This window comes from Budorcas taxicolor, chromosome 7 (genome assembly GCF_023091745.1).
Source record: "Budorcas taxicolor isolate Tak-1 chromosome 7, Takin1.1, whole genome shotgun sequence".
Taxonomy (NCBI): Eukaryota; Metazoa; Chordata; class Mammalia; order Artiodactyla; family Bovidae; genus Budorcas; species Budorcas taxicolor.
Window position 1 is genome coordinate 61,109,061 of NC_068916.1, and position 281,919 is coordinate 61,390,979.

The following is a 281,919-nucleotide window of genomic DNA, read 5'->3' on the forward strand; positions in this document are numbered from 1 at the left end:
CAGTTGTTAAGACGCCATGCTTCCACTGCAGGGGGCACAGGTTTGATCCCTGCTCAAGGAACTAATGTCAAGGATCTCACACGCCTCACCAAAAAAAAAAAAAAGTGATGAAAGAAACAGGCTGGATATAGAGGTTCTTGTTTAGGTAGGCTGAGACTTCTCTGGGGAAGACATATTTCAACTGGCATCTGAGGTTAAAGGGCTACATATAATGCAGGGGCAGGAACAGTGTTCTAGACAGAAGAAACAGCATGTGCAAAAGCTTGGAGGCCAGAAAGCCTGGTGAGTATGAACAGGAAGAAAAGAGAGGTTGAGGCACAGAGAGGGGACATAGTGGGGTATAAGGTTGGAGAAGTAGTAAAGTATGGCCTTGGTCCTGAGGGTCAGCAGGGGCCAGTGCAGGATTTTAAATAGGAGATCGATGGGATCATGGTGGTACATTGAGGAGGATGGGCTAACAGGGGCAAGAGGTGCGGCGAGGCAGGGGTCTAGTGGGGAGGCTGCGGTAGTCGACTATGGGCTGACTGTCCCCACCCTGACTCTGTCCATCCCAGAAGCTGGAGGATGTTCCAACTGGGAGTGAGGCTCATGGGTGTGTGCTCGCTTTAGGTACAAGTCCGTGCCTGACCTCTGACTCACAGGGTGACCTTCCTTTCCCGGCCTCTATCTCCTCTGAACAATGGATCAACATAGTGCTCCTTCAGATGAGCACATTCCCCCCCTGGACCTCTGGCTCGCGAGTCCCCCTGCTCCCTAAGTAGCTGTGTGCTGGAGACTGCCTCCCTCCCCTGCGTCTCTTGTCTCTGCGCTGAGAGGGGGAGAGGAATCAGCACATCCTGTGTCACGATTGAGACTAAGCCCCCAGTGAGCCTTTGAGTAGTACCTCACAGAGCCAGCAGGTGGCACCCCCAGCCTCTGGAAGGGGCAGGAGGTGGAGAGGACTGTGATGAGAGGGGAGACAGGAGTGGGAAGGGGCTCCCAGGAGCCCCAGCACACACTCATGAGCCTCACACCTGTCCCCTGGAGGTGGGCAGAGGTCGCCATCCCCACTTCCACCTCAGGAACAGCTCTGAAAGGAGCGTTCCTTGCCCAAGGTCACAGAGTGAGGCTGAGGCTGGGCTGGGACTGGGGAGCAATCCAGGTAAGCCTCCTGCTGGCCCTGGTGCCCACCAGTTTCTCTTTAGGCAAATCACTTCCAACAGGAAGCGGAACCCAGAACCTCTTCTCTTTCAGGGCCATTAACCTCATTTAAAAACCAAGTTATCACCAAGATCTTTATGAGGCCATTGTCTCTTCACCCCACCCCAGAAGGCCCTGGTTGGGTGTGTGAGAGCAGCCCAGAGGGAGGGCTTCCAGAGGGAAGAGGGGCCCAGTAAACAGCCGCTCCCAGAGATAAGGGGCTGTCACAGAGGAAGAGGCTTCGACAAGGGCGTGGGGGCTCTCCTGCTACACAGGGTCTCAGTGCCACAGCTAGATGGCTGTCCAAAGCAACCAGCCCACAGTGGGCACCTTGGGGACACCGAAGCCCAGGGAGGCAAGGGTTCAAGGTCACATGGTGAGTCAGAGGCCAAGGCAGGGGGAAGACCTGTGATTTCCGACGCCCAGCTTGAAAGATTTAAACAAGGTTATAGGGTCCTCTTAACATGTAACATGACAGGTAGTTTAGGTCTCTGATTGAGGGGTCCACATAGGGGTGAGGGTGGGGGGTAGCTGGGCTCTTTTGCATGAGGAACCAAAGGAGGAAGAAGAACTAGGTATTTGTTTAGGCAAAACCCTGGGTGGGAAGGAGAGGCACATTCAGGCTCACTATCCTTCCAGGCAGCTCAGCCGGAAAGGAAAAAACTTCAGACAAGCCCCTGACCTGCTGAGTGGGCTCAGGCAGGGAACTTCATTCCTCTGAGCTCTAGCTGCTTCATCTGCAAATCAAACCGGGGATAACAATGACCCTACCTTACTGCGTTGTGTGAGGATGAAATGAGATTGATACATGCAAACAACTTCGCATGATGCCTGGCACTCAGTAAATAATGATGCTTTATATTATTATTTACTTATTTATATTTATTAGGCATTATTTATTAATGCTCAATAAATAATGATGCTATTATTATTATTATTTCAGCACAGGTGAAAGAGTAAACACTGCAACCTCAGAAAGATTAAGTGAAAGAGTGCTGAGCTGGGCATCAGAAGACCTGGGTCTGATTCCAGCACAGTGCTGACTTCCTGAGAGAACCTGGAAAAAAATCCTTTCTTTAGGCTCCTGGGCCTCAGTTTCTCTATCTGTAAAAGGAGTGAGTTGGAGGATCCACCGGGCTGGCTGAGAAGCCCTTGGGTACTTGGGCTGGGCAGCAAGAAAGGCATCCAGCTTCGGTGCCCAGCCATGTGTAACTTGGGCCAGACACCTAGACCTCTCCATGCTTTCTGCTTCCTTTCCTCATCCAGCAAATGAGGCCAGTTTGTCCCACCAGTACCCAGGGCTCAAGAAAGAACAGGCCCAAGATGGGGTGACAGAAAGATGGGTAGAGGCCTCTCCAGGAGATGTCTGTGGAGGGGTAGACACCTCCTGCCTCCACCTTGGGAGAGGATGGCAATGAAGGGGGCCATGGAGCCCTCCCCCCATGCCTACCCATCCCCAACCCCAGGCCTCAGGCCGCCCTGACTCTGCTCTCTCCCTGGCTAGCAAAATAGTCCCTGCTTTGCCTGGAAAGTCCCCCCTCCCTCAGCCACCACCCAAGTCCTGAACACTTCATCACTCCTGGACCCCTGCCCAGCTTCCTTGTAGCTCTTGGGCTTCCCGCCTCTCCTCTGGCTCATTCTCCACACACCAGCCATAGCCCCCTTCCCATCATGCAAAATCCTTGATAGCAACCTCCCATATCCCTCATCAAGCTTGTTCTGCCAAGCCTTGCTCTGTCTCTCCCCACACCCATCTCTTGCCCCCGTCTTGTGCCCCCACCACCATCACTGAACTCCAAATCAGTCTTCCACTTCTGGAAGACCATGTATCCCCAGCATCAGCCCCTCTGCTCACACTGTCCCTCTGCCCACAGTGCCCTTTCCTGCTCCCCAGGGCCCTGACCCATATGTCACATCCTCTTGCAAGACTTCCAAGTCTCCTTCCCTTGGGAGAACTCTCTGGATTCCTGGCCCTCTCCAAAATGTAATTTTACCCTTATTTGTGATCATTTGTTCATACCTGCTTCACCCCCTTCCCATTCTGTAAGCACCCTAAGGACAGAGCCTCACCTAGTACCTAACACAATGTCAGCATAAAGGAGGAGTGTTAATACACATTTTCCAAACATATAAACTGCCTGCAAAGCAGGAGATTGCCTGCAATACAGGAGACCCAGGTTCAATCCCTAGATAGGGGAGATCCCCTGGAGAAGGAAATGGCAATCCACTCCAGTATTCTTGCTTGGGAAATTGTATGGACAGAGAAGCCTGGCAGACTACAGTCCATGGGGTCTCAAGAGTTGGATACAACTTAGCAACTACCACCAAACATAGGAATACAGGAACAAATGAATTCCTATACCTACTCCCAAACTTTAAGCCTTCCATCTAGCTCTGAGGTAACATATTATTGGAATCAGATGGTACCTAGAGGGCACCAACTTTCTCACTTCCCAGGATAGGCATCCTGTAAGCAGCATCCCTGACTGGGGACCTCCAACAATCACTTGTGTACCTTCTGTGATGGTGAACTCACTCTCTCACACAGCAGCCCTTTCATGGCAGATGGCCCTTTAGAGAGCACTTTACTATGGGTGGGTTGAAATCTGTGTCTGTGCCTGCAGCTTTCTCTCTCAGGTATTAGGTCTGCCCTGTTTCCTTCCTCAAACTCAGACCTTCAAGCCACCCTCCAGGTCTTTTCTTCCTCCAGTCCAGTCTAAGCAGTGCTAGTTACACCAGCTCAGAGAACAGAGCCCAGTCCTCTTGGGTCTCTTCTCCCTTCTCTGTGTACTTCCCGGTTTCTCACCAACCCCTTGAAAGATTGGGTCCTGGGTTCAGATGGCTTCTGATCAAACCATCCCCAACACGTCCACTTCCTGACCTGCTGAGGCTGTAGTGAGCTCATCCATGTCAGCCATAACCCAGGAAGCCCTCTTTCCTCTCTTCCATGAACAGCATTCATTTTGCTGCATAGAGGTGGGCACAGCCCCTTTCCTTTCTGGATGTTGGTGTTTCCCGCTGTACAATGAAAAGAGCTCCTCCAAGCAGGAAGGGGCATCCTGGGCTTACTGTCACTCACTCAGCTATGGTATCCATCAGAGTCCCAGAAGAACAAGATTCTGACCAAGACCAGCTTCATGGCTGAGACAGCCGTGCAGTCACTCAGGGCCCAGTGTTTAGAAGGGTGCCGTGCTTGCTTGTGCACTCTGCGGCTACCATCCTGAAATTTAAAATGAGTTTTGAACAAGGGATCCCACGTTATCATTTTGCACTGGGGCCTGTGAACTGTATCCTCATCCTGACATATCTATCTGGTCCTGAAATGATGCTGACCTGCCCTGGCTAGTGTGGCAACTCAAGGGAGGGACAGGCTGGATAGATAAGACTCTGATTCCACCTCCGGGGTCACATGTCCCTGCACATTTAGGGGGCTCCCAGGAAACACTGGAAGATCAAACCCCATAAGGGGTTTTTACAGGCCTTCTGATCCAGAGCCCTGTTCTTCATGAATCCTTCCCCCCAAACCCTCAGTTTCACTCCCCACTCTCAATTCACTAATGGCCTCTCAACTTTTTACCCTCACCCTGTCCCCCCACCCATCATAGCTCTGAAATGTTTGATAGTCTTTAATTGGATAGGATGGGGGGAGATGCATGAAACATTTAAAATCCAAGTGGTCCCCAGCTATAATAATAAATGGATTAGGGCTTTAGGATAAACCAACTATTAAAAAGACATTTTTAAAATCAATTGAAATACTCTGAATGTGAACGGGTATTAGATAATACACAGAAATTTGCGTTAATTTTGTTAGGTTTGATAATGGCATATTATGTAAGAAAATGTCCATGTGTTTTAGAGATGCATGCTTAAGTATGCAGGGATAAAATGACACGATGTTTGAAATTTGTTTTAAAATACTTTAGCAAGAAAAGGGAGGCGAGAGTTAAATAAGTGTGGCAGAATCTTGATAATGGTTGAAGCTCGTGATGGGTCTATAGTGAGTCATTCTACAATTCTACTTCTGTGTATATTGGAAACTTCTCATTAAAATGAAGGCAGGGGTGGGGAGGAGGGAGGGGGTTGTCAAGAGAATTGAGAAAGTTTCCCTAGAATGTCTCTGAAAGAGTGCTCCTACCCGAATTCTCTAAGAACTTCCTCTGGAGAGCCAACTCAGGTGAACTCCCCAATTGTTTGCAGACTCGCCTATGTGCATATGTGCATTTTCCCCCAGGGGAAAAACATCCCCAGCTCTCAAGAGAGACTAAGAGGGGTCGTGACCCCTCCTCCCCCCCAAAAGATTAAGGACCCGCTACCTTAAAGACGAGAACCCTGTTTGAAGTCAGCGGTTCCTTTCACCTCAAACTGGTCCCTACCGACTGCGCCACAGGCCCGGTGCGGCTGTGTGGCGCTAACCTGCAGTTGCCCCACTACCACCACTCAGGTCCCTTTTCTTCACCTGTAAGATGGGGTTGCAGAGAGGTCGGTGTGGCGACAGCGAGGATAAGGCCGCGGGGAGGACTGGCCCCCAAGGCCGCTGGGCCGGGGCCTTGCAGGAGGCTCCCATACCTAGTGGTGCCTCGATGCTCGCCGGGATGCGCCCTCCGCGCCCCCACCCTCTCTGGCCCTAGAGTCCACCTCCCGCTTGGGGCGGCAATTTGTCTCCTTTTGAACCCCCCGCCCCCGACGGGTTTCCCTCTTTGATTCGCGGCCTGGAGGCTCCCCCCGCTTTGAAATGCAAACCCGCCTCGGCTGGGGCGGCAGGCGGCCCGGAGCTATAAAAGGCCTGGGTGGGGCGGGCGGCAGCAGGACTGGGAGTTCAGGTGTGCAGTTGCTCGTCGGGGCAGCCGGCTGCGGCGGCTCCAGGGCCCAGCATGCGCGGGCGGCCTCGCGGCCACCATGTACGTGGGCTATGTGCTGGACAAGGATTCCCCCGTGTACCCCGGCCCCGCCAGGCCCGCTAGTCTCAGCCTGGGCCCGCAAGCCTACGGCCCTCCGCCCCCGCCCCCTGGACCCCCGCAGTACCCTGATTTCACCGGCTACTCTCACGTGGAGCCGGGCCCCGTGCCCCCTGCAGCCTGGAGTGCGCCCTTCTCTGCGCCCAAGGACGAATGGGCTGCCGCCTACGGCCCGGGCCCCACGGCTCCCACAGCCAGCCCGGCCCCGCTGGCATTCGGGCCCCCTCCGGACTTTGGCGCGGTGCCCACGCCCCCGGGGCCTGGCCCAGGTCTCCTGGCGCAGCCCCTCGGCGGCCCAGGCACACCTTCCTCACCCGGAGCGCAAAGGCGGACACCCTACGAGTGGATGCGGCGCAGTGTGGCGGCTGGAGGCGGCGGTGGCAGCGGTAAGGATCCCTCTCTCGCTCTGGGCCTCCGAATGGTTCCCTTGGGCGCCAGCAGGTGCTGTCTGACCTCTGCCGTGGCCCTGCTTGGGTTCCAGAACGTGGCCCCCGACCACTCTCCCTGGAGGCTGTTCTCTCAATTTCCCCCTTCTGAATCCCGGCCTGCCAGAGCATTGGAAAGCACGACCTGTCTTTCCCTGTAGGTAGGGAACCTGAGACCCAAGCAATGAAGACAGACGCCCTGTAGGAACTGAACACAGGTCCCCAGACCTTTATCGTGGGGTAAACTTTTGGCAGCACTGGTCCAGGTGGTCATCTGCGCCTTGCACCCCTATCCCAGCCTCGGGACATACACTATATGTGTACACACACGTCACTTTCCTTTCCAGGTTTCAGTCCCCTATCCATATAATGAAGAGATTGGTGGGTCATATCCTTTGGGCTAAAAAAGAGCCTTCTTTGGTTAGATTCCTGGTGGTTGAGGGTCTCTACCTTACCATCCCAGGGCTCTCCCTGAACTCTTGACCCTGGGGGAGGGGACAGCAGCAGCAGTTGGGAAGGTGGCTGCTGTTTGGCTCCTGAGCCTGTGAACCTCCTGCCCCCAGGCAGGCCTCTCGGATCCACCCTCTTCAAAGGCAGGGGACAGGGCAGGACAAAGACTCAGCTTTAATAAGGGGCAGCCTGACCTCTTTATAGGTCCCCCCTTTGTCATGTAACAGGCTGGGCCTTGGCTCAGTAGTGACTCCTGTTGGCCGGAAAGTGAACATGATACCCCATTGTCCTGACTGTGTTTGGCCTGTCCTGACAAAGGCCACCTGGCCTTAGGGGCGGGAAGTTGGCCTGCCCACCCTTTGATGTCCAGCCCCTCCTCCCTTTCCCCCAGCTGGGAGTGAGCCTGGGCTTTCCCCACCTCCCCCTCCTCTCCCTCTTCACCCCCATGTCCCCCGACACGGACAGCTCATCTGGGGCAGATGCTGCGGAGAAGGTGATCAGCAGCTACAGGTCTGGCTGCAACTGTACCACCTCCTTGAGAGTTCCCGGAACACAGAACCTCCTATCTGCCTCCAGAGGCCTCAGAGGCCTGAGGTTTCTGCTGCAGCTGTGCCACTTGTCTCCGTGGCTAAATAATAACAGCTAATTCTTACAGAGCACCTAGTAATGCAGCAGGCTCTGATCTAAAATCTTTTCATCCTTATAACTTTATCATGGGGACTATTATCACCCCCATTTTCAAGATGAAGAAGCTATGGCATAGAGAGATGACAAAGTAGGGCAAATATAGTTAAACTTGTGTAACCAGTACATGGTGGGGCTGGGATGTGACCAAGCCTGTGCTCTAATCCTCTCAACAGAGTCCCTTAAATCGGCCATCTTTTCTAGGTCTCAGTTTTACCACCTGTGACATGAGCGAGAAGGGTCATTTGTTTGAGTTACAAAAGGACTCCTTTGAAAAATGTGGTGGAAAGCATAAATGTTCTCCCTAGGAAAAAAGAAAAAGTGTTTCCTAACTCGGCATACAATTTCAGGGGTTCCAAAGGCCCCTAGAAGCTTTATCTATAAACCTCAGTTGAGAATTTTACCTTAGAGTATATGAGAGAAAGCGTCTGGGGCCACTGACACTTGGGTCCTGCGGTTCTGTGTCTGTTCTTTGAAGAAGAAAGTCCACTGCCCTGCTCCTTTATTCCAGCTGCTACTTCCTTCTCATCAGCCGACTATGGAGATGGACGGGGAGGGTCTCCAGGGGCCTGTGGCAGTCAGAGGACTGGCAGGAGCCCTGAGGAGCTTCCAGGCTGTGTGATCTCAGGCAAATCCCGGCTCTCTGGGCACTGGAGCTGCCAAACCCAGTTCGGCTCGGGTCTGGAAAGTCATCTGGAAACTGTTGCCCTGGGCACATTGGAGGCCTAGGACTAACTCTGCCCAAAGGCGAACATTCTTTTACCCTCACTCCCAGAAAGTAGAAGGGCAGGCCAAGGGAGGCTTGGGGGTTCCCAAGGAAAGGGGCCACCCCTGGAGCCAGGCGAGAACCACTCTGCCTTTTGGAAGCTAGAAGCTGCTGCCTGTCCACTCAGGTGGAGTCTGAAGCTGACCAGTGCTCTTGAGGCGGGGGCAGAACTGGGTTGAGGTTACAGACCCTCCCTGAGAGAGAGGCCAAGCTCCTCTCCTCTTTGGCCTCAGTTTGTCCCTCTGGGGAATGAAGATGTGGGGTTTCCAGGGGTGTTTCCTGGGTAACACTGTTGTCTGGGACAGCAGAGGGAAGGTCAGTGCATGCCATCCCCCCTCAATGCTGCTGGTCCCTGATCTGATGGTATCCTTCCTGCCCCTTCTTTGCGTTCTGTGCTTCTAGCATTCTAGAATATCTGAGTGGACAGTTAGAGACCAGACATACAGATGGGAAACTGAAGCCTGGAGATTGTAAGGGAATGTTATAGTATCACACAGGTGGAGGCTGGGCTGGGCTGGGGTATATGTTGGATGAGTCAGTTAAAATTTTCTGATGGCTTCCCATTATATTTATGGCAAAATTTACACTTCTTCCTGAGGTCTACAAAGCTATGTGTGCTGCTACAGGCAGGTCTTATACTAGCTGTATTCCTTCTTCCAGGAAAACTCCTTGCAAGCTGCCTCACCTTTCAGGTCTTACTTAGCTTCATGGCCACTTCCTCAGAGAGGTCTTCCATGATGTTCTGAAGTCGGTTCTGAAGTCCCCCACATACCCATTGATGATCTTTGCCTTGTTTCATTACTTGCTTATTTTGTGTTTGTGTGGTGTCTATTCCCATTACTTTACTTACTTTGTGTTTGTGTGTTTGTGTGGTGTCTATTCCCACACCAACCCACCAAGGTAAACTACCATGAAGTCCAGAACCATGTTTATTTGACCCATGACTGTGTTTCCCTGATAGCTCAGGCGGTAAAGAATCCGCCTGCAATGCAGGAGACTGTGGTTCGATTCCTGGGTCAGGAAGATCTGCTGGAGAAGGGATGGGCTTCCCTTGTGGCTCGGCTGGTAAAGAATATGCCTACATATAAAGAATATGCCTACAATGTGGGAGACCTGGGTTCAGTTCCTGGGTTGGGAAGATTCCCTGGAGAAGGGAAAGGCTACCCACTCCAGAATTCTGGCCTGGAGAATTCCATGGACTGTTGCAAAGGGTCGGACATGACTGAGTGACTTTCACTTCACTGCTTTCTAGGCACCTAGCTCCGTGTGTGGCATTTAGTAGGTCCTCAATATTTTCTGTTGAATGAATGAACAGGGCAAGTGTGTGAGGGACAGTAAGACAGCTCTGGGAGAAGAGGGGAGAGATAAGATCTCAACCTGGAGATGGGACCCACGACTGTCCAGCTGAGCCGCTCATGCCAGTGGAAGCCTGGTTGCCCCTTTCTCCCTATTCCATGGGTGGTCAGTACTCTGTTCTTACCTGGAGAATTGGCGGAGCTGAGGCTGGGACTAAGATGCCAGTTTTACCTAAGGAGAGGGCAACAAAGCTTGGGAAGGTGCGAGAGAGGCTATTATGTTGTCCATAAACAAAATATTAGCCAGTTCTGAGTGATGACTGTCACTTGACTGAGGCCAGGATAGGAAATGACTGCAAGCAGCTCTATTTTTTTTGTCTTCCCCTTTTGCAACTATAAATATTTTCTTTAGGAATGTTATAAATCATCCTGTAACAAAGGTTCAGTCTCTGATTCACTATCAATAAATAGTTTTTCACAGGTTAATGGCCCATTGGTGTGGCTGAAGTCTCATACAAGTAGGGAAATGTCCACTCAGGTGATAAGACTCTTGTAGCAGGGTTTGGATCTTGGTCCAACTTCTCCAGCTGTCAGACAGAGAAACTGAGGCCCATGGAAGGGATGAACCCTCTTCCCCCCACTACGTTCCAGGCCTTCTCCCTTGGCCCATAGCATCAGCCACCAACCTGGCCTCTCACCTTCAGCCTCTCCCCAGTACACTGCTGCTGCTGCTGTTTAGTCGCTAAGTTATATCCAACTCTTTTTAATTCCTTGGGCTGTAGCCCACCAGGCTGTAGCCTACCACAGCTCCCCTGTCCATGGGATTTTCCAGGCAAACATACTGGAATGGGTTGTCATTTCCTCCTCCAGGGGATCTTCCTGACCCACAGATCGAACCTGCATGTCCAGTGTCTCCTGCATTGGCAGGCAGATGCTTTACCACTGAGCCCCCTGGGAAGCCCCCCTACTGCCCTCAGTTCAGTTCAGTCGCTCAGTCGTGTCCGACTCTTTGCGACTCCATGAATTGCAGCACACCAGGCCTCCCTGTCCATCACCAACTCCCGGAGTCCACCCAAACCCATGTCCACTGAGTCAGTGATCCCATCCAACCATCTCATACTCTGTCATCCCCTTCTCCTCCCGCCCTCAATCTTTCCCAGCCTCAGGGTCTTTTCAAATGAGTCAGCTCTGACCTTGATGTCCTCTAAACCAGGGGTCTCCAACCCCCTGGTACTGGTGTGTGGCCTGTTAGGAATGGGTGGCACAGTAGGAGGTGAGCGGTGGGTGAGCAAGCAAAGCTTCATCTGCCATTCCCCATTGTTCACATTACCCCCTGAACCATTCCCCACGCCCATACTTGGAAAAATTGTCTTGCATAAAACCAGTCCTTGGTGCCAAGGTTGGGGGCGGGGGCACTGTTCTAAACCACTGCTGGATTTACCTTCTCAAAGCTCATCCCCTGCTCAAGAGCATCCCATGGCTCCCCACTGCCATGGAATTGCCCTTTCGTTTTATACCGTTCAACTGCTGTAATGAAAATCCAGCCCCATTTCAAAGTCCTCTTGAGAACTAGCCCCAACCCACTCTTGAAGCCACTTTCCCATTAGTTTGTTGAAATACAGATATGCTTACCTGGGACAGTTAAGAGTCCAGCTTCAGAGCCTCAAGCCTGGAATTGTATTTCTGTTAGAAGCTGCATTAGCTGCAGTCAAATTGATGTGGATCATTTCTCTAAGCCTCAGCTTCTTCCACTGTGATATTAAGATGATAACAGGATTACACCTTGAAGCAATGGTTCCTGTAAAACACAGCCCTGAGCCTGGCATACAGTAGGTGCTCAGTGTACTGGTGCCTGTGACCATCTCTACCTGTCATTAGCAGGTACATGAGAGCACATACCTCATACTCCCTGCCTCTCTAGTGTGGATTCCTTGACCTGAACTGTCCTCCTGTATCTTTACCAGGTCAAATGCTGCTTCTCCAAGGCCACCTCCTCTAGGAAGCCCTCCTTGGTCCCCTCCCTCCAAGCACTGTATCAGATCCTTGTTTGAACATTTATCACTGACTGTCTTGTTGATCTCTGCCATCTACCATCTGTTATCCCCTCAAGGAACAGTCCTAGTCAGTCTCATCCTTCTCATCATGCCTTGTACATAGTAGGAGCTCATGATAAAGCTAATAACTGTGACATCGGCTGAGTCTCTACCACGTGCCAGGCATTGTGTCAAAAACTCCGCATGGGTGATCTCATTTAAGTCTCATAATAACTGTAAGAGGTGTGAGGATCTATTATTAGCTTCATTTTTACAGACTGAGTTAATGAGGCTCAGAGAGGGTAAGTGACTTGCCAAAGCTCACACGGCCAGGTTTGCTGCTGCCCAGGGTTCAAACCTAGCCTCTACAGCCTGATGACCATCTATCACATGAAGCAACACCCTCAGAATGGGAGCCCAAGCCCCCCTCCCCATGTGCATTCCAGTCCAGGTGGGGAAAAGGAGGCCAGTCAGTGATGAGCTGTAAGAGGCTGAAGGGGGAGGATGGGCACAGCAGGCTGTTTAAAACCGGTTCTCCAGGCAGAAGCTCCATTCAACACCTCGTCTCTCAGATGTAGCTGGGAAGGGGGGGAATGACCCAGTTAGAAGGTGGCAGAAGGCTTTTTTTGGTTGGGTGTTTTCCCCCCACTTTGCAGATATTGCTGCCGAGAGCATGGGGAGTTGTTCTGAAGGACCGAAACAGCTTTATTAGCAGCAAGCCTCTCTCATTGGTGGAAATTATCTTCATGAGATGCCTCTCAAGTTTCTGTCCCAGAGTTTTTGGGACCTGGAAACAACATATATGTCTGGAGTCAGGTCCATCACCATGTTAAGAGGCTAAGCTCTTCCCCTGCCATACTTGCCCCTCAGTCTTATAGGGGTGCCCCACAAAGACCCCTCAGCATCAACAGAGGGAGGGAACAGGTGTCAGTGGAAGCCAAGACTGACCCTCCAGGCTCCGACGTCTTCCCATTGCTCTCAAAGTCAAATCCAAGCCCCTCACCCTAGGGCTCAAAACCCTGCTAGCCTTTTCAGCCTCTCGTGCCTCTCTCATTCATTCATGAGGCAGGCAGGTGGTGCTAGTCTCTGAGTCTTTCTTCTGTTCTGCTAGGTGCTGGGGATTCCTGCCAGGGCAAGGCACACGGGGTCCCTCGGGGGTCTGGCCCTCTGTTGCTACTCTCTCTGCTTTAGGGCCTTTGCACATGCTCTTTTGGCTTCCTGGGATACTCTTCCCCATTGGTGACATAGAGACCTCCTTCTCAACCATCAGATCTTGGCTTAGATGTCATCTCCTCCAGGACACTTTCCTCAAGCTAAATAAAGTAGGCTCTCTGCCCCCTGCCACCCCACCCCCACATCTTAATCATAATAACTGTAAGAGGTGTGAGGCTATGCTCTGAGCTCCATGCTTCCTTTCCTTCACACTAATCACAGTTTGTAACTATTTCTTATGCTGGTTTGTTTTTAATCCACCCCCACCCTTGAAAGTGGGAATGAACCATTTAACAAATAAGCACCAAGCACTTCCCATAGTAATAATAATATGCACTGCCATCTATTGAGTACTCACTGTGTTTCAAATGCAAGTATTTTTGACCCCAGAACAACACATTTCTCTATTAGAGCAGTGGCTGTGACTAAGGCTGTACGAACAGTGGAGTTAGACAGAAGGATGTCCTTTGGAGGTTAAGCCAACCAGCTGATGGATGGGATGTGGGGAGCAGGGAAATTGCCACCTAGGCTTTTGGCCTGAGTGGCTGGAGGAGAGGGGCCATTTACTGTGAGGAGAAGGCCAGGAAGCAGTGAGTCTGTGTTAAGTTTAACAAGGATTCATCAAGTACTCCCTGTGTGTGTGTCTGGCACAGTTGTAGAACCAAATGAGCAAGATGCATGGTCTCTGCCATCATGGAGCATGTATGGAGCCAGGAACCAAGGGGAAGGGATTTGCTAAGGTCCCGCGGTGAGCATGAAAAGGGCTGGGGTCCACAGCTCCTCCCTCCCTGCACCTCTGCCCCAGATGTGATTCTTCAGGACCCACACCTGCGGACGATTAAGCAGGGACCTCACCTCCAGACCAGAGAAGGGTGGCCAGGGTAGGGCAGAGGCCTGGAAACTCCACCAGGAGACAGTTGAGAGGCTGCAGGTTGTTCAGCCCAGAAGACAGAGGGATGCAGTTGCTGCTTGTAACTCTCAGAAGGGCTGTTCTAGGCCAGAGGTGCCCCCTATTTCTGGTGCCACTTGTGGAAAATCCTAGGAAGAATATAACTGGGTGATGAACGCAAGGACAGGCAGGCTGCTTTGCAGATAGTCCAAGCAGTCGGGTTAGGTATATGCTATGAGGGTGTGGGCGTCTGGACTTTGCTGGGAGTTTGGTCTAGCTGTGTTGTCCAATAGAACTTCCTGTAATGATGGCTCTGTATCTATACTGTCCAGTGTGACAGCCATTAGCTACAGGTGTCCACTGAGCACTTGCTATATATATGGCTAGCATGACTAAAACACTGAATTTTTAATTCTATTTAATTAATTTCAATTTAGGTAGCCACATGTGGCTAGTAGCTGTCATATGGGACAGCGCAGGAAAATTCCTCTCCAGAGTTCCTAGCATGGTAATCCATTTCCGATGTGCCCCTTATTCTCCACTGAGGATTTTCTGGCCTCTTTTGAATCTGCAGTCATCATCTTTTTGGCTCTGCATCATCCTCTTCTTCCCCCTGCTCCCCTTCTTCCTTTCCCTCTTATCCCCCTCCTCCCTTCCCCTCTTTCTTTTTCTCTGCTGTCACAGATAGCTTTTATTAATATCTTATTAAATACATGATCACATCTACTCTCCACAGCTTCCATGTCTGAAGGAGGCATGCCTGTCCTCATTTCGCAGATGAGTAATGGGATTCAGAAACGTTCAATGACTTGCCTGGGTCCCCACTGCTAGCCCATGGCCGGGCCGGGTTAGAATCATCAGGTCTGTTTGACTATGAACTTTCTGTCCTCTTCACTGCCTGCCATAGTCGAGTCAGATTGGGGACCTCCTTGAAGAAGATAGGTGAGGGGAAGATGCAGAGGCAGCCTGGGAGGAGGAGGGGGAGGTGCTGACTGAGCTTAGTGCCTAGGAAGGAGGGTGACAGTGGGGTGGAGAAGCTTGCCTAAGCCTGCAGGGCCCCTGAGTGTGGCTGGTCTGGCCATCCTCTCATCTCTCCCCCACACCCATGCTAGCGTCACTCCTGCTCCAGGAAAGAGCAGGAGTGAATGAGGAGTCGTGCTAGAGCAGCTAGGACTGGCAGAGCAGCCAAAACAAGGACTAATCATGGGCCCAATAGAGAGCCTCATGGCCCAGGGAGGATATCCATCCATCATGGAACTGGGCGACAGAAGTCTACCCACTGGTCATACACATGGGGAAACGGTTCCAAGCCGAACCTCACATGTCCAGCTGGTGGCTCAGCCAGACCTCCCCACCCCCAGGCAATGTTCTTTGCCCTGAGGGCCCCCATCAGGCGGCATTCCTCCTTCTCCCAAGGGATCCCTCCAACATCCGCTTCTACAAATAGCTCGGTTCAGCTTGTTGTCTCCATAGCTCTTTGCCCTTTGCAAACTGCTTTCAAATCCATTCTGCTCCCCAGGGGGAAGGGAAGCCCAAAGAAGTTCAACCACTTGTTAAATCCATTAGCTAAGGATGCAGACCTGGGCCCATGGGCTCAGAGCTACAGAGAAGTTCAGAATCTACAGGGCCCTGGGAGCTGACACCAAACCTTCTTCTGCTGCATCGGAGAAACAGGCCCAGAGGGGAGAAGGGACTTATTTATGGCCACACAGGTGGCACAGCACCGGGACATACTTACTTCAGCTGGTGATTCAGAATCCCCTCTGGTAAGCTTGTTAAAGATGGCAGAGAGACCAGGATGCAACAGGCCTGCGAGCTTGTGAATATGTATTTTTAACAAGCATCCATGCCTGCCTGTGTGCATTTCTCTGTGTCTGTGTATGTCTGTTGGGTGTGGGGGATTTTGATGTACGGCCAGTGGGGTTGGACCACACAGAGAGGGGTCATGGATTTGTGTTCCAAGCTCTGAGGGCCAGAGCTGGCAGTGTCATCCCTCAGGGCCACAGTCTCTAGCAGGAAGAGGTCAAAGGAAGTGCTGACCCAGAGGCCACTTGATTTTCTGGGAGCCACCAACACTGCTCTGGGGGCAGAGGCTGAACTCTGTCCTTGCCTGGCCCAGGCTGGATGAGGAGGCCCCACTGCAGACCGCCAGGCTCCTGCCCGCACCCTCCAGCTGGGCAGACTTTGTTTCTAGACTCTCAGACAGGGAAATCAGTCTTAGAATTCTTTCAGCAATAATAACAAATATAATCAGAGCATCAACAAACATTGGGAACTTCATATTTCCAAGTTGGAAGGGACCTTATAAATAAATGGTCTCATCCAACATACAATCCATTGCTTAGATCCATTTCCCAGCATCCCTGCCATATGGTTATCCCACCATGGAAATCATTAGGATCTACCTTTCCCTGCATGCCTACTATGTGTTCGGTATATGCTAGGCATCATTCATCCATCCATCTCAAGTGATCCCCTATATACTCAGGGTGGCAGTTAATTATAGGAGACCTTACACTGGGTGATAGGTTCTAGTGCTGTTTCTAAAACTAGACAGACCTGGGCCAGGTCCCACCTGCAGATGTGCAGACCTTGCTGGGCCTCAGTGTTCTCATCTGTAAACTAGGGCTAACATCTGCACAGCTTCATAGGTTATTGAGAGACGTATACAAAGTTCTTGACACATGGACATATTGGCTGTTATTAGAATAATTATTGCCATTTTGTAGATACAGAACACGAGGCTCAGAACCCAGCCAGTGAGAAGCTGGACAGCAAGCCCTAGAGGTCTGCCTGCCCAAACAACCACAAGTCATGGTCACCTGGAGAGCTGTTCAAGTATCAAATCCCCGAGCCCGATTTTAGTCCCCCTGAGTCTGAACTTCTGGGCCAGAATCTGTGCTTTTAAAAGGTTCCTCAGGCATTTGAGGCTGCTGGTCAGGAGTCAGGACATTTAGCCTGGAGCTTTCAAGGGCCTCTGCTGTGCATACTTTAGGGGTGGGGAGCTTGCTAACCTCTATGGCAGCCTGATGCATATGGATGGACCGTTCCTAGCATCCTACAACCAGAGCAGAGAGAAAGACTCTCATTTGGAGAGTTATCCAAGGCTCTTCTCCTCCCATGCTTCACCCCTAAGAGCTGGTGGGGGGACTCCCACCCTCTCTCCCACCTACGTGCCCTGGCATCTGGCCCAGAGGGTTATTCATTAGGTGACTGGGAGTGGCCTGGCCCCCATCAGACACCTGTTATAGGAGTCCGGACTTCCCTCTTAGGCCCAGTGTCCCAAAGGCCTGTAAATCATTCATCCTGGGCCCTTTCCCTGCCCCACCGTTGTCACGCACCTCCCTGCTCCCTCCCTCCTGGGCCCCCAGGGTGGCACAGGTGATAACGGGAGGGCAAATGAGGGTTGCTCACAGCAGTGGGGAGTTCTGGCCCAGAGTTGGGACTGGAGCCCAAGGCGCCTGATTGTCATTAAAAATACAAATTCACATCTTCAGGGGGTGAAAATGCAAATACCCCAAAGACTCCCTCCTCCCTGTGGCTTCCCAGGCTTCAGTCCTTTCTCCAGGCAGCCCCGATACTGGCTTCCTGTATATTCTTTCAGAAAGAACTCTATGGGTGTACAAACATGTTTGAGTATGTGTGTGTGTGTATTCCATTTTTATATGAAAATAGTAACATATTATTCACACCATTTTGCCTTTTAAAAAACGTAATGTTTTTAGAAATTGCTCCATGTTGGCACATATAGAGCTTTATAATTTCTTCTTGATGACTGCCTAATGATCCTCTCCATGGATGTACCATCTCTTATTAACTAGTCCTGACTCACAGACATGTACATTGTTCTTAACTCTTGTACTATCTGAAACAGCTACCTCTCTGGGCAGTTTTCTGTGGGATCACTCCCTGGAAGAGGGATTCAGGAGTCAAAGGGCATGTGCATGTTAAATGAGACTGAGATCACCAAGTTGGGCTCCAAGGAGGACATTCCCGTTATCACCCTCTGGCCAGCAGACGGGACTTTCTGGTTCCTGGACCACACAGTATGATTTCAAACATTTGGTTCTTTGGCAGAGCCATTTTTTCAGCAATAAATTGTGTGCTTTGAGCAACTTCCTCAGATAGAAGTTGGTCTCTGGGTTCCTGAGCCCACCAGCCCCTCTCTTGGGTCCAGGAGGCTGCAACAGGTCCTGGGTCTTCACTGGCAGCCTTGCTAGAGGTGCAACTATGCAGAGAGGAGTAACTATGCAGCCAGAACTCCATCTCTTGTCTAGTTCCTGCTGCCCTCAGAGTTGGGGGAAAGAACTCAGGCTGGAGGTCAGGAAACCTGAGCCCAGATTGATACCACTACCAGGCAGGATGACCCTCAGCAAGTGCCCTTTTCTGAATTTTTATTTCCCCCATCTATGAAATGGGTATAATGGATGCCCACTTGCTCATCAGGGAGAATAGGAGTGAAGGTTGGATGCCTGAGGAAAAGGGTGTCTTTATAATCTCTCAGGCTGAGGTCTGGGTGGGCAGGAAGCTTCCATCCGCTACTGCCAAAAGTGAATCTTTTTGGCATTTTCAACCTGAGGGCCATCCAGGCCCAGCCAGGACTTTTGGGGATCTGCCCTCACCATGGTCTAAACCCTCTCTTCCAGAAATACAAGTAGACGATGGGCCTGCCATTTGAGCTTCTATTGCCAATGCTTAGAGGGCCATATAGCAGGCTCTGTGGACCCCAAATCTGGTGGGATGAGGAGCTGCAGGCCTGGTAACTGCCTGGGGCTTCAGTAACCCTGAATGTACAGGGAGTTTGGACTAAAAGAACTTACAAGGCCTCTCTTATTTGGACCTCTGGCTGCTGTATAACCATTCGGAATGTCAGTATCTTCATCTATAATGTAGGAGGAGACTGAACTTCTATGACCCTTTCTGGCTTTGGCCCAGTGAACCCAGCGGGGCTGTGGGTTCAGAGATCTGCTGGGTTCCAGCGGTGGTGGCATTAGGCAGAATTGTTTTTGAGCTGGCATTGAATTTTCTAGGTCAAGAAGGGGCCCCATCTGGAGCCAAGGCCTCGGCAGCCGCTCCCTGGTCCCTTTCCTGGGTTAGGCCTGGCTGAGGGCCGGGGCTGTCTCGTGCTGTGTCGGGCAATGGGCTGAGGTCAGTGGTTGTGGAAGAGTCCAGTGTGGTTCTGCTCCTCTGGCAGGAAACTCAAGGGAAAGAGCCCAGGAACATCTGCCGTCTCCTGTTCTCCACAAACCATTTGGCTCTTGGAGAGCCCAGCACTGTCCTGCCAAGCTGTGTGGGCTGGGTGGGGAAGGCGGAGGCTGGAACAGTGTGGGGGGGTAGTTAGCACAGGGGTGCTGAGGGACAGGCAGGCCCAGAGCTGGGACCACGGAGATGAAGGTCAGGTTGTTGTGGGGGCATCTGGGTGAAGTGGGAGGGGGGTCGATGGTTATGCAGACCGGCCATGCCCTGGTGGGATGCAGGGGCGAGTCTGAAAATGCTTGCATGTGCCTCCTGGTCATAGCCACGTGTTGTTTCTTACAAAAGGACACTGGTATTGAGTCAGGCCCTCACAGCAGCCCAGGCCAAGCATGACTCTTTAATAGTCTCTCCAGACAGACCTCTGATCCCAGCCTGAAAGAGATCCCTGACATTAACCCATCCAATTCCTGGTCCAAGGCTGAGTTTCATGTGGAAGCCAAGATACCACCTCTTTCTCCTTTCACCACCTTCTTATGGCAGGTCTCCCCACACTTCCCCTTTCTCACCAGTCTGTTCTCTATCCAGCAGCCAGAGGCATCTTAAAACCTACATCAAACCTCATGTCTCCTCTGCTCAAAACCCTGTAACGGCTCCTGTCCCAGACAGAGCAAAACCCAGACCCTTTCCATGGCCTGTGGGCCTTGCATGACCTGCCCACCCCCTCTGCTCACTGCATCCTGGGTGCACCAGCCTTCTCACTTTTCCTCCCTCTTCAGACAGCAGGCACGTCCCCACCTCAGGGCTTTTGCACCTGCTGTTCCCTCTGCTTGGGCACCTCTTTCCCAGATAGCTGCATCGCTCTTTCTCACTTCCTTTAGATCTTTGCTCAAGCTCCCCTTCAAGGTAAGGCCTTCATGGACCACTCTGTTCAAAATCATAGCCTCTCTCCTCCCTAAATTCCCAGTCCTTCTTTTTTCTCTGAAAAACTTTTCATCAATTAACATATCAATAATTTTCATATTTTTTATTTTTACTCATCTTCCTTCATTAGAACCTAAGCTTCAGGAGGGCAGGGACTTTTAATTCGGCTCCCTGCTGTACCAGGGACTTGGCCCACAGCAGGAACTCGGTAAATATCTGTGGGCTGGCCTGAGCACTCCTGCTGTGTGCCTGGGCTCAGGCTGGAGTGTGAATGGCTCCAAGCAGACTAGCCCCCCCGGTGTGCAGCCCCAGCTCAGGGCTTCGTGTCTAGAACCAAGGTCTTTTGAGGAACCTGACAGGTCCTGGGGAACAACCAGCAGCCCCAATACTTTCTGTCTGATTGTTTGGCCAGCAACCAACAGGCATTCAACAGGAAGTGAGGAGCATATACCCCAGTGCAGTTCTGAAAGCTTCCTGCTTCTAGCCTCTGGCTGCGGCGGCCCTTCCTGCTCTCTCCACCACAGGAGAGAAGAGCAGCCGATGTCTCTATCTCAACCTACCCCTGCCGCCAGGTGTTCCTCCAAGGATCCCCGAATTAGAACCACCTGGGGAGCTTGTGAAAAATGCAGATTCCACCCCAAGGCTTTCGAGTTTACATGCTCAGTGACGCTCTGGAAGCTGTGTTTTTCACAAGTTCCCCATGTGTCTGTTGTGCAGCCACACCTGGGAACTGGTGCATAAGAGCTGGTGGGCCTGGCAGTCAGAGGAGGGCTCTGGGTCAGCAGACCTGGCTGAAACCCCAACTCCACCTGCAGCTTGCTGGGTAACCCTGGGCAAGTTGCATCCTGTCTCTGAGCCTTGTGCTCAGTCGCTCAGTTGTGTCCAACTCTGCGATCCCATGGACTGTAGCCTGTCAGGCTCCTCTGTCCGTGGGATTCTCCAGGCAAGACTACTGGAGTGGGTTACCATGCTCTCCTCTAGGGGATCTTTCTGACCCAGGGATTGAACCCACATTCTCTCATCTCCTGCATTACAGGCAGATACTTTGCCTGCTGAACCATCGAGGAAGCCTGTCTCTCAGTGTTAGGGACCCCAGATGGGCATGAGAACAGTGCTTGACTCCCAAGTTGGGAGTCTCCAAGCCTGATTGTTACTCTCTCAGCGTTCTTCTTCAGGGGTCCTGGATTGCCCTTCCCCCTGGGAGCCCTGCCTTGGCCTTTTGCAGGCTCCTCTCCCCACTCACCTCTCCTCCTGGCACTTCTGCTTCTCAGGTAAGACCCGCACCAAGGATAAATACCGCGTGGTCTATACCGACCACCAGCGCCTGGAGCTGGAGAAGGAGTTCCACTACAGCCGTTACATCACCATCCGGCGGAAATCAGAGCTGGCCGCCAGCCTGGGGCTCACTGAACGGCAGGTGTGTAGGGCCCCTACTTCAGCCACAGGAGCAGTGCTGCAAGTCTGGCCTCCAGGCTACCAGGCAGATTATGGAGCTCAGTCAAGGGAGGACAGAGAGGTTGTCTCCTGGCCATGATCATACAAACACAACAGAAACTGAGCTGCTGCCATAAATCCCCTGGCCAATAGAACCCAATATCCCTGGGCACCAATAGGGGGATAGGGGGTCTGATTAATTCTAGGCTACAGTGGGCTTTGATCAGTGCTGTTTAAATCCAGAGGGAGCAGTCACAGGGAGAACAGGGAAGGCTTCCTGGAGGAGGGGTGTTAGAGCATGGCTTTGGAAGATGGAGAGGAAGAGGGTTACAGAAAAAGTTGTCTTAAGAGTAAAGGAGCAGGGCTGGAGGGGTGGGTTTGGGGGTGGGAGGGAGGCTCAAAAGGGAGGGGATATAGGTATACTTATGACTGACTCATGTCGCACAGCAGAAACCAACACAACATTGTAAACCAATTATCTTCCCATTAAAAATAAATAAAACTTAAAAAGTAAAGTAGAAGGATGGAGGAGCAGCTGCAACTGCCATATCTTGCTGGGCAGAATAAAAAAGTATTACAGGTACTTCAAAACAAACAGAAACAAAAAGGCAGGGGAACAGGCTCCAGGAGGGGAGAACATGTTCAGGGTACATGAGCAGTTGGGGCAGCTGGAGCCGGAGGGAAGCTCCAAATGCCACATCGAGAAACAAGAGCTCCACTGCCCTCTCTCTTCCTCTTGCTCTGCCGTTCAGTCTCCATACCACCTGCCCCATCTCTGTTCTCTGACCCCACAGGTGAAGATCTGGTTCCAAAACCGGCGGGCCAAGGAGCGCAAAGTGAACAAGAAGAAGCAGCAGCAGCAGCCTCCACAGCCACCCCCGCCAGCCCATGACATCACCCCCACCCCCGCAGGGCCACCCCTGGGGGGCCTGTGCCCCAGCTCTGCCAGCCTCCTGGGTGCCTCCTCCCCAGTGCCTGTCAAGGAGGAATATCTGCCATAGCCCCTGGACCAGCCTTGTGGGCCGGGGCCCTTGAGGACTCAGGTGCTGGGCATGTGGCTCCTGTCGGGGCCCAGGAGTCTGAGTCCCAAGCCACACCACTGACCTTCTGTGTAACCCTGGACAAATCACCCACTGACTCCCTGCATCCCCTGGGCCCATCCATGCAGTGAACCTTTTCCCGCTTTGGTATTCTAGGCCTCAGGGGGATAAGGGCACCTGGGGTGGGAAGTCTTAATCCCCAGGGGGCAAGGTGAGGAGGGGCTAGCTCCTCCTCCATAGGCTCAAAGGTGGGAGGCCATTGTAGGGACCAGACTCCTGGAGAAAGGAGATGGAATCCAGAGAAGATGGTTTGCAGACCATGACCTGAGGGGTCCAAGGGAAGGGTGTCAGCTGCCACCTGCCTTTTCCTGCAGGCTCAGGTCTACTTGCCTCCCTCATCACATGCCTCGAACCCTCTCCTTGTGGGATGCAAAGCACAAAGCCCACAGGATTGAGCCTGGACAAGAGATGACCATCCTCTCTGAGCTACACAGCATATCCCCTCACACCCATTCTCAGTGGGGTTTCCAGATTGTGGGGAGGCCCCTGCAGGGGACATAGGGGCAGAGTCTACCCTACCAAGTTTCTACCAACCCACCAGGCTGTCCCTTGGGGACCAGGCCTCAGAGAGCCCCCAGAGGACTTTCTCTGAACCAAACAGACCTCACAACTGAGCAAGTGTGTTGCACAGAGAATGGAATCTCTTGGATGCAGCTTCAAGAATAAACTTTTTTTTCTCTTTTTAAAAATGTATAAAAATCATTATAAATAGCATGAAAGGAAAATATTTAAAAAGTGTAAATCATCCTCATCCTTCTCAGCAACTGCATAGTCCCTCCTAGTCTAAGCAGGCATACAACAAGGTCACCTTTAAAACACATTTGAAAGATCAAAGCATGACATCATTAGAGTAAGTCTATGAGACTATGTCAAATTTTAAGTCCATTTGGTAAGCAGAATCATCAGATTCAATCTTTCAGTCTTTCAAATTTTTCAAATACTCAGGGATTTCGTTTAACAGATGACATTCGTTGGGTACTCCTACGTGCCAGGCATGGCTGGACCTGCCCCCAGAATTCCCAGTCTGAGCTATGCTTTAGGTATCAGGGGAGCAGAGCATCCAGGGAGTCCAGAGAGAGCTCCCAGCTTATCTTGGAGGATCTGGGAAGGCTTCCTGGAGAAGGTGATGTTTGAAGTGTGGCCTATAGGACTCGTGGGTGTTGTTAAGCCAAGATGGAGGAATGGTTAAAAAAAAAAAAAAAAAGATTATGAGCAACATGAGCTTGAAGTCTACTTTTTAGAAACTCTGGAGAAGAGCTGCTATTTTCAGCTCCCTTTCAGAGGTGGAGAGGAGTCTGTTGCCTGGGGCCTTCACTCCCTAGAGGGATCCAGTGCCAGCTGCCTGCCCCTCTGTTTACTGTTCTGGGAGGTGGCCCAGCCATAAAATCCGTGTGCAGCCTGCCTGCCTGCCCTTTGCCCCTGGGGCACATGACAGCGCGAGGTAGAGCTAGTCCCCACGTGAGTCCCTGAGGAGCAGGGGCTCTGCTCTCTCCTCCTCCTCCTGGTGGCCTGGGAGGCATCAAGGCTTAACTGAGGATGGTGGACGTCTAAGGCATGGGGACCTGGTGGAACCAGGGGAAAGGACCAGGCTTCCAGGAGCAGAGGAAGAAGATTGGTGGCAGGGTGGCTAGCAGGGATTGAATATAGTTTTCTGATCTTCAGAAATGTTTGCTGTGTGACCCTCGGGGAATTGCTTCCCCACTCAGCCTCATTTTCCCATCTGTAAGATAAAGGAGCTTGTTCATCAAGGAAAAAAAATGGCTCTGGTCAAGTAAATTTGGGAAGTCCTGCAGACTCAACCCTTCTGGGATAGTCACAGAGGTGTATTAACACATCAAAGACTGACAAGTCCCACAGCAAAGAAACTCCCTGAATTTTCTTTAATCCAGCCTTCCTCATGCTTCACTGTCGAGGAGACCCCTACCAGCACCTACCAGCACCCCACAGAACACTGTGTGCTCTGGAGTGAGGGGCTGGAGGGCCATGCTTCAGCTGTGACTCAGTGTTTAGTTAGCAAGTTTGTTGTCACAAGGCCTGGACTCCAGCTTGCCTGCTTCCAAGCTGTGAGACTTCAGACAAGTTACTTAGCATCTCTGAACCTCAGCATCCCCATGTGTCAAATGGAAATAAAATACTCTAAGCTGTCTCAGAATTGTGTTTAGCACAGGGCCTGGCATGCAATAAGTCCTGTGTTTTAGCCACCTGCTCCCAGGGCTGCTATATCCTAGGGTGAGACACTGGCAGGCCTGATTGATGCTCTAACTACCCCTGCCCCCAGGGCAGAGGACAGATTGTGACTGGGAGGATCTGAGGCAGGATAAGCCTGTCCCCAGCCACAGGAAGACCTCCGTGGGGCTGGAGGTCAGTCGCCAGGCCTGGCAGGCTAGAGGAGTTGCACCTGCTGTCTACTGGGAAGTCAAGGGGTTGGGTGGGACCTGCAGATTGGGCTGGCCATCACCTTTCAACTGCTGTTTGAGCTTCATGGAAAAGGAAACTTTGATCTAAGACAACTTCCAAGCCATGTCTTGAGCTGCCATGTGAGATAATACATTCCCTGCCACACAGAGAGTTCCGGGTGTTGTAATGGCTCAGGAAAAGTACCCCTCAAGTACTGTCAGACCCTGCAGTCACGCCAGTGCTAAGAGGTTTTTGGGTTTTCCTATCAGGAATGACCTGGTGCTGCTTCTGCTTTGCATATAGTGACTTTATGCTTCCCCCCTGGCTGGGTGGCAGGCCCTGAGTTGGTATTAGAGATGGGGAAAGTGTGGAGGCAAAAGTGAAATCTGGCCTGGCCTGGCTGTGCAAGGCTCAGGGCCTAGTCATGGCCTCTAGCACATCTGAAACATGTATGTTAGCGCTACATTTCTGTAGACCCCTAACACTGTGTTGAGAACCTGAGTCTTGTGGACGAGACTGCGTCACTGACTGCCAAGAGCCTGGTGTGGGCTGAGCGGAGAGGGCCACAGATCAAGACTAGGGAGGGACTTGAGGCTGGGAGTGGAGTATTCACAGAGATGAGGTCTCTAGCCAGGAAGCCAGCCTGACTCTAAGTGGAAGAGATGCCCAACCAGTGGGACACAGAAGCTGGGAGCAGAGCAGGTGTAGGATGGGGCGGCTTCAGAGGGTATGGCCGCTCCAGAACTACTTTCTCTGAATCTCACCAGATGGACTAGCAGTCTGGATCCTCATCTTTCACAGTCACCACTGGCCGGTGTAACAAAACACATGCTCTTCAGAGATAAAGTCTGAACATTTAAGCAAGCTAAAAATGTTTATTTATATGCATTTAAAAATATCTTCCTATATAATAAAAGGAAGTACATTTTCATCTCACATTTTTTTTAAGTCCAGTACATATCCCCATTTTTCTGGTTTGATGTGAGACTAAGAAAAATTAAGGAGAGGAAGAGGGAAGGGGAAAAGGGAAATAGATTATTTATTAGGTTTGGATTCCTAACTAGTTATTTTGCCAAGTGGTACCCAAGTTTCCCCTTGGAGGGGGAGGGGGGTTGTGTTGAGAACAGCTGTCAAATGTGCTCAGTGGCAGAACTCATGGCCAGTTGCATGATCATAAAACCAGCGTTTCAGAAGGTGACTGACTCATGTGGACAATGTCTTGTGAAAAATGTTGGGGAAGGGGGGTTGTTTGTTGTATGAAGTACAGACTTTTCCAACAAGGGCTGTGGTGATGAGGGTGAGGATGGAGGAAGTTGTGACATGGAGGGCAGAGTCTGGGTGGGGTCAGACTCCTTGATTCCAGGCCTCACCTGCCTCTGCTTCACTGAATGATTTTCCAAGTCCTGCTTCCTCGGGGCCTCCCTTTCCCCATGTGAAAGGTGAGCCCCAGTGACTGCTGCTGCTGCTTGGTGGCCACATCATGATGTGTTTGAGAATGGCTAAAGTCCCAGCCCTGTTCCCTTCCCCTCCTCTAGCACTGGCTCCCTCCAGGGCTGGATCTGCGGGGAGCAGGTGCTACTGGGAAACGGCAATAAGGAGGCGAGTCTTTCAGGGCTCCTGAGCCAAGGCCTTGTCTCTACTCCCTGTTCCCATGCTTCTCTGTGCCTTGCTTAGAGCCTAATGAAACCTACAAGCCAATGAGAGGGAGTGGTTCAGTCAAGCTGCCACCCATCCTGTAAGAGGTGTGATAGCAGCCACAGGCCCTTGGATCCAGGAACCACTGGCTTTTGCCTCTCCCCAGGCATGGCCTGGAAGCAAAGATCAAATTGCCAACATCTGCTGGATCATCGAAAAAGCAAGAGAGTTCCAGAAAAACATCTACTTTATTGACTATGCCAAAGCCTTTGACAACAACAAAATCAGGAAAATTCTTCAAGAGACAGGAATACCAGACCACCTTACCTGCCTCCTGAGAAATCTGTATACAGGTCAAGAAGCAACAGTTAGAACCAGACATGGAACAACAGACTGGTTCCAAATAGGGAAAGGAGTACATGAAGGGTGTATAATGTCACCCTTCTTATTTAACTTAAATGCAGAGTACATCATGTGAAATGCCGGGCTGGATGAAGCACAAGCTGGAATCAAGATTGCTGGGAGAAATGTCAATAACCTCAGATCCGCAGATGATACCACTCTTATGGCAGAAAGCGAAGAACTAAAGAGCCTCTTGATGAAAGTGAAAGAGGAGAGTGAAAAAGCTGGCTTAAAACTCAACATTCAAAAAACTAAGATCACGGCATCTGGTCCCATCACTTCAAGGCAAATAGAAGAGGAAAAAAATGGAAACTTTGAGAGACTTTATTTTTTTGGGCTCCAAAATCACTGCAGATGGTGACTGCAGCCATGAAATTAAAAGATGCTTGCTCCTTGAAAGAAAAGCTATGACCAACCTAGACAGCATATTAAAAAGCAGAGACATCACTTTGCTGACAAAGGTCCATCTAGTCAAAGCTATGGTTTTTTCAGTAGTCATGTATGGATGAGAGAGCTGGACTGTAAAGAAAGCTGAGCCTTGAAGAATTGATGCTTTTGAACTGTGGTGTTGAAGAAGACTCTTGAGAGTCCCTCGGATTGCAAGCAGATCAAACCAGTCAATCTTAAAAGAAATCAGTCCTGAGTATTAATTGGAAGGATTGATGGTGAAACAAGCTTCAATACTTTGGCCACCTGATGCGAAGAACTGACTCATTGCAAACGACCCTGATGCTGGGAAACACTGAAGGCAGAAGGAGAAAGGGACGACAGAAGATAAGATGGTTGGATGGCATCTCTGACTCAATAGACATGAGTTTGAGCAGGCTCCAGGAGTTGGTGATGAACGGGGAAACCTGGCGTGTTGCAGTCCATGGGGTCACAAATTGTCAGAACGACTGAGTGACTAAACTGAACTGACTGAGGCATGGCCTAAGGCCCTCCTGGCTTTATCTTCAAAGCTCAAAGATTCAGTGATTTGTGACCCTGGGCATACAACTTCACTCCTTGAATACAGTTTCCTCAGGTGCAAAATAGGGAAGCACAAAGTTGACTCTCCAGGCTGTTGGAAAGAACTAAAATTTAGATATTGGATAAGAGCACATCAATGCACACAGTAGGGCTCAGTGAATCCCCCCTTCACTTCACATTCATGGCTAAGGGGCTCCTTCCTTCCTGGGTCTGGAGAGGCCCTGCCTGCCCTGTGAGGCTTAAAGAAAGCCCTGCCAGGCTTAAAGAAAGGAGCAGCTGGGACCTAAAAATCACTCCACTCCAAAATCACTGCAGACGGTAATTGCAGCCATGAAACTAAAATATGCTTGCTCCTTGGAAGAAAAGTTATGACAAACCTAGAGAGCATATTAAAAAGCAGGGACATTACTTTGCTGACAAGGGTCTGTATGGTCAAAGCTATGGTTTTTCAAGTAGTTATGTATGGATGTGAGCGCTGGACCATAAAGAAGGCTGAGCACCAGAGAATTGATACTTTTGAATTGTGGTGCTGGAGAAGACTCTTGAGAGTCCCTTGAACAACAAGGAGATCAAACCAGTCAATCCTAAAGGAAATCAACCCTGAATATTCATTAGGAGGACTGATGCAGAAGATGAAACTCCAATACTTTGTCCACAAGCCGACTCACTAGAAAAGACCCTGATGCTGGGAAAGATTGAGGGCAGGAGGAGAAGGGGCCGATGGAGGATGAGATGGTAGGATGGCATCACTGACTTGATGGACATGAAAACTCCAGGAGACAGTGAAGAACAGGGAAGACTGGTGTGCTGCAGTCCATGGGGTCACAAAGAGTCAGGCACGATTCAGCAACTGAAGAACAATAAGTGGGACCTGGGGAGGAGAGGTAGACCTGGGAGCCCGCCAGGCCCTTTATCCAATCCTGTGCTATGCTTTAAACTCTTCCTGTCTTCCACTCCAGGGAGAGGAGAGGTAGCAGACACTTAATCTCATTCTCCCCAAAGACCTCCCCGTGTTGGCTTCCAGTCAGGCAATGCCTGAGCTGGGACACTTTTGAGAGTGATAGGAGCGTGATTTGTATTGTGTATGCTGGGCCTGCTACCAAATACGGGTTCAGTTCCACATACCAATGCATATAATCGTGTTGCTCAGTCATTTTCGACTCTTTGCGACCTCATGGACTATAGCCCACCAGGCTCCTCTGTCCACGGAATTTTCCAGACAATAATACTGCAGTTGGCTGCCATTTCTTACTCCAGGGGATCTTCCCAACCCAGGGATAGAACCCGAGTCTCTCGCATCTCCTGCATTAGCAGGCAGATTCTTTATCACTGCACCACCTGGGAAGCCCTAGCTAATGATTTCCCATCCTACCTGTGGGCTTACTGGACCCTCACAACACTCTGAGAAGTCAGCCAAGCCCAAACTGGCTGATGGCCCACTTTACAGATAGGAAGCTAGAACATCTTCAAGGTCATACTTCTGGGGAACAGGAACCCACGTGCTCATGATCTAAGTCGCTAACTATCATCACCATACAGTGGCACTTGCCCTATTCTTTCCCCTCACCCCAAAGTTCTTATTTCACTTTCATCCCAAGGAAAGGGGCATGTTCAGGACCACTACTAGTCTAGAAGGCCCATGAGGCCTGACTCTGTCACTAAGGTCCCTCACTAGCTCTGTGAACTTGAGTAACTCAACTTCTCTGTGCTTTAGTTTCCCCTTCTGTTAAATAAGGATAATAACCTCTTCTCCAGGTCACTGTGTTGAGAAAATATTAGCACCTAACCCAGGATCCGGCACACTTTAGGCGCTTAATAAATATTGGTAGGTTAGGTGATTGAATAAATACCTGGCTATTGGCTGTTCATTTGTTGGCAAGAGTGGACAACTCATATGGACAAGTCCATAAATGTTTACTGAGCCCCTACAATGTGCCAGGCCCTACGCTGAATGTTTTCTATGCACAAACTTCTTGGATTCCTCACATTCTTGTCAGGAAGGTAAGCCTGTTGTTACCACTTTCCAGACAAAGAAGCGACAGCACAGAGAGTTTAAGTAACGTGGACAGGGTCACACAGAAAAGAGGAGGCACAGGGATGCTGGAACCTAAGACGGGGCTGTTAGTGTTCATGTGCATGGCCTGTCTCCCTCATTGCCCAGCTAGGGAGAGGGAGGCCCAGAGAGGGCAGAGTACTTGCCCAAGGTCACGCAGGGGGCAACAGCTGAGGCCTCAACACCGAGGGCGTCCTTCCTAGACTCCCCTCCTCACGCGCTCGGGGCCCCTCCAATCCGCAGCTCTGCTTGCGGGGGTGCGCATCCCTTCCCCCCGCCTCCCCCTCCTCCTCTGTCCATCAGTCAGCCCATCAGTCTGGGAGTCTACACCGGCTCAGTGGTGCGCCCCTCCCCAGCCTCGGGCGCTGCGCAGGGAGAAGCAGGGCGTTTGCAGCTCCCAACCCGCGCCCCACGCCCGTAGCAGACGGCAGCGCCTGCGCCCGCGGTCCCCCAGCCGGTGTGCGGGAGTCGCGGAGGCCAAGGCGCGGCAGCCGGCCAGCGACACGATCTCTTGCTCCCTCGCCCGCTCTCTGCGCTCAGGAAAAGCCAAGCCGGGAAGCCCTAGCGACCTGCCTTCCAAGATGAAGAAGCTCCAGGGAGCTCACCTTCGCAAGGTAGGGCACGAGGGCAGGGGCGCACCTGAGGGAGGGGTGCAGAAGCCCGCCCCCTTTCGAGCCCCCTGGGAGGGTTGGCGAGGACACCTACACTTGGCTCAGGGCTCTCGGGGAGGCCGGCTGAGCTGGATTGCAGTGAGGGGCGGGGTCACGGTCTGCGCGGGGTAGGGGGGGTGGCCTTCCCCATCTGGGGGTCCGGATGCAGTGTGACGGCGGAAGTGGGGGAGGGGAGGCGGGGAGAGGCTAGGGTTCATTGGGCCAAGTTCTGCAAACAGGTGTCTGCAGCCACAGGAGGCGGGAGGTAGGGGTGCTGGGGCTAGGCACGCGCCCCTCCCCAGTACCTGCATCCCTTTCCCCCAGGAGCTAATTAGGGGAGTGGGGGATGGGGGATGCTGGAATAGCTGAGACAGCCCTGAGCTGGGTTAATGGGGGTGGGGGCTTGGACCAGGTCCTTATCTGTGCACTCTACACTGAAGCAGCCTCAGGGAGCCAGCAGGGCCACTCTGGTTTCCTGCAGGTGCTTCTGCCCCTGCAGCGCCCACCACCTCCTTCCTCCCCACTGGCTTCGTTCTCCTGGCAGCTTGAGCTTCCCTGCTAAGACCCCAGGCTGCCCCTCAGCAGGACACAAGGGAGGCAAAGGCAAGGAGGGAAGAAATGCAAGACCCCATAGCTCAGGAGGTGGGGTGGAAGCTGGCATGAGAGAGGAGGCCAAGTCTCTGTATTCCTAGACACAGACCTCAGCCCCTCCCCACCTTGTCCTTGGGGTTGGACCTCCCAGCCAAGTTGCAAGTGCATAAGAAGGGAGAGTCTTGGGGGAAGTTTCTGGCTTTGGGCTTAAAAGTACCCGTATTAACCAAGAAGTCCAAACTCATGGGTAGTGTTTCTGCAAATGCCACTTACCCGGTGACTTTGAGCAAGTATGTTGTCTAACCTGGACCATCGCTGGTCCCAAGTGAGGGGCACCAAAGCAGGCCCCCCAGTCCTGGGGTGGGGGGATACCATGAACTCACAGCAGCTGGTATTGTTGACTGTCCCCTCTCCCACAAGCCACACCCTCACCCCCAACATGCACTCATTCAAGCTCTCTGCCCTGGGGCAGCTGAGTGTGGAACTACTGTGATAAATGGGTTCTTTTTATTTACTGACATGAGTGACTTGTTAGGGTCATTTGTGGATCTTTTGCGTCTTAAGTCCAGCCGCTGTTCTTTTCCATCCTACTCTCTCCTCCTTCCTCTCCCTCCTCACAAGAGCCCCCACCCCTCACTGGCACAAGGCCACTCATTATGTAAATACCCATGTTGTGTGAAACCTTATCTCAAGTAATTCTCCAACAATTCTGGGAGCTGGGTCTTATTATCCCCCATTTATAGACAAGGAAACTGAGGCACAGAGGGGTGCAACTTACTGCTTTCCTGAAGGTTAAACTGAGCAACCTAAAACCAACAGGGCAGGGGTGGGGCCCTTGGCCTCAGGGTCCCCTCTCTTGGTCTTGAAGAGAAGGGGGCAGGGAGTGAGGAAGTACCAAGTGTAGCAAAGGAATGGTGTTGTTCAGAGAGGAGCATACAACTGAGAGTCAGGGGTCTGGGTCCCGGCTTTGCTCTGCCCTTAATTTACCATTTGACCTTGAGCTCACCTCTTCTCCTCTGAAACTCATCTCGTCTGTACAATGATGAAGTCAGACTCCAAATTCCTATTGTCTCTCTCATCCTGAAGAAGGTATGAGAGCTTTGGCTTGGGAAATCCTACCTCTCCCAGACCTGCTGCTGCTGGTGACTATATTTGCTGGTCCCTAAAAGAGGGGTGTGGATCTGGCAAGCTAAGATTTGTGTTCCTCTGTGACTCTGGGTGGGGAGTGGGGGGATCAGGGGTGGCAGCCTCACATTCAGGCAGACATGTGAAGCTACTCATTAAGCTTCCAGCCTGCCCCATTGATTTGGTTGCTTTCCTGTCTCTCAGTTAGTTCCATCCTTGCTGTGCCAGCCCCCTGGGATCTACCCCATGGTTGGGATGGAGGTACCACATGGGTTTTGGATTGGCTCAGCTTTGGAGGACCCCATCCTCTGTCCCTGGAGCAGAAACAGGTTTCCCTCTGACTGGGGGAGGAGCTGACAGCATCCTGCTCTTGAAACTCTTGTCACCATGGAAACAGAGAGCCAGGACCGCTCTGTGAACACAGAAAGGGCAGCAGCTTCTCAGGAGGGATCAGAGGAACCTCATTATCAGGCCCTCCTGCCAGCTGGCCTGAATGGGACTGGGGAGTCACAGGGTGTCAGGCCTGCCTCCCCATCCAATACCAGGGGCCAGTGTCAATGGCTGCTACCCTCTCCCTCTTAGAGTTCACCTGGGAGGGAGTGGCTCCAGAGGGCTGAAACCCATTCAGCTGGAGAGTGAAAGGGGAATCGGAGGGAAGAGGTGGGTTTCATACAGGTCCGGGAACTGCTGCTACCCTCACCCCAGCATGTCTGAGATCACAGCTAAGAAATTACCGGCAACATACTGGTTTCAACACTTAGAGCCCCGTTACTTGAAAAGCAGCTTTTTCATGCTCTTTCTTATTGTCACCGTCACCTACAATCATGCTAGGCTGCCCCCATCACCACTGCCCCTCTGGCCGATAGCCAGCCTCAGGTGGGATCACCACCACGGCTGTCACTATCACCGAGGGCCCAATGCTGTTACCACATTTCTGCCAGTGCAGCCAGAAACTTCCAGTCCTGTGACACCTGGACCGTCCTTTCACCATCCTCATGCTAGCACTTGTCAGATGACAAGTCACCAGCAAAGTTTCCTCTGTCACCTGATGTGTATGTAGACACCTCCTTGGGCTGGTGCCAGGAAGGGCAATTTTAGGAGATAAAACAAATCGGGTGGAGCTGTTTGCTGAATCCCTGTGCTTGGACCTGATCTGATTCGTGACCACTGCAGTGAAGTCTCCTTGGTGAATCTTGCCTCACAGACCATCAGAGCCAGAAGACTACTAACTAAAGATTATCTAGATCTGTGTTTCTGCCAAGGATATCCTGGCATGCTAGCTCCTTGAAATCCTTTTCTTAAGTAGAATTGGAGGATATTTGTTCTAGAACCTACTTGGAGAGTCACAGTGCACAGTGGCCCATTAAAAGATATGACAAGTCCTGCAACAAAGAAACCTGTTTTACCTTGTGATAACCCAGCTTTCCCCAAACTTTTTTGATTAAAAAATCCCTTGTTCCCTCAAACATCTACAAACATTTCAAGTGATTTGTTTTTGGAAATCTCCTCAGTGTCCATATGGGGAAATTAAGGCTCAGAAGAGTCTTTCCTAAGGTTGCATAGTGAATTGGCACAGATCGGGGGTGAGAATCGTCATCTGACGTCCAGTCTAGTGGAATCACAGTTTCTCATGGTTGTTCCTCGGCAGGAAGCAGGAGGTCCTTTTTCCTCTCTGAAAACCATGACACCATTTGATAACCTGCCTTCTTTGCAGCTCTGTTCTCCTCTACATGGGACATGGCTTTCAGAGTCAAGCAGAAAAGGTCTAGCTGCCCCTTTTCTCCTGCCCTGCTCCCAGAGGCACTTCTGGGAGCTGCTGTGTGAATTTTAGATAGTCATCCTAGGGACTCTGGGCTTTCTTCTGGGTCCAAAGCCCAGACAACTCACGGACACACTACCTCACATCCCTTGGGCCAGGATTCCAAGCACCCTGAGGAGGGCCTCCATCTCCCAGCCCCAGCCTAAAGGAAGGATGCCCAGTGAACTTCTCCACCCTCCTCAAATTATGGGAGGATATCTTAGGGACAGCTGGTTCCCATTCCCCTCTGTGCGAGCATCTCTCCTCCAGAGACAGGAAGGTCACAACTTCCTTAGACAGACTGGGGCTTCAGTAGCTTCTTCCTGCTTCAGAACTAAAATTCACAGTCCTCAGCAGGCCTCTTTGAGCCACACAGCATACATCTAAACCCAAGGGAGCCCACGTCCCCTCCACGCCCCATCCTTTCTATGCTAAGGGCCCTGCTTCTTCCTCTTGTCCTCCTGTAACTGCTTTTCCTGAACATGCTCCAGTCCAGCCACCTGCTTTGTGCACATGCTCCAAACTGCTGGTATCGTTCTTAAAATACGGCGCTCAGAATGGAGTAGTGGAACTCCGGCACTGGGTGATTGAAGATATGGGCCTCAGCATTAGGAAGCCTGGACTGGAGACCTAGTTCTCCCACCAGTCAGCCTTGTAAAAGCTCTGGATGTGTCATTGATACCTCTTTGAGCCTCAGTTTCCCTTTGATGAATACTTAGCTCTCAGAGATTCCCAGGTGGCTCAGTGGTAAAGAATCAGCCTGCCAATGCAGGAGACACAGGTTCAATCCCTGGGTGGGGAAGATCCCCTAGAGGAGGAAATAGCAACCCACTCCAGTATTGTTGCCTGGAGAATCTCCATGGACAGAGGAGCCTGGCAGGCTACAGTCCATGGTGTCGCAAAGAGTTGGACACAATTGAGTATGCAAGTACCTCTGTTTGTACCTAGCTCTCAGAACTGTTTTGGGAATGAAATCAGGTAATGAGTAAAATGTTTCGCACAGTGAGTGCATGATAAGTGCTCACGCATGGTAACTGTTATTAAGATCATCATCAAAATAGGACCATCAGTTGATTTCACCACTGTGTTAGCCAAACTAAGATTAAGATAGCTTTCTTAGTGCCAGAGCCACCCTGCTGCTCTCAAAAGTTTGTAGTCACCTGAAATCTTGAGGAGCTCCTGCCGTGGAGCTCCTGGGCTAACGTGAGCTCCTGGGCTAACGTGTCAGCCCAGGGTAACAGTGAGAGCAGCTGATTGTCTGAATAGAGTTCTTGCAGTTAGCCCTGTTTGAGTTCATGTTCTTATTCGAGATGGGAGTGGGGGTGGGGGGTCCCAGTTCAACCTGGCCTCGCCTTTCTGTCTCACCTCTTTGATGTCTCTTGCTGGCAGCCTGTCACCCCAGACCTGCTAATGACCCCAAGCGACCAGGGCGATGTAGACCTGGACGTGGACTTTGCCGCAGACCGGGGGAACTGGACAGGCAAGCTGGACTTCCTGCTGTCCTGCATCGGCTACTGTGTCGGCCTGGGGAACGTCTGGCGTTTTCCCTATCGAGCCTATACCAATGGAGGAGGTATGAGCCTGATGCCTGCATGAGGGGTGTTGAGGCCAGTGGACCAAGGCTCAGGGTGGAGTGAGGTTTTAAGTGACCTTGGCCACTGTCCCCTATGTGACCCTGGGCTGATTAGTTGAAAGCGGTGACCTGGGCTGGAAGTAGGCGCTCACCCGGCCTCATCGCCTTTCCTCTCCCAGTCTCTTCCTTCCCCTCTCATCCCCAGGGTAGATACTCACTCAGTTCTCTCCCTAAGCCTTGGCACTTCCTGGGCCCTGAGTGATGGGCAGAGGGGGCTGCCTCCGCTTTGTGATAAAGAGCTGTATCTGCCTGTCAGTGGTTACTGCGCTCTCAGTACTCTCTGCATCCCTTCCTCTCCCACCTCACCTCCCTTGGAACCTCACTCCTTCAATCAGTTACTCCTAGGTTCTTAAACCTTCGATCTAGCTTTGCCTCTTGGTTCCTTCCTTTCAAGCTGCAAATACAACATCTTTTCCATCTTAAATTCTCTGTCCCTGCTTCTTCATCAAGTGGCTATTCTAAGTCTCACCACCCATAGCTGGGGTTGAGCACTCACCATGTGCCAGGCCCCAGGCCTGCCTCACTTAACCCTGATGACAACCACCTGGGTGGGCACTGTTATCTTGATGGGCCACTGTGCTTGGAGAGGCCAGGTTCCTTGCCCAAGGTCACACGCTGGCGACCCAACGTTCCACCCCAGGGTTATCATCTCCGGAGCCAATCTGCTCCTGCCAGCACTCCGTGTCTCCTCCTGTCTCTACCAAACTCCTTAAAGAAGCAGATGTTGGCAGAGCGACAGAAACGCAAGGAAAACTAGATGAAGCGAGGACAAGATGAATTGGGACGACGGGGAAGTATGGGATGAGTGCTAGCCTCTGAAGCTCCGGGAACTCGGGGATGTCCACAGTGGTCTCTGCCCTCCCTCTCCCTGGTTCCCGAGGCTTTTTCTTTCTGTGTGCTGACCTCATTTTCCCTGGATCAGACTTCCTCCCTACAGGTGTGTCGGGGGTGGCCAAAGACAACTATGGAATGACTTCCTCCTCAGAACTGTTCCCTCTGACTGAATCTATGTTGGATTGCAGGGAAGGTCTCTAATTGGCCTGCCTTGGGATATGTGCCCAGGAAGGGTGGGCAGGGGTTGGCTGGTGTGACTGGGAGCCTTTCCAGAGCCATATGGTCGTAGGCAGTCCTGTAAAGGAGCTAGCTGCCAATATGAGAAGAAAAGGAAGAGGGATGCTGGGCACAGGAAACCACAGGTGGCAGCCACAAGCATCTGAGGTGCAACTGGGAGGAGGGAAGGAGCAGGTAGACAGGAGGCAGATTCTAAAGGTCATTGATTTCTGTACTGAGGAGTTTGTGCTTTATCTGGCAGGGAATGCATTCATTCACTCACTCATTTGTTCATTCATTCACTCAATGTCTGTCTGAGCCTAGTCCTGGCCTGGGCACTAGGGCTACAGAGGTAAGTAAATCCCCATATGTCCACTTGGCCCTCAGTGATCTCCTGGCAGAAAAGAAGACAGTCCCGCAGTGCCCAGCCCCACGTGAGAAGTGAAGGTGTCTGCCAGTCATGGGAGGGGGTGGGGCTAGAGCTAGGCTTTAAGGGGAGCTGACCTCCCATCCCTAGACCTTCCCCTCCCTCCCTCCTCCTTGCAGGCGCCTTCCTCGTCCCCTACTTCCTCATGCTGGCCATCTGCGGCATCCCCCTCTTCTTCCTCGAGCTGTCTCTGGGCCAGTTCTCCAGTCTGGGACCCCTGGCCGTCTGGAAAATCAGCCCCCTCTTCAAAGGTGAGGCCTTGTAGGGGTGGGCAGTGTTGAAAGCCTGAGGGAGGCAGGGAGGTTGCCCCCTACTCTCTGTCCTCTAGGCAGAGAGGGAGGTGAAATCTAGAAAGGGGACGGCTTCCTTGGCCTGAAGGCCGCCCCTCCCCCCACCAGGCGCCGGCGCGGCCATGCTGCTCATCGTGGGCCTCGTGGCCATCTACTACAACATGATTATCGCCTACGTCCTCTTCTACCTCTTCGCCTCCCTCACCAGCAACCTGCCCTGGGAACACTGTGGCAACTGGTGGAACACGGACCTCTGCCTCGAGCACAGAGGCTCCAAGGACGGCAACGGGGCCCTGCCCCTCAACCTCACCAGCACTGTCAGCCCCAGCGAGGAGTACTGGAGGTCAGGCCCCTACTGGCCCAGCAGCAGTCAGGGAGGGACAGGGGGCAGCACTGTGCCCGTGCTCCTATGGGGCTCTACATGCGCCTCAAAGGTTGAGTTCAGGTGCTGCGTTGGATGGACTCTGAGTTCTAACCCCAGTTCTTCACCTAACCAGCTGTGTGGCCTTGAACAATTTATTTGGTTTGTGATGCTTTATCTTTGAATCGGGTGTGATAGTATCTGAAGGCTACTGTGAGGATTAAAGGAAAGAAGGCATATAAATTGTGCCGCTCAGCCTGGTGGATAGCGAGTGCTCAATAAATGCTAGCTGATAGTAATGATGTTGATGATAACAGTCATTGTCAACATCTGGAGCCTCAGTTTCCTCCTCTGTACAAGGGGTAGTGAGAGTCCCTGCTTCATAGGATGGTATCAGTCAGTCACTCGTTTATTTATTCAATCTGCGTTTATTGAGCGCCGACTATATTAGTAGGCAAAACACTTAGCAGAGACCATGGTCAAACAGGACCACCTCGGGTTAGTCAAACAGGAGAGAGGAGACTCTAGGAGAGTAAAGGGTTGCTTGAGAATGACACAGTTAACTCAGAACCAGCCACATCACGAGCCCCTTTGAGTGGTGGGGGTCAGAAGGGCATCACTGCCCACTGGCCTGTCCCAAAGTCCCACTTTATAGCTGAGAAAACAAGGCCTGGAGGCTTGCTCAGAACTTACTGGCAGAGGCAGTACTAGAATCAAGGGCTCCTGATGCTTGATCCTGTTCTGGAACATTCCAAACTAGCCTTGTTCCTAGGTAGGGACCATTGGCTGACCAGAGGACACAGACCAGATAACCATAACCCTTTGCCTGCAAAAGGCTACTCTCTTAGGAGTTTTCTCCCAAATGAGCCCCATGTTTTTAAATGTTTTAGCCTCCAACCTGCATTTATTACATAGTTCATTCATTCATTTGTCCATTTGAAATGCATCTAAAGTGTCTGCACCTGCTGAGGAATATGTCTGACCAGTGGGGAAGGACAGGCTTGGGTCTGCAACTAAAAGCCGAAGAACATGACATGGTCACTGGCAGCTGCCTAGGGTCTCCATGGCAACGCTGTGGCCTGCTACATCACTTGGGGAGCAGGCAGGAAGCAGATGGCACTGTCACAGGGCTTCACTGAAGGGAGTTGGGTGAGTGGAGGGACTTCACAGAGGTGCGGGGATCTACATGGAAATGCGAGGCACCAGGGACTAGCAAGAGGGACAGTCATACCGCCCCTGAGGCAAGGAGGCAGTGTTATCAGAATCAGGGGAGATCGAAAGCCTCAGAGCAAGGGCCACCTAGCCAGCGCTGTGCTGTAGAGCCTCTGATGGTGTGCAGGTGTGCATGCTTACACATGTATACACGCAAGTGTGCAAATACCCTAACCCATCATCCAGTCTCCGGCTGTTGCCTCCCATTGGCCAGACCCATGTGGAGACTGACGAGGAAGGAGCCTGGGTGACATTGTCTCTGGAGGCCCAGCTCCTGGGCGCAGAGCTGCTCAGAGAAGGACGGAGGGGAATCAAACACAGAATAGCTAGGATAGCCTTGCGGGCTGGCCACAGCTTCACTCCATGTCTGTGGAGCATGGCAAGTGGACCAGAGGACATTCAAGCCTTGTCTCCCACAGCCGCTACGTCCTCCACATCCAAGGAAGCCAGGGCATCGGAAGTCCCGGGCATATCCGCTGGAACCTCTGCCTTTGCCTGCTGCTCGCCTGGGTCATCGTGTACCTCTGTATCCTCAAGGGTGTGAAGTCCTCGGGCAAGGTGAAGCTGGGAGGCCCTGGAGGCCTGAGAGGCTGGGAAGGGCGAAGGCTTCCTGGAGGAGGAAGGGTGTGGACCGAGCCTGAGAGGATGAATGGACTTCAACTGGGAAGAGGGGAAGGGAGAGGACATTGAGGGGAAGGGGGAGGCGCTGCCTGAAGAAAGATGTGGAGATGGGGCTGGATGGCGGCCAGGCTGGCTCACTAGACTAGAAATATGCCAAGGGCAGGACCTATCTGTTATTCAAGCTTGTATCCTAATCTAGTGCTTGGCACTTTGGAGAAGCTCAGCAGGTGTTTGTTGAATGCCTGGAGGGTGCGCATGAGTCACAGCTCTTTGAAATGCAAGGACTAGAAGCCAGTTATCACACTCAGTTGGAAAGTCCAGAGGGTCTGCTTCAGGTACAGCTGGATCTAGTGGTTCAGATCAGGAAGGTTGTTCTCTTGGTTTCTCAGCAATGCTTTCCTCCAGATTGACTTCTCAGGCTTCATTCTTCATGAGGTTGCCCCTAGCAACACCACACATACATCTTTCCTACTTAGTGTTCTCCCTTGCCCTGCTGCTGCTGCTGCTAAGTCACTTCAGTCATGTCCAACTCTGTGTGACCCCATAGATGGCAGCCCACTAGGCTCCTCTGTCCCTGGGATTCTCCAGGCAAGAATACTGGAGTGGGTTGCCATTTCCTTCTCCAATGCATGAAAGTGAAAAGTGAAAGTGAAGTCGCTCAGTCGCGCTCGACTCTTACTGACCCCATGGACTGCAGCCTACCAAGCTTCTCCTTCCATGGGATTTTCCAGGCAAGAGTACTGGAGTGGGGTGCTATCTCCCTTGCCCTAGGTTTCAAAAATCCTAGAATTGAGTCTCACTGGATAGATGGGTCTTAGACTCATCTCTGGACCAGTCACCCTGGGCAGAAGGGTGGAGTGCTCTACTTAGCTGGGCCTGGAGCTGGAAATTGAAACAGCCCCAGGTGGAAAAGTCAGGCAACTGTTATGCGAAAAAGACCAGCTAGAAGCTGGGAAGACAAAGCCCACTGTAGCTTATGGAGGGTAGGAAGGGCCATAGAGCTGTTTTAGGAGTTGGAAACCTTCTGAGTGGTTTACTCAATCATTTATAAATTAGCACTTATCTCTCTGCAAAGTGCTGAGATGTTGTCCATGAGGAAAAGAACTATTAAAAGAAAGGTTAGAAAGCATGGAGACCATTAGAAAGCCAGGAGAGGTCATCGTGGTGCAAGCCAAGGCAGTGAGGGGCTTGGGACTTGATGGTGTTTGCTGGGGGTGAAGCTGGAGGTTTGGGAACAGGTGGAGACACGACAGAGTAGAGTTTGGGCATGTCCAATGTCTGATGACCATGCAGGCTGGGTTTGTGTCGGGGGAGGGGTGGAGTGGGGGGCCTGGACCAGGGCGCAGGGCTGGAGAGAGTGGATGGGTGGGAATAGCCCTGGGAAGCAGTGATGTGTGGTGGGAGTGAGGGAAAGAAAGAGAGCATCACAGATGGTGGCTGTTTCTAACTTGGGCTACCTGAAGGTTGGGGAGGTGAGTCAGTAAGATGGGGGTTTCTGAGAGGAGGAGAGAAGAGAGAAGGTCACCCGCTTCTGTCCCCATTTACTGTCTCTCAGGTGGTGTATTTCACGGCCACGTTCCCCTACCTCATCCTGCTCATGCTGCTGGTCCGTGGAGTCACCCTCCCTGGGGCCTGGAAGGGCATCCAGTTCTATCTCACCCCTCAGTTCCACCACCTGTTGTCTTCCAAGGTGAGACCCTCAAGGCCAGCATGTAAAGGGAGGGGTCAAGCTAGGGAGTGGAAAGAAGACTCCCCAGGGAAAGGGAGTTGGGGGAGGATCTTCCACATGGTGAATCCCCTGTACCAGACACCGTGCTTGGCACTGTGTGTCTTTTTCCTTTATTACTAAACACGATCCTATGCAGTAGACATTATTCTCCCATTTTACAGATGAAGAAACTGAAGCCCAAAAGAATTAGCAGGTCACACAGCTAGGGAGCAGCAGAGTTGGGATTTCCTCCCAGACCTGACTGTAAAACCCAAGGACGATATTAGTAATAACAATAGAAAAATGGTCCTGACAGGTAGCATTCTTACTTGTTGGTGGATGACTATGCCTGCCCTGTGCTCTAGCATTGTGCATAATGTAGTCATGTGATCCTTACCACCAGCCTATGAGGCAGGTACCATTCCTATCCCCTCAGTACAGATGGGGGACATAAGGGCTGGAGAGGTAACTGGCCTGAAGAGTCTACACAGCTCGAAAGTGGGGGAACTGGGATTCAAATCCAGGTTCCTCCAACTCTAGAGGCAGTAAAAGGGTTACAGGGGCTGATTGTCAGTATACATCTACGGAAAATTTATACAAGGCACTACTTTCTTCAGAACTGGACCAAGCTTAGAGAGTATCTTCTAGATCCTAGATGGGGAAACTGAGGCCCAGAGAGAGGAAGGAACTTGACCAAGTCCTGCAGTGTTAGAGCGGGCCTTGCTCCCAGGTGCTGTCACCCATTAGCCAGGTCCTTCATCACAGCATCCCTGGGCCTGTCAACCGGCTCTTGCCCTACCACCTTCCCTCTCTGGGCACCACGGTGTGCCAACCTCTCCTCTCTGCCCTCCCTCTGCATCCTTCCCTGCCACAGGTGTGGATCGAAGCTGCTCTTCAGATCTTCTACTCCTTGGGTGTGGGCTTCGGGGGGCTCCTCACCTTTGCCTCCTACAACACATTTCACCAGAATATCTATAGGTCAGTGCTGCCTCCTGGACCCTGGCAGCTGGATTGGGTAGGAGAGTGGCTCGCCGGGGAGGGCCTTGTGGGTGAGGATGGAGGCCACTCACCCCGGCCTGTGCCTGGACTTCTCCTGGCAGAGACACCTTCATTGTCACCCTGGGCAACGCCATCACCAGCATCTTGGCTGGCTTTGCCATCTTCTCCGTGCTGGGCTACATGTCTCAGGAGCTGGGTGTACCTGTGGACCAAGTAGCCAAAGCAGGTGGGCAGGCTGCCTGGCCCTGGTGGGTGGAGGGTGCATCGGGCACAGCTGGGCTGGGCAAGTGAGCATATATGTGGACTAGGAAGGTTGTGGATGGATATGGTGTGTGTATGTGTGTACGTGCATAGCATGCATGCAAATGAATGTGTTTGAGCTGTTTTCTGAGTGTTCAAGTGCAAAAGGATGGGTGTGCAAATGAATATGTATCAACCTGTGTCTGGAGAGAAGTGACTTTCTGGAGGAGACTGTCGTGTTTTGTCACACCTCAGGAACTTGCCTTGCTTGTCCAGATGAGTCACACCCTGTATGGAGATGCCTGTGTAAGTGCATTGAGGGTTTGGATGATGTTGTGAATCAGTGTCTTGCGCCAATGGGAGTATCTGAGTGTGTGTGTGTACGTGGAACTGTTCGTGCAAATGATTGTGCACATAAGCATATTCAAATGAGGATTTATATTTGGTCTTGTGTTTACTCATGTACTTATTATTAATTCATTTTTTAAATCAACCTGTGTTTATGGAGCACGGACAGTGTGCTGGCCTGTGTCTTAGGAGTTAAGAAAGTGTTGGAAGCGTGCAGTGAGTGTACATCTCTGGGTTTGGCGCAAGTGGGTATAAGTAGTATTCATGTGTGTTTAAGTACATGTGTGGGGCCCCACGTTCCCCAGGCTGCTGACCCTGTGTGCCCTCGGCCCAGGCCCTGGCCTGGCCTTTGTCGTCTACCCGCAGGCCATGACCATGCTGCCTCTGTCACCCTTCTGGTCCTTCCTGTTCTTCTTCATGCTGCTGACTCTCGGCCTGGACAGCCAGGTGAGCTGCCCATGCCAGTGGGCGTGCCTTGTGGTCCGTGTCTGCGGTGTGTGTGCGTCTCGCTGCACGTGTTATCCGTGTGTGATGCGGGTATATCTGTCTGTATGTGCATCTATGTTTGTGTGTATCTGTCCAGTGTGAGATGTGTGCCTGTGTATCTGTGTATGTCTTCACATGATGTTTCTGTTTGTATGATATGTGTGATGTGCGTATGATATGTGTGTGTTGTGTGTGTATCTGCATCTGTGGGATGGACCTCTCTGTGTGTGTTTCTATGTGTGTGGTGGGGGCAGAACTCTGAGCCCCCTTCTCCCCCCAGTTTGCCTTCTTGGAGACCATTGTGACAGCTGTTACGGATGAGTTCCCGTACTACCTTCGGCCCAAGAAGGCTGTGTTCTCGGGGCTCATCTGCGTGGCCATGTACCTGATGGGGCTGGTCCTCACGACAGATGTGAGTGGTGCTGTGGGGTGGGCGGACAGCTGGTGGGCAAGGCTGGGGCAGACACCTGCAGCACTGTCTGTGGCCAGGCCAAACATGCACCAAGCTACCTGCTTCTTCCTCTGTGGGAGGAAGCTAGTCGACCCCAGAGCCTCTTTCTCAAGAGGCAGCTTGGCCTATGACCCAGAGTTCTGATTTTAGAGTCTAAAAAGTCTTCAAGCCTTATTCCTGCACTGATGAGTGACCTCAGGACAAGTGGCTTCACCTTCCTGAGCCTGTTTTCCCACTGATAAAGTGGGGTCTACATATGGGCTATCGGCTTGTGAGACTCAAATCGGATGGTTTGTATAGAGAGCTCGCAGGCAGACAGCAGTCACGCTCTATCATCTTGCCCTCCCTGCTGGCCTGCCTGCTCCCAGCTCACTTCCTGCCTGGAGAAGGGGCAGCATTGGGGATTGAGGCTGGGATGAGGGCACTCCAGAGCTGTGACTTGTGTTCCAGGGGGGCATGTACTGGCTGGTCCTTCTGGACGACTACAGCGCCAGCTTCGGGCTGATGGTGGTGGTGATCACCACGTGCCTCGCCGTCACCCGGGTGTATGGTGAGAGGGGCTGTGGGAGGCGGAGTCAGGCTCCCTGCTGTGGGAGAATGGGAGTCTACCCTGGAGCCCCCCTGCACTGGGTCTCTGGTCCCAAGGGCCAGGGTTTCCAGTGGGGGCAACTGGGGGTGGAGGAGGGGCTGATGGTGCTTGTGAGGCTGTGGGTGGGGCCATTCCCTTCCTTTCCCCGTGCAGGCATCCAGAGGTTCTGCCGGGACATCCACATGATGCTGGGCTTCAAGCCGGGCTTCTACTTCAGGGCCTGCTGGCTGTTCCTGTCCCCAGCCACGCTCCTGGTAACCAGGGTGGAAGGGAGGGCTGCTGGCTGGAGGCTTAGGGGTGAGAGCAGGGCCCTTCTGGGCATTCAGTCTGGGAGGACTGCCCTGACCCTCAGTGGACCTCTGTCAGGGCTAGGGGATAGAGTGAGTACCAGGATCCCGGTCTACTCCCCTCTCCCGTGGTGTCCCCAGCTTTTGTAGCTGTGCTGGGCCTGGCCCTGCGTCTGATTGGCAGAATGAGTGGGGCTTTCTTTGGCTTCAGAGCTTTAGGGCTGGGGTGGTGAGGCTGTGCTTCTTAGCCTCGGATTTGGAGCAGCTCAGGGATAGGCCATCTCAGGCTTTGGCATTGGGTCAGCTTTGGACAGGGCTGTCTCAGGACTTGCAAAGGCTCCAAAGATGGGCCAGCTCAGGTTCTGGTATAGCTTCAGACTGGGCTTTCTCAGAGACTGGGTGGCTCTGGGCTGGGCTCTCTCAGGCCTTGGGATGGCCCTGGGCTGAGCTATCTCAGGCTTTACAGTAGCTCAAACCTGGGCTATCCCAAGCTCTGGGGCCTGCCCGAGGCCCTCTGTGATGCTGGGAGCCCCCACCTGCAGGCCCTGCTGGTGTATAGCATCGTCAAGTACCAGCCCTCAGAGTATGGCAGCTACCGCTTCCCAGCCTGGGCAGAGCTGCTGGGCATCCTGATGGGCCTGCTGTCCTGCCTCATGATCCCAGCCGGCATGCTGGTAGCCGTGCTTCGAGAGGAGGGCTCGCTCTGGGAGGTGAGTCTGCCCCACCCCTGCTTGCCCCCAGCCCCCAACCCCATGGCCCTGCTCTGCGCCCAACCTCTAGAGCAGACAATCTCTGCTCCAACACCTTTTTCAGGGCCTGCAGGGTGCTTTTAACTGGGAAGAGCATTTTTTTCCTAACCAGTAGCCTGAGTTGTGAATCAGCTCAGATCGGCTTGGGCTGCGGCATGCTCTGAGGCCAGAGTCCTGTCCTGTGGCCCCTCGTACCACGCGGGCCCTCTGGCAGGGGAGGGGCGCAATCCAGAGTCCACTAATTTTGGCCAAGGCCCCCCTGTCATGGGGGAACCTGAAAGGACAAGGGGTTTACCCACCATCCCATGGTGAGTTGTGCACAGGTCAGAATTTGAACTTGGGTTGCTAGCTTTCCTATGGAACTCCGGGTCTGAAGCAACATTGAGGGAACCCAGGAATGAGCTTTCACCCTCCTCCTGTGACCAGGAGCCCTGCCCATGGCCAGGGCTTTGTGGGGAGACCCAGGAAGCATACAGAGTGCAAGCCGTTTGGCATGGGAGTCTGCAGGCTCAGAAGACGGGAGGAGGGGTCCTCTGTGGGTCAGTGGACATGCCAGGATGCTGTATGGCTGCTGAAGACCCAGCCCCTCTGAACCTCAAGTGCCCTCGGCACGCTGGGTCCTCCGCTTCTGAGGCAGTGTGTGGGGAGTCCTCTGGTGGCAGGAGGATGTCAGAGTGAGCAGGGCTGAGTGAGCATGCTAGGGCCCAGAGACAGCCTTGGGACACACACACATACACGCCCACCATCAGAAGTGTGCTGGAGCCACCAGCACTGCATCATGAGAGCTAACTGTTAAATATTCAGGAAAACTGTGAGCCAGTTGTCAAATCGTTGATAACATGAAATTGACAAGGGTGGGAATAATTGTAACAGTGAAATTGGCTAGGAATCAGGACTCCTATGCCCCTCCACTCTTTCCCAGCCTGCTAACCAGCACACTGCTGCCCCCCTGCTCATTCACCTTCACTGTTCTTGGCTGTCCCTCATCCCACCTTCCAGTTTCTGAAGAGAAGCTCAGAGCCCTTCCCTGGCAGAAGTGGACTGTGGTCACATAGCACAGACCACAGGGGAGTCCTGGAGTCCAGCCATTGCTCTGTCTCCAGCTGCTGTGTGACTTGAGGCAAACCCCTTCCCTCTCTGAACTGCAGGAGCCCCACCTGGGCTACTAAAGGAGACTTGTCTCCATGTTGAGAGCCAGGGTGTCTGCGGAGGGAAGGAGGAAGTTTATGGTGCCCAAGCCTGGCTTTGTCTCCCTCCTGTCCCACTGCCACCACCACCCACAGTCAGGCAGAGGGGCCAGGGCACTGGGGGCTCTGTGAGTCCCACAGAGGAGTCACTGTCCAGCTCAGGAGTGCCAGCTTCAGAGACCAGGGCTCCCAGCACTGACACACTAGGATAGGAGTCCTGGGGCTGCCACTTGCCAGCTTTGGGATCCCAAGCAAGTGAGTGCACCTCTCTGAACCTTGCTTTCTCTGTCTTTAAAATGAGGGCAGTGTCCTTACCTGTCAGGGGACTTGCCATAATCACGAAGGTGGTTTTCCAGGGTGTGGTTCATCCAGCACACTCCAGATGTGCTAACCCCTGTGATTTCCCCAAATGCAGAAAACTCGACTGCATAATTTGTGGTAGTGGGGGACTGAGTTCACGCTCTCCCTAGGAAAAAAAGGGGAAAAAATAAGTATAGTGATACCTGCCCATAGGGTTGCTGTGAGAAGAAAAAAAGCTCATCAACATAGTCAGTACTGTGAGACACAGAAAAGCAGGGTATTTTTCAAGTTCAGGATGCAGTCAAGACTGCCTGGGTTCAAACACTAGCACTACCACATCCCCCCTGTGCGACCTTGGCCAATTTAACTAATGTCTCAGAACCATTCCTTCAGATAGTATCTGTGGGGCTGGAGGTAATAATACTGCCCTCTCACAGGGATACTCTAAGGATTACATAAGCCCATCCTCAGCACAGAGCTGGGACGCACGAGGCTCAGTTCTAAGCCAGTTCAAAATCGCCTCAAAATCAGGGGTGATTTTGCCCTTAGGGGACACTGGGTAATGTCTAGAGACTTTTTGATTGTCCTGAGAGGCCAGGGCTAGAGGAAGAATGCTACTGGCATCTGGAAGTCAGGGATCCTGCTACACACTGTTCAGTGTGCAGAACTCCTCTCTAACCACAGTCAGCAGGGCTTTCGGGTTGAGAAACCTGGTCTAGACACTAGAGTGCAGCTGGAAACAAATTTCAGTCCTTAAACTCAGGGAGCTTGTATTTTAATGCAGGAGACAGACAATAAACAAACATATGAAGGCAGTGGTAAGTGTAATACTTAAAAACAAAACCAAGCCAGGAATAGAGAGTGAAGGAAGTTCAGGCCAGGGTGACTACGGGAGACCTCTCTGAGGAGGGGATACAGACCTGACTAAACTGCCAAGGTTAAGATGTCTAAGGGGAGAGCATCCTAGGCAGAAGGACAGTCAGTGCAAAGGCCCTGAGGCAGGAGGAGCTAGCATGTTTGAGGCCAGCAAGGAGGTCAGTGAGACTGGATCAGAGCTGGTAGAGAGTGGCAGGAGCCAGCATCACAAAGATAGAGAGGGGCCAAGACGCGGAGGCCAGGTGAGCACTTTGGATTTCATTCCCAGTGAGATGACAAGTTTTTGGCAGGTTTTTGATCAGTGGGGTAACATGCTTCCAATAAACACATCTAAATGGACATCACTATGCTTTGGGTATGGGGCTGTGTGAGGCCCTTAGCCCAGGGCTCACATACATTATCTCCCTTGGAACCTACACCCCATGGCTCCACTTACTGTTGGTGTCTTTCTTCACTGAAGAGTCTGGGGCTCTTCTCCCTGGCAGGGCAGGCAGAGAGCTTGGGAATGTGGTTTGAGGAAGATGGAACCCTAGAATGTCCAGGCTTAGTTATCATCTTAGTCAGCTCCCTCCTTCCATGGAAACTGGGCTGGGAGAGGGAAAGGTCAGAGTAAAACAGAGGCAGAATGTCAGAGATGGCCACTCTGGGATTTCCCTAGTGGTTCAGCAGTTAAGACTCCACGCTTCCAATGCAGGGGATGTGGGTTCAATCCCTGATCAAGGAACTAAGATCCCACATGCCACCCACTGTGACTAAAAAATTAAAAAGAGAAAGAGGCATGGTCCTTCTGTCTCCATCCTTCTAGGGCATGGGTGTCCCACCAAAGCTCCCAGCTCTTCAAGACTCAGCATCTAGGGAAAGGGACCCAGAGTGGACTCCCAGACTGCCTACCATGTAACCACAACAGCAGCCACCATTTACTGGGCCTTACTCTGTTGCCAGCACCCTGCTGAGAGCTTTATCTCAGTGCCTTGCTAACCATCCTTTGAAGGCATCCTGTTCCCAAGGTACAGATGCTGGAAGCAGAGCTTAAATTTCATGCCCAAAGACCACCCACCCAACTTGTGAGCTGCAGGGCAGGATTCTCTCCACTTATGTGACACTCCTCTGGGGAAGTGACAGCACCCCCTCCCTTTCCCCAGGTTTTTGCAAAGACTAATCCAGGTGACTTGGTGAGGGTTTTACCAGTGCTCAGCCACAAGAAGCACTCCACCAGCCCTGGTTCTCACCCCTGTGGTTGCTTTGCTGCAGCGGCTTCAGCAGGCGAGCCGGCCGGCCATGGATTGGGGCCCATCACTGGAGGAGAACCGGACAGGCATGTATGTGGCTACGCTGGCCGGGAGCCAGTCACCCAAGCCATTGATGGTGCACATGCGCAAGTACGGGGGCATCACCAGCTTCGAGAACACGGCTATCGAAGTAGACCGTGAGATTGCAGAGGAGGAGGAATCCATGATGTGAGACGGGAAGAAGGCAGACGTCAGGCCCTGCCGGCCCCCGAAGGGAGCTGCACACCCTCTGGGGTTCTGAGAGGCCTGAGGCTGTTGGAGGCTGCCATGGTGATGCTGGTCCCCAAAGCAAGTCCTTCTTGTGAACTCTGCCTCTCCCAAAACCTCTGTCTGCTCCCTACACACACACAGACATTCAAAGCTGAGATGAGCCAGCTCAGCCCTTTCTTCACAGACAGACAGACTGAGGCCAAGGAGGAGGGACTTACTCAAGGTCACATGGCAGAGGGGGCCAGACCCCAGGCCTCCTAACCAGCGAGCTCCCTTTCTCACATGGCAGCTGGCACCACCGTCTCATCTCTGTTCAGGACTCAGCCCCCTCTCTTTCCCTAAGGGAGCCTGCCCCATACACTTCAGTGTAGCCGGAATCTTGAGCTGCCAGGGACACTTGGGTGTCCCAAGGTTCGTGAGGCCCCATCAAGGGTTAGCAAGTCAAGTGGGAGAAAGATTCCCATGGGGTCACGGGTGCAGGCCAAGTTTCCTAAAGGAGGTAGGGCCTGAGGCCCTGGAGGACGGGCAGATTTGGGGAGAGAGAGAAAAAGAGGAGGGCAGGGTGGGGAGGGCCTCTGGCCAAGGCGCTCACCCAGCCAAGGTATGGAGGTTAGAATATGGCCCCGTTTTCCTCCCCTGTGGCCAGGAAGGGAGAACGGTGGGAGAAGCGAGTGTTTTCAGGTTACAACAGGTTTCAGGTGTGAATGAAGACTGAGGGAGTGGGGGAGTCAGGGACGTGGGCAGGCAGGGCGTTTGCATGATCCTGTGCTTTAGATAGAATATACTTCTGGCTCAGTGCACAGGGTGGAGGTGGGAAGCCTGGTGAGGACAGAGCACAGGGGCCAATGCCTAAGCTAGGGTGTTAAGCAGGTGGAGGGAAGGGGAAGGAGGAGGACCCCCACAACTTCCCTCACTGGACCCCATTTCCTCCTGTGCGGGGAGCCGTGGACATGCTTAGGACTGGAGGAGGGGGCACCTGACCTGCCCTGTAGAGGTGGAGACAAGGGGTCAGTCAGGACCTAAGGCGCCTCTCCTCCCCTCTTCCTTGTCCTGGCAGCCCTCACTGTCTCCACCAGCTCCAGGCATTGCTGGGGAATTGACCTTGGCTATGGACCACCAGGCAACTAAGAGACTTGGAGCTGGTTCACACGCATGACTGTCTGGTCCCAATGCTGCCCACTTTGCTTCAGCACGTGGGTCCCTGGGCATGGACATGAGGGTAGAGGCAGAGAGCAACTGACACCCCAGGCCTGTGACCTGGGGACAGGTTACCCAGAGACTCTGGCGTCTTCAATCCCCAGGCATGGGAGGGGCTGCCCTAGGGTCCCTCCTTCCCTGAAGGGTGAGGGTGGGGTGGGAAAATGCCTGAGCAGCTTCCCTGCACATGGCATCCTCTGTGGGGCAGGGCGGCCTGGAGTGGTTGTCCAGCCTCTGTGCTCTTTCTCTCTCCCAATGTCTCCCCAACTCATCTGTGTTCTGTTGGCTTATTGTTAATAAACACCAATGAAGTCATCTTCCTTACATTGCCTCCTTGCCAGTGAGAGCCCCAAGGTGGGCAGCACAGAACTTCCTGGTTCTCAGTGGACAGATAAGGAAACTGAAGCTCAGCTGCCACCTTTCCTGGCCCTCCTGGCCTGACACTAGCTTTGCGATTTGTCCAAGGCAGGGGCGGGTGGGTGGGGCTTAGGAAGGATGATAAGGAAGGTCCTTAATGACCACTTAGTCTCCCATTATACATGTGGACAAACCAAGGCCCACCAAGGGGTAAAGACTTGCTCAAGGCTACCCCATGGAGACAGGCAGAGCTGGGGACAAACCAGGGCCCACCAGTCCTCTTCTTTTCCCTGGCTGGCTGTCCTCCTTTCCTCCCCAAGTCTTCCTCAGCCTTACCTGCAGTAGCAGCTAGAGCTCCAAGAGAGGGACTGGGAGGACCCAAGGGTTTCCCAGGCTGGAAGAATTTCCTGGTTCTACCCACCCCCATCTGGCAGGACCTTGCCAATATAAAAGGGCCCCAGGGCCTTTCAAATGCGAGGCCCAGGTGTCTGCAAAGGCTTTGATTGGGGTGGAAAGGAGGGGCTGCTGCATATTTCGGATATTAATAAATTTCCCCTAACAAAGGGTCAGAGCCCCCTCTGCCCCACCCCCCTTTGGGGCTCTAGGTAGGGGAGAGATGGGTTTGCTAATTTGCAAAAGATGCAGGAATGGCCATCACAATTCAGAAGGGTTCTTCCCACACCCTGGGGGTGGGGGTGGGCTCAAGCCTTGCTCACAGAGCCCCTGGTGCCCAGCCTGCTCAGAGCTGCCCTGGGCCTGGAGGAAGCATGCTCTGGACTTGATCTAGGACTGAGTCTGGGCTTTAGGACTGAGCTGTAGGCCTGGGTCCTGGGAGTCAGGAATAGAGGATCCTAAGAGTTTAGGCTTTTCTTTTCCTAGATTCCAAGTCTGCATTTGGAGGATTCTAGGTTTCTACAGACCCCCACCAGCTTCAGCCTCTCCAGCCTCACTCACCTGCCCTGCTTCCTCCTGCCTCTGCAGCTCCTGGACTGTCCTCCCTGGCCCAGTCTTCCAATCTTTCCTGCTTTTCCCATTCCTGCTGCTCCCACAGCCTTCCCTGCCGTGCCACACTTCTGCTCCCTCTGCTGCCCACACCGTGTCCCCACTACTCCCATCCTGGTCCCCATACTGACTTCGTATCTCCCTGCCTTATACCAGATGCCAGTTAGGCCCCGATTGCAGTGGGAGCCGATTGGGGATCAGGGACCCGCAGCTGGAGGAAACCCTGACAGCACAGTGGTCACCTGAGAGGAGACATCGGCCTTGTCTGGAGTAGAACCCTAGCCTGGAATCCTAGAGTGTCCCAGCAGGTGCCAAACCCAAGTGCCTACAGGGACTTGGGCAGAGAACCTGGGTGAGCAAAGCTGTAGGTTTGAGTGGGAGAGTAAGTGGCAGCTGACCCTTAGTAAGTGTTAGAGAGACAAGAGGGCCTGGTGCAGATTGTGGTGAGCTGGGAAAGAAGGTCTGTCTCTCTAAAGGAGCAGCTACCCTTCAGAAGTGTGGGCCTGGGTTGCCAGATATTCTGGGTTTTTAAGAGAAGAGTGAAATCTGAAGTTTTACAAAATATGTCCCATTTCTAAAAATGATTCGGAAGGTATAAAGCAGCATGGCTCAATTAAGGCCTCCTGTTGGGCCCTCAGTGCAGGCCAACAGCTTGGCAGACTTAGGGGCTTAGCAGTCAGAGAGGCAGGGCTTGCCTGAGAATCCCCAGTGAGAATGACCTAGAGTGCAGCCCCACCCAGGGCGCCCCACACCTACTCAGCACTCTGCTTCCTGTCTTAGTTGATCTTTGTGTCTGTGGACCCCTGACCTTGGGAGGCTGGTGGAGGGTTCTGGGAGGCAATGAATGTGCCTGGCTGGGATGTGGTGGAAGGTGGCCTGGGGCCCTCCATTCCTATTCTGGGACTCCTCAGAAAAGGTGTTTCCTTGGGCAATGCCGGGAGGCACTGAGATGGGGCCCTGGACCAAATGCAGTGACTTCCAGCCTACGATCTGTGAAAGCAAATGGGGGTGGGGGTGGGGCAAAGGAGAGAGAGGCTTCTGGCCACACATTAGAGCAGCCGTATTCCCAAGGTCAAGTGAGGGTCAAGAGATAACACTGGGGGTCACACTGGTTATCTTGGTGTTTGATCCTCAGTAGGCCCTCCCCCTGCATTGCCCTTCACCACCCCAGCCAAGTTCACCTCTGCATGGTTCCCTGTGTAGGTCCAGGCTCCCTGACCTAGTGCCTCCTCCATCTACCCATTGGAATCCTGCCCATCCTTTTAGGGCCCACCTCTATACACTCTTCAGCACCCAGGTATGGACTCCTGGAGTCTTCATGGGGGCTGACTCAGCCCTATATCCAGCGAGCTCTGACAGCCCAGGTCAGCCTGCACAGGGCAACTCATGGCCTTTTGAGACAAACCATTTCATGGAATTATGAAGACTTTTTTTTCACACTCCTTGGACCTGAGTGCTTGGGGCAGCAGCAGGGCCCCATGGGCGGGATGGGTGCACTGCTCAGCCATGCAAGCATGGGGTCATTTCCAGCTCTGCCTGTCTTGGCTGTGTGGCCTGGGGGACCCACACTGCCACTTCACAGCTTTGCACGATGGGTGTAGCATCAGCGGCTCTGGGGATAGCCAGGGAAGAGTTAAGACAGTCCCAGCCCCTCTGAATTCCACGTGACCCAGGGTTGCTGAGTCTCCAGGTCTGCGGTGGACACTGTTCTCCAGGCTCATTTTTTGCTAATGGCTCATGGAAAGTTTGGCTCCTTGAGCTCCAGACCGCTCCCTCTGGGGCCTGAGGCCTCGCTGACGCTGGTCTTGCCCTGGAAGGGCGTCCGGAGCAGCCTCCCGCCTGCAGAGCTATGGTCAGCACCCTGCTCCATGTCCGCCTGACTTCCTGCTGCCTGACCTTCTCCCCCAGGACAGAGCAGCAGCCGGCCCCTTCTGGCCACATGGTGGCCTCCTCCCAGCGGCCCCATTCAGGATTACTTTTCATTTGTGAGGTGTGGGCAGGGGGTGAGGGAAGCCTTTTCCCGCTAAAGTCCACCACACCTGTGAGTTGTATGCCTTTGAGTATTGAAGTGGGTGGCAGCCCAGGAGGACCCAACATCTACTGGCCAGAGTCCAATCTCGACTCCATTGCTCACTGACTGTGTGACCAGCTGAATCGACTTGCCCTCTCTGAACCCAGATGTCCTCAGACTCAGATGGGGAGAATAACAGGAAATTAAATGAGATAATATAGCTGCTTGATGCATAGCTTAAAAAAATGATTAGAGTGCTTCACATAAAACATGGCATGTAGAAATTCTCCAGGGGGAATGGTTCTCATGAGCTTGCTGTCCAGGTAAAGAAACAGAGTGGGATGTTGTGCTTGGAGCCAGAGAAGGGCCAAGATGGAGGCACAGGGCCTGCAACTCCGAGCTCCATGGCACGTTCCTTGGAGGCTAGGCCAGTGACCCCATCAGTAAGATGACTGGGTTGGACAAAAAGCTTGTTGTGCCCCACAAAGGTGACTGGAGGGAGAGCCGTGGGCAGAAGGAAGCTCTGTGCCCTTGCCTGCTCAATTCAGCCTTTTGTCAGTGACCATGCCATGGAGAGCTATGTGGGGAGCACCACCTCTTTGTAGCCAGATTCAGGGGTTTTCCTCACTTGCAGGATGGACTTCATGAGTAGGAGCCCTGATGGTTTCTTCAGTGAGCTGGTATGTCCTGCGAAACCAGCTGGAGGTGGGGGATGTTGGATTGGTGTCAGGGAGTGTGACAGGTCCTCTAGGCCAAAAGCCTTGCTTTGACCTTGCCTCTGCTGCCCCAGGGTCAGGGTCTCAGAGAGTTTCAGGGGTTGGGGTGACAGAAGTCAGAAGCAGGGGAGGGGCCGATGGTCAATATTGATCTAGCTGAGTCAGGGGAGCAGGATGGGGAAGCAGGAAGGCTGGGTGGGGCCTGCCGATAACTGAATCCCAGTATGACTGTGGGAACCAAGGAAGGGGGGTGCTCGATACAGAATTCCCAAACTAGGTCCTTACGAAAACAACAGTGGTCTGGAGCCCTGCCCAGTCCTAATGTGTCCTAATCCCTGTGGGTGGAGCCTAGAATATCTGTATTTTTAGCAAACTTCCTGGGTGACTCTGAGCAGCCAGCCCAGTTTCCATATTTGGGGGCCACAGGTTTACCCCCATAGTTGTAATAATGAGGAAACTGAGGTCCAGAGAGGGAAAGTAACTCACCCAAGGCCATACAGTGATGATAATCCACCCCTTTTTCCTGAGGGAAGCGATAGTCCACTCCTAGATAACTCCATTCCCTGCCTGCTGTGGCCCAGGGCCCTGGAAGGGACGGCTGCCCAGAGGGAAGTGGCCATGGAGACCTTGGCAGGCCCAGATGGAGAAGGTAGGGTGGGGCTCATCTCAGGAGGAAGGACGTAGTAGGGGGACATTCCCACAGGACTGGACCTGCCCCGCCTTGCCCTCTGCAAACACTCCCAGCACCGGCTGGGGGATGTTCCCTGAAAGATTTACTATGGCCCTGGTTTGGGGAAGACCTTTTCCATTGCTGGAGACCCACCCATGCCCTGGAAAGGCATGCCCCCAGCATGATAGGGGGCTTCCCAGGTGGCGCTAGTAGTAAAGAACTCATTTGCCAATGCAGGAGATATAAGAGATGTGAGTTCGATCCCTGGGTGGGGAAGATACCCCTGGAGGAGGGCATGGCAACCCACTCCAGTATTCTTGCCTGGAAAATCCCATGGACAGAGGAGCCCAGCAGACTATATATAGTCAATAGGGTTAAAGAGTCGGACACGACTGAAGCAACTTAGCACGCAAGCAGCACGGTAGATACAGGGGCACTCTCAGCGTTCTGACACTTGTGGCCCCCTTCTCCCCTAACCGACCCACCAGTCAGGGCTCTCAGCCCAGCTCTTGCCTGCAGGGTTCCCCCACATCTCAACTTGCTAAGCATCCATACAAATCGTCCCAGAACTCCCAGGTGCTGCCACCCTCTCTTGCCTCTTTCTCTGGCTCCTGAAACCTTGCTACCAGGTCCAGCTGTCACCCTAGTCTGCCCTGAGTGCTGGTTCTCACTCTCTGGGATGGGGTCAGAGATTCCTGGGGACAGGAGACAAGCTACCTCATCTCTGCGTCCTCCCTGGAGCCCAGCCCGGCTGCTGCCTGCCCTAGCAGGTGGTCAGAGTGGTTCCGATTCTGAATCTCACCTCCTTCTCTCCCGGGGCCATTTTGGGCCAGTGTCTTCACTTTCTGCACCACAGTTTCCTTATTTGTGGAATGCAGAGCATCGTAGTGCCCCACACAGAGGTGAACCGAGGGTCGTGAGAGAGCACATATCAAGGAGGTCAGGTGTGAACAATTTTAGCAGCACACAGTTGTCAGGGGTCTACCCTCGGCAAAGATGACGATACCTGCTGCGTGCATCCGCAACATGGACAAGGTGTTGACTGCCTTCGAGGAGCTCACGGTTTTGTGGACACTTGTTCAGGTGACTTCAAATCAGTGAGCTCTGGTGAGGTAGGTAGAGGAGGCTGCCGAGCCTACATGTGGACCCAACGCAGTGCACTCTGGGAGTGGGGAGTGGCAGTTGCGGAGCCTGTGGAGGAAGCTAACTCAGTGCATGCTGGGAGTAGAAGAGACTGTGGAGCCTGTGAAGGGGCCTAATGCAGTGCACGCTGGGAGTGAGTAGAGAAGCCTGTGGAGCCTGTGGGGGGACCTAACGCAGTGCATGCTGGGAAGGAGGTGGGGCTTCCCGGAGAAGGTATCGCAGCTGTGTCCTCAAGGGAGCAGAAATGTTGCTGTGCATTGAGCAAGGAATAAAAAGAAATCCGGTCCTCTGCAGTGAGTTCTGGAGTAAACGGCCAGTGAGGAGGTGGAGACTACAGATGTAGACAATAAGAGATGAGGCACCAGCTGGAGTGGATAGCGGTTAAAGAGAGGTGGCGGGGTGGGGGATGGTTTCCTGAGAATCCCAGGGGAAACACAGACCATGGCCCTGGAGCTCTGCTTGCGGTAGTCCTGACTTTGTCTTGCAAAGAAGCCTCTTTGCCTCTGAGTCTTGTTTTCTTCATCTTCAAAATAGGACTGTTCCAACTAGGGCAAGACGTGTGAAAGCACCCTGTGAACTGTAAAAGATCATGCTCTTGTAGATAATAATAGCGGCTGGCACTGTGAGGTAAAGGATACCTCGAGGTTTACCTGGTGCTCCCAGAGCTTCGTAGACTCACACGACTCTGGACCTCCTGTAATCTGCTCCTGTGCTGCCACCTTCCGGCGAGTGTCTGCAATGGCAGCTCAAGTTCTCAAGTCCTTCCTGCAGCCCAGGAGGGAGATCCAGGGCACCTGAAGGCTCAGGTCCAAGCCGTCCTGGCGCTGACATGCCAGGCTCCAAGACAAGAGTGCAAATGAAGGGCCTGGATCCCTCTGCTTCACACCTCCTTGCCATTTTCAGCCTTACTACCAAGCTCCTCGCACATGCCCTGTAGAAATGCCCTCTGGCCATCTCACATGCCAGCAGCCAGGATAGACCCAGAAAGCAGCTGGTGCGGGAATTCTGAAGCCCAGGCACTCAGAGCATGGTCTGGAGAGGACGGTTGGCTCTAGAAGTCACCCCCGCCAACCCTGCCCCTGGCCCTGTGGAATCAGGCCTTCATCAAATACAAATTGGCACTTGCCGTCAGTACTTGCGATCTAGCTCTACAAGGATTAAATCATGCGCTGCTGCAGCTGCTGATTTTTAATACTCCTTGAAAGGAGTTTAGGGTGGAGAGCAGAAATTAGGAACTTTGTGCTCTGGGAAAAACTGGCAGAACGGGTCTTCAGATTGTTAGATATTTTTAGGTGCTGATTTTATGAGCCCAATTCTTGTATCTCCTTTTGTCTAGAAAAGCACCAAAATCCTTCATGGTGGCAGGTGCTCCTCGTGACTAGCAGAAACCTTCTGCAAAAAATATGTGCTTGATTGCATGTACTCCCCCTTCACATATGTACTGATTTCCCCTTCTACTACTTTGGAGCAGTTTCTCAGCGCTATCTGAAATGTCTCCTTGGATATTGTCTTCATTTTGCTGCCAAATAAAACTTACCTTGCAACTCTCAAACACTGTGCTTTTTTTTTTTTTCAAGTTACATCTCTTAGGTGGGGGCATGACCTACAGTGAGCAACTCATCTGTTTTGCATGAGACTGTCGGGTTTTGTACTGAAAATTCATGTCAGCAATGAATGGTTGGTCACCCTGTCATGGCCTGAGGGGGCCGAAACCTCTATATCACCACCCTGGGTCAGCCTGACCAACTGGGGGTCAGGGAACCAACTAGCCTCTAATGTGATAGTGGCCTCCCTTCCCCCAGTGGAGCCTTTCCTCCACTCCTTTCTCCAGCCCCAAGGCCTCTGCCCTAGACTCTAGGTTCATATACAGTCTATGGGTAAAGAGACCCTTCCTCTCCCTCCCTCTCTCAAGGCTTCTGGGGCCTGGGGCCTTGTCTGTGAGGTTGGGCAGAGGAAAAATATTGGGTAGGGAGGGACTTCTGGAACAATTCCTTCATTGTACAAGGAAACCAAGGTCTGGAGGAGAAGAGCCTTGCCCCAGGTCCCTAAGAGAGACTTTCTGTTGGCCATTGGTGGCAACTCATTGCTCTTGTTAAGGGCACCCCAGCCCCATCCTTGGCTCTAAGGCTAGGACACACAGGTCCAGGCATAATCCCATAGTGATTGGCTCAACCTTGAGCTTGTGACCAGGTTAGTCCAATCAGAATAAAGACCTGGGTCTTTATTTTGCAACCGAGAGGAACTAGAACAGGAAACAGACATACTCCCCCAGTGCTCTGCTTAACCAAGACAGAGAGACAGCAAGTGCACAGAAGTTGGTAGCTATTTATTGCACTGAAAACACCAAGAATAAAACAGACACCCCCTTCTTCCCCCCAACCCCACAATAGCAGAAAGTTTGAGCAGTGGTCATTCAAGTTCACAGCCACATATTTTAAAAAAGAACTGAAACAAACCCCCAAATAGTAACAAAGATACCAGCACGGGGAGTCTGGCAAATACATCCCCTAAAGGGTCTCCCCTTGAAGGGAGACAGGAGACCAGGGGTCAGGATCAGCGCTTGCTGGGCGCACACACGGGAGAATGCTTTCCCGTGGATGTGTTTGCATGCCGGAGCCTAGGACTTGTCTTAGGTCTGGATTTTTTTGCATCTACAGGATGTTTGACTGTCTGGTGGTATTGGGCTCTGGGCCACTTTGTCTGCCAGTCTCCCTGCCTGCTGTCTCAGGATCACGCCATGCCCTGTGGTCCACACCAGCTGGCTGCACACCCACAGGCGTGGCCTTCGCAGTGGAGCCATCTCAATGTGGGGTAGGGACCAGCCTCCACTTCTCTGGCATCCAGAGAGGGGCACAGTGGACAGGAGGCGTGTCAGCAGATAAAAGGCAGGATGCTGGTGTCTTCCAGCTCAGCTCCCTCTGGTGGGGAACCGAGGGGTGAGCAGGGAAAGGACTTTCCCAAGGTCACACAGCAAGTCTGGTCAGAGCTGGGAATGAAATCCTAATAACCCCCCAAACGTGGCTCTTTCCCCCGCAGTCCTGATAAGCAGAGGACAGGCACAAAGACGGGGCTGAGGGGCAGTTGGGGGAGAGCAGGGGGACTGGCCAGCCCAGAAAAGGACAGGAATCCAGCCAGTGACTCACCCTGTCGATTCTCATGGGTGTATTCAGGGTTCAGTCTTCACCCCAGTGTTCTGTCTGATCCCCCATCAGCCCTGTAACATAGGCTGGGCAGCAATATTAACCCTTTTAACAGAGGGAGAAACTGAGGCTGAAAAAAGGACCAGACTTTGCCTTGGTAATGGCAGCAATCCCTCACCTTTGGCTTGGGGATGGCTGTGGGAGCTGGCAGCTTGCAAGGGAGGCAAACAGTTTTGCTGCTGGGACACTGGGATCACTGGGCCTTACTGGGAAGCCCTCTGGACCTGGGACAGACCAAGTGCCTGCCCTGGGCCTCGGCAGCAGGGTCTTTGCCAAGGAGAAAGGCCAGTGATCGACCAGTTTGGAGACCAGGAGGGCTGGGTAGCCTCTCTCCTGACCTGCGGCCCCTGCCCAGCCTGCCTCACCTGTCCCGGGGGCAAGAGTGCAAGAGAATGGGCCCAGCAGACAGCTCATGATCAGGGAAAACTCAGGAAATACTGGGTCACATCCCATTAGTCCTGCTCCACTCAACACCCAGCATACCCCAGAGGTTTGGAGGGATCAGAGAGATTCCTCCAGATCTTTGGAGATGTGGCTCTTCCTCCCCTAAAATCCTCCAGAGGGGACAGTATCTCATGCTGGCAAAACACGGCCACACAGAGGCCAAAAGCACAGAGAGGCAGCAACATAATTCCGAGTCGGACACTGAGAATACAACCTCTATTTCTTTTTTTGTCCAAAACATGTAGATTGGTTTTGCTGAGTGTTATTTCTTCTTCTTTTTTTTTTTATTTCAACATACTTACTGCATATAAAGTCATGCAAAGAAAACAGTGCAGACAGTAGATCCAGGTGGACGTGCCAAGGCATTCCACATCAGAGTCAATCCCAAGGGAAGAGGGAAAGAGAAAGGAAAAGAGAGATGCAAACCACAGCCGCAGCAGGAGGTGTGAAGAGGAGAACTCCCAGTGTTCTTTTTGGACCCGCATGAAGACACATGCTCGTGAACCCCCCAGAGATGGATGGGGGGGCGCTGAGGGTGGTGCACAGATGTAATGAAATCCTGGGCAGCATGGTAGAAAGGATCTCAGTTTGGGAGGCAAGCAAGATAAAGTCCAGATACTGCCACCCTGACAACCTCCCCCACTCTCTCTGCCCAGATTTGCTATTTCTTTATCAGCACTAACATCTGATGCTTCTCCAGTCCCCAAGGGAACCTGGGGACTGAAATGTCAGAGATCCTTCCCTGTCAGGCTGAGTCCACCTCAGCCCCAGATAACCCACAAGTGACAAAGTCCATCTCAGAGATGACAAAAAAAAAAAAGACCTAGAACAGGAAAAAAGAAAAACTACCCCTCAGCCCTCTTCCCACCTCCCTTCCCAACCCAAACCTTCTCACAATAATTTGAGAGGTCTAGTTATTACATAAATATCCATTAACGCGAAATCCACTTACGAAACACACAGAAGTTTGGCTATAAAAAGGCATGCGGTCCGAGTAGAAGCGATACCTAACGGTTGTTTTCTTTTGCCCTCGAAAAGCAATCAGATTCTCCCCTTCGGATATGATGAAGCTGGAATTCTCCAGGCCGGATGGATGGGTGGAATGGGCAGCTAGTGTTGGAAGTAAACATCGGCAGAAGGAAGAAAGGAAGAAGTGGGGGCACCCTGAGAGGATCGAGCCCCCCACACTGAGGGAGGAGGGTCGAGAACAAGAGGGCAGGACAGGATGGGAGAAGAGTTAGGACGGAGGTCTGAGGCAGCAGGCTCCTGACATCTGGCTCCTCTTTGCCCTCCCCCACGGGTGAGGTTGGTGCAGGGGGCTGGCTGTTCTGCCCTTCCCCAAGGACCCAGAAGAGGGGAGATCAGGGAAGGGGTTCTGGTGGATGCCACCTTCCTCCCGGCTCTGCCCCTCCTCCCCAGCCCCTGGGTGAACACACAGCTGGGACCTTGGCCTCTGGCCAAGGCAAGACCAGGCCAATGACAGCTGGGAGGGGGGTCCTCGGGGCCAGCACCCAGGGCACCTGGGCCTGAGGAAGCCCCACCCTGGCAGGGGACAGAGAGCAAGAGTGACAGGTGGAGACGGGGAGATGTGGCCATTTGCTCTGAAGTCGTGATGGCTTTTGCGAGTGGACAGGTTTTCTTGACACAGGTATAAAGGTGATGGTGATAGTGGTGGTGGTGGGATGATGCAATTGGGGGAATTCCAGCAAAATCCAAGTGGGAGAACCAGCAGCCACATTCCACGGACAAAGAGTGGATCTCTGCGGTACAGCGCCTCCAGCCTGGTCCTTCAGCTGCAAGACACAGTTGACACAGTGGGTAACGTGGGTGCTTCTCAGGGCACCATGCCCACCTCCTTGGATGGAGTTCAAGTTGCCTCCCGTGGGTCCCACCCGCGGCTCCTCCCCCCACCCCCTGGGACCCACAGGCCTGGTCTCCTCCCAGTGGTCTTCCCACTTCTGGCTCAGGGCCCGTCCAGCAGCCAGGTTCCTCAGCGTGTACCACCTCCAGACCGACACCACCCCGCTCATTTAGATCATCAGAAGGAGGGGCTCTTACTGCGGCAGGACGGAAGGCGCCCCGGATCTGTGGAAGTGGACGATCTGCCATTTGCCATCCCGGCGGTGCCAGACGCGGGTCTCTTCCGACTGGGCCGTGCGGGGGATGCCGCCGGCGTCCAGGTACTGCGTGATGCGGATGTAGGCGATGCAGGCCGACTCGTCACCCATCAGGTGGATGTGGGGGTTCAGGATGGTGGTGTGCACAGGCTTGCTGTTCCGGGACCACACTGCAGGCGGGGACGGGAGGGGGCGGAGGAGTTGCACCTGGGGGCCTCCGGTTCGCTTCCTTCCCTCCCCCACTTCTCAGCAACGCTTCAGCAGAGCACCTCTGCCTGCCTCATTTCCAGAGGAGCGGGTCTCTGCGACAGGGCTCAGCTACCTGGGAGTCAGGGCACAGCTTGTAGATGACTAGATCAGACCCCAGGGGAGATACAGTTGACTTCAAGACAAGGTGAATTCTTCACACTCAGGGGAATGGAATTGAGAATCATGGTATCTCAGACATAACAGGTGAACGTAGTGTCAGGTGAGCTTAGACCACAGTCTCAACCCAGATCCCTACAGAGGCCAGGAGAGTACACAAACAAGGGGGCTGAACTGAGTATGAGATGCTAGATGACTACAGACCCTGTGTCTCGGGGTAAGGGGCCAGTAGGGAGTGGTGGAGACAGTGGCAAACAGGGCACCGTGTCCCTTCTGGGGAGGCGCCCTGTGCGCAGCTTCCTTGGCGTTTGCTATGTAAGTGAGACTCATGTTGCCACACCTCATTTTTCAAGAGAATCTAGAAATCTGGATTTCTATGTCAATGCCTCAGTTTTAATGATGGCTTTCAAATTTAAAACATCACGCAGACTGTATGAAACATGTGTAGTCAGGCACAACTTATGGGCACCTCATTAGCCACCTCTATTCTCAACGTATAGAATTACAGAAACTTGAAGAACATTAAAACTGTTAGAATCTTGGAATTGTAGGGAGGTACTGGTGGCCATGGGATGTGGTCGTGGAGCTTTCCAGAGTTAGGGGGAAAGGCACAGCTCTTATAATCATGAGAGAACTGACAAAACCAGCCCTCTCTGTGTAATATGTGAGCCACAATTATTACTATCATCATCATCACCAGCTTGGTTTTAGGAACTCTCAATTTTTCTCAGCAAGACAGAAAACAAAACACAGGAAGACAGTCACCTCGGGAGGGGCTGGACAGGGGTCACTAGGATCTTGGGCTTCAGTGGAACCCTCACAGCTTCCCTCAGTGTAGCCCAAACGTGCCCAAATCCCACAGGAGAGCTCATGCAAAATATAGATTGCCCAGCCCCACCTTTGGAGATGCCAGTTCAGGAATCTGTCATATTAAAAAAGCTCCCTCCCCTCTCCCATCCTTTGATTCTGATGCCTAGCCAGGTGTGTGAGCCACTGATTTCCTGAAAAATGTAAAAAAAATTTTTCTTTTCACAACTTCAGAAAGCATCCAATAATATCTGCACCTAAATATGATCCTCACATTATACCCAAGTTTTAGATAAATGACCCCAAATCACCGAGTCTTGAATATGTAGACTAAGAGGCTTTTATAATTCTGGGCTCTTGTATAGCAAGAGTGAAGAGCTTTTGCATATAAGCTTTGGAATGACCTCAGAGATCAGAGGTCACCCTTTGGCCCTCCCACAAAATGCAAGGAGGCCTCTGTGAGCATCCTCAACAGCATTCAAGGCTGGAGGCTCTCAACACTGTTTAGTTCAATGCATCCATTTAGCAGATCTGGAAACTGAGGCCCAGAGAAGCAACTGGACTTGTCCAAAGCTGGGCCAGTCTCTGAAAGAAGTGCAGTAGAACCTAAAGAAGTCAGTCTCTACGTGGGACTGAATTAGGACAATCTAAAACAATTCCCAAAGGGACAGAATTTAGCACCGTTGACGGCACTGGGCCTTACTGCTGTCTGCCAGGGCTGGGGTCCTGAGAGTCATTTGTAAAGCAATGGTCACCCTAACGTGGCATCTCTTGAATGGAAACTAGGCTCCCAACATCTACCCTCATGGATAGCATGGGAGAAAGGGCCAGGTCCTCCAGCAGGAAAAAGCAGCCAGGAGGGTGAGACTTGCACCAGGGCAGGCAGTTACCCTGTGTCTTGCTCTTTTCGATCCTTTGATGTGATCAAGTGTTCAAGCCCAGAGTCCGGGGAGCCAGTGTTATGATGGGACTCACTGCCAGAGTTTAGGTCAAGGGCTTACACGGCCTTCCGTGTCTCCTCCCCCTTTTGCATCCCTGAGTCTTAAAAGCCGGCTCAGCCTGATCTCTGCTCTGTGGGGCTTGTGGTGTTCATTGTGGGGAACCAGAACCCCCCAGAGGACAGACCAGTAGAGAGGTGCCCCTGGTCATCAGCTAGGGAGCTCCAGGGTGAGCGGGACTGACTGTAGGGTCCAGCCACCTCTCTTCACACTCTGCTTCTGTTGCTAGCCTTGGAAAAGCAGAGTTTGATTTGCCAAAGAAAATGTAACTTCCTTCTTCACAGCTTTTTGGGGATGCTCTTAAGCCCTTGTACTCTGCAAGATTCCGTTAGTCTGTGTGCAGACAGGAGAGGAATGCCCAGCTCTGGTGCCCAGGTGAGGGGATAACACGGGGAAGGGAGGAGGCACTGGAGGCAGTCGGGACCAGGTTCTGTCACCAACAATCTGGGTCCTTTGGACAAGTCGCTTCCTCTCTCTGGACCTCAGTTTCCCCTCTGTACAATGAAGAGTTGGACTAGAGCCAACTTCAGTTGCTTAAGTACTACCTTTGTTATTACCATCTACCTATACTTACTTTATGGCAATCCACTCTAGTATTCTTGCCTGGAGAATCCCATAAACAGAGGGGCCTGGTGGGCCACAGTCCATGGGGTCGCAAAAAGTCGGACATGACTGAAGCGACTTAGCATGTGCACATACTTACTTTATGAAAATATTTCCTTAAATTGATTCACTTTATTAATGTAGATACATTTATTTTAAAAGACACCTTTCTAAAACAATCATTAATGAATAACCAGTCTTACAGAATACACTTTTAATAAGCCCAATGAAAATGAAATCAAATTATATAATCCTAGCTCCATGCTCTTTCCTGCAAGGCACCTGGGCCTGAGACCGCTCTCTTTTTGATAAAGAGGTGAGTTAGAAAGTCAGTAGGTATTTAAGAGAGACTGACATTACACTGAGCCTTTCCTCTTGGCAGAGCCAGATGTACTGTTGGAAAGGGACCAACTTGCTCACTGTGTGAACCAGCGCTGTTTCAATGGGTGCCCACAAGCACCGGATCCCAGAGCGTTGCCTCAGTGCCTCCCCTCTGGGGGACCTTGGCCATGCCTCTTCTCAGGGCCTCCCTCTGGGTCCTAAGCTGCATGAGTCTAACCTGCGTGTGCATTGGTTTATCCTTGTCTGACCCAAGGCCAAGGCGAGACACAGACGCAGGCAGAAAGCGCCCTAGGTCAGGCCCAGCCTCAGCCCCCTGACAGCCCCAGGGTGCAAAGCTGCCAGGGTCTCTCCTGCAAAGAGAGGCCTGGGAAGGACAGACATGCGGACAGAGACCTAGACAGACAGGCAGGGCACAGCAGTGTGAGCTTGGTCCCCCTTTCTCCCCCAAGAGTGCATTTCCATGCCCACTCATCAGGGCACCTGCAGGACAGCAACCTACATGCCAGTTTGCAACCAGCTGGTCAGCTGGGGTGGCTACAGGCATTCAGGTGACTGTAACTTGGGGGTGTGCCCCTGGGGGGGCTCCCTTATCTGTAGAAAGGGAATAAAGTTCTTCCCCAGGCTCTCCCAGGGTCATGGGCAGGCGAGGGCTGGGAGGGCTTGTCACACTGATTCAAGGTCCCCATCTGCAGCCACAGCGGTTGGACGGACCAGGCTTAGGAGAGAGAACCAAGGCGGTACCAAGCCCTGTCCACACGGGCCCTTCCTCCTCACTGGCTCCTGAGCCGCCCCAGGGGCCCTGCCCATCACCCTGCTGTGCCATCTGGCAGGACACTGAATAGAGCAGACAACAGGCAGCCCAGAGGGAAGGGATTGCTCACGGTTTTCAAAATAGAATCGATGGAAGTCCAGGCCCTCGACCAGGTTCCCCAGGGCCTCGGGTTCGAAGGCCGTCATCCCAGGGTCACACATTTTCCTGGGGGGAGGAAGTCAGAGGAAAGATGGGCTGGGGTGGCCTCTCGGGTGCCCCCTCTAATTCCAGGGGCCTGGACCCCAGGAAGGTGAGCCTGTGAAATCAAAAGTGACTGCACCCACCTCATAGGATCAATGAGGCTGCGGAGGGGACAGGGCTGGGACAGGGACAGTGTGGACGCTGCTGACTGGCAGGTGCTACTGGGAACTGGGAAGCCTGGGTCCAAACCATGGCTCTGCTGCTTACACGTCATGAGACCACCATGCCCCCTGCCCCCTAACGTCTCTGAGCAAGAGGGCCATACCAAGATGCCAGCAGGGATAACTCAGCCTGTACACAACTCTCCAGATTACATCACATCCCCCACCTCAGGCAGCAGATCCGTCCAGAGGGGGCTTTCCTAATCTGTCTTCCTTGGGCAGGGGGACCTTTTCCTTCACTTTAAATTGACTTCTGTTCACAGCAGGCGTGGCCCTGGAGGGGCGCGTTTTGCTGCATTAAATGAAGGCATCCTATTGTTGGCAGCAGCGTCCTCTGGGAGCCGCAGCTCCCTCTTCTGTGAGATGAGGAAAATAGCCGTCCAAGAAGCGGCGCCTGGGAGGAAGGAGCTGGGGCGTGGCTGAGCAGGCCCTCTGCTGTGTGTGTTTAGCTCAGTGCTCCCACTCACGTCTGCTTTCTGGGAGACCCTAATAGCCAGATGGAGGAAGGAAAAAACTGTCTCCCCCATCCCTAGGTCTCTGAGATCGTCTATGACACAACATGGACCCCTGTGGCAATGACAGTGAAGCCAGGGACAGGAAGTACCCCAGGACAGACAAAGATCCCAACCTGGGGAGGGACTGAAGATAATGGCGGAGGGCCCAGCCTCATGTGAGCCGGAGCTGTGGTGAGTGCAGGGCGCCCTGCCCTTGTTCTGCCCTAACCGCTCTGTCTGCGTGATTCCAGACAACTCGCTTCTCCACTCAGAACCTCAGGTTCTCCAGATGGATTGGCCAGCGGGGTTGTTCTCAGATCATGTGAGATTCCCAGGATCCTTCCAGATCCAGAGTCCTTTAAGGTGGGGCTCTGAGCCCTGACCATCTGGAATACTAAGCACCACCTCGCTCTCCCCAAGGAACCCCTCTGCAGGAGGTCTCTGGACCTCCGAAGGGACTCAGAAACCATCTGCTGCAGTTCCACTGTAGGGAAACAGGCTCGGTGAGACGAAGGGGCTTATCCAGGGTGACACAGAGTCAGACTCAGCACCACAGGCCCCAGAGGTCATAGCAAGGGGTCAAAACCTAGGCTACAGAGGAAGTGGTATCGCAGAGGTGAAGACTCGGGGGGCCTGGGTCAACAGGAGACACCTCTCCTTCCCTCCCTCCCTGCAGCTGTGTCCCCAGAGCCACTCTCAGGCTCTCTCACCACTGACTTAATTCTTTCCAGGGCCAGAGGCAAAATCTGTTCAACAGTGCATTTCCGTGTCTTTATGCAACCCTCAGGGGCACACATGCACACACACCCATGCACACCCCTTATGCACGCAGTCACAAACGTGCACGTTACACTCACGAGTACATGCGGCCTCCGTCTCACACCTGCACCTTCCAAGGTCCTTGTTTCTCCAGAGATAATCAGCAGATTGCTGGAGCTTTGTCACCTGCTGCTGCTGAAACCCTCCCATGACCAGGATGCACCTGGCCTGCCCAGCCTTTGAGAAACAAACTTCATCTCCTGAGCATATAGCAGTAACCAGGATCAGGCTGCCCAAGGAGCAAAGCCCACCCAGGTCATTCCTACTTCACCCAACAGGCAAGGGTCATTCTGCCCTTAGTTTGCAGCTTTTGTCCACCAAAAAGCATAGGTGGGGTCTTCAGACCCGGGCCTTGTCAGCCCTGGCCAAGACGTTGAGGCCTCAGCCCAGAATCCTGGCTCTCCTGGGGGCCCAGTGAGGTCCGCTCCTGGCCTAGACCAGCAAGGCTGAAGATGACCACCAGGGGGCGCTCCAGCCCAGTCTTTGTACACTGGTCGCTTCTCCAAGGGCTGGCCCAGGTGTGTAGCGAATGTGTCATACCATTTGTTTCATATCATGCTGTTTTTGCACACTCTGCCTTATCCCTGGATGGCTCAGAATTGCTTTTTGAGGTTCTTTTGCCCCCTGCCTGCTCACTGAAGTTTGGTTTCCTGCCTGCTCCTGCCCATCTGAGGTCAGAGGAAGTCCAGTGTAGCCCAGGCCCACATCGTCAGACTGAAGAAGGGCCTGCCTCCCTCCCCTCCTTCCCAGCTTATCTCCTGAGGAGGCCCATGTTGCATTGGAAGCCACCCCCTCTTCCCTTGGGGAAGGAAAAGAGTTTTGTTGGAATTCTTCCTAGACAACAAGATAGGAGCAGGAAGAGGAGCAGGACTGAGATATAGACAATTACTGTGAGCAAAAAACTTAATGAAAGCATAAAGTCAGAAGGCACACCAGACTGAATGAGTTCAGCCTGATTCACGGCACATGCAGTGTGAGTGAATGAGGGTCACAGACAAAGACCCCCCAGCGTTAGCCATCAGCGCCCCCGATTCAGGCAGGACATGCAGGATGCACCCAGCCGACTCACGTGTAGGACTCAAAATCTCCATTGCTTATGGCTTCAATCAGCTGCTCTGTCACTTTTATGATCTCTTGTTTCCGCACTGGAAGGCAGGAGGGGACACAGAGAGATAATAGTGATCGTGACGGAGGTGTGGCGCCAGCCACCGGGTCCTGAGCCCTCGCCACGCACCAGCCCCCATCCTGAGGGCCTCACATTGTCTCAGCTGTCCTCACGCTGCCTCTGGGTGTCATCACTCCCGGTTCGTGGAAGAAGAAACTGAGGCTCAGAAAGGTGGCAGGGTGTGAAAGTCCCCTCGACCACAAAGGGCAGAGCCTGTGTCTTAGTTGGCAGCCTCTGCTTCCAGACAGCGAGCATGGTTCTGGCTCTAGGTCTGATTTGAACCCAAGTCTTGACTCCAAAATACACCTTTTCCATCACCTTGTTTTGCCACCTGAATCCAAGCAAGGTTACCTGTGACGATCACCACCGGCAGCCAAAAACCAGAGGTTCCCCTGTGGTCCAAACCGGGGGCACTAAGGAAGGGCTTAGGGCTTATTTATCCCTTGGATCTGGGTGAGTTTTTATTCCATTTGCATACCTACAAGATCCAGGCATGAGCTTTCCAGAACTTTCCAGGCATAATGAATCCCAGTTACTGACACCTGGCCTCCCCTGTCTGCCACTGAAACACCACAAACAGCTGCTGTCTTTCCGGTAGAGGAGTAGATATCAGTTTTCTTATTAGGTGTGTGACGTTCTGTGCCCTAGCTTTCCCATCTGTAAAATGGGGATGCTATCACCTCTTCTACACTCAGTGCTGAACAAGCAGTGTAAAGAACCCAGGCTTCAGTATCAGCTAGCCTTCATCTGAATCCCAGCCTGGGTCATTATCAGCTGCTCAGCGGTGGGCCACAGGTTGTTTTCCCATCCATCATATGGAGACGATACTGCCCTCATCCCAGAGTTGTTATGACTACGGGATGAGATGCTATGCCTGAGACACTTGGATCAGAGCCTGGCGCACAGTAGGTACACACCTATATCCTCCCACATGCACTGTTGTATCTGCTCCTCACACCCTGGGGGTGGGGAGAGGCAAGGCCAGTTTCCTCCTATTTGATACATGAAGAGACCAAGCCTCAGCAATGAAGGAACTGGAGTCACATGTCCCGGCTTCCAGGAGGGCTGTCCTGCCAGAAGCCTGACTCAGTTTCCTGGGTCCTCCTTCCCTTCTTCCCCAGGCTCAAGCTTGGCCTCAAACCTGGTCAGTGAGCTGGCTGCAGCCTCAGGTGAGATGGGGGACATACTGCCCGTCTCTCGGGCCGGGAGCGCGGGAAGGAGGCTGCTCCTGTCAGAGCCCTCAACCCGGCCTGCCCCTCTCCTTACCAACTGCAGGGGCCACCCTGGCCCACCTCACACGGGGAGCTCGCCTCAGGCCCAGAGGACACAGAATCACAGAGCACCCAAGCTGCAAGAACCTTGGCGACCGCAGACTCAGCCTCCTTATCCAACTATTGGGCAAACAGAAGCCTGGTAAGAGGTGCGGCCCGCTCAAGGACACAGAACATCCCGGGTGAACAGTCTGGCTTCCAGCGCAGGGCCTTTCCCAGAACCTGGGAGCTCCAACATGTTCCCTGTCACGTTGGGCCCATGGCCTGTCTCTTCCCCAACTCAAATATTTAATATGAGCACTGCAAAGGCTCACTGGCCCCTGGAGTAGGCCTGGCTCCACAGACATTCCTTGCAGAGCGAGGGAGCGTGCCAGAGTCAAGCCTCGAAGCTTGAAGCCTCCCAGCACAGCTTCCTACGCTGCTCACTCCCCGTTCAGAGATGAGCTCCAGCCACACTGGAGGCGACAGGTGAAATCATCTGCTCCAGTGTCTGTGCAGCAACAAAGCCATCATCACTGTCTCTGCCCCCCCCCCGCACCCCCCCCCCCCACGTGCCCCTCAGGGCAGGGCCTGGTGCCCAGCACAGCTCTTGGCACGTGGTGAGTGCTCAGTAGACATAACCATCTTGGAAGTTACCATCTCCAGTGTCAGCCACCACAGTGAGCGACACAGTCTTTATCTCCTGGCTCCTCTAAGAATCACCAGGACTGGGAATGAGTGTCTTAGACCAGGAGCTCTGCCGGGTGACCCTGTCTTGCCTGGCACTGAGACAGGCAGCATGAATGAATGGGTAGATAAACCAAATCAGGGTCTGGGGCTGCTGTCTTTGCCTTGTCCCCTGGAACTGCCCAAGTTGCCCAGTGGCCTCTGTCCCTTGGAGCCCAACAACCCAGTTTCCTGGTCAAGCTAGAGACTAAGGATGGAGAGAAACAAACTGCTATCAGGAGACACCTCATTCCAGCCGCTCCCACGTGGAATCACAGTGACCCCGCAGGGCCTGGGGCCCTGGCAGGCCCTGGGGCCTGAGCCACACCCCTTGCTTTGTCTGCACGGCTTTACATGCCCTTCCCGCTTGACATTCCATGAGCTTCTGCTTAACACTCTGTCTCCTGTGGGCTGCTTCTCCCCAGAGCATCGGAAAGACTAGCCAAGTGGTCAAGGGCACGGATTCTGGAGCCAGACCCCAGCTCTACTACTCAGTAACCATGTGCCCTTGGGCAAGCTATTTCCCCCTGCCTCAGTTTCCCATATGTATAATGGAGCTACTAATAGTACTTACCTCATAGGGTGGTTCTGAGGGTTGAGTTAAGAATATATCAACGAAAATAACTAACACACATATGGTCCTCACTCAGAACCAGCTACTGTTCCAAGCCCTTTATATCAAGTCATTTATGTAAATAATGATGCATTATGTAAAAGTGTTGAGAGCAGTGCCCAGCGCTCCATAACTGAAAGCTGTGATTATCCTCAGTGGAAAGCTCTGAATTGGAAGTTCCCCCTGAGGACAGCCTCTAGCCAGGCCGAGACGCTTCCCAGTAGCCTGATATGTGATGCTTCAGTTTTGGTTGAAGCTTTGGGGCTTGCAGCCTGCCTAGGAGGCCACCACACTGCTGGAGAGCATCTTCCATTTGCACCCATATCCTTCTTTTACATTAAAATCTTCCCCTAAAAGCCCCTTAGTTTCTGGGGCCCTGCACTGTGTACCTGATATCCCAGACTTTATGCCTTCCACCTGCCAGCCTTTTCTTCTCAGGGCTGAAAGCCTCCAGCATGTGGTTTGCAGGATCTCACTCAAGCTGTCTATCTACTCTTCTGGGGTACTTAGGCTATTAGATGCTTCTGTGAGTGTGAGCACACAGTCCTTGACGTAGCTTGAATATTGCAGAATTTCAGGCCTAGGGTAGCACTCTGTATCCTCTCCCCAATTCTGGACACTATACCTCTATTAATGCAGCCCGAGACAGTGCCTAACTTGGCCTTCAGCCACGTAGGACACCAAGTTTGCCAATGGTTAAAGCCTGGCAGGCGGGAATCTCCCTCGCTTCACTCTCTGAGACCAAAGATCTGGGACTCGGATGCTCCTTAGATCTGGAGAAATTCACTCTTGCTCTGAGCCCCTCTCATGTCCTCAGCAGATCCACTGCTCTATGAAAGATTCCTCCAGCAGCTGCTCAGTAGCAACTCTGGCATTTTTAATCTTCTAGGCATTCACCCAGACAATCAAGAGTGTTCCCTCATAGCTGGGAAAGCTGAAGCCCCAGAGAGGTTAAGACACTCTCTCAAGGTCACACAGCACATGGCGGCTGAGATGAGATCAGCATTTCCGGCTGAAATTTCCCAGAATGTCTCTGCCCAGATTCGGAGGCAGCTCTTTGGAAAAGTTTTTAAGAAGCTGACCAGGAGAAGGAGGGCGGTGGGGAGGAAGCCTAGCAGAGTCCTGTGCAGCTCAGAGGGTGAGAGGCCTGTGTATTATCCTGAGGGGCTCTGAAATATTCATGTCCCCTTCTTTGCTCAGGGGGAAATGTTCCCTGGAGGATGACATTTCTAATTAACTTTAATGTTAGGTCAGAATCCACCCTACCAGCTGCTATTCTCACTTAGTAAGAAGACTTAACAAATTAACACCAGAAAATGGTTCTCTGGAAATTTTTTCTGAGGCCTGAAGAACCTGGGGGAGGCACAGGGCTCCTCTCTCGTGCCAAACAGCAGGAGAAGCTCCTGGTTGGGCCAGCATCTTTTCCAGCAGACATGGCCCTTTACATGTATGGAAACTGAGGCAGGAAATGGGCTCCAAGTCCTACATTAATAACACTGACATGCTCTTTCTCTTCTCTGGGCTTCAGCCTCCCTCTTTTTATTTTATTTATTTATTTTTGGCCGTGCAATAGGCATGTGAGATCTTAGTTCCCCGACCAGAGATCAAATCTATGCCCCCTGCAATGGAAGTGCGGAGTCTTAACCACTGGACCACCAGGGCAACTCATTCCTCCTCTCTTTAAAAGGGACATAAATGAACTAAAATTCAAGACTTCACAAATGTTCCCATCCTGATATCTCTAAAGCAGAGGATAATGATTGTAAATGTCAGGCCTTGGGGATACAACCCAGAGCCATTACTCCAGGTGGAAAATGTCTTTAACGGGTCTGCACATTGCGCATTATGTTAATAGTGCATACAAACTTCATATTCTGTTTCAAACATTTCTCTGTCTGTTTAACATATAAATATTTATCTTAAAATAATCTTTGAGTAAAACTGACGCTCCAGGAAAATGCCATATGGCTTCCAGTCATTCAACCATAAGCTCCAGTTTGAAAGAAAAGAAATTAAGATTTATTAAACATTGACCATATTTCAAGCACTGTGTAAGCACTTTAGACACAGCCTCTTGTTTCATCTGCACAGCAGTCCTCTGAGCTTGGTGCTATTATCGTCATCTCTTTATATTTAAGGAAACAGAGGCTCAGAAAGGTTCAGTAAGTTGCCTAAAGTCACCCAGCAAATAGACTCCCGTGAACAATCACAGGGCCTGTTTGCCTCCACAGACCGTGTCTGCTCTGAGACCAGGATTATGAGGCCACAACCAGCTCCTCAAAACACCCAGCACCTAACTCTTACCACAGGGACAGGGAGCCTCAAATACAGCAAATGTCTCAGAAACACCCTCTATTGCCCCACCACAAACCTATGGAATCAGAATCCACAAGAGCAGGGCCAGGAATATGGTTATAAATCATACTTGAGGGGCTGAGAATGCTGGTCTGATCCCAAAGAATTTTTCAAGATAATGCATTTTGAAGGCTGTCCCGAATGCCATGGTAGAAACTTGATTTGCTCTGGCACCAGGCAATGGTGATGCAGTGACCACCCCCCACCCCACGCCACTCCCAGCTGGGAATGCCCAGAGAGGAATACACGCAGGGTGGACCTAGTCTTCCAAACATCCTGGTGGAGTCAGGAGGCAGCCTCACAGGGTTTGTTGTGTTAAAATTGCCTTAAATCAGCCTGAATGGCAATGGTGCAGAATATGTATTACATAAGAAAATGCTCTTTTCCTCATGACTGTATTCTTCTAGAAGCAAGTCGTCTAAACTCCTGAAAATATCTCAACTGGTACCACTGTGATCTCTCCAGGTTGGTGCTGTTTTTCTAGGTCTCAGAGACTGCCCAGGCATCTCAGATACATGCCCGAGTGTGAGAACCCTTGCTGGGTCTCCCTATCTTGGGGCAATAAGGAGGGCCAGGTACAGGCAGAACAGCAGGACATCACTGACTCATCCAAGGACTTGGTGCAGATGTCAGCACCCCACCCTCCCTCCTCTAAGCTCCAAGCACACTTGCCACCGGGCAAGGCCTCCCCAGCCAAGGTTACAGGGCAGGCTCTGAGGTGCACTGCCTGGGTTCATATCCTAACTGTATCATTTATGAGCTCTGGGACTTTGGGCAAATTTACTCAACCCCTCAGGTTCTGGGCTGTTGAATGGGGTTTATCACAGTACCTTCTTCCTAGGCTTATTGTAAAGCTCAGGTGAATATCAAGCAGTTGAAACACATCTCGCCCACAGCAAGTGCCCCGTAAAAGACAGCCATTCTTATTCCTGTTGCCATCCTATGATTTCCTCTCTTACTATCAAATCCCACTTATCTGGGGTCTTGCTCCCCCTTCCATCTGAGTGTGGTGAACACTATTAGTCACTGGCTACAGTAGCCCCTGCATTTTAGGTTGATCTTTTTTTTTTTCTGGCCATGCCAAGGGGTATGCAGAACTTCCCCAACCAGAGATCAAACCTGTGCCCCCTGCGTTGGAAGCGCAGAGTGCTAACCGCTGGACCACCATCGGAGTCCTTGGGCTGGTCCTAGGCAGTGTTTCCCATATTCCAGTTTGTTGAACTTTCTACATTTCTGCTTTCCCTTCCTTTACTTTGAATTTTAAAAATCAACTCTTTTTTTTTTTAAATTTCTAAAACACTTCCAAAGGAAAATGTATACTACATTTATGACTTGACTATGTTAATTTTTTCACATTGAATTAATTTAATACATGTTAAAGTTAACATGTATTGAAGTCAACATGTAAAGTCAACATGCCATAAGAAAAGTCCATCCAGGTACCACTAGTGGGCCAGGCACACCATACAGGGAAATGCTGCCCCACAATGTACCCAGCCTATAGGGAGCAAACTAAGGCTTTCTGTAGAGAAACAGAACACAAAGTTGGCCTAGGGGCCCCTCCAGGCAGGAGACTGTCAGTGAAGGGGGCCCACCAGGAGGCCTGGGAGCCCTGATGCTGAAGGCAAGGCCCCTCCTACCTTTGGTGTCTTCATCCTCAATGGTGGTATTGGTGCTCTCTGAAGATTCCTGCCGAAAAGAATACAGGAGGTGGTGAGGCACACTTTCTGAGCAGAAAGAGGTGGGGTCAGCGGGGAGCTGCCCCAGCTGCCTGATGCTGCGGCCCCGTTTCCGTAAGCCTCATCGGCTCTGCCGTCCAGGTGCTGCACTGAAAAATCCCATCAGCCTTCCGAGCCTAAGGAGGGGACGGGCCCAACTCAGCAGGCGGCTGGTGGCGGGAGCGGGGTGAGAAGGAAGGGGTGGATGCACGGAGAGCCCTGGCCTTTCTGGGAGGGCTGGGTGGGGCGGTTGGGGGGGCGGCTGTCCTGAGCCCTGTCTGCTGGAGGGAGCAGAGAGGGGGTGTGGAGGGCAGAGAGGCACACGGTGGCCACAGGATGGGGAAGGAGTACACACACTGGCAGGGGAGGAAGAGAGAGATGGGGAGGCCCAGTGTGAGAGAGCCTGGGCTTTTCAGGGGGAGAAAAACCACACAACTGAGGGAGACAGCAATGGAGTCAGAAGAAGAGGGGTGTGGGCCATGCCACCACAGGAACCCCTAGACAGAGGCAGGGGCTGGTGGCTCCTCTGCCACCGGCAGGCCCTGGGTTGCCTCGCAGAAGCTCAACAAGGGCCTCCACGGCTTTGGCCAAACCAAGCCCCCCAGCAGCCACAACTGGCACAAACCAAGCCCTGAGCTGAGTTCCAGAGCCAGGGTGGGGAGAAGCGAGAAGCCACGGCTGGATGTGGGATGGGGTTCAAATCAACCTTTGCTTCCAAGGGAGTTCCCAGGTCTGCTGTCAGGCTGCTGGCCTGGGCCATGGAGTTGGAGGTGTCAACAGAAACACACCAACAACACGCACACACAACACACATATTGTCACACGAGGCACACGTACCAAGCACGCCCTGAGCCCCCTCTCCCCGCCCCGGGTTCCCATTGCAGCCTGCAGGAGGGAGGCAGGAGCGAGGGTTCGAGGCCCAGGATTTACCGGCGTTTGGGAGACGGCAGACACTCACCATTAACTGAACGCTGGAACTGGACTTTCTTTTCTGGAAAAACAAGGAGAAGAGATGGAACAGGAAAAGACACAGCGTGAAAACGGCAGGGAGCAGAGGAACAAACAACAGGGGAGGGTTGGAAGGAGGATGGGCCTCGGGGTCATTCTCTGTGGTCCCTTGCCAGCCACAGTGTCGGGACAAGGTCAGGGCCACCAGCAGCAGCTGACCCGGCAGGGACAGTCCTCTCCAGCCTGGAGTTCTGGAGCCTTATGCACAGCTGCCTGGGTCTCAACAACCCAACCACCAAGCTCCAGGCCAAGCCTCTTCTGGACCAGGGCTCCCCTTATGCCAAACTGGGATGTGGAAACAAATCCTGGGTCTCAGATACTAGTTGCCTAAGGCCTCCAGAATCCAAAGCTCTTGAGGGACAAAACGTCTGGAGACCTTTTGTCTCAGCTCAGGTCTGGAGATGAGGCTAAATGTCTCCTCCTAGGCTTCCCCTGTGTCTCTGCTGAAAGGACCCCACTCCTGATTTGGTTGAGTGTTACACTCAGGAAGCTTGTCCAAAATACACATAACCAGGCCCCCTCTCAGGAGTTTGATAACTAGGTCTGCATCAGAGCCTGGGCATATTTATTTTAAATGGTGTTCCCAGGTGATTTCAAAGCAGAGACAGGGGTGGGAACCAGTCCCCTAAGTGACCTCAAAAGTCCTGAGGGTCCTCCCTTCAGCCTATTCTAACTTTGCAGGGATTTGTCATGTGACCTGTGGGAATCAAGGGAAGGAAAGAGGAACATGTAACTTATCTTCTCCCTCTTTCAGTTCTAAGCTTGGAGTCTTAAAGGCTCACACTCATAGGAGGTTGCAGGTCAAGACTGACACGCATCGCACAGGAGGGAAACTGGGGCTCAAGGTGGCTCAGATAGCAACTAGCAATGAAGAGGCTGGAATCCCCGATGCAGGCCCTCTGCCCTGTCTAGGTCTTCAGGTACCCACAGCCTGATGGCTCCTTATGGCTCATCCTGGAAGCACTTACATCTGAGAGGCCAGGAGGCTGCTCCCTGAGCTGCTCTGTGTGGGGGTCAGCGGGGAGACTTGAGATGCCCTCTGGGTAGGCCTTTGCCAGGGGAGGCCCTGGGTATTCTCTGAGGGTCCTCGGGTCTAATTCTGGGCTTTCTGACTCCAAGATCCAGGAGCCTGAGATCCTTTCCTCTCCACCCAGGGCCTCTGCAGAGGTGGCCAGGGTGGGCTCACTGGGCTTTCCCAGTGTTGGTGCTCACAGCCCCTGCCTCTGCCCCAGCTGGCCCGGGCGGTGTGACTACCGCACCCAGCAGCCAGTCCTTCCTCCCCTCCCCTCTCATCTCTTCCCCTCTCCTTTCCTCCTACTCCTGGCTGGAGCCAGGCCAGGCACAGTGCGTGTTGGACGGGACAGGCCCACACAGCTCGGCTGTCAGCAGAAACCGGAGAATGGCGTAGGGGCTAGGAGGTTCCAGGCGGGACACGAGGGGGGAACACAGAGCAGAGACTGCGTCAGATTCGGACATACAGTTACAGGATGGGACATGGAGGGGTGGGGTCATGACGCACGGATGGGACACCAACAGGGGCAGTGAGTGGGGTTGAGGGGTGGGAGCGGCAGCCCCTCTTCGTGGAAGTAGTGGCCTAGTAGTGGCTGGGACAGGGGGGCATTGCTTCCTGGTAATGGAAAGACTCAGTTTTTCTGAATCACAAAGATGATGATGATACTAGTAATAACCCCACACCAACCAGCATGTTAGTTTCATTTCAAAGGTGGGCTGTCACCAGAAGTAGTCACATCTCTTAGACCCACATGGAGAAGATGGTTCTAAGGTTGGCAAGGATAGTAGAAACGGACGATGGTCAAAATTAGCCTTGAAAAGCCCTTAAAAGCTTATAAAGTACTGTATTGTGTCATATCTTGAACCAGCCAGTTTTTCCTCCAGCGTTGGAACCCGTCAGTGCTTCTTCAGCTAAGCTCTGAGTGGAATCAGTGGTTTGTCTCTAGGGACTGAGCTGGAAGAGGAATGTGTGTTTCCCACTTTGGCTGAGCACGTGCTGGTTACCAGAAAGCACCATGGTGTGACTCCACCAGGCCCGCCCCAGTGGGAGACCCTCACCAGCTCCCCGAAAACAGCTCTTCTTTTGCACAGATGACAGAACTGATGACCCAGAGCCCCAGAGGAGGGAACAGTGGGGCCCAGGCTCAAAACCCTGGCCTCTTGACTTGAGGTCCGGTTTCAGTCAGAGTGAAAACATGAATGGACCTTCCAGAACAACATCTTGTAAGCCAGCTCCTGGGCCAAGCCCCTTGGGTCACTCTCATCTTCCTGATAGACGTTCCCCCTCCTTCATCCCCAGCAGTGGGAGGAGGCTGAGCTGCAGAGAAAGGGTCGGGCCAGGAACAACCTTTGTGTGTCTCTTGTTCCACACCCAGGCCACCCTGAAGAGTCACCCAGGGTCTGTCCTGCTCTACAGGGAACAGAGGCACGCTCTTCAGCAGTGCCCGCTGGAAGGTCCTGCAGTGGCCAGCCAGAGCCCTGCCATGCTATAGGATGTCCTTGCCCTCAGACAGCCTCTGCCTCCTGGCCACGACCGGAGAGGAGCCAGACTGGAGCTCCATTCCACAACCTGGCCTGAGGGAGGCCCTGACCAAGACTTTGCCAGAGTCATACCCGAGTACCAAGCAGACCTCGGCAGTCCTGTCTGGGCCCCTCCTCCCCCTCCTTCTACATGGGCCTCAGCCCATCATCACCTGTGGCCTCTGCCTCATATCCCCCAAATAGGATTTTTCCCATGGCACCCAGCACCCCCAGTGTCTACACACGAGGGCCAGATTGAGCCCCAGCTGCGACTCATGGGTAACCCCAGCAAGTAAGCCAAACTCAATCCTGGATTCCATTACAGCATCTGGGACGGATGCGTGTCAACTTTGCAAATTAGGCTGGCTTTAAATCTGTGGTTTCCAAATATTTTTTTGAGCAAACTTCAGAAGAAATCTTACCCCAAAATCCAACACATAGAGCAGAAAAGATAACACCATTGACTAGCCTCTCATGCGTGGGTCTCACATGCCAGGACTGTGCTAAGTTCTCAAAACACAGTATCTCAGTACATCCTCACAAACAGCTCTGGGAGGTGGGAGACCCTTTCTACCCGTTGCTTGAACAAAGAAAGACAGACTCAAGAGATTCAAATAATGGGCCATAAGCTCACCCAGGCTCTCTCAACCACTGTGATGGCTGGTCAATGGAGCTGTTCTGGCTGAAGTAGGTGAGCAAGGCCCAGCCCTCTCTGCTCAGTCTCCCACTGTTTAGTCCCTCCCCAGCTGCTGCCAGAGGTGCCTCCCAAGAAGCTTTGGGCTCCAAGGAGTTTCATTTGAAAATCATGGGCTTTGACTGATAACCAAATAATTACATATTCCTCCAGCACCCAAGATGAGAAGAGAAAATGATTTTTTGTTTGTTTTTAAAGCTGAAATCTTGGAAATCATGGAGTTCACATCGCCCAGCTTCCCCACTATACTTATGGGGAAACTAAAGCCTTCAGAGGGCTAAGAGCAGAGAGAAGGCCCACATCCTGGCTTCAGGCAAACAGCCCAGTACCCTCCATGCAACCCCTGGCAGATCAAAGCCAGGGGCCTGAGACTCTACATGCCACTATGAACCAAGCCATGAAGCCACCAGACCACCTGGGTGGCTGTGTTTGGACAGCATCCCACACCTTCCAGTGTTCTGGGCATAGACCAGCCCTGGGGCCCTTGGCCAGGCAGGGCTCTGAGCCCAGAAAAAGGCAGGGTCTCAAGAGAGGAGAACCCACAAGGCGAGCCAGTGGCAGGGGAGGAGGGAGCTGCAGAGAGCAGGGGACCAGGCCCCAGAGAGCAGAGGGAGAAGAGAAAGGAGGGAGGGATGGGTCAGTGGGGTGTGGAGGGAAGCAACTCGGGCATCAGGGGTGGGGACGGGCATCAGGGGTGGGGACGGGGCAGGCCTGGGTTGGGGGTGGGGTGGGGTGGGGGTATGGGAGGAGGGGATTCTTAGCACTGAACCGGCAGGCCTTGATGGGGGTGGGTACCTCTGGATGTCAAAGCCTAGAGGACTGGCTGTCCATCCCCTGCAGGCTTTGTAGGTTGGACTGGGGCATGCACGGGGTCAGGGGCCCATTCCAGCCAGCCCACACCTGGGAAGGAGGAGGTCACCCCTCATGACATCTCTGTCCCTTCTTTGTGCCCTCTCACTCACCAGTCCTCCAGAATCACAGAAATCTCCTTTAATTTACCCTTATGCCCACCCCAACCCCAAGCCACCTGCCTCTCCCACCCTCTTTCAACCCTCCCTTCCCCCACCAGCCCCCATCCATGCTGGTGGAAGGGTGGGCACAGAAGCCCAGGTCTCTGGGTCTGGGGACCCCAGGCTGCACGGGTGAGCGCATCTGCCAAGAACCCTGTTGGCAAGCCTGGCTCTCACCCCAGCCCTGCAAGCCAGGCCCTGCAAGCCAGAGGCAGGCCCTGCTGAGCTGGCTGGGGCTTACCTTCACACCATCGTTCTTCTTGTTTCCCCCACTCTTCCCGCCTGCAGAGGAGAAAAAGTAGAGGGTTATCAATACCAGGCAGGGCACCAGGGCCCACAGTGCGAGGAAGAGCAACATCCACGGGCCGCGGAGGACACCAAGCCGCAGCAGCTATGTGAGGAGACCTCCTCCTCTTGCTCTTCTTCCTTGTGGGGTGGCCCGGGGACTGCCGGTGGCCCACTGTGTAGGGGTGGGCCTGGGCTCTCCTTGGTTCTCAGCAGTGTCAGGCGTGTCCCTTTGGCTCCATGGGTTGAGGAGGTGCCCACTGTGCCCCAGACCGTGGGAGCGCTTTCAGTCTGGGGATTCCCTCCAGATCCCGGTCACCACTTGTGCTGGTGGTGGCCAACCCGGAGGCCCGGCTCCCCAGCCCGGGGCTGGACGCTCCCTCCCCGCCCCGGCCGGCTCTAATTTTAGCCCCATGCTGCTGCGGAGGTCATGTGTCAGCCCTGCCTACTCACTCTGGACAGCTGCGGGCTGCATTTTGCCGGTGATAAGAAGCAGATGCCCCCCACCCCCCCGACTCCCTGCTCCTCTGGTGCCCACCCCAGCCAGAGCACCCATTCCCTGAAGAGGCCCCCCCATCCTCAAACTCTAGAGCTCTGCGCTGGGGCTGGCCATCTCCCTGGTGGCCAGGAAAAGCAGAGCGACAACTCCCAAGAAGGCCTCACCTGGCATTTCCCATTTCCTTCCTTCTCACTTGCTGGTCAGAGCCCTTGGAGAGGGCACCAGGCAGGACAAGGCATGGACGCCAAGCCCTGCACAGCCTGACTTCTGGCAGCTCCAGATCTCAAGCAAATGGCTTTACGTTAAATGAGACACAGCACTTGACACGTATGCAATAGATGCTCAGTAAACAGTAGCCATGCTAAATCCTTCACCGGGTGAGAGCAAACTGGGGAGGAGGGGCGGTACTGAACACTGATGCCCCGGAGGTTCGGAAGGATGGGACTCACAGCTGGTCCAGCCCGCCAGTCATCCTCACATTCCCACCGATGACCCCTCTCAGGCTCTTGTGCCTTTTCCCCCTCTTGCCAAGTTTCCACCTTGCAAAGAAAGTTGTGGGTGGGGTACCTCTGTATCCCAAAGCCGAGAGGAATAGCTGTTCCGTCCTCCGTGTACTCTGTGGGCTGGACCAGGATACACAGCAAGCAAAGGGAGGACTTGCCCCTCATGCCTCCAAGGGCCTCCCCCCTCACTCCAGCCCATTGTGACAGGACTGGGGGGTCCCCAGAGGCCACATATTCTAATTTTCAGGAGATTTTCTGTGAAATCTCCTGGTTTTTAAATGCTGGAAACTCTTGCCCACTGTCCCCCCCACCAAAAAAATTTTTTTTAAACACCACTGTCCCCCCAAGCACATGGAGAGAGAGGGAATAACTTGTGCGCTCCATTTTGTGAGCTCTGGACTAGAGTGCCCAAGAGGCCCTTCAGTTGTTAAAAAAAGACTCTGACTGCCTGGGTGGCTCATCTTTCAGTTTAAGGAACTGCAGGATCCCTGTCTGGGGAGCACGTGGGAAGGCAGATCTGGGTGGTGGGGAAAGCCCAAATCTGAAGTTCCAGGGCCTTCCAAGGCCTGGGTCTTATTCTGCCAGCTGGTTAAATGGGCAGGTGGGCCCTCTCAGAGAAGCCAGGCCGGCAGCTCCCAGAGCCAAGCCCTCGTGGTGGGGCTGGCCACCTGTCCACAGCAGCCCTCCCTGGCCAGCCCCGGCACCAGCCCCAGCCAGAGGGCCCCTCGGGTGAGCTTTGCTATATCTGCTCAGCTGCCCTGTCAGCCATCCTGGGCTCCCCAGGGAGACGCCTCTGGCGGGTGCTGGCCACGGCACTCTCCAGCATGCCAAGGAGAGCTTCTTGCTAAGCCCTGATGCTAATCCCTTCCCCTTCTCTCTTCGGGGCCACATGCCACAGTTCACTGGGCCTTCCCTCCCTTAACCAGCCTGGCTTTGACCAAGGCCAAAGGCTCCTACCCTGGACTCCTTGGTGACTCAGCCTAGTAAGAGCACATGCTCTGGACTGGTCACACCTGCCCTGAAAGTTCCCTTTAGCAGCGTGACCTGGGGTGTGTCAGAGTTGACCTCCCTGAACATCTGCTTCCTCATTCAGAAAACAGGGGTGGCAATCGCCTTGTCACAAAGGCCACATGAGGGAAAGCATGGGAACTGCTTGGTAACTGTGGGGAACAGGAATGCCGCTCCTTCTGGGCCTGGCTCTGTCCCTCCCACATCTGGACCCTGACATATGGGGAACCTCCCCACAGCTGGCCCAGCCTGAGAACCCAGCACCACTGTGAGGTAGGGAAGGTAAAGGTTAACTTCTAACTCTTCCTTGTGGGCCCTTGGCTTGATGATCTTTGACCTTTACCACTTCTGCAGGTGGCATCAGGTGAGCTAAGACCTTAGTCACTGAATTCTCTACAGCCCCCATCTCCCCAGGCCTTTCGGCCTGAGGGCACTCAGATACCCCATCCGACAATGGCCCCACCTCCTGCAGGATGTATGTGAGGATGAATCCGAGGTCCTACCACCTACCAGAGAAGTTCCTGGTGGCCAGCATAGTGGTGAGGATGGCTCCCTGCAACAGAGAAGAGAAGGCAGTTTGGGGGAGAGGAGGCCAGAGGTGAGGGGAGAGGAGAGACAGAGATGGGAGGGGTGGGGAAGGAGAGGAAGGGGCTCCATTCAGACACAAAAACCTTCTGAAGCTCCTTGCCCTCCATTTCTCCCATCCCACAGCCCTGAGACCATCCCTGCCTCCTGGGAGAAGGGTGAGGCAGAGGTGAGCTAGGCCTTAACTGGCACTGCTTAGGGGATAGGGCCATCCAAGGAGCAGATATTAATAGATCCCACCGGCCTGGCCAGAGCTGGTGGATGTGCTCAGGCACACTTGTGAGTGGAGGTTCCTAAAGGCCAAGGAAGTTTCCTGCTGGGGTAAGGACACTAGGCTCTGCACCCCTCAGCTCTCTGTCTCCATCTCCTGCCTGGACACAAAGCTCCCCACTCTAGTACTGGCTCATCCCCCTCTCTGTAGTTCCTGGGCTCAGAACCTTGGAGGATTAATGAGGAAAAACCCTCCCCTATCAACAAGGGGGCTGGAGACCAATGGCCAATTCAGATTCTCTGAGTCCAGCGGTCCATGATTTTAAGACTCCCTGATTGTGACATTTTGAGACTACATCTATGACAGCTCCCACTGGGGGTTGGGGGTGAGACTCAGTTCCTGTGGCATCACGCTCACCACCACCCCCTTGGCCCATGTCCCTGTCCTGAGCCACCACACCAGGCCTGGGTGCAGCTGGTGAGGAAGTTTTGAAGGAGCCAGGGCCTCAGCATCTGTCACTCAGCATGCTGATGGCTTCTCTGTTCCAGCCAGCTGGGGGCCCCTTGGTCATCCTTCCTACCTGCTCACAGGGCCCCCGGCAAGGTCCAGGACAGGACCTGTCGCAGCCCTGAGAACACACAGACCTGCTGAGAGGCCGGCGGCTCAGGGCTCGCCTCGGGCACACTGTGACTTCCTCGGGGCACAGCCATCAAGTCCCTTGGCCGTTCCTTTCCAGCGGTTGGCAGCTGGGGTCTCTCACCCCTACCATGGTCGCATATCTTTCCTGGAAATCTCTCCCTGCCCCGCTGAAACACTTGCTGTCCCAATAAGGGATCAAGCTCATGCTTCCAGACTTCTGCACAGGCTATTCTCCGTGTCTAGAACACCTGCCCCATCTGACTTTACACTGTTAATACCTGCTTATCCTTTGGGATCTCAGATCAAATGTCACTTGCCCAGAAAGACTTCTGGGATCCTTCCCTAGTCCATGCAGATCTGTTCCCCTCTCTGTCCCCTCTGGCAGGCAGTCACAGCACTCACCACTGCCCTGTAATGTCCTGGTCACTTGTCTGTCCTCGCCACCACTCACTGCTCAGCCCAGACAGGCGGCAGTCAATAACGCTTGTTGACTCAGTGAAGGAAAGAACTAGTGAGTGGGTCTCTTGGCCTCTGTGCAGACCCAGGCCAGCCTATCCCCTTGTCTGTGGGGCATGGAGGACGAGGACCTGCTGTTACCTTCAGTTTTCTCCTGGCATTGAACTTCTTCAGGCAGTCCACGGTCTCCTGTCTGTGCATGCAGGAGGCCACGGTGGACCGGTGCTGGAGGAAGTAGGGGAGAGGTCTGTGAGTGGAAGGCAGGCCCACCTGAGGTCCCCCCACTCCCAGAATATCCTGTGGATGGGGTGGGTATCTTGTGAAGAACAGTTCTCTGTTCTAGGGCATGGTATAAACATCCTGGCATGAGACATTTGAAGCCAATAGCTCCCCCCACCAGTCATGGTGCCAACTCAGAATGCCTCCCACTGCCACTCTCCACCTGAGAAACACAGCAAGGTCAGTCTCTTGGAATAAGCCCCCTCAGCCCCAAGCTGGGCCTTAGGGGCAGTGGGCAGGTCCAGGACTCTGTAAGGGCCTTGATCCTGAGGTCTGGAGGGATCCTCAGGAGGGGCTTTGCTGAGGAAGGCTCACCGAGATCCAGGGGTGCTTGAGGGCCTCAGCGGCTGTGATGCGTTTGGATGGGTTGATGGTCAGCATCTTATTGATCAGATCCTTGGCTTCCGGGGTAACGGTGTCCCATTCTGGTGATGGGAACTGGAAGGGGCAGAGGGGCCAAGTTTGCCCAGCCTACCCCAGGCCACCCCTGCGATCCCCCAGCCCCTGACTGGCAGGGGAGCAGGCAGGGGTCCTACTGCCCATCCATTCGGGCATCCACAACCAGGAGGAGTTGGGGCAAGGTCCCCTGACCCCGGGGCAAATCAGAGCAATGGCTGGGGCAAAGGAGGCCTCCCTCTGCTCTTCTGAGGCCATGTCTTATCTGGAGAGCAGCAGGTCAGTGGTGACAGCCCAGACTTCAGAATCGGAAGGTTGGGTTCAAGTCCCAGCTCAGCCTCCTGGGCTGTGTGACCTTGGACAAGTCACCTTGGACAAGTCACCTTGGACATGTGACCCCTCAAGCTATCCCTAGAGATGTTGTAAAGATTAAATATGATGTAAAATGCATGGCACATGGCTCGATAGATATCAGCTGTGCAGAAAAGCAGTATACTTGGTAGGCAGAAGCATGGACACCAAAGCCAGACTGCCTGGGCTCACTAAAGCCAGCTCTACCATTTCTTAGCTATGTGGTCTGGCCAGTTCTTTAACTTCTCTGTGCCTCAGCTTCCCTATCTGTAAAAAAGCGGTAATAACAGTACCTATGTCATGACTGGTATGAAGATTATAATAATAGAAAGCATTGAGAAGACTGCTATGTGTGTTAGCTATATAACTGTGTGTGTATAACTATGGAGAGATAATCTGGCTTCTGGGGCCTGCCCCCTCTATATCTCACCCTACTTTTGTTCTAATTCTGCCTTCTGGGGCCCCATGGACTAAATCTCCATCGCTTAGCTGCTCCAGTCACTAGCATGGCCAGTTCATTGTCTGGCCCCAGTCAGCCCTCAGGCTCCACCTGCTGGTCACCCCCACCCCAAAGCTAGAGAGTGGCAGGAGGGCAGGAGGGAGGCGTCCTTGGGTCTCTGGACTCACTGGCCCTTGACTCTCATTGGATGGGGCCCAGGGGCTGGCAAGGAGGCTGGAGACAGGAGCACCACTCACATCATAGGCGCCAGCTTTGATCTGCTGGTACAGGCGATGCTGGTCCTCATCCCAGAACGGGGGGTACCCCACCAGCAGAATGTACAGGATGACCCCTGGGGAGAGGACCAGGAGAACCTTGAGCCCCAGGAGTAGGAGGGAAGGGGGGCACATGGAGAAGAGTGACGGGAGAGGAGGGAGAGGACACCAGAGGGCAGGCAGCCAGGGGGACAGAGGGGTCTTCAGATGGACTCACCGCAGGCCCACAGGTCCACGGGCTTCCCGTATGGGTCCTTCCGCAGCACTTCTGGGGAGAGGTATCCGGGTGTCCCTGCGAACCCTGCTCCCCAGACACACAGACAGGCAGACACATACACAGAGGTTGGCACGTAAGTAACTGGGAGCAAGGTCCTGCTGGAAGAGGAATAAGGCTTCCCTGGAGATGGGGAAAACACCCCCTGCCCCCAGAGCCAGCCAAGGGCTGGAAGCCCTGACCTGGTAAGACAGCAACACCTCTAGACCAGGGTGGACAAGGACACAGTGCGCTGTCACCACCTGCCTTGAGGGCCTCATGGTGGAGCCACTGATCCATCCATCCCAAGGTCCTTCCCACCTGCCTTAAGGGCCTCATGGCAGAGCCACTGACGCATCCCAGGGTCCTTCCCACCTGCCTTGAGGGCCTCATGGCAGAGCCACTGACGCATCCCAGGGTCCTTCCCACCTGCCTTGAGGGCCTCATGGCAGAGCCACTGATGCATCCCAGGGTCCTTCCCACCTGCCTTGAGGGCCTCATGACGGAGCCACTGACGCATCCCAGGGTCCTTCCCACCTGCCTTGAGGGCCTCATAGTGGAGCCACTGATCCATCCATCCCAGGGTCCTTCCCACAGGGCCCTGCCTCAGAGTCACAGATGTCTGGCAGAATCCTCCCTGAAGCTTCCACCAGTCAAGTGCTGGTGGTCCTCAAGGTGAAAGGTCCTGGCCTGTCAGCTCCAGGCTGAGCTGAACCCTCACCCTCTCCCCATTCCATCCAGGATCTGGTCCTGGGGTGGCAGGAGGCCTATCCCTAACACTGGCTTTGCCCTAAGTCCCTTAGGTAGGTCCCTTTTCCTTTGGGGCCTCAGTTTCCTCATCTGTAAAATAAGGGATTAGGGATTTCTATCCTAAACACCTCCCAGCACTGTTGGGAGAACTATTTAAAATAATGGACACCCAAAATGTTTTGGTAAGTTATTTTGAGAATAGCTCCTATTAAGGAGTATGTATGCTAAGCAAGACTGAGAACTTTCTATGCCTGATCTCATTTAATCTTCACACAGTCCCAAGGAACATATTTTATTATCCCCATTTTACAGACGAGGAAATGAAGTCTCAGAGAAATGACTCACTCAAAGTCATACACCTTGTAAATAGCACAGTCAGGATATGAACCCAGAGCTCAAGCTCTTAACCACTGATCAACATTGCTCACTAAAAAGTATTCCCAGATAGCTGAAAGGACTCAATTATGCCAAAATCTCAAGAGCACACTGCGTCAACTGACTCCACCCCTTTTAATTTCCTGTAACCTGTTCTTAGTTTCTTAGTCTCTGTTCCTCATCTGTAAAATCAAGATGATAATCTAGCACCCAGGCTGCTGGGGAACTCACAGAAGCCTCTAGCCGACAGTGTTGGATGCGTGTGTGAAGAAGTCATGTACTGTTTTAATGGAAACCCAAGTCCCAGGCCTGGACCCCAGGGAGCTAGGATGGGCGACAACCACTGATGCAAAGAGTCTGGGTAAGGAACCCTCTGCTCCCTGAGCCCTGGCTGGAGCAACAGCCACCTCCAACCAGCCCCCGCTCGGGCAGAGCGTTCCTAGAGGCCCTTGTGTCAACTCAAGGCTGGCCATCAACACCCCTGCCACCCCCTGCCCCCACTCACCAAACCATGCCTGCTGCTCGCCCTCTACCTCTATGGCCAGGCCAAAGTCCGCCAGCTTCACTGCAGCGCCCTTGAGCTTGGAGGCCAGCAACAGGTTCTCCGGCTTCCCAGGACCAGAGAGAAGAGGAAACGTGAGAGAGGAAGAAGTCAGGGGAAAGGGAGCAGATTCAGAATCTCACCTCCAGAGGTCTGGGTTTTCAGGAGGAGCAGCTGAGCGATCCAGAGGCTCCCTGCCCCTGCCTCCCTCCAGCCCCAACCACAGGACCCCTGCACTTCCCAGAGACGGGACTACTCCACTGCAGTCCTCCATCTGCTGCAAACGGAAGACCCTTCTTCAGCCTGCCAAGCCCTCCTTCAGCTTCCAGCAGGGTTTGGTTCTGGGGCTGAGGAGGAGTGGGGCAGTGCTTCTACTATACGCCAGTCACTGGGCTAAGGGTTTTGCATGCATCGTTCGATTTGTCTTCCCAACAATCCTTTAGGGTAAGCACTCCCCTTCTCCAGTGGCCTTCTTACATCCTCAGAGACAGTCACTCTCGTTCCACCGCAGGGCCTTTGTACTTCCTGCTCCCCTTGCGTGATTTGCTCTCCCTCTGAGCTTCACAGGTGTGGCTCCTTCTCATCATCCAGCTTTCACCATGGAACCTCCTTCAAGAAGCCCTCCATGACTACTCTAACTAAAGGAGGAGTTCCCCAGTATCTTCTGTCTTAGCAGCTTGTTGTTACCTTCATAGATCTCATCACAATTTCTAAGTGTTTTCCCATCTGTCTATGTGCTTATTCATTATCTGTCACCTCTGTGCAATATGAGTTTCTGTCCACCAGCGTATCACTAGGACCTAAAACAGTGGGCAGCACATAGACGGCACTGAAGTATGAATAAAAATAAGGAAACTGGGGTTCAGAGAGGTTAAGTCACTTGACCGAGGTCACACAGCTGGTGATGATAGAACCAGATCAAGGTACAGTCTGGCTAGAGATATGCTCTGAGCCCCGCCAGGCTGGTTGCTGCAGGACCTCCTATGTGCCACCTGTCCTATGGAGGCATAAAGGCTGCCATCTTCTGCTGGGTCTGAGGACAGAAAATCCTTCTCCTCAGGACAGAGAGGTAGTAAGAGTGGGGACTTTCCATTTAGAAAGCCCTAGCTTCTGATCCCAGTGCTGCCATTCTATGCTATGGAACTTGGGTAAATTCATTTCACTTCTCTGGCCTCAGTTTCTTCTACAAAAGTGGGAATAATACCTACTTCATGGGGTGGCATATGGATTAATTGCAATAAATCCCTGTAAAGCACTTCCCAGTGTCCTACAAGTGTTTGATAGGCATCAGTACTCATACTTTTCGTTTGTAGATGGGGGGTGTGGGCTCCCAGTCTCTGCAGACAGCTGGTTTCCTCTGACCCGCTTTCCCACTAGAACTTAGGAGGGGTTCCACATCCGACCTTTCACTGCCCAAAGCTAGGCAGGACACAAACAAGTATAGCTTCATCTGCTCCTGGTTAAGGCCTCTTTGGTCCTCTGGGGACTGTGTTCCCAGCATGTCCTGGGTCTTGGTAGCTGTTCTGCCCTGATTTGATGAATGTGCCACTAATTAATCTACCCAGAGTGGCCTGAATTTGTGCTGCCTCTCTCCCTGTTCCTCCTCTCGGGTAGGGGCTGTGGTTATAATGGGAACAGGCCCCTGGGGAGAGCTGCCCTGCAATCTGGCCCGAGACCCTCTCTGCGTGCACACTTGCCTGCGGGTATAGACTGAGACGCGAGGAGCTCACCTGGGCTCGGGTGCGGAGCCACATATGGCTCGTGACCGTCAGGGGTGAGCAGGGGTTCTGGTCAGAGCACTGCACCCCAGAGAGGGGTCTGGGCTGACAGGAGGAGGGCCAGGGAAGGGCTAGGACGAGGAAGGCTTGGGAATTCCATTGAGGGGAATGGAGAACAGCCTGCAGAAGCCGCAGGAGCTGCTGCAAAGCCACCCACGTGCCTCCAGGGCTGCTCTGTGCGGGGGGCTTGACCTCTGTGTGGCCCCAAAGGGTAGAACTGGGGTTCACAGGTGAAGCCCCCACCATGGGGAAAGACTGGAGGAACATTTCCTAACAGTTCAAGGGGCTACCCCATAAAAAGTGAGTTCATAGTCACCGAAAGTCAAAAAGCAGACGGTTGATGGACACCCGGCAGGGTCACCTAGAAGGGACTGCTACAGAAGCAGGTGGCTCAGTCAGTGGCTTTTTAGCCCCAGCCCAGTGAGGGCAGGGGACTGGGGTCAGGAGGCCAGGGCTCCAGCCCTAGCTCAAGCACAACTGAACTGCATGTTCTCGGGGAAAACCCCTTGGACTCTTTGGGCCGTCGTTTCCTGCTCTGCAAAATGGAGATGATGTTAGGCAACTACCAGTCACTGATGCTGTGAGGCCCAGGACTCGGAAGGCCTCAAAGCCTGCTTTCCTACCCATCACTCCCTTCCAGAGACCGGAAGCAAGATTAACAACACCTCTACGTTCCAGGCACTGTGCTGTCTCCTTTGACATCCTCACTGACCCTGTACCGAGGTTGCTATGGCAACCCTCACTATAATGAAGCTGAGGCCCTGCAGCTAGAAGGTGGCCTTGCTGGAATCTGCACCCCCCCAGAGCCAGCCTTGGCAGTCTAGCCGCCTCTCACCTGGCCTGGGACAAATCACCTGAGGCTGGAAGTCGGGAGACCTGGGTCCCGGGTCCAGGTGTTCTACCTCCCTGAGCTCAGTTTCCTCATCTGAAGAGTGGGGAAAATTTTTCCCACGCAGCCCAACTCAGGATAGCTAACGGGGCCATGATCATAGCCCCGGCTCTGCAGGTTGAGGGAGGGGCTGGGATCACATGAGCCTGCCGCTGGGGTGGGGGTGGGGGTCACTCACCTTAAGGTCCCGGTGCACCACCCCCATCTGGTGGCAGTGCAGCACGGCCTCCAGGATCTGCTGGATGCAGTGACTGGGGAGAGAGCAAGAGGGGTGGGTGAGGGCAGGCCTCCCCGGGAGGCCGTAGGGCAGAGTGCCCTGCCCCCGGGCACCGCAGCCCGGCTGCACCTCTCACTCACCTGGCATCCGCCTCACTGTAATACTCCCGGGCCACGATGTCTTCAAACAGCTCCCCGCCGGTGACGCTGGGGAGACAGGCACAGAGTCACCCTCCCACAAAGGCCCCACGTGCCGCGTCTTTTGGAAATCTCCAGGAAGCTAAGGATGGGGCCCAGGGACCTCAGAACCTCAGCCCCAAACAGAGGGGCCCCAGAGGCCACGGGGATGCCCCCTGATATAACTCCCTTCCTGACTTCCAGTCCACCCTCCCCTCCATCCTCGGCCTTCTCCTCCATCAGAGCCAGGCTGAGGTCAGGACTGGGGGTGGGACACTCAGAACATGTCACTATGATTCATCAGGCTCTTGGAAATCCAAGGGCTGGAGCTTTTTGTTGCTGTTGTTTTTTAATAGACTTTTAAAAAGAGTAGCTCTAGGTTCCCATCAAACTGAGCCGAAGGTACAGAGATTTCCAATAGCCTCACTGCCCCCCGCCCACTCCCCGACCCCAGCCATGCACAGCCTCCCCCACTGTCTCAAGTGCTGTTCTTTACAGATGAGGCCGAGAGCCACTGAGGCCTCTCAGTTCGTGATTGCTTTTCATTCAATTGCCTGGCTTTAAAAACTTTAAATTTATTCTGAAAGGAAACTTCATAGCACCACTAGAAATGGAAAACCAGCATCACTGTCCACAAATAGAAGCAAAACTAAATATATGATGATGAAAGTTAAAAGTGTTTGTTGGTGTGTCAGGAAAACCAGCCTGCACTGCTTGGGTGGCAGGCCTACCACATTTTGGGAAACTCTCTCAGAAGAGAGAATTCAGCCCAATCTGGGGGCTATGGGGACACTTCAAACCAAGGGACCCAGTGAAGTCACCCCTGCCAGGGCTGCCCCCATCCCCACTGGACACCCCAGGGTGAGGCCAGACTTACAGGTCAAAGATCAGGTAATGGTGTCCCTCCTCAGAGATGCTGTCGTGGAGCCGGACTGCAGGAGGGGCCAAGGTAGCTGGTTATGCAGGACACAGGGCTCCCCACTCACCCCCTCTCACCCCTCAAATAGCCAACATTCCAATTTCTCTGAAAGTCACTGAGCTCAAGCTGGTTACCAGGTGCTTTGACAAAGCATGAACCAAGGCTCACCTTTGTTGTTGTTTAGGCGCTCAGTCATATCTGACTCTTTTCGACCCCATGGACTATAGCCCACCAGGGTCTTCTGTCCAAGGGATTCTCCAGGCAAAAATACTGGAGTGGGTTGCCATTTCCTACTCCAGGGGATCCTCCCAACCCAGGGACTGAACCCGCATCTCCTGCAGTAGCAGGTGGATTCTTTACTGTCTTAGCTACCAGGGAAGCCTTCACTGATCTCAGGCATCACCCAAAGAAGCCTGAGCATAAAGACAAAAGACCCCAGCTTTGGTCAGAGTTTAGACCCCTTCCCTCTTCAACCTTCAGTTTCCCTGCTGGGCAGGCCAGGGTCATGGGAAGAGCCTGTGACTCAAATCTCTGCCACTTGCTAGCTGTGCATCTTTGACCAAGTTGCTATACCTTTCTGAGCCTCTTTCCTTGCTTGGAGGGCTTCCCTGGTGGCTCAAATGGTAAAGCATCTGCTTGCAATGCGGGAGACCCAGGTTGGATCCCTAGGTTGGAAAGATCCCCTGGAGAAGGAAATGGCAACCCACTCCAGTACTCTGGCCCGGAAAATTCTATGGGCAGAGGAGCCTGGTAGGCTACAGTCCATGGGGTCACAAAGAGTCAGACATGACTTCATTTTCCTTGCTTGGACAATGAGAATGAAACTCCTGGAATTGCAGGCTTGTTGTGAGAATTCCACGAGGCACATAATCCATGTTGACTCAGTGCTGGCCCTGTGCTAATAGCCCTCCTCCACTTCCCGGTCTGAGGAGATAACAGAGCTGGTGGACGAGGGAATGACAGCAATCCCAGAGTTCTGGCCTGCTGAGAAATTGTCATCTTTTCATACCTCATTTACCAAGAACAGAGGCAAAGCTTCCAGGAGCCCAGAGCTTCCTAAATTACCCCCTAAGCTTCTTTCAAAAAAAAAAAAAGGAGGGAGAGCCCAAGGCCTGGGGCTGACTCTAGGGGGCCTGTACCCTGTCAGCCAAGGGCAAGTTCTCCCAGGTCAAGTTCATGTCCTTCCCTGTACCACAACCTAAACAGGTCCATGGGCAGCGGGGAGGGTGGGCTCAAAGAGTTATGGTACATCACACAATGGAAAATGTTAAAATAATGCAGCGTTCTTTATTCACTAGTTTGGAATCATATCTAAATTTTGTTGTTTGGTGAAAGAGCAAAGCAGTATTCACAGTCCTTTCTAAAAAGGAGGCTGCATTTCAGCTTGGGTATGGCATTCGTCTCTCTGGAATGATCCAGCGATGTGGGCACTGAGGTGGCCTTGGGGAAGGGAATTAGAACAGCTGGAGTTGTGGGCGGGTGAGACTTTTCACTGTGAGCCCCAGGGCCATCTGAATTTCTGCCACATACAATATTGAGTCCCTTAAAGCATATGGCTCTCACGTCGCTGTTCAGTTGCTCAGTTGTGTCCAACTCTTTGTGACCCCATGAACTGCAACACGGCAGGCTTCTCTGTCCTTCACTATCTCCCAGAGTTTGCTCAAACTTGTGTCCATCGAGTTGGTGATGCCATCCAACTATCTCATCCTATGTCATCCCCTTCTCCTCCTGCCTTCGATCTTTTCCAATGAGTCAGCTCTTCACATCAGGTAGCCAAAGTATTCTCTGCATAAAGTTTGGAGAGTGGGTGCCTCCACAGATGGGGATCCAAGACGGAAGATGAAGGGATACAAATTTAAATAAAATGTTTTTTAAAATCTTAAATAGAATATATTTACAAATAATGACTGAAAGATGTTTTTAAACTATTTTAAAGCAAAACTAACAAAAAAGATCTGCATGACCCGGATAATCACGATGGTGTGATCACTCATCTAGAGCCAGACATCCTGGAATGTGAAGTCAAGTGGGCCTTAGAAAGCATCACTACAAACAAAGCTAGTGGAGGTGATGGAATTCCAGTGGAGCTATTTCAAATCCTGAAAGATGATGCTGTCAAAGTGCTGCACTCAATATGCCAGCAAATTTGGTAAACTCAGCAGTGGCCATAGGACTGGAAAAAGTCAGTTTTCATTCCAATCCCAAAGAAAGGCAATGCCAAAGAATGCTCAAACTACCACACGATTGCACTCATCTCACATGCTAGTAAAGTAATGCTCAAAATTCTCCAAGCCAGGCTTCAACAATATGTGAACCGTGAACTTCCTGATGTTCAAGCTGGTTTTAGAAAAGGCAGAGGAACCAGAGACCAAATTGCCAACATCCGCTGGATCATGGAAAAAGCAAGAGAGTTCCAGAAAAACATCTATTTCTGCTTTATTGACTATGCCAAAGCCTTTGACTGTGTGGATCTCAATAAACTGTGGAAAATTCTGAGAGAGATGGGAATACCAGACCACCTGACCTGCCTCTTGAGAAATCTGTATGCAGGTCAGGAAGCAACAGTTAGAACTAGACATGGAACAACAGACTGGTTCCAAATAGGAAAAGGAGTACGTCAAGGCTGTATATTGTCACCCTGCTTATTTAACTTATATGCAGAGTACATCATGAGAAACGCTGGACTGGAAGAAACACAAGCTGGAATCAGGATTGCTGGGAGAAATATCAATAACCTCAGATATGCAGATGACACCACCTTTATGGCAGAAAGTGAAGAGGATCTAAAAAGCCTCTTGATGAAAGTGAAAGAGGAGAGTGAAAAAGTTGGCTTAAAGCTCAACATTCAGAAAATGAAGATCATGGCATCCGGTCCCATCACTTCATGGGAAATAGATGGGGAAACAGTGGAAACAGTGTCAGACTTTATTTTTTTGGGCTCCAAAAGCACTGCAGATGGTGATAGCAGCCATGAAATTAAAAGATGCTTACTCCTTGGGAGAAAAGTTATGACCAACCCTAGATAGCATATTCAAAAGCAGAGACATTACTTTGCCGACTAAGGTCCGTCTAGTCAAGGTTATGGTTTTCCCAGTAGTCATGTATGGATGTTGAGAGTTGGACTGTGAAGAAGGCTGAGCGCCAAAGAATTGATGCTTTTGAACTGTGGTGTTGGAGAAAACTCTTGAGAGTCCCTTGGACTGCAAGGAGATCCAACCAGTCCATTCTGAAGGAGATCAGCCCTGGGATTTCTTTGGAAGGACTGATGCTAAAGCTGAAACTCCAGTACTTTGGCCACCTCATGCAAAGAGTTTATTCATTGGAAAAGACTCAGATGCTGGGAGGGATTGGGGGCAGGAGGAGAAGGGGACGACAGAGGATGAGATGGCTGGATGGCATCACTGACTCGATGGACGTGAGTCTGAGTGAACTCCAGGAGGTGGTGATGGACAGGGAGGCCTGACGTGCTGCGATTCATGGGGTCTCAAAGAGTTGGACATGACTGAGCGACTGAACTGAGCTGAACTGAAAAACTAAGTAGCCTGAGTACGTATAATTTAATCCTGCTTTGATTTTTTAATCAACATTTTATAATAAAAAATTTCAAAATACAGTCAAGTGAATACCTATGTGCATACCACCTAGATTCTATTATTAGTGTTTTCTCATATGTGTGTGCATGCTCAATCTCTCAGTCATGTCTGACTCAGTGACTTCATGGACTGTAGCTTGCCAGGGTCCTCTGTCTGTGGGGTTTCCCAAGCAAGGTTACTGGAGTGGGTTGTCATTTCCTACTCCATTTCTTATATATGCCTTACTATATTTCTATCCATCCCTTCATCCTTCAATCTATTTCAACTTTTAAATGCATTTCAAAGCAAAAATAGACTTTTGAAATGTATGTGTGTTTTGAACTGAGCGTCTTATATTTTGTGTGTGCAGAATCTGAAAGCCCTATTTTGGTTCCCTGCTCAGACCTCCTGTAGGAAGGTGGTGCAGCCATCCTGCAGCTGCTGGGGGGTTGGCTAACCATGCGCAGGTGCCCTCCTTCTCTGGAGAACTGCCCACTGCTGATGGAACTGCCCACTTTGCCCACAAGATTACCGACAGCCTTCAGGCAATGATCAACTAATGTGGGGAGGCAGAGGCCATGCAAAGGGCCAGTCTGCCTTAAAGGAGGGACACTCCAAGACAGGGTTTATGTTCCAGAGGCCTCCCCACTGCACCCTTCACCTGGGATCAGGTCAGAGTTAGACTTGACCTGAAGCCACATCTCTGCTTGGTTCCTTTCCCCTTCCTCCATCCTGCTTCTCGCTATCCTTACAGGTCTCCCCTGAGAGCACGCCCTCATGTTCCCACACACACCTGAATCCTTGCCTCAGGCTCTGCTTGTAGGAAACCTGACCTGATATGTTTAGATGTACTTAGGAAGCTACAGACATCAGATACCACATGGAAGTATATATTATCAATATTAGCTCCATATGCTGAGATTATAGGAAATACTTTAAAATTATTTGTCTTATCATTTATCTACCGTAAACTTGCTTTAATGGTGTAACAAGGTAAAGTTTTGAGAAAGACCCTTTATTCCCAAAGGATTCTTCAGGATCAAACTCCTTCTCCTCTACTCTGCTCAGGTGTTTGAGGTTTTAACTCCTTTTTTTTTTTTTTTTTTTGTGATTGTGAGAATCTCTGAGAAACCAAGCTGCGTCCAGAAGCATCTCGAGTAAGGGGTTTTAGAACCAGGTCAACAGCCATTTGGGAGGAGCTCCAAGAAGACTAGGGTTCCCTCTGGCCAGAAGCCTCAGCCTCTTTTAGAGAAGGTCCTCTGGGCCCAGGGAAATGGACAGAATGGGAGAGGGTGTCTCCAGAGCTTCCTCTAGCTCCGATGGTGCCTTTGTGCTGATTTTGAAGGCTGGCCCTCTGAGCAGGGGGATATGGGCTGGATTCCAGTCCCCACCTGCGGGATGATCCTGGAGTTGGCTTCAGTCCCCAAGAGGTGGCTAAATCTTGGCTCAGAGCACAGGAGACAGGATTCCTCATTTCAGTGCTGTTCTCATGCATAAAACCTCTCTTCCTGTGGTTGGAGGCCGCCCTGAGGAAAAACTCAGCCTAGAGCCCAAGAGAGGCAAGGATCCCAAGGCTATGGCCTGTGTGGTGGCGCCACTACCTGGTGGGGAGACTGGCATGTCTGTGCCCATGGGCATTTGTGCTGCCACTGTCACAGAACAAACAAATCTGGAGCCTGGTTTTCATTTGTGTAGCTGGATTCATGAACTTCTGACATTCTGTCCTGTTTCCAACAGTTACCATTTCTTTCTCAGAAATCGAAGGGTCATACTTGTTCCTCTGGCCACTGCCCCCCCAACAAGACACCCCTGATGGTCACAGAAGGACTGAGAACATGGGCTCTGCAGTCAGACTCTCTGACTTTGCTTACCAGCTCCACCTCTTAGAAGCTGTGTGACTTTGGGCAAATTATGTAACCTCTCTGAGCCTCCTTTCCTAGCAGCAGAGCCAATACCACTACACTGGACTGGTGTCAGGAGTTAATTCAAAGATGCTAGTAAGGCGCTCAACACAGTGCTTGGCACTAGGAAAAACTTAATAAATGAAGACATCGCCATCTTCCTCACTAACCTCACTTCCCTCTGCCACCCCATATCACCTGCTAAACTCTCAGGTTATCTCCTCCTGCTCCTTGGGTGGCTTTTAAGGTGGGGGTGGGGGTCCACTTCATCAGCAGGTGCTAATGGTACAGGGAGCAGAGTGCTGTCCTCCCCGAAGCAAGGTCTAGGAGGGAAATGCTTTGTGTATGGTACAGCTTGTTCACCCTGTGCTGAGCCAGCGACCTCCCTGACTTAGTCCCTTAGGGCTGGGCTGTGGCCACACACGGGCAGAGAGCAGTGAGCTTGGCTGGGATCACTAAGCAGGTTGAATAGTCCAGTTTCTTTGGGCACAGACCCACTTCTCAGGTTCTATAGCCACATCTGGACTGATCTGCTCTCTTTTAGACAGATTACAACTACTTTGAACTGAGGTGCTTGGAGGCTCAGAAAGTGGTACCCTCCAAGGACCCTTCCAGCCTTGACAATAGCTTTAGGTTCTTCTAAGCGTCTTCTCGTTCTGGATCTCAGCTCCGCTCTCTACTTCCCTGTCCATCAGCTACCCCACTCCTCTCCCACCCTCATTTCTTCCACACGTCCTCAGAGACTAGCAGAGGCCTTGGCACATGGTGGGGTCTCGGATGTCCTTGACATCAGGTCAATGAATGAAGGAGTCATAACTCAAGTGATGATGATAATGAAGATGATGGCTGCCATTTCTGAGATTCTACCACCTGCCAGGCTTATGCTAAGTACTTTACTTGCAATATATCACTTAACCCTCACAACAGTTCTAGAAAGTGGGTACCATGATTATCCTTATTTCACACTGGAAAGTACTAAGTCTGAGAAGTTCATAGCCTACCCAAGCTCAGATACCAAATAAAGGGTAGAACTGGGATTTGAACCCAGGTGTGTCTGACTTAAAATTCCATTTTCTTAACCAGCATATTATATATAGTGCCCCAAACCAATGATTCAAAATCTTGATGGCTCAGAGGAATGAGAATCATACAAAGATTCAGGCAAAAGGTAAGTCTTTCGGTAAGGTTGTTCTGTTGGAGGGTGTAGGTTGAGAAAAGGTGGAGCAGCTAAATGATCCAGAGCCCTTCCCTGGGGCCTCTCATTGTGCTATGCTTTGTTTGATCATCATAAGCCTACAAGCTATCTATCATTCCCATTTTCCAGATGAGAAAACTGAACTTCAGAGCAGTTAAGCAACATGTCCTGGGTTACACAGCAATTAAGCAGCAAACCCAGGATCTGACTGCAGTCTGTCAGCCCCAGAGCCCATAACTTACTGCTCCCTACTAGAGCTGGGAGTGAGCGACTGAAAGATGGGGAAGTGTTGACCGCAGACAACTGCAATTGCGCAGTGGCACAAACACACAACCATCTCCCTCTTCCAGGATTAAAGGGCTTTCTAAGAACCGTGGAATTCTAGTCAAAGACCACTCATGACTCCCTCCATTGTACAGCTGGGGAGCTGGAGACAGGCCCAGATTGGACAGGAATTGCCCATGGTCATAAGCAGGTCAGGGGCCCACCAGGGTGGCTCCCCGCCAGCCGCCTTGCTGCCCCTTCTCCGACTCTAGCCCCAAGCCACCAGCTGCTGTCTGTGCAGCTCTGCTCCTTTCCCCAAGCACGGGAAGGGGAGGTGCTTTCTGGGTATAAATAGAAGATGGAGATGCTACTCTTTTGCAGAGGAGTTAACTGTTGGGGCCCTGGACACAGAGAGATGCTCCCCTCCTGAGGGAGAAGGCGTGGTAGCTGTCGGAGTTGGAATGTTCCTTACAGAGCACCTAGATCTTGCTGCTCAAGTGTGACTGGTGAGCCAGCAGCTTTGGTGTCACTTCACAGTGTGTTAGGAATGCAGACCCTCATGCCCCATCCGGACCCACTCAACTAGAATCTACCTTTTAACAAGATGCCCAGCTGGTCCAGACAGCCCTCTCCTTGCAAAGATGGGAGAAAGCGGCTCAGAGAGGGTAGTGCTCCTACCCAAGGTCACACAGCCATTCCCTGACAGAACTATATCTAGAATCTGCACTCCCTCCCCATCATGACTCAGAGCCCTGCCACGCAGTGAGACAGCCCCTCAGCTGTGCAGGGACGGGGGAAGGGAGGTCAGGCAGCCAGGTGCTATTTCAGAGCCATCCTGCCTGCCCTGGGCACAGCTACTCCACGCAGCCTGCGTTCAGTCCACTCTGGGGCAGGGGCCACCTTGGGGCTGGCTTGGAGAGACCGGCACTGCAGGTCCCTGCAGGTGGGAAGGGCCATGGTGCCAGGCTGACTCAGCATGGGGGTGGGCTTGGGGAGTGGGCTACACTGGTCAAGGCTAAGCCTGGCCTATTTTCGTCTCTCAGAGCTTCGGAAGTTTTCCTGAAACAGCTTTTCTGAAGGAGGCTGCCGGCAGCGTGGGCTGGGAGGAAGGGCCCCTTCTTCACCTTCCCCCCAACCAAGCTGCTCGCGGAGGAGTATGGATACCATGAAAGACACCCCCTTTCCCACCTCTATTTGCTGCCGTCCCCAAGAAGAGAGCAGCTGCCCCCTTCCCTCAACAAACACCCACCAGGGCGGGCAGGGGAGCTGGGCCAGGTCCCACCCACACCCCTCGCCCATCCCCCATGCTCACCAATATTGGGGTGCTTCAGCAGGCGGCAAATGCGGGCTTCACGCTCCAGCTTCTGGTGGTCTGAAACACACAGATGCCCAGATGAGTCCAGGGGAGGGAGGCATCTCCACCCACCCCATCTCTCCCTCCTCACAGCCTCTAATGACCTCTCCCTCCCAGGGCCTGGGCAAGGTCGCCTGGGCAGAGCCTCTGGGTTCTCCAAGAAGGCAGTGAGATGCAGCGGAAGAGAGAGACCCAGGCTGCAGTGAGGCAGAAGTCCCTTCCCCGCTCTGGGTCTCGGTTTTCAGGGTTCTCAACCGAGGGGCATCTCTTGCCTGTATCAGAGCCAAACTCCAGGCAGCTTGGAACACCCCCACCCCCACATCAGGCTCCGACTGCCCTCCCCCAGCCCTGCCTCTCCCACTGCACCTTCTCCGGTGGAACTGCTGAACCTCAGCTCTCTAGGCACGCCCTGCCCAGCCCTCTCACTCTGGGACCTTCGCACATGCGATTCTCTCAGCTTGGAAAGCTCCCTCTCAGCCTCCCACCTGCTCTGCACTGGCCATCACTCACTCTTAGCCATCCTTGGATGTCACTCTCTCTGGCAGCCCACCCTGATTGCCAGCTGCTGGGGGCTCCGCCTCTGCATTCCCAGGGCCCCTAGGCAGCACATGCCGCTCTGTCTCAGGGATGTCGCTGTCCCTGAGGGCAAGGACTTGGTCTCTGTTGTACCCCTGGCATCTACCTAAATCCCTGGCCCATGGAAGATGCTCAAGAAATAAATGAATGGGCTTCCCTGGTGGCTCAGCGGTAAAGAATCCGCCTGCCAATGCACGAGACGCGGGTTCGATCCCTGAAGCAGGAAGATCCCACATGGCCTCAGAGCAGCTAAGCCCCTGTGCCGCAACTATTGAGCCTGTGCTCTGGAGGCTGGGAGCCACGACCGATGAAGCCCAAGGGCCCCAGGCCCACGCTCCGCCACAAGAGAAGCCACTCAATGAGAAGCCCTCACACCACAATTAGAGAACAGCCCCCGCTCTCCGAAGCTAGAGAAAGCCCGCGCAGTGATAAGACCCAGCACAGCCAAAAGTAAATAAATAAATACAATTTTTAAAATACATAAAGAGATGACTAAAGCTAAACCTTAAAAAAAGAAGAAATAACTAAATGAAAGAACAAATCATTGAATAAATGAATCTTCCTAAGGGAGTAGGTATTCTCTGCAGGAGAAGGGTTGGATTAATTTATAGAAGATGCCTACTGTGGGAGAAGTCAGCACCAAGGACACAGAGAGCCCCAAAGAATCTGCAGGGTAGTGGGGGCTTACCCAGAGATCTCCCACCTGCTTCCTGGGACTTCTGTCCAAACCCCCTAGATTTCCCTGCCCACCTGGGAGAGAGGCCTTGTTCAGGATCTGCACCCATGATCTCTGACTCTGAGACTGCTGAACACAATCATACCCGTGACCCCATTCAGTCCTCCTGATAAGCCCGGGCTGTGGGCATCACTGTCCCTGTTTTGATCATTTTTCAATTTCCTTTGTGGTGCTTTTCTCACAATTTGGTATTTAATGCCTTAATTAAAAAAAAACAAACAGTATAATAGGAGCCAGTCACAAATACAGAATATCTACTGTGTGTCAGGTATTGTGCAGAGCACTTTATATACATCTCAAGCCCTCCCAATAATCCTCTGAGGATAACATTACCATTGTGCTGGCCTTACAGAGGAGGAAACAGAGGTTCAGAAAGGTTAAGTATCTGACTCAAAGTCACACTGCAGTGAGCAATGGAGCCACGCTTTGTATCCAGGTAGTCAGACTCCATGGGTGAGCAGTAAAACCCTGTCGGGGAGTTCCCCAGTGGCCAAGTGGTTAGGACTCTAGGCTTTCATTGCCACAGCTCAGCTTCATCCCCTGGTAGGGGAACTGAGATCCTGCAGGCCACGTGGCACAGCAAAAAAAAAAAAAAAAAAAACTCAAAAAATAAATAAATCAAAATAAAACTCAAAATCCAATGCTGTCCTGTTCTCTACACCCTGACTCATCACTGTTATCTCCATCTGCCTCCTATTCCTGAGTGGGAAAATTCAGGCCCACAGGAGGGAACTCACACAGACACTCAGTGGTGGAGTCAGGACTAGAACCCTGCTCTCTGAATGGCCCCTCCAGGGAAGACGGGCACCAGGGATGGTGATGAGGAGGAAGAAAATCCCAGCCCTGTCCCTAGGCTGCCCAGCTCCCCTGTCCCCTCCCCTCTCTGTTAGTGGAATCACCAGCTGTCCTCCAAGGGCTGCAGAAACCAAGATCAATACTGAAATGTGGCTTTTCCATCAGCAAAGCAATTAAGTCCAATCCTCTTTCAGTAGAGTGTAAGCTCCACTCCCCAGCTGAAGGCAGCTGCAGGCTAGAGGGGGATGGCTGGCCCAGCTGGGGGCATCCTCATTTCTCCTCCCTCTCTGTCTCCTTGCAAATCCTTCAGGGTAGGGAGGTGGAGGGGAAGGAAGGCTGATTCCCAGGCAAAAGAGGGGGATCCCCATCCAGAGCTGGCCAAGAGCCCTCAGTAAGCAGAGGATGACTGAACCCTCCCCAGCTCCAGACCCTGCCCCCCACCCACCATCCCCAGCAGAACCAAAAACCAGGCAACTCAAAGTGGGACCTATCAGAGGGGATGAGGGGACTCCTGTCTCAGGCTACACATTCAGGGCACAAAGGACCTAAATCCAGAATTCTGATGTTTTTCTCCATGTAAGGTCACCTGGGAGCAGAGTTACACTAACAGGATTGAAAGAAGAAAACGCTGGTCACACAGCTTTAAACATGTGACTGGTTACCAGACGTCACTGCTGGAAATGCTGGGAACTGTTTTTATAAATCTTGTAATCATCTTGTGCATAGTACAATTACACTGCATTGCAACCTTCAGTGCTAAAAGCATTAATTTGTTGAATGTAAACATATACTTTATATAATAATTTTTGTAACTCTGAAATGTTTTCATTATCTAATATGCGGGGAACCTCAAGAAATATAGGTGCTGAGTTCCTCTTGACCTTTGAGGCTTGCTCCATTAAGCAGTCTCTTGACAAAATCAAGGTAATCACCAGTGTGGTCAAGCCTTGTTACAACTCAGAACTTTGAGGAACCACTCTTAAAGCCTCTCCCCAGCCCCCCAGTCAATAGTTAAGAGGGTAGCCGAGGACTTCTTATTAAAATATAAATGAGATCCTGCCTTCAAACTTTCCAACAGCTTCCTAAAGTACTTATAATACAATCCGAAGTCCTCAAAAACATCCAGAAAGACCCTGCAGGGTGCCGAGTTCTGCCTCATCTTGGCCTTCAAGCTCCCCCCAACACTAGCCTCCTTTGTGGCCTCAGGCACTGCAAACTCCTTCCCACCTCAGGGCCTTTGCACCTGCTGTGCCCTCTGCCTGAAATACTCTTCTTGGGTCTTCTCATGGCTGCCTCCTTCTCCTCAAGCAGGTCCCAGCACCATGTCACCTCCTTAACTTCCCCAGCTGCCTTTTCCTCCAGCCCCATCACACCCCCATTACCCTGTCTTATTTTCTTTGTTAACACTGATCACTACTTGAAAATACCCAGCTTACTGGTGTGTTTAATGTTCTTCTCAGTCTCCCTGCCTAGAAAACAGGTGTGATGACAGCAAGACCTTGACTGCCGGTTTCTGCTATGTTCCGAGGACCCACAGTCATAAGCAGCTTGTCCAAATTCCCATACCCAAGAAGTAGCAGAGTTGGGATTTCAGCCTATGTTCATAATTACTGTACTGTATTGCCTCCTATTTTCGTAATTGAGAAATCAATCCATCCAGTTCAGTGTAGTCCCATGATGGTGAGAGATCTGAGAGAAGCTAGTCTGCAGCCACCTGCTTGGTCACCAGGAAGCCTTGCTCCCAACACCCATTGTGATAGATGCTTTGTGAATTTTCTCCCTCCCTTCCTGGGGGCAGAATTCCAGGGTGTTGGTGTTAAGGGGGCCAAGTCTGCCCAGAGCTCGGCAGGCAGTGGGTGGGTGGGAACTCTGGGGAGAGATTTCTGGGGCCAGACAGGACCAGCAGGGCATGACAGGGCAGAGCAGAACCTGGGGAAGCCTGAGGGCTCTGCCAGCAGAGTGAATGGGCTCCAGCAGGTATGTGGGCAGCGGGGTTCTGGCTAGAGGAACAGGAGCCAGGGCAGAAAATAGACCTCTAGTCTCAGAACAGGAAATGTCCCCTCCCTCCACAGGACTTCAAAAAGCCTCCAGATCCTGGGCAGTTGGAGAAATAATCTGGAGGACCAAGAATGGGGAAGGGGTGGGGAAGTAGATGAGAAAGACAAGAAAGATGCGTCTCACTGCCTCCTTGCACGCTCCCTTGCATAAACCTGAAGCTCAGGGACAGCTGAATGAGCTCATACCATGCTTTCCACCTGATGTCCTGGGACTGGTCATTAGGGAGCCGAGGAAGTAACCCCTCAGTGCTCAGGTGGACAGTGAGGCTTGTGGAGGTTGCTGGACGGGGGCCAGTCACCTCTGGCAGCACCAGCTAGGTCCATGTGCCCACCATCCCCTAAAATGTTGATGAATTCTTTCTGTTTGTCTGCCTGGTGAGGCTGTGGCTAGGAAGCTTCCAGAGCCCCTGGCAGGGAGTTAGCGCTGAGCACCTCCTGGCTGTTGTCACTGCCGACAGGACTTTGTAAAGGCAGGAACTGGGGGGCCTCACCTATTGAATCCCCCACCCTCAGGGGTGGAACTGGGGCAGCTGTAGCTTTCAAAAGGCTCCCAGGGGGATTTGGCAGGGATTGGGACAGGGAAACATTTTTACCTTTCATTTCATGTCTTTATGGCTTCTTGGAATTGTTTATAGTACGAGCATTTTATATAAAAAGAGTAGTTTAAAAATACACACAAAAATCATCTCCCGGGTTTGGGAGCTGCTCAATAAAAGAGGCTGGCCCCATGGGAAAGGGGAAGCCATAGCTCCCGGGGTGGGGGTGGAAGACGCTCCGGGGGGCATGGCCCCTGCTGGGAACTGCCAGAGTCACCCAGGAGTGCCAGCAGGAGAAGCTTGGAGTGTGTTGCCAAACATCCAGCATTAAAACGCTCCCCGCCACAGGCCGCAGGAGGAACGAACAAAGAAACCTGCTAAAGGAAGCTGGGAGAAAAGCATCGCAGTTGGCAGGCTTCTTTGGGAAGGTTCTGAGACCCTCCCCCCAGCCCCTCACACTCACCAAGGCCTGGGCACCTTCCTCCCAGGAGGTCAGAGCTTTCTTAAATCACCAGAGAAGGGGCTTGGCAGTTACTGCACAGACCAGAGTCTACACTCCCCCAAACCCTTAGTTACCTTCCAGAAAAGAGGCGATGCTCCTTCCATCCCCCCACATGTGTTTCTTTCTGTCTCGTGCTTGTGTGGATGTGGCTCTGAGACTGTGCTGAACAGGCTCAAGATTCCCCAGCATCCAGGGAGGACCCTAGTTCTTGATTCTCCCTCCCTGCAGGGGGGTGGCAACCCAACCTGTCACCCCAAGCCACGGCTCTAGCCCTGCCCCTGCTGTATCTCAGGGATTGGGACATCTCCCTTGACCATCTGTGATATAAAACACAGAGAGGGCACTGGACAGCCACTAGTCACACAGCAACGGCCGGGCGAGTCCCGGCATCTGCGTGTGAGGCTGTGCCCCTGCTGGCCTTGTTGCCTGCCCTGGCTTCCCGCCCCAGGCTCTGGCCCTGGACCTTCCGCAGGGCTCGCCCTTCCGCACGAGCATTCACACAGGCTGTGTGCCATGGCAGGCCCCGGTCTTCAGAGGACTGCCGCCACCCCAGCCTCTTTTCCCTGCAGGATGTTGATCTGTCTATGGGGGAGTTCGGTAACTGGAAAGTGCCAGGCTCCCAGCAACGCTGAGCCAGAGACATGAAAGGCAGCAGCACACGGTGAAACACGGAGCCTGCTGGGAGGCCCGTGGGGCCCAATGTGAACATCCTGTACCGGCCTCTGCGAAACCCACACCTGCTGGGCCCTGGCCCAGACAGCTGCCGCTATGCCAGACAAACACCTGGACACTGCCAGCCCCTTCCATGCTGCGCAAGCCGTGGCTGCACAGCCCCCTCCTGTGCCTGCCTCACCCACCAGAATGCCCCCCACAGCTTAGGGTCCCTAAGGCAGCTCAGACCCACTCTTCAGGGTGGAGATCTTCGAAGACAGACTTTCCCACTGTGGTCACCACCATCACCACCCTAACCACATGCTAAGGGCAAGAACATAGCTTCAGAGCAGGCCCTCCAAAGGTTAAAGTCCATACAAATTACCGGTATCTTGTCAAAATGCAGATTCGGATCCCTTACATCTGGAATTATGAATTTGCATTCCTAACAATCTCCTAATGATGCTGATGCTGCGGGTTTAGAACCACGTCCAAATTAGAATTACCTGGGGATCATTTCCAAAAACCCAAGTCACAGCCCAGATTAATTAAATTACACCCTTGGGATGTGGGATCCAGGCATGAGGAATGTCTGAAGCTCTCCAGGGGATTCCAGGCTGGGAAGCCACTGTCCAAGGGAGTATTCAGGAAGCAGAATGTGGACTGGTGCGGTCGAGGCACAGCGCACCTGGTGTTCATAGGACGCTGATTGAGCACCCGGATATGTCAGGCGCTGTCCCGGGTGCTGGGCACGTACAGGGAATGAGACCCAGCCCCACCTTCTTGGTGCTTATGGTCATAAAAGAAGATGAATAGTAAACAAGGTACCAAACCAGTAAATGGGATACTTTCTCCACATTGGGAGAAAGCCACAAAGATAGTAAACAGTAACAAGAGACATAAAACGGGGAGGTCACCCTCAGATCTGGGGGGCAGGGAAGTCTCTCAAAGGATGTGACATTGAACTGAGACCTGAAGGCTGACAAAGAGCCAGCCTTGTAAGGAGCCAGGTGAGAGCATCCAGGCAGAGAGAGAGGCAGGCGCAGAGGCCTGGCAGTGAGAATGCAGGTGAATGGCAGAACAGCAGGGAAAGGAGGGCCTGCCTGGCAGCTTAGTCTTTACCTGGGTGGGTGGATGAGGGGTAGAGAGCCTGGCCTGTGAGAGGCTACGGCATCCAGTCTAGATCCCCTAAGGAAGAAATATGGAGGAGTCTATTCTCATAGTACCCACAGGAAGAAGAGCCCCCACCTCTGACAGCAGCATCACCCAGAAGGAGAGACCCAGGTCCCGGTTCTAACCCAAGGGATAGAGGGAAGGATGAAGGGAGGAGGGTGGGCCAGGCATGGATCTGGCACCTACCTCTGGCCGAGAGCTTCTTTGTGTTGATAATCTTGGCAGCATATTCCTGGCCGGCCAGCACCTTCACACACCTGCGCACCACTGAGAAGGCTCCCCTAGGACAGAGGAGGCAAAGAGGGTGAGTGAGGGCCCAAGGGCTGTGTTCCCAGGAGACACCACAGTTCACGCAGCTGCTCTGTGCTGGGAGGGAGCCTTCCCTCAGGGCTGCTCGAGCTCGTAGGGGCTGCTAGTGGCATACCTTGGGGACAGAGCAGGCCTGGAGACCCATGGGAACCACTGGTAGTAAATGGTTAGGAACTTGGCCTCGTGGGAGTTGAGCTTTGTCCAGTCATATTAAATTAGGCTCGACAAATTCTAAAGCCCTAAAATCATGCAATGTTAGAATCACAGAATCTAGGTCTCTGGAAAGTGAACCCACTCCAGTGTTCTTGCCTGGAGAATCCCAGACACGGAGGAGCCTGGTGGGCTGCCGTCTATGGGGTCGCACAGAGTCGGAAACGACTGAAGCGACTTAGCAGCAGCAGCAGCAGCAGGTCCCTGGAAGTTTTCAGTGTTTTATTCTTTGCGTAGTTAACACACTGACATGGTTCAAAGTTCAAAAGATACAAAAGTGTGGATAGTTAAGTGACTCCTTCCCACCCCTGTACCCCAGACTCCAAGGTCCCCTGCCCAGAGGTGGCCAGTGTTGCCAGCGCCTCTTTCCATAGATGCCCCCCCTCCCCCATGCAAATACTGGACACTGCATGCTGCTCGTACCCTCTTCTTCTTCAGGAATTTTTTTACAGATCCTCCTTCTGTATCATCACATAAAGAGTTCTCATTTAATCATGTGGCTGTCCGATAATTTACCTAGCCAGTCCCCTATCGACAGGCAATTAGGTTAGTCCCAGTCTATAGCTATGACAAACGGGGCTGCAATGCCTAACCTCATATATGTGCCTTAGAAGTACATTTCCCATAACTTCCCTGGTGGCTCAGATGGTAAAGTGTCTGCCTACAATGCAGGAGACCCGGGTTCGATCCCTGGTTTGGGAAGATCCTCTGGAGAAGGAAATGGCAACCCACTCCAGTACTCTTGCCTAGAAAATCCCATGGACGGAGGAGCCTGGTGGGCTACAGTCCATGGAGTTGCAAAGAGTTGGACATGACTGAGCGACTTCACTTTCGCTTTTCATGTATACAAGTGTCTGCAAATAAACTTTTAGAACAGGTATTATTCAGTCAAGGGTAGCTGTTGTTTTCCCCTGGAGAAGGGAATGGCAAGCCACTCCAGTATTCTTGCCTGGGAAATCCCATGGACAGGAGCCTGGCAGGCTACAGTCCATAGGGTCGAAAAAGAGTCAGATATGACTTAGTGACAAAACAATACAAAGGTGTTGTAGGGCATTTCTGAAAGATAACGAGAAACGATCCATCTTAGAGATGTACCAACGTTCATGCTAATATGTGAGGGGACCAGTTCCCTTGGCCTTTGTCAATACAACGTGTGATCAAACTTTTATATCTTTACTAGTGAGACGAGCACGGCGACTCAATATAGATTTAATTTGGAATTCTTATATTAAGAGTTAAGCTGAGCATTTTTTTCATGTGTTTTTAGAGGCTCCTGGGTTTTTATCTTCAAAATATTTGTGGCTGAAAGAACTTGAAGCAAGGGCTGTGGGTTTCCCAGCTCATAGGAGACATTGTTGCCATGTGGAATGTGCCCATTTTCCACATTATTTGATTTTTCAAGAAAAACTAGAAACTGGATATTTTAGTGACATTTCCCAAATTTTAAATACTGGTTGCTGCTGCTGCTGCTGCTAAGTCGCTTCAGTCGTGTCCGACTCTGTGCAACCCCATAGACAGCAGCCCACCAGGCTCCCCTGTCCCTGGGAGTCTCCAGGCAAGAACACTGGAGTGGGTTGCCATTTCCTTCTCCAATGCATGAAAGTGGAAAGTGAAAATGAAAGTGAAGTCGCTCAGTTGTGTCCGGCTCCTAGCGACCCCATGGACTGCAGCCTACCAGGCTCCTCCTTCCATGGGATTTTCCAGGCAAGAGTACTGGAGTGGGGTGCCATTGCATTCTCCGTTAAATACTGACATCTTATTCCAAAAAGTTTAGCTCCCTGGGTCACCCAGGAAATTTCCAAATCTAATGCTCTGTGACAACCTAGAGGGGTGGAATGGAGTGGGAAGTTCAAGATGGAGGGGACATATCTACACCTGTGGCCTGATTCATGCTGATAGATGGCAGAAGCCAACACAACTGTAAAGCAATTATCCTCCAATTAAAAATAAATAAATCAAAACAAATCTAAACGTAATATTTTGCCAAACAAAACTAGTTTGAGGGCTAGATCTGGCATCTAGGTGCCATGTTATACCTTCTACTACAAACATCATCTGGTGCAACCCCTTCACATCACAAAGGAGGGTCCTAAGGGGCCAGACACTGCCCATGGTCTATTATCGCCCTAACCACAGGCTAATGGCAAGGAACAAGTCTCCTGTGCAGCCTTCTCCAGTTTTAATGTGCATATGAATTACCCAGGCATCTTGTTAAAAGGCAGATTCTGATTCCTTAAGTCTGAGGCAGAGCCCAAGACTCTGAGCTTCCCCGTAGCTCAGGGGAGATTGCTCAAGGTCACACAGGCGGAGCTGTGTTTTGAACTCAGATATTTGCAGCCCCAGATTTTTGGCTTCTCCACCCAGTAAGCCTGCTGCTTGCGGGCCTGCACACCCAGGTTCCTGACATGGCCATGCCCCACCATATCTTCCAAACTTTGATCCCCTCTCCCAAGCACACAGGCAGGTCCCAGCTACACAGATGCAGCTGATGGGAGCAGGGGCGGACGCTGGCAGGCACCGAGGAAGCCTGCAGGCTGGCAGAGATGCCTGTTCTCACAGGCCCCAGGGCGTTCTGTCACTGGCTTCGTGTCTGAGCAGCATGAAGGGAACGGGTGGGAAACTGGAGAAGGATGAGGAAGGAAGATCTGGGATGTGGGCTAGAGGCCAGGAAATATGACCTTGTAGGAAAGCTGGTGAAGGCCAGAACTCATGGGCATAGCTACAGACCATCGTCTGGCTGGGGGGCTCTGCCTGTCCTCCACGTGGAGGGAGCAGCCCAGCAGGTCTCCCGCCCTGAGAAGCTCCCTCCCTGTGACACAGCACACCACACCTCCCCCGCTAGCCCAGGACCACGGCTGCTCGTCCATCCACTAGACAGAGTTCCTAAGGACCAACAGGGCCTCCATAAATGTTACTATAGGAACAGGAGGTAGATTTAAGTGAGAGGGACTGAACTTAGGCAGGGAGAGGGTGTCAGTCTGGGGTGTTAGAAACAGGAACAGGTACTTGAGAAAGGTGCCCACCCTACTCAGACTGGGACGTTCAGGTTCCTGCCCAATGGGAGGCCATGATTCTCAGAAGTCCCAGAGAAGAGAGCATGTTTCAAATGGCCCCTTCTGGCAAAGATTCTGAGGATTCCAGGGAGAAGAGGGGCAGGAAAGGAGGGTTTGTCTTATTCACCGGCAGCTAGCACATGCATGGGGCTCTGTGCAGAGGCTTAACAGGCTCCACGAACCTAGGCTCTACCCCAGGAACTGAGGACCTGAGAGCCACGTCTATCAGATAAGAGAAGTCATGCTTGCTGAACTTCCTCCTCACAACCCAGTGTCAAGCTTTTGTGTAAATCCCAGGTTCTAACCCAGGTGGCTCTGTGGCAAAGAATCCACCTGCCAAAGCAGGAGATGCCAAAGACGCAGGTTCGATCCCTAGGTTAAGATCCCCTGGAAGAGGAAATGGCAACCCAATCCAGTATTCTTGCCTGACGAATCCCATTGACAGAGAAGCCCGATGGGCTGCACTCCACTGGGTTTCAAAGAGCCGGACACAACTGGGCACACACGCACGTAGAAGGAGGGGTTCATCCAAACCAATTCAGAGAACACCAGGCTCGCGCAAACCCAGAAGGCATACTCCCTTCTGATGCACCTTCACCACTAAGCTCCTTGGTCCTCACAACAACCCTGCCAAGTTGTGATTTCGATCCCCCATTTTTTCAGGACATGAAACTGAAGCCTCAAGGGAGCAGGCATATTCCTCCCGAGGCTGTGACAAGAATCCAGGTTGCCTGTTCTTGTTCTCCTGACTCCACCAAAGGCAAGACAGTGTGACCCCCAAAAGCAGGGGTTCTGGGCTCACAAAGCCCTGTGATCTGATCGTGACTGACCCCCAGCTGTGTGATACTGAACTTGGCACTTCAACTCTGTTTCCTCCTATAAAATGGGGACAATAATAATACTTTTGTCCTGGGTTTTGGGGGGAGATTAAGTGAGGCAGCACACGCGAAACCCTGGGCACAGTGCCAGGGCACACTAATCACTGATGGGGCGAGGAAATGGTCTGGGCCAGGGAGCCCGTTTTCTACCTATGAGGCCTCAGGTCTTCATCCACGAGTGGAAAGGCTCTTCCCTGCCAGTTCTGGTGCTGGGGATCAGGGCTGGGGTGGGGGTGGGGGGGCAGAGGAGATTCTGTAGCAAAAATGAGAGTGTGGGCAGCAAGATCGCAGCCCTAACTTCCTCTCTTTTTAATCTTTTGTTTTAAAAAAGGCATGTTTCTGCATTCTCGTCCTGTGGGAGCAAGTGGCCACAGCCCAGCAGCTTTGGCAAAAGGAAGAGCCAGCCCACCCCTCCCACGGCCCTGAGTTGAGCAGGTGGCCAGTGGGTGGGTGGGCAGAGCCTGGAAACAGGACAGGGCTGAAAAGGGGAGGAGGCCAGGATGGGGAGGGCAGAGTGGGAGAGAGTGACCAGGGGTCCAGGGAGGAAGGGATGAAGCCTGCATAGGAGGGCCCTGGCAGGTGGGGGATGTCCTCAGGTGGATCCTGGGTACAAAGGTTTCAGGGGCACATGTCTGCCCACAAGTGTGCGTCAGCAGCCTGTCAATGCCCTCATGTATGTGGTGACACGTGCCGTCACCCTGGGTATGTACACGTGTTAGGAGAGGGTCACAGAATCTGGGCAGGGAGGAGTGTGTGCAAGATAGACAGACACTGGAGCGACAAAATCTCAGATCTCAGCCCTGCTGGGAGGTCTTGGGGAGGGGTCTGCCCCAGTGTGGGCCTCATGGGTTTCGTGGGGATTGGTGTGGGCATGAGGCTAAAAAGTATAGAGACCTTTCCACCTTCAATATTCTTCATTTTTTTGGTTGTGCAACACGGCTCGTGGGGCCTTAGTTCTCCAACCAGGGATTGAACCCAGGCCACCCAGTCCTAACCACTAGACCACCAGGGGATTCCCTCCACCTTTAATATTCTATACTAGAGCTGTCCAACAGAACTTTCTACGATGATGGAAATGCTGTCCATCGTGACAGACACTAGCCTCCTATGGCTATAGAGTATTTGAAATGTGGTTAGTAGGACCGAAGAAACGAATTTTTCATTTTATTTCATTTCCATCATTATAAGTGGCTAGTGACCACCAGGTTGGATTGTGAAGTTCTATGTGCATAAGAACTGGCAGTCCTGAACCAGACCAACCAGAGTGCACATTGTGGTCCAGCTGCTTACTAGCAATTTATTTAACCTCAGTAAGACTATTTTCCTCCCCTGTAAAATGTAGGTAAAGACTAGTACCCACCCTGAGCAGTTGTTTCAAGGATTCAATATGAGACTAAGGTATGCAGTGGCTTTAGCCCAATCCTTGGAGTGTAGTAAATGCTCAGGAAACAACGCCTTTTATAGGCATCATTATCTCCGAAGTGATGAGAACAGCTGGCATCATCAGAAGCAAAATGGACCTTGTTTGCCAAGCTCAGGAAAGAAGCAAGCCAGGGAAGGAGGTATGTGGGGACCATCGTGAGGGGATGGGGTGCTTCCCCAGGCCCAAGCAACCTGCCCTTGGGTGTAAGCAGGCAGGGAGGCAGCACCTGATTCAACAGACAGACGGGAAGGGCGAGAGCACGCTGATAGTGGGTCCATCGTGGCTGAAAATGTGGGAACATGCTAATGGGCCATGAAAAGCAAGATTTACACTGGGAAATTGCTTTTCTGGCTGCCTGGCAGGCACAGTGTCCTGGGAGTTGCTGGCTGCCTGCCCACAGGAGGCTCATCACCCTTTCTGGCCCGAAATACCCCAAAATGCTGACTCGCAGTAATTCCAAACACCTGGGGTCCTCACTCAGCTTGGCTATCAGCTTGTTTATCCTTCCACTTGAAAGATAGACACAAGGAGCTGCAGCCCCACTTCCTCCTGGGCCATTTGTAAGAAGTATCTGCTACGCAGGGATGGGAAAAGGTCCCTGAGACCCAAGATCAGTTACCACCATCTTGCCCTCACGGCAACTTCCCCACCTTCACTCCAGAGCCCGGGGCATGCCTATGGGTATCAGCAGATGGGGACGGACACAGCTCATGACGGCACAGTCCCGGAGCCAGACACGGCTTACGACGGCACAGTCCCGGAGCCACTCTGCACTCCTCAGGGGTCTGACTATCAGGAATCTCGTCTGTCTCTAGGGTTTTCCTTTCATTGGCTGCTTCCTCAAACACACCCAGGACTCCCTCATTCTGGAGAAATAAACAACCATCCTTCCCCAAACTTGAAAAGCTGAAAAACATGGAGCCTTTCTCTCGACCCACAAGCCTTGGCCACTTCCTTCCTCCTTCCTCTGCTGCCAAACTTCCAGAGCAAGTGTCCGACATTTGCTGCCTCCTCTTCCCACCTCCCACGCTTCATGAACCCACCACAATCTGGTTCCCACCCCCGGCTCCCTGGAAGAAAAGTTGTGCCAGCCCCGCCCACCCAGTGGCCCCCACCCCCACCCCTGCAGTCCCCTGTGGGCCTGATCTGCCTAGCCTGCCCCACGACAGGTGACATTTGGCCCCAGTGGCTACCCAGTTTGAGGCCCATCTTCTCTCTCATTTCTGGGTCATCACATTCTCCTTGGCAGGCCCCCCCCAACTTATTTTCACTTCTTCATCCCCCTCCCATCCCCCTCTGAACATCTCTACTCCTTGTTCTCTCTCCACCCATCCTTACCTCTTTCCCTGCCATCCCTTCTACCCAGGACCATTAAGCTGGGATCTCTGTGGAGGCTCTGAGCATTCGTGAACATCCCTAAAATTTTAACTAAATTATTCTGGGTCTGTGCATTGTTCTGTAGAGAGGACGCATAGTTTTCATTAGCTTCACAAGGGATTCTCTGACCACCACCACTGCCCCCGCCCACCTCCCCCCAACCCCGCAAAATGATGAAAGCCACTGAGCGTCACCCAAGGGTGAAATCTGCTTCTACACAGCCATTCCTCGCTTCAGAATTCTAGTCCCAAATTTCTAGCTACTCACTAGAAATACTGTGATCGGCACCTCTTAATCAAAGTGCAGTTTTTTCTCTCCAAATCGCACCACTCCAGGTTAATATCCCTAAGCATTCTACCTCTCTGAGATGAGCTGGGGTGATTTCAGAAAGTGTCTGCTCAAAGGTAGACAGACCTGTTACCTGTGAGAGGATTAACTTGCAATACTTCTGGTGGTCAGTAACTCACAGTCCAGGTTAGCTGGTCTGATCACTTGGCACAGAGCAAGGCCTGGGGGCATGGGACCTGCAGCAGATGGGATTTGAATGTCTGGGGGAAGGCGCAGAGCTGGGGTTGGTCGCTGGAGCAGCCCCAGTCGAGGGGCCGGAGTGTGGGCCGCAAGGAGCTGCAGCCGACACTGCCGTAATATCTTGCCATTGAGGTCTGCTCTCTCCCCATTCTACAGTTAAAGAAACTTGAAGAAAGAAACTTGAGGCCAAGACTGTGAACCCAGGAGTCCTGAATCATCATCCTTTGCTCTTTTCAATACCCTAACCTCTCAGACTCCCCTAACTTGGGGTCCACAGATGGGCATTAGGGTGGGGGGTTTGTGGGAAATGATATGCAACATCTTGGGAGTTGGAATGAGTGTGCTTTGGGGGGTGACTGTGGCTCATGCGAGATCCTCTGAGAGCTTCTAGATTCCTCAGTTAAAAAGCTGGGGTCAGATTTGTTCAGAAATGAAAGGAACATCCTGTTTGCACAACGTGTGTGTGCGTGTGCGAAGTCACTTCAGTCACGTCCGACTCTTTGCGACCCTATGGACTGCGAAGGCTCCTTTGTCCGTGGGATTCTCCAGGCAAGAATACTGGAGTGGGTTGCTATGCCCTCCTCTAGGGAATCTTCCCAACCTAGGGGTCGAACCCATGTCTCTTATGTCTCCTGCATTGGCAGGTGGGCTCTTTACCACTAGAGCCACCTGGGAAGCCCCTGTTTCCATAACACCCACCTCTATATACTTTAAGCAAATCCCTTCACTTTGTGGGGGCTTCAGTTTATCCATCTGTGAAATCAACTGTTGATCATTTGTAAGCCTTCTCTTTTTTTTTTCTTTTTAAGCAATAGTATCCTTTCTTAATAAGAAACAAACACAGCTATTCAGGTCCCCAAATGGCAAACAGAGCAGAGGCAGCAGGGGCTGGGGGCTCAGAATCCCCACTGCTTGGTTTTCTCTCTTTCTTCTCCCCAGCTCAGCATAGCAGCTCTTCCCCAAGCTCCACAAACTAGCATTTGAGAGCCAGGAAATCCTAGGACCTTTTCCTGAAACCACACATCCCTCCTCCTCTCCACCCCAGCTGCCGCCGCCCACTTCCAGACTCCAGCCATCCCGCACTCCCAGGCCTGCCCCACGCCAACCCAGCAGAAGCCTTGCTGGGGACACAGAAGGCCTGGGAACCCGAAGAGTCTGTTTGCTGCAGGGAACATTGAACCAACAGAAGTTCCAACATGTTCCTTGTTTGGGCTGTGCCTAGGTTTTCTTGAATGGGTTACAAAAAGGAAAATTAAAAAATATATATCCACAGAGCTTGGTGACAGGATCATAGCAGGCAAAACAGGGGGAAATGGTGAGGGGCTGCTTTCTCCCAGCTTCAGGAAGCCTCCTGGCCTGGCTCCAATCACATGTACACCCCAAAGACTTTCAGAGAGAAAGGCTCCAAGGGGTGAAAAGCCAAGAATTGAAATGGAAAGAGGCTGAAGGGCCCAGATCTCATGTGTCACTGACTTGTGTGACCTCAGGCAAGCCCCTGACCCTCTCTGGACCTTATTTCCCCATCCCTAAGACAAGGGAGCACTCTTCATTCTGATATTCGTAGGCAACTGAGGCTATTCTGACCCCTAAACCATCTCCCACTTTGTGCTTCTAGCAAAGCATCTTACCAGACAAGGACAGGGATGCAGGCAAGAAGGGAAACAAGACCCAGCAGTGAGAAGAGGGCTTCCACATGTGTATCTGCTGGAACAGGGCTCAATATTTCCCAAGACCATGTTCATCTGTGGGTAGAGGGTCAGTTCTGACAATGAGAAAGTTCTTTAGGTTGAACTGAAATCTACCTCCCTGTTACGCTAGACATGTGGCCCTGCTCTGCCCTCCAGAGCCATACAGAGCAGTCTTGTCTCATCTCTGGGGCTCAAGATGTCCCTGCAGGGATAACGGGAGAGAATATACCCCTGAGGGGTCTCTTTTCCCTGCTAAAGTCCCCAGCTTCTTGGCCCACTCTCACCTGATTTGGCTTCCAGACCTTGGCCACCTAGCCCACCTCCCACCCCTTCTAGACATGCTACAGGTTTTTAATATTCCTTCTAGCCCCTAGGTATCCAAAAGTTGAAGGCAAGGATTTCCTTGCTGGTCCAGTGGCTAAGATTCCATGCTTCCACTTCAGGGAGCGCAGGTTCAATCCCTAGTCAGGAAACTAAGATCCTGCGTGCCCCATGGTGCCGCCAAAAAAAGGAAAGTTGAAAGCAACAGAGAATGCCTAAGAAGAGTAAGACCACCAACCCCCTGGAGCTGACACGCTCCATCAAAATACACATCACAGAGACTTTGCCTGTGCTGTTCCCACTGTGAGAAACACTCTTCCACCCTCTTCCCTCTGACCAGCTCTTACTCAGCTTTCACTCCCCAATGTCACTGCCTCAGGGGAGCCTTCCCTGATTCCTCCATCACCCCAACCAGTTGAGGTCTCTTTGTAGCTTATAACCCCATGTTTGTGCTCATAGCCTTTATCCAGTTGCATTTAAATAACAATATCTGAAGTGATTTAGTTAATGTCAGATTTCCACTAGATCGTGAGCCCCAAATGGGCAGAAAGTCTGGCATGTGGTACCTGCTGGGCTCAGTCCGAGGCCAGGAACAGAGTCTATGCTCAGGAAATAGTTGTTGAGTGGATGCAAGGGTCACAGACTTGTTCCTCCTTTTATATGATGCTGAGACATCAAGGCCGTCAGTGTTTTCTAGCACAGAAGGTACCACCAGCCTCACAGCCCCACCTGACATCTTGGTAGGCAGCCAAGTCCTATAGGGACCTAGATCTAGTGCCTGGGCTGGGTCTCAGCAGCCTGTGACATGCTGGGTGGTGGGGCAGAGGTTGCACCAGGTTGGCCTGGGCTGGGAAGCTCCCTACCACACCACAGAGAGGCTCAGAAGAGACCATGACACATCAACGTGTGTGTAGGAGGGGTGGACGGTGGCCAAGGGACCAGTGCACAAAAGAGGGAAGGAGAGAGAGAAACAGGGACCAGAGAGATGCAGGGAAGGACAGAGAGAGAAAGACGGCAAGAGCAAGAGAGCGAGAGCAAGGGAGAATGAGAGAGAGGTGGTGGCGGCAGGGGGACAACCCAGACGCCTACCAGCATCATCTTGCTGTCCCTGCACTGGGAGGTAAGGCTCTTGCTTGACGCCCTGTTGGAGCCAGTGTGTTGGCACACACATCCATATGCACCCATGTGTACGTGTGTGTGTGTGTGTGTGTGCACGCGTGCACTAGCAACAGGATGCAGGCACTGCGTTCCAAGGCTGTGCCCTCACTCTCTGGGGGGGCCGGGGCCCCAGACTGCAGGGATGCTGGCAGCAGTCACTGCGTGCCTGTGCAGGGAGGCGGGCAGGCGGGAGCAGGGCTCAGCAGTGTCAGTGTGTCTCAGCCTGTGTGGGGGCGGCCGCGTGGGGGCGGAGGGCTGCGGCAAGCACCAGAACATGTGCGTGCCTTCCGCTCTGGTGGCTTGGAGGAAGAGTGGGGGAAGGCTGTCCCCCTCCCTTGTCCCACTTGACCCCAACTTCCCATCCTTAGCTGCTGGCCCCTGAACATCACCTGGCCCCCTACCCTGGCTGCCGTTGCCACAGGCTCTTCCTGCGGCCTCGGGCAAACTGCGTCTCTCTGGGTATTGGCTCCACCATTGATGCTGTGAGGAGACAACGTCTATGGTCCTCCCAGCTCTGGTGTTTGGGAAGCCTGAAATTTCTCACAGGTGCCTTTCACAGGCAGAGGCTAAAGAGGGTAGCAACTCTAACGGTGCCTTCCAGCATCTGCAGAAGTGCTCTGATCCCCAATTCACAGATAGTAAAGCTGAGGTACACCAGGGACAAGGAATCTGGTGCAGTCAATTAGAGGCAGAATCATGATGGGAAAATAAGTGACAGTTCAGAGTTCCCTCATCCGCAAGGGCACACCTTTCTTCCCTGGAAGTGTTCCCCAGGCAGGGCACCACGAGGGGGCCCCCTTAGTCTTCTCTCCATATGAGCGGTGATGGGGACCTACACGCAAGCCTGAGTGCTGCCACCAGTCCCCTGAGCCAGGTCATTTCACCTTTTCAAGCCTCAGTCTGCTCATCTGTAAAATGGGAGAGTGAGTCCTCTCCCTCCCTCAGGGATGAGCTAGTGGGTGGAGAACTGCCACACTGGCCCCAAAGCGCTGTGAAGGTGACAGGTTGTCAGAAGCAAAATAAAACACAGTCCCGTCTTTGCAGGGGATAGTGCCTCATGGCACAGGTATTTTCACTTCTCCAGTATTACACCTAGGATCCTCCTAACAGCCCTGCCAGGAAGAGAGTGGGATTGAGAAACGCATCCTGCAGATGTCAGAGCTTGTGTCCAAGAGCGAAGGAACCTAAGCACCCAGGACCCTTGGCTTCCCCCCATCCACCCCACCCCGGAACAGGGAGCTGCCTCTGGTCTCCAGTGTCCCCCACTGATCAGCCCAGCCTGAGCCTTGTTCATGATACAAAGCCATGGGGGCTCCAAAGCCAGCTCTCCCCTCTCCCTCAGGCAATCTTGCTGGCCTCTGCAGCCCTTCCCCCAGCTCCAACATCACCCTTGAGTCAATTTCAGATCCTTTTCTAGAGAGAAAAGACTGGGTTGCTGTTCTCTCTGGCCTCCCTCCCTTCTCCCTCCCTTTCTCAAGTAAAATCTCCTTCCCAGGCTCTCTCTGTACAGCCCAGTGATTACACAGGCTGCAGGGTAATTCTGCCTCCCTAACTAACCTCTCCTGGGACTGGGATTCAAAGCCCGGAGAATGTCAAGGGCTAGAAGAGGCATCCTCCTTCTCTATCTCCTGGAATTCACCCCTTCCTCCCCCTGCTGCCCCACCCACCCCGGGTCCTGGTCTTCCAGAAGGTTGGGTCTGCAGGGAGCTCTGACCCTAGCCCCCAGGCCCACTCTGACCCTGGAGCTGGGGGTGCTGCAACCTGCCTCCTGCCTCCAAATAAGCCTGTGTGCTCCTAAGGTCTGGGCTTCTGTTTCCCTCTCCCATGGGACGAAGGAGGACTGGAGGGGTCAAGGAAGGAGGAAGTGAGCTAGTCTCTGGGTTCCCAGAGACAGCCCCACCCCAACCCTCTAGGGAAACTGGAATCAAGTTCCTGGCTTATGTGAATCGTATGCTGCAGTGGGACCTCCATCCAGGAGCATCAAGAGGCCCCAGAGCACTAATTCTGACCCTGACCCCTCAACCCCCTCAGCTGGCTGCCCCCTAGGCGGGGCAGGAGCCCCTCCTCTGACATCCTCAGCCAGCCCTACCCTGGGGTCCTCAAAGGCCTGCAGTCAGGAGCCAGGCCTCACTGGGCAGGGTGCCAGGAATCCCTCAAGAGGCTCGTGTCCTCCTCCTGTCCTTCTCTGCAGCTAGGAGGCCAGGGCCCTGCAAAAGGAGGTCAAAGGCCCCCATGGCCCCTTGGAGGGCCAGCCTAGCTGCCTCTGGCAATCATCATGCTGGTGATCTGAAGTGGGCGCCTGGAAATGGGAGCGCAGCTTCCAGGTGGTAACAACTATATCCTGGCTGGCCAGGGCCTTGGGTCACCCCTTGAAGGGTGGTCTCCGTAGGCATCTGCGCTGCCCATCCCGACAGAAGAGGAGCCTGTCCCATCCCAGCCAGCCCGGTGGGTGAGGGGCAGGGCTTGGTCAACCCCTTCTGCCAAGCTGGGCAAACTCCTGTTAAAAAGCAAAGCCCTGGCAGGTGCCAGCCCCCATTTGAGGGCAGTGGTGATCTCAGGGTGCCACAAGTGTCACTGTGTCTTCACAAGAACCATCTCACTTCATCCTCCCAGTCCCTCTTTGTCTCCAGGTTACATGTTGCGGGAAACAGGTGCCATAGTCTGTCCAGTGGTAAGGTCTGGGCCTTGCACCCTGTGCTGAGTGCTGCCACTACCTGGTCATTTGGATTGAAGCTTCAAGTGAATCAGGAAAGCCCTGCCTCCCCAGTGATGCACCCTTGGCCTTTTAAACCCAGGCATCAGAGGGGTAGCGTCTCATCTTTTTTTCCAATACAAGCATCCTCAGGCCCCATCCTTAGGCTTCCTGACGTCTGGCGAGTCCTGACCTTGCCCACACCATTTCGTAGGTTCGAGCATTTTTCTAGGGAAGATAGACTTTCATCAGATTCCTGGAGGAATATGTGACCTTAAAAATGTTAAGGGCACTGGTAATTGTGGAAGGAAATTGATCAGATTAGGCCTGGCCTTGCCTGCCACCCTCAGTCTTTCTGCCACGGTCACAAAAGGGCTCCAGAAATTCTGCCCATGCCCTGATCCCTGCAAGAGCCCTGGCAGACCGTGGGGCCAAGAAGGCTCGAGAAGGCTCTCGGTGCCAAGTCACCACCAGACCACCCAGTCTTCATGATAGCCATCTCCACTTAGGGCAAAACAGCAGCTTTATAAGCGCCTGAGTCACATCTCAACTCCATTCCACTGCACTCTGTGACGCAGTCCTCCCAGAACTGAGCCTTGGTCTCACCCTGAAAGGCAGCGCCCAGCTGATCAGGGAATCCTTGGCTCCAGTGGATGCCGGAACCCAGCTGAGAAGGGGTCCCTGCACAAGTGTGGCAGACAGCCTGGGTCCTCCAGAGCAGCCCCAAACATTTCATTCCTGCTGTCCACACCCCACCCTCAGGACAAAAACACACTCAGAAAGACAGGAAGTCTGCAGACAGGAGTGAGCACACGTCTGCACATGGGTATGTGTGTGTACAAGGGTCTGGTGTGTGCCTATAGGTGTCAGGATAGCCTGGTGTGCAAGTGTGTGTGTGCATGTGTGTGTGCAGGCAGCCTACTTGTACACAGTCACGGGCCCACCTCCCACACACATGCAGACACCAGCCTGAGCTCACACATGCCTTCAGCAGCCACACTCCCACCCAAGTCCATGGGCCCAGGCCTCAGACACACACACATAAACCTTCCCAGGGGTATGGCCCCCAGTCCGCACAGATGTCCATATCCAGACCTCACAGGGACACCAGCCAGCCCAAGTCCCACCTACGCATCCTTACACAGACATATATTTACATACAGCTGATGTGCACACAGCTCCAACCATGTGTACATAAGTGACGCATGTATGCACCTTCGTTCTCATGCAAATCAGCCAACGGACCTCCTTGTGCCACTTGCATCCATCCACCCCTGCAGGGCACACTTGCATTTTCAGGACCTCCACACAAAGCACACACCAGTACCTTCCCCCAGGGCACGTACACATGAACACTTGCACACATTTTCAGTGCACGCAAGTGTACCACAGAGTCAGTGCTTACACAACAACACACATCAAAATGCACCCTTGCGTGTGCATATTCAGACCTTACAGCAGCACATATCTGCCTACAGGGTGCCTCTCCCCTGCACTCCTGCTACTATACCAGCGGCCACCCAGGGCACTGGAGCTGCATTGCCCATAGGGCAAATTCCGCCTCCAAACTGTACCCTGCTGTGGCTCTATCTCCAGATGCTTCACAAACATAGCTGGTGGCACCTGGGAGTGCTCCCCAGACACTCCACAGTCCATGGGGCTATCCCAAGGGGCTCTCCTCTCCCTCCCCCACCTCCTCCCATCTTTCTCTCCACATCAGTCATCAAAGGCAGGAAATGAGCTCTGAGGCTGGACAACTTTGACGAGGGACCAGAGCTGGTGCACCCTCACATCACTAGCCCCTGCATTAGCAGAATCCCCCCTCCCACAGCTCACTGACTGTCTCTCCCCTCCTCCCAACACCCAAGAAGTCTCAACAGGGGCTCATTTATTAACCCCTGCTGTACCATTGCTCTCACCCTTGGCAGAGCTGTCAGGGGGAAGGAGGGGAGGGGCTGTGCTTATAAGGAGAAGTCGGCCACTCCGCACAGCTGCTGTAGGTGCCTAAAGGCAGGAGGAACTACCCAGGAAATGATGAGCTCTCTGTCACCAGAAGTAACCAAGTTGAGGCCAGATGGCCACCTCAAGAAAAAAACTCAACAGGGGATTCCAGCCTTGGACTCAGCTGACTGGGAAGAACCCTTTTAAATCCTGAATTTCTGCCAATTTGTGTGTGCCCAGGTCATGTGCAGTCGTGTGTGTATGTACGTGTTTGCATGCACAGACACTGCCACGCACTGTCAACCCTTCACCTCTACACACACACTCACGTAGCTAGCCTTGGCACAGCTTGGCAAACATGCCTGTGCCCAACTCTAGGCACTCTGCACATGCAAGCACCTCCAAGCACATTCAGTCTCCCTGTGTGTGCACGGAAAGCAGTGCAGGTGCCCCCCACCCATGATGCTAAGCCCCCTGAGCCCTCCAGGACTCTCTGAGCTGCAACTCACTTTCCTAGTTCCTCGAAGAGCTGGTACTCTTCCGTGAAGCGGGTGCAGGTGATGGTGGCCATCCTGGCGCTGGGCGGGCAGGCGAGGCTTGGGGCTGTAGGACCGGGACCGGAGCGCTGCTGCTCCCAGAACTAGGGGCCACTCGCCTGCCCGTGCTGCCAAGTGCGAACTGAGAACCGGCTTGACTGACGAGCCCCGGGCTTCTGAGCAGAGCACTGTGGCTGCTCACAGCCTCGCGAGCCTTCGTCAGCATCCAGGTCCCCATGGCAACCACCTCCGAAACGCCCTGTTCCCGTTGCCCCGGTAACTGCCTCCCCAACACCTGCCTGCCTACCACTGCAAAACCTGCTCCGGACGCCCTGGCCCTACCACACACAATACTGCAGGCCTGTGTGGGCCCAGGAGTGGGTGGACCCAGCACCCCCAAGGTGATGGACTTAGGGAGGGGCTGGCAGAAGGGGAAGAGAACAAACTTAGTCCGCAAGTGATCTTCAGTCTTCCCACCACCCCCACTTCTAACTGTGGGGCCCTTGTAACAGACAGGATGGGATTAAGTGGGGCAAAAAGGCAGTTACCATGGTAACGGCCAGTGGGTGCCATGTTCCGGATGGTCCCCAGAAAAGACAGGAAGCAGTTACCCTGGCAACTTCATCTCCTCTGGAGAGACAGGTATTGCCCCGTTGCCCTGGCAACTGCCAGGTTCTAAGGTTTACAGGGAAACGATGGCTAATTCATTGGGATCTCTCTCTCTCAGTAGATCACTATAGCCTCTTTAACTATCTCTCTGCTCCCTTGTAATTTTTTTTGCCTCTGCCTCTGTCTTTCCTATTTTGCTCTCCCTCTCTCTGTTCTTTGCCACCTTGTCCATCACACTGGCACTCTAGCTAGGGACAGAAGTGCAGAGGAGCTATCGGGGTTCTGGAGGGAACATCCCTGGCAGCCCACTCATCCCAGCCCCTCTCAGCTATGACAGTCAGCTGTCCCTCAGGTCCCCTCCGGAGGTCTCTTCCTTAGCCACGCTCTTAGCCCAGGCCCCCAGAGGGGCCATGCAGATCTGGTCTCCTGGGGCTCATGTCCCAGTTTCTGCTCGTGCTCCACGTCAAGGTGAAAGAGGCAGAAGCAGCAGTGGGGAGGGGAGCATGGCCTGGCTTGGAGGGGAGTGGCCATGGACCTGCCCTAAAATTCTCATTCCCAAATTCTGTGGGCACGTTCCCTGCCAACTTCAACTCTTCAGGGCGGTAACCATATCTATGGCCCCAAGATCTCACCCCAAGACCTGGGGGGTTAAGAAGAAAAAGAACTGGCATTTAAAGATCTGAGTTCAATTCCAGTCTTAACATATATTGACTGTGTGATGCTGGGTAAGTCACAGCCCCTCTCTGAGCCTCTCACTCCTTTTAGCTGCCACTGGAAAGGAAGGCTGTGAAGATAGAGTAGGCTGAGAGCTGTGGAGGCCTTTATGAAGTATGTAAACATGAGGCCTCTTTTTAGTTTCTAGAAGCGGCAAAAAGAAGATCTAAAGTGAGACAATGACTACTTCCATCACTGCAGCTTGAACTCAGAATCTCGGACCCTCACACCCACCTCCTCCATTCAAGCTCCCTTTGCAGCCCTCCATGCCAGCACTTGCCCACAATGACCACACAATAAAAGGATCCAGGATCCCAACTCTCTTGGGTTTCTAGCCCAGCCCTCCTTCTCTAAATCGCCTTACTGGTCATCTCACTTAGTAGACACATTATCTGCTTGTTGGTAATCCCCAACCCCAGCAGATCCCTGACTATACAACCCTAGGTCCCCTAGGGCCCCTGGGGAAATCTGGGTACTCTCCAGTTCTGTCCCTCTTCCTGGGCGAGTCGGGAGTGGGAGAGAATGATGGAGTTGACTCTGATGCAGCCACTTCTTCCCAGGAGAGAAACAGGAGGGAGGCAGAGAGGAAGGAGGGGAGGAGAGTCAGGGAGGAGGGGGTAAATGGCTTAGCCACTAATTGCACCATTACCACCTTCAGAAAAAGGAAAAACCACTCAGTTTTGTTTCTGTGCACAATATGCTTCCCGCTTTGCCGCCAACGTTGCAATTCAGAGGCAGAGAAGAGAGGCCTTTGCTCAGGGGCTGCACAGCTGGTGGGTAGCGGGCAGGGCACAGAATATACATCTAAAGGCTAGAAGCAATCGCAGGTGAGCTGAAGAAAGGCTGCACTGCCACCCCCGTATCCCAGACCTGCTAGCCTGTCCCCAGGAGGAGACTGCTTCCACACATGAAAGCACTGGAACCACCCTTAGCGACCACCGAGGGCACCTGAGTCATTGCCCAGAGGAGAGAAGAGGCAGCGTTGGGCAGTGGTTAGAGTGACTCCATGACCTACAGGCTGTGATTGGGGATGAGTAGCCTAGCTTCTCTGTGCCTTGATTTCTTAATCTGCAAAATAGAGCTAACATTCCCTAACTCCAAGGCTGCTCTAAGGATTAAATGAGATGAGCACAGTGTCTGACATGCTGTAAATGCTCAAAAGATGGGAAATGATTCTTAGGAAGAAATTCAAAAGTCACTCCCTCTTTATACCGCTCCCTCTGAATCATGGAAGGACACACCACACATTACTCCAGGTGCCATTCTCTGAGTTCCCACTGGAACTGAGCTCAGGTTTGGACATCACCTTTCCTGTCCTGGTTTGCAGCATTCCTGCAGAACAAAGGACTGGGGCGGGAGAACAGGCCCAGCATGTCAGGTACTAACTAACTTAAACGCTGCTTTAGAAATTAACAAACAGGACAAAAGGGAATTGTGCCCCGAGGTTGTATTAATGGGGGTCTAATGTTCTGAATAAAGGAGATGATAGTCCAGCTTGGCTTGGAGCTGGCTTGAGCCTTTCCCCTCTCCTCAATCCTTCCTTGCTCCCCTTGAGCCCTTCCTTCTCAGATATCCCTGTCTTTCCTCTTCCTTTTTATCCCTTTTCCAAGTTTCTGTCTCCCTTCCTCTCTTCCTGTCAGTTTCATTCGTTTTCTTCCTCCCCGTGCTGGCCTGGACCCTGTGCACACAGTCCTAGGGGGTGGGCAGGACCCAGGCTGTAGGGTCCTGATGTTGCAGAGATAATTGGAGAGGATGGAGAAGGAGGAGGAAAACAGAGAAGAGGAAAAGGTCTCCTTGGCAACTCCTTGTTATACACACACACACACACACACACACACACACACACACACACACACACAAACACACCTCCGAACTTTCAAAGGCCTCAAACATGGGTGTGGGCACTGCCTCAGACAGGCAACCCCCATCCTGACTGTAACTGCCACTCTGCCGAGGAGGCACGACTGCTAATTCACTGCTTCCCCTGTGCCCAAGAGGCTGGTAGCTATGCCCAGTGGTGGCGGACAGTGAGGAGCCAGCCCTGCCTGCGTGGTGCTGAGTGCACAAGACTCTGATTGCATCAGGGGGACTGTTTCTGCCAAACTCCCCATTCCCCAGGGAAGCGGCAGGCAGGAGAGCCCACATGTGCACCACCCCCCACCCCCAGCTGCAACTTGCATGCAGTACACAAGAGCAGGCCTGCTTGCCACAGCCTGGTGGCCAGGAGTGGATGCTTTGGAGGGTGCTGAGCTTGGCTCCTACACGCTAGGACAGGGAACAGGAACACAGGCTGTGCACGGGGAGCAGGGCCAAATTCCTGGGTCACAGCAGTGGGTGACAGCTGACTCCCCTACACGAGCTCACATGCACATGCCCGAGTGCCTCAGGGTCCTGCAGGGCCTGGGCGGGCACCATAGAAAACGTGCCATCCACACGGTCCCCGTGAGGCCTGTCCCATTAAGGGCAGTGAGCATGGGGGCAGAATCAGTGGAAAGTGGGCCAAGAGAGCAAAGAGCCTACAGAGGGTCTGGGTGGAGAGTGATCTGGTTCGTTAACTGCAGTGAGTAATGCCAGCCTCGCACTCAGAAGGGAGAGGAGGCAGGGGTCAGGCCCTGTGCCTTGAGGTATCCCACAGAGGTAGCACCAGCTACTGGGCCCAGGTTTGCACAGCCCAACCTGCGGCTTGCAGACCCAAGTTCTAGTCCTGCCGTTGGCAGCGAGTGCTTATGGCAGTTCTTCTTTCCCACTGAGACCTCCGTTTCTTCCTGAGAAATGTAAAGACAAGATGTTCCTTCACTGACTCCAAGGACATGAAAAATAGTTCTTTCCACTTTAGAGCCAAGCCCTGTGCTAAGCACTTTACATATTGCACTATTTTTATACCTCACAACAAATGTCCGTGAGATTGGTACAATCATCGCCTGCTTTGCAGAGATGTGGCAAGACCTACTAGTCGAAGATCTGTTTGACTTCAGCACCCCTGCCCTGTCTGTAGGACTTCACTAGAGCTGGACAGGCCCAGAGTCAGCCCCATCCCCTGATAGACAGGGGACTAAGGCCCAGAGAGAGGAAGCTGCCTTCATGCAGTCGCTGAAGTCAGGAGCTGTCAGGATGACAATCCAGAACACCTGACTCCCACCACAGTGCTCCTTCCCTTATCCTCCTCTGCCCCCCTCTTTCCTGCAGTCGGGGCTACTTGCCTAGGTCCCAAGGTGCCCAATAGGCACCAACAGAAAGGAGGACATGGTGCCAAGGCCCAGCAGGAGATGTGCCCAGAGCTCTGCTCCTCCAGCCAGGTTGGGGTTCTCCCCTGGATCCCAGGGGCCTGGTCACCTAACCCACCTTGCTGGCAGATCTGTGGCTGTTTGGTCCAGTCAAGGGGAAAAGAGGGGAACTGTCTAGCATCTCCGGGCCCCACTCCCCCCAGATCTATGACAAGGGAACAGAGCTGCCCCTGGTCTGCCCACCCTCTACCCCTCCCCGCCACAGGTGCTGCAAGCATCTGCCTGGGAATGCCATCCAGAGACCTGACAGAGTCCAGACCCAGGTGCCGTGGCTGCAGGGGAAGGTAGAAGCCATAGGCAGTAGGAGGAAGGGGACCGGGCAACATGTTCCTCGCTGGGCACAGCAGAAGCCATGGCAAGCAGGCTGAGCCTCTCATCACATTGCCCTGAGCCCTGAGTTGCTCCTTATCCTGAGACCCTCCACCAGTCCTAGACCCCAGTCAGCTACCAGCACCCTGGTTAGGTAGGCTTGGGGTCTGCTGTGCCATGGACAGGGTCACAGGCTGAACTTGAGCGGGGCTCCTGGCCTGTTTGCTGCTTTCTGGGTTGGGCAGGAGACTGAGGCTGATGAGCTCTAGGCTGGGTTGAAGGTAAGATCAGGCCTCCTTCTCAGGGCAGCAGGAGCGGGCACCAGCCCCAAGCCCCTGTCCCAGGTGGGCTCTACATGTTTAGGGCCCAGTGGGCCACAGAGGGGATGCCTTGGTGCCTAGGAACAAGTAGAAATAGGCCTTTTATGGTCCTGCACTTGTGGCCACCAAAGGCAGAGAAGTAGGGCTGGCTGAAGCTGGAGGCGGGGCTGCTCAGACAGAGCCAACTCAGCACACACGAGAGGCCTCTGCTCAGCTGGTGTGAGCCTGGGGCAGCAAGGGAGTCCTGGCTCCATACCACTCTGGAAGGGCCCAGCCTGCATGACTGGGACAAGGGTCCTGCAGGGCTGCGATATCTCAGGTAAGTGGCAGACCATAGATGAGCCAGCCCTGGGGTATGCTGGACCTGGGACTGCAGAGTTCCCCTCCAGAACAGGCGGAAACACTGAGGGTGGCTGGAACCCAGAGGCCTCAGCTGGTTGTGGCCCCTGAGTAATCACAACCCAGGCATTGACATTCTGGAGACAGAGAAGGGTTCTGGTTGAGGGAAGCCAGAATAGGGAAACGAGAGCAGGGTTGGGGGGAAGGGGCCCAGAACATGGAGGTCACCTCCACTGTGCAGCCCCAGCCGGACTGTCACTCCTGGGCTCAGCCACACTCTGCAGTAGGCCTGTCACTCTGCCACCAAGTCTTGAACCCCTCACTGCACCGCACCCACCCCACCCCACCCCACCCCACCCCACCCGTCCCGCTCATCCACATGCTGACGAGTCCTAACAGGCCTCCTTTGCCAGAGACAAAAATAACTATTTTCAAAATTCACAGCAGGGCTTTCGCCTACACACGCTGCACGGACTGGAAGCTGAAGGGAGATATGCAGAACGCAGTGTGCAGATAGAGGCCGCTACCCAGCCAGCGAGCCCTGAAACCCCCACACCCTCCTCCCCACCGCCCAGCCCATGTCCCCCAATACACACATGCCCAGTGGTGCCCAGAACACCTAGGGGATGGGTTCTCAGTTCATTCACTGTACACTGGGACAGTGAGGTCCAGAGGGAGCCCGAGGCCACACAGAGGATCTGGGGTAGGACTGGGCCAGAACCCACATGTTCTGTCCCCTGGACCATACTCAGGACCAATGGTGAGCTCGCACCTGGCCCAGGACGCACGTGCACACACCCACACCAGCTCACAGCACTGCAGCCCTCGCTTCTGTGTTCCTGCGTTTTAATCAAGTTCACGGGTTCCTCTACAACCATTACTGCGGCCGGTTCTCTACAGGCCTGTGAGGTAGGCAGAGCCAGGGCTACCATCCCCTTGTGCAGATGTGGAAATCGAGGCCCAGGAAAGAGGACTGGGCCCTAGGTCAGAGCAGAAGCCAGATGCTCTGATGGTTGGCGCGGGGCTCTTTGCACAGTTGCTTCCACTACTTTAGATCCTGCAGCAGCTAACAGCCAGGCCCAGTCCTCCTCTTCCCTCCCAGGAAGGGGAGCTCACCACCACCAGTCTGTCCCCAGGACTGGCCCAGGTCTCATGAGGAGCCAGGAAGGTCCCAGGTCCCTGCACCTCCAACCTCAGTACTCAGGGCATGGCTTCAGACAGAGGTCAAGATCGTCATGCCTCAGCTCGGGTCCAGGCCTGGAGCTGCCTCCGGGTGGCCCCTCACCCAGGAAGTACCACAAAGGTTCAGGGTTCAACAGCAAGGCCTTAAGTGAGCTAGGCAGTGACAAAGTTGGTGGGAACTTCACTGTGGTCCCAGGCACCAGATCCACACCACAGAGCGACGAAGTCATTAGAGCTCATTCTCCAGATGAGGGAAATGAGGCTCAGAGAGCTCGTGCAGGTCACCAAAGGTCATAGAGCAGGTCAACAGAGGCAGGACTGGGACCCCGGGCATCCCAGTCTTGTTTATTCTCCCCCAAGCCCCAAACCAAGCTACCCACCCTTCAACTGAGAGACTGTATGGCCCCCATTTCCCTGAAGAGGACTTGACTGGAAGCCCCTCCCTGGTGAGGAACAGGGCCAGCTTGCATGGGAAAGTATCTCAGCCCCACCCATCAGATCCGATGGGACATCAGTCTGGTGTTGAGTTTACGGAAAAAGGATCTCAGCTTGCAAATCTTGCATTTTTTCTTGCGTCGCCCCCTGGACTGGCTTCGAGCCCTGCCTTCCTCCTCTTCTTCATCTTCTTCCTCATCACTGGCCCAAGGCCCCCATGCACCCCCATTAAAGTCAGGATGGGCCCGGGGATTCTCAGCTGGGTATCGCACAGGGATAGCTGTGCGGTTATAGTCCACCAAGCGGGCCAGCAGGGCTCGGACCACATCTGGCCGCTGGCCAGCGAGGTCCTCCCGTTCGTAGGGGTCAGCGCTGATGTTGAACAGCCACACGGCCTGGCGGGCACTGGCCATCCTCTCCAGGTTCCACCAACTGCCAGGGAAGGCGGCCAGCGTCTGGGGTGGGATCCAGTCGCCATAGCCGGGGTCTCCCGTCAGCAGCTTCCACTCGCCCACGCGGATGGCGGCCTGCACGGCGGTATTCCAGATGCCGAAGCCGCCCTCCAGGGAGCCGTGCCGGGCATGGTTGTAGAGTGGGTCAATGTTGTGCAGAATCTCTGTGCGTGGTGAGGCCCGGCCCTCACTGATGGCTGGCCACACGTCATAACCGTCCAGCCCATCAGCTGCCGAGGCAGTGCCCCCTGCCAGAGCCACCAGGGTCGGGTACCAGTCAGTGATGTGCACCAGTGCCCGGCTTGTCCGTCGCTTTCTCTTGAGCAGGGGGCTATGGACAAAGCCCAGGCCCCGCACACCCCCTTCCCAGTAAGTGCCCTTGCGTCCTCGCAGCGGCCAGTTGCTGCCCCCCGAGAAGGTCTGGCCGCCGTTGTCACTGGAGAAGATGATGACACTGTTGTTGTAGAAACCATGGCGCTTGAGGGCCCAGGTGATGTTGCGCACGGCCTCATCCATGCAGGTCACCATGGCCGCGTACTTCCTCCGCGCCACATTGCCCATGGTGCGGTAGCGGTACAGGTACTCGCGCGGGGACTGCAGAGGCGTGTGGACCGCCTGGAAGGCCACATAGAGGAAGAGGGGCTGCCGGGGGCTGTGGCTGGCTAGGATGTGGCTGACGCGCTGGGCGTAGAGGAGAGTGGAGTATTGGCCGCTGAGCCCCCAGGCCACATTCTCACCCTCGTGCAGGTCGAAGCCGCACACCCCTGGGCCATCACAGTTGTCATAGGTGTAGTAGTCCACGTTGCCTGTGAGCGAGCCCAGGAAGGTGTCAAAGCCCCGGCGCGTGGGCAGGCACTCCTTCCGGTAAAAGCCCAGGTGCCACTTGCCCACCATATGGGTAGAGTAGCCCAGCTCCTGAAGCTTCTGGGGCAGTGTCACCTGGTCCAGGGGCAGGCAGTTGGGCTGCCGAGGGCGGATGATGGAGTGCTGAAGTCCTGTGTGGATCTGGTATCTGGCAGGAAGAGGGGAGGACACAGAAATCACTGGTGAGGCAGAAACCACTGTTCTGGCTCCCCAACCTCCAACACTCACTCCGAGGTGAGCTCAGGTCCCAGCACTACCGGCAAGAAAAGCAAAGTAACTAGTGCTGTGCTGTGCTCAGTCGCTCAGTCGTGTCCGGCTCTTTGCAGCCCCATGGACTGTGGCCCGCCAGGCTCCTCTGTCCATGGGGATTCTCCAGGCAAGAATACAGGAGTGGGTTGCCATGCCCTCCTCCAGGGGATCTTCCCAGCCCAGGAATCGAACCCAGGTCTCTTGCATTGCAGGAGGATTCTTTACCAGATGAGCTACCAGGAAAGCCCAGTAGGTATTATCAAATGTGCCCAGCACTTCAAATGCATTAGCTCACTGAACCCTCAAAATCAACTGCAGCAGGTATTTGTCATCTTACAGATGAGGAGGTTGGAGCCCAAAGTGGTTAAGTCACTCAAGCAGTATCACACAGCCAGGAAGTTGGGGAGTTAAGAGTTGAATCCAAGCTAATCATGACAATAACAATAACAAAGGCTGGTGCCAGCCACTTGTATGCTCAGTATTGCGGTGCTATGCCCTTTATAGGAATTATCTCACTAAATCCTCACTTTAACGTGGCGGCGGGGGGGGGGTGCCTATCGTTATTATTATTCCCATCTCCCAAATAAGAAAACAGAGGCTCAGTAAATTAAATCATTTAACCAGCGAGTCAATTAGTAATTAGAATTGGGATTTGTATCCCCAACAGTTTGACTCCAGATTTCAGGGTCCCTACATTCTAAGCCACTAACTAGTCATGGGGTCTAGAGCAAGTCCTCCTCTCATAGATCAGTTCAGTTCAGTCGCTCAGTCATGTCTGACTCTTTGAAACCCCATGAATTGCAGCACGCCAGGCCTCCCTGTCCATCACCAACTCCAGGAGTGCACTCAGACTCACATCCATTGAGTCAGTGATGCCATCCAGCCATCTCATCCTGTCGTCCCCTTCTCCTCCTACCCTCAATCCTTCCCAGCATCAAAGTCTTTTCCAATGAGTCAACTCTTCACATGAGGTGGCCAAAGTACTGGAGTTTCAGCTTCAGCATCAGTCCCTCCAAAGAAATCCCAGGGCTGATCTCATTCAGAATGGACTGGTTGGATCTCCTTGCAGTCCAAGGGACTCTCAAGAGTCTTCTCCAACACCACAGTTCAAACGCATCAATTCTTCGGCGCTCAGCCTTCTTCACAGTCCAACTCTCACATCCATACAGGACCACAGGAAAAACCATAGCCTTGACTAGACGGACCTTAGTCGGCAAACTAATGTCTCTGCTTTTGAATATGCTATCTAGGTTGGTCATAACTTTTCTCCCAAGGAGTAAGCACCTTTTAATTTCATGGCTGCAATCACCATCTGCAGTGATTTTGGAGCCCCCAAAAATAAAGTCTGACACTGTTTCCACTGTTTCCCCATCTATTTCCCATGAAGTGATGGGACCAGATGCCATGATCTTCATTTTCTGAATGTTGAGCTTTAAGCCAACTTTTTCGCTCTCCACTTTCACTTTCATCAAGAGGCTTTTTAGTTCCTCTTCACTTTCTGCCATAAGGGTGGTATCATCTGCATATCTGAGGTTACTGATATTTCTTCTCTCCTATTCACTCTTAATGGAGAAGGCAATGGCACCCTACTCCAGTACTCTTGCCTGGAAAATCCCATGGACCGAGGAGCCTGGTGGGCTGCAGTCCATGGGGTCACTAAGAGTGGGACACGACTGAGCGACTTCACTTTCACTTTTCACTTTCATGCATTGGAGAAGGAAATGGCAACCGACTCCAGTGTTCTTGCTTGGAGAATCCCAGGGACGGGGGAGCCTGGTGGGCTGCTTTCTGTGGGGTCGCACAGAGTCGGACGTGACTGAAGCGACTTAGCGGCAGCAGCATTCCCTCTTAAAAGTCCAGCCCAAATGTTACCATCACTATAAAGTTTCTCACTCAAAGAATGAGCCACTTTTGCTTCTGGGTTCTTACAGCATTAAGTACAAACCTTCACTGGTCCCACTTAGCCATAGGATTCTACTTGGCTGTACATACATGTTCTTGGGCCCAATGATATTTAATGAGACTGCCCCTTACTCCTCTTTGTATTCCTAGTGCTCCGGAGATGTTTCAAGGACACTCAATTACTTATGAAATGAATGAATGAAGAATGACACTCAAAGGATTTTAGAACCAGAAGGGACTCAAATCATTCTCTAGTTTATTCATCTCAACTTAAAAAGAAATTAAGGTTCAGAGGAAGGGAAAGACTGTTTAAGTTCACTCAGTGGTCAGGAGCAGAGCCAGGACCTGAACATAGAGCCAATCAGAGTCCCCAAACACAGGCCCTTTTCTGGTAGATTAGGCTGCCACTTCTTTCCCCCATGGAGGCCCCAGTTAGCTCATGTGAGGAGTGAGCTGGTTGGAATGGGACACATGTAAAAACCGTTCAGCTCGCAGATGTTATGAGACCAGTTCTCAGGTGCCTGCCTGCAAGTTTATGTGGCCCTGAGATCCAGGTCACTCACACAGGCTAACACCCTGAGGTAGGAGCAAACGGTGAGCAGAACTCTTCATTCCCCATTTATTCATTTCTATCCCATTTCTTCTTCTGTGGTCAAGGGGCCCATGTTATCTGCTTAGAGTGTCGCCGTCACTCAGGCTTACAAACCCTAGCCGAAGTAAGAAGCCTGGAACTTCACAAGTGTATTAGAACCCCACACCGTTTTCTCACTCCCAGGCATCCAAGTTAGGCCGGTCATGACCTAAATTCCTGATACCTTTAAGCTGGTCACTGGGGTGCATTTTTCTGTTTTGGTTTCCTTATCTTAAAGCTGTTTTGGTTGTCAGCTATCATTAGCTACTACTGCCATTTTTAACACTATAGGCTGCACACACTATTTCACTTACTTTGCCTAAGTAACCTACAGTGAAGACTGTTATTACCTCCATTCCACTGATGATAAAACTGAGGCTCCCAAGAGTGCAGCAACAGGCCCAAGTTCAAGATGGCTGGCAAGCAGGAGCACTGAGCTTTGAGCCCAGGTCTCAGTAACTCACACTCAAAATCTATCAGTGATGTGGCCTCTGCAGACCCTGGGTTAAGCTAATGAATGATTAGATTTGATACAAGAAGTACCCAAGGGCCCCGAGTGGCAGTAGGCCTCTTTTTCGCAGAGGCTGGACACCATAGAACCCTGCTTGGTAAAGTGGGTGGGCCAGCTAAGAGTCACTAGTCTGTCTGCAAGTGAGTAACATGGGAAACTGGCTCTCTCCAGCTTTACCAAACACGACTGGATGCACTAACAAACACTAATGAGAGTAGTCAGCATCAGTCAGATGGAGCCAGCTAGCTGCAGGGGGCAGAGGGCAGACACTGCCCGGCCAGCTCAGCTAACTCTGCAGATGGGGGGGTGGGGAGGTGGCAGGGCTGGAACGCGGCCCTGCATGCTGCTCATTCCCCTGCTTAAACCAAAAGTCATCTCTCGGAGAGAAATGCTAATTTGTGCACCACTCTTGGGAATGCAGATTCCTCCTCCCTCTTCTGGAAGCCGGCTAACATTGGATCTTTACTGTCAGCCCTCACCCCCAACTCATACACTTGAGCCCCTTCCTCTTTCCGATTCTCTCTCTCAGTTCCTAGAGCTAAATGCTAAGTGCCAGGTTGAAGAAAGAAAAGGCAACTATTTGATTCCCAGCTCCAGGGCCCCTCTAAGCACCTGGCTTCTCAGACTTCTCTCCTACCCATCCCAAAGCTGGGCACAGGCACCAAGTTTGGCCCTCCCTGACTCTGTGACTCAGTTTCTCCCATCCAGGAAACAGGAAGACTATGGCTCTGGTTTCTGAGATCACACTAGTGGCTTCTGGCTGGAATTTGGGAGAAAGCACGCCTTGGACCCCATCCAAGGAGGATTAGCTTCAGCCTTGCCAAAGGATTTTCTCCTAAGTGGCCAGAGTTTGCCTTCCACACACCCACCTCCTGTTTCCCTGCTCTATTAATCCTGTAATCCTACCACCTTGCCTGTGGACAACTCCTTACAGAGAAAGCAGCACGTCTCCTTGGGGCTTCCAGCCAACTTGGGAGGATTTTGCAGATGAAAAAACAGAGGCTTTGAGAAATGAAGTAACTAGCCTAAGGCTACACAGGTCAGGCATCCTGTGTGTGCCTTTCTCCTCCACCTATCCATTCCTTGGCTTCTTCCCAATGTCATCATTAAACAATTTGGAGGCCCTAATCCTTCCAGGAACATTGTGGCTGCCATTTATTGATAACCAAGCAGCCTATATGCAACTGGTTCCATCCTCATCAGTCTTTTTCAAGATTAAAAACTGTTCTTCACCCCATTTTATGGACAAGAAAACTGAGGCTTAGAGAAGTTACACACCCTGCTCAGGGCCTCAGGGTATGTAAATATTAACAGAAGCAACATTCAAACCTAGATGTCAGAGGCTTCCATGTTCCTCTAACAAAGAGATGATCAGATATCTCCATCACATGGTATGGAGTCTAAATGTCCTAGAACATCAGAGGGATTAGATCCCCAAAGATGATCCAACCCATTCAGTGTACAGGTAGGGAAACCGAGTCCCGGAAAGGGCAAAGGTCTTTACTAATGATCACACAGTCAGCTGGAGACAGAATTGGCTGTGAGCCGGGGCTTCCCAGCTCCCAGTGGTGTTAATGTCAGTACAAAGTGAAAACTACAGCTGGGTTTATTTGGGGCTTGGACCGGCATCAGTGGCTTGGTCATGCTTACCTGCCGGTGAGAAGTTGGCTCCGTGAAGGCGTGCAGATGGGCTGGATATAATAATTCTCCAACTTGACACCCTCGGCTGCCAGGCGGTCCAGAGTGGGGGTTTCGATATCTGAGCCATGGTAGCCCACGTCGTGGTAGCCCTGGTCGTCGGTGAGGATGAATATGATGTGGGGAGGCTGCGGTGGAGCAGCCGAGGGGTGCTCCACGCCAGCCTCCGCGGGCGCGTCGGCGACCAGGCTCGGCTTGGCCCAGTCCCAGGACAGGTAGCCGAAGCCGAGCAGGCTAACTAGAGAGAAGCCGGTAAGGGCGTGCATCGCCATGCCGGCCCGTGCGTCCCGGCGCGCAGCGCTCCCAGGGCCTCACCGCCTCGCGCGCCCAGGGCGCACGGCCCGCACGCCCGCCGGCCGACTAGCCCGGACGCTGCTAGAGCGCTCAGCGTGCCCGGGGGGCGACCCAGAGGTCGGTCCGGGACTGGCTGGACGATGAGGCCGAACCTGCGCGGCCGCAGCGGGGCGCTCTGAGGAGGTCAGGCCCGCGCAGTCTCCCGCCGCCCCAGCGCCCGCCCTGCGCCGCTCGTGTCCCTCTCCCCTAGTTCAGCCAGGCCAGCCTGAGACACGGTGTGGCGGCTTCCAAAAAGTGCTCTCGACCATCCTCTGACTCCCCTCTTCGTTCTAGCCCTTGATTTCCCCCGCCTCCTAATTTCTCTCGCCTCTGCTTTCCCTTTCTCCTCCTCCCGACCCTCCAGCCCCCGGCCCGGCCTCTCGCCCCGCCCGGAGTCGGGAGAACTGTCGGCTCCCCTTAGGGAGGTGGGCAGGACCCCAGCAGAGAAGAGGGGAGGGACGCACGGGTTGGGCGGGTCTGTGGGGGACACCGCGGGAGAGAATGAGAAAAAGTTGTAACATCTGCCGGGGCCGAGCCCCAGGTGGAGGGGCGGGGCGTCCAGCGGCGGCTCCGCCCCCGGGCGGGAAGCCCAGGCCGACTGGGCCCTCCGGCTCCAGCCTCCGCCCTAGCCCAGACTGGGGAAAGGAGGAAGGGGGGCTGCTTGGAATTCGATGGAACGGCTCTGGAATGGCCTGGTCAGACATTCCTCGATCATGGAGTCTTAGCTTATCCGAGCGCCAGTCCTGGAAGGGATGTGCATCATTTTCTATTCCAACCGGGTCAGTCCGCCACTGGAGACACTGAGGCCTGGACGTGGCCAGAAACTCGTCTAAATCACGAACAAATTGGTGGCTTCTTCCCTGGGGCTCACAGTGGCTGTCTGAAGTAGCAGTAGAGACAGCAGTGGAGAATAGGGAAGGCTGTGCCACTTGGCTTACCTCTCTCCTCAACCTCTCCCCCTCCTCATTCTTCAGTTGACAGCTAGACTGGCAGCACTAGTATCCAGAGGACAGGAGCTGTTGTACACATCTCATTATCCCCAGGCTCCAGAAGCTCCATCAGTACGGGTATCGCTGGGATGAACAGATGAACGGGCCTCGAGGGTCACCCAGGCTAACACCCACTCAAAATCTCTGTACCAGGGAAGGCAAGCTTGGGGGACTCCTGGGCCAGGCAAGTATCACACATGAGTCAAGCAGAGAGGCTGCTGTGTTGCCAGAGGAAGGCAGCAGGCGCATGGGGCAAAGGACCTCAGCCTTGAGTCCAGCTGACCTTCGTTATGCAAGAATGTGGACCAGTGTTTGCAGATCTTCTGATTTTCCAAGAACACCCAAATCTAGATTGTTATGAGAAATATTCTGATTGTTAAGAGCTAGTAATTCGTTTAAAGCCAAATCAAAGCACTGTACAGGCCAAATCAAACCTATCAGGAGGAACTGCCCTGGTGGTCCAGTGGTTGGGAGCCTGGCTGCCAATGCAGGGGACATGGGTTCAATCCCTTGCCCAGGAACTAAGATCCCACACTCTGTAGGAAAATTAAGCCCTTGTGCCACAACTAATGAGCCCGTGTGCTAGAGCGCACAAGCTGCAAGAAGAGAAGCCTCCACAATGAGAAGCCCAGGCACCACAAAGAATAGCACCCGCTCTCTACAGCTAGAGAAAACCTGGGAATAGCAGCAAAAAGAGTCAGAAATCATTAATTATTTATTTAAATAAGAGAAAGAGAAGATTTGCATACTGCTGTCTAAAGCTACTTCCAGCTTTTCAAGGACTGGCTCCCATCAGTTTAAAAAAAAAGAGTATAGGGAATATTTTAGGCCATTGGGTGCCTGTTTGCAGCTTCCGCTCTGCATCATTGTTTTCTAGATTTTAACGAGGCTGTATTTTTTAATGGGAGAACTGAATTAAACAAAACTAGTTAGTGTTTTTTTTTTTTCCTTGTTTTTTACTACCGGAACTTCAGTCTTTAATATGCTGATCTCCAAAAGCTGTTTTTCCCAATTTTATGTAACCAAGGACCCTCTTTTTCACAGAGCTCCTCTAAGAGCCAGTGTTTTAGAAACTTTGACATACAAAGACTGCCCAGGTGGGTCTTCTCTCCCAGCATCTTTCCCCTGCCAATATTCTGCTGTGATCCCTTCTCTTTTCTTTAAAACCACTGTGTGTGGGGAAAGAAACCAGACCTCCAAAATAGCAGCCCAAAGTGAATCTGCATTTCGAAATGAGGGCTGCGTGGGGCTGGCCACTCCTGTTTGCTCAAAGCCCCATATTTAGGATGACCAGATTTATCAGAAGGGAAAACTGAGCCTGTTGTTCTGGCAGAAGAAATGTTGAGGACAGACAGGAAAAATACAGCGTCCTGAGGGGAATGCTGCTAAAATGGTGCTTCCGGAGGCTTCGGCCTGAGGCTGTCCAGGATGTCAAAGTGGGACAGGTCACAGGAGGTCAGATGGACTTGGGTTTTGCATTTTTTGCATTGTCTGTCCCAGACCTGGGTTCTTGGTTCCTGAAGTGACCAAGTTCCTCCTGAGAAATGGCACAAGGAGAAACAGCAAGGGGGATGGGGTGGGGATGCAACCTTGAAGATACAAATCCAAGGAGGCCAGCTCACAGGCTGCAGATTTCTGTGGGGTTGCCATAGGGACAAGACAAGCAGAATTTCTGAGAGTTCAAGACCATGGACTCTGATATCATGCTGCTTGAGTTCAAATCCTGTCACTTATTTGGGGTTAGGCCTTGGGCAAATTACTTGGCCTCCCTCAGCCTCAATTTCTTCATCTGTAAAATGGGATGATAATATAAACGCAATACAACACTGTGCTTAGTAAATGCCTAGCTCGCAGTAAGCACTCGATGAATGTCAGTGGTTCTGATGATCGTTATCTGTGCTTCTGAGAGAAAAGATTGAGTCCTGTGGGTGCAAGTTACTGGAAAACAGATTTCAGGCCAATTTAAGGGATTACTTTTGTAGGAAATCTGGCAGCTTGCTTAATAAAAGGATGGCAGTGATGGGTGAATCACCATGTGAAGAGGAGTGGGTGGACTCTTGTTCCCCAATATTCACATTTCTTTTAAGAGTCCCTTAGTAATCACTGGAACCCACAGTGGCTTCAGAGGGTTCCATCCTTGCCTCTGATATTCTAGAGAAATAAACCCTGACCCTCAAACTCTTCCTTTAATGCCATTATACAACTGGGTCAGGGTGCAACATTGAAACTAGACATTTTATAAAGGCTCAGGGATGACAAGGGGGGAGCTTAATACACAGAGTAATGTGAATCCAGGTCATGTCGCTTTCAGAAGGTGGCTCACTCTTCTCTTTGTGTTCTCTACCATGCGCCTACCTGCCCTCTTCCCTAGGACAATGTCCATCAGCGCTACCCCCATCCAGGTAGACTCTCAAGAACTCCAAGATGTCTCAAGTTCAGACCCAAGAAGTAAGGCTCAGAGAAACAGAAATTCCCTCTCCAGCTAAACCAGCCTTTGCAGTTTCTAGTTGAGAAGATGATTGACAGCAGAAATATTCACAGGGCAAATCTGCTCCCCTATTCCTATAGGAGCACACCTACCCCATCAACCCCAAAAGACAGCTATCTGAAAACCCTACCAGAAGCCTAACACCCCGCACACGAAATGCAGATCAGATGTGGCAGGCGTGTAGTGGCGTTACTTGTGTCGGAGATTTCCATTGATAAAATCAGACTTCAAAAAGCTCTGAGTTCCTCATTATTGGAACCACGCAACAGGGGGGGAAGGTGCCCATCTGTCCAGGAGGTAATAGGAAAGATTCCTGAACTAAAATGGGGACCAAAACTGAAGGACTTTAGAAGTTCTTTCCAATTTGAAATTGTTATACTTCTAACTCTTTGTCTCCAGAAAATTTAGGATGTTAAGATATAAAGGTGAAAAACAGGTCAGTCTTTTTTTGTGGCTTTGTCTTTCATTGCTGTGCGTGGTATATGTGTGTGTGCATTTGTGTAGGGGTGTGTGTATGTGCGTAGGTCTGTGTGTGTATTACTGTAGGGGGGATGTGTGCATGTGTGTAGGTGTGTATGTTATGTTTAGCCATCTTTGAACTAAAATTACCTTAGTACAGATATTATTTCCTTCTGATTTAATTGACCTTGGCAAAGATCTTATGCACAGATTATGCATGCTGTCATCCTCTGCAACTCAGTTTGTCTATGCTGGACCAAATCAAGGATCTAAAAGAAAACATAGAAGGCCTCTGGATAGACAAAAATGTCACAGAGTTCAATCCTTTAACTTGGAGCAGAGCTCCCCAGGCCTTCCTCACTCCAAGCCTGCTGACTCTTACTTCACACACAATTCTTACAAGGCTAATGATTTCATTTGTCAGCCCAAGTATATTGGGAGCAGCTCGGAGGGAATACATAAGAAGGTAGCAAGAGGCACCTGCCTGTTTCATAGTAACACAGTTTCATAGTGAAAACATTAAGGAGAAATAAAGGAATACACATAAAATCAGCCTGATAAATTCCACAAGCCTGAGAGTTTGGAGCCATCTGATGCAGAAACAAAGAGCCATATCCACCCAAACAGAATCAAGGGCATCACCAAATCACAGCTGAGCACAGAAGTAATGATGGGTTGTCCTCCAGAGTGTCAATCCTGTTCAGGATCCTCTTTTTAAGAAAGCTAGGGAAGGCATCAACTATTTTTTCCCATCCAGAATGGTTACTATGACAAGTTCATGGTGTAAGCTCAGCTTCAGCTTGTAGAGGATCCTCCCGGAAGTTGCAGGCTCAGGAGGCACTGCCTTCTGTAGTAGTTCCATGGTGATGAGGGTGCTGCACAGCTGTGATACTGGAGGTCAGGCTCAGCAACCAGGGGCCAGTATAGCTCATCCGCCTCCTGCCTCCTCCTCACATCTCTCAGATGCCAGCATTATGATCCCTGCACGTCAAGCCCCATAAGCCTCTGCAGCTTGAGAGGGTGCGTGGTACTCGTCCAAGAAGCCGGTGGGAGCACGGAATTCCACTCCAGGGGCTGTTTCTGATAGTTTGCATTGTTCAGTGACCACTGGTTCTTGCTTTAACCCCTATGCTGTCAACTAGTGCATCGTTAGCTATAATTCATTAGTGTTAATGGTAAGGTCAGAGGTGTCTAACAAAGCCAAGCTGGCTACCATAGGAAAATGTATTGCCAGGGCCCCAGTGAAGTGTGTGTAAGGAGTTCAGGTAAAGACTAGCCTGCCCACGTGAGCCAGTCTCCCTGGTGGGCAGGCTGAGGGGCAGCTGAGGCCCGGTTCTTGCTGGATATTACTGTACTGGGGCAAAATGGTTCTGGGAGGAAAAGTGCTTTCCTCCTTCATGCTAGGTCACCCCCTTTAGCATTTCCGGGGGAGATACATTCCCCCAACTCTTGCTTCCAGGACCTCCTGGTGGTCTAGCTGAGCGCCCCTTGCCTGTCAAGATCCTGTGTTAGACATCTGAGCCTGGAGTGGCAAGAGCCCATGCACCCAAAGCCCCTTGCTTTTAACCCTTCACAGGGCCCCAGCCTGGGGCATTTCAATGGCTCCTTTCTCTGGCGCTCAATGAAACATTCTTCCGAGCAGATTATTGAAAGCAGAGCTCTGGGTACACAATGGGCGCTCTGTGCTCACAGTTGCTGCCCAATCTGTTTGCCCAGCCCGACTGTGGCCTTGCCTCTCCGCACACTCCCCACCCTCCACCCACCCGACCCCGGCCCCACCTCGAGGCCAGCTCAAAGGGAGGCCATATGAAAAGACTTGTTCTCCGCCTTCTCAGAAGTTCCCGCCATGGCATCTGCCAGCCTGGGGAGAAGTTAGTCTAACGGGTCCCAGGACTGCCTCCAGCCCATCCGTCCATCTATCTATCTGGGGTTCCTCTCACTTTGATGTCCAGAGGCTTCTGTCTTCACTGATCAGCTGAAGTTTCTCTTTCTCTCACATACACACACAGATATGCACACGTGCATACACATATGCACACACCAGATGGGACTTTCCAAGAAAGAGGCGAAGTCTCAGACAATCAGATAGAGAGTGGGGGCCACTGAAACCCAGTCAAATTGGGGGGTTCCTGAAACAGAGGATGCCAGGCTGCCCACCAGCACTGCCGCCCCCTCCTCCCAGCCCAGGGCTCCACGTTCCTTGCAAGTTCAGGAAAGGCAAGAGCATTCAGGTTAAAGGTAAGATGCCAGAGCCAGACTGCCTGTGTTCCAGCCCATCCCTTCCATTTGCTAGCTGTGTGACTTAGTTATCTGAGTTAACCTCTCAGGCACCCCAGTTTTCTTATGTGTAAAATGGAAATAATAATAGTACCCACCTCAGAAGGCTATTGTCAGGATTATAACAGACAGGGCAAGCAAAACTCTTAGCACAGTGCCTGGTGCATAATAAGCTCTCGAGAATGGATGGCTATTGTTATTACTGTTACTATACTTAGATTCTATTGTCATTATATTTAGAGTCTATTCCTACAAGTGTACAGCCTCAGGGACAAAAATCCACATTCCCTCTAAGTCAAGTCATTCCTCTCCTCCAAAACATTCAATGGCTACCCACTGACAGCAGTAAAAAAAAAAAAAAAAAAAAAAAGAATCCAGTCCCCTTGGTCCAGCACTTAGGGGGAGAACTTTGATCTCCCCCTACATCATAGTCACTGGATACATGGAAGGTAAATGAGTACCATCACCATATTTCAGTTGTCATCATCTATTGTACTACTTGGAGAAACTGGCCTTTAGCCCAAATTTATAAGGAGACTCTGCCTGGGGGGGAAAAAACCCTAAATGATTCTCAGTTTGAAGTTCAGAAGTTAGAATAATAATATCTTGTGTTTATTAAACATCTACTATGTGCCTGGTACCATGCATGACACTTTACATCCATTATCTCATGCAGTCCTAAGTGAAGTGAAGTGAAGTCTCTCAGTCGTGTCCGACTCTTTGCGATCCCATGGACTATAGCCTACCAGATTCCTCCATCCATGGGATTTTCCAGGCAAGAATACTGGAGTGGGTTGCCATTTCTTTCTCCAGGAGATTTTCCCATGCAGTCCTATGATGTAGATAAAATTACTACCATCATCTTACAGATGGAGAAACTTGAGAAGTAAAGAAAGAGTGGCTCAGACAGTAAAGAATTCTCCTGCAATGCGGGAGACCTGGGTTCTATCCCCGGGTTGGGAAGATCCTCTGGAGGAGGGCATGGCAACCCACTCCGGTATTCTTGCCTGGAGAATCCCATGGATGGAAGAGCCTGCCGGGCTACCGTCCATGGGGTCACAAAGAGCCGGACATGACTGAGTAACTAAGCACAGCACAGCACAAGTCTTCTGCTCAGGGTCACACAGCTGGGAAGTGTCAGGATTTGAAGCTAGGTCTAAAATCTAATGACTGCTGTCCATTCTCCCTCCCGTTAAAGACACCAGGTCCATCGATAGTGTCTTCACTACCATTTTCCCCTTTGCACGTGAGTGGTCAAACGCCAGCTCTCCCAGTGTACTGGAATGCTCTGGTGGCCCCAAGGGCTCTGGGAGGTCTGAATGGGCCTGGAAATGTCACAGATACATACTCTAGGAGGCTCCCTCACACCAGCATCCTAGGTGGGTCTGGCTCCTGAAGGTTTTCACCCCTCAGGCCTCGAGGGGGAAGGGAACCACCTGGCAAGCCTGCTCTCAAGCCTGTTCCCTGCCCTCAAGCCCCCGTCTTTGAGGCCCCACTGCCAGCTCCAGTAGCTTCAGGATGTCCCAAAGCCCTTCAAGGCACAGGTTTCCCCTGGCTGTCTATCTTCTCAGACCTAGATGTCACCTGTCAGCTCTGCTTCCCTGTGAAACAAGAGTCAGCCTCTCAGGGCAGCAATCTTGCTGGGCTTTTTCTTTTCGGGGACAGCACAGCACAGCCCCCGCTGCCTCCTGGCCTTGGCTAGACAGCTCTAAGGCAAGAATGCGCACTAATGACAGGGACAAGGCTTGCCTCTGTTCCCATGGCAACTGCTGCGCTCTACTTAGTCAATCACTTTTTGAAGCTCCTGCTGGTGTGAAGTTATTTTGCAAAGAAATGCTTAACTCTTATCCAGGAACTCTGCTTTGGGTCTTCAGATCCTTCCAGGTCCCTTATAAAGTTGATTTTCTCTTTCCTCCCTTTGTTGGAGTCCTTTCATCTTTAAAGCTCAGCTTCAAATCCCACCTCTTCTAAGAGACCTTTCCAGATCCCCACACCCCTCCCTTCCCCATGTGGAGTCAATCTCTTGCTCCCCACACTCCCCTGGGGCGTGTTTATGGCTTTATTAGATCACAGCCTGCCTGTTTCACAGTTATTTATGTGTCTCCTTCTGAGCCCCTGGTGAGTGATCAGCCCATAGTAGGTGCTAAACAAACATTTGTTTGAATTTATTTGAATTTCCCTTTCAGGGTTTTTAAAAAATTACTATTATTAACAGTACGGGCCATTACTAATAATCCCTTATGCTTGTAAAATTATTTACAGTTTATATATAGCTTCATGCTTGAGGGCACTGCTTTAAACCCCAGCCCCACCCTTGCTAGCTAGCTGTGTGACAGCATACAAGCCTTGGAACAGCTTTCAACTATCAGTAAAATGGATTGTTGTAAATATTAAAGTAAACGTGTAAAAGGTTTACTTAGCACAGGGCCTAGTGATGCCTCAATAAATGTTAGCTATTATTATTTTTGTGGTCTCATTTGGACCCCACAAAAGCACTAGGAAGGACACACAAAAAGACTGAGGCTCAGAGAGGGAAAGAGTTGCCCAAATGTTCAGACATCAGTCGAGTTCTATGGTGGGCACCTGCTGGCTGCCTTGGAGCCATTTTCCCCTCTCCTGGAGCCAGAACCCAGATTTTCCTTTGCACAAATGCTTCCCAAAAAAGAAAAATTATTTATGTTTTTAAAAAAGATTATTTCCTTGGTGGTCCAGTGGTTAAGAATCTTTCTTCCAGTGCAGGGGACTCAGGTTCAATCTCTGATCGAGGACCTAAGATCCCACATGCCATGGGACAACTAAGCCCGTACTTAGTTGCCATAACTACAGAGCCCATGGGCTCTAAAGCCCCGGGGCCACAACTGGAAAGAAGCCCGTGCACCACAATGAAGATCCCACGTGTGGCAACTAAGACCCTACACAGCATCTCTTCCCCCTCTGCAAATATTTCTAAGTTAAAAAAAAAGAACTACTCTGCCCCACTGGTGGGTAAACTCCAGGGGCAGGCTTGGATAATCAGAGCATCAGATGTCCCCCTGCCACAGGGATGGACAAGGGATCCAAGTCTGTCCAGCGAGACTTGATTCTTAGATTTTCATTTGAATTTTTGATAAGATAGTCTCTTTTCTACTGGACTGTAAGCCTGGACCTGCCTGGGGCTAAGCCTAACAGAGAGGAAAGCAAAGCGCAGAGGCAGACAGATCCATAATAACAGCATCTGAGCATCTGAATCCTGAAGCCAGAACCACCCTTGGGCGTGAGTGATGCGAACCCATACGGTCTTCCCGGTGCCAGTTTGCGTTGATGTCTGTCACTTGCATCTGAACAAGTACCAGCCACTGCTCCTCCACACAGAAGTCAAGGATCTCTTCATCCCGTTCATTCACTTGAACACTTATTGAGCACCAACTGTGTGCCCTTCACTCAGTTGGCCTGAGGCTACAGGGGTGGGCAGGACAAATGACCTGGCCCTCTGGGAGTAAACAGTCTACCGCCTTCCCACTTCACATATGACTCAGGCTCAGAGAGGGGGATGCCCCAAAGTATGTGCTGTTCACGGTGATTTAGGGGCTCAGGGTCCTGGGTGAAGCTGGGCAGGGGCTGAGGCCGGCAGCTGGGACCTGTCAGTTACCAGCAGGACTGGTTTAGGAAGTCATGACTTTCTGCTCATCCTGGGTCAAAGCAGGAAGGTTCTGGGCCGGACCTTAAGTTGAATGTAGAGGCTGAAGTTCTAGTCCCCTGTGTTCAGAGATCCAGGCAGGGGACAGTTTCCTGGGAGTAGTGTGGCTCTGAGGTCTGAGTTGGGGGGATTTGACTCCCACGCTCTTGGTTTAATGGATAACCTCTCCTTTTGAGCTGGAACTCTGATTGTTAAGGGTGGTCCAGCATCAAGATTATCTTGGTAGGATAAATCTGGGAGAAGGCTTCTTCTCCCAGGAGTTTTCACCACACTTTTCAAAGGGAAGGGCCTCGATTTCCAGCCGAAGCTGAGGCTAGTTTTTCTACTTTATTTGATGACTCATGCCTGGGAAAACCCAGTCTCTCCAGGGCTGGGCCCCTTGGGGAGGCTTCGATGTCTAGATGCTTAATTTGCACTCAGTTTGTTTTATCTGTCTCTGGCTCATCTGTGTCTGACACAGGGTCTGGCACCCAGTAGGTGAATAAGTTTTCCTCAAATGAATGTGTGGGGGGGTTTTTTAAGACAGAGAGTGCCTGTTCCGAGGCAGATGGACCATAAAACTAGTACAGCATAAGCTTCAGGATCCCTTGCTGGCATGAGCCCTTCCCTAATCCCCAGGAGGAGCCCTGGCCGTGTGTTCACATGGTCATGTGCTTCCGTGAAATTTGCACAAGTCATTTTAACTGCAGTGGGCTGAGATCACTGACTCCACTCTGACCTCCTTCCTCACTGTCATATTTTCCTTGTGTCAGGATGGCCATGGCATTTTGGGGTCTGGCTAAAGGGAAGGTGAATTGGGGAAATATTTAGTCTGCGTCAAGTGACTGTGTAGGTTCCATGTACAGGTAAGTCAGCTGTATATTGAAATATCTTTGGGACCCTCTTTCTGTCCATGGAGGCCATTCACCTGTCCAGATGTACAGGCTCAGACCTCACACAGTGATGTGAACGTGTCCCCCCATATCTGGCCACGAAAGTATGTCTTAGAGAAGAGAAACAGTTTGAAATCTAAAGGGCCAGAAACTAGGCTATGGAAAATTCTTCCAATTACCAGGTCTGCCTGGCCAATTGTAAGCAGAGGATTTAGTGCTCAGAGATACTTAGACACAATGGAAATTATTTCTTGTCAGGAATATTCTTTGTCATACAGTTTATACAATTAGAAACGTACCATAAACTTTTATTTCCTTTTTAAAAAAATTTTATTAGAGCATAGTTGTTTTACAAGGTTGTGTCAGTTTCCGCTGTACAGCAAAGTGAATTAGCAATAGGCATACACATTTCCTCTTTTTTTGGATTTCTTTCCCATTTAGGCCACCACGGGACACTGAGTAGAGTTCCCTGTGCTAATACAGCAGGTTCTCATATGAAGAACAGTATGGTTGTTCCTTAAAGAACGAAAACTAGAACTGCCATATGACCCAGCAATCCCACTCCTGGGCATACACCCAGCTGCTGCTGCTACTAAGTCGCTTCAGTTGTGTCTGACTCTGTGCGACCCATGGACAGCAGCCCACCAGGCTCCCCCATCCCTGGGATTCTCCAGGCAAGAACACTGGAGTGGGTTGCCATTTCCTTCTCCAATGCATGAAAGTGAAAAGTGAAAGTGAAGTCGCTCAGTCGTGTCCGACTCTTAGCGACCCCATGGACTGCAGCCCACCAGGCTCCTCGGTCCATGGGATTTTCCAGGCAAGAGCACTGGAGTGGGGTGCCATTGCCTTCTCCGGGGCATACACCCAGAGAAAACCACAATTCTAAAAGACATGCACCCCAGTGTTTATTGCAGCCTTGTTTACAATAGCAAGGACATGAAAGCAACCTAAAAGTCCATGAACGGAGGAACAGATGAGGACGATGTGGCGCATACATACAATGGAATTTTACTCAGCCGGGAATAAAAAGGAATGAAATTGTGCCATTTGCAGAGATATGGATGGACCTTTTATTTCCTTTTGATGATTATCCTGTTGTCAATGAGTCGAGTGGTGGCCCTCCAAAAGGACATGTTGAAGCCCTAACCCCCAGTACCTCACAATGTCACCTAGTTTGGAAAAGGGGTCTTTACAGGGGTTCTCGAGTTAAAATTAGGTCAGTAGGCTGGGACCTACCCCAGCATGACCAGTGTTCTTACACAAAGGGGAAGTTGGATACAGAGACACAAGCAAAGGGAAGACCCCGTGGAAAGATGAAGGCAGAGATGGAGTGAGGCATCTGCAGGACAGCGCACACGGAAGATCGTCAGCAGAGCGCCAGGGGCCAAGGGGGAGGCCGGGGCAGACTCTCCTTCGCGGCCCTCAGCAGGACCAGCCCTGATGACACCTTGATTCGGACTTCTGGCCTCCAGAAATGGGAGGCAGTAACACACTTCTGGCATTTAAGCCACCCAGCTTGTGGCGCTCTGTTACGGCAGCTCATGTGTCACGTGGACTAAGACACCCATGGAATAGGATTGGACAGAAGACCTGTGTCTCTAGACCACCAACCTGGAGCAGTACCACAATAAGTGAGTCCATCCTGTGTGAAGTCCTGTGTTTTATGCATTCCAACTATCAGAAATTTAAAAGTATGGGAGACTTCCCTGGTGATCCAGTGGTTAAGAATCCACCTTCCACTGCAGGAGATGCAGGTTTGATCCCTGGTGGAGAATTACGATCCCACAGGCCAAGGGGCAACTAAGCCCACGTGGCACAATTACTGAGCCAGAATTACAGAGCCACTCTTTCTTGGTTCAAATTAGAAAGTCTTGGAGACTTCGTGGCTATATTATGAATGGGAATGTAAAACAGTGCAGCAACTGTGGAAAACAAAGAGCAATGAAAGATCCCACATGACGAAACCAGGACCCAACACAGCCAAATAAGTAAATATTTAAAAAGAAGCAGAAAGAAAAATGCAACTAACCATGAAAGAGGAAAGAGTGATTACCTTTCCATTTTCTCTATAGAAAACGGTGACAAAGTCATTTTCCTAAGATTACCTAAGTAATTTCCTAAGTTTACCTAAGATTGCCCCTGTGGCCTGCCCTCATCCCCTAAATACTACACCACTCAAGCCATCCAGAACATTTTCCTATTGTCCACAACTAGGACATACCCCAGAGGCCCTCTTCCTGGGGCCAGTGTGTGTTCCCCAGATCCTATTTAGAAAAGCAAGCAGGTGGGTTCTGTTCCCAGATCACAGATTTGAGACTCTTGAGAATGAAGGGGTCTGAATGGCATGGATCCTACCTCCAAAACCACCTTTCCCCATCACTCTTCATCCCTTTTCCCCACCCAAAAAAACAAAATCAGAGTTATTACTCTTAGAACCTGAAGGAACATTACCTTCATGTTTGGCCATGGACCCACTGTCTCAATTACCCTGTGAAAGGCCATCTAAACATTGGCAATTCTGGGTTTTTCTTTCCACCTTTCCCTCCTCCTACCACCCCCACCCCGCACCGCCCCCCCACCCCTGGTCTGGCCTCCAGCCTGCCTTCAGTTTTCCCAGCTTCTCAGCGTCCTCAGGAGAACCCCTGCCTGCTTCTCCCCTCTAATCCACCTCCCACCCGCCCTTACCACCAGCCTTCATTGCTGACTCTCGTTATAGGACCAGCCAGGGTCACGTTTACTTAGGGTCTGTCTGGGCTCTTGGCTGAAGACCTGGGGAGCAGCAGAAGGAGACTTTGGTTGAGCCGTTTGGCTTCAGGCAGGGTTCAGGTGGTATGTAGTGTCTCCCCGTGTAGAGGGCTAGGTCTGGGGCACCCTCAGCCCCAGGGTCTGGGGCTTGATGTCTCATCAAGATTCTGAATGCAGCACTGAGAAGAGGGGATCCGTCAGGACATTTGGGGGCACAGAAACCCAACCTGCCAGTGCAGGCAAGGCTTGTGTAACCGTGAGAATGGAGGTGGGACAGAAGGAAGCTTTGGGGATGACTTGCAGTCTTTCCATCTTCTACCTTTCCCCTTCTGTGGGTGTCATTTTCATATCCCCAGACTCACCAGGAAGAGACTCAGAGCTGCTCTTTCTTGGTTCAAGTTAAAAAAATCCTGGAGACTTTGTGGCTATGTCATGAATGGGAGTGTAAAATGGTTCAGCCACTGTGGAAATCAAAAAGTTAAACAGAATTACCATATGACCTAGCCATCTCACTCCTAGTTTTATACTCAAAAAAAACTAAAAACAGGAACTCAAACATATATTTGTACATAAATATTCATAGCAGCACTATTCACAGTAGCCAAAAGGTGGAAACAGCCCAAATAGCCTTCAAGGGATGAATGGATAAACAAGTTGTAGTAAATACGTACAATGAAATAGTACTCAGCTGTTAAAAGGAAGGGAGTTCTGATACATGGTACAGTGTGGATGAACCTCAAAACTAATATGCCAAGTGAAAGAATCCAGACACAAAATTTCACATATTATATGACTCCATCTATGTGAAATATCTAGGAGAGGTAAATCCATAGACAGAATGTAGATTAGTGGTTGTTAGGGGAATTGGAAGGGGGAAATCAGAAGTAATTGCTTAACTGGTATAGGGTTTCCTTTGGCTGTGATAAAAAGGGTTTTGGGTAGATAGAGGTGGTGGTTGTACAACATTGAATTGAATTGTTAACTCTTATAATTTTACCACAGTGAAATTTAAAAGTCCCAGAGAAGAGCTCTGATTGGCTTAGCTTGGAATAGGTGCCCACCCTGGCCAATCAACAGGGACTAGGGATAGATCTGCAGAAAGAGGGCAACTCCCATTGCTTGTCACATGGTTGCAGTCTGGAGAAGTTACACTTCCTGAAGAGGTGGGAGGCAGGGTGCTCTTCTGAGAAAATGATACTTTAGTTTAATAAATAAAAGAACCTTTAAAGATAAGGGCTAAAAGAGAATTGGAAAGAAGCTTAAAGTCTGTTTATAAAAGTAACATGCTCGTTGCATATACTTTTGAAAACCCTGAAAAATATTAAGAAAAAATAAATATCACCATAATTGTCATGACTCAGAGATTATCACGGTTAACATTTTATATATATACATATAGATAAATATGTATAAATATAGATATCCTCCAGACCTTTTTTTAATGCATTTCTAGCTATAAACACACATATATAGATAAAAATGCCTTTAATGCTTTTTATTCTGTCTCCTGTTTTTTTTTCACTTAATCTATTTTGGACTTTTTAAAATGTCATCAAATGTAGATTCATGCCATCATTTCCCATCATTTTAATATCTGTGAGCCATGACTTTTGAGTGGGTTTCTGAAAGGCTCCTTTGATGAAGTGGCATTTGAACAGGCCATTGAATGATCAGGAGGCAGACACAGCAGCCAGGGCTTTCTCAGCAGAGGGAACCGTATGGACAAATTCAAGTCCGTGACCATCCACTCTGCCCACTAGAAGCAGGCCTTTGATGAGGGAGACAGAGCGGGGAGGCAGTTTTACCAAGGTCATGCAATGAGTTGGTGTGAAGAGGCCAACAAACCCAGGACTCCCAGCTCCCAGCTCAGGGCTCTGGCCTCTGTCCAGTCCTGTCCAGCCTCCTCACACCGACACTCAAGGCCCCACATCACCTGGCTCTCATGCACTTTCATTAACTTCACGGCAGGTGACCACGGGTCATGGATCATGCTTTGCTTTTTGCACAGACAAGGAAGTTCAAGGCCCACTGAGGCTAGGGCTGTCTGAGGTCACGGAACTGGAGGGTATCAGGCTAATAGCCCTCGTGGCATGTCAGTCCCGGGACTGGGGCTTGGCGTGCACTCCACCTGGAGACCCTGCCTCCTCCTCTTGGAGCCATGCCTGTACTGCCCCTGAGTCACAGCGGCCTGCCCGCCGGCCATGAGTCAGCAGCATTCTTCAGGGCTGAGCGCACGGCAGCACAGCCACAGGCCCTCCCCTGTAACTCGGGGCGAGCCTCGCGCATCCTCTGGCTAGCCCGGGTGTGAGAGCTAGCCGGGTGAGTGGCCTTGGGTCACAGCCTGACGGCCTGGGAGCTGACCTGTAGGGAGGCCTCAGGGATTCGGATGACTCAGAGAAACCTCAGCTGCCTCAGTGCTGCCCGGAAGCTAGACACTGACCCTGTGTGCTCTCAGGGAAGGGGCCTGGCTGGGAGACGAAGTGGGAGGCAGTGAGAAGATTCTCTGACGCCCCCTCCACTCCTCTTTGGTCAGGTCACTCCCCACCTCTGGCTGCAGGGGGAGTGAGGGATGTTAAGAGCACAGAATTTGCCATTAGACAAACCCGGTTTGCAGCTGGAGCTGCAATTCTGCCTCTTTTTCACATGTGACCCAGGCAAGTCCCTTAACCTCTCTGGGCCTCTGAAAATGGGAAGACCAGTACCCACCTCATAGAGCTGCAACAGGACTAAATGAAATACTGTATATAATACACTCAACACAGTGCAGGGCAGAGAGAAAGCACTTAGGAACTGAATGCTATTATTAAAAGAATTGCAAATATTATCCAAACTGTTTTCTGGCATTCTTCTTTTATTCATTCACCCATTCACATAACCAATATTTATTGAATACTTACAGAGCTGAGAACAGGGCTTTCCAGAGACTAGTCATCTTGTTGCTGATGTTCATGGTTGAGACCTTGGCTGAACAAAGAAAACGCAGATGTTGACAGTAGGCGTGGTCTCCACCATCATGGAACTTACATTCTAATGGGGGAAAAGTGACATCGTAAGTAGGCAAACAGATAATAAATAAGAAAGTGATAGATATGGTTGAGGGTGATTTAGGGAGGCCACTTAGATGGAGTGACCAGGGGCAACCTCTCTAAGGGGGTGATGTTTACCTAGATGAGAAGGTTGAACTGTGAGGGGCCAGCTTTTTCAAGAGGTAGGACGGGGAGCGCTTCCACCAGGGCGAAAGCAAGGGTGAGCCCCAGCACCCGCTGAAGGTCTGCTGGGGCAGGAAGGGCAAGGAGGTGGATGAAGCTGCCAGCGTGGCAGGACCTTTCACGCTGTGTTAAAACATGTTCTTTTCTTTCTAAATGCAATTCGATGACTGTGGGCTAGGGTTCCAGGGCAAGACTCCTGAATGCCTGAATCAGAACTCAGCTGGGAGGGCTTGTCCTTTTTCCCCAGGGGACAGCCTGTGTCCTGTCCAGGATGCTGTGACCCTCAGCCCTCCCAGCACCAGCCGGGGCCTCCCTGGAGCAGGGAGACCACAGCAAAGCTGCCCAGCGCTGACTATTTCTGGCGGGGGAGGGGGCCGCCTGGGCCCTGCAGCTGCATTCCTGGAGCAGATCTGCCCGAATGGTTGGGCCTGAGGAATGCAGAACCACCCTTACCCCAGACACAAGGAGCCTTTTCTCGCACAGGCCCCTGGAATGAGGCTTTCCAGGGGCTGGAGGTCACTGGATTTCTGCTGTTTATGGTTAAGACCTTTGCCGAGCAGAGAAAACACAGCTGTCAGCCAGAGGCCCAGCACAACACCTGCAGGGAGGGACCCAGGCTAGAGAGGGGAGGGGGCTGCCAGACTCGCCTGCCACGTTGAGTCTCACTGGCATCTATGTGACTGTCCTTAGCAGGGATGACAGCCTGCTGTAGATACTCCCCTGAACCCACTTTAGAGACAGGGAAGCTGAGGCCACTCAGCTGGATCATAATTGCTCATGTCGAGAACTTATTATGGGCCCGCATTGTGATAAGAGCTTGACCAACATTTCCCAACAGCCCTGTGACGTGGTGTCTCCTATTGCTGACATTTCGCAGATGGGGAAACCGAGCCTTAGAGGGATCCCATTACATGCCTGATGTCAAGGAACTGTTAAGTGGAGGAATCTGGAGCTGAATCTAGGCCTTCTGACTCTAAAGCTCCCTCTGGGATTTTTTTTTTCTTTCTTTTTTTCCTGGTCTTGTTTTATTTACTTAAATTAATCTTTTTTTCTCCAAGGAAGCTTCTTGTTACTACTATTAATGAAAAACCCATCTCAGGCAAAGGTAAAAAATGCAATGAGAGCCTTCCCTGGCCCCAGTGGCTAAAACTCCATGCTTCCATTGCAGGGGGCATGGGTTCGATCCCTGGTCAGGGAACTAGGATTCTACATGCTCTGTGGCATGGCCAGAAATTAAAATAAATAAATAAAGAAAAATAAATGCAACGAAAATTGAATAATATGCGGGGACTTCCCTGGTGGTCCAGTGGCTAAGACTCTGCACACCCAATGCAGGGGGCCTGGGTTAGATCCCTGGTCAGGGAACTAGCTCCCACATACCGCAACTAAGAGTCCACATGCCGCAACTAAAGATCCCATGTGCTGCACTCGACACAGCTTAAATAAATAAATTAAATATTAAGAAAAGCAAATAATGTGAGGAAAGTCTAACTAAATACTGTTGCAGTCCAAAGATCTGAGCCTGAGAGTTGCTCTCAAATGATGAGAAGGAGAGATTAACACGTGTCAGGTAGGTGTCTGTGACACACTGGTGCTGAACGGAGGCTTTCTCCTTGAAAGAATCTGAAAGCTAAAATGAGAGGGAAAAGGAAGCCTGTTTTTCCCGGTGTGCGACCCAGTCCTTTAATGCAGCTTGGCTATGTGCTCCTCATTAGTGCCGTTCACCAAACATTTCTGGATTTTTGCCCTCCAGGTTCAAAGAAGGATGACATCTTCTGGTTGCATTGTGGTTGGATGAGGCCACCTGGCCAGTTCTGGTCCTGAACTGTACATTATTTGAGGCTGGAACATTTATTTGCTGATTAAATGATCCTCCGATACTCTCTTTTCCAGAAAGCGGTTGCCTCACAGCCTAGGTTCCTGAGTAAGGACCAAACCAAGGAAAGTGAACACCTGGCGAACCACAGTGAATAGATAACATAGGCAAGAAACAAGCCATTGAGGCTTTCAGGTTGTTTATTTAACACAGCACCGCCTAACTCTCCTGACTAATTCAGCGTGTCGCCCAGAAGCACGCTGAAGATGCAGTGGGGGCTTCTTTTCAGAGCCCACAGCCTTAATCCCCGTGCGGTACTGACACTACCATGCCTTGGTCTTCCTTATGGAAGGCTCTTACCCTCACCAGGCCTCCCTCCCTGGGCTCACTGCTTTAGGAGACTAGTGAAAACAGACTTTGGTCCAAAGTGCCCTGGACTCTCCTCCTCCCAGGACTTTGCTTGTCTGTCTGTCCCTGGCAGGAATAATACACACCTCCACCTCTGCCCCGGTCAGTGTCATGGCAAAGAGACAGACTGCCTATATCTGGACCCAGGCTTTGCTGATTGTCAGCTGTGCGGCCTACACTCATCACTTCACCTCCCTGGGGATGTTTCCGCATCTATAGCATAGAGATGGCAACAGAACTCTTCTATTTGCATAACTGTTGTGAGGATTCAAAGTGGTAATATATGTAAAACACAAAGAACAATGCCTGGTACATAAGAAGATATTTATAAGCATCAAGCTATCAGTATGTTCCCTCTTCATTGGAATCCTGCCCTGGCCTTGCTTCTGGCTTGTGCATGAAAGGCCTGGGGACCCTCCCCTTTATTCCTGAGGGTTCTTTTGAATACTAGGTGGAAAGGCTGGACACCAAGCACAAGAGTTTGCCAAGGCTCTCATAACAAAGTATCACAAACTGAGGTGGCTTAAAGCAACAGAAACTTATTCTCACACAGTTCTGGAGACTAGATATTCAAAATCAAGGTGTCCACAGGGCCATGCTCCTTCTGAGACTCTGGGTAAGAATCCTTACCTCTTCCTAGCTTCTGATGTGGCCATCGGACCTTGGCCTTTCTTCGAGAGCAGCAGCGTCACGCTAATCTCTGCCTCTGTTCTGGCACAGGGCATTCTCCTTGTGGGTTGTATCTCCACAGGGTGTTCTCCATGTGCTTGTCTCTCCTTTTTCCATAGAAGACACCAGTCCTGTTGGATTAGCCTACCCTCCCAAACCAATATGACCTCATTTTCATTTGATTTCATCTGCAAGAATATTTCCAAACCAGGCCACTTTCACAGGTACTGAGGTCAGGACGTCAACATATCTTTTGGGGAACGTGATTCAACCAGAAATGCCAGGAGTCAGGAGACATGGCTTCTTGACCTCTGACTTCCCCCATGGGACCACAGGAACTGGGACGCAGGTGAGCGGGGAGCTTTGGCTGGGGCGTGAGGACACCTGCTTCGGCTCCCAGTGTGACCCTGGGTACTCCCCTTCCTGGCCTCGTTCTTCTTCGTGGTCAGACAAGGAAAAGCACCCAACCAGGTTCTTGTGAGACCCGAATAAGGTAGGAGGCGGCATGAAGGGGCCTTCCCACCTGAAAGTCATTTCCTGACTGCTCTCCCATCTCCTCCCAGGAGCTGGGCAGACTTACCGCAGTGACAGCTTTTCTACTGACTCTGCTATTTAGACGTGCCCTAGTCAGCCCCCCAACCCTCTCCATCTCCAAGGTTCTCTCATGAACTCACCCTTTCTCCTCTTCCTTAGTTCAGTTACTTGGCTCCCTAAGTCTCAGTTTCCTTCCCTGTAAAGTAGGAGGATTAGTTGCCACCTCGTATGCTAATTGCAAGGATTAAATTTAGAGGCAATGCAGTTAAGTCAGCACAGTGCCTGACACATGGTAAATTGAATAAACATTCATTAATATTGATTTGATCATCACCACAGGGAACCAGCGCATACAACATAGAGACAGTGCATCCGAGTCATTGCATCTCCCCTTAGCCCTGGGCCCTCATTCATGCCTTCATCCGCAGCCTTCGATGCGGCCCCCTACTCAGTGTCTTGCTAGGCTTCTAAGAGGATGCATCTGGTGTTTGGAAATCGTGCTGGCTGGGCTTTCTGAGAGGCCTGGGGAACGACTCCCGTCTCTCTGATTCTCAGTCTTCTCACCTGCACAATGAGGGTTTGAGGCTGTGCAGGCTCTGGGAGACCCCACCTGCTTTCCTGTTGGGTGATTCCAGCCTGAAGTGGTCCTTGAGGGTACTGACACTGACCAGGAGCAGTTGAGGATGGGCACAGCAGCAGGGGCTCAAAGGCCGGGACTCCTGCTTCTGCTTCCTGCCCTGCCACTGGCATGCTGGGGCAATGCCTTCCCCTCTTTGAGGGTCTTTCCTCCTTCATCACAGATGAGGCTAGCTGGGATGGAAGCCCTTTAAGTCTGTCTTTCTACAGCTTAACAACCAACCACTTTGGAATATGCCAAGGTTGCCCTTGCCACCCAGCCTTAATACCTGCCATGCCCGCCACCAGTAGCTCCATTCCCCCGTGTAAGTGTGACACACCACTTCACTTCATTCCCATCTCCAGGAGTCACCAAAGTGTCTCCTTCCCAGCCTAAGACCACATGCGTACATACTGCCCTGACACTGTTGTTCCCCAAAACATTTATCCTTACCAGACATTGTACCCTTACTTGTAGCTTGCTGTTTCCCCGGTTCCCCCTCTAGAATACAAGCCTTATAATGACAGGGACCTTCTCCATTGCATTCGACACCGCACCCCAGGGCCTAACATAGCACTAGGCACATTGTAGCTGCTTGATATATGGTGGAAGGAAGAGAGGGAGGGGTAGTCAAGACCACTGAAGAAACCTTTTCTTCCTCACCATTGCTGTTGCTAAGCAATATTTTTTAGCTCGTTTTTATCTGTTCAACCAATATTTACTGCCGGCTGGCTCTGCCCGAAGCGTGGAGCTGAGCCCAGGGGATATGGAGGTGAACTTGATGCTCCAGGGTGTCCACTCCCAGATCTTACAAGCTGTGAGGAAGAGCCAAACAATAAACTCGGCTTGCAGTCAGTGCGAAAGCAGAGAACAGAGCGCCAGGCGACAGTGGACTGAGGTCAGGCTCGGGGCAGAGGGGAGCCAGAGAGAAGCTTCTCAGAGAAAGGGACTTGGGACCTGCCTGGTCACACAGGGGATGGGGAGGAAGGCCGGGGGCTGGGTCCCCCGTGCGGACCATGGCATCCAGGGACAGTGCTCAGCTGTCCCAGCCTGGGCCTCCTCTACCTGTGTTCCTGAGAATCCTGTCTCCCTGGCTGCCAGATTGGACCTTCCTGCCCCGCAACCAAGACCAGGCCCTCTCTCTACTCTGCACACACGGTGGCCAGGTCCTTTCTGAGCTGTTCCTGTCTCATGGTGGACTGGCAGCTGCCTGACCCGCCCCCACTCCATGGAGCGCTTCCTCCTCTCCCTCATTTGACACACAGGGGGTTCAGGCTCTAGACCCTCTCCCTGACCTCGGCACTGCTACAGCTTTCAGACTGGGCCCCTCTCTCTCCAGCTTCACCTCTGGGGTGTCATCTCTCTGGTTCCTTTCTGCTCTTTTCTCTCCTTACTCATCTCTTCCCTTCCCCTGAGTCTCAGGTGCAGGCCCACGTTTCTTCCCAGAGTCTAGACCTGACCAGCCCCAGGTTATGTTGAAGGATATATAAAGAGGCCATTGCATGCAGGAAGAAGAGGAAGAAGAAGGCAAAGATGGAAAAGGAAAAGAAGGAGACAGACAGGAAGAGGAAGAGAAGGGCTGCCCTGGTGGCTCAGTGGTAAAGAATCCTCCTGCCAATGCAGGAAGCACAGGTTCGATCCCTGATCCGGGAAGATGCCAGGGAACAACTAAGGCTGTGGGCCACAAGTACTGTGCCTGTGCTCTAGAGCCCAGCAGCTGCAGCTACTGAAACCCAAGCACCCTAGAGCCCATGCTCCAAAACAAGAAAAGCCCATGCACCACAGCGAGGCAGTGGCGCCTGCTCCCGCAGCTAGAGGAAAGCCCAGGCAGCAGTGAAAATCCAGCACAGCCACAACAAGCAAACAGGCAAATAATTGAATAAATAGGTAAAAAGTGTTTAAAGAAGAGGAAGAGGAGAAGTGCTCCCCTGCACCCTGTCCAAGCATCATCTCACCGCATCTCACAAGAACTCTCTTGGCAGTCCCATTGTACAGACGAAGGCCTGCAACATTGGCCTTACCTTAGTAGGTGGTTGAGCAGGGGCTCTAAGCCACGGTGCCGGCACCCACGTCCTCTGTGCCACCTTTCCCTCATGCCTTTCGGAAGGGCAGAGTCCACTCAATCTGCACCCCCATGGTGGGGCTTGCCCGGCCTGCCAAGTGAGCCAAGGGCCTGAAGCTTCTCCAGGCAATCGAGCTGTTTCCCCTGATGAGGGAGTGGGATAAGGCTGGAAGGTGAACAGAACCATAGAACTAGTCAAGTTTGGGTAAAACCTCTGGGAAGGGAATTAGGCGGCCAGCCCGCTCTCTGGACATTTTCATGAATAACACTTACAACAGCTACCATGTATCTAGGGCAGGCACTGCCCTAAGCAATTACACATGCATCATCTGGCTTGATTGTCACAAAAACTACTATCCCAGGACTTCCCTGGTGGTTCAGTGGCTAAGACTCCACCCTCCCAACACAGGGGGCCCAGGTTCAATCACTGGTCAGGAACTAGATCCCACACGCTGCAACTAAAGAGTTTGTATGCTGCAACTAAAGACCTGGAGCAACCAAGTAAATAAATATTAAAAAAAAAAAAAAAATTATTACTGCCACTTTGCAAATGAAGAAACCGAGGAGAGAAAAAGTTTTATCCACACAGCTATTAAGTGATTGTGTTGTAAGTAAAACTAAGAGGCTCCAGAGTCAAACTCTTAGCTCAACTGATAGTATTTCTCAGGCACCAACGTGGCCCACGCACACAGAATCTCCTAGGCTCATCCCCACTCCACATTGAAACACACGAGGGTAGAGGGACCAGTCATCACAGCACAGACACCTCCAGGCCTTGTCCTCAGCCTTCTGATCGTTTGTCCTCCAGACCAGAGGCTGTTTTCTCTGTGATGGGTCTGGATGCCTTTTAGAAGGAAAACACAATTTTCTTTTCCACTCAACAAGCCCGTGTTTCTCTCCCCTACCTCTAGCCCCACTGTTTATTTCAGCAAGGAAATGGCCTTTGAAGTCCTTACTTCTTGAAAGCTGACAGGGAGAGGGACGTACTCCAAACATTTAAAAGCATGTCCACATTTGGGTTGGAACATGGTATTTTTTAAGGGATTAATGACAGTTTTTGGAATCCACAAACCCTGCTGCTCCTTCAACGTGAAAAAAAAATAAATAAATAGCCTCTTGAATATCTCGGCTGTCAGGGTCTGGGGGAAAACCCCGCTGGGACAGAGAGCAGTGCCAAGTATGTTTTTAGGCAGAATGAGGCAGAATCTGATGAAGAACGGCTCCAAATCTGGTCCCAGGGGAAGATGCCATAGGTCTACAGCAAAACGAGAGTAAGAACAATGTAGTTTTCCCTAAAGCTTCAGTCACTCAGTTTAAAGAATTGTCTTTTATTCAGGAGTTATGCTCTTCCTGCTTTGTCTGGTATCAAAAAGTTCTTTGTGGAAATCATGGCTGTCTTAAACGATAGTCTTTTAATAGTGTGTTTTGTAAAAGAAAATAGCTGGCAATCCTATTTCAGTCTCTTTTTTTAAAAAAAAAAAAAGCTTTTTTGTGTGTGTTTTTAAAATTATTTTTATTAAAGGACAACTGCTTTACAGAATTTTGTTGTTTTCTGTCAAATCTTAACTTGAATCAGCCATGAAAGTGAAAGTGAAGTTGCTCAGTCATGTCCAACTCTTTGCGACCCCATGGATTGTAGCCCACCAGGCTCCTCCGTCCATGGGATTCTCCAGGCAATAATACTGGAGTGGGTTGCCATTTCCTTCTCCAGGGGATCTTCCCGACCCAGGTTCCCTCCCTTTTTAACCTCCTTCCCATCTCCCTCCCCATCCCACCCCTCTAGGTTGATACAGAACCCCGGTTTGAGTTTTAAAAGCTTTTTATTTTGTATCAAGGTGTAGCCGATCAACAATGTTGTGATAGTTTCAAGCGAACTGTGAAGGGACTCAGCCTCCCAGTTTTTAATTAATAATGTTTTTTGAAATGTGTCTGGTCTATGAAATCCCAGGTCTGAGGAGAGAGGAAGATCTGGAAGCAAGCAGTCACAGTATGAAGTGTGAACCTCTTAGGGACCTCTGTGATGGTCCAGTGGTTCAGACTCTGAGCTTCCAATGCAGGGGGCGTGGGTTGGATTCCGGTTGAGGAATTAGGATCCCACGTGCCACGAGGCCAAAAAGAGAGAAAAAAGAGCAACAGAAAAAACGTTTGTGAGACCCTGGAAACAGAGACTTCACAAGACACTGGCCAAGTGTTGAGGAGGTTCAGGGGAGGTCTCTCCAGATGTAGATTCTAGGGAAGGCTTCTTGGAGGAGTGGACACTGGCCTAGGCCAGGAAAGGCAGGGACCACCACACGCTCAGGGCCGAGAGAGGGCACAGAAGGACCAGAACCACAGAGGAAGGAGCAGAAAGGCCCTGAGAGGACACCTGCCCAGCCACGGGCCCCCCGAGTAGCTGACCTTGTGTACTCCTCACGACAAGCCTGCCAGCTGTGTACTCCAGGTATCCTCATCTGACCCCTCAGGAAAGGAAGGCACAGCAAGGTTAAGGTCACATGCAAGGTGGCCCGAGAGTCTAGCTCTTTCCTTTCTATGCTTTTGCTTTCTATTCCATGGTGGAGTTAAGAGAAAGCAAAATTCAGATCTACAGTATACCAAATTGTTCATCAATGGTTTACCTGGGAGATGACACCATAGGTTCTGTATAACTCTTTTTAAAAATGATAATAATAATAATGACATGTGAACAGCTTTAATTATAGTAAATTTTAATTTTTTTTTAAGGTTTTTATTCTGTGAAGCATGTGGAATCTTACATCCTTAACCAGGGATCAAACCCATGCCCCCTGCAATGGAAGCACAGAGTCTTAACCATTGGCCCACCAGGGAAGTCCCATAGCTCATTTTTAATATAAGCATGAATTTCTTTAAAATAGAAAAGAGGTGGGTGCTTTGCTTCACTGTTTTGGTGGTTTTACCAGTAGGACGAGAAGGTTTATGGAGTTTCCTGGCCATTCTCTGAGCTTCCCTTCCAGGATAGCTTGGCTCCTCTTTGTCTGTCCTTCCCTCTGGCTCCAGACCCTTTCCAGCCCCCTTACAGGGCCCCAGGCTGGCCCTGGCGTGTGATTAGCTATCAGGGCCACAGTGTGTTGTGATAAAGCAGAACCTGTAGACCAGTGGGGAGACCGCAGTTCTAGGACAGGAGCTAGGTCTACTTCCTGCTCTGCCGGGAATGTGCTGTGTGGCCTAGGACAAGCCCCTTTCCCTCTCTGGTTCTGATGTTACAGTGGGGCCCTTTCATACAGAGTGGCCTACAGCAGAATTAGTGCAATGGTCAAGGAGGCAACCCCACCCACCAGATCCTGTCCTGAGTTTCCTTCTTTTCCACCAAGAGCAAGAGAGGGAATGATGCAGGGCAGTCTGGGGAAAGGCAGTGTGGTACAGCAGGAGGAATGCTGGGCTGGCCTTCTGGAATTCTAAGTTGGAGATTCTCCATGTGGATAGAATCTAGAGTATTCTACTCCAAATTCTCTGTGGCTTCCAACTGCCCTGAGAATAAACCCCAGTTCCTCGCCATGTTCCTGCATGACCCATCTCACTCGCCTCCTCTGCTCCCACTTTTGCTCACTGGCCCCCTGCCTTTCCACCAAGCTCATATACCCTCAGGGCCTTTGAGCTGGCTATTTCCTCTGCCCAGAACACTTATCCTTATACCTTCACATGGCTGCCTCCTTGAATCTACAGCCCCAAATGACATGCCACTTCTCAGAGAGGGTTCCCCAAACTCCAGCCCCATCCTATGAGCCCATGTCTGCATCCCTCCCCTTCTCCCTCCCCATGACAATCAGCATTGAGCCAAGAGAGACCTTCTGTCTGATTCCAACTGTGGCCTCAGTGCTTAGACAGTCAATAAATATTTGATGAATGGGTGGATGATCAACTAGAATGGGCCTCAATTTTCCTATCAACACAATGGGAGGGTAGGTATATCTCAGGAGTTCTGGCCGCAGACGTCTTTTCGAACATAACGCAGCTTAGGAATCCTCTCCCCAAGAAAGCGCATTCACAATAATTTGCAACAGCTTTGGGGAGAGGGGTCCTCAGTATCTCTGATAGCTACCCCAGACTCCCTGATCTTGCTGAGGTTTTCAGTTTGGGAAGAGAAAATAATGAAGATCAAACAGCTCTTCCTCTGGTTGCAAAAGGCATTCAGGATTTGGTGCTTGCCTTCTATGGGGTTTTTATTTCCTCATTTGGAGACGAAAGTGCCCCTCAGTGTCCCCTCTCTTGCCTCCACCTCCTGGCAGTGCGGGCTCATTATGCTTGCTCTTTGGTTGGCCTCCCTGGTTCCTTCTGGCCCTTTCGTCTCCTCTTCCTGCCGCGAGGATCTTAAGGCAGCAGACTCAGTGCCAGCACCCACCCACCTACCCCACCCCCCACCCCTCCCGGAGAAATAGTCTCCCTTAACGCGAATATGGTCCCCCATCTATAAAAACCTTTCAACTTCAGAAACTCGTAACTGCAGAAATCTGTCCAAACATTCTGGGGCGGTTGTAACTATTGGTGTTGGCTTGAAGGCCTGAGCTGAGCTGCCAGGTCTTTAATGGGGAAATACTTAACAGTCCCAACTCAGGGTAATGGCCAGAGAGGGCGGGGACCCTGCCGCTGGGTGCCAAGGAGCCTGAACTGGCCTCCATGGGACAGTGGACAAGACAGGCTATGGAAGGATTTCTCGGCAGAGTGAAGTTGACTTAATCCTGTTACCTTTTGCGGGTGTGGTTGAAAGAGCCCGAGAGGGGTCAGAGGCGGCGGGACGGCTGTCAAGAGTGAGAGCTTAGCCAGAGCTGAACTTTCATGTTGAGACCCATGTAGCCAGACAGATGAAAAAGGCACTTTTTCTCTCCCGGGCTGGGGCGTGCTGTCTTTTCCATGATTAATGTAGGGAGAATGGCTTAGACACTCCTGAGGGCCGACGGTGAGAAGTGGTCCTTTTTCCCTCCTTCTCAGGCGCCTGTCTGGAAGACGGTGGAGGCCAGAAAGGGTCAGGCGTGTCGCTGGGGGCTGCTACTGGGTCACCTGGAACTTGGGCAGGAATCCACATCACGGAACACCCAGGGCACCTGGCCCCCAGGAGGTGGGCTGCGGGCCACCTCAGGAAGAAGAGATGCTGCAGCCCCAGTCGGGCAGCTACAGAGAAGCAACTGCCCATGGCATTTCCCCTCCCACGAGCCACATGAAACAGTTCCCGGGGAGAGGGAGAGAGAACGTACTTCAGAAGTGGGTGTGAAAATGTAGGGCTGGCAGATGAGGTGCCCCCCACGAGAAGGGGGCAGCACTGTGGCCTTGGATCTCCTGGAAACTAGCCTGAAGGAGTTCCCTGCAGTCTGGTCATCAGGAGAAAAGGGCTCATTGGCTGTATGGTTAGAGGAAACGGCTGCCTCCATGATCCCTACCAGAGACCCCCCTCTCCCCACTGTGTGAGGAAGGGCTGGGACCTGGATGGGACCACACTTAGTGCCCATGGCTCAGTAGGCAATTCTAAAAGCAGGGCACCCAGAGGCACTAGGTTGAGTCATCACGTCTGACCTCCCATGTGGTCCAGCCTGTTGCTGTAGCTTGAAGCCCCAGTTTTCAGGGCAGTTGGCCCCAAGCCAAGGAGAGCCCATAAATTTCCAGTCCCGGGAGAAAGGAAGGTCACTCTGGCAGAAGCTGGGGTGTAGGGGTCTTTCTCAACAAAGTGATGAATCACAGCTCTCAAGATCTTGCTTTGTTGACATCCTGGTTCCCACTGAGATCCTCCAAGACACCCTTGTGATGGAGCCCTTCCTTTTCCAGATAAGACCCTGGGAACTATGCTTGCAGCTCTGGGCATCAGGAAGAGTGTTGGTTGGTTTCCTAACTATTGGGCAGAAGAAGAAATTGAGGCCCCAGAAAAAAGCTGAGCTAGAATCATAAAATGGATTTTCCCTTGGCAGGCATTTGGCAGCATTCTGGTCTGGCAGGTGAGGCCTCTGCAGCTCAGAAAATGGAGAGGACTAAATATGCCCCGATTCCCCCACCTACACCCCACTGCACTGCATGGGACCCCTGAACATGGCCTCCCTTTCCTCTGCTCCCACCTCTGAAGGGGTATCAGCAGCCCAGCCCTGTGCAGATGTCCCCCCAGCTCCCAGCAGAGGCCAGGCCTGGGCCAGTGGAGCCTCAAGAAATGCATCATAAGACTTCCCTAGTGGCACAGTGGATAAGAATCCCCCTGCCAATGCAGGGGACGTGGGTTCGATCCCTGGGCCAGGGAGATTCCACATGCTGCAGAGCAGCTAAGCCCAAATGCCGTGGCTAATGAGCTCCCATGCTGCAGCTACTGAAGCGCACACGCCCTAGAGCCTGTGCTCTCAGACAAGAGAAGCCCCCGCAGTGAGAAGCTTGAGCAGCGCGAGTGGAGAAAGCCTGTATGCAGCAATGAAGACCCAGCAAAGTCAAAACCAAGCAAACAAATAATATAGAAGTGCTTATATGTAAAAAATAAAATGTAAATTTAAAGAGAGAGAAATTCGTCATAGCTGAGAAGGAAAAGAAAGTCCCAGATGCAGGGGCAGGAGTTAAGAAAGCTGATTTCAATCCCAGTTCCCTGCTAGAAAGTCCTATGACTTTAGGGGACCCTTTTCCAAATATTCTTAATGTTTGAAGAACATGTTGTGTTTTACAAGGCTCTTTCACATATGTTATTTCATTCTATCCTTAATCTCTAGGGACCTCAGTTTCCCCACATCAAAATGAGGGAATTGAACCAACAGATGGCTTCAAGGCTCTCTCCTCCACATGCAAAGATTTTGTGAGAGACTATGTTTTATAGTATCTCATATACTATATTATTCATTTTAGGGTTTATGGTTCTAAGATTCTGTGTCCTGGGATTCTATAATCCTGGGCTTCTAAAATTCAATGGTCTTTGATTCTGAGAATATGTGACTTCTTTTCCACGATTTCATGTGTCAGTATTTCCCAAATTTCATGGATACCCATACCACCTTGACTATGTAGGTTATGTCTGCAAGCCACCTGTATTATTATTCATTTAGTATTTTTCTTTAAATAGACTCTTTTTAACTTAAATGTCTTTAAAATGGAAACTTTATATCACTACCACAAATGGAAAACCAGTCTCACCTGCCATAAATAGGAGCTAAAAGTAAAAATAAATACCATAAAAACAATGTTATTAAATTCTAACTAGATACTGTTGCCTGCCAAAGGCTCCAAGCCCAAGGCCTGCTTTAAAAAAAAAAAAAGATTTTAGTATGTCACACACACACACACACACACACACACACACGCACACACACAGAGGCTAGCAAAGCTTAGAGAGGTATTAAAGACATGTTAGCATCAAATTAAAATGGTATAATGAGAAGGCCTGAAAATATAATGGAATTTTTCATTTCATTCTCATTAAGGGATTTAGTGTGCAGCACCATCTCTGGACATCACCTCTGTTCATTGCAGGAGTGAGTCCCTTTACTGTTCAGCTCTCCTGGCCCTGCTCTGTGGATGAAGATATTGGGAACCCTCATCTCCCTGGCCACACACATATATCATCTGGAGATAATTGCCCTCACTTTTCCTGTTGGTTTCTTTATGAGCTTTATGCGAGGTCCTCTCTACATTACTGCAAAACCAGGCCCTCAGCTTTAGGCCTGGGGCTTTCTCTGCTCGTCTCCCTCTGGCTAAGAAGGGGGAGACCAGAAACCCTCAAAGTGAGCTACCTGGAGACTGCTTGAGACGTCCGTGGCCCCGAAACTGGTGGCAGGACTCAGCCAAGCAGAAGTGTGCCAGCTTCAGTACAGGGCTGAAGACAGCTGGCCAGGCTTGTGGGTGATGACTTTGCCAAGAGGGTGCAGGGAGGGTAGGCACTGACCCAGTAGGGCTGCACCCCCAGAGTCAGGGAGGGTGAGGGGCTGTGGGAACTGCCTGGCCTGTTCAAGGCTGTGCTCCCCTTCCCTGAGGCTGTCTGCAGAGCTAGGGGCATCAGGCCAGACCCTGACCTCTAGGACTGCATGCATGCTCAGTGGCTCAGTAGTGTCAGACTCTTTGAGCCCGCTAGGCTCCTCTGTCCATGAGATTCTCTAGGCAAGAATGCTAGAGTTGGGTAGCCATTCCCTTCTCCAGGGGATCTTCCCAATCCAGAGATCAAACCCATGTCTCTTGTGTCTCCTACATAAGCAGGCAAATTCTTTACCACTGCGCCACCTGGCAAGTCCTGACCTCTGGGGAGGACCGAAGTGGGACCTTGAGCAAATCTCAGTGGAGTCACTTCCGCCTTGTAAAATCAGGATGGATACACTGCCTCTGACCATTGTGTCTGACTGCTTGCTGGCTCCCAGCTGTTTGCATCTCAAGTAAACGGCTCCTGACATTACTGCTATAACAATAATGATTATTTGATCCTCTTGATTCTTTGGGGGAGAATTCTTTGGGTTGAGCAGCAACTTTCTCACTGAAAAGGTCAATGTGCTGAAACATATAAATGTTCTGGTACAGGGAAGTGCTTCATAAATTTGGTAACAATTATGCTTTCCTGCTGGGCCCCCTGGTTCCTGAGGACAGCATCTGTCTCTGAACTGGGCTCGGCTTCTGCAGCTGGCAGCATGACAAGTTCTCTGTGATGGTGACCTTGACCTCACATCCAAAGCAACCTCTCTCCAACTTCAGAGCAATAAATTAAAAGCCAGGGTGGCCTTCCTCCCCGCTCCCTTCACCCTGTGTGTTCCCGCCTCTTGTCCCCTGCCTTTGCTCGTGCCTTTACCCTCGTCTCTGCCCCTGGCTTAATCCAGCCCTCAGGACCAATCACCGAGACTAACATAAAGGTCCTGGGTGGACACCTGACTCTCTGATTACCTTAGGGAAGTCCCATGGCTGCTCTGGGCCTCAGTGTCCCCATATGAAGCAAAGTATTGAACTCAATGTCCTCTAGGTCCCTTTTGGTCATGCACAGGGAGTTGGAATATGCAGCAGTGCCCACCACAAGAAGAAAGTGATCCTGGCTACTCTTACCCCCTTGGATCAACGAAGATCTATCAGACTTGCGGTCAGGAGAATGGGGACAATCAACTCTATGGCCTCCAAAGGTTTGTAGCCATCACCTCTGCAGGCATCCAGAGGACACGGCCATGCCTGTATTTACCCTCACATCCTCAGCCCAGAACAGTGTTGTTGTGCTGAGCCCAATACATAAAAATTGTTTTGTGAATAATAGTCAAATGAATGCATGTATGCTTGAAAAGTGGCATAAGGTTATTATTAGAAACTGAAGTTGGAGTCAAATGAAATCAAGTTAGGGCTCCTTAACTTTAAGTTCCAAGGAGAGAAGCCCCTCATTCCTTCTGGCTTTTCCTCTAGGCTCAAACTGCTACATCAGCCCACTCCAGGCATCTGTTGGGTTGGGGGGGGGGCAGGTTGTGGAGGGTGTGGCGAGGAGGGTAGAAGGGAGGGAGAGAAAGACTATTAACTTATTTTAGCTAAGTAGAGAAGACTCAGACTTCCCTGGTGCCTTAGACGGTAAAGAATCTGCCTGCAATGCAAGAGACCCGGGTTCGATCCCTGCGTCAGGAAGATCCCGTGGAGTAGGGAATGGCAACCCACTCCAGTATTCTTGCCTGGAAGAGTTCCATGGACAGAGCAGCCTGGCAGGCTACAAGCCATGGGCCTGCAAAGAGTTGGGCATGACTGAGTGACTAACATACAGAGAAAATCAGATCTACAGGCCTCCTTATCCTGCTCACTATTCATTCATCTATTTCACAAAGATTTCTTGAGAATGTCTGTGTAGTTGGAGCTATGCAAACCTCAGTGGAGGACACATGTGGAATTCGTTAAGTCAGAACACTTGATTCTTAGCCCCAGCTCTGACAGGCACTCTGACCATAAGCTGGTAGTTTCTCCTCTTAGTAACCTTAGTGTTCTTATCTGTAAAATGGTGATGGGGGTGGGGCGGATTAGACTTGATAATCGGAGAAGGCAATAGCAACCCACTCCAGTACTCTTACCTGGAAAATCCCATGGACAGAGGAGCCTGGTAGGCTGCAGTCCATGGAGTCGCTAAGAGTCGGGCACAACTGAGCGACTTCTCTTTCACTTTTCACTTTCATGCTTTGGAGAAGGAAATGGCAACCCACTCCAGTGTTCTTGCCTGGAGAATCCCAGGGACAGGGGAGCCTAATGGGCTGCCGTCTGTGGGGTTGCACAGAGTCGGACACGACTGAAGTGACTTAGCAGCAGCTGACTTGATAATAACTAAGACTCTTTCCTTTCTTATTATCTATAGCCAAAGTCTCCCAACCTGTTAGCTACAGATTCCTTGGTGAGGAGGATGGGCAGGAGGGCAGAGTGTTTTTTGTTTTTTTTTTTTAAAGAGATCTGGGAAGTCATCAGTGCATCAGGAATTGTCTGCAAACTAAACACATGAAGTTACAACTCCTTCACATGTGTTGGATTAAGGAGAAAAAGACACTTTGCAAAAGGGTTTCATATGTTAAAAGGTAGAACCTCTGATGTGAATGGCACAGGCTGTAGTCCTGACTCACATGAGATTTGCAGTTTTACATTAAAATAAACTCCAAGTCACTTGAGGACAAGGAGAGAAACAGACGCAGGTCCTGAAAGTCCAGAGACAGAGAGACCAGTGATCTTCTGGAAGCCACAGACCCCACTGGGAATCTGAGAAAAGTACTGACTCTTCCCCTGTGAAAATGCGTGCCAGCACCAAATGTCATACACAATTTCTTTTTTAAAAAACTGAGTTTGGCTGCACCAGTCTCAGCTGCAGTATGTGGACTCTTCACTGGGGCATGTGGGCTTTTTAGTTGTGGCTTGTGGGATCTAGTTCCCTGACCAGGGATCGAAACTGTGCCCCATGTATTGGGTAGGTGGTGGGGTCGGGGGGTGGTGGAGTCTTAATCACTGGCAGGGAAGTCGTCATATACAGTTTCTTGGTGATCAAGGGCCTCCTAGTTCATTTGACAGACCAGAGGATAAGAACTCTTGATTTAGATAAGCCTGTAAGCAGAAGGCAGGTGACTCTAGAGAAAATTCCTACATTGAATTCTGGAACAAGAGCAGCACCGGACTTATTGGAGAGGCTAGAGACGCATCAGGGACAATGGCTTAGGGACCTGAGGGGCCAGAGAGAAGGAAGGGGGAAGCCTGGGTGAAGTAAACCATGAGCCCTCTTCTCCTGTTCCTTTTGTTAGACAAAGCAATTCTGTCCGCTGTTTTGAAAGACCAAACTCACGAGCTTCAAAACATAAATGAGCAGAGCCTCTTAAATCACTGGGGAATTGTTTATGAACATAATTATTGGATTAAATTGTCTTCATAATAAACAGAGACTGGACTGAAAATCTACAGCCTCTGTGATTGGATATAGAACAGCAGAGTATCAAGAAGGGCCCCTGTCCAGACGAGACCCGCTGTTCAGAGGCAAGACCCCCAGCTGAAAAACTCTTTTTCCATTTTCATGAACATGGACCTCCAGGTGCTAGAATCTTGATGGGCATACAAGATTTAAAAGGTGAAAATATGCTTTTGATCCTTCAGTGGTAATCATTTTAAAAGTCATGGCCAAAGCTGCCAGCACTACTATTGCACCCAGCAGTCTCGTGGCAAAGGACAAAGGACCCAATGGCCAAGTGCAGTTTGATTGAGGCTGTTTGGCAATCAAGGGCATAGACCCCCTGAGTGGCTCTGGGGGTGGGTTGGCTGGGGAGGAGGGAAGAAGTTTGTACCGCTGAGAACAGGTTTCTCACACTTCAGTTTGTATCTGAGTTGCCTGGGTACCTTGTTACAATGAAGATTCTGATTCAATAGACCTGGCGTGCAACTGAGATTCTGCAGTTCCATTAAGCTACCAGGTGATGCCACTGATGCTGGTTCTCAGGCCACATTTTGCTGGCGAGGTCTCAGATAACAGCTGTGACTGCCAAGCATGCTAAGCCTGTGAACTTTGCAGTCAGACAAACCTAAATGCAAATTCTAACTTCTCCATCTCACTTAGCTGAGTAACCTTAGTTACTCAGCTTGTTTGAGATTCAGCTCTTTATCTGTGAAATACAGGTTATAAGGAGTATTTCCTTCATTCAACAAATATACATTTGGCATCAGCTCTGTGTCAGGCTTGTGCTGGGCCCTGGGGACGCAGTGGTGAGATAATACAGGCTCAGTTCCTGCTCTCATGGAGCTGACAGCACTGGAGATGATGGATGTGAAGGACTCAGCATCGTGCCTGGTACATGGTAAGAGCTCAACAAATTACATCTATTTTTACCAGAGGAGAGGTATCATCAATTTCACGTGCCCAGGAAAGAGAACTCTTCTGTTAAATGCTCACTGCTTGAAAGGATTTGAGATTCATTCTGCTATCCTGGGGACAGAGATGTGAAGAGTACATGGTCTGTCTCCTTGAGGACTTCCTGGTTTAGTGGGAAGATAAGCATTTAGCCTGAGTGGCCCCTGTAAGCCGCCCAACTCTGCCCAGCAGCGCAAGTTAGATAGAAGTGGGTCTACTCTGCTCATGTCCTTGGTCCTGAACCACCAGACTCCACTCAGTCCTCCAAGCTGGCCCTGGCTCTCTTGACTGTCCCACCCCTAACTTTAGTTTCCTTACTCTGCTTCCCATTTATCTGTTCTTTGCTCACCTCTTTGACTTGAGAAATGCTATTTCGCCTCAGTAAGGATCCTGACTTCACTCTTGCTGTGCCAGCCAGACAGCCTGAGAGCTCCCATTTGGAGCCAGGCACCCCCCGCATGGACCTCCCTGTCAATCTAGACACCAGTGTTGCAGGGTTCGGAGCGGGGAAAGTACAAAGATTCAGAATGCTCTGGAAATCTGCATGCTATCCTCAGGGGAAGGCCCAGCAGAGCCAGATAGGCCTAACCAAGAGGTTGGAGTTCAGGTAGGTAATGAAAGAATGACAGCCACATCCAGGGGGCCTGGCTTTCAGGGCCCCACCCTGTGCCTTTTACCTGACACAGCCTTCACTACAGTGGGGTTGAGTCAAGGCCAGTGAGAAGACGCGGGGCAACTTCAAGGAGCAGCCAATGACAGGATAGCCAGAGGCAGCCTTAGCCTTTAAATGAACTGCAAACACAGGACAGAGGCTGTTTAAGAAACCATCATGTGCAGCTCTGGGCCCTGAAGACACCATGAGGAGCATGGCTGAGTCCCTGCCCTTATGGAGCTTACAGTCTAGAGAAGAAAGCCACCCAAATGGCCGGGTGTTTCAGTACAAGGCAGTGGGCCCCATCATGGGGGACACACAGAATTGGTGAATGACCAAAGCAGACCTTTAGTGGGGACTTCAAGGAGCAGGAAGGTGAGGCAGGGAAGGATGAAGGCAAAGAAACTTCCACGATGGGGAACAGCATAGGTAAGGACTGGTCCATGTGCCTCCCATGAGGAGGGTGAGGAAGGGGGTGTGCTAAGGAATGGGGCCACGCACAGGTTGTGAAAGTTTGACCACTCTAAGGAGCCTGTCACTCTCCTGGGGGCAACAGGGAGTCAGCGGATGGTTCTGCAGTATGATCCAGCAGTACAGCTACCAGCCCCCTTTACAAATGGGGAAACCTAGCCCGTGAAGGTTGGTAGGTCACTGGCCTGAGGTCACACTACTAGAAAGTGAGGGGCCAGGGTGCAACCCCAGCAGTCCAAGGCCTGAGCCTACACTTTCAAGCTCATTGCTAAGTACGTCCGCAGATAGAAATGCACATATGTTAAAATTAACTAAAAAAATTTTTTAAAACAACTGCACCCAGAGCGTAGGGCTCAGCCAGAGGCCGTACAGGCAAACCCTATTTAAACCCATTTAACAAGGAGCCTCTTAATGATCTCATTAGCCCAGACAAGACCCTTAGGAAACTTGAGGCGAGGCCCTGTTTTTAAATGGGGCTTCTTTGAAGTGGCCACCACCTGAAGCAGCCACCTGAGAGAGTGGGAACAAAGCCAGCCTGTGAGGCCTGTGCCCGCTCGGGCTGGCGCCATGGGGCTGCTCACACGGCAGGACTTGGCCTCTGTGTGGCCCAGGGTGCCCTTCGGGTTTCCATTAGCTCGCTCCCAGCCGCCCTCTCCATAGGCTCATTCGGAGGGGCGACCTGGCTGGCCGCACATGAGGTCATGCATTACGATGGTGGCAGCCAGAAGGGAACTGTGGCCTTCTCTGGGCCTCACCTTCTGAGGTCTGGACTTCCAGACTCCTCTGAACCCTGGCCCAGATCATGACAAGAGATGCCCTGAGTGTGGGCTCACTCTGACCCCTGGCTCAACCTCCACCTCCTGTATCCTCCAGTTCCTTTCATCAGTTCTCTCTTTCTCTCTCTCTCTTTAAATTCTTTTTCTTAAATTAAAAAAAAAATGTATTTATTTGGCTGCACCGGTCCTAGCTGTGGCACGCCGGATCTTCGATCTTTGTTGCATCCTGAGGAATCTTTGGTTGTGGCATGTGAATTTGTACTTTGGGCATGTGGGATCTAGTTCCCTGACCAGGACTCAAATCTGGGCCCCCTATATTGGGAGCATGGAGTCTTAACCACTGGACCACCAGGGAAATCCCCTCATCAGTTCTCTTGTTTCTAGGCTGACACCCCCCTTCCCCTCCAGCTGCCCCAACTCTGATTTCTCCACAACCCCCTCCAGAACGGGTGCCTGATCTGCCACAAGAGCATCTGTGGAGACCCCAACCAGACATTCCCACTTCCACATGGATGTCTGTTTCTTGGGTCAGCTCCAGGTTCTCAGGGCTCCCTCTCCCTCTAGTTGCATCCAATATGAAGCGAGGGGAGGGTCAGCATCCAAGCAGGGCCTGGCCACATGTGTTGGAGCTGCCCCAGCCAAATCTGAGGGTGACTGACCTTCCGAGAAGCGAGCACCCAGCCTATTGTTCCACCACAGGGTGCAAACTCCAGACGGGCAGAAGGAAGAGATTCACCTTTCCAGAACTGCACGCCGAGCCCTCCCAGCAGGCTGTGGCTGAGGCCCTGCCTATTAATAGTCAAGCAGCTGTTTGCCTCCCTGAATGAGACTCTTTATTGCAAGCTGCGTTGACAAAACAGATCCCGCTCCTTCCTGCCCGGAATATTTGGGGGTGGAGGGGCCGCAGGGAGATGTTCCTTCCTTCCAGGGAAGTTGAGAAGGTCAGCAGTGGAAAAGACCTTAATGGTGACCCCCTCTCAGCACTCGGGAGGCCAAAACCAAGCTCATTACCACCATTTCCTTTGCCCTCAGCCATGTTCCCAGCTCCAGCCAGCAGACCACTGTTCCCCCAGTATTTCCTCAAATTCTCTCCCCTCCCTTGTCCCAGTCCCAATCTAGAAGCCTCAGAGTCAAGACCTCAAGTGACTGCCTCTGCTGACATCCAGGCTCTCATCTCCCAGGCCTAGGCCCCTTCAGTCCACTGTGTCTGTGAATCTCCATGCTCTACCTCAGCTCCTGGCCTTTGCTCATGCCATTTCTCCTGCCCTCTTCCCATGCTTAATGGTCCCTTAAGTCTTGGCTTAAAAAGAGACCACTTCAGGAAGACTTGTTTCCCCATACCCAACTCAGTATGCTTCGTGCTCTGCTAAATCTTTCTCCTTGTCTGAAGTTCTAAGGGGTAGAGTGGGTGGTTTGTTGTTGTTTTTCATTGTATTTCTCCACCACCCACCAGGACACTATATGACACTGAGCTGAATAAAAAAGAAGGAGGTGGGGCATGTGAATTCTTCCTTCCCCTTTCTCCCCCAACAATGTCACCCATCACCACACCCTGTTAATTCAAACTGATTGAGAACAAGAGATCTGGACATGGGCCGCCTGGGTTTGAATCATGACTCTGCCGCTTACCAATTGAGAGACCTTGGGTAAATCTAACCTTGCCAAGCCTTCGTTTCCTCATCGGTAAAATGCAGCCAGCCATAGGGCCTCAGAGTAATTGTAACAGGTCAATGAGAAAATGCTTGTAAAGTGCTGAACCCAGTGCCTGGTATGTTCAGCAAATGTGGTTAGCTACAAAAATAACTGAACTCAATGCTCCATTCGCCACAGAACCTTTCCTCCCCTCATTAACCACTGTCTATGATGGCGGGCTACAGCCCATGGGGTTGCAAACAGTCAGACATGACCGAGCGAGTAATTGCCTATGATGGCTGGTGTTGCATAGCACACACTTTGAGACATGCCTGCCTTGGTTGACCCTCCTCCTGTTGAACAAGTGAGGGAGGCGAGGCCAGAAGGAGCAGAAGAAAGAGCTGTGACCCTCAGAGTGAGACGCAGGGGTGTGTCTGTGTCTGAGTCTCAGCCTGCGCAGCCAAGTCCGTGGCCACCTGATGGTCCAGCAGCCTGTTCATCAACCCTCCCAGGTTAGCCCCAGGCCCCAGAGGGCCCACAGTCTTCACATTCGAGCAGCCTGAGCATGAGTTTGGATTCCCAAAGCCCCTTGGGGTACCTAAGGCATGTTTGTGCCGGGAGTTGAAGGGATTTGTTTCTTCTCTGCTTGATGGGGGTAGAGAGGTGCCTGGGGTGGGGTAGAGGCAAGAAGGAAGGAGGCATTCATTCAAGCCTTGGAGCTAGCGCTCTCTGCTTCCAGGAGGCTGGCTGGTTGCTCCTGCTCTGCTGGGCTTCACAGCCTTCTTAAACCATCTTCAAACAGGGAATGCATACGTATCCCTGCCTGGTGCAGGATTTTTCAGTCCCCGAAGCACATTTACTTAGATGATCTCACTTGATCTCTTAGTTGCCCAAACTGTGAGCAGAATAAGGATCTCCCCAACATGGCTGCAGAGAAGGCAATGGCACCCCACTCCGGTACTCTTGCCTGGAAAATCCCATGGACGGAGGAGCCTGGTAGGCTACAGTCCACGGGGTCGCACAGAGTCGGACATGACTGAAGCGACTTAGCAGCAGCAGCAACATGGCTGATGGTAAAATTGAGGCTCAGAAAAGGCAACTACTTTGCCTAAGGTCACAGAGTGGGTGTGTGGCCATACTGAGGCTGGAGCCTAAGTCTCCTGGCTTGCCACCCAATACTCTTACTATTCCACCTGGCTGTTGATCAGGGCAGGAAGCAGAATGTTCTCTGTGGTGTCACAGACCCAGGTTCTTTAAGCAAACAACTCTAGGCCCATAAACATATGAAAAGATATTTATCCTTATTAGGATTCAGAAAAATACAAATTGAGACCTTTATGAGATATAATTTTACATCCATTAGATTGGCAAAAAAAAAAAAAAAAGGAACTCAACAATGCCAAATGTTGGCAAGGATGGGGATCAACCTGATGCTTTCTGCTAGAAGAAATGTCTGTGGGGATAAGTGATTTGGAAAATGATCTATTATTATATTTCATAAAGTTGAACAGTCACTTTCTCTACAACCTAGCAAGTCTACTCTTAGAGATATATACTCCCAGGTATTTATTCACCAATGCTTACCATTCTGACCCCACTGATTATTAAAATTTTGAAATAATTCCATGTTGCTATTAATAACCAACCAATATTGACTGATAAATAGCTACTACTCTGAGTCTCTCCCCAATCCCTTGACCACGTGACGCTCTGTGCACTGGCTACTCCAGCTCCTACCCTGGGGGACCCCACCCCCCCCACCCCCGCCAACCTCTCCAGGATCCAGCAACTACCAGGGTAACACCTGGCCTCTCAGAACACCTCCAAGACCAGGTTCCAGGTCCATGGCATTCATCCTGATTACTCAATGCCCTCATTTTTCCAGTTGTTTATTATTATTATTATGTACACCCTAGAGAAACTCTTTTCCACATTCATCAAGAGAAACGCACAGTTTATTCATAGCTCAATGTTCTTAGTAGAAATAACAACCACAACAACCACAATAACAAATCAACTATAAATAACTTGATGCACACGGACAGGAGATGCCCATCAGAGCTTCTTCCTCCAGCTGGGTCAGAGAAGCTGCTGGGGGCTCAGGCAGAAAGAGGAGCTGGGCCCACGCTTAGAGGAGCTGGGTCCAGGCCCCATCAGATGGTCATGCTGGATAGCAGGTGTGAAGCAGTCTCTCTGGGCCAGGTGCTCTGTGCCTTTGGATTGTATCTTATTTACCAGCGGAGGAGGCAGTTACTAGTCTGCATCCCATTTTACAAGGAGGGAAACCAACATGTAGAGAAGAGGTAAGGTGCTTGTCCAAGGTCACACAGTGTGGAGCTGTGGTTTGTGCTCTTGTCTGTTTGATTCCAAAGCCCAAACTCTTCTTAAAAAAAAAAAAAAACCTTTTATTTATATTGGAGTATAGCCAATTAACAATGTTTTGATAGGGACTCAAAGAAGCTCAGCCATACATATACGGGTATCCATTCTCCCCCAAACTCCCCTCCTGTCCAGGCTGCCATGAAACACTGACCAGAGTCCCCTGTGCTGGACAGTAGGACCTTGAGCCCAAACTCTTCTTCGCTATTGCGTGCTCATCACCGCAGACTGGAGGTTCCTGGGATGTAAGATATTCTCCACTGGGGATCCCTCGCATCCAGCCCAGAGCCTGACATATGGAATATACTCAGCCCAGAGACTCAATATAATCAATCAATTGATCAATCAATCATCATGTTGTGTCTGACCTCGGCCTCTGGGCTGGGCTTCACTCTTTGCTTACCACTTGCCGGGCCCCTCAAATTCAAGCCATTTCTGCCCTGACTCCTTTGCTTCCTGACCTCCTAGTTTTGAACCGGGAGTTGTGAGACATGTCTTCACTGAGATGCCTCTCTGAATCTTTTTTTTAAAAATATATTTATTTATTTGGCTATGTCGAGTTTTAGTTGGGATGCGAGGGCTTAGTTGCTCCACAGCATGTGGGATCTTAGTTCCCTGTGAAGAAAAAAGTGAAAGTGTTAGTTGCTCAAGAATACTGACTGGAGTGGGTAGCCATTCCCTTCCCCAGGGAATCTTCCTGATCCAGAGATCGAACCCAGGTCTCCTGCATTGTAAACAGATTCTTCACCATCTGAGCCACCAGAGAAGCCCCTCAAACAGGTGTCCCCCTGCATCGGAAGGTGAATTCTTAACCACTGGACCACCAGGGAAGTCCCATACATCCAAATCTTTAAAAACAAAGAATGTGATGCTAGCCACACATGCCTTCATTCTTAAAACATTGATTGAGCACCTACTGTATGCAAAGCCCTGAGCTGAGCTTGGAGGAAATAACATTGACTAGACATGGTCCCTGATTTCTGAAGCTCAAAGCCTGCCCTGGATGACCCTGACCCTGAAACCACATCTCCCAGAGTAGCAGGTGCTGAAAATGAAACACACACCCAGCTCCGTGGCCCTTCACCGCAGCCAACTGGTAAATCAAAGTGTCAGGCACTACAGGGCTGGTTTGGGTGTTCTGTCTCCCGTCTGACCTTTTGCCTAAGGAAGAATTTGCTTTTGCTCCAGGAAGAGTAGTGTGGTTGTGGGGAGTTCAGTGTGCTCATTTATTTGTTTTGGTTTCCTTAATTCAATCTCTTTAACAAATAAAAATAAAGATAGTGTGTTTGCCCCAACAGTGGCAGGTCCCCTCTGAGATGTTATTATTACACTTTCCAGAATTAGAATCACACCATCACTGCTAATGGCCTAGGTGCCCGGGGCAATGGAGGAGAACCAGGTGAAGTTACGAGCCTGGGTTCCTGGCCTAGCTCTGCCAATAATTGATGTTGAAAAAGTCATTTCACCTCCTCCCGCCTCATCTCCCTCCTTCATGAAATGAGAGGGCTGAACACGCTCATAAAGACTGAACTTTCACATTTACTCTCTCATTTTGCCTTTGTAATATCCTGTGAGGAAGGCATTTTGATCCCTGTTTTATTAATGGAGAAATTAAAACAGAAGAGACAGGAGAGTCCAGGTGACCCAATCAATCAGAGGCAGAGACAGGACTCATATCCAGGCTCCCAACCCTTGCCTGGCGTCCTCTTTTCTTCACCAAGTTTCTGGTACTAGAGTAACGTCCAGATGCCTTTAAAGATCCTAAGAATATGTCAAGGGCTCTTAACCGTGGGGCTCTGCAGACACAGAATATAAGAACCTGCTCAGTTTGATCTATATGAAATCCTTGTTTTATTCAGTGGGCTGTGGAATCCTTGATTCTCCCAGTGCCCATATGATCGTAAACACAAACACCAGCACGGGTATAGTCACATGGCCATGCAACATCACTAGACAGACAATCAGATGGTCCAAAAACATAATTTTTAATTGTTTTAGATTATCACTGGGATGAACATTTAAAAAGTCATGCAGAACTGGTGGAATGACCCACCCCAATTCGGAGATTTTGTCAGGCTGCCTCCACGTCTCTGAAACACCCCTCCCAGTTCTAACATTCTTTGAGTCTCCCTGGTAACCATCTGCTGGTGGAAATGACAATTAAGCTGTTCAGCAGCCTTGTTCACTTAGTTCCCCCATTATGGCTCTGTGCCAGGGTCAAGAAGGCCTGAATTTATCCACCTGCAGCAACATGCCAAGGGAAGAGGAAACCTTCCAAAGGTAGGGATATATGTCTCAAAATACCGAGTACAAGAGGCCTAAACCTGGGTGGATATCATTCACTCATCCACCACCCCCATTCACTAATCCATCATTTTTAGAACATTCACTCCTGCCTGTTACATTCCAGGTCCTGAAATTTGGAGAGACAAGATAAGGTAGGAAAACAAAAAGAAGGTTTACCACTGTGTGTATAATGCGCCACTATCAATGTCATGTAAACACATATATGTATATACTCAGCAGTAATGTTGCTTCCTCCTAGGAATCTAAGGGAGGGGTGGGAAGCTGGGAGATTTACTTTTCCCTGCATCCTTTTTGCAACTTTACAATTTTGCATCATGAGTATGTACTGCCTACTCCAGAAATCAGTTTCAAGGTAAAAAGTGTTCCTGACTGCCATCCCAGTGCTCTGGTCATCTCAGGCTGAAACCTCCATCCTTGGCAGTAATGGTGTCAGTGGTAGTGCTTCGGGGTCAGTAAGTAGGATGAATAAATAGGCATCTTCTGGCCTTGTTGACTACAGCTCTGTGGCCTCATCAAAGAGGCTGCTGACCTGAGAGGGCTCTGCCCACCCACTCCCAGCTTGATCCCACCCCCACAGGGTGCTGTACCCAGGATGGAGGTAACGGGGTAACCCCTCTGCTGTGGCCTCAAGAGACCCATTTGTGTGGGCATCATGTGGTCACGTGTGAGTGAAAGTCACCCAGCCCGTGTGCCCCTTTTTTCCCTAAAAATATTTCCCTTGGAACCATCAGATGCCCTCCCAAGTCTGCTGGCACGCTGAATGGGCTGTTTTCGGCTGCTGTGGTGTGCGTGCTCCCTCCTCTCCTGCCAGAACCAGGAATGCCACTCACTCGCGTCCCTGCCTCCAGAGCTCCTGAGCAGGGCCCAGGGCCCAGGGGTGGTAGATCTGGATTCCCCATGGTCCAGTTCCTCCAAAGGTGCAGCCCCACTCTGAGATGTACCAGTACTTAGACTGGAGGAGACTAGACTGTTGATCCCTTTGGGCCAGACAAGGCAGGGGAAGACACACTGGACGGGTCTCAGGGGTCAACTTCTCCAGAGACTTTCCTCAGTGAGTCTTCCGTGGGGGCCTCAGTACTGTGTGCCACTGCCCTCCCCGCCACCACCTCCAAAGAACTGGAGACTGTCCTCATCCCTAGTTTGTTATTTATTTTTTTTATTTTTATTTTTGGCTGCCCTGTGAGTCTTGCAGGATCTCAGTTCCCCAACCAGGGACTGAACCCTGCCCACGGCAGTGAAAGTACCGAGTCCTAACCACTAGTTGTTGTTGTTCAGTCACTAAATTATCCAACTCTTTGCAAGCCCGTGGACTGCAGCACGCCAGGCTTCCCTGTCCTTCGCTATCTCCCAGAGTTTGCTCAAACTCATGCCCATTGAGTCGGTGATGCCATCCAACCATGTCATCCTCTGTCACTCCCTTCTCCTCTTGCCTTCAATCTTTCCCAGCATCAGGATCTTTTCCAATGAGTAGGTTCTTCACTTCAGGTGGCCAGAGTATTGGAGCTTCAGCTTCAGCATCAGTCCTGTGAATATTCAGGGTTGATTTTCTTTAGGACTGAATTCCCCTTCATCCCACTTTTAAAAGTGAGGCAGCTGGAACCCAGAGGTAAAGTAACTTGCGCCCAAGTTCACCTAGCCCGTAAACCTCTCAGGTTGAATTCAGCCCAGGTCGGCCCAGCTGGAAAAGCCACCCACCTCTCACTCCACCACAAGGCCTCCCGAGGGAACACTACACTGGAGAAACAGGCTCAGCTTCTACAACCAACAGAAGCCCAGACCACAGAGGAAGAGATTGATGCTGCTGGTTATATTAAAATGTAAAACCCTCATGCATCAGGACTCCATAAATAAAGCGAAAAACAAGCCACTGACTGGCATAAGATAGTAGCAGCAGACCCAGGATTAGAGCCGTCACAGATCAATAAGAACGACACAAACAACCCAAGGAAACACAGCCCGGGATACAAAGGCAATTCACAGGAGAGGAAATCCAGAAGACCCATAAAACGATGAAAATCTTTCAGCTCCAATGATCAGAGACATACAAATTAAAAAATATAAAGGAGAGGCATTTGGCCCCTCTCAGACTGACATAAATTCCAAAGTCTGAAGATTGCAGCTTCAGCCTAGATGGGGCACGGGAGAAACTAGCCAGACTCTCAGATTCTAGGATGTCCACAGCCGTGTGGTTTGTACGGTCCCAAACCAGAAACAAATGCCCATCAGCCAAAAAAAAGATTAATACATTGTGGTACCTAGAGTGAAAAGGATTAGAACAGTGATAATGTACTCTGCAGAGCTCTGCCCATTAACGTGAATAAATTTCAAACAAAATGTTGAACAAAAACACGTTGCAGAAGGCAACATACAGTATTATATCATTTACGAAAACTTGAAAAATCTGCAAAGCAAAACTTTATGTGTTTTATGAATACATACATACATAGCATAAATATGAAAATGTGTACAGGAATGATTCACAGCAACCTCAGGGAATGCAGTGGTGACCCTCCGGGCTGGGGCAGTGGGCAGGGGTGGGGAAATGGGCTGGGAAGCCCCGGTTTATTTGTGATATCATGCTTCACAATCTAGGTCCCTGGGAACATGGTATGTATTTGGCCCTGTATTTCTTCATGTTAAATGTTTTATAATAAAGAAAAGCAGGGAGCTGGAAGTTGCTCCAGGGCCAACTGTCTCCCAGGTCACTAATTTCTGTTAGAAAATCCCATCTGAAATGTATCCTAGTCACTGCTCCTAATTCTGCTCCTTCAGGATCCCATGTGAAAACCCAACTATTGATGGCATCATCCAAATTGGCTCCTGCCCTCAGCAGGCTAATTGTGCAGGCTGGCAACTGCAGAGAGAAACCCGCATCTCCCAGCCACCCCTTCCATTGCCACCCTCCTCCATCCCTCATCAACCCTTCCAGCCCTCTCAGCAGATGGCTGCTCACACAGCATGTTCTTTTCTGTGGAAAATCCTTAAGAAGCCCAGAGGCAAAGGAGGCTCAAAAAAATTATGTTTCCCAGTGGCATTCTCTCTGCAGACTCTGGACCAGGCTCAGAGAGGGATACTCAGTGGGAGCAATGAGCTAGGAGTCATCAGGACATCTGTTGCTGAGTTGCTGTGTGACTCTGGGTAAATGACACAACTTCTCTGAGCCTTGGTGTCTCCCCAGGTACACTGAGGGAGAAGCAAACCTAGGAGCTTCAGCAGGGACTGGGGAGCTTTGTAACACACAGACGCTGGGGCCCCAGAATCAGAAATGCCTAAGGTGGGGCCCTAGAATCGTCTTTCTGAAGAATTTTCCGGTGATGCTGATGCCTGGGCAAGTCTGGGAATCCTTAGATGGTCATTCCAGGTTGGACATCCACGTCTGTGAGCAAACGCTAACCACACCACCTTGCTTTTTCTCCCATCCCCAGTGCCTTCCCGCATCCTTGTTAATCATCACCCTGAATAGTTTATGCCAAAACAGGGTGCTGGGTGAGAATGAGGGAGCAGATGAGCTCTCAGAACACAGCCCCTCGCAGCCTCCCACTCCTTAGTAACTGCAGGGAAGCTGAGAAAGCAGGCGGGGAGGAGGGCAAGGACCCTACCCGCCACGGGGAAAGGAAGGGCTGGTGGTGGGGACCCGGCCCATCTGCCAAATTCCTGCCGCTCCACTCCAAGACCCAGCACCCCAGCTCCTAGAGCAGCTCCTTCTTCCCCGCCTCCACCCCCAGCGAGGACAGGAGTCACTGCAAATCACAGAATTCTAGAACATCAGAGGCAGACCAGTGGTTTCCCAATTGTAGCCATTCACCATCATCTTACTACCTGTACTATTATTTAATTGATACCTTCTTTTGCATTGACTCACTGTTTTTTGTTTTTTTTTTTTACTTGAATGCCTACTTTAGCCCCACTTTAAGCAATAATATCTGTGAAATAACAGGTTTGATGTGCTAGTTATTTTTTTTGGTCTAATACACTTTAAAATAAATACATAATGATTTCCATTTTTAAATGTCCATTTATTTCTCTCCACTTTTCAGAAACATCAAACCAGTCCATCCCTGTTGTTTTACAGAGATGCAGGGAGACGCAGGGAGAGGTGGCGTTTGCCACTGTTCGCACCACCGGATGGAACCTCATATTCCTACAGGCATACACACTGGAGAGACTAAGGGGTACACACCACAGTGGGGGGTGGCATGGGCTCCAGGCACCCTGGTGACCTTGACCTTTAGAGAGACCTTCCTTTGGTTGTGCACTGCCCCCTCCTGGCCGGTCCTTCTGTAATGTGGCTCCACCTGGACGGAGCCACCTGGAGGGCCGGCCTAGCTGCATTTAACGATGCCAAGATGAGAAGCTGGGATAGTCAGGGAAGGCATCACTGAGGAGGTGGAATTTGCCTTTGGCTTTGAAGGCTGAACGGACTGGGATGAGCTTGAATGTCTATTAGGAAGCTGTGATAGGTCCCATGGTCAGTGGTTCATCTGGGGGAGGTTTGGTAAGCAGAGGAGTGGTGTCATGCCAAATGTGGTGTGAAGAACAGACAAGGAAGGGGAACTTCCCTGGTGGCACTGGTCTATGTTCCCAGTGCAAGAAGCCTGGGTTCAATCCCAGGTCGGGGAACTAGGTCCCCCATGCTATATCTGAGATCCCTGCTGCAGCCAAATAAATAAATATTGTTTTAAAAGATAAATAAAAGGAAAGGCAAGAAGAGAGTGACAGGGGAGAAGGGCATGAGGGCAGAGACTGCCTGGAGGGAAGAACAGTGTAGCAGTGGTCCAAGCCAAGAGGGATGGGGCCTACCTCTGCCCCTATCCCACTGGGGACCCCTCCAAGTCGGTCCCTACCACTAGGCTTGTACTTTTATGGGCAAGAAGAGACAACTGGATTCCTTGCTCTCCAAGGACACTTTCAGCTCTGAGAAAGAAAATCACATAAAGAAGAAATTATGCCGATGAGACTGTGGTTTGTTACAAGCCTTTGGGCAGTTAATCTGGCTTTAGCTATTAAAATAAACCCATGCATCTCCTCTGGCCCACTTTTGATTCCATCCTACAAAAACTGAAGCTCCAGTCTGTACAAACGTATTTACTAGGCTGTTTTGAGTGGCACCGTTGTCTCAGCCAAACAACTAGAAGGCACTAAACTGTATCATGCTGTCTCCTGCCTCTGTCAATTGCCCCTCCGGGGGCTGGCTAGGGCACTCTGGCAGCCAGAGCCTGTCCAAGGCGTGCCACTCCCTGGCTGTGTGGCTGAGCCCTTGACCTCACTGAACCTCAGTTTTCTTACCCGAGGGCTGTTAGGGACTTCATTGGTGGTCTAGTGGTTAGGGCTCCATATTTCCACTGCAGGGGGTATGGGTTCGTTCCTTGGTCAGGGAACTAAGATCCTTCATGCTGTGCAGTGAACAAAATGAGAACAAAAACGGGGCTGATAACTAGCTCTATGCTTCCTACGGTGCATCCCATAGGCTTATAGTACCCACTCTACAAATGTGAGCTGCTACTATTACTCAAAAGCCCATGGCCGGCCCAAACATCTGGAGAAACAGCTCTGATATGTTATTAACTGAAAAAGCAAGTTGTGGACTTTTGTGTTTAGCATGACCCCTTGTGTAAAACAAAAAAGAGAGAGTGGACTAGGGAACTGAAGCCAAGGATGCCTGTGTCTGTCTGCAAGGAAGTACATGAGGCCAGGCCCCTGAACTGGTTGAAGTGGGCTGAGTATAGTGAAAATTACTGAAAGCTCAGCCTCTCTGCACACTGGTGCCGAATTAAATCTCAGAGACAGCTTTGGGTGAAGCAGCAAAGGACAGCTTTATTGCTTTGCCAAGCAAAAGGAGACACACAGGTTTCTGCCTTGAAAGACTATGTGTTCCAACCCAGGAGGAATTTTTTTTTTTTTTTTTTTGGCTGTGCAATCCAGCACGTGTAGTTCCGAGACCAGGGATCAAATTCACACCCCCTGCACTTGAAGCACAGAGTTTTAACCACTAGATGGCCAGGGAAGTTCCCAGACTGGGAGGAAGTGATGAAGGTGATATACCAATGGTTCAAAGGTGAAGTCTCTGACATGTGAGCAGGGCTTAATCTGATCTCAGTTGGCCTCCAATCTTGATGAGATTCTCTGGTCCCTTGAACTTTGCTGCTCCTCTCTTAATTGGCAGCCATTCAAATCCGCCCTTTGGAACTCAGGGAAAGTCATGGAAGCTGGAGTCTGGTCTATAAGAAACAGGAGACAAAAGGGACTTTGTACCTGGGAGCCCCACAGGGCCTCACTTGGGTGTCAGGAAATAGGATGGGTCTATGGCCATACCCTCCAAAAGGTGCCTGATTGTGTCTGATCTCAGAAGTTAAGCAGGGTCAGGCCTGGTTAGTACTTAGATGGGGGGAAGTGCGCTGGGAATGAATGAAAGAGAGAAGATTAACTCAGTCTTTATATATCTATGAACTGTTTGACTTGTTACTTCAGTAATAACTTTTCAATCTTTTATAAGCTTTAAAAACTCCAATGAGACTGAAGGAAAAAAGAAACAGAGAAACTGTCATCCTAGAAGAGAGAAGAAAGCTGTGGGAAACCAGCTGGCCCAAGTGACTTGGCCCAGGGAGAACCCATGGTCACAGTGGATAAGGGGGCCAACTTTGGGTGCTGGAGGCAAAGGGAGCCTCTCTGGAGAGTGTTTGTGTTGGTTTTAGTCCAGTTTCTCCAAAGAAGAAAAGAAGATTTGAAGATCAGAGAGGGCAAGAGATTAGCCCAAGGTCACACAGCAGTGCCAGGTCAAAAAAAGCAGTTTCCTGACTCCTGGCCCAGGATCCTCTTCCTTATATTGAGCTACCTCCCACCTCTGTGCAGGAGCCACTTTTGCTGGGAAAATAAGGGAGTAGAGTCCTACCTGTTTAGCTTCCTTCCCTTCTATTAACATTCCTTCCTTCACTCATTTCCTGAGTGCCCTGCTCAAGAAGTCAAGATAACCCAGGCATACTGCTTACCCTACCCAAGAGTCACTCACAGTTGAGTGGCCTGGAAGCTTCTGGCTTCTAACACTAAGAAAGACATCTTTTTCTAAGTGGAAGAAAAATGCTGTGAGGCCAGTTTTGTGTGTGGTTTTTTTTTTTTTCTTTTTAATGCACTGTTTTGTTTGTTGCTGCCTTAATTATTGCCATGTTATATTTTATCAGTTTAATGTTTTGATTTTATGCTTGGGCCCCCAAGGCAATTCAGTGAAGGGTATGATTTGGAAAATCAAGGAAATAAAGAAATTGTCCACAGATGAGGCAGCCTCCCAGGAGCCAAGGACAAAGCATAAGTGCCTAAAATGAATTTTATTAGGAACAAAACAAAAACAAACAACCTGTTGCCAGACAAAAGGTATTAGACTGTCTTGGTTTGGTTTTTATTTAATTTAATAACAATTCTCCATTTCTCCCAAGGTCATACAAGGACAGAAGACTCAGTTTCTTCTCCACTGACTTGTAGAAGCCTCCCACATTTCCGCTTCTCGGTCTATACTCATGTGTGCCCCGTCTGCTCTGCCCTCCTCTCTTCCTCAGGAGGCAGGCTGTAACCACCCTCTCATTGGCCAGTATTTATGGATTAAGGTTGGGAATAATGCAGCCAACAAGAGAACCACCAGTTTGCCTTCAAGGAGTTTACATTCTACTAAGGCAGGCATTCTTAACTGGGGCCATAATGCCCCAAGGGGCTGAAACTGGTTCTTGGAAGGGTTAAAAAAAAACGTTGATCTTCCTAATGATTTACATGTTTATCACCCTGTTTGCCATCTCAGTGAGAAGCCCCACCAGCCACCCAGTCAGTGGCCAGGGCATAGTCATCAGTTTGAGTTGCCAGTCCTCTCTGAGCTCAGGCTCCTGGTAATTGACCTTGTGGCTGCCCAGTCCATGAAGGCTTCCACTCTTTCCCTGAAAATGGACTGCATCTGTCTTCACTTTCCACATTGCCCAGCCTAGACACCAGGGCCCAAAGGTTAGGCATCTATTTTGCCAACATTTTAGACCCCTATGCCCTTTTCTCCACCCATCCGGCACAGCCCTGGGCCTGGATAAACCTCACCCAGGACTTGCCCCTGCTTGTACGTGGGTTGGTGAGCCACAGTGGGGAAATCCCCCAGCCAACAGGACAGCACACACTGGGGTTGTCAACACTGTCAGGCATTTGAAATTTTGTGGGCAAGTTTGCTCTTCTGAATGCACACTCTCCTCCTTCCTTCAAACGTCTCACCACTTCTCTCCCTCGCTCTCAGCAGACCTTGCCTCCCACTTTTCAGAAAAAATAGAAGCTGAAGATGAAATCTCCCTTAACATCCCACTACAAACCTACATCTACATCTGCACCCATCCTCTCTTTGTTCCCTCTTTTGGTTTTAGAGAAGTCATCCCTCCTTCTTTCCAAGACCAGCCCTTCCACCTACGCGCCTGAACCCGTCCCCTCGCGCATGCTTGTGAACATCGCTTACTGCTTGCCTCCCCTCTTTCCCACACCCTTAATTAATCTCTCCCCTCAATCTGCCATCAGCCTGAAAACAAACTCAGGTCTCTTCCACCTTCTGACATACCTCCCCTCCCCCAACACATGAGACTTCCCTGGTGGCTCAGATGGTAAAGCGTCTGTCTACAATGCGGGAGACCCGGGTTCGATCCCTGGGTTAGGAAGATCCCCTGGAGAAGGAAATGGCAATCCACTCCAGGACTATTGCCTGGAAAATCCCACGGACAGAGGAGCCTGGTAGGCTACAGTCGATGGGGTCGCAAAGAGTCGGGCACGACTGAGCGACTTCACTTCACTTCCCCCAACACACACACACACACACACACACACACACACACGTACACACACATGGAGCTGTCACAACATCTCTCTCCTCCCCTTCACACAAATACTTCTCAAAAGACCCACTGCCTCCCTCACCCCTCCCTCACTCATCAGATCGCTGCCATCTGACCCTCTCCATCACTTTGCACAAACAGTATTCCCTAAAACCACCACCAACAGTCCCCCATGACTGTCAGTAACTGAAGCCACTGGTCCCATCCTCATCCTTCTGACCTCTCAGAGCATTGCCCCTTGACTCTCCCCACTTTCCCAAAACTCTCAGCTTCCTTCCCTTGGCTTCCTTCCCTATGCCCACTCTCCTGGGTTTTCTCCCACCTCTTGGGCCCTCCTTCACAGCCTCTGCAGGTACACCCTCATTTTCACAGCCACAACCTGTGGGTGTGCCTCACAGCTCCATCCTGGGGCACCTTCTCTTCTCTCTGGCCAGTCTGGGCCTCCCCCACAGCCACGTGATCATCTGTCTCCTGACAACGTCCCATCCTCGTGTGCTTCCAAACCCAGGCCTATTCAACATCTACCTCCAGGGTCCCAAAGGTCTTTCAAGCTCAACACGTCTAAAGTGGAACTTGCATTTTTCATGACCCCCTCCACAGCCTCCCATCATCCCTCACCCAGCAACTCCTCCCAGTTCACCTTCAGGTTTCCCCATCTCAGTGAAAAACCACTGCCTGTTTTCATGGAAACCTCAGAGGTCATCCTGACACTCACTCTCCATCCCCTCCTTTCCCACACATCTCTGTGATGATTTTACTTCCTGATACCTGGAACCTTCCACAGCCCTCCACCTGTACTGCCACCAGCACCACCCCTGTGATAGTCTCCCCGGATGCCTGCCTGCCCTCCTAACCCTAACCTGTCATCTTGCAGCTACTCACACACACACATACCCCATTCCACTCTCTGCCTACAGGGGTCCCATTAAAATGCAAATGTCATCCTATCCTTCTTGGACCTACACTGTCAGTGGCTTCCTAAACCTCTGAGGATGAAGAGAAAGATCCTCAATACAGAACCTGCCTCTGCCCTCCTTCTAAACTCCCCAATTCCCCTGCGCTCCCTCTGGGCCCTGTCACGAAGGCATTTTCTCACCTCTTCTCTCAGTGGTACCTTCCACCTCAGGCCCTTTGCACAGTCCGTTATTCTGCCTAGGATTCTTCCCGCTACCCCACTCTCCCCTGCACATAGTTCAGAGGTCCTCACAAAGATCACTTCCTCAGGGAATCCTTCCCTGACCCCCAAGCAGAGATAGATCCTGTCATCCTGTCAGATGATTTCATGGTGACGGCTAATGGACACACAAGTGCAGTACTATTCTTGGAAATTTTCTGTGCGTTTCTGCTTAGAACTCATTTACTCCTCATGGCAACCCTATCAGGTAAAAATTATAATTACCTCTATCTTATGAGTGAAGAAACTGAGGCACCAAGAAGTTATGTAACTTAGCGAAGGTCACCTAGTTAATAAGAGACAAAGCAGGAGTTTGAACCTGGGCAGAATGACTCCAGCATAGCTTTTAAATACTCCTCTTCCATAAGAAAAAAACTCTATCCTTTTCTTTTCTACACTTACTCACCACTTGTAACAATGTATTTGTATGTGTTTGTTTTTGTTAAATAACAAAAACATATAAATAACAAAATACATGTAACAAATTATATGTATTTGTTAGGTTACATCTCCCTGTTAGACTATAAGCTCTATTGGCATAGAGACAGTTTTATTTCCAACAGTAGTTGTTCAATAAATATTTGCTAAATAGCTGAATGTAGATTAGTCTCCCCCCTCTTCCTCACTTACCATATTCCATCAGTTACCTGGTCCTGTCCCTATTTCTTCCTGGAGCAATCGTTCCTAAGCCTAGGGTGGTCAGGTATGTGCTTACCCCGTATCTTAAAATTGGACAGAAAACGTTATGTGTCTGTACACCTTTAGGATTTTCTACAGCAAACGTTAGGTGCTTCTTGCTCTCTTCATTTTCTCGATGGACACATGAAGTTAAGAACGGCTGATTCAGGACTTCCTTGTTGGTCCAGTGGTTAAGAATCCGACTGCCAATGCAGGAGGCATGAATTTGATCCCTGTTTTGGGGGAGCAACTAAGCCCGTGTACCAACAGCTACGGAGCCCATGCTCTAGATCCCACATACCATAACCTCTGACGCCCTAGAGTGCCCTAGAGCCCCTGATCTGCAGGAAGAGAAGCCACCGCCACAGTGAGAGGCCCAAGCACTACAACTAAAGAAAGGCTGCGGGTAGCAATGATGGCCTAGCGCAGAAGACCAAATAAATAAGGAGACCCAAATAGATAAATAAATGAACAGCCAAATAAAAATTTTAAATATATGTTAAAAGAAAAAAAAAGAATAGCTGATTCAAATATTCCCCAGCCTAACTCACCCTCTCCCTGCCAATCTCCTCTCCACAGCTACGGCACCCTCTCATCCAGTTTTGTCTCCACAAATCCATCCTCTATGCGTTGGTCATAGCAATCTTTTTTTTTTGGCTGTGCTGGGTCTTTGTAGCACGAAGGATTGTCAATTTTCGTTGAGGCATGTGGACTGTTTAGTTATGGCATGAGAAGTCTTAGTTGTGGCATGCAGGTTCTAGTTCTCTGACCAGGAATCAAAGCCAGGCCCCCTGCATTGGGAGTACAGAGTCTTAGCCGCTGGACCACAAGGGAAGTCCCCATTGCAATCTTTAAAAAACACAAACCCAAGTCACCCTCCTGCATAGAATCAGACAGAGACTGGCTATTGCCCTTGGAGCAAAGTGCAAACTCTGACCAGGTGGAGCGGGTGTTGAAGGCCCTGTTAACTTGTCCATCCTTCTGTGTCCACACTGGTTCCCTCAACCCTCCAACTCAACAGTCCAGCGGCACAGACCGCGTTTTGTGTTTGGGTTTCCTGGCCTGTACCGGAGTGGTTTCTCCTGTCTATATTCATGCAGTGCCCTCTGCCTGGGATGCCAGCCCTCTCCTCTGCACCTAGAAACTCCTATTCTGTCTTTAAGCCTCAGCTTAGATACCCTCTTGGGGTTAGGGGCCCCTCCTTTCTCCCATAGGCTGTGCTTGCCCCAGACAACGTGCAGAAGACATTGAACCATAGTTGCTCGATTACCAGCCTCTCTCTTCCCTGTGAGCTTTGAGGGCAGCTGCCACATCTTATATATCCCGCAGGCCTAGCCTAAGCGCTTGCGGAAGGTACGGCGCTCAATAACTATTCAATGAATGAATGAACGATGACAAATAGCACCGGTTCATGTGTTCTAAAAAGATTTGTGAAATGATTAAATGAGTGGGTAAGTGGAAGTTCGAGTCTAGAGAGAGCTGGAGAATAGGATATTCAGAGATGAGTAAAATCCGATCACAGCTGTCACACAGCTAAGAGGAAGACAAATGCCTTCAAGGAGCGAGGCTGAAGGATTTAGGAGGGAGGCATTCTAATCTTAGGCGGCCCAGGGGGCGAGTCCGGATCCGACTCCCGCCCTCCCCGCCAATAGGCGGTCTCAGTGCCTCCCAAGCCTCCTCCCTTTTCATCCGCGGAGGCGGGGCCGGCCACCTTTGGAGATAAGACTACGCTTCCCGGCGTGCCGCGCGGCGGGCGGAGGAGGAGCCGGAAGTGGGGGGCGCGAGGTCTAAGGGCACAAGGGAAGTGGCGGGCGGGGACTGAGGGGGGCGTGCAGGTGAACGGACAGGCCGGGGGTCGCGGGCATGGCTGAGGCCAGGAAGCGGCGGGAGCTCCTTCCCCTGATCTACCAGCATCTGCTGCAGGCGGGCTATGTGCGTGCGGCGCGGGAAGTGAAGGAGCAGAGCGGCCAGGTAAGCGTGCGCGGGCCGTGTCCAAGGGCCGCGTGCAAGATCTATGGAGAGGCGGCCCGCGCCTCTTCCTCTGGCGGCCTGCGGGCGCCGAGATCCCGGATCCCACTGTGCTTTGGGACGCGGCCCGGGGCGCTGAAGGGGCCGCAACCTCTGCCCCGCACCTCTGTGGCTCCCAGTTCCTCTGGGCCTCAGTTTCCTTATCTGTGGAGTGGGCGGGCCGGGAAGTGAGACCGAACGCTCTGGGCTTTATAATTCCCGCGCCCCTTACCTCCACCCCCTTCCGGGAGCGACAATTTAAAATTTCGAAGTATCAGGCCACGTGGCTCGGCGCGGCCCCCTAGGGCGAAAAGGTTGCTGCGAGTCTGAGGAGAGAATCGCTACCAGCCCAGAAAGGAGCGAAAGAGCGCCCGAGAAGGGGCCTGAAGCTACTTGACTGAGCTGGAGCTCAAGCCGCTAGCAGCTTTTCTGTACTAATTGGGAGTTGAACTCGTGGTGTAGTCGCTCTTACTTCATCCATCCCTCAAGCAGCTGTTAATCTGGCAGTGAGGGTGCTGGCGATAGAATAGCGAGGAGGGTCCCTTGGCTTACTAATTAGAGTTTACAGGCTAAATCTGCTAGGGGAGATTGACATAAATCAGAGGACCACAAAAGTAACTGTGCACTCAGCACTGCATTAACTGCCAAGAATGAGAAGCATAGGGTGCTAAGACAGGAATGGCAGATCGCCTTAGTCTGGGATATCCAGAACTGCTCTCCAGAGGAAGTGAATGCTGCTTTGAGATCTGAGAGAAGGAAGTGGATGTTCCAAGTAGGAATGCAAAGTGTTGCATATGTACTGGCCGCCAGAAAGTTTATTATGACTGAAGTATGGAGTACAAGGGTGACAGAGATCTCTGGGGAGACAGAGGCAGGAAGTGGGCTTCCTTTGGTTTTGGTAAAGTAGTGGTAAGCCACTGGAAGGTGTTAAGTTGGTGTGGTGTCTGTTGACTTGATTAGTCGGTGTCCGTCGGGCTATGGTGTAGGCTCTGGTCATGATACTTGCTCTCAGGACCTCTGGGAGAGACTAAAGGATGACAAATAAGACATCATCTGTGCTTTTCCCAATCTTTGGACCTCGGTAGCTTTTCTTACTTCAGTTATATCACTTACCAGCTACAGGGAACAAAAGGGAGTACCTATCTTCTCTGGGGCATTTGCCTAGACGAAAGAATCCTGCCCTCATGAAGCATATATTCCAGCAGGAACAGACAAATGACTGAATTTTTTTTAAGTTAATGATACAGTGTATGGGGTGATGGTAGGTGCTAGGTGTAAAAATAAGGCAGGTAGAAGGGATAAGGAATATCAGAGTTAAATTATCTATAGGGTGGTCATGAAACCCGAATGAGAAGGTGACTTTGGGGCAAGGACCTGAAGAAAGTGAAGGAGTGAGCCATATAGTTGGCAGGAGAGAGCATTCAAGACAGAAAGAACAGCCAGCCCCGATTGGGGCCGAGTCCCCTGATGGATTTGAGGGACAGTGAGGAGGCCAGTGTGCCTGGGGCCAAGGAAAGTGAAACGGACACTTTCAGTCACTGTCAGTTACAGTCTGAATGTTACCGGCTGCTGTGCTGTGCAGTTACTATTGTAGACTGTCTCCTTAAGGCCTGAGAGCAGCATCTTAGATGGGTACTGCTGTTATCCCCATATAAAGAAAGAACCTGCAGCTTTAAAGAGCTGAAGACAGGAGACTATCTAGTTAACAAATTCTCTTTGCCTGACCCTAGATGCACCCTCCTGGCCACTCTGCTTAAATCCCTGGCCCTGCATTACTCACTCAGCCTCCTTGGGGCACTTGACACTCCAGGTTCTTGACATTTGCAGAGAGTAGACTTCTGATCTTGGCTCCAGAGGGCTTTGCTTCTACCAAAGGATTGGCACCATTTGGTTCCAGTCTGCCCAGTGGGTGAGCAGACAGCGTGGTTGTCTAGTCTGTGGCTCGTACTCCCTGGGGAAATTGACCAGCTTGACTTTTGAAAGGTCAGGGGTGGAAAAAGCCCTGTCTTGTGGCACCTAAGCCTGGAGAGTGCCAGGGAGGCTGGGGGCTGAATAAATGCTAGCTTGGAATATTCCCACTCTACTCTGTCAAAGGTACTTCTCACCAGAATATTGTCTTAAAAGGTTTTAGTTGGAAGTACTTGCCCTGCGTGTCTCTGAAAGGTTCGGGTGGTCCTGGCAGGGCTGAGCAGACGTATTGCCCAGAGCAGAAAGACCCCCTTCTCAACCATCTCTCTGTGGCTCATGATGTCATGAGCGTGGGGCCCAAGGAGGAACCTTGCTGTGCTCAGGAGGGTTAATTGCTGCTTTCTCTTTGCTTCTCTACAGAAAATTTTCCTGAGTCAGCCTGTAACCCTTCTGGACATCTATACACACTGGCAACAGTAAGTCTAATGGGGCTGAGAGAGTGCAAGAAGGACACCCCAAGCTCTCAGCATGAAATCAGCTAGGATACTAATCTGGTCTAAAATCTGTCCCCGTAACCCACTGTAGATACTTTTATCACCTCTAGGAAGCTACACCACAGATATGGGTGTCTGTCTGCTAGTAGAGAGGACACTGAGAACTGTGAGCAGTGTCTCTGAAGGACAAGAGCTTCTTGGCAGCTTGTTATTCATTCAGTCAATGAGCATTTATTGAGTAACTACTGAATGCCAGGCTCTCAGTACAGAGATACTGTCATGAATGAGACATGCATGGTGGCTCCTTTCCTGGAGCTGACACTGGAGTCAGGGAGGTAAGCATGCCACAGAGAATGAGACAAATGAGTATAAAATTACAGTGGTGGTGAGGATTATGAAAGAGGTGCCTGGGGCCAAAACTGCCTGAATAGGTTAGCATCACCTCATTTAGGTGTGTAGGAGTGGCTTCCTTGAGGTGACCTTTGAGTTGAGAACTGCAGGAGTGGGGAGGTGAACTCGGCAATAGGTGTGGAAAGGCTGATGGAGTGTAGCTGGCAGAGGGAGCTGCTGGTCTGAGGCTGTAACTGCTGTGCAGTGCAGACGAGACTAGACAATCGTCAGGGACCACCCCATGACAGGCCTGATCACCCACAAGGAGAAGTTGTGTCTTTGCCCTGAGAACCATGGACGGGTGAAGTGAAGAGTGGTGAGGTCACTGGCTCGACTGGGTAGGCTGTGGATATCAGCCTCCAGAGCTGCTGGGGCTTGAGGCAGGAATAACATACGAGGGAGACAGTTTGCAGGAATACCAGAGGATGAGATGAGGGTCTGCAGATGGTTTGGAGAAGCAGTGTAGTCAGCTCCCAGGTGTCTGACTTGTACGCTTGAATGGAAGGAACCCAACATGGAGGGAAAGATTTCAAAGACATGTTGAATGTGAAATGCCTGTGAAACACGCAAAACAAGGAGAGGGGATAATCCAAGGACTTATCAACAGAGGAATGGATCGAAAATGAAGGAGGGGGTAATCGCTCCCTCAATGAACTGGCCTGACCACAGCCAACTACGGGAGTGAAGGACCTGCAGTTGTGACCCATGAGGAATGATAGTGAACGTGCAACTGTCTGGGTGGAAAAAAGATAGCAGAGGGGCAGTGGAGGGACCACTATCTGCACATGTTTGGAGACGAAGGGAGTGGGGTGTTCCCTAGGGCCTGAGAGAGAAGTGGGACCCATGTGAACCTGCTTTAGGAAGCCAAGTGTCAGCTTCTGAGTGAAAGCAGTTGGTCATCAGAGCTGTCCAAAACTGAGGTGGGCTACAGTAGAGTGGTGAGATCCCTGTCATCAGAGGTGTGTAAGCAAAGGCGGGCATGGTAGAGAAGGGATCCCAGCTTCCAGTAGAGAGCTAAGGTCTTTGCAAGCCCTGTCAGCCCTCAGTTCTTAGCTCTCCTCTGCTGCTAAGGGGAGCACAGGGTACACCCCCCACTTCCTCTTCCACGTGCCCAGGTGTCTGGCTATTTGTGCAGCACTTCCTTCCCCAGAGAAATGCTTCACTGAGCCGCGCCACACGCCCTCCCCTACCACCAGCCCCTTCTCTGGATGAGGGGTGCTGACTTGGACAAGGACCTCACACCCACCAGAGCCAGCCTAACCTGGTGGTGCAAACCCAGCTGTATGACCTTGGACAAACTTGATCTCCCCAAGTCAGTCTCCTTCAGTAAAATGAAGATAATAATAGTAAATAAAGTGCTAAACCTGGCCAGTGGAGGCATTACTCCTCTACTTGCTTCTGTTTACTGAGCACCTACTTTGGGACAGAACTGTTCTTGATGTAGTTGGAAACAAACTGGAAGAGAAAAATCTCTGCACCTGTGAAAGTTCTACGGGGAGAAGAGAGGCAGAGTGAACCTATACGTGTGATAAATGAAACATGTTTTTGTAGGAGATTTCCCAACAAGTGGCCTTCCTGGGAACAAGGGAGCCAGGCAGCACGTCCCAATCTGTGGCAGAGTGACATCTGTCCCACATGGAGAGTGTGGCACACAGACAGTGACCCCCTCAGGCAGGAGGCTGGGCTCAGAGGATGTGATGCTTGAAAATTCTGGCACCTCAGCCATCTGAGTGCTTGTCCTCCCCAGAGCCTCAGACTGTGACTCTGGGCAGGTCAGTTAGCCGTGAGACTTAGCCTAGGTACTCTAGGTACTGTAGTGAGCTGGAAAAGGTTCTGCCAGCCCTCCCCTCCCCGGGCATGCAGTAAGGGCATCAAGTAGGAAGTAAGTAAAACGATGGGAGAGAGAAAAGTGCTCTGAAGAAAATGAAACAGGGCAGAGAATATTTTAGAGGACAGTGGTGACTGGGGAAGGCCTTTCCGAGAAGGCTTTACTGCAGTTGAGGCCTGAGGGACAACAGGGACCTGGGCAGTCTTCCAAGAGGAGGTGACTGTGGGTGCCACAAGTCCTGAAGGAAGGAGGAGCCTGGGTGATTCTGTGAAGTGTATACAGTGCTGGCGCCTAGTCATGGTGCTGTGACTCTTAGCGGCTATTAGAAAATACTGTCCACCCTTCCTGAGTGTTTGAAGATAAACTGTAAAAATACAATGAAATGAGTGAAGATGCACAAACAAAATTGTTTTGCACTCTGTTTCATCACTGTTTAAAGTCTCTTTATACACTTTCCCTTTGGGGTCAGGGAGGACGTGGGAGGTCTTCCTTTTCAACTCTCCTAGGGTTGTCCTTGCCCCCTGGTTGAGCTTGCCAGTCACCCTTGTCCTGCAGAACTTCGGAGATTGGCCGGAAACGGAAAGCAGAGGAAGATGCGGCCTTGCAGGCCAAGAGGACCCGCGTGTCAGACCCCATCAGCAGCTCAGAGAGCTCGGAAGAGGAGGAGGAGGAGGAGGAGGCAGAAGCCAAAACCACCAAACCCAGTAAGAGCCCTGGGTGCTGAGAGGGCCCCCGTCTCTGAGCCGGGGGCTCGGTGCAGTACCCTGCACCTCTCGGGGACCGGCTGTTGTATATTGGATTGTTCCAAGGGGGAGTCCACCTCCAGCTTCACCTTCTGTGAGCCCTTGGAGGACCAGGTCCTTTTAGAGGGAAGGTTGTAAGAGCCCCACATACCTATTTTAGTCTTGATTTGAGCCCTTCCTCTGGGCCAGACAGACATTGTATCCCAGGTGCTAGGAATCCAGTGGTGAACAAAAACAGGAATGGGCTCTTAGAGTCTAGAGGCATGTAGAGAGTCAGCCTCTCCAGTCCAGGAACTGCATTTTTTTAAGCCTTCTAGATAAGTCTGGTAAAAACAGAAGAGCAGCTTTCATTTTCAGAAGAACTGCGAGAGAGATTTCAGAGACGGCAGCTGGCGGGCCCCTCTTCTGTGTGCTCAGGGGCTATTTCAGCAGTTGCCTCTCTGAAGGGAGCAGGTTTAGCACCTGTACACTGTCCCAGGCACCCTGGTTCCACTGCGTTGGCAGGGGCCACCCTGTGAGGCCTTCACAGCCTGCTCCTATCCCCGTTCTCCAGCTAGTTTGTGCTTTAACCAACAGTGGTCACAGCTCCACAGAAGAATTACCATTCTTTGCATTATTGGTTTTTACTTACATAGAAGGTAACTTCTTAATTTTTAAATAAATTTTCTCATTGTAAAAGAAATACAGGCTTCATTATATTCATTATAGAATATGTGAAAATGACTTTTTAGAGAGGTAGTGGAAAATTACCCATATTCTTGGCCACATATAATTTGGCAAATTATTCTTCCATTTATTTTTCCTGAGCATGTTTTTTTCAAATATTGGCGATCATACTGAATATGTATGTTATACTTTGCTTAATCTTTGAAAATTATAATGCAAAACAAGTTCTCTGTGAACTCTACAAAACATACAGAAGAGAAGTGGGAGGTTTTCTGTTCCCCTTGCCTGCTCCCTTTCCTTTCCCTAAATGCATCTCCTGGAAGGTAGCCTGACGATGCTGACGACGCTCCCCTTTGCATCTGCACTCAAACAGATAGACATCTGTACAGGCCTACATCCATACTTACAAACTATTTGAAACAAAAGCTGTATAACTGCCTACTGACTGCTTACTCAATATTAATGAATTTTTTAAGCTGTAATAATGGAATTATAATTATACTTTTTAAGAGCCCTCATTGAGAGAAACCTGCTGAAATATTGTTGGGCAACGTAATATGATGTCCGGTGTATTCTTCAGGATAATACTCACTGGGATGGATGAATGCGGGGTGCAGTTGAAATAAGATTGGCCACAAGTTGATAATGGTTGGGGTTGGGTGGCTTAGTCCTCTTCCTCAGTACTTATGAACGGGCCTAAAATGTTCCAGAATTAAAAATCAAGAAAGGGCTTCCCTGGTGGCTCAGTGGTAGAGACTGCCTGCCAGGGCAAAAAACGTGGGTTCAGTCCCTGGTCCGGGAAGATCCCGCGTGCCACGGAGCAGCTAAGCTCGTGCACCACGACTATTGGACCTGTGCTCTAGAGCATGTGCTTTGCAACAAGAGAAGCCCCCATGCTGGGAAGCCCACGCACCACAACTGGAGAGTAGCCCTGCTCTCTGCAGCTAGAGAAAAGCAACAGAGACCCAGCTCAGCCAATAAATTGGAAGAAAAAAACAAAAATGAAGAGAGATGGAATTAAATGTCAGGAGAAGAATTAGATCATGTCATTCCTCTCAACAGCATCATATTTTTTAACCTAATCAACACTTGTTTTCTCTTGGCTTTATTTATTCATTTGTCTTTGGCTGTGGTGGGTCTTCCTTGCTGTGCTCGAGGTTTTCTCTAGTTGCAGTGAGGGGGTGGCTACTCTTGTTTGGTTGCACAGGCTCCTCGCGGCAGAGCACAGGCTCAGCAGTTGTGGTGCATAAGCCTAGGTGCTCCACGGCATGTGGGATCATCTCGGACCAGGGACTGAACCTGTGTCCCCAGCATCGGCAAGCGAATTCTTAATCACTGGACCACCAGGGAAGCCCCCAACAGCATCTTCTTTATTTCACAGCATACGTTAGAAACCTTTCCCTAACCTGAGCTCAAAGGAGACAGTATCCTGGTATCAAGGCAAAAAGGGTCTGGAAACTGACATCTAACAAGATTCCAGTCTTTTAGTTCAGCTCCCCACCCACTGGGACATGGTTTAAATTCGAGCAGCTTTCTCTGTGGACCTGGGGCTGCATGACCTGCCCCTGTCTTGCTAAGTGGCGTTCGGGGCTGCAGTGTGGCAGGTGGCCTGTGGGAATGGCATCCCTGGAGTTGTTCGGGCCTCCAGGGTAGTATGCAGTAGGTCTGGGAGCCAATCCCGTTTCCTCTGGGGCCCTCGGTATCTCCAGCCTCCAGGGAGCTGGAGCCCCATTGGGGATGTAGTCAGCCGACTTCCATGTCGCCACTCTCTCTTGCTCCTGGGGGATGTGGTTGAGCACCACCGAGCCCTTCCTCAGTCCAGGCTCAGCCTCAAATCTCATGCCAACACCAGGCAGCCATACAAATTGAATTGTTATGTGAGCTGAAACCTTTCTTCTTCCCTGAGAAAAGGCTGGTCTGGCTCACCCAATGGGTATTTGTGTCTTGCAGCCCCGAGATTAGCAGCTACCAACTCCTCAGTCACAGGGACAGTTTCGTCTTCAAATGTGAAAGAAAAAGCCAAGGTGAGTGGGACCATCTTCCAGGCTGTCACCCATGGGAGGTGAGGTGCCCTGTAGGACATGTTCCCTGGCATCAGAGAAGAACTGGGTTGTGGGTAATTGCCCAGCTTGGATTCAGATCTCAGTCACCAGCTGTGTGATCATGGTGTGTCCCATGCACCTCTCCAGGCCTCGGGTTTTTGTCTGTAAGATGGGGATGATGCCTACTGCTGTGAGCCATTGGGCACCTTACATACCTGGGGTAGACGGCTCCTGTCCTCTTCCGGCCCTGCATTCAGCTCTTCACTCAGAAAGTCATTACCAATACAGTTATGTTCCAGGGGCTACATGAGGCAGTGGAGACACCATAGCAAACAAGACACCTGTGGCTTTGAAAGCTCGAGAAGCATTTTCTAGGCTGGAAACTACTTGGAAGGCAGAATATCGTTTTCCGGTCATCCACAAAGTGGTGTCCCAGATACTGACTCAAGCATTAGCAAAAAATATGTAGAAATAATCACGAGGCCATGATAACATCCACAGTAAATTGCTACTTACCGCTTAGCGAAACTGCTGTGTCCTAAGAACTGTAATTCAGTTCACACCTCTGCGAGGGGAGGTACCGTTTTCAGCTCCCCCTTGACTGGCCACAGGTTGGTGATGAATCCGTAACTTCAGAGATGAAGAAACAGAGGCTCAGGGAGGTCATGTCCCCAAGCTCACGGGTCTGGGAAGTGGCAGAGGTGGGAGCTGATGTGGTCTGTGCTCTTATCCACCTGACCATACCCAGTGGCTGTCACTCCTGTTCTCTGTAGGCAAAGACCACGAAAGCCAGCAAGACGGTGAACTCCACGACACACCCTGCCCCGGGAAAGGCAGTGGCCCACCTCCTCACTGGGAAGTCACCCCAGAAGACGACGGGGCCCTCGGCAAATGCTGTCTTGGTGTCAGAAACCGAGGAGGAGGGCAGCGTGTCAGCTCTCAGAACTGCCGCCACGCCTGGTAAGGAGCCCCAACCTCTAGGGCCAGGCCCCCGGGACATTCTGGAACTTAGGTGGTTGTCTCCATGACGGCGAGGACCACCGCCTCAGGCCAGTTTATCCTCCCCTGGGTGAGAGAGAATCTGCTACAGGGACACCTCAGGCTTTGCTGAGGGAGTGTGAGCAGCCGGGGTGGGGTTGGAGCATTTTCTGGTTTATTGCTCTCAGGTGGGTACCAGTGCCTTCCACAGAGGCTTAGACGCTAAGCCGAGAGGCCTGGGTTTGCCTCTGTATCGCATGTAAAATAGGTATTTTCCCTGTGATAGGGGAAGGAGGTTTTCTAAGCCCCCAGGTGCTGGCGCTTGTGTGTCAGGACCTATTGTTACACCTCTTACCAGCCCTTCGGCTGTGCAGGAGTGGTGGGGGCGGGGGGCAGTGTGGTATGCCCCTCAGCTGTTCGTCCTCCATGGGTGCAGGAGCTTGCACTCATACCTGGCCCTGAGTAATTGGCGTGGAGGGTGCCAATGAGAGGCAAGTGTGTCTATAAAGGGTTGGCCCTCAGTCCCCTCCTTGTTTATCCCTCAGGAATGGCATCTGCCGACCAGGCTGATAGCTCCAGTGAGGATACCACCAGCTCGAGCGATGAGACGGACTTGGAGGTAATTGCCACCCATCCTCAGAGCGGCCCTCTGCAAACCTCTAACCCTTCTGGGGCCTGGCCAGAGGCCTCACCTCCCAGTGGTACCGGTGTCACCTCTCCCCATTCAGTGGGTGTTTTGGGGTGACCAGGAGCTGGAAGGCTGAGCCTGGGCAGGTTGGGAGCCAGATTTTCACTGTGCTCTGGGCAGGAAGAGGGCCTGGAGTTGGTGGGGAGAGACACCATCCTCCCTGTGAGGCGAGGGCAGACTTTCTCAGAGAGACGGCACGGGACCAGGGCCTGACGCACAGGGGGCTCCACCGGGTGGGCATGTCGGGGTGTGAGTATTCGAGCAGGAAAAGCTGCACGAGCAAAGGCCATGGGGTCAGGAGTGTGGCTGTCTGGGGTCAGACTGCTGAGGAGGTTCTGGGTCTGCTGGTGAGTGCTGGGTCTCAGCACTGCCTGAGGAAGTCCGTGGCCTCGTCTCTTCCGTGAACTGTGGCCTGGAGTCTCTGCAGGTTATTCCTTAGTGTGCACCTTCCAAGTGGCAGGCAGGTTCCTGCTGCCGTGGGGGAGTGAAAGGGACCCTCAGAAATTTAACTGCAGTGGTGATGGTTGGTATGAACAGAAAACGCAGAAAGCCGTGAGGGGCAGTAACAGGGATGCAATGCGGGCAGAGGGGCAGCACGGCAGGGACGGACACAGCAGACTTGGTGCTTTGCAGGAACAGGGATCCACAGGTTCATGAAGGGGAGAGTGACGTAAGATGAAGTCGAGGGAGGCAGGGCCAGATTGGCGCCTGACCGTGAGGCCCACTGAGAGAAGTTTGGGTTTTGTCCTGGGGGCTGTGGGAAACCTTGCAGGCTTGCAGGCACACAGGTGAGATGGCCTGATTTATGGTTCCAAAACATCACTGGTTGTGGCCTGGGTTGGAGGACGGTGCTTCATAAGTACAGTGAGATGGCTGAGAGGGCTATTGGAGTCATGCTGGCAGGAGATGCTGAAGGCTGGCACCAGGGCACCCAGCGGAGAGAGAACAATAGGATTCGGGGATCAAATTGACCTGGCACCCATGGGGCTTCCTACCTTACCTTCCCACCTCAACCAGTAACCCCTGAAGATGCAGACCTAACTGTGGGCTGCTTCTCACATTCCATCCCACCTTTGGGCCCTAGTTACAGCCAGTTATAAAGGCACCCTGGGCTTCCATGTCCAGGCTCTGTCGAGGGAAGGGACACACACCTGGCCCTGGAAGCCAGCAGCCAAACACATAGCTTCAGTGGGCCAGAGCCCAGGGGGGGGGGGGGGGGTTGCCCCAGGAATCTCAGCAGGCTGGTGCCAAGACTAGAGTTCAGGCCCTGGCCTCTTGGCCCTTGTGGTAGCCACCATGATCAGATACTGTGTTAATATTTGGAGGGGTAGACAAGTATGAGCTGTCCTGCTTGCGAGAGACTACCCCTCCACTGAGCCCTGTGTGCCAAGAGGTAGAGGAGGTTTGTGGTTGAGCATTCTGCCCCTTATTATCAGCGTTAGTGGTTTAACCTCTCTGAGCCTTTTGTCTTTTTCCGGAAAATGGGTGTAAAGATGGTATCTTAGGGAGTTGAGAATGAGATGGCATTAAGACAGAGCGTTACAGACTATGAAGCATCTTACACTCCTCAATGGCAGACAGGGTTATTCTCTGATCCCATGCTCTTGTTCCAGGTGAAAGCCGCAGTAAAACCATTGCAGGTCAGAGCCTCAGCCGCTGCAGTCAAGGAGTCTCCGAGAAAAAGTGCAGCCCCAACTCCAGGGAAGGCAGGGGTTGTGACACCCCAAGTCAAAGGCGGTGCTGTAACCCCAGCCAGCAGGGCCAAGAAGCCAGAAGAGGTCTCAGAGAGCAGCGAGGAGTCCGATGAGAGTGAGGAGGAGGCCCCGGTGAGGCCCAAGGGAGGCCCGCTCCTCCGGTTCCGGGGCAGCTGTGTAAAGAGCACCTCCGCTGCCAGAGGACACTGGCCCTGGAGTTTGGGGAGAGGGAGGCGGGGCTCTGGGAGGTGAAGGGCAAGGTCACCTGACTCTGCCTCAGCTGCTTCTGGAAGTTGCCCTTCCTGCCCGAAGGGAAGAACCCCGCCCAGCGCCCCCTTCCCCTCAGTTCCCCTGTCTAGAAAACAGGCTGCTGTCTTTGTCCCGGCTGGTCCTGCTGTGAAGGAACTTGAGAAGTTTTAGTTACCTGGCCCTCTGGCTTCTCAGGCCAAATCATGGCTTGTTAGCAAACAGAAATCCAGCTCTATTCCATCTGCTCGGACCCCCTTCTTGCATGGGTGGCCAGAGCTGCAGCCGGGCATGTCCTGAGGGAAAACCAGAGGCACTGGGAAACTGTTGGAATCAGAGAGCAGCAAGGATGAGGGGCAGACTGGTGGTAAAAGGCCCTTAGAGCCCTGAGCCTGCCCAGGTGAGGAGCCTATCCACCCTGGCCATCACGGAAAACCAGTATAAGGAACTGCTATCTTATCTGGTACCCAGGGGATGAGGCATTGGTAAGGTGAGATGGACAGGGGGTGTGAGGGCCCCAGGAATGAGGAGATACGGCCATCTGGCTGGCCAGTCATACTGGCTGGAGTGTCAGTCAAAGCGGGGAGTGGGGAGAGAAGGAAGGGGTCTCGTGAGCCTCACTAAAGGCTCAGGCTTTATTCTTAAGACATCACAAGAGAGTTTTCAGAAAGAAATGAACAAACCATGCTTTCTCTTTTACCAGGTGAAGGCCTTGGAGAAAACCACCCCAATCAGAGTTGCTCCTAGTCCTGCCAAGGGGACCCCTGGGAAAGGGGCCACCCCAGCAGCCCCTGGGAAGGCAGGGCCCTTAGGGAAGCCAGAGGAGGACTCGGAGAGCAGCAGCGAGGAGTCAGACAGCGAGGAGGAGACACAAGCTGTCAAGACCCCAGTGCAGGTGGGACCTGGAGAGAGGGCCCCGGAGCTGGCACCCACCCCAGGAGGCCTCCTGAGGGCTGATTCTCCCACTCCATGCGCCCTGGCCACGCACAGGGCCACGTGGAGTCTGTGGTATCTTTGACCCCATCTGCTCTCCTGTTTCCTCGAGTCCACTGTCTGGGCTCTCTCCACTGATTCTGTTTCTCTCTCTTCAGGCAAAGCCCTCTGGGAAGATCCCCCAGGTTAAAGCTGCCTCCGCAGCACCCACCCAGGTGCTTTCCCCTAAGAAAGGGGCCCCTCCAGCACCCACTGGCAAGGCAGGGCCTGCAGCCACCCAAGCCCAGCCCAGGAAGCAGGAGGAGGAGGAGAGCAGCAGCAGCAGCGAGGAATCAGACAGCGAGGGCGAGGCGCCCACGGCCACGCGGCAGACTACAAGCCTGGCTCAGGTGAGGCTAGAGGACGCCCAGCCCCGCCCTGGGAGTTACCTGCAGAGACCCTGTGGGCCTCTCGTTCTCTGTTCCAGAACCTCCATTCGCCCTCCTCCCCTCCTGTCTCACCTCACACGTTCCCCGCTAAGCCTCCTGTCCTGTCCTCTGTCACTCCCAGGCAAAGCCCTTGGAGAAAAACTCTCAGGTCAGAGCTGCCTCAGCCACGGGTGCGGGACCCTCGGCGAAGGGCACAGTCCCAGCGCCCCCTCAGAAGGCAAGGTCTGTGGCCGCCCAGGACGGGAAGCAGGAGGACTCGGAGAGCAGCAGTGAGGAGGAGTCGGACAGCGAGGAGGAGATGCAGAGGGCAGGGACCTCAGCCCAGGTGAGTCCTCTGCCTGTGAGGTTCATCTCTCCTGCTCAGTGCCGGAAGCCCCTCCCCTTCCCCCACCTCCACTCCCTGGACCGGGTGACTCTCCATCTCTGTGTCTCACTGTAGGCACAGTCCTCTGGGAAAGCCCTCCAGGTCAGACCTTCCTCAGGTCCCACCAAGGGGCCCCCTCAGAAGGCCGGGCCTGCAACCACCCAGGTCAAGGTCGAAAGGGCCGAGGAAGACTCGGAGAGCAGTGAGGAGGAATCAGACAGTGAGGACGAAGCGCCTGTAGCCAAGACTCCAGCCCAGGTAGGGTCTCGGGAGGGGCGGCTTCATGGCCTGACCCTTAACTGCCCCCGCCGACCAGTCAACTCTGCGGGGGCGGCTGTGTGGAAGAATGGCAGTGAGCTCCAGCCCTGAGGACATGGGTCCTCTGAGTCCAACATCCTTCTCGAGCTTCTGAATTGTGTGTCCCCTTAGGCAAAATCAGCTGTGAAAACTTCTCAGATCAAGGCCTCCCCAAGGAAGGGCACCCCCATTACACCCACATCTGCCAGGGTCCCCCCAGTGCAAGTCGGCACACCATCCCCCCGGACAGCAGCAACAGTGAGTACGCCCACCTGCGCATCATCCCCAGCCATAGTCAGGCATACCCAGAAGCCAGGGGAGGACTCTTCAAGCAGCGAGGAGTCCGAGAGCGAGGAGGAGACAGCTCCTGCTGCAGCAGGGGGACAGGTGAGGCCAAGTTCATTTGGCTGGGTTGGGGCCAGCCCTCATGGGTCCTTTGGCCCCTGTGATAGGCCTCCTGTGTCATTCCAGATGAAGTCTGTAGGGAAGAGCCTCCCAGTGAAAGCTGCCTCAGCATCCACCAAGGGGCCCTCAGGAAAAGGGACCATCCCAGGGCCCCCTGGGAAGGCAGGACCCCCCGTGGCACAGGTCAAGGCTGAGGTGCAGGAAGACTCAGAGAGCAGTGAGGAGTCGGACAGTGAGGAAGCGGCTGCAGCTCCTGCACAGGTGAGGCCTGGGACGGGGCTGAGGATAGGCTAACCCGGCTGCCTTTGCCCCAGGTGTGCAGAAGCCTGAGCGGCACCCTCAGCTCACCTTATTCCGCACTTTCCGCTCATCTCCTCTGCCCATAAGAGCTGCAGGGTCGAGCTCCAGGGCCTCCTTCGTCGCCTTTTGAGCTCCCACTGAGATTTCTTTTTACGCCAGCTCTGTTGAGTACCCTGTCTGCCAGGCTACATCCTGTCTGGGGCTCCTTTGGCCCTGGCTCTCACAGTTCCCAGCCTAGATGGGGCACATGGATGTGTACACTGATTGTATCAGCATGTATGACAGGGTTGGGATGGAGGGTGTGTGCCTAGGCCAGCAGAGCATGGCAGAGGATGGTATCTAGGGCCTTTTCAGGAGAGAAGATCTCTTGGATGAAGTGGCACCTAAACTGTGGGCGAAAGAGTTGGCCAGGTGACGTAGAGTTTTCCAGGCAGAGAAACCAGCCTGTGTGAAAGCCAGGAGAGTGCCTGGCTTTTTGAGTTCCCCAAGCAGAGCATTCTGGTGGGATCACTAGGGAAGACCATGTGAATGGCAAGTGGTGGGAAGTTTGGAGCTGGGCTGCCTGGGTTCAAGTCCTAGCTCCACGTCCTAGCAAGTGCTATAATCCATCAGGGCCTATGTTTATTCTTCTGTAGATTGGAAATCACCCCTCACAGAGTTGAATTTGATGAGCTCTTACCTGCCACATCCAGCCAAGGGGCTTGCACACAGCACGTTCTCATCCATCTCCCTTGAGGGAGCAGACTCAAGAGTTGTCTTCCAGACTAGGAAAGCGGGGAGAAGTGAAGATAGCTCACTCCCTGCTCACTGACCCACCCACCGTTTATTATTTTTAATTGTCTCTCTTTTTTTCACTAAGCACTCAAATTAGTCATTTCTTGTTTCCCTGTACCAGAGTACACATTTCTGTGAATTTTTTTTGTCTTTCTCTCACTGTTATCTTGTGGGACCCAAGGTCCTGTAATTCCTTTACTGAAATTTTAAGCTATTCTTGGCCTTCCCAGTCTCAGCTCAATAGGCTCCTATCCTGTTTTTCCAAGCTACAGACACATTTGACCAGTGCCTTAAAAGTTTCAATGTGCTGATCACTTAAGCACATCACTTAGGTCTTCGCATTTGAGCCTTTCACCTGTCCCATGAGACAGTGTTCATTTGCTTTGGTTTCTGGATAAGGAAATTAGAGCATAGAGGAGTTGTTTGGTAATTTGATCCAGCCCCACCAGCCCCTGACTCCAAAGCCTTTCCCACTTCCTTCTATTGAGGTTTTGTTTGTTTTGTTTTGTTGGCCAAGATGCATTGTGGGGTTTTAGTTCCCCAACCAGGGATCAAACTCATGCCGCTGGAGTGGAAGTGCCTTGCCTTAACCACTGGATCGCTAGGGAAGTCCCCTTCTGCTACATCTTTACCGCGACTTTTCCAGCCACAGAAAGAGTCATATTTTGGGGCATCGTATTCTCTTGGGTTGAAAAAAAGAGCAGCCAATCCCTCTCCAGGGGCCTAGCCTTATAGCCTGGTGCTCTGTCAGACGAAACTGTCTTTCCTAACTTCAAGAGGTCTGATGAACCTCTACTAAAACAAGCAGGACTGATAAAAGGAGTCTTAATTGGCCAACTTCTTTTCCTCACCTTCATCCAAGGGATGAGGATAATAACTGCCTCTGTTGCGAGGTTATTATGAGGATTAAATGGGATAATACTTGTTCGGCCTTACCCTCAGTGCTATACATATTAACTGGTTTCTAATCAGTAGTTCTAATCAGTGTTCTCAGCATTGCTGAGGTCAGAAATTGATCTGCTCAGAGATACCCAGCCAGCTGAAAGTAAACCGTCCACTGAGGAAACTGAAGTTCAAACAAACAAATTAACAGTCAGAGGATGGGTTCTGGAAAACCAAATGTGCCCAAGACACAGGAAGGAGATGATTCATGATTTAAATGCCGTGAATAGAAAGGTAGCCCTGGTGTGAGAAAGATAGGGGAGAGATGTTCAGTGTTTGATGAATGGCCAAATAAGTGGTGTGGTGCCTTCTGGGCCTGAATTTGTGATGTATACGATCTTATGTCCTGTGACATTGTTATACTTGATTATCGGTTCTAGTGACTTTTGTAGATTCCGTAGGATTTTCTATATATAGATCATGCCTTCAAATTAAGGACAGTTTTACTTTTTCCTGTCTAATCTAGGTAGCTTTTATTTCTTTTTCTTGCCTTATTGGACTGGCTAGAACTTCCAGTAAAATGTTGAGTAGTAGTGGTGAGAGCAGACATCCTTGTCTTATTTTTAATCTTAAAAGTAAAGCATTCTGTTGTGTGATGTTAGCTGTAAGTTTTTCATAGATGCTTCTGATCAGATTGAGGAAGTTTCCTTCTATTTCTAATTTGTTGAGAGTTCTTATCATGAATCGGAGTTAGATTTTTGTCAAGTGCTTTCTCCTTATGAAAGTGATTTTTTTTTTTTCTTTTGTTAATATGTATGACATTAGTTGTTTTGGGGGTATTAAATCAACTGCAGATGGTGACTGCAGCCATGAAATTAAAAGACGCTTACTCCTTGGAAGAAAAGTGATGACCAACCTAGATAGTATATTCAAAAGCACAGACATTACTTTGCCAACTAAGGTCCATCTAGTCAAGGCCATGGTTTTTCCTGTGGTCATGTATGGATGTGAGAGTTGGACTGTGAAGAAGGCTGAGTGCCGAAGAATTGATGCATTTGAACTGTGGTGTTGGAGAAGACTCTTGAGAGTCCCTTGGACTGCAAGGAGATCCAACCAATCCATTCTGAAGGAGATCAACCCTGGGATTTCTTTGGAAGGAATGATGCTAAAGCTGAAACTCCAGTACTTTGGCCACCTCATGTGAAGAATTGACTCATTGGGAACGACTCTGATGCTGGGAGGGATTGGGGGCAGGAGGAGAAGGGGATGACCCAGGATGAGATGGCTGGATGGCAGCACAGACTCGATGGCCCTGAGTCTGAGTGAACTCCGGGAGTTGGTGATGGACAGGGAGGCCTGGCGTGCTTGATTCAGGGGGTCGCAAAGAGTCGGACACGACTGAGTGACTGAACTGAACTGAAATCAATCTTTCGTTCTTGGAATAAATCCATCTTGGTCAGAGTGCATTCTCCTTTGTATTTGTTGCTGAGTTTGGTTTGCGAATCATTTGTGAGGATTTTTGTGTCTTGTGTTCACAAAGAACATCGGTATGTAGTTTCCTTGTGATATCTTTGCCTGGCTTTGGTATTGTGTGATCCTGCCTCGTAAAACCTCTCTTCTCAGAGTTTGTGTTGCACTGGTACTATTTCTTTCCTCAACGCAATTCAGATCCATAAGTAAAGCCGTCTGGCCCTGGCCTCTTTGTGTGTGTGGGTGAGGATTTCTGATGGCTCAGTCAGTTTCTCTAATTGATGTTGGTGTATTCATTTTTTCTTCCTGAATTAGTTTATATTTTGTACCTTTTAATACTCTGTGCAGTTAATAATTGGTGCCATTCTAGAAACTTGTCCATTTTCATCTCAGTTGTGTAGTTGATTAGCTTAAATTTGTTCATAATATTCCTCTGTATCCTCTTAATATCCAGAGGATCTGTAGTGATGTCCTACTTTCTTTCATAATTTTTGGTAATTTGTGTCTTCTGTCCTATTACTTGATCACTTTAACTAAAGAATTACAAATTTCATTCTTTTCAAAGGAATAACTTTTGGCTTCATTGATTTTTTTTTCTCTTATTTTCCTGTTTTCTATTTCATTAATTTCCGATGATCTTTATTATTTCTTCCCTTACTTTGAGTTTGATTTGCTCTTCCTTTTCTAGCCTTTTAAGATGGAATCTTATATTTTTTTCTTTTAATTTTAGATTTTTCTTTCTAATTGAAACATTTAACACAATAAATTTCCCTCTGAGGACTGTATTAGCTTTGTCCTATGAATTTTAAAGTACTGTATTTTTTATTCTTTGAGCCATGGATTATTAAGAAGTGGGTTGGGACTTCCCTGGTGGTCCAATGGCTGGACTCTACACTCCCAATGCAGGGGCCTTGGGTTCAGTCCTTGGTCAAGGAACTAGATCCTCCATGCAGCAACTGAGATGCAGTGCAGCCAAGTAAATGTCTTCAAAAAGAGGTGGGTTGAGGGACTTCCCTGGCAGTCCAGTGGTTAAAACTGTGTGCTTCCACTGCACGGAGGCTGGTTCAACCCCGGGTTAAGGAACTAAGATCTCACATGTTACGCAGCGTGGCCACACACCAGGAAAAAAAAGGGGTGGGCTAATTTCTAAATGTATGGAATTAATACAGATTTGTTTTTGTTGATGATTTTTAGTTTAATTCTGCTGTGGCTATAGAATATATTTTGTGTGATTTCAATGCTTTCAAACTGACTGACTTGTTAGGATAACTTAGACATGGTCTTTTGTTTTTGTAAGTCTGTGTCAAAGACATTACTCCCCTCTGATAATTTGAGTTCTGTGCTGATTAGCCCCCTTTCTTCATCACACATAGGCTATGCTTTAGACTGGTTTCTTTGTTCAATTCGATAATGTTAATTTCACTTGGTCTTATGTAAATGAGGGAAGCTAAGTTATGGGGCATATCTCTGCTCAGATGACATCTCTGAATGAGGTGGTCCTTGAGATGCTGTCAAATCCCGCATCCTATTTCACATTAGCAAAGTTTCCTTTCACACTCTTATTAAGGATTTTGCTCTTTGTTGCTCTTGAGTTTCTAGGTCTGTATTTGCTGGAGACACTGATTAACTTTTAGGGGATTCCTTGGACATCAGTTAAGGTTAGGTTAAGCTGAAGAAAACCTCAGACAACAATGGTCTTCCATTTTGTTCTGCCATCCTGAGTACCTGGCTTCTACCTGATAGACTAAGATGGCTACTTGAGCTCCAGCTATTGCCTCAGTATTCCAGGCAGCAGGAAGGAAGAAGACACATCTACGTGTGTAAGAAAGTCAAACGTACGCTTGACTTACATTGATTAGCTAATCGCATGGCCATCTAGCTGAAAGGGAGCCTGGAAACCGTTTGTTCAGGGTAGTCTTATGCTTAGCTAACTTGAAGAAAAAGTGCTCACAACAGTAATGAGTTTGAGCGTTTATTGTGTGCCAGCACTATGTTAAACACTGTGATATCTCCCATTTCATCCTCACCCTTCCTCATTCCCATTTTACAGAGGAAGAAAGTGAGGCCCAGTGACGTCACATGATTTGCCCAGGTTCATACAGGTGTTATTGGAGGAGTCAGAATCCAGACTCCAGCATTTGACTCCAGAATCGGCATTCTTAGCTAACTGCTTGCATCCTTTACGTAATTAATTCCCTTTTCTCCTTCCAGGTGAAGACTTCAGTGAAAACCCCTCAGACCAAAGCCAACCCTTCTGCCACCAGAGTGGCTTCAGCCAAAGCGGCAGCACCAGCTCCTGGAAAGGGGGTCCTTGCTGTCGCTCAAGCCAAAGTGGGGTCCCCAGCCAAGGCAAGTAGGACCAGAGCCGAAAGAGGTGCCGGGGTGGAGTGGAGGGGAGGACCAAGCAATGGCCCTAGCCTTGACAAGGGTCCTGCACAGGTGGGCGTGACCTCCCCAGAACCATGCCCTGGGTGGGGTTTCACCGTGCTTTCCTCTTCCTTCCTCAATACCATTCCCTCTTCCCGATTCAGGTAACCCCAGCAGCGAGAGCCCCCCAGAGCAGCGCCGTCTCTGGGAGCGGCCAGGTGTCCGTGCCGGCTGTGGGGAAAGCAGCGGCTGCAGCAGCCCAGGCCCAGCCGCGGCCTGTCGGGGGCTCACAGGAGGACTCGGAGAGCAGTGAGGAGGAGTCGGACAGTGAGGGAGAGGCACCTCCTCAGGTGAGGCCCCGGGGGCCGGAGAGCAGCCCCCGTGCTTGTCCTCTGGACCAGGAGCCGCCCACAGCGCAGCTGCATGTGCCCCAGCCATCTCCCATCCCTCCTTTCCTGATCCTGTTTCTCTCACTCCAGGCGAAGCCCTCAGGAAAGACCCCCCAGGTCAAAACTGCCTCAGCCCCCACCAAGGCGTCCCCCAAGAAAGGGGCTGCCCCGGTACCCCCTGGGAAGGCAGGACCCCCAGTCGCCCAGGCCAGGAGGCAGGAGGAGGACTCGGAGAGCAGCAGCGAGGAGGAGTCGGACAGTGACGGGGACGCGCCAGCAGCTGCACCTCCAGCCCAGGTGAGACCTTACGAGGAAGCAGCTGTGGTGCCAGGCCTCCAAGCTTCCGCCACCTACTCCCACGTCAAAACTTGGGTTCAGGGCCAGGTGAAGAAGCAAGACCAGATTTAAGCTCTGCCTCCAGGGACCTTTCCCCCAGAGGCTGTCCCCCATGTTTCCTTAGGTAAAACCTCCTGTAAACAACCCCTGCCTCGCGCCAAACCAGGGCCTCCCCAGTAAAAGGTGGCTTTGGTACTCCCATATCTGCCAAGGCCTCCACGATGCACATGGGCCCCACCCGCCCCGTGGGAGGCCAGGCCAGGTCCTCAAGGATGTCCCAGAGAACCAGGAGGGGGCTTTGATGTGGTGTAGGTACCATGAGGCCCTGGGGAGTGGGAGGAAGCCAAATCTCTCACCCTGTTGTCCTGTAGGCAATGGGGCCTGGGGCCTCCTGTTGGTATGTGTATCTCTCAGGGAGAGTTCTTCTTCTAGCTCAGTGTGAAGCCTGGGGAGTGGGGAGAGAGAAGGAATGATGACCCAACTTTTATCTGGATGATTGTTCCTCTGTCTGCTTGTAGGAGTGGCTACAACCTATAGTTCAGGGTGACAGACTCCAGGACTCACAGGGCTCAGACATGTGGTGGAAATGACTTGAGTGGTGCAGGCCTAGCGGAGGTGATAGATGGCAGCTGACATGAAGCCTTGGTGTCAGGAGAGACTGAGGGAGTGGTGGCAACAAGGGGAAACTAGAAAGATGGTCCCTCTCGGCTCCAGCCAGTTGTGACCTGATGGACATGTGTGGCTAGATCTTTCATTCCTTACGGGAAGCTGGGAATCCCTGCTCCAGGCTGAGCTCTTATCCCTCCTAGATTTGTGTTTTCTTCACAAGTAAATAAGCACCAAGAGGTGTAAGTGCTCATAGCACTCACCTCTCTGCCTTCGGTGTAGCAGATCAACTACTGAGCATGCTGTCTTGTTGACAGAGATAAAGGCATGAAAGACGTTGGCCCTGCCCTCAGGGAACTTGTAGTCTGTAGGGTGAGACAAGGTGATGGGGTTACTGGAGCATGTTCTGGTAGTGCTCCTTCTGATGGAGCTGAGAAAATGAGTGTCTGAGAGGGTGGAGGAGGTGATTGAACTGAGCTTGGCGGAAGACCTGGGGTTCGCTAGACACTAAAGTGGAGACAGGCTCCCCAGGGAGGAGATGGGAGAGTGTGGAAAGGAGGGGGGTTGTGAAGTCAGGTGGGCTCGGCAAAGGCCAGCTGTCCTGCAGGCAGCAGTCACTTTCAGTTGCTTGTTACCAATAATATCTATAGGAGCCTAAATGCCAGAGTGAGACACAAGGGTCCTAGCCATGTTTTGGACCGTGATGCTTTTTGAAAAGTTTTGATCAGGTTATTGTATCAGTCAGGACATCTTAATCTGCAAGAGAAAATAAGAGCTACTTCACAAGAGCTCAGATGGTTCTTAAGAGGGTTGGTTATCTCGGGGCATGAAGTTTCATGGTAGGGCTCCTGCGAAGGTGGTCCCTTCAGCTTAGCATCGTTGGTGACAGATTTCTTCTCTCTCCATGCCTCGTCTGCCTCATTGGAACAGCAGGGCTGCAGCATCTCCTAAAGAGAAAATCCCCCAGTTTACTTCCCCTCCACTTAGCTCCTTGACCAGATCTCACGCATGTGTTCTACCTGTCCTCGGCCATCCCCTCCCCCCGCAAAAAAAAAAAGCCGCTCACTGATGTGGGGCCTGCAGTTCCTGAGATTGGCTGGGACAAAAGGGCCACCCTCTCCAAAGCCTGTGGTGGGGGCCGCCAGAACAGAGATAGGGTTGTATTAACAAGGAAGACACGGGGACTTGGCTGTTGCAGTGTGCACTGTAGTTGACCCAGTGGAAAATTGGGAAGTACACGCCCAAATCAGGATCTTCTAGCTTTTCTTGAGAAATTGGAGGCTCCAGGGACTTCACTGGCGGTCTAGTGGCTAAGACTGCGCTCCCAGTGCTGGGGCCTGGGTTCAACCTGTGGTCAGGGAACTAGATCCCACATGCAGCAACTAAGACCTAGTATAGCCAAATAAATAATGGATTAATTCTGTGCGTGCTAAGTCGCTCAGTCGTGTCCGACTCTTTGCAACGCTATGGACTGTAGCCCCCAGGCTCCTCTGTCCATGGGATTCTCCAGGCAAGGATACCAGAGTGGGCTCCATGCCCTCCTCCAGTGGACCTTCCCGACCCAAGGATCAAACCCACGTCTCTTAAGTCTCCTGCATTGGCAGGTGGGTTCAAGAAGCTGGAGGCCCCAGCAGTGTGGGTCCTGCTTTTCTGAGTAATAAAAATTGGACCTTCACACCAATAGGGAGGTGCAGAGCTGCCCTCTGCCCTGGCCGGGCTCCTCTCCGCCACCAGCACCTTTCAGTTTAGTCCCTGCTCTAGGTCCTCCTCTGGCCTGACTGCCATCACCAGCCAGCCCCCCTTGTTTAGTCTTGGGCTGTTTAGTCAACAGCTGGTTGAACTGCTCTCAGCCGGCTCCTGCTTTTAGCTGGGGATGTGACAGCCAGATGTGAGCTGTGCTGGGGCCTCTGGCTCACCCCTGCCACCTTGTCCTGGGCGGCTGTCACCTCTCATTCAGATGCCTCGCCAGCAGCACGCTAGCCCTCGGGTTTTAGTAGTGCCTGACTCACACATCCCTTTCACGGTTGGAGTCAGCCCTGGAGGAAGGATATTCAGCGTGGAGGCCTGTGTTCCCGGTGTCTGTGGGGCATGCTGGCCACCCCGCCACACACACTGTGTGTCAAGGGGGTCATGCTGTCTTCCTGGGAGAGTGAGATCGTTGCTCGGTGTCTCAGTTGTGCTTCCTCTCAGCTAACGAACACCCCCTTGCCCACCGTGTTCTTGTCCGCTCAGAAGGAGGGTAGCTCCAAAACTGCCACAAGCAAGACCCTGGCTCCAGCATCCCTGGAGAAGAAAGCAGAGGAGTCCTCAACCAGCAGTGATGAGGACCTGCCGTCGAACCAGGTAGGCCGGCCCTGTCCCTAAGGGCACTTAGGCTAAGAGCTGGGCAGATGCGCCTGGGAGATGGCAGGAGGAAGCGGCGGTGGGGGCATGGGGAGGGCAGGTCTGTCCCACTTACAGCGCTTCCCCATTTTCTGAGCTCTTTCTTTTTTTTTTTTTTAACACTTTGATCTCCACAATAACCCTGGGAGGCAGGTAGCAGAGCCTGCCAATGGAGGGTCAGAGTTGGCTCCCACAGCCCCAAGGCGCAGGTACACAGCATGCCACCTGACAGGGAGGGCCTGTTACTGCGGGAGGCACATGCTGTGTCAGGAATCAAGGCCCAACAAGCTGGAGTGATCTCCCCAAACTCTTATGACCCATAAGAAGCCCAGGAAGAGGCAGGCACTGGCCCCTGGTTCCATGTGTACGCCACTTCCTGTTGGGATTCTGTCAGAGCCCCGCGGGCCTGGTCCCAGACCTCGCTCAGGGAGCTACGGCCCGTCTCCACACGCTGCCAGCCATCCTCCCCTGGCTCCACCCCTGAGGGCGGAACCAAGCCCCGCATCTCCCCAGCTCCAGAGGCTCGCTTTCGTTCACCTGGCAGGAGTCTGAGTTTCTGTGTGAGCCCCAGGACTTTCCCACAGCCGGCATTGCCCTCTGTCCTCCCCTAGCCCCAAGGTACTAGAAGCTTCTGCCAGGCCCTTCAGAGATGCCGGAGTTCCAACCATCAGATGAGTGGGGTCTCCCTATCCAGCTCCCCTTAAATATCATATCATACACTGATTAGTCCATCAGTAGGGCCAGGTGTCATGCACACCCATGGTATTGGGGTGCTCACTGTCTTTCTCTCCTTTAATAGCCTAGATTAGAAGAGTAACTGTGAACAACTCCATCTACCGTTGGCCACTTCCTGAGTGCCAAGGACTATGCTAGTCCCCATGTTTTCCAGCCCTATGAGGAAAGGTGCTTCTTTTATTACCATTTTGAGGAGGAAGGAATAAGTCCGGAGAAGTTGGACAAGATGCCTGGCGTCACATGGCTGTCATAAGGGACAGACCTGGTGTCAGAACCCAGGCTGTCCATACTCTGCTCGCTCCCTGGCCCTGCCCTGACACTCCCCTCCCTGTGGCAGGAAGACAGCTGGGCTTGGGCCCTGCCCTTCTGGGCTCTCCGTGGAGCCTTTTGGAGCCTGCCTCCTCTGTGCAGGATCTAAACAGCTGGGAAGGAGGGGGCCGCTTCTCCCTTCTCTGCGGGGGCGGACTAACACAATTAAAATGAACATCATGCTTAAACTGAACCATTTAATTGGTACGTTAGTCCTCAAGGTTTTGGAGTCCCTGTTAGAAAAGAAAAAGGAAAAAAAATCAGCACTTTGAGCATTCCCCAGAAGGATTCAGGGAAGCCGGCACAGCCCAGGGGAGCTGCAGCCTCCTCCCAACTTTGGGGTATTTTAGCTCCTTAATCCCCAGCTCTCTAATTATGATTATTATTGTTATTATGCATTTATCAAGCACTTCTCTACTGATGAGTTTCACTGTTTTTATTCTTAGCCCATCACTGAGAGTAAGGGATTGATACCAGGGTGGTGGGCAGAGCCCCAGGCTGGGAGGCAGAGAGGGGCTGTGGGTCCATTCCCAGGTCCCCTCACTGTGCCTCAGTCTCCCCCGCTGCAGGAGTTGGGCTTACCTCTCAAAGACAGATCAGGGGATGGTCCCTGCGTGGCTTAGCCCTGTTGTGTAGGCATTAATCCCAGGCCAGAGTCTGTGCCAGGGCCTAGGGTAGGTACCAAATTTTAACAGACAAGGCCTTACCTTAGAGTTCCAGGTTGAGTTGAAAAGAAAGAAGAGGCCTCTAAGAAGCTGAAATTAAGGTGTTAAAGATCTAAAGTCTAGCATGGCTGGTCCTCGGAGTCCCTGTCTGGTGCTTGGAGGACCAGCTTCCAGCCCTGGCTCTGACACCAGTTTGCTGGTTACCCTGGGTGAGACTCCCTGAAGGCTGGTGAACCATGGAGGCTCTGGGCCACATGCCCAGGAGTGGGATTTTTCAGCTCCCTCAGGTGTGGGCCTAGGATGTGCTACCAGCTCCAGACAGTTCTGGGAGAGGCCTCAGAGAAGTGCTGCCATCCAGAGCTCGGGTCCCCTCGTGTTTGTGTCCCTTGTCCCCGGAGTCAGCAGTCTAGGCCAATCCATTCCCCCACCCCCCGCCCGACTGCCATGACCCAAATGATGGCACTCTTGTGATGCACTCAGCTGTGACTTCCAGAAGGCCACGGGGTTTGGTCCTACAGGCACTGACCCCTGCAATAGAAAGAGATCCTGTGTGTTCCCTCTGGGCCCTCACTGCCCAGCACCTACAGGGGCAGAGTGGAGGTCCAGCCAGGTGTTGAGGCTGCTTCCGCTTCCAGTGAGTCTTTCCTGACCCACCCCAGAAAGAAGGTCCTTGTCACCCCATGTGTATCGTGCTTTGTGGTTTCCAAAGCAGACCAGAAGCTCTTTGGTGAGAGAGCCCAGACTGGGTTACTAAGAGCCCTTCCAGAAGGTGGGAGAGTGAGGCTCACGAATCTCAGGGGCTGGGCCACACGACGAGGTTGTGGCAGAGGTGGGGTCAGAAGTGTGTCCCATGTACCCCACCTTTGAACCTTCCTCTCCCATCCAGGGCTCCGTGGGCCCCGGCCCCCCCCGCCCTGCCCCACCCCAGCTCAGAGGCAGGGCGGGCAGCGTGGGCAGGTAGAGCAGGGCGGAGGCTTCTGCTGCGGAGCTGCTTTTAATATCCCAGACGCTATTGTTTGCCTCAGTGGGTTCGCTGCCTCTCTTCGTCCCCGACAATCTGTTCCTCTGTCTTCTCACATATATATAGATCCCCCCTCCCTCAACTGAAAGCCTTCTCCCACTTCCATCCTTCTCTCTTTCATCATGTGGGAAGGAAGTCTCTGGAAGTGGCAGATCAGAGCGGCTGTGGGGGAGGCTGTTTGGCAGGGGTAGGCAGGGCCCGGGCCCGGCAGAGCTTCCCCCTCGGGCGGGCCCCTTTCTGCTTTCCATTTCATGTTGCCTTTCCCGCAGCACCCTGGAGGACACGGAGTCAGGCCCAGTGGGGTAGGCAGAGACCTGGGTTCCAGACCATGGCCATGGGCAGCTCCCTTCTGCTCTCCTGCTGCCCTCCGTCTCCCTGTGGGGTCAGGGGGTGGGGGCAGAACTCAGACCAGGTCAGCTCTCTGGGGACTGGAACGTAGGCTCCCCGGGTGTCCTTCTAGGCGGTGGGCATGTTCACTGGAGCTGTGGTTCCCAGACATCTGCCAAGAGTCCACAAGGAGTGTTACTTTTTTCTCTTTTTTTTTCGGTGTCTTACTGGAAAATGCAGAGCATGCCCCAAGCTAGAACAGTGTAGAGTCGCCAGTCACCATCCCAGCTTTGGTAGTTCTGGACTTGTGACCAGTCTTGGTACATCCTACATCTTCACTCTCTTCCCCAACACCACTGTTTTTTTTTTTTTTTTTTTTAAGCACAATCACTGAAAAATTGGCCCACCTAGTCAGCGTCCCCATTTCCCCAGTTGCCTTATGACGTTTTCTGTATCTAGTCAAACAGGAATCTAGGTAAGGGCCACCAGCTGCATTGGGTCCCTTTGGTCTTAGTTGGTTTTCCCTGAGCAGTTTACTTGTTGAAGGTCCTGGGCCCATGTAGTTTGGGCCACCTTCCTGTGTCCTGGCAGGAGGCAGCATCAGAGTCCTGGGCATGGGGGCAACTAGACTGTGAGCAGCCCCCTAGCGACCCGTCAGGCAGCTGGCGGGGCGTTGCTCAGAGCGCCCTGCACAGCGGGTGTGTGTCTCTGAAGTCAGCGAGGGGAAGGAGGCTGACCTCCACATTCTGGGCCTAACTTGGCTTCAGTTAGGCTGTGTGACCTTGGGCAACTCTCCCTCCCCTCAGGACTTGTGGTTTTCCCATCTATATGATGGAGCTGATACTGTTGATCTCAGGGGTTCCTCTGAGGGTCGGGTGGGCTCCTGTGAGCTCTGAGGAGCTGTGCAGTGTCTTGGCGGGTGCCTGGGCTGGGAGTGAGCTGGCAGAGCCTTGGGAGCTCTCTGGAACCCTTGCATTGTAGCACCCTCCCCTACCCACCTTCCCTTTCCCCTGGCCAAGCTGTTAATCACTGGGGGGGTGTGTTTTGTTTTTGTTTTTCAAGGTGATTAAAACCCCTCTGATTTTTGTCGACCCTAATCGTAGTCCAGCTAGCCCAGCTGCTACCCCCACCCAAGCGCAGGCTACAGGCACCCCAAGGAAGGCTCAGGCCTTGGAGAGCACAGCCAGGAGCTCCTCTGAGAGCGAGGACGAGGACGTGATCCCCGCTACACAGTGCCCAACTCCTGGTGAGCACGGGCCACCCTGCAGGGCTGACTCCCTGGCTGCAGCTGCCAGACGTGTGCACACACACATCCGTTGAGGTGCCAAAGGGAGAAGACACTGGCTGAGTCCCAGCAAGTAGTTGGTCTGGAGGGGCTTAGGGCAAGGTTTTGACCCTATGTTGGCTCATCCCCATGAGGATCTGGCTTGAGCAATAACTGTGCCAGGGCCTCTCTGTGCGGGTTCCAAAAGGTAGAACCCAGACTAGAGACTCGAAGCTGCATTGACCAGGTTTGTAGTTCAGGAGGAGCCTTGTAACAGCTGGCTGACTAAACTTGGAGAGGGCTGCAGGGTAGTGAGCCTCTCATTCCTGGTGGCATGTGAAGGAGATCAAATAATCCCTAAACAGAGAGGTGTAGGGAGGAATTCCTGGAGACAGGACCAGATCTGGATTTTCTTTTGACTTTTGACAATCTGTGATTCTGACAGTGATAGCAAGAAAATGGGTAATTATTATCATTGTTGTTACCAGAACACTTTTTGATGATATTAATACCTGATCTTGGCGGGTTTATTAAGAAATGCAGATTAGCACAAAAGAAAAAGCATCACTTGTAATCCCACTGTCCAGAATAATCACTGTTAACATTTTACAGACATTAACTTTACAAAAACCAAAGGTACAGTGTGTATTTTTAGTGAGACCATACTGTACATATGCTCAGTAATCTTGACGTGTTGTGACGTTCCATAGTCACAGCGTGATCCCCACTGGCTACAGAGTGGTCACCTGGGAATCCTGCAGTTTTTTCAGCCAGTGTTGAGTTGGAGGAAGCTAAGGGTTTTATTTGGGGTGCTGGGCTGTTACAAACAGTGCTGCAGTGAACACATGTGATTGAGCCTCTGCACATGACCACGGCTTTTCTAAGAGAGAGGGTTTTAAATGCGCAGAGTCGTGTTTGGCTCCAGTGCTCTGCCTGTCATTCAGGAGGAGCAGCTTAGCCAGCAAGGGGGACTGCAGGTGGGGAGGGGCTGAGGAAGAGGCCTGGGGTGTTGCCCACAGCTGCCGTCTCATCTCCTTATAAAACATGGAGACAGAGGCCGCTCCTGCCTGGAAGGCTTGGGAGGGGGTTTAAGGGGCTTCTACCACATGGGCCCTGGGCACTGCACAAGGTTCCCAGGATGGGCTGATAGAGCGGGTTTTGCTGCTTGGGGGAGGCCACAGGGCTTCTGTGCCCTGACATACCCCCTCCCCCTCCATCTCAGCCACTAGGACCAGCGTGGTGACTGTGCCCACAGCACCTCCAAAGGCGGCCCTCAGAGCCAGTGTGGTGGGGGCTCCCAGCAGTGAGGACACAAGTCAGGGGTCTGAAGGCAAGAAGCAGGAGGCCTCAGCCACTCAGGTACCTGGTGGGCAAGGGGGCGCTGCCGGGCCAGTGGGCTGAGGGGCCCCTCCTCAACACCACTTCCCCTCAGGGTTGCTGGGTGGCACTGTAGTTGCTCTTACCCACCCTGTGGAAGCCAGGGCCTTTCCTGGCCTGGCCATAGCCCTGATCCGTGCCCCCGAAGGTCAGGAAGCATCCTCTGGCATGTGGCCCGCTGGGCAGAACCAGCACAACTCCAGCAGCTTCTCCAATACCAGGCTTTTGATTTGATTTCTCTCTCATGTTTGCCGTGAACAAAAGTTGCCCTTTGTTAATGTTCATCATAGTGACCAGTAACGTTCTTCCTAGCCTTCACTATTTTCAGTGCATTTTTATTTCTTTGGTCCTTGCTGGAACCTAAAAGCCAAGCAGGGAAGAGTTAATGGCTCATTGTTCAAAGGATGGAGCTGAGCACCACGCCCTCAGCAAGAGGGTCAAGACGCATCCAGGATCAGGCAGGGCTCCTAGATCCTAGTTCATTGTTTCTGGGGCCCATTGCTCGTGGGGCCATAGCCGTTTGTTTTTCCAAGCCCTTGCACCCCACCCCTCTTTTCCTGAGATGGCAGGAGCGAGAGCTGGATAGGCCAAAGCAGGACTTGGGCACCTCCACTCACTGGGGCTCATCACGACCTCTAACCCAAAAAGAGCTTCCTGGGAGCTTGTTTGCTGAGTGGGTGGCTGGGTTGTGGTCACTGCGCCCACCAATCTGCATCCATTTGGCCTTTCAGCCAGCAGATGGTGCTGAGCATCTGTCCATCCTGGGAACTGGGGGTACAGCAGGAAGAAGACAGGGAGGGGCCCTGCCCTCATGGAATTCCCAAGGCGGGGGACAGCCATTAAGCAAGGAGACCAAGAGTTAAAGTACTCACCAACTGGTGGGTGCTTTGAAGGGAGCAGTATCGATGTAAGCGAGAAACAGTGGGATGACTTGCCTTAGAAAGGATAGGCCGGGGTGGCCTCTCAGAGGAGGCGATGCTGGGGCTGGAGAAGCAGCCAGGCCTGGGCAAGCTGAGGAGCCCTCCAGGCAGGGAGACCCAGGCACAGAAGCCTCTGGGGGAGCACTTGGGGCTATGAGAGCTGGGAGAAGGTGGGGGAGCAGGGGCAGAGGGGCCAGGCTTCATGGCCCATGGTGAGGGCTGAAGGAGGCCTGGGGGTTTTGGCGAGGGATCACACCCAGTCCTCGTTCCGTTCTCTCCTTGGCTGCTGGCAGATGTGGGAAACAGAAGCAGCCCCAGGGAGCCTGTTGAGGAGTCTGCTGCAGCCGCTGGTCTAGAGGCTCGGACTCAGTGGTGGGGCCTCAGGGGGCCTGAGCCCCACCCCTTCCCTGGGCTGGGAGCTGTCTGTGGATCCTCTGATAAGGATACTATTAGCTTATTTTCTGTCCAGTCAGTGGCAGTACCCCTTCGACCACCCCTCAGCCCTCCACTCCACCTCCAGGTTCCTCTGGCAGCTACAGGTCCCCTCCCACTCCAGCCAGGCAGGATGTGACCAGGGTGTGGCCTAGATGGCATGCCAAGAACCTGGGAGCCCCAGGCCAGGCTCTCACCCACTCATGCAGTCTTAGGCTGAGGCCAGCCCCTGGGTCTTGAGTCTGGGCCCATCCTCTTTCTGGGGGCCCTGGGCAGGGTCCTGTCTCCATGGAGCCAGGCTGGCTCCTCACCTTTGCCTTTCACAGGTGACCAAGAGGAACCTCCCGCTGACGCAGGCTGCCCTGAAGGTTCTTGCCCAGAAAGCCAGTGAGGCCCAGCCTCCTGCTGCCAAGACCCCGTCTTCAAGTGGGGTGAGCTGGGGAGTTGGGGGCCAGGCCTCACCCCGGAGGGGATAGTGTTCAGAGGCACAGGAGGTAGAAGGCAGGGTGCAGGCAGGGGCCCAAGTCCCAGCGCTGGCATTTAGCTACCCTGTGACCTCGGCATGCTCATTTACCTTCCCAGGCTTCTACTGTGCATGTCCCCCCACCAAAACTTTCTTTTTGAGGAATCTTAGTTCCTCAACCAGGGATTGAACCCAGGCCCTCAGCAGTGAAATCCTGGAGTCCTAATCACTGCCAGGGAGTCTCCAACTGCCCATCCTAGAGAGTGGTGGGAGAATTAAATGGGGCCTGTTTGCGAAGCCTCTAGTGGTGCCTGGCCCTTCCCTGAGGTATTCAGTAAGCACCAGATCTTATTTTTCCTTTCCATTCTCTCTCCTTTCCCCAAATCAGACTGACAGTGCTGTGGGAACACTCTCCACGGCGAGTCCCCAGAGCACCCCTACCCAGGTCAGAATGGCCAACAGGCTCAGAAAGCCTGAGGTTCCTGCAGCTCAGCGGGCCACAGCTACTCCCTCGGGGCACCCCACACCCAAGGCCCCTGCAACCTCAGATGACAGCAACAGCGGCTCTTCGGGAAGCGAGGACGAAGCCAAGGGGTCCCAGGCGGCCCCGTCAGCCCACAGGCCAGGTGAGGCTCCTGGGAGGGAAATGCTGGAGGGCCTGGTGGAGCCCTGGGCTCAGATCTCTGCTCTGTAGCTGCCCATGTTCTATGACTTTGACCTAGGCATCTCATGCAGGACCTCAGTTTACCCAGCTATACAATCCCATGACCAAATTGGTCCACATGACATGAACAACCTTTTTACTTGACTGTTTGGCCATGCCCAACCTTTTGGGATCAGGCTTCCCTAACTGATCCCCAGATTCCCAGGACCACACCTCTCTTGGGGATTAGAAGGTTTGGGCATGCAGGTGTCTCACTGGAAATGCTGCGAATAGCAATAGATCATGGAAGGGATCAATGAGGGGCAATGATGCCTTAGATCAGAGGGTGAGGCACGTAAACAGGGACAGGCCACCTCAGGGCCCTCCTGCTCCCAGAGCACTCTGGCCTGTCCAGCGGGCAGAAGAAACCTGGGGTTCCCAACAGTTACCTGTGCTTCTCCCGTAGGCTCAGCCCCTTCCAGGAGGGAGACCTTGGTGGAAGAGACCACAACAGAGTCCAGTGACGACGAGGTGGTGGCACCTTCCCAGGTAACTGCAAGGGAAGGGGCTGGCGGTCTCAGGAGCCTTGAGGTAGGAGCCCCAGGCCAGGCTCTCACCCACCATGCAGTTGTAGGCTGAGGCCATGCCCTGGGTCATGGGTCTGGGACCAAGCCCGTCCTCTTTCCAGGGGCCCTGGGCAGGGTCCTGTCTGCACAGCTCCTCTCCTGAGGTCCCACTTCAGCATAAAGCTGTGAGAAGCAGACTCTTGGAGTCTATAGAAAGGGTTTACCTTGATTTTAGGTGATTTCCGGATAAAAACATTCTCTAACAGATAACAGATGGGATTTCTTTTAAGGTTATCATCTTTATGTGGCAAGTGCTAGTGCTTTTCCGTTTGCATTATTAATAAGTTTCCTTTTTAAATGAGGCTGTTTAAAATACGTATTCATTATAGTAGTGCAGGAGGTGCGCACACAGGGCTGATGTGCCCGCCGCCCAGCTGGCCTGAGGGTCCCGGGGCTGATCCCCTCCAGTGGGCCATGCACTGCTGGGCTTCTTCACACTGGGCTTCTTCAGTCTCTCCTCTCAGGTTTTGTGACTCCTGGGCTGACTCCAGCTGGTTCCAAGACTTCAAAGGCCACTCCCAAACCAGACACCAGCCCCTCTGTTTCCTCTACTCCGGCCACCAGAGATGCCCCAGAAGGCAGTCAGGAAGTGGAGCCCCAGCAAGCAGCAGGCACCATGTCCCCTAAAACAGGTGAGTCAAGGGCTGCAGGAAGGACACAGCAGGATGTGGAAGAACAAGGCAAGGAGCCCCTTTGCCTCCCTCAGGAGCAGTCCCACCAACATGGTCCTGTCTGCCAGCAGGGCCTCCCCAAGTGAGGTCTGGTACCGCTACATCAGGCCTGGAGGTGCTCGTCAAAAGTGCAGGGGCCTGTGCCCTAGAGTCTGGCTCCTGTAGTCTAGAGCCGACCGGAGGTCGGGTTATCCAGCCCTGAGGGATGCTGGTGCACCCTGTAGGCTGCTCCCTACCTTAGAGGAAGTGCACCTGGACTTTCAGGGTAGGCCTTGGCGCTCTCTAGCTGTTCCTGTTGACTTTTCTTCCTAACAAGTGGGCTCCTGGTACAGGGTGTAGGAACCTGGGATAGCTCAGACAGAAGATGGGGTCACGTTTGAAGAAGTCTTCTGCACATGGTGAAGACCCCGGGCAAAGGACTGACATGCTCTGAAGCCTCAGACAAGCCCATGGCGACTCTGGACCTCGGTGCCTTAACCGTACAGGGCAGGGGTTGGTGGGTCCATTGGTGGCACATACAGAACATGGCACATGTGGAGAAAGCCACGTGGTATTTGGAGGGCAGACTCGAGTGCTCAGGTCACCTGGCCTAGGGTGTCAGCCACAGCTGACTGTGCCAGCACTCTGGGACCGGTGTCTCAGAGGGTCTGCCTGGGCCAGCTCTCAAGGTTCCCTGGTCTTGGCATTCTAAGGGGTGTGGTAGACAGGAGGCAGAGAAGTGGGTTGCTGAGGCACCCTGTGCTCTCCTTGGCTCCCTTCTCTAGCTGACTCCTGTTTTTGCCACGAAGCACCAGAGGACTGAAGGGGGCCTCCCTCTGCCCTGGGAGCCCCCTCTGCCTACCTCCTCAGCCCCTGGGGCTCTGGAGCCAGAGCTGCTGCAGGTCCCACTGCACTCTGAAGGGAACAGCTTTATTCTCCCCGCATGGAGCCAGGGCCAAGCTCCCAGCACCTCCCAGAGCCCAGGGTGTCGCCACTCTTGTGCTGTGAGACCCCAAAGGGACCTGCGAAGCTGGGGCAGTGCCGGGACATATGCTCAGCTCCCAGTCCTGGGGCCTCTAGCTGCAGCTTGCCCAGTGCTGGGTCAGCAAGAGGAGTCATTGCTCATTTTCTTCCCCAGTGTTCTTCTCTTTGTGAGAGGCGGGTGTGACAAGGAGACATTTTAGAGGGGGCTGTGGAAGGTTTTTTTCACACGTGTAGTCAGCACACAATTATCAAAGGAGAGCAGAGGCGTGGAAAATTCTAAACAAAGGCTGCAGCAGAAGTCGCTCTGGCAGGCAGTAAACCTGCTTAGTCAGCTGCCGTGTGCGTATTCCCTGCACCCCCCACCCCCAGGCCAAGCCACCTGGACCCCTGACCACAGAGGGCTGCAGGCCCCCAGCGTACAAGTGGGCATAGGTTGGATGGCCACATGACCTTGGCTTTTATTTAAATGCATCTGTGGTTTAGAACAGTGAGGGGATTTCTTGTTCATCCAATGCCTCATTTTATAAACAGTTTGGTTTTCAGACCCAGGGCCCAGGCATCCTGTCTTCCTGCCCTGGGCTCCTGACTGGAAGGTGCCGTCTATCCTGTCCCATAGATTCTTTGATTTGATGGCGGATTACAAGCCCTTTTGGAGAAGGAAATAGCAACCCACTCCAGTATTCTTGCCTGGAGAACTCCATGGACAGAGAAGCCTGGTGGGCTACAGTCCATGGGGTCTCAAAGAGTTGGACACAACTTAGCAACTAATACTACAAGCCCTTTGATTAACATGCTGGAGTTAATTTCCATCCCCAGCCTGAACTTGAGTTTTCAGCGTGAGGAGACATGAAAAGAGCTCCAAGTTAGAAGCAGGAGGAGAGGTGTGGGCAGGAGACCCAGCGGGTTCCCATGGTCCCATCTGTACTGCATCAGAGAAGGTCAGGTCTATGCTGGACCCCTTTGGCTTTCATGCCACCGGAGGTCTAGTCCCCAATTCTCTCAGGTCCATAACCCCAGGTCCTCTCTCCATAGGCAGAAAAGAGGCTGGTGCCACACCTCAGAAGCCCGGGAAGGGGCCTGGGAGTACCCCGGCCTCCATGCTGGCGCTGCAGAGCAACATCACCCAGCGCCTCCTGAGCGAGCCCTGGCCCCTGAGCGAGGCGCAGGTGCAGGCCTCGGTGGCAAAAGTGCTCACAGAGCTGCTGGAGCAGGAGAGGAAGAAGGCCGTGGAGACCGCCAAGGAAGGCAACCGGAAGGGCCGCCTGGGCCATAAGCGGAAGCTGTCCGAAGACCAGACAGCCCCCAAGGCCCCCAAGAGCAAGAAAAAGAAGCAGCTGGCAGCTGCAGATGGTGGGGAGCATGTGGTCTCCTCAGAAAAGGCCCCCAGGACTGTCAAAGGGAAATCCAAGAAGGACAGAGCAAGTGGTGACGTCAAGGAGAAGAAGGAGAAGGAGTCTCCCGGCTCTCAGGGGGCCAAGGAGAAGCCAGTAGGGGAGCTGGGGACTCCGAAGGGTGACGGGGGAGACCACGGCAACCTTAAGATCAAGAAAGAGAAGAAGAAATCTGACAAGAGTAAGTGCCTGCTGCAGCCCAGAGCACACTTCCCAGTCCTGCTGAGGGCTGCAGTCACCACTCGGGCGGTGGCCCTCAGCCAGCACAGAGAGGGCTGAGAATGTCTTGCCCGTCTTGGGAGCAGGATGGGCAAAGCCGGAACCAGGTCCTGGAGCAGTGGAGCCACCACCACCAGGACGGCGCTCACAGCTCCAGGGCGTGTTCCGCTCGCAAAGCCCTGCCCTCCCCCACGGCGGCCACAGCCACGTGCACTGGCAGCCGAGGCTCCTGGGGTCCAGGCTCCTGGATAGCAGCCGCCCCTTGCTGCATTCTGTGCTGGAGTCCTCGTGCAGCCGGGCCACGTTTAACCCCCACCCCAGCCCTGTCTGATGGGTGGTCACTCATTCCATTTTACAGGTTGAAAGTGTCTTTTTAAAATCAGTGTGTAGAAATTTTACAAAGTGAGTTAAAATGGTAACAGTCCAGGGCTTCCATGGTGCCAGAAATCATAAGACTTGTGCTTCGATAGCTCCCCAGGGTGTGGGGCATGGAGAGGAGAGAGCTGTTCTAGGGCCCCCGAAGACCTGCCCTGTCTGCCCACTTTGACCCCAACCCTTAAGATTAACATCTCTTGTTTAGCAATTTTACTTTCTTCCCTTAGAAAAAAAAGACAAGGAAAAAAAGGAAAAGAAGAAGAAAACAAAAAAGGCCTCAACCAAAGACCCTGGCTCACCATCACAGAAGAAAAAGAAGAGAAAGGTAGAGTGAGTCCCAAGGAGTCTTGGGCTAGAAAAGGGGACCCAGACCCAGTCCCCAGGTGAATGTGATCCGCCCCAGCCTCCGGATGTCAGGGTAGGGGGTAGGGTAAGCCAGAGCCAGTCCCTGTGTCCCTACCATTCTCAGGGTCCCGAACAGGAGCTTGTGTATTGTGAAACACTAGAGAAGAGCTAGGAGGTGGGGGCCACCCTGAGGGGCCCAAGGTCTGTGCATGTGGGAGCTGTGGAGCTGCCCTGTCTTGCCTGTGAGGTAGGAGGCTGTTATGACAAGTGAAAAAAAGAGAAGCCCCCCTGGGGCCGGGAGACCAGCTAGGCTGTTGCAGGTTTCTGGGTGAGAGAAAAGGTTCCCTTGGATGTGTGTGCCCCAGCTGGCGGGGTATCCCCACGGCAGAAACACGGCCTGCCTCGTGCATGTCAAGGGCTGACCGCCTGACCCGGGGCCCTCAGCTCCTCATACCCAGATGCAGTTCTCAGCAGGGCCACAGCCGCGGTCAGAAAATCAGAGCGTCTGCTGCTGCAGAGTCCTGGGCTCCATCCTCCAGGGCTTGGGGGGCACCCTCCGTACCCTCAGGATTTGTGTGTCCCCAGTATCTGTTCTGGGGGAGCCACAGAGCCTCGGGAGGGAACTGTCATAGCCCCTCCTGGTGGGGGTGGCGTGGGTGGGGAGACACTTGAGGTCCAACAGCATCTCCTGCTTCTCTCTTCACAGAAGAAGACGGCAGAGCAGACTGTCTGAGGGACGCCGGGTGGCAGGTACACTCCCGGCCTGGGGACCCCTGCTGACCCTTTGCTCACTGGGGAGGGCAGGTGGTCAGCTCCAGCACCCACTGTGGTCCTCAGGAGCGAGACTGGGCCTCGGGGGTGGGCCTGAGGGGAAGGGGTTTTGGAGAAAGAGGGTTCAGTTCCTCAAGGGCAGTGGGTGATGCCGGGAATCAGAGCTGCAGAGTCAGAAAGATCCAGGAGAGTCCAGACAGTGACCACCACTGAGTTGCTCAGGTCGGGGGAGGTGGGGGTTGCTGGGATGTGGTAGCGGAGGGGCACACTGGCATGCTTCCTCCTTGTACATGAGGGTAAGGCTTGAGGTTGGGGACAGCTCAGTCTCTCTTTCGCCACTGTCACTCCTTTTCTTTCTAATTTTGTAATTCGAGGGCCTTTCCTCGAATGGGAAGGAACATGTTTTACTCAAAACAAGCCATTCTGATGGCTCTGTGCTTCCCAGGTGGTGGTGAAGGGGTGGAGTGCTCCGCCTAGCTGAGCGAGCCCCAGCCTGCTGTAAACAGGGTGATACAGGCCTGGGCAGGTGGTGAGGCTTCAATGAAGCTAAGCTCTGAAGCCCTCGTCCCAGTTCCTGGGACACAGTCAGCACCACCAGGTGTCCACCGTGGTTAGTTAATGCTCCTATGCTGCATGGGGAGAGCTTTTGATTTGATTTTGTTCTCCTTGGTGGAGAAAAAGTTGGGGAAGTCTTATATCTCCTTCTCCCAGGGATTTCTTAGCCAAGTGGTGGCCAGCCCCACGCTTCTTCCCTCTGCCCAGCGAGGGTGGGAATTGAATTTTTAACTTCCCCTCCCTCCCCAGAAGATGATGGCCAGCTGCGATGTCCATGCCGGCCAAACCAGCGAGCCCTGAAGAGAGGCTGGTCTGAGGAGGAAGAAGCCTGCCTGGCTCCATGACGTCTGCTCACTGAATTCTCTCCAACGCAGGATGCCTCGGACGGATGGACATGTACAGTATATATATATTTTTTTAAGTGACCTGCCCCTCCCTTCTCAGCTCCAACATGCCTAGAGGCCTCAAGACGTTCTGCCTCTGCTCTGTAGACCCAGTGAGGCTCAGTCTGTGGCTCCTTCGGGCCCTGGTCTCTGACTGATGCTGAGGCTTTGTCCTCCTTTTGTCAGTTTTTCCCTGTTTTGTTTGTATGGGTTTTTTTTTTTGTAAGAACTCAGAAAATAAAAGACTTGAAGGAAAGGTGCAAGTTCCCAGTGCTTCTGGGCAAACGTTCTACAATTGATTGATTCTTGGAAGGGAGAGTCTGACTGACACTGGGAGATGAACAGACCTCATCTGCTCAGGATTTATTCTTGACGGTGTATCAAGCCTCTGGGATACTGTGCTGAGTGACACCCTGTCTGCCAAAGGAGGAGACTCAGTGAAGGGCCCTGATGGAGTATGGAAGGCTATCTAAGCTAAGGGGGAGCTTGGGCACGGTCAGGCTAGGTTACAAAGGTTCTGCTATGATGAAGGCAAAAAGTGGAGGCACTCAAAAGATGTGTCAGGGTGACATCCACAGGAGTTTGTGATGGCGGTGATGGTGGGGAGCCCACTTCCCTGGTCCCAGAGCAGTGTGAAGCATCTCTGGTCATGAAGGTCCAAGGCTTTTAGCCTTCTGCTGGAGACAGTGAGCGTCCATGCAGAAACAGCACTAAGCCTGGGGGTTCTGGGAGAGTCAGGGTGACAGCCAACTGTACCCTTAACTGGGGGCCCCTGGGCAAGGACCCCCTCCCAGGTCACCTCTCTTCCTCTAAGTGTGTTGGCTAGAACAGAGGCTGCAGAGCATTTTCCTGTTGGGTTCCTTTGACCCCTAGCAAGTCTTCAGACTTAGAAATGGAGAGATATTAATAAACTTTGTCATTTAGGGCTCCTCTTGGAAAGTCCAGAAATGTGACCACAGGGGCCTGTGCTCCTCCTGGCAACAAGCGGCTGGGGCTGCACAGCGGCCACCCCTTAAGTAGGACATTGGCCCCCAGTTCCACAGCCCCCACTCCCTGGTGGTCTCAACACAAGGGCCTGCGTTGTTGCCATCTGTCATTACACTTGTACTGTTCTTAGTATAGAAATGAAAACGGGGACAGGAGAAGCTGGACCCAGAAGAGCTGGTGCTTAAAGAATTATGGGCAAGAGCCTGTTTCTTCTTCTTGGAAGTAAAGTATTCCTGTGTGTGAAACATGGAGAAGTGGTCTGTGTCCAAACACTGCAGCCCCCCAGCCCGGCATCTGTGTGTGGGCTCCCCAGGCTGTGACCTCCCTCCTCGACCACAGGGTTCAAGGTCTTCGGTTCACCCCCTTGGGGTAGACAGACCATGCCCAACAGAACAGCTGAGAGCCGGGAGTGTTCTACTCACTACCTTTTATTCTCACAGGAGCCGTGGTCGTAGGGCTGATGACAAGCTTGGCTGTGCAGAGGGAACTGGGGGGTGGCAGGAAGTGAGGGGAGGGGCTGCAGTTTGGGGAGGCTGGTTCTTCCTGGGTGTATGATGCTGGGGACAGGGAAGGGGTGGCTCATGCCCCCAGTTAAAGGGCTGGAAAGCTGAAGCCTGGACGGGAGGGGACAGCAGAGGTGTCTGTCGTGGGACTTGGGACAGTGCCGTCCCTTCTCCCTGCACCTGCCCACCACTTCATGGGCCTCTATCTTGGAGTTCCATGTCAGCCTGCTGTGGTGTCAGCAGTGGGGGTCAGCCACACTCATGGTCCATGTCCGTGGACCTTGCATTCCTGCTAGTGGATGGGAGTTTGGGCAGCAAGTGTACTGCTAGTCTATGCCGTTCTGATATGATTGTCGTGTCCAAGGATGATGGAGAGGCAGAGTCTCATAGAATGAGGTGCAGGGTGGGAGACAGCAAGGGGAGGGGTGTGTAAGGGAAGGAGGGGACTGGGGCAGGGAGGGAAGCTGTGGCCTTGCAGGGCTGTCTGGGTGCTGGCGTCTGCGTCTGCTGAGCTCACAGGGCGACTGCAGGGAGGGAAGCAGCAGGTTAGGGCTAGAGTCACTTGTCCCTGCCCCCTCCCAGCATCCTGTGGCCTCAGAGCAGTTGAGAGCCCTTCACTCTCCACTGCCTCCTGCTTGGATACAAGAATTGACCGCCATGGCCCCAGAACCCCCAGCCCTGGTCCTCATCTGTGAGAAGGAAGTTGGAGAATGGCCTGGGGTCATCATCCACAGGCGAGTTGGCCCCTCTGGGGATAAGCTGCTGGGGACCAGATGCCCTGCAAGGGTGCTTACCTGACTGAAATCCTGCTTACACCTCTAGCCCAGATGACGGATACTCCATCTCCATTGGGTCTGCAAAGGAACAGAGAATCCACTCGTTAGCTGCAGTCTGGCCTACTGTGCCCACTGGCAAGGGGCCTGGGTGGGCTAGTTCTTCCCAACCTTGCCACAAGCCTGGTGCTTGGTAAAACAGATGTGAATGGAAGGACGCTTGTTGGATGGCTGCAAGCAGCAATGAGATGTGGCTGGGGAACTGAATGAGCGAGGCCAAGGAGGGGTGATGAAATCAGGTGGGTGGACCTGGAGGGCCCTGGATGCACGCGTGGATGGATAGAGTGGAAGGGTTGGAGGACAAATGAATTAAGTAGATGAGTGTGGACATAAGGAGAGAAATAACAGTACACAAATAAATAAGGAATGCACAGTGGGTGGATGCATGGCTGAGTGGCTGCTCCCCGGAGAGGGCACCTTGCGTGTCCTAGTGTGTGCTGGGGGGACAACCTGCCCCTCAGCCTTTCTGATCCTTCCTGCTCCTGGCATAGTGGCCACTGCTTACCACTGCAGTTATGGCGCCCGCGGCTCCTGGTGTGGGGGACCTCGGTGCCGTTGGGGAAGACACACCAGCAGTAGCCGATGCTCCCATAGCACTGGAGCGGCATATAGTTGCCGTTCTCGTCGCAGTTGGGCTTGAACATGCCCGGGTGGATGGCAGGGATGCGGCTGACCTCTTCCTGGCACTGGGTCAGTACTGAAGCGACAGGCACGGTGAACACAGTGAGTGAGCGGGCTCTGGGCTGGGGTCTCAGCAGAACCAGAGGTCCGCATAGCACTGTGGTGTGCCTAATGCCTTCTGTCCAAGTGGCTGCACTTGCTCTACCAATTGCACAGATGGAGAAACTGAGGCCTGGACCAAACAGGTCCAGGAGCAGAGAGGAAGTGAATGGCTGTGTTGCTAATTCATCCCAGATCATGATGATTTCTTCTGACAGTCAGTGCCTACTAGAGTTTAGAATTGCACCTATGATTCTGGTTCCTAGAGAAAAGCAGTAGACTCCTTGCCAAGTCTGAGCTCCCATTACTGGCTGTATCCAAGTAGAAATGGGGGTTACCATGTGGTGAGGCTGTTATAGAGCGGATTTGAACATTAGCTGGAAGTTGGTCAAGATAACATGCAAGGTGCCCTCTCTGAATCCATGATGGAGAATCCTGGGGTTCAGGAAGGGCGGGCCCTTGATCTTCCACTTCTGAAACTGAAGCCCAGAGGGAAGAGACTTGCTCAAAGTCACATATCCAATTAGCACCAGGATGAGAACAGAGCACCCATAATGGCTTTCAGGCTGAAAACCCTGTTACACGTTGCCCATGAGATGGAAGAACCCCAAAGCCCCTTATCTAGCAGCCATGGCTGTGTGACCTGGGAGAGGTCCCTTGAAAGGGTGGGAATCATGAGCCCAGCCCTCTTCTGGGAGCCTGCAGGATGCAGTGCTGGGTGAGGAAGATCATTGCTACAACTCCTGCGATGTTTTGGGTGGTTTTTGCTCCAGGCCTCCTTGTGCAGTTCCATCCTCCACAAGGGAGGTCACCTCCTGAAGGGACAGGATGGGGGCTGGGGGCAGACGAGCCCAGAAGAACAGGCAGGAGAAACAGGAGTGAGAGCTGAGAGGCTGGGAGAGCTCTGTGCTTGGATCAGGGAGCACCCAAGGCCCTATCCCTGAGGGAGCTCCCAGAAACCCCGCCTCCCCAAGATTCACGTTCCCTTTACCTTTTGGTGGAACCTCAAAGGGCTTCTCCTCCAGTGAGTTCTTGCTCATTTCAAACAAGAGCCACTGATGCAGCCAGTTCTCAAAGAGCTAATGGAGATAAAGGCAAAGGGTCAGGGTTAGTAGCCCACTCCCACCCTATTGACTATGCCCCTGGGAACAGAGACGTGGAGGGCCAGCGGGGACCTGGTTCCCCCTTAGACACCCCACAGGGTTTCGTCAAGGTGGTTCCTCGAGTTCAAGCATTCTCCCATGGTGGGAGCTTCTTAAGTGCTGGGAAGCCGCCTCCAGCTTCCTGAGAATGGCTTCGCTGCTCACACCCCTCGTCCCAGGGCTGCTTTAGACAGGGAGGCAGGGTACCAGTGCAGGGAAAGCTGCTGACCTTCCAGTCCAAGCCGTCCATGGAGTCCTTAAGGTGTTTCAGGTTTTCTGGCAGGCTCCCCTTCAGCTGCGGGTACACCTTCAGGGGGTCCGCCTTCTGCAGGGTAGCAAAGCAGGAAGGAAGGTTAAAAAGCTTCCAGGCAGGCTAGGTTTAATGTACAGCTCATGTTGCCCTGATCTTTGGTTCTGAGGTGTGGAGCCCAGACCTCAGCACACTGGAGCTAATGCGGAAGGGGATGTGTTAAAGTAATCCAGGGGCCCAGCTACAACACCCTGGGCCTGGGAGTCGGGAGACCCAGTTCCAGGCCCAGTTCTACCAACAGTCCTCAGTCTTCTGATCCTTGCAGACTCTTACTCATCTTCCAGGTCTCACCTCCTTCCGAGGGAACCCTAGACTTCATCCCAACACTCCCGCCCCAGTTAAGTCAGATCCTTGGCCTCTTTCTCTCAAAGCCCCCTGCATATCCCTCATCACCTGGTCACTTGTCTGTCTCCCATGCTAGCCTGAGATCTCCATGGACTAGGAACTGATCTGACTGCTCCCCACTGTGGCTCTGGAGCCTTGCACAGTGCCTGGTGCTGAGTAGACATGCAGTAAAAATTTGGGAAGGAATTAAACAGGCATCTTCAGCAAGTCACTTCCAGACTCTGGGCCCTAGTTTCTCCACCTCAAACACAAAAAAGTGGGGAGCAGTGGGGCTGAACTTCATGGAACATTAAGGGCCACATTTGTGTTGCTTCACTAATCTGCGGAGCCCACATTGAACGTCTGCTGTGAGCCGGGCCTGGGGCCTGTGGGGATGGGGTGGGAGGTGGGGGCTGCCTGGCCGGGCTCCACTCACCAGGAGCAGGTGCATCACGTGGTCCTGTGTCATGTTGCCATACTTGGTGGCGTTCTTCATGGGCTGTGGAAGGAAGGAAGGGAGGAGGAGTCCCCAGCGCTGGCACCTGGGGGTGGGGCCCAAAGCAGAGCCAGCAGCTGGGGTCAGGGTGAGAGTCTGGATTCCCAGATGTTCAACAAGTCCATCTCTACCACCTCCCACTGTGAGAGCTTGAGCAGGTTGTTATCTTCCTGCCTCAATATCCTGTTCCTCTACTCTGCTTATGCTTTCCTGCCCAAGGCTTTGTGGACAGGAGATAGTTTTGTGAACAGAAACATCATCTATATATCAAGGGCTCTGAAAATAGGAGGGACTGTGAGATGCTCTGGGAAATGGGAAGCATTTTATAATTTGTGGAGGGCTAGGCCTTCCTCCAGAGAGGGCCCCAAGAGGCTCTTTCCTTCTTCACCCCTAGAATTCCTGTTCCTCCCCCAAACAGCCAGGACCGCCTCTCCAGCTGTGCTTTTCCTGAGCCAGGTGTCATCCCCTGTCCCTTGACACTTGCCCTCTATCCAGGCGGGGTAAGCTTCCCTCTCCTACTGCCCTGGGGTTGGCCTTACCTCCGGGCCTGCCATGGGCAGCGCCCGCATCAGCATGGGAGTGGCCATCCGCATCTGGCTCAAAGGCTTGGCAGCTGTGGGGGCAGAAGGCACAGCATGAGTGTGGCCCCAGTGCCCAGGGAAGAGGGTACTCAGACCCAGGGACCGAGAGCTCAGACCCAGATGAGGGGCTGGAATTCCAGACCAGAGGGTGAGGACAGTGGGCCCAGCTGGGGCAGGAATGAGGGTTCTTTGAGGTGAGGGGCAGGGGTGTTGTCGGGACAGAGGCAGGGCACGCACGCTTGGGAAGCTTCATGCGCAGGTTCTCCAGCTGCAGGTTCTGGGAGGTGACCGTCAGCTTGTCCAGCCGGCCCTGCTGCTGGTACAGGAAGTAGGCAGTGGTGGCCTGGCCAGCCAGGAGCAGAGCCACCAAGACAGAAAAGCCCGTGTACAGGGCTCCACGACTGCACTTGCTGTGGGGGGAGGAGAGGGACATAGGTTAGAGGAGAGTCCACAGAAGTGGCTGTCCCGGGGACTGGCTGGGAATGGGGGAATGTGCCCCCACAGTTCCAGCCCTTGCCCTCAGCTGCCCCTAACAAACACACGCTTTAAGCACAAGTAAGTGCCTATGAACTTACAGCTTGACGATATTCCCCTGACCCCCTACCTCCAGCCACTGCTGCCCCTATAGCCCTCCCAGGCAGAAATCATGGAGCTGCCCCTGTGTGGGGAAGAGCCAAGAACAAGGGCCTTGTCTTCTCGAGGGAACCAGCAAGGACAGCTGAGGAAACCCCAGGAAGACCCTGCTGCCTAGTAATTCATGACATCACAAACATGGCTCAGTCTCATTGCCTCTCTGCTCGCCAATCCTCTGTGATTTCTGGACCCAAGGCCCAGTCCAGGGATTACTCTGAAAGGAGAATGTAAAAATCCTGTGTGGAGAAAAGGAGAAAACCAGAAAGGAGGGGAAAACAAATCCTACTTTTTGGCCTTCCCAAGGAAAAGGGGTGGCCTGGCCTCTGATGTAGTGAAAAGTCCACCCACGCTTGGGTCTTCCTGAGTTTAAGCTCTATAACCTCCTCACCTTTTCAGCAACCCCATACCCAAGTTGAGTCCCAGCTGTTCCTCCCACCTTCTCTTCTCTCAACCTCAGTTTCTCATAAGGTCTAAGATTCTAGAAAGTCATAATAAAGATGAGACCCTGTAACCTGGATTGCAATCCTGGTTCTGTCATTCCCTTAGCTCAGGGAACAGGGGCAAGTCACTCAACCTCTCTTAGTAACTTGAGGTAAGAATATCTACTCAAAGGGTTGTTATATAAAATGAGATCAGGATAAAGCTCTTGACTCCATACCTAGCACACAGTTAGCAGTCTGTAACACTGAGCACTAATCTCAAGGGAGTTAATGATTAACTTTAGCATCTGGTTTCCTTCCTCTTCGTGCATCTTGACGGCCTGTCTCCTGGTTCTGGATGAGTGCCAACTCTTGTCACTTCCTCCTTTCTACTGCCTCTTTCTTGAATAAATAACTGGCCAAAGTCAGGAGCCAACCAGAACTAGGGGGAATCACGGTACAAGTGTTGCCAGGCAGAAGTGTTCACAAAAAGGTCCAAAACAGGCCAGGACAGTTTTCAGAAGCAGTGATTGAACTGAGGGAAAACCAGACAAGGATTTGACAAGGGGGCACCCCTTCTGCTCACTGAGCCCACGATGGCTCTGCAACTCACTGGGTGGCCTGTGCTCAGAGGCGACCCATTTCCCCTCCCTGCAAATTGTGCCTCTAGAAGGGGGTCGGATGGTAGACAAACTCAAATTTTAATATCAGACTAGTCCTGGGTCCAAATTCTGGCTCCAGGATTCACTAGCTGCAATAACTTTGGTGACTCACTTGTTAATACAAGTCTCAATTTTTTCTTATGTAAAAATGGAAATAATAAAAGTACCCAACTTAAAGAGTTAGTAAAAGAATTATGATTGAGTTAGGCATTTAGTTATATATGCCCACCACAAAACTAATCATACTAATATCTAACAGGGACTGAGGATTGGTAACAAGTATACAGTGAATAGGAACTATTATCATAACCACTGTCATTATTATTGCTGCTGCTACTACTGAGACCCAGAGAGAAACTGTGATTCATACAAGTCATATACAACAGTTGCAGAACCTTGACCAGAATCCAGCCTTCACAAGAGTTGGCCCTCCTAGCCACGGGATTCCCCAAGGTTTTCACAGGCCAGGCACTAATGGTCTGTCTCTAGTTACATGTCCCACAGAATGAAGTTCCTCATGACATCTCTGAGAGTCTCTCCCAAACCCCTTTCTGCCTGGCAACTGCTGACATCACAACAAGTCCCTATAATATGCAAATTACCTGGGAGCGGGGGCAGGGACATTGGGGTAGCTGTATTCTAATCATTCCCCATTTTTTTTCAGGGAAACAGATGGATAAGGATCTGGGAAAGGGTCCTCTGGATGGCTGTGCTGGCCCCTTACTGCAAGGGAGAGGGGCATGGGCAGGGCACCACCCACATCAACCCACAGCCCCTTCTGGAAATTTAGCCAGAGCCCCACACCTCACCCTTTTTTGACCCTCCTCCAACATCATTCCCTCCTGTGATAGCAAACATCTTCATCTACTCTACAGACACCTGCAACTATAATTCCCTTGATATAAACACATATACCAACTTATGATAACTAGGAGGAAACTCCTCAATGATGAGCTGCTTCTGCCATTCTCTCTTAGAAAATCTGCTTCTCCATCTAGGATCCATAATATATTCAAAATTCTAATCTAGGGCTTGGCCCAGCTTCAAGGGACTCTGGGAAGGTCCTGATACTGTGGGAAACTGTAGGGAATGAGTACAGAGCTCTCTGATTTTCAGAAGAGAAGTATGTGATGCAAAGAAAGTTAAAACCCCTGCCCTAGAGGAACGCGCTCATTTTACAGGCGGGAGAACTGAAGCCAGACGGCCAGAGACTTGCCCCAGACCACCCAGTTAGTGCTGCCGTCAGAGCCCAAGTTCACGCCTCGTCCGACTCGAGGTCTAGTGCTCCTTCTGTAGCCCTGTGCACGTACATCTGTGCAGCCCAAGATTTGGCTGCTCTCTCCTACTGCTCACACATACCTCTCCTGGGCTCTGGGGCGCTGGCCCAGCATGGGCAGCTGCTCATGGTTGGAGATGAGGTCACGCTGGTCTTCCATGCTTCTGACCTCTGGTCTTTCCCCTCCTGCTGCTGCTGCTGCTGCTGCCTGCGTATCTGGGATGCTGAGCCCTGTGCTCACCTCTTGAAGTTGGGGCTGAGGAGGAATCTGATTCGTCCACAGGAGGCCACTCCGCCCACCCGGTACAAGTGGAAGTGAAAGCCACAAAGCTGGAAATACCCTCACTTCAGCAAGTTGCCTTTAATGGGACAGGATGAGGAGGGGGAGCCCCCACCGAGGCAGGTGAAAAGGCCAGCATGTTGCCGTTGGCTGCCCAGGGCCCTCGTCACTTGTTTCTGGGCAGACCTGTGGATTCATAAGGCTCCTTGGAGGTTTCAAGAAACGGGCAAATGTTCACTCCCTAGATAGGAAATCACTTTGAAGCAAAACAAAAAAAAAAGCCGAAAATTCTTTTTGTCTCCCCTCTCACCTGTAGATGAGTGGGTACATAAAGGGGCTGCCCTCCTTTTATGAACTTAGACAAATCCTTTCCTTCTCTCAGGGCCTCAGTTATGTCATCTCAAAGCCAGGGGAGGAAAGCTGGATTCAGTATTCTCTCTGCTCTTTGCTAATACAAGCATTTTATGAATCTGAGTCCCTGGTTCTAAGGCTCTGGTACTAATATTTGCCAGCACTTACCCAGCCCTCCTTTGAGCTGACACTGTGCTAATCATTTTGCATGCTTTGTTTCATTTAATCTTTATAGTGGCCTTTTGAGGGCTGTTTTATTTTATGATCTCCATTTATAGATAGAGACACTGAGATTTTGAGAGGCTACATGTTTGCCCAGAATCATGCATCATCTCTTGATTTTAACCATTCCACCCTTCTGCTTCGTAATGCTCAAATTATATCATTCAAATTCATGACAGTGGAGGCCTCTACAGGGAGGGAAGGAAGAGGGTCTGGGAAAGGCTACCCAGGGGAGGTTTAACTGTTGGCATGGTTTCATTTCTCACTATCTGTATCTTATAGACCATATTTGTTTTATTAATCTTTATGTCTTTGTGTGTATGTTTAAATTCTGCAAATTTAAGGTCAATGAGCACATGAAAAGATGCTCCACATCATTAGTCATCAGGGAAATGCAGATTGAGGCCACAATGAGGTACCACTTCACATCCACTATGATGGCTGTAATCAAGAAGACAGATAATCACAAGTGTTGACAAGGATGTGAAGGAACTGGAACTCAGATATTGCTGGCAGGAATGTACTATGGTGCAGCTACTTTGGAAAACTATTTGGCAATTTCTCAAGAAGTTAAATATGGAGTTACATATGATCCAGTAATTCCACTCCTGGATATCTACACAAGAGAGATTAAAGCATGTATCTATAGAAAAACTTATACACAAATGGTCATAGCACCATTATTCATAATAGCCCCAAAGCAAAAACAACCCAAATATTCATCAACTGACGAGTAAACAAAATGTGGTATATCCATACAATGGAACATTATTTAGCCATAAAGAAGAATTAATGTCTCAATACAAGTCTTATTTAAAAAAAAAAAAAAGGAATGAAGTACTGATTCATGCCACATAATTAATTTTGAAAGCATCATGCTAAGTGAATTTGACCAAACATCTGAAGAGACAAAGTTTGACAAAAGTTATTTTAGTAAATTCTGTTCTAAATCATCAAAGAGTGAGAAGTAATGATATGTAAATAAAATTTGCTTATCTATTTCAAGTGAAACTGAGATTAGAGGCTAAGTGTTTAAATTTGGATTGTATATACTTTAATAATGCCATTAAATTATCATGATATATATTTTAAAAAATCATGATAAGTGAAATAAAGCCAGACACAAAAGGCCACATATTGTACTATTCCATTTATATGAAGTGTCTAGACTAGGCAAGCCATAGAAACAGAAGGTAGATCAACAGCTGCCAGGGGAAAGGGGATGGGGAATGATTGCTGATGGGTATGGGATATCCTTTCAGGGTGATGAAAATATTCTGGAATTAGACAGTGGTGATGGTTGCACAACTTTGTGGATACATAGGAAGACCATTGATCTGTACCATTTTAAAAGCCTGAATATTATGGCTTTAAATTGATAGTTCAATTTAAAAAAAGATTTCTTGGTAATGATGGTAAGAACACATTATATATTTGCTTCCTCTTTCACTTGGCTTCTGTCACTAAAATGACAAAAAGTTTCTTTATTTTTTTTTAGTTTAATCTGTATGGACGGAGAGAAAAGGAGAAGAGAGCAGAATTTTAGAAGCTGGAAAGCAAATGGATTAGGAGTAGTCATTAACAGACCCAAGAAGGTTAATTCTAAACCTGCAGCTAGAAAAGCTGAGAAGCCACCAGTTTATGTGGTAGAACAGGTTCAGAAATTGAGAACTAGACACACTGGGTAGGAGTACAGTTAGATATCCATGTCCTGTCCCTCCCCAACTACTCCTCCCTCCCTGAAAGAGGCCTGGAAGTTTATCCTCAGGCACAGGGCAGGGCATGGGCCCAGCTCTGAAGATGAGTCCCAGCCTTCTCTCCGACCCAGTTTCCAGAATGCCAGAAGCCAGACCTTCTTTTTCTGGGCAATAAATGAGAGAATCCTTCTCTGGAGAGCATGACCACAAGGAATGACCTAAAGATTCTGATACTGGGTTCAACGATGAAACAACCCAGCCAAATAACCTTACAGGGAAGACCTCAGCCAATAAGCCATTCACATCAGTCACAGCTTCCACCTGATTTTTTTAGACAATCAAGGCTCTTGGGACATCTGAAGAAAACCTCTAACACACAAGAGAGTGAAAAAACAAATAACCCAATCTCAAAAAGGAACCATGGAGGAAACAAATAGATATTAACAGCTTTAGGGAGATAAAGGAGATACTGCACCCATGAACAAGAAGAGGATGCTATAAAGATGAATGTACTGTTAGAACAATGACGACAACAGCAAAAATACCTTGAAGATTGAAAGTACAAGGGTAGGTATTAAACAGTCAGTAGGTAAAAGATAGTTTTTTAATCTCCCAGAAAGTAGACCACCAAGATAAAAAGGAATTGGGAGAAAAAATAAGAGAATTAAAGACCAATCCAAGATGCCCAATAGCCAAATATCAGTGTTCCAGAAATAGGGAACAGAGAAAACAAAGGTGAAAAAAAAAGCCAGTGAAAAAATTCAGTACAATGTCCAGAACTCAAAGACATAAATTCCCACATTGAAAGGACCTAGTGAATACCAGAGACAAAGCATGAAGATAATTTCACACCAAGGCACATCAAGTGAGGTTATAGAAAAACAAAGACAAATTTCACAGAAAGAAACAAGACAGATACCAAGGACCAGGAATCAGAATGACTTTGGACTTCTTAAGAGCAACCCTGGAAACCAGAAGATAATGGAGCAACACCTTCAAAATTCTATGAGAAAATTATTTCCATCCTAGAATATTTACTGAGCCAAATTATTAAGTAGGTATGAAGGTATCACAAAGATATTTTCAGACATTCATTATCTCAAAAATTTTTCTTTCTCAGAAAGCTTCATGAACGTATGCTTTACCAAAATGAAGGTCTTCACTAAAAATAAAGGAAGACTTGAAATATAGGATCGATCCCTGGGTTGGGAAGATCCCCCGGAGAAGGAAATGGCAACCCACTCCAGTATTCTTGCCTGGAGAATCCCATGGACGGAGGAGCCTGGTGGGCTACAGTCCACGGGGTTGTAAAGAGTCGGACACGACTGAGCAACTTCACTTTCACTTTGGAATATAGGAAGCTGAAATTCAACTCACAAAAGGGAATGGGGATTCCCCAGAACAGTGGCACAGAGAAATCCCAAGAGAAAAGCAATAGATTCATATTGGATCAGGTCCACAGGCTCTGAAAGACATTTCTTCAAGAAGATAAAATTGATAGACAGCTGATAGATCTGAATATACTGAGAGATGATTTAGATCATTTTCTGGAGAGTATGAGGTTAAGTTATGATAAATTTCACAGAAAATTAAGCAAATGAAAAAAAAACCTAGACAACTATTTTTTGTTGCTGTTGTTTAGTTGCTAAGTTGTATCAAGACAATTATTAATTTTGGGGAAAACAAAAGTTATATAGGAAATGAATAGCCATCACACCATACTACACAGCACAGTTATAAATGGCATTCACTGTCATAATATGGCAAACTTTGAATACTGATCTAACTAAACATACAGTAGAGGCGTTTGGGGAGGATGAGAGGATAGGAAAAGTGACTTAGAAGAGAAGGAAAGAGGACTAAATCTTGGTCTTGTGTCCACAGTGAAAAGCCAACCAGACCATGTTTAAAACTGAAACAATCTGAAAGTAACAGTACCAGAAGTTATTGAGAGACATAGAGGCTAAAAACGTTTTAAAGTGGTGGGAAAAGGAAGGTAAAGGACTTCTGTTTTTTGCAGCCAGCTTTTTAGAAGGATTTGATTATTTAAATATGTGAATTTATAACTTTGATACGAAGTAAAACTCCATTTAACATCAAAGTCAGCTGATTCTGAGCTGACTGTGGTAACAAAATGGCAATCTTAAAAAAAGCCTTTTCCTTGTGAAGCAGCTTTCGGTCAAAGTTCAGGGTGACCCCGAAGGTCATCCTGTCCTCGCCCACAAGAGGCTGGAGATTCCAGCTATAAGAGTGGACAGGATGATGGTTCCCTTCTCTTCCTATAGTAGGGTAAGAGGTCTCAGGTGTCACACGGGCCCCACTGCCCAGTGGAGGAGTCCTGTCCTACCCATTCTCTCGATGGAGATGGAGACAGAATGACAGGAAGCAGGAAGGCTTGGTGTCTGCCACACCCTGAGAGGGACCCAGGGTTAAGGCAGGATTCGGCTCCCCCACTGTTCTTTTTTTTTTTTTTTTTTAATTTTAAAAGCCAGAACATTTATTGTGCGACTAATCGTTGAAATCCTTAAGATGAACTGGATGCTGCAACAGTCGCTCGCTTGGGTTTAGGTGTTGTTCCTTCACGGAATCCATGCCTGAATCTGTGGTATACAATTTTTAGCTGCCTCATTCGACCAGTCCCGGTGGTATTTCGTCTTTTAGCTTTAGCACTCCAATTATACTTTCTCTTTCGCTTGGCACGGTAGCCACACTTGCCACAGGTCGACTTCTGAAGGTGGTAGGCCTTAGAGCCACAGCGGCGGCACAGCGTGTGCGTCTTATTCCGACGCTTTCCAAACGATGACGTTCCTTTCGTCATCTTGCTTCTGCCGCCGAGACCAAAGAGTCCCCCACTGTTCATATGAAGAAAGTCTGACTCAGAAAGGGGAAAGGAACTGGCCCAAGGTCACACAGAGCTGGATCTGGTCTAAACAAAAGAGCTCTGAGGCTAACTTCTTCGAATAACATCCTAGTGCCAAAATGGTCAATCCCAGGGCTGAGGAAGGGAAACAGGTGAGTTGCAGACATCTTTTTTTTTTTTTTCCCCCAGAAAGCAAAGAAGTGCTCAAGGACCACTGGTATTTGTCAGAAGGACCCCGAAGCCAACTTGAAGGAGCACCTGCCAGCCAAATATGAGACAATTCCAGCATCAATAAGAATAATTTGCCCTGCTTCTTCAAAAGGAACTATATAGTTCAATCCCAGTTGATAAGGAGTTTTTCTTTCTTTTCTTTTCTTTTCTTTTTTCTTTCCAGAAGAATGCAAGCTAACGTAAAAGAGAAGACAGAATTAGAGAACCACCTGTTTGTAATCCCCAGTGTAACAGTTAACCACCAATGGATGCCAAAATCACGAGACAAAGGGCTGGGGGACACAGGATGCCCACCTCCCATGGCGTCTCTCCAGAGTCCTTGCTGGCTGTTTATAGGAAAAGACACCCTACAATGGTGCAGTCCTGCGGTTGCCACCGCATGATCGGACTTTTAGCATCACCGACCGCAGAGCACTGTGACATTTTGTGTTTCCTAAAGAGGTAAGATACTCAGCATCAGTTGGGAAGTATCTTTGCTAAAAAAATTCATTAAACTGAATCTGCCATTAGACCTAAATTCTAATTTACCAGACACAGAAGAACAAATTAAATAAAACTATGAATAAACAGAAGAATTCAGACAGTCTCCAAAGAACAACAGTACCCAAGGAAGAGTCAGTGTCATGAAAAAAGATGCCTGTGTGGGTGTGGAGAGGGTTCTGTGTTTTAAAAGATTAAAGAAACATAATAACCAAATGCAATTTGTATATTCTGACAAGATTTTGGTTGGGAAAAAAGCTGTAAGAGATATTTTTGTGAAGCTGGGGAAATTTGAATATAGACTGAACTTTAGCTGATACTTGGGGATTATTATTGCTTTTCTTAGGTACAATAATGCAATTTTAGTCTGCTAGAAAAATATATTTTTAGAGGCTAAAGACTGAATGAAGTACTTGGAGGTGATATGAAATGTGGTTTGCAAGTTATTTTCAAAATAGCTCAGGAAAAAAGATAATAGATAAAATTAACAATAGGTGAATCTAAGTGCAATGTATAAACATCTCTGTATGTTTGAAATTTTGAATAATAAATGGTTGGGAAAAAATTAAAAGCAATTGTGTACAAATCCAATCCCCTCCTGTATAAAAACTGTGCTAGCTGCTCAGAAGACACTATATTTCCACCACTGTTCCCTTGACACATTCTTACATTGACAGTGGGCTCTTCCACAGCATAAGCAAAAAATGTAAGTTGTAGTCCTCCTTGAAATTTCTCAGAAATTATCCAAAGTTTTGTATTGACTAGAAAAAAATTCCAAGGATTTCCTTGGTGGTTCAGTCGTTGGCACTCTGTGCTTCCAATGCATGGGGCCTGGATTCGATCCCTGTCAGGAAATTAAATCCCACAGGCCACAGCTAAAGATCCCGTGGGCTGCAAGTAAGACTTGTCTTGGCCAAATAAATAAATATTTTTTTTTAATTCCAGCTCCACTACTACAGGATGTCAGGATGTGTCATTCTGAGCAAATGACTTAACTCCTCTGTGCCTCAGTTTCCTCATCTGTAAAATGGGCATACTAACAGAACTTAAACCATTGGCTTTTGGGGATGATTGAATGAATTGATATACATATGCCTGATGTAGAGATTAAGTGTGCAATAAGCATTAAGTAGTTCAGTGATGAATTTTTTTCTGCAAACTTAAATAATTTTATTTATTTTTGGTTGCAGTGGGTCTTCATTGCTGCGTGGACTTTTCTCTAATTGCAGCAAGTGGGAGTAACATTGTGGTCCATTGCGGTAACTTCTCTGGCTGCAGAGTGCTGGCATTAGGGCTTCAGCAGTTGCAGCATGTGGGCTCGCAGCTGTAGCTCCCGGGCTCTTGAGCACAGAATCAGTAGTTGCAGTACATGAGCTTAGCTGCTTCACAGCATGTGGGATATCCCCATGTCTCCTGCATTGGCAGGTGGATTGTTTACCCCTGAACCACCAGGGAAGCCCCTCTGCAAACTTGCTGAATCTGAATCTGGGACTGTGCCCAGAGATCTGGAGCTGTACAACAAAGCCAGAGGGGCCCTTATCCCCACCCCCAGATCATAGGAGACTCCTATGGTGTCCCTGTTGAGCTGGTCTAGGTTGAGATGCCTGTTCTCCCTTGGTCTGGGCACTCCATTCCCCAGAGGTGTGAGTTCCTGCCAGTTCACTTGGGTGAGCCAGGAGGTGGAATCCCCCAGGACCTCTAACAATCTTGTGTTCCTTCTTGGTCCCCAAGTCCTGGAAGAGGAAAGAGCCACCCTAGGTGGTAGGCAGGCAGTGTAAGCCCAGCCCTGTCCACCACCCTACATGGCCAGGCCATCCTTTCTGTGTTGGGGCCCCTTGGATCCTAGCACATCTTGGCCATGAACAAGAGGCCAGAAAAGGTCCTCTCTATGGGGAAGGATCAGGCCCACACTACAGTCCTGTACCTGTCACGCCTGGCCTGGGCAAGCCCCTTATTTCACTCCTCTCACTTGCTCATTTACACATTTGACAATTATTTATTGCCCACCTACTCCGTGCCAGGTCCTTGGGCTATGTCAATGAATGAAGCAGACAGTATCCTTGCCCTTACAGAGTTTGCTTTCCAGTTGGAAACAAACAAGTACACTTGTTTGTTAAAGAGTAATGGCAGAGATGGGGAAACAAAAGGTATTACTACACTGCAGGGTGGGGCAAGTGGTAGTACTTTATAAGGGGCTGGGCTCAGCCTCACTGACAGGGCGAGGTTTGGGCACAGGCTTGAAGATGAGGTGGTTAACCTAGGCCATGTCTGAGGGAGGGATTCCCTGGACAGAAGGAATGGCCAGAACAAAGATCCCAGTGTGGGGTGCACCTGGCTGAGGAGCAGCAAGGGGGCCAGAGTGGCTGGAGTGGAGCCACTGAGGTGGGGCGTGACAGGACGCACAGTGAACAAGGTCTTGGGCCAGACCTTGTGGCCACGGTCACAACCTTGGCTTTCACTGAGTAAAATCAAGAGCTTTGGGAAGGCTTTGGGACTTACCTGGTGGTCTAGTGGTTAAGACTGTGCTTCCACTGAAGGGAGCGTGGATTTGATCCCTGGATGGGGAACTAAGATCCTACATGCCAAAAAAAAAACAGAAAAGAAAAAGCACCATGGGAAGGCTTTGAGCAAAAGGTGTCATTATCCAAACTGCGGTTTAAAAGGGTGGCTCAGGCTGTGCTGAAAGTCAGTACAACAGGGGCAGATAATCCCCACTACCTCTTGGGACTGCTGTGAAGGTCCAAGAAGGAGTAACAAACGGCCTTGAATCCGCCTGAAATGTGGGAGACCTGGGTTTGATCCCTGGGTTGGGAAGATGCCTGGAGAACGGAATTGCTACCCACTCCAGTATTCTGGCCTGGAGAATTCCACAGACTGTATAGTCCATGGGGTCGCAAAGAACCGGACACGACTGAGCGACTTTCACTTCACTTCTGTTCACTTCACAGTGTTTCTGGGAGAAAGAGACTAGTTGCTCTGCTCCTTACCATTGTACTGAAGGGACAATTGAGTGAGGAGAGGATTTGATTTGCCCTAGGTCAGATGTCCTACAACCAATTTAGGATCTGGGACTCCCCGACTCTTCTCCCAGCTGCTGTCTGGCAAGTAAGTTAATAGTATGGCCCTTGGACATGTGATCTCAGCTAGTACAACAGAGCAAGACTGATCAAGCCCTCTCCTAGGATTCATTCATCCAGCAAATATGTATCAAGCACCAGTTCTGCACCAGTCACCAGGACACGGAGCAAATGGAGACACCTGGCGACGAATGATCCTGGGCTACAGTGGCTGAGGCTGGGATTAGGGGTCAGGTCACAGCTGGGGCTGGAGGCAGGGAGATCAGTCAGGAGGCTGTGGTGAAAAGTCAAGCTGGAGAGGCAGGCCTGTTGGGGGCCATGGCTGGGAGCACTGCAGGAAAGGTAACAAAGAATAAAAATGTCAGGGGGAAAATCCACAGGACTCAGACCAAACTGAATATGGATAGAGGGGTGAGACCAAGATGTTGCTGAGCTTTTTGGCTTCGGTGACGGAGATGATGTCTTTTCCAGAAACAAGAAGTCCTTGGCACATTTGAGGAACAGAAAGAAGTGCAGTGCGTCTGAGCCTAGTGAGTGAGGGGGAGGGTGGTTTCGGATGCTGTTGAAGGGACAGGCTGGGCTGCAGCTTAGGTATTATTCCAAGGAAATGGGAAGCTGGTGGGGAGTGTCAAGCAGGGATGGGCTGGGGCTGGTTTATGTCTTTTAATGACGTATGGCATACAGATTTCCCAGGGGCAGGAGTGGGAGTGTGGAGATCAGTTAGGGGTAAAATCGTTTAAGTGAGAGACGGTGTGGAGACAAGGAGAAGCAGATGGGTTCGATAGCTGTTTTGAAAAGTAGAAATGTCAGGACTTGCTGTGGGAGTGAAGTCAAAGATGGTGTCCGGGTTTAGAGCTATGCAATGGATGGTGGCATTCACTGGGATGTAGGAGATGGGAGAACACATTCTGGGATAGGAAGACCCTAGAGTTTTGTTGTGGCTATAGTCTGTGTGACACCCATGTGGAGACATCATCGATGACTGACGGTGCCAGACTGAAACTTGAAGAGTGAGTATACATGTTTGTAAATGATCGGCTTGCAGACAGTTTTTACCGGGGGACGAGGGCTGAGCTCTAGAGACCCTTGATGTGTAGAGATCAGATGAGGAGCAGCTCTGAGCAGTGCAGAGGAGTGGTCAGCGAGCAGCAGGGAAATAGGGAGAGGGTGTGATCACAGATCCCAAGAGAGGAGTGAAGGAGTGTCAGCTGCGTCGAACACTGCTGAGGGGAAGGCCCACTGGACTGGGCCACCCGGAAGGCATGGGAGATCTTGACAAAAGCAGGTCTGAGAATTGGGTTGGGCGGTGACTGGGAGGGAAGAAGTGAAACCAGCACGGGAGGCGGAGCAGAGAGGTGAGGGTAGCCTCTGGAAGAGGATGCAGGTCCTGGTGTCTGAACCTGCTGTCCAGAAGGGAACGCCTCGGGAGGGTGGGGGAGGGACCGGTGATGCTGCAGAGCAGGGGTTCTGCTGGGCTCCCACACGGCGGGCCACCAGCACTTCCACGGGGGCTCCCGCACGGCGGGTCACCGGCACTGCCACGGGGGCTCCCGCACGGCGGGTCACCGGCACTGCCACGGGGGCTCCCGCACGGCGGGCCGCCGGCACTGCCACGGGGGCTCCCGCACGGCGGGCCGCCGGCACTTCCACGGGGGCTCCCGCACGGCGGGCCGCCGGCACTGCCACGGGGGCTCCCGCACGGCGGGCCGCCGGCACTGCCACGGGGGCTCCCGCACGGCGGGCCGCCGGCACTGCCACGGGGGCTCCCGCACGGCGGGCCGCCGGCACTGCCACGGGGGCTCCCGCACGGCGGGCCGCCGGCACTGCCACGGGGGCTCCCGCACGGCGGGCCACTGGCACTTCCACGGGGCCGCCCTGCACGGCACTGTCGCTCGGCTGACCAGCCTCCCCCCCGAGGCAGGAGTGGTCCTGGAGTGTTTCTCCTCCTAGGCACCAATTCCCTGCCGCCTCTCTTTTCCTGCTCTCCTCTCAGACCTGCCTCCTCAGCCTGGCAGCTCATTTTGCAAATGCTGCCACCATCAGTCCAGTCCACTGGGTTTGAGGGGAAAGTGAAGCTTTCTGAATTACACCAAGGCCTTGGCTCCTGACTTTCCTGCCTTGGCAGAGCTCGTCTCATCTCTGAGCATAAACTATTCTGTGTGTTTCCTCATTTTACTGTCACAATAGCCCTGTGAGTCTCAGGAAGATTAGATGAGATGTACAAATACTAGCTAAGTGCCAGCAAGTGGGAAACCCAAGATGTGAACCCGGGTTTAAGCTATCAACAGAGACCATTCTCTTAACTACTCTGCCATGCTGCTTCCCACAGACCCCTTACTCGCTGTGACCAATCTTAGTGACGGTCATGCCTCCTGTAGCCCCTGTTACCAAGGTGATGGATTAGAAAGGCAGGATTCCTTCCCAATCTTTGTGGGCAATTGTACTACCTCCATTACTCTCCAGACGAGCTTCACTATCAGTTCACTAGCTCTGTCCTGCTCAGGCGTGATCCTTGTCTTGAGCATTTCCTCACATCTCTGAAGGTCTGTTGAAATGCCTCCAGAGACAGTGGGCTCAGCGCCTCCATGAGCAGCCCATTCTAGGCAGTAGGATGGTGTGGCAGTGCAGTGTCGACACTACTTGGCTGATCTCAACTCTGCTTCCTTCAAGCAGTGTGTGCCTCAGTTCCTTCACGTGTAAAACGGTAAAACAGTACCTACCTCCTAGTATGATGAGGGTTAAATAAGATGCTACATTTAAGTTGCTTAGTAAGTGCTTAATAAATTTAGCTACTGACACTGTCATTATTGTTATTTTTTCTGAGGCAGAGTTACAACTTGCTCCCTATAACTTCCACACTTTGGGCCTAGCCCTGTCCCTTGAAATTCTACCCTCTCCCACACTCCCTGCAGGTTATTCCTGCATTTCTCAGTTTTCACTGTCTCCTGACACCAGATTTTTTTCGGGAGGGCAAGCTCAGTTATTCATTACACTGACATGCTCTTCCTAAGATCATGATTTCCTCTTGACAGAGTCACTGGCTGTTAGCTGGGCAAGCTCAACGCTGCCAAACACATAACTCAGGATGGGAGAACGGTAGCTTCAAGGCCTCTCATCTACTGCCCTCACAGGCCTTCTTGTTGGCTCTCGGGCTTTTGCACTCCCTGGATTTGGTATCCCAGTCAGTGGGTCCCATTGACTGCATATCCTAAACATCTCCTACCAGGACAGGATTATGTCAAGATGAAGAGCCACACTCTGGCGCCAGACAGAGCCAAGTTCAAATCCAGACTCTTCTGCTGACCTACTCTGTGATCTTGGCCAAAAAGCCTCCTTGAACCTCAGTTTCATTATCTACAAAATTAGACTGATAATAATCTTGCCTATTTCATAGGGTGTTATGAGGACTGAGCAATGTATATAGACGGTATAGTGCATACCTCAATAAATATGTCATTAATATCCTAGGACTATGCTGTCTACCAGGGCAGCCACTGGCCACACGTGGCAGGTGAAGCCTTGAAACATGGCTAGTCTCAATTGAGACATGTGCTAGAGTATAAAATACACACTGGATTTCAAGGTGTAGCTCAGAAAGAAAACAAACTATCTTGGTAATAACTTTCCATATTGATTATACATTGATATAATCACTAAATATATTGGGTTAAGTAAAATATAATTAATGTCACTTTTTATATTTATTAATAAGCTACTAGGAAATTTGAAATTATGTGGCTAAGTTTTGTGGCTTGCATATTTCTTCTGGACAGTGATAGTATAGTGGGGGTTTGCAGTGGTGGAGGGGGTTTGTCGGTGATGGAATTCTGGTTTGCGGGTATTTCTCAGTGTGGGAGAAGAGAAACAGTATATTTGGTTTGGGGGCATTTGACTTCCAGAGGCCACACCTGTCTCTTATAGATGGCATTTGAGCTGCAGGGGTTCCTTAGATATTACAGAGATCTAAGGTTCTATCTGGGCAGATGGGGAAACCACAGGCCATGAGAAGTGGGAGCTATCTGGGGTCACGGAAGCTCAGGGCAGCAGAACGCAGACCCCCATCCCGTATGCATGCCACTGCCACCTGGTGGCCACCAGTACACAGCGCCTGAGGACGCGGCAGCCGCCGGCTCCTTCAGGAGCGGCCCCGCTGCCTTCCACTCCCCAGTCTTATGCCAGGACAGGCAGGGCCCTCCTCTTCCTCCCCCTCAACCAGACTGCACTGAGCTGGAGCCCACCAAGGGTGTGCCAGCACAGTAATTGAGGAGGGCACACTCGGTGGTTTCAGACAAGCATAGGTTCGAATCTCTGCTCTGAACTTTTCTAGCTATGTGCCCCTGGACAACTCAATTTCTCTGACACTCAGGCTCTCTGCAGCTAAAATGTGGATAACAGTACTTGCCTTAAATTCATTCGAACGCGACATCTGCAAAATGAGTCCACAAACATGTAGAAAACACAACTTAACGTACTGCTCCTGGTGCTGGGACACAGCAGTGACCTAAACAGACACGTCCACTGGTTCTTCAAGTGTGCTCTCCAGACCACTGACGTCAGCACTGCTTGGGGACTTGTTAGAAATACATGTCCTCAGGCCTCCATCCCAGATCTACTGAGTGTGATGCACACTCAAGGTTGAGAACCACAGGACTCAAGAGGCACAGACTCCACACTACGGTTAAGTGCTATGAATGTGGCAGGTAAACAGCTCGAGAATGATGGCTAGAGGTGGGATGGGGTAAGAAACATTAATTGATCTGTGATGATCAAGGAAGGACTGTTTGATAAGGTGACAAGTTCCAGCAAAGATCTGAAAGCAAGTATCTAGACATTATTTAAGACATTTTCTTATAAGACCTGGAGCTGTAATACACAGCCTGGTGACTATAGTTAGGAAAAGTGATTTCTATTCTGATCAACCATGCATCCAGCTAAACACTGAGGCTGCTACTGTTCATAACAGAAGATGAAGGAGCACTAGGACACATTGATTCTGATTCGCTAGCCTTTGGGGGCCAGGCTCACGCCTGTATGCCTCCAATGATTAGGAAGCAGTTTTATTTCCTCTTAGCGGCTCTCTTTTAGAAAACGCTTCTTTAACTGATGCTTAAATCTCTCTACAACTCCTACCTACCCACTGGCCAAGTTCCACCACCTTAGGACTACATGCAACAAGACAGAACTTAACTTATTTGAAGTCCCTTATACATCTTCTCTTTGGACCACTTAAGGTCAGCAATGCTCCCCCTGAGGCCATGTTTTGCAAAAGGTTTCCCAGGTCTTTCATTAAGAGACTGAGAATTGCCTTGGTAGTATTCTCCTGGGCAAAAGGGAGCCATGACACCATCACCCAGGTCAATGGAGTTAACTGGAAGAAAAACCACTGTCAAGACCTCAATTGTAGGTGGCTTCCCTGGTGGCTCAGAGAGTAAAGAATATGCCTGCCATGCTGGAGACCTGGGTTTGATCCCTAGGTTGGGAAGATCCCCTGGAGAAGGGAATGGCAACCCGCTCCAGTATCTTGCCTGGAGAATCCCATGGACAGAGGAGGCTGGCGGGTGGCGCCACAAGAGTCAGACACGACAGTGACCAACACTTTCACTTTCTCCAAAGAGGACTTGCTCTTCTACAAAGAGCCCAAAGACACTCCCACCTGTGACCACATCAGCTCTGAAATCTGAGGGTTACTGGGTTAATATGAAAGTCAAGTTCAGTTCCCTCACCTCGGGGCTGTGGTTGGGGCTGAGAGCAGAGCCCTTGGGGGATTAAGCTCACTTAACCTCCTGGCACTAACTCCAGTATTTGCCCCAAGTGTTACCCCAGCTTTCTTTCCTATAGCTTTCAGCTCCCTAAAGCATTTTATCTTGATGTCCTTTTCCTTCCCATTTCTTCAATGCTCCTGGGAATTTCCTTCACTTTCTTAGAACCCGAGAATGCATGTTTGTTTCAACGTATCTAGCATCTATTAGAAAAGTCCTTCAACTGACTAAACTACAGAAGGTGAAGGCAATTCTTTCAATGATTCATCGAACAAGTCTTTATAGAGCCCCTATTTTTGCAGACTGGGAGCTGGGCTGGCAGACACTGTATAAGACACTCTCTGCCCTCTCAGAGCTAGATTAGCAGGGCAATATGCTATTAGAATAGAGGGAGACTAGTGGTACCACGAGGGGAGGAAGAGTGATGGGGGAACTGAGTGGAGAAGCACCTCGAGGGACATCCCAGAAGATAACTTTGACAGTGATGAAAACCTGATTCTAACAAGTGAGTGGTAGGTAGTGAGGCCAAGTTGGGGAGAGAAGATACTGAAGGAGTCAGACTGCAGGCATGCAGAATCGGCAAAGAGAAAGGAACTAGGTTTGGTTTGGGCAGAGAGGGTGAAGGGTATGGCAGAGTTAGATAAAATACTGGAGATTCATGGAGACTGGATTCTAGACTGAAGATAAGCGTGAGGCATGGATAAAATAGCAGGGTTATGTGTGACAGGATCCAATTAATTTGAGATCACACAGCTGTAGTGTGGTCTGGGCATAGGCATGGGCCAGAGGGAAGACAGGGCTTCCTTGGTGGCTCAGTGGTAAGGAATCCATCTGCCCATGCAGGAGATGTGGGTTTGATCCCTGGGTCGAGAAGAGTCCCTAGAGAAGAAAATGGCAGCCCACTCCAGTATTCCTGCCTGGGAAATTCCATGGACAGAGGAGCCTGACAGGCCCCGGTCTATGGGGTCACAAAGAATTGGACATGACTTCAGTTCAGTTCAGTCGCTCAGTCGTGTCCAACTCTTTGTGACCCCATGAACCACAGCACACCAGCCCTCCCTGTCCATCACCAACTCCCAGAGTCCACCCAAACTCATGTCCATTGTCAGTAATGCCATCCAACCATCTCATCCTCTGTCATTCCCTTCTCCTACTGCCCTTAATCTTTCTCAGCATCAGGGTCTTTTCAAATGAGTCAGCTCTTTGCATCAGGTGGCCAAAGTATTGGAGCTTCAGCTTTAACATCAGTCCTTCCAGTGAACACTCAGGACTCATCTCCTTTAGGATGGACTGGTTGGATCTCCTTGCAGTCCAAGGGATTCTCAAGAGTCTTCTCCAACACCACAGTTCAAAAGCATCAATTCTTTGGCACTCAGCTTTCTTTATAGTCCAACTCTCACATCCAGACATGACTACTGGAAAAACCATAGCCTTGACTAGACGGACTTTTGTTGACAAAGTAGTCTCTGCTTCACTTACGACTAAACAAAGAACAGAGGGAAGACAAGAAGATCTGTTAGGAGAAAGACTGTTACAGGAGCTCAGGTAAGGGAAAGGAGTGAGAAGTAGGGACCATCTCTATGGCCCTGACTGAGGCTGCACTTAACAGTCAGTGGCTGGGCTTCCACCGTCTGCAGTCTCAGGTGGGCAACAGGCCAAGTCCTGCCCTGACTACCTCAGTGGCCAATAGGCCACTTACATTCCAACCTGGACTGCACCAACTAGCTCTTTGCAACTTGCAAACAAAACCTAGGAATGAACCGCTTTCAAAAATTCCTGATTTCATCCCTGGTTACCAGGAAACAGCAGGACAAGTTGCAAAGTCCCATCACAGGAAATAAAAAGAACGCTTCAGTGAGCGCCAGCATCTTCCCACCAGGATTCCAGCCAGCTGTCATTCATGATGCCTGGCAGAACTGAACAGGCATTAAGAATAGGAGCAGTTTCTTCAGTGCCAGATTAAATGCTTTAATCTTTCTTGTGATGAACTATGAGGCTGCCATTATCACAGGAATTTTCACTGAAGGGCTGAGCGGTTATGTAACTTGCCCAAGGTTGAGTCCAAATCTGGGGAACTGGGATTTCCACCCTGGAATACCTGCCTCTTGCAGGTCTGTGTACCATGCCCTGCCTTTGAACCAGAATGACAGTAGAAAAGCACCCTCACTTCCCCCGACCCCTGCAATGTTTATTTAGGGATACTTTTAGATTTACCAAAAAGTTGCCAAGATACATTTCTGTATATCACTCATTTGGTTTCCTCTAATGCTAGTTATCTTACATTTTTAACAATTCACTTGTCAAAACTAAGGAGCACAGGTACATTACTACTAACTGGACTCCAGATTCAGATTTTTTTTTGGCTGCACTGGCCTTCACTGTGGTGTGCAGGCTCTTCATTGCAGGGTGTTTGGCTTTCCTGTTGCAGAGCATGGGCTCTGGAGCACATGGGGTTTGTTGCCCGGCAGCATACAGGATCTTAGTTCCCTGAACCAGGATCAAATCTGCCTCCTCTGTTAAGAAGGCAGATTCTTAACCACTGGACCACAAGGGAAGTCCCTAGGTTAATATTTTATTAGTTTTTACACTAATGCCCTTTCAGGTCCAGCATCCAATGCCTTGTTATTCCACCTCCTTCAGCTCCTCTGGTCTTGAGTCCTTGTTTAACTTTTTACAATTTAAATGTTGATATGTTGTAGAATGCCCTCTAACTAGATTATGGGTTTCCAGAAATTGAAAATTCAGTTGAAGTATTCATCATCTTGTCAAGTCAGAGTACTAGTCAGATAAACATGATTTATCCAAGTGTTCAGCAACCTTAATAGTTCAGCCAGTTCAAACTTAATAGTTCATCTCCCCAAAGCTAACATCTTCCATGTTCTATTCTTTGGAAATTGAGTCACTAAGCCTAGCCCACAGGTAAGTTCACTTACTGGAAGGGGGATCAACTATTTTTAGTTTTTGTAAGATTTATGCCTTCATCTTAAAATCACCTGTATTAGCATGGACTCATTTTATACTTTGTGTTGTAATTACTCATTTTAAAGATGATAAACATCGACTCATTTATGGCTAATCCACCACACACAGTAAGTTGGTAGGAGACATGGTAAGACTCACCTCTTCAAGGCTCTTCCAAGTGGGATGGGAGTCGTAAGTAGATGCATACCTGGGAAATGGGTGCTAAACAGCAATAAAACAGAATGAAGTACTGAAATATGTCTGCTGGGATGAACCCTGAAAGCATCATGTCATTGTCTTGCCTCGGAGAAGTCACCATCACAGGGCCCTGGGCTAATCCTCTGCAGACTCAGGACCATCTGATGCCAATGGGTACTTGGAGTTGGATGCAGGCTTCCGGAAAGCACAAACTTTTTTATCACTGATGAAAATAGGGCTTGGTGTGTACTGGTGGGTGACTGAATCTTTATGTACTTTATGTACTGATGTAGAACAACCTCCTAGATCTGCCAAGTGAGAAAAGAAAGATACAAGACAGTGTACTCCCTTTTTTGCACAGAAGGTGTGGGGGGCGAGTACCCACCCACACGTGTTTATATATGGCTGTCTGGAAGGCTCTTCTGTTCAGGCTACACTGGGCTCAACAGTTTCCACTCCACTCCCGCTCTTTAAGAATTGGTCCATTTTTGGAATCAACATCTCCACTTTCAAAACAAGGTCTCTGGAATCAACATCTCCACTTTCAAAACAAGGTCTCCAAGGCCTTGGTCTCTTTAGATGACTGAGGCAACTAATGCCACAACCAGTAGTGTTGCGAAGACCCAACCGTAGCACCGTAACTTCACCTCTCCTTCAGTTCCTCCTTAGGAAACCAGTTCAGAGAACACAGGCTCTCCCTGTCCCAGGGCAGGGGCTGGATCAACACCTCGTGTTCCTCTCTGACAGGTTATACATATTCTCTGAAGTAATCTATCTATTAACGGCTGCTGGTTTATCAATGCATCCGTGATCTCAAGACAGCCCCATACCCTGGTTAAATACAGACAGGAAGAAGGAATCAATTACCCCCAACCAGTGGCCCCTACATAAAGGAGAGACGACTGGAGTCAAAAACAGCTTACATCAAAGCAATTTATTAACAGAAAGCAGTAATTTGAGGAGTCCTGTTCACAGACGGCGACCACGGCGACCCCCCTTCCTGCGGGTGCTGTCGGAGGGGATGGGGGTGACATCCTCTGTGGGGAGGAAGAGAACGAACACATCATTGTCTGGAGCTGGGTGGGATGGGGGGCAGGCTGCCCGAGGCCCGGGGTCAAGCAGACCAGCAGTGGACCGTACTGCTTCACAGGGAGTCCTCAGTATGTAGCAGACGGGTGTGGAGCAGCCTCCTCAAAACTCCTCCCGTAGTTTGAACTCAACTTCCGTGAAGGGGAAACTGAGGCTCAGACAGAGCAGGCAACTTGAATAGGATGTCAGAGGCAGGTGGCAAATCCAGGTCTCTGATACCTAGCCCACTGACTCTAGTGGAAAAGTCCTCTCAAACTGAAGAACAGCTCCATTTTAATTAGGTAAAAGAAGAGTGAAAATGTTTTGAAGAAAACCTCTAGAGAGATGGACCATCAGGTCGAGGGATCAGTACACACTGCCACAGAAAAAGCAGGGAAGGGCTAACATTTTCTTCCTAAGAGCTATAAATGGTCAGATCACAGACACAAGGATATAAACACTATGCAAGTATAGAGAACTGCTGTGATTCTCAACCATGGGAGCCACTGCCCCCTCCACATATTTTTGTCACAATGACTGGCCAGCTCTACCAATACACAGTAGTCAGCCCCCCCAAATATTGAACACAACTCCCTTGAAAACACTAGAAAGGACAATTCATCTCCCGTTAGTTCCACCAGCCACCATCAGGCACAGAAGTACAGAAATGACACGGTGCTGTTCCAACGCAGGACATTCAGGTCAAGGTGGCCTGAGTGCTCAGGTAGAGTTTATATCACTGGGTACCTCTTGCACACCCCATTAACAAATCTAACTGCCAAGAGTTAGCAGACCAGGGCCTATATCCACTGCATAGACCGCATGCTTTCTGGAGTCACACTTTACTCACCAATCCGCCCAATCTTCATCCCTGAGCGGGCGAGGGCTCTGAGCGCTGACTGGGCCCCTGGTCCAGGAGTCTTGGTCCTAGAAAACGAATACCGAAATTAACAAAAGCCTTTGGCCAAGTCATTATTTGCTGCATGCCTCCCCCGCACCATGGGCCACAGCTTGTGCTCCCTTTTGTCACATGCTGTGATTCTAAGTCTTTTTGGTGATCTGTCCTTTCCCACCCTCCCAAGATCAATGGATCACTTAACAACTTCCTATTTGGTCTCTTCCCAACATAGCGGCCATCTTTAACAGACAAACCAACCTCAACCTCAAACCGTTACTATTAAAAAGTTTTCATGCCCAGAGATCTGCCAAGCTCATTTCCATTCCAAGACTGTTGTCCCTGGCTGTAATACTCTCCTCTGTCCTTCCTTCACTGGACCAATCCCTAATATCACAACATTAGGTCTTCATTTAAACTTTATTATCAACCCAGCCCTGACACATTTCTGCTTCCCAACATTTACTGCAAAAAGGAACCATACGCTTCCCTTCTCTATTTTTTTAAAAGCCTGTCTCTGCCAGCCTGAGAGCCACAGAGGATGGAAACAATACCTGTTTTCCCCCATCACTCTTTTCTAGTACTTAGAACATAGCACTTCACATGCTGTGTATGCTCAATTAACACAGTAAGTTGGGGCAGGGTTGCGTGCAGAAACCAAATACAGGCACACCTCACGTAATTGTGCTTCACAAATCACGCCTTTTAAAAAAAAGTCCCTGTTACATTTTCTTTAAAGCAATCAAGTATTTTTAAATTAAGGTATGCTGCATTTTTAAAAAAAGACAGGATGCTACTGCACACACAATAGGCTACAGTATAGTGTAAACGTAACTTTTATACACACTGAGAAAAAAGCGCTGCTCATTTTTACTGAGATATTGGTTTTACTGCAGTGGTGTCTGGAACCAAACCCACAGTATCTCTGAGGTATGCCCATATTAATCACATAGGTACCTATGATGCCTTGCCCAAGCTCAGGGACCTCCTTCTCCCCCGAGCCTTACCTATTCCCTCCTGTGGCCCGGAGTTTGATGTGGAGGGCAGTGATCCCCAGCTCCTTGCATCTCTGGGCTACATCCTGGGCAGCCAACATGGCAGCGTATGGAGAGGACTCGTCTCGGTCAGCCTTCACCTTCATCCCACCAGTGACACGGCAGATGGTTTCCCTGGGAACAAAAGCACAGGATCCTCTCTTTCTTACCCATCAAGAATTCAGAGTGCATATCACACCCTAAAGATAGAGAGCAGTACTGCCCAGGAAGGGCAGAGGATGAAGGTCAATCTGAACATCATCCTGATCCCACAAGACTGCCCTAGGCTCAGCAGTGAAGGTGTTCACAGATCCCAGATTAACACTGCATCAACATTTTACTCTTAGCTTTAATCTTATTACTCGAGTAATAGGAGTAATTCCTCCTCATTTGACATAAGAAGTCCCCAGAGTGTAAAGGCACAAAGCGTACCTCCTTTTCTCTTAGAACTCCAGCATCTAGATTACAGTTATCTGTGCACTAACCAACCAAGCACTTATCCTTATCTGAACATCTTTAATGGAAATATTTCCAGAGATCCCCTTAAAGTGCTACTCAGTTCCCCGGTCATTTCTAATCCCAGCCCTTGCTAACTGGGTCCTGTGCCTCCCCACGGGGGTAACTCACTTGCCAGAAAGATCGGTGACATGCACAAAAGTGTCGTTGAAGGATGCAAAGATGTGGCACACACCAAATACATTCTCTCCTTCAGCCACCTGAGGGCCGAGGCTGATGACCTGTTCTTCCTTCTTTTCCTTCCCCTTGCGAGGTGCCATCTCTTAAGGAGAAAAAAAACAAATTCCAACGTTAAGGACAAAACCCCAAATGTTTACAACTCTGGGAGTACTTCCTCCCCGAGAAAGGTGAGCAGGACACTGAAGAGCTCTGGCTCTCCCGTTCCAGGCCGGCGGGAGCAGAACTCAGGGTTCCCAGGGGACTCCCAACCCACCCTGCCAAGACCAGAGTGCCCCTCATCTCTGGCTTCAGGGGCAGCAGGCGCGTGATAGGTGTTCAGCAAACAACGATGTGCAATCCCTACCCTCAATTTCTGGCTCTGAGAGACCTGCACAGAAATTGCAATGTGCCCGACTTAGCAGTCACTCGGACTTAGGAAGCATCTAAGGCAAGGCCGTTTCCTCTGCATTCCCTTCTTGAATCCTCACTACATCCCCACGGGATTCACGAGACGATTATTCCTACGTTCCAGATTCGACAACTCCAGAGATCAGAGGCCCGGGATGAGACTGCCCAGGAAAAAACCGGTTAAGGTGCAAACTCCATTAGACCAACTTATTACCCAATCCTTCCCAACCACGGTGTGCTGCCGGTTAAGGTAGTGGTGGTCGTGGCGCCGGGCCTACGCCTTCAAGGCTAGATCCGAACTCACCCACACTTAACAGCTTTTTCCTAAACCAAGGCGGCCGCCTCCCGAGACAGGGCGCGAAACAGAGTCTGGGTCAGCCCGCCGTGCTCCTCTCGCCCGGCACGAGGTTTGTTTCCCGCAGAAAGACCTCAGCCCCAAGCCCTAGGCCCCGATGAGCCCCCGTGCTGCAGGATGCCAGCCGATTTTCCTTGTCCAGGTTTCCTACCTGCGCGTCTTCCCCAGACTCCGCCACCGGAAAGAGAGGGTGGAAGAGGGCGGGGCGACGGGTCACGCTCTTGTCCCGGAAGTGCACGTCTGAGGTCACGGGGCGAGGACAGCTCCCGGAAGACGCCGATTTTAGCGTTTCCAAGGAGATTAAAACGCCTGGAGAACACGGCTTACTGAAGGGAGCGCCTAAGGAGATAAGGGCCTGGGTATCTTGACGAGCGGTCTGCTTCTAAGACTGAAAGAAGCAGCCACACCCCGTGGGTGTGGAAGGCCTGCGTTCTAAGATGGCGGTGACCGCGGCTAGACGAACTTCCACCACCCTGAGCCCGGAGCCTGCTTAGCCTGAGGGCGGCAGCTCCCCTCGCGGTGCGGAGGTAAATGACAACAGTATTTGTCTGTCGTCTCTGACTCTGCAATCCCTTCGACTGTAGCCCTCCAGGTTTCTCTGTCCATTCACTCCTCCAGGCACGGATACTGGAGTGAGTTGCCTGCCATTCTCTTCTCCAGGCGATCTTCCTGATCCAGGGTTCGAACCCCTGTCTCCTGCATTGCAGGCAGATTCTTTACAGTCTGAGCCACCAGGGAAGGCCTTTTAACTACTGAGTACTTGGCAAAATAAGAATAAATTATTCAATATTTGTTATTTTATACCAGCCTATATTCATATGCATTGCTTCATTTGATCGTCACCACGTTAACAGATAGATACTATTAAATAGATACTGTTTGACTTTTCTTTTAAAGAAAGAGATTTTTTAAAACATTTTATTGGAGTATAGATTTTGGGGTTTGGGGGGATATAGTTTATTTACAGTGTTGTGTTAGTTTCAGGTGTCCAGCAAAGTCATTCAGTTATATATATATTCATTCTTTTCCAAATTCTTTTCCTCATATCGGTTATCAGAATACTTAGTAGAGTTCCCTTTTCTATTCAGTAGGTCATTGTTTGTTTTTTACTTATATATAGTAGGGCCTGCAAGCTCTGTCAGTTCAGTGGTGTCCAACTCTTTTTCAGCCCCACTGCTCGTAGCTCACCAGGCTTCTCTGTCCATGTGATTTTCCCCTCAAGATTACTTGAGTGGGTTGCTATGCCGTCCTCCTATGTATTATTGTGTGTACCTTAATCGCAAACCTCACTTATCTACCCCCCACCCCCAACCACGTTTTCCCTTTGGTGACCATAAGTTTGTTTTTTAAAAATAATCTTACTTATTTATTACTTAATTTTTGGCCACACTGGGTCTTCCTTGTTGTATGAGGGCTATCTCTAGTTTCTGAAAGTGGGGGCCACAGTTCCCTGCAGAGTGTGGGCTTCTCATGGCAGCGGTTGCTCTTCTTGAGGCGCACAGGCCCTAGAACTGGGGCTCAGTAGCTGTGGTGCACTGGCTTAGTTGCCTCTAGGAATGTGGAATCTTCCCGGATCAGGGATGGAACCTGCATCCCCTGCTTTAGCAAGCAGGTGGATTCCTATCCACCAGGAAGTCCCTATAAGTTTGTTTTTGATATCTGTAAGTCTGTTTCTGTTTTGTAAATAAGTTCATTTGTATCATTTCTTTAAAAAAATTAGGAACTTTCCCCAGTGGTTCAGTGGTTAAGAATCTGCCTTTCAATGCAGGGGGTTCAAGTTCCATCCCTTGTGGGGGAACTAAGATTCCACATGCTGCAGGGAAATAAAGTCCGAATGCCACAACTCCAGAGCTTCCCACAACTGGAGAGCCCATGTGGCCCATGACCCAAGGAAGAGCCTGCATACTGCTACTAAGACCTGACACAGCCAAATAAATAAATGTTTTTAAATAAAAGGAGTCTTAGCACCTTAAAAAAATTAGATTCCACATATGAATAATATCATATGATATTTGTCTTTGATTTACTTCGGTTCAGTTCAGTCACTCAGTCATGTCCAACTCTTTGCGACCCCATGAACCGCAACACGCCAGGCCTCCCTGTCCATCACCATCTCCTGGAGTCCACCCAAACCCATGTCTATTGAGTTGGTGATGCCATCCAACCATCTCATCCTCTGTCATCCTCTTCTCCTCCTGCCCTCAATCTTTCCCAGCATCAGGGTTTTTTCCAATGAGTCAGCTCTTTGCATCAGGTGGCCAAAGTTTTGAAATTTCAGCTTCAGCATCAGTCCTTCCAATGAACACCCAGGACTGATCTCCTTTAGGATGGACTGGTTGGATCTCCTTGCAGTCTAAGGGACTCTCAAGAGTCTTCTCCAACACCACAGTTCAAAAGCATCAATTCTTTGGTGCTCAGCCTTCTTTATGATCCAACTCTCATATCCATACATGACCACTAGAAAAACCATAGCCTTGACTAGATGGACCTTTGTTGGCAAAGTAATGTCTCTGCCTTTGAATATGCTGTCTAAGTTGGTCATAACTTTCCTTCCAAGGAGTAAGCGTCTTTTAATTTCATGGCTGTAGACACCATCTGCAGTGATTTTGGAACCCAGAAAATTAAAGTCAGCTACTGTTTCCACTGTTTCCCCATCTATTTCCCATGAAGTGATGGGACCAGATGCCATGATCTTAGTTTTCTGAATGTTGAGCTTTAAGCCAACTTTTTTTTTTTAATTATTTTTTATTTTTTTTTATTTTAAAATCTTTAATTCTTACATGCGTTCCCAAACATGAACCCCCCTCCCACCTCCCTCCCCATAACATCTCTCTGGGTCATCCCCATGCACCAGCCCCAAGCATGCTATATCCTGCGTCAGACATAGACTGGCAATTTGATTCTTGCTTTAAGCCAACTTTTTCACTCTCCTCTTTCACTTTCATCAAGAGGCCCTTTAGTTCTTCTTCACTTTGTTCCATAAGGGTAATGTCATCTGCATATCTGAAATTATTGATATTTCTCCCAGAAATCTTGATTCCAGCTTGTGCTTCCTCCAGCCCAGCTTTTCTCGTGATATACTTTGCATATAAGTTAAATAAGCAGGGTGACAATATACAGCCTTGACGTACTCCTTTTCCTATTTGGAACCAGTCTGTTGTTCCATGTCCAGTTCTAACTGTTGCCTCCTGACCTGCATACAGGTTTCTCAAGAGACAGATGAGGTGGTCTGGTATTCCCATCTCTTTCAGAATTTTCCACAGTTTATTGTGATCCACACAGTCAGAGGCTTTGACATAGTCAATAAAGCAGAAATAGATGTTTTTCTGGAACTCTCTTGCTTTTTCCATGATCCAGCGGATGTTGGCAATTTGATCTCTGGTTCCTCTGCCTTTTCTAAAACCAGCTTGAACGTCTGGAAGTTCACGGTTCACTTAGTATGATGATTTTCAGGTCATCCACGCAATCCATGCAGATGGCATTATTTCATTATTTTTCATGGTTGGGTAATACTCCATTGTATGTATTTACCACTTTTTCTTAAGATTATCATTTTAAAATAATTTTTACGTGTGTATTTGTGGCTGTGCTGGGTCTTTGTGGCGGTGCAGGCTTTTCTCTAGTTGTGTTGATCGGGGGCTACTCTCTAGCTTCGGTGCTCGGGTTTCTCACTGTGGTGGCTTCTCTTGCTGTGGCGCGCAGGCTCTAGGGCGCATGAGCCTCAGTAGATGTGGCTCCTGGGCTCTGGAGCACAGGCGAAATAGTTGAGGCACATGGGCTTAGTTGCTTCACGGCACATGGGCTCTTCCCGAATCAGGGATCCTATCAGTGTCTCCTGCATTGGCAGGCTGAGCCTCCAGGGAAGCCCTACCACTTCTTTATTCATTCCCCCGTCAATGGATGTTTAAGAGGCTTCCGCATCTTGGCTGTTGTAAACAGTGCTGCAGTGAACATTGAGCTGCATGCATCCTTTTGAATTCTAGCTTTCTCCAGATACATGCGTAGGAGTGGAACTGCTGGGTCATATGATAGCTCTGGTTTTAGTTTTTTCATGAACCTCCATACTGTTCTCCATAGTGGCTATACCAATTTACATTACCACCAACAGTGTAGGATGGTTCCCTTTTCTCCACACCCTCTCCAGCATTTATTGTTTGCAGACTTTTTGATGATGGCCATTCTGACCAGTGTGAAGTGATACGTCATTATCACTGATTTGCATTTCTCTGATAATCGATATTTGCATTTCTCTGATAATTAGTGATGTTGAGCATCTTTTTATGTGCTTTTTGGCCTTCTATGTGGCTTCTTTGGGGAAATGTCTATTTAGATCTTCTGCCCATTTTTTGATTGGGTTGTTTGTTTTTTGACACAATTCCTTGTTGATTACTTCATTTGCAAGTGTTTTCTCCCATTGTGTCAGCTGTCTTCATTTTGTGAATGGTTTCTTTTGCTATGCAGAAGACTGAATTTAAGGAGTTGCCATTTTTTAATTTTTGTTTTTATTTTCATTATTCTAGGAGACAGATCCAAAAAGTATTGCTGTGATTTATGTCAGTGTTCTGCCTGTGTTTTCCTCTAAGAGCTTATAGTGTCCAGCCTTACATTTAAAGAAAGCAATTTTAACTGAAATTACACAGTTGTGGGCAATTTGGAATTCTGACTTCAAAGTCTGTGTTTAATAACTACTTCCATATATCCCTCTAATAACAGGATTGAAGGACCTTGAAGGATTGGAATGTATAGACATGAAGAAGGGACAAAAAGTAGGTCATGTGTTGTGCCGTGTGTGTGTATGTGTGTGTGTGTGTGTATGCAGAGGTGTGTGTATATTAATATATCAATACATACATATACATATAAAGCCTACATAGTGAAATATATATATATAATTTTTTAACAAAATGAGCAATTATGTAACATAGCATGTAGCTCTTTGTGTACTGTAATTGATGCCATTGAACAACTTGGGCTTGATTTCAGGAAGAGCTTTTTTAAAATTCATCTATTTGTTTTTGGCTGCACTAGGTTTCCGTCGCTGCACGTGGGCTTTCTCTAGTTGCAGTGAGCGGGGGCTGCTCTGTAGTTTTGGTGTGCGGGCTTCTCATTGCGGTGGCTTCTCTTCCTGAGGAGCGCAGGCCCTAGGGTGCTCGGCCTTCAGGAGTGGCGGTATACCAGCTGAGTTGCTCCGCTGCATGTGGGGTCTTCCTGCACCAGGGATCAAACCCGTATCCCCCGTATTGGCAGTTGTACTCTCAGCCACTGGAGGAAAACCCAGGGAAGAACGTCTTTTTAAAAATGTAATGCCCTCTTTCCCCTTTATGAAAAGTAATTAATTAAAGAAAACCCATAGAATAGAAATATTCAGAGTGGAGAACAAGAAGAAAAAAGAAACGAGTCTTACCCACCACTATTAATACCTTGGTGTGTGTTCTTTCCAAACACCATCTCTGCACACAGGTTGGCCAAAACATTAGTTCAGGTTTTTCAGTAAGATGTGGAAAAACCTGAACAAATGTTTTGGCCAATCCAAAGCATACAGAAGAGGCACATTTTTTTATTTTTTAATTGGGGTATAATTGATTAACACAATGTTGTGTTAGCTTCAGGTGTACAGCAAACTGAATCTGTTATACAAATATAGATATCCACTCTTTTTTAGATTCTTTTCCCATATAGCCCGTTGCAGAGTATTGAGTAGACTCCACTGTGCCAGACAGTAGGTCCTTATTAGTTATCTATTTTATATATAGTAGTGTGTATGAAGGCACTTCTTTTTTAAAAGAAAATAACTTTACAACATTTTCCCCCGATGGTATTAAAAAAGCATGCTCATTATAAACAATCCTCACACTACAGAAAATAAATAGCAAAAAGTAAAAATCATCTCTAAATTCTTTCTTCTCGAGATACCACTATTATCAGATTGGAGCATCATTCCAGAAATAATTTTGTTTACTTGTATGTATACCTATAATATTCAGTCTTATGTAAATGAAATTGTGTTCTGTATGCCACGTGGTGACTTTTTTTTCTCACTCAACATTGTGGACATCCTCCCAAAACAACTAATAGATATCTACAACATTTTTCCACAGGTATTTAATATTTCATTTATTATTTTGAATATTAAGTGCATTCACACAAATTTAAAAATTAAACATACCAGAGCTCTTCCCCTCGCATTGCCCTCTCCACTCTGTCCTAGGGCCCGGGGTGCTAAGTTGTCCTGAAAACCTCAGACTATGTCCCTGCCCTCTGGTTCTGGTTAGAACTCAGAAGAGACTGGAAGGGAGGGCAGACTTATGTCCCTGGTCTCTGTCAGCAAGCTGTCTGGGTCCCGTGACTTGGGCTTCTGTGGGATGCCCCTTCTCTGTCTTCAGGTCTAGAGATACTCCCTCCATTCTCGGGAGGTGACATTATCTGCTGTTAACGTCCCAGGGGCCTGTGGTTTCCCTGCATTCACGCTGCTACAACTTTATACCTAATTTGAATATTAAACTCTTCTCCCGTTGCTTAAAAAAAAAACCCTACTCCTCTCCTGTCCTCAGAAACCCAGTTCTCTTCTTTGCAAGCAACCAGGAATCGCTGTAGGTCTTCTCTGTAGCTCAGTTGGTAAAGAATCGGCCTGCAATGCAGGAGACCCTGGTTTGATTCCTGGGTCAGGAAGATCCCCTGGAGAAGGGATAGGTTTCCCACTCTAGTATTCTTGGGCTTCCCTCGTGGCTCAGCTGGTAAAGAATCCACCTGCAATGAGGGAGACCTCGGGAAGATCTCCTGGAGAAGGGAAAGGCTATCCACTCCAGTATTCTGGCCTGGAGAATCCCATGGACTGTATAGTTAATGAGGTCGCAAAGAGTCGGATACGACTGAGCGACTTTCACTTTCAGGAATCCCTGTATCGCATTATTTTTTTTTACTACTATATGGTATTCCTCTCTATAGCTGTCTCACTGTTTATCTAACCAGTTCTGTATTGTAGGACATTTATTTCCAGAATTTTGAAATATAAACAGAAGTGTCACAAACACAGTTGTGATATTCTTTCGTTGGGGTAAATTGCCAGCAGTCAAAGGCAATATGTACTTTAAGTTTTGATATTTGTAGCTAAACTGCCCTCCAGAAAGTTGTTATCAATTTTCACTTCTGTTCAACTGAGACTCTAAGTCTACCTCCTTACTATATTGTATTTCTTCTGTAATTAATAAAGTCAGACACGTCTTTATGGATTGTTTTGCACATTTGCATCTCTTTTGTGATTTGTCTGTTTATATTCTTGGAAAGAAAGAACCATTTTGTTCTGTGGTATTGAGTTCCCCAGTGGAGAAGGTATGTTAGCAGAGACTGGAGCATTATGGAGTAAGTTTCTGCTTTGGATAGAGTTGTCTTAAGGATGTCCCTGGTGGTCCAGTGGCTAAGAATTTGCCTTACAATGCAGGGGACATGGGTTCGATCACTGGTCAGGCAACTAAGATCCCATACGCCGGGGATCAACTAAACTTGTGCAGCACAGCTACTGAGCTTTTGTGCCACAACTAGAAAGCTTGTGCCCTGCGATGCAAGATCCTGCACGCTGCAACTAAGACACAATGCAGCCAAATAGACAAATAAAAGAGTTGTACTGAACACACAGATCTCTAAACCTCAGTGAGGGAAGGCTTGATGGAGGGAGCACAGCTTCATCTTGTGGCTGGAGGCAGCCCACAGTCACCTCGGGACAAATCTTTCCATAGGAAAGTGCCAGAAGTCTTCAAAGTCACTGTTTTCAGATTCCACTGTCATTTTTTCTTTCTTTTTTTTTTGAAGTCACTCAGTCGTGTCCAACTCTTTGCAACCCTGTGGACTGTATAGCCCACAAGGCTCCTCAGTCCATGGGATTCTCCAGGAAAGAATACTGGAGTGGGTTGCCATTTCCTTCTCCAGGGGATCTTCCTGACCCAGGGATCGAACCCAGGTCTCCCTCATTGCAGTCAGACACTTTAACCTCTGAGCCACGAGGGAAGCCCTCCACCGTCATTTTCTAATCAACATGTTTATTATTTCAACAGAGAGTTATTGGTTGTGGGTCCTTGGGCAAAAACTGGAACCTCTCTGGGCTTCAGCTTTGTCATCTGTGGAGTGGGATAATTTTAAAGAAATGTATACTGAGACTTATGTTTTTACAGGGGGCTTAGTGCCAGGCTCTGAGACAAAGCAACAGTGGCTCCAGGGTAAGACTTGAGGGCAGTGCAGGAATTCCCTAAGCGAAGGCAGGAAGAACGGCCTGAGCATGGGCCCCAGTGTATGAAAAGGTCCCGGGCTGGGAAGGCGTTTGGAGGGTTGAAGGAATTAAAACCAGCTGGGCTGTTGTGTGTGAGGGCGGAGGGACGGGAGGTCAGGCTGGAGCAATGGCCGGAGCCACCGTCTGCGGGCTCTCACCTCCCTTCTGCTGTGTCTGTTTTCCCCATCCCAGCCCACCCCACGTGCCATCAATACTGTGAGCACAGGGGCTGTGTCTGCCAGCACCTCCCTTGATGATTCATGCCTTCGATGAATGCTTATTGATCACCTAGTATGCATCTGGTCCTGCTCTAGATAATGATCCATTCTATCTTGGAGTTCACCTTCTGGCAGGAAAGGCAGACACACTATTTAAGGTAATTTTCTGTTGTGTTAGAAGATAACCAGCACTATGAAAAAAGAAGTCCAGCAAGGGAAAGTGTGGCGAGGTGTCTGAGAAAAGGGGGCGGGGACAGGTAGGAAAGGGGATGGGGCATTTGCAGAATTAAATAGAGAGGCACTGACTTCCCAGGTGGTCCAGTAGCTAAATACTCCAGGCTCCCAACGCAGGGGCCCTGGGTTCCATCCCTGGTCAGGGAACTAGATCCCACATGCTGTGACTAAGACCTGGCACAGCTGAATAAGTAAATTAATTTTTAAAATATTTTTTTAAAAATGAGAGAGCAGAGTAGCCTCGTTGAGAGATTTGAGCAGAGGCATGAAGGAGGACAGGGGGCAAGCCTTCCCTTTATCGTCAGTGAACTAAGGGAAGACCATTACTGGCAGAGGGAAGAGCGTTTACAAGGGCCCAGAGGTAGACGCCTCAGTGACATACTGAAGGACGAGCAAGGCCAGCGTGGCTGGGTTTGGAGTGAGTGAGTGAGGGGATGTGGAGATGTAACAATGTAATGATGAGAAAAAAAGTGGTGGAGGGACATCCCAGGTGGTCCAGTAGGTAAGAATCCGCCTGCCGATGCAGGGGACATTGGTCCCCTGGTCCGGGAAGATTTCACATGCCATGGGGTGACAAAACCCATGCGCCACAACTAGTAAGTCCGCACGCCGCAACTACGGAAGCCCTCGTGCCTGGAACCCATGCTCTTGCAACAAGAGAAGTCACTCAGTGAGCAGCCCCCACACCTCAACGAAGAGTAACCCCTCACTCACCACAACTAGAGAAAGCCCTTGCACAGCTACAAAGACCCAGCACAGCCAAAAAAAAAAAAAAAAAAAATTTAGAAAAAGAAAAGAGAATGTGTGCCAAGGGCAGATTGTATAGGCCTTTAGGTCATTGTAAGAATTTTGGCTTTTGCTCTGAGTAAAAGCATTGGAGGGTTTTGGGCAGAGAAGTGACGGAGTGTGACTCAGGTTTAATAGGATCAGCACGGATGCTCTCTGGAGGCTAGTCTCCCAGTGGGGGTGGTGTGAGGGACTACAGTGGGAGCAGGGGTCGCAGTGAAGAGATGAAAGATGATTGGTCAGTGGGACCAAGGTGGCATTAGTTGAGATAGAAGGAAGTACTCAAAATTTGGTTATATTTTGAAAGGAAATCCAACAGGATTCCCTGGTAGATGAAACCCGCATCTACCAGCATTTAAGGCTGGAGGAACTGGAAACTCCAGCATTTAAGGCTGGAGGAACTGGAAGGACAGTCGCCATCGGCTGGGATAGAGAGGCTGCATGCACACAAGCTCCGTGGCTCAGTTGTGTCCGACTCTCTGTGACCCCGTAGAGTGTAGCCCGCCAGACTCCTCCGTCCATGGGATTTTCCAGGCAAGAACACTGGATCCTTCTCCAGCGGATCTTCCTGACCCAGGGATGAAATCCACACCTCTTGCATCTCCTGCATTGGCAGGTGGATTCTTTACCACTGCGCCACCTGGGAAGTCCCGGGGAGGCTGAGGGGGGAGTAAATTCTGGGAGAAAGATTAGGTGTTCAGTCTTAGGCCTGAGTTTGAGATGTTTGTTACATATCTTAAGTGGAGATGTCAAGAAAGTTTTGGGGGTAGATGAGTCTGGAATTGAGGCAAAGCTTTCAGCTGGAGGTGTACATTTGGGAGTCTCCTGCATCCTGATGAGATTTGAAATTTTGAGACTGCTTATGACCACTCAGGAGCAGAGTGTAGATAGAGAAGAGATCCAGGAACTGAGCTTCAAAGTGTGGGGATGAGGGAAAGAGACAGCCAAGGAAGAAGCAGCAGGGAGCAGTGAGATGGGAGGAAAACCCAGCCAGGGGATGCCCAGGAAGCCAGGAGCAGGCGGGGAGGCCAGGAGGAGGGAGCGGGGGCTGTGTCCACGTGAAGAGAGGTCGAGGGAGACGTGGACCGAGAGTGACCACTGGTGTAGCAGCTCGGAGGCCACTGGGGACCTTGGCGAGAGGTCAGGGTGTGTGTGGCAGGGGCACGGGAGGGGAGTGCAAAAGCTTGAATGGAGTCGACTGAAGAAAGAAAGAGACGGAGGTACAGACGGTGCTTAAGCTTTACTGCGAAGGTGTGCCGAAGGGCAGGATGAACAGGCAGGATCAAGAGGTTCTTTTTCTTCTTCCTACTTTAGTAAAACAGGAAAATATCAGTAACAGATACTTGAATGCCAGTGGGAATGGTCTAGTAGAAAGTGGAAAAAGCTGATGGAGCTGTGTCCCTGAGTAGGAAGAGGTGACCGACTCTAGTGCACAGATGGAGGTAGCAGCTTTAGAGAGGAGTGTGGATAGCCGATCTGTGCAGATGGGGAGAAGGGCGGGGCTGGAGGGTGAGCGCGTGGGAGTGGAGCTTGAGAACGTTCTAGTCAGGGAAGTGGGGTGAGAACAGCTGTGAGGCTGGGGGTGGGCGAATATTGAAGTTTGGAGGTGAGAGAAGGTTTGAAACTTCAGCAAGAGCTAGAGGGAAGAGAGGGTGATTCCGGGCTGTGCTAAGGGTCCACTCAACGTTTTCTCAGCCATGTTCAGCTGCATGGATGTAGGCACAGGGTCAGCAGAGTGTTGGATTTCACTGGGGTTGCAGTTTTGCCAAGAGAAGACAACTTGAGAGAGGAACGGGGGATTGGAAGGTGAATGTATCAGAACGTGATTGCCACTGAGCAGGTGCTAAAACTGGGGTGACTGGAGTAGAGAGCACATCGGGGTGAGGGACAGCAGAACGATGGTGGGGATGATAGGTCTGAGGGCCCACCGGGGCGAGGGAGGGCTGAAGGCCAGGCACCAGCTGGTACTTTGCGATGAAGGTCAAGGATGGGGGTGCGGGGGGCATGAGATTGAGATAACGGCTTGGGGCGGAGTTTCAGACCTTGGTAGTGAGTGGTTGACATTGGGGTGGAGGGGACAAGATCCTCAGGGACAGGTCGAGGGACTGGAGGCCGGGGTGATGGGAGCAGTATCCCTGTGAATATCGGAATAACCAGGAACTACAACAGGAACAAACCAGTTGAGAGTGATACCTCGGCCAGGGGCAAGCCCTCAGAGATGGGAGGCTGTGGCCCAGAGGGTGGAAGACGTCTGCGCCAAAGTGGAGGCCTGGGTGCTGCAGTGCGGAGACAGGATTCAAAACGGGCGTCCTTGAGGGAGGAGGGACAGAGAATGCTTGAAAAGGACAATGAAGAGCAGGGAGAACAGCCTGTGGTTTCTCCCTCCCCTCTTCCCTTTTTTCTCCTGTCCCCGGGCTGTGGAAGAAAAGGCCACTGGGAGGCCTGCAGGGGAACACAGCGTCCTCAGAGGAGAGCAGGTTCTGCTGCAGGAGTTCTGTTGACTGGAGGTGGGGCGGAGGAGGGAGGGTGCCGCTGAGGGGCTGCCTAGGGCCCATAGGGACTAGAGTGCTGGGCCAAGGGAGGCCCTGGGTGCCAGGTGGAGGAGAGAGGCAGTGTGAGATCATCGACCCAGCACTGCAGTTGTTCCATGAATAATGGTGCCACCAAGCCCTTCCATCAAAAACGCACTACAGTCAGACCCCGGTGACTTGCATGTATATTCTCATTGAATCCCCTCAATAGCTCTGCGAAGCAGCAATGTTTATTCCCTCATTTTACAGCTAAGGAAATGAGTTAGCAGCCAACAGCCATCAACAGTGGTGCAGGGATTGGAGCCCAGACAGTCTGACTCCAGAGCCCCAATACTTTTAATCTCAGATCCAGGCTTTTTTTTTTTTTAACTTATTTGTTGAGTGGATGAAAGAGGAACTGGGAATTAACCTTGAGGAATCCAAACCCATTCCTGCACCCTGAAGCACAACCTGGAAGGCCCCCATGCTTCCCTTCCTTAGCAACAGAGCATATTTTAATTTGCCCGTGGGCTTCATTCTCTGCAGGGAAGTCCTGCTGGAGGGAGCAAGGGGGATAGTGGAGAGAGGAAGCTGTGGCCCAGAGAGGGAGCGTTGGCTCACCAGAGAAACGCTGCCAGACGTCAGAGAGGAACTGCAGCTCAGTGGGAGCTGGGGCTCCAAGATGGGGCCCAGCCAGAAGCAGCACCCTGAATCCTTCCTGGAAACCTTCGGTTTCCATCTTCCATCGGTTGTGACCCACCTGCTTTGGATTTTTACAGAATTCACCCACAGGCTGAGCTTATGGGCCTGAACTCTCTCAGTACTTAGCATACAGAGGGGGGAGTTACAGGGTCTGCTATCATTGTCTTTTGTCTAGGACTTCCCAGGTGGTTCATTGGTTACAACTCTGTGATTCCACTGCAGGGGGCACGGGTTCGATCGCTAGTCAGAGAATTAAGATTCCCGCAGCACAGAAAAGAAATTGTACAAAACAAAATGCTAAAAAAAAAAAGGTCTGTCTAAGGAGGAATATGGATGTGAGAGCTGGACCATAAAGAAGGCTGAGCTCCGAAGAACTGATGCTTTTGAACTGTGGTGTTGGAGAAGACTCGAGAGTCCTTTAGACAGCAAGGAGATCAAACCAGTTCATTCTAAAGGAAATCAATCCTGAATATTCATTGGCAGGACTGATGCTGAAGCTGAAACTCCAATACTGTGGCCACCTGATACGAAGAACTAACTCACTTGAAAAGACCATGATGCTGGGAAAAATTGAGGGCTGGAGAAGAAGAGGGCAACAGAGGATGAGATGGCTGGATGGCATCACTGACTCGATGGACATGAGTTTGAGTGAGCTCCGGGAGTTGGTGATGGACAGGGGGGCCTGGCGTGCTGCAGTCCATGGGGTCGAAGGGTCGGACACGACTGAGCAACTGAACAGTAACAACAAAGGGTGAATACGGGCAAGAAACAACAGTGTGTGTGTCAGGCTTAGCAACAGGCGGTGAGGGGGCCTGTGGGGCCCCCGGGGGCAGCTCCGGCTTGGTCACGGGCCTCCAGGCAGGTGCCTAGAGTAGGGGTGCAGAGTAGGAGCAAGGGTCAGCCAAGACAGAGAGAAGAGGGTGGGGAGAGCTCCCAGGCTGAGGTAACAGCCTGTGGGAAGCTTGAAGTGTGGGGAGGCGGGCCCTCAGGGTTTCAGGGTTAGGCCTCTGTGCTGCTGGGGAGAGGCTGAGGGCCTTGATGGGCAATGAGCAGATCCTCCACTCCTAGGCCTAGCCATTTCTTCTGGGTGAGGATGGTCCCAAAGAAAGGCAATGCCAAAGAATGCTCAGACTACCGCACAATTGTACTCATCTCACACGCTAGTAAAGTAATGCTCAAAATTCTCCAAGCCAGGCTTCAGCAATACGTGAACTGTGAAATTCCAGATGTTCAAGCTGGTTTTAGAAAAGGCAGAGGAACCAGAGGTCAAATTGCCAACATCCGCTGGATCATCGAAAAAGCAAGAGTTCCAGAAAAACATCTATTTCTGCTTTATTGACTATGCCAAAGCCTTTGACTGTGTGGATCACAATAAACTGGGGAAAATTCTTCAAGAGATGGGAATACCAGACCACCGGATCTGCCTCTTGAGAAATCTGTATGCAGGTCAGGAGGCAACAGTTAGAACTGGACATGGAACAACAGACTGGTTCCAAATAGGAAAAAGAGTATGTCAAGGCTGTATATTGTCACCCTGCTTATTTAACTTCTATGCAGAGTACATCATGAGAAACGTTGGGCTGGAAGAAGCACAAGCTGGAATCAAGATTGCCGGGAGAAATATCAATAACCTCAGATATGCAGATGACACCACCCTTATGGAAGAAAGTGAAGAGGAGCTAAAAAGCCTCTTGATGAAATTGAAAGAGGAGAGTGAAAAAGTTGGCTTAAAGCTCAACATTCCGAAAACGAAGATCATGGCTTCCGGTCCCATCACTTCATGGGAAATAGATGGGGAAACAGTGGAAACAGTGTGAGACTTTATTTTTTGGGGCTCTAAAATCACTGCAGATGGTGATTGCAGCCGTGAAATTAAAAGACGCTTACTCCTTGGAAGGAAAGTTATGACCAACCTAGATAGCATATTCGAAAGCAGAGACATTACTTTGCCAACAAAGGTCCGTCTAGTCAAGGCTATGGTTTTTCCAGTAGTCATGTATGGATGTGAGGGTTGGACTGTGAAGGCTGAGTGCCAAAGAATTGATGCTTTTGAAGTGTGGTGTTGGAGAAGACTCTTGAGAGTCTTTTGGACTGCAAGGAGATCCAACCAGTCGATTCTAAAGGAGATTAGTCCTGGGTGTTCTTTGGAAGGAGTGATGCTAAAGCTGAAACTCCAGTACTTTGGCCACCTCATGTGAAGAGTTGACTCACTGGAAAAGACTCCGATAGTGGGAGGGATTGGGGGCAGGAGAAGGGGACAACAGAGGATGAGATGGCTGGATGGCATCACCGACTCGATGGACGAGTTTGAGTGAACTCCGGGAGTTGGTGATGGACAGGGAGGCCTGGCGTGCTGTGATTCATGGGGTCACAAAGAGTTGGACACGACTGAGCGACTGAACTGAACTGAACTGAGGATGGTCGGGGTGGGGTCCCAGGGAGCTGCCCCGCCCACCCCGCGGACTGCAGAAGGCTGGAATGCTGTCTTTCTCCTAGTTGTCCACTAGATGGCGCCCGATCACCAGGCCTCTGCGGGGACAGACAGGCTTTGGCTGGGGCTGGTACACTGGAGTGAGGATGGGGGCGGCGATAAGCTTTGTAATTTCCGAGCCCCGAGGTTGTTTGGGGAGTGTAAACGTAAGTCAGTGTGTGTGTAAATCTTCACTTTTGTCAGGACGTCTACTTGGGACATGGCTGTGATTTGGCTTTGGTGTACATTCTCCCTTAGGGCCTCGTCACACCCCAGGAGCTCAGACTATTAGTTTTCCAAAGTGGAACGCTGAGACAGGAGAAGGTTGGTGCCGTGCCCAAGGTCACTTGGCTGGTTCAAAGTGGAGTAAATAGTGATCACCACCAGGCGTCTTAGGACAGATCCCAGCCACGTGGCAGGACCCACTCGTGAAGGACTTCCTGAAGTCCTCTGAATGGAAGAACAGAGCCCAGTGGGTTGGTGGTACTGGGATACGAATCCTGGGCATTTATCCATTTAGCATGTTTGTTGAGCACCTACTACTATGTGCCAGGCACCGTGCTAGGCATTGGTGAACGATAAAGCAACTGGTAACAGACATGCCCATGGACTGTACCCTACCAGGCTCCTCTGTCCATGGGATTTTCCAGGCAATAGTACTGGAATGGATTGCCATTTCCTCCTCCAGGGGATCTTCCCAAACCAGGGATTGAACCCTGGTCTTCCTCATTGTAGGCAGACATTTTATCGTCTGAGCCACCAGGGAAGTCCCTGAAGGCTGTCAGGGAGACAGCCAGAGTTAGCCAGCTGACAAGCAGACCCAAGAAGGTTAGGGGGTTGGTGAGGAAGCCTCAGTCTTAGAATGGCAGTGACAGGATTCCGTGAGAAGGTGCAACCGTGAGGCGGGCAGGAGAAACAGCGCTGAAGCAGAGGCTACAGCTCATGCAAAAACTGCCAAGGCAGGGAAGTGTTGAGGGGCTGCATAGGGATGGGGGGCTGGGGGGAGAGGGGAGGGAGGGGAGGTCATCCCTGGGGCGGAGTTGGCGGGGGAGAGGGTGTCTGACGACCCTGGTGAGGGGTGTGTATTGCCATCTACATACCATAAGAAGGGGGAGGAGCTTTAGGCAGGGCTCGCACAGTGTGATTTGCATTTCAAAGTCCACTCTGGCTTTGTGAAGATGACCACACAGGTGAGAGACGATGGTGGCTCACAGCATGCTGGCAGCTGCGAAGGTGGAGGACAGTGTCTAGGTTTGAGAGGTACTTTGGAAGTAGAATCAGCAGGATTTTCAGATGGATTGCATATAGGGGTGAGGATGATTCCAGGTTCCAAGCATGAGCAACGGGTGGACAGTGGGGCCATTTCCCAAGGTGGGAGAGCCTGGGGAGGGTGTGAGCTGGGTGGAAGATGGGAAACAAGGTCAGGCTCTGTTATTTTGAAGCCACCCCTGTGAAATCCTAGTAGAAAGATGGGGCAGGAGTTGGGGCTCCTTGGAAAGGTAGAGACCGCTGAAATAATCTCCAGAGCCTCTGTTGTTCATTGTTCAGTCGCTAAACAGCGTCCAGCTCTTTGTGATCGCATGGACTGCAGCACACCAGGCTTCCCCATCCTTCAGTATCTCCAGGAGTTTGCTCAAAGCCATGTTCCTTGAATTAGTGATGCCATTCAACCATCTCATCCTGTCACCCCCTTCTCCTCCTCCTGCCTTCAATCTTTCCCGGCATCAGGGTCTTTTCCAGTGAATCAGTCAGGAGTCTGTAGATTGTACTTATTAGTCTTTAAATATTTAGTATTTATTTGGCTGCACCAAGACTTAGTTGCAGCGCTTGGGACCTTCTCTCTTTGTTGTAGCACGCACACTCTTAGTTGCAGCATGTGGGATCTAGTTCCCTGACCAGGAGTTGACCCTGGATCCCCTGCTTTGGGAGCATGGAGTCTTACACACTGGGGCACCAGGGAAGTCCCTAGGTTGAACTTAATGTCAAGGGCCTGGATGCGCTCACTCAGCCCAAAGGCCAGGCAGCTCAATAATGGGAGACTGTGAGGAGGACCCCATGGCTGCAGGTGTGACAGGGAGCCTGCTGGAGGTGTCGATGACTGGTGGAGAGGGGTGGCCTCTGTGAGGGTGGTGCAAGGAAACGGCCCCTGAGGATGTGAAAGACCAGGACTCAGGTGGCCCTGGGGTCGCGTGGAGAAGCCGGACTTGCTGACTCTGCCTCTTTGTCTGCTGAGACCTTCCTTCGCAGGAGTGCTTCCCCCACCACCATCTGGCAGATGGCCCCGGGGACACAGACCCTGGTCCGGAGCTAGCGGGGAGGGCGGCCTCTGGCATGGGGCTGTAATTTCAGTTGGGGGCCGGGCTCCTGGGTTTCGGTGCCACCTGGTGTGAGGTTCCTCTTTCTGGCACCTCCCCCATGGCTGTCTCTGCTGACCGCCCCACCCCCCTGCTGCAGTTAGTGAGCCTCCCGCAAAGGAGGGGAGGCGGGCCAGGCCCAGGGAGTGCTCCCACCTGGAAGGGGCTGCCAAGTTTAATTAGAGCTTGTGAAGCCCTGGGACCTGCCTCTGAGAGCACCACCCCCCTCTCCCCGGACTTTCATCTTTGAAATTTCCCCACCAGCTTGGATGAAAGGGCCAGGGAGGGGCCAGGTATTAATAGTAATTATTAGTTTCACAAATAAAGAGGAGAAACGGGATTATCCCCAAGCCCAGCCAACTCGTTCGCCCCTCTTTGTGTGCCTCCTCTCTCCTTCCTCTGGCTCCATTTCCTTTCTCTTTCCACTTTTCCTCCTCTTCCCCTCTCCTCCCTCCCTCCCTCCAGGGCTTGCCTCTTCTGTCTATCCCCATCTCAAGGCCTCAGGATCCGCCTGCCACCCCTCGGTCTCTCAGCTCTCTGTGTTGGGATATCCGGAGCACCAGGACATTCAGGGAGCACCCCTGTGCTTCTCTGGGGCGCAGAGGCAGAGTGAGCAGGCAGAGAGGGTGGAAGGGTGTCTGTGTCCATTCATTTATTCACTTACTGTTTTCCGAACAGCTGTTGAACATCTGCCATGGCCCAAGCACTGGACTGGGCCCTTAGGACTCAGTGTTGGACAGGACAGACACGGCCCTGCCCTGGGGATCTCCCGGGGAGGCTAGG

At 51.3% G+C, this 281,919-nt stretch overlaps 7 protein-coding genes and 2 non-coding genes across 10 annotated transcripts; 5 read left to right on the top strand and 4 right to left on the bottom strand.

Annotated features, from left to right (window-relative positions):
- Window positions 1-6,078: 6,078 nt before the first annotated feature.
- Window positions 6,079-22,443, top strand: CDX1 (caudal type homeobox 1). Its single transcript, XM_052644346.1, has 3 exons — window positions 6,079-6,523; window positions 21,280-21,425; window positions 22,237-22,443. Exons 1-3 carry the CDS (start codon window positions 6,079-6,081, stop codon window positions 22,441-22,443), a joined length of 798 nt encoding a protein of 265 aa, XP_052500306.1.
- Window positions 22,444-30,579: 8,136 nt separating this feature from the next.
- Window positions 30,580-49,437, top strand: SLC6A7 (solute carrier family 6 member 7). The gene is made up of 14 exons (XM_052643707.1): window positions 30,580-30,612; window positions 35,552-35,735; window positions 37,392-37,523; window positions 37,671-37,905; window positions 39,555-39,693; window positions 41,312-41,446; window positions 42,339-42,442; window positions 42,565-42,689; window positions 43,386-43,498; window positions 43,818-43,949; window positions 44,439-44,538; window positions 44,731-44,831; window positions 45,407-45,574; window positions 49,228-49,437. Exons 1-14 carry the CDS (start codon window positions 30,580-30,582, stop codon window positions 49,435-49,437), a joined length of 1,911 nt encoding a protein of 636 aa, XP_052499667.1.
- Window positions 47,108-47,270, top strand: LOC128051838 (U1 spliceosomal RNA). Its single transcript, XR_008199766.1, has one exon. It is a non-coding gene; the product is annotated as a U1 spliceosomal RNA (small nuclear RNA).
- A 9,439-nt stretch (window positions 49,438-58,876) lies between the features above and the next one.
- CAMK2A (calcium/calmodulin dependent protein kinase II alpha) lies at window positions 58,877-124,290 on the bottom strand. Its single transcript, XM_052642648.1, has 19 exons — window positions 124,229-124,290; window positions 108,328-108,422; window positions 101,074-101,133; window positions 92,788-92,842; window positions 91,875-91,940; window positions 91,696-91,768; window positions 88,815-88,917; window positions 87,149-87,232; window positions 86,914-87,008; window positions 85,786-85,908; window positions 85,333-85,416; window positions 83,811-83,853; window positions 81,247-81,287; window positions 76,720-76,752; window positions 75,684-75,732; window positions 69,004-69,079; window positions 66,330-66,424; window positions 62,274-62,502; window positions 58,877-62,008 (listed from the first exon to the last, which is right to left on the bottom strand). Exons 1-19 carry the CDS (start codon window positions 124,288-124,290, stop codon window positions 62,005-62,007), a joined length of 1,470 nt encoding a protein of 489 aa, XP_052498608.1. The 3' UTR covers window positions 58,877-62,004.
- On the top strand, window positions 109,291-109,362 carry TRNAC-ACA (transfer RNA cysteine (anticodon ACA)). Its single transcript has one exon. It is a non-coding gene; the product is annotated as a tRNA-Cys (tRNA).
- Window positions 124,291-131,490: 7,200 nt separating the features above from the next.
- On the bottom strand, window positions 131,491-138,026 carry ARSI (arylsulfatase family member I). Its single transcript, XM_052643874.1, has 2 exons — window positions 137,707-138,026; window positions 131,491-132,911 (listed from the first exon to the last, which is right to left on the bottom strand). Exons 1-2 carry the CDS (start codon window positions 138,024-138,026, stop codon window positions 131,507-131,509), a joined length of 1,725 nt encoding a protein of 574 aa, XP_052499834.1. The 3' UTR covers window positions 131,491-131,506.
- A 55,924-nt stretch (window positions 138,027-193,950) lies between these two features.
- On the top strand, window positions 193,951-232,421 carry TCOF1 (treacle ribosome biogenesis factor 1). Its single transcript, XM_052642642.1, has 27 exons — window positions 193,951-194,064; window positions 196,429-196,484; window positions 199,276-199,424; window positions 202,080-202,153; window positions 202,945-203,131; window positions 203,695-203,768; window positions 205,451-205,663; window positions 206,481-206,672; window positions 206,869-207,099; window positions 207,260-207,463; window positions 207,578-207,760; window positions 207,932-208,186; window positions 208,271-208,465; window positions 213,842-213,979; window positions 214,162-214,347; window positions 214,477-214,683; window positions 217,561-217,671; window positions 221,830-222,013; window positions 223,254-223,390; window positions 225,087-225,191; window positions 225,612-225,849; window positions 226,333-226,415; window positions 226,944-227,124; window positions 229,159-229,698; window positions 230,339-230,436; window positions 231,163-231,206; window positions 232,032-232,421. The coding sequence occupies exons 1-26, from the start codon at window positions 193,957-193,959 to the stop codon at window positions 231,187-231,189; spliced, it is 4,356 nt and encodes a 1,451-aa protein (XP_052498602.1). The 5' UTR covers window positions 193,951-193,956; the 3' UTR covers window positions 231,190-231,206; window positions 232,032-232,421.
- A 1,141-nt stretch (window positions 232,422-233,562) lies between these two features.
- Window positions 233,563-241,332, bottom strand: CD74 (CD74 molecule). 2 transcript variants are annotated; one of them, XM_052643452.1, is made up of 9 exons: window positions 241,135-241,332; window positions 238,299-238,471; window positions 238,020-238,093; window positions 237,421-237,483; window positions 236,580-236,675; window positions 236,200-236,287; window positions 234,994-235,185; window positions 234,450-234,509; window positions 233,563-234,179 (listed from the first exon to the last, which is right to left on the bottom strand). In XM_052643452.1, the coding sequence occupies exons 1-8, from the start codon at window positions 241,209-241,211 to the stop codon at window positions 234,466-234,468; spliced, it is 807 nt and encodes a 268-aa protein (XP_052499412.1). In that variant the 5' UTR covers window positions 241,212-241,332; the 3' UTR covers window positions 233,563-234,179; window positions 234,450-234,465. The 2 variants fall into 2 exon arrangements, with proteins under 2 accessions (XP_052499412.1, XP_052499413.1); XM_052643453.1 differs by lacking the exon at window positions 234,994-235,185 and having other exon boundaries at window positions 241,135-241,312.
- An 18,750-nt stretch (window positions 241,333-260,082) lies between these two features.
- On the bottom strand, window positions 260,083-263,903 carry RPS14 (ribosomal protein S14). Its single transcript, XM_052642969.1, has 5 exons — window positions 263,754-263,903; window positions 262,792-262,942; window positions 262,138-262,299; window positions 261,086-261,162; window positions 260,083-260,204 (listed from the first exon to the last, which is right to left on the bottom strand). Exons 2-5 carry the CDS (start codon window positions 262,938-262,940, stop codon window positions 260,137-260,139), a joined length of 456 nt encoding a protein of 151 aa, XP_052498929.1. The 5' UTR covers window positions 262,941-262,942; window positions 263,754-263,903; the 3' UTR covers window positions 260,083-260,136.
- Window positions 263,904-281,919: the final 18,016 nt, after the last annotated feature.

Bases quoted from the DNA above. Each gene is read 5' to 3' on its own strand.
- RPS14 (XM_052642969.1), bottom strand. From the start codon at position 262,940: ATGGCACCTCGCAAGGGGAAGGAAAAGAAGGAAGAACAGGTCATCAGC. The intron at 262,300-262,791 runs GTGAGTTACCCC...TTTTGTTCCCAG, and splicing joins GTCACCGATCTTTCTGGCAA to GGAAACCATCTGCCGTGTCA. The intron at 260,205-261,085 runs GTGAGTAAAGTG...TCCTCCCCACAG, and splicing joins GATGAAGATTGGGCGGATTG to AGGATGTCACCCCCATCCCC.
- SLC6A7 (XM_052643707.1), top strand. From the start codon at position 30,580: ATGAAGAAGCTCCAGGGAGCTCACCTTCGCAAG. The intron at 39,694-41,311 runs GTGAAGCTGGGA...ACTGTCTCTCAG, and splicing joins GTGTGAAGTCCTCGGGCAAG to GTGGTGTATTTCACGGCCAC. The intron at 43,950-44,438 runs GTGAGTGGTGCT...CTTGTGTTCCAG, and splicing joins GGCTGGTCCTCACGACAGAT to GGGGGCATGTACTGGCTGGT.
- CDX1 (XM_052644346.1), top strand. From the start codon at position 6,079: ATGTACGTGGGCTATGTGCTGGACAAGGATTCCCCCGTGTACCCCGGC. The intron at 6,524-21,279 runs GTAAGGATCCCT...TCTGCTTCTCAG, and splicing joins TGGAGGCGGCGGTGGCAGCG to GTAAGACCCGCACCAAGGAT. The intron at 21,426-22,236 runs GTGTGTAGGGCC...CTGACCCCACAG, and splicing joins TGGGGCTCACTGAACGGCAG to GTGAAGATCTGGTTCCAAAA.
- CD74 (XM_052643452.1), bottom strand. From the start codon at position 241,211: ATGGAAGACCAGCGTGACCTCATCTCCAACCATGAGCAGCTGCCCATG. The intron at 236,676-237,420 runs GTGAGTGGAGCC...GCTACCCTGCAG, and splicing joins ACGTGATGCACCTGCTCCTG to AAGGCGGACCCCCTGAAGGT. The intron at 234,510-234,993 runs GTAAGCAGTGGC...GTTCCTTTGCAG, and splicing joins CGGGCGCCATAACTGCAGTG to ACCCAATGGAGATGGAGTAT.
- ARSI (XM_052643874.1), bottom strand. From the start codon at position 138,026: ATGGCGATGCACGCCCTTACCGGCTTCTCTCTAGTTAGCCTGCTCGGC. The intron at 132,912-137,706 runs GTAAGCATGACC...TCTTCCTGCCAG, and splicing joins AGCCAACTTCTCACCGGCAG to ATACCAGATCCACACAGGAC.
- TCOF1 (XM_052642642.1), top strand. From the start codon at position 193,957: ATGGCTGAGGCCAGGAAGCGGCGGGAGCTCCTTCCCCTGATCTACCAG. The intron at 194,065-196,428 runs GTAAGCGTGCGC...GCTTCTCTACAG, and splicing joins TGAAGGAGCAGAGCGGCCAG to AAAATTTTCCTGAGTCAGCC. The intron at 199,425-202,079 runs GTAAGAGCCCTG...TGTGTCTTGCAG, and splicing joins AGCCAAAACCACCAAACCCA to CCCCGAGATTAGCAGCTACC.
- CAMK2A (XM_052642648.1), bottom strand. From the start codon at position 124,290: ATGGCCACCATCACCTGCACCCGCTTCACGGAAGAGTACCAGCTCTTC. The intron at 85,417-85,785 runs GTGAGCCTTCCT...TACTTCCTCCAG, and splicing joins TCAAGCACCCCTGGATCTCG to CACCGGTCCACCGTGGCCTC. The intron at 62,503-66,329 runs GTGAGCAATCCC...CCCCGCCTGCAG, and splicing joins TCGATTCTATTTTGAAAACC to TGTGGTCCCGGAACAGCAAG.